Source organism: Takifugu flavidus, chromosome 5 (genome assembly GCF_003711565.1).
Source record: "Takifugu flavidus isolate HTHZ2018 chromosome 5, ASM371156v2, whole genome shotgun sequence".
Lineage (NCBI taxonomy): Eukaryota > Metazoa > Chordata > Actinopteri > Tetraodontiformes > Tetraodontidae > Takifugu > Takifugu flavidus.
The window spans coordinates 13586053-13829845 of NC_079524.1; the positions used below are offsets into that span (position 1 = coordinate 13586053).

General features: G+C 45.4%; 12 protein-coding genes, 7 long non-coding RNA genes and 1 pseudogene across 72 annotated transcripts in view; 9 read left to right on the forward strand and 11 right to left on the reverse strand.

The window, feature by feature from the left end:
• LOC130525890 (bromodomain-containing protein 3-like) overlaps positions 1–6954 on the forward strand; it is a 9316-nt gene extending 2362 nt beyond the window's left edge. For 4 of the 5 annotated variants that reach the window (XM_057033156.1, XM_057033158.1, XM_057033161.1 and 1 more), the window contains exons 5-12: positions 1924–2071; positions 2186–2355; positions 2455–2835; positions 3906–4034; positions 4106–4288; positions 4408–4628; positions 4703–5001; positions 5197–6954. In XM_057033156.1, the coding sequence (XP_056889136.1) occupies positions 1924–2071; positions 2186–2355; positions 2455–2835; positions 3906–4034; positions 4106–4288; positions 4408–4628; positions 4703–5001; positions 5197–5315 (1650 nt within the window). In that variant the 3' untranslated portion in view covers positions 5316–6954. The remainder of the gene's footprint in view (positions 1–1923; positions 2072–2185; positions 2356–2454; positions 2836–3905; positions 4035–4105; positions 4289–4407; positions 4629–4702; positions 5002–5196) is intronic. The other variant, XM_057033160.1, reaches the window with a different exon arrangement.
• On the reverse strand, positions 630–2015 carry LOC130525901 (uncharacterized). The gene is made up of 2 exons (XR_008950612.1): positions 1881–2015; positions 630–1659 (listed from the first exon to the last, which is right to left on the reverse strand). It is a non-coding gene; the product is annotated as an uncharacterized LOC130525901 (long non-coding RNA).
• LOC130525899 (uncharacterized) lies at positions 2864–7219 on the reverse strand. Its single transcript, XR_008950610.1, has 2 exons — positions 5472–7219; positions 2864–5327 (listed from the first exon to the last, which is right to left on the reverse strand). It is a non-coding gene; the product is annotated as an uncharacterized LOC130525899 (long non-coding RNA).
• Positions 7220–7307: 88 nt separating this feature from the next.
• Positions 7308–9092, forward strand: LOC130525898 (uncharacterized). Its single transcript, XR_008950609.1, has 2 exons — positions 7308–8728; positions 8805–9092. It is a non-coding gene; the product is annotated as an uncharacterized LOC130525898 (long non-coding RNA).
• Positions 9093–9264: 172 nt separating this feature from the next.
• gstt2 (glutathione S-transferase theta 2) lies at positions 9265–11060 on the forward strand. 2 transcript variants are annotated; one of them, XM_057033193.1, is made up of 5 exons: positions 9265–9499; positions 9922–10009; positions 10282–10432; positions 10512–10688; positions 10736–11060. In XM_057033193.1, the coding sequence occupies exons 1-5, from the start codon at positions 9376–9378 to the stop codon at positions 10907–10909; spliced, it is 714 nt and encodes a 237-aa protein (XP_056889173.1). In that variant the 5' UTR covers positions 9265–9375; the 3' UTR covers positions 10910–11060. The 2 variants fall into 2 exon arrangements, with proteins under 2 accessions (XP_056889173.1, XP_056889174.1); XM_057033194.1 differs by having other exon boundaries at positions 9267–9499; positions 10763–11060.
• A 129-nt stretch (positions 11061–11189) lies between these two features.
• chek2 (checkpoint kinase 2) lies at positions 11190–15025 on the reverse strand. Of its 9 annotated transcripts, none has more exons than XM_057033169.1 (16): positions 14888–15021; positions 14592–14627; positions 13996–14327; positions 13746–13870; positions 13534–13666; positions 13366–13456; positions 13143–13239; positions 13001–13054; positions 12734–12798; positions 12555–12654; positions 12398–12484; positions 12175–12338; positions 11747–11862; positions 11595–11680; positions 11448–11513; positions 11190–11371 (listed from the first exon to the last, which is right to left on the reverse strand). In XM_057033169.1, the coding sequence occupies exons 3-16, from the start codon at positions 14273–14275 to the stop codon at positions 11261–11263; spliced, it is 1575 nt and encodes a 524-aa protein (XP_056889149.1). In that variant the 5' UTR covers positions 14276–14327; positions 14592–14627; positions 14888–15021; the 3' UTR covers positions 11190–11260. The 9 variants fall into 9 exon arrangements, with proteins under 9 accessions (XP_056889149.1, XP_056889151.1, XP_056889147.1 ...); XM_057033171.1 differs by lacking the exon at positions 14888–15021 and adding an exon at positions 14738–14849; XM_057033167.1 differs by lacking the exon at positions 14888–15021 and adding an exon at positions 14715–14818.
• Positions 15012–17821, forward strand: entr1 (endosome associated trafficking regulator 1). Of its 9 annotated transcripts, none has more exons than XM_057033182.1 (10): positions 15012–15150; positions 15389–15477; positions 15541–15618; positions 15685–15779; positions 15988–16048; positions 16113–16186; positions 16266–16377; positions 16493–16555; positions 16655–16794; positions 17526–17821. In XM_057033182.1, exons 1-10 carry the CDS (start codon positions 15108–15110, stop codon positions 17614–17616), a joined length of 846 nt encoding a protein of 281 aa, XP_056889162.1. In that variant the 5' UTR covers positions 15012–15107; the 3' UTR covers positions 17617–17821. The 9 variants fall into 9 exon arrangements, with proteins under 9 accessions (XP_056889162.1, XP_056889165.1, XP_056889163.1 ...); XM_057033185.1 differs by having other exon boundaries at positions 16113–16165; XM_057033183.1 differs by having other exon boundaries at positions 15389–15465.
• A 4136-nt stretch (positions 17822–21957) lies between these two features.
• Positions 21958–23457, reverse strand: LOC130525918 (uncharacterized). The gene is made up of 2 exons (XR_008950618.1): positions 22642–23457; positions 21958–22567 (listed from the first exon to the last, which is right to left on the reverse strand). It is a non-coding gene; the product is annotated as an uncharacterized LOC130525918 (long non-coding RNA).
• An 18842-nt stretch (positions 23458–42299) lies between these two features.
• Positions 42300–64287, reverse strand: ccdc180 (coiled-coil domain containing 180). Of its 12 annotated transcripts, none has more exons than XM_057034069.1 (37): positions 63488–64287; positions 62810–62893; positions 61903–61970; positions 61763–61839; positions 61585–61694; positions 52955–53074; positions 52313–52423; positions 51983–52078; positions 51754–51917; positions 51553–51675; positions 51289–51368; positions 51111–51199; positions 49611–49730; positions 49345–49518; positions 49092–49207; positions 48867–48993; positions 48594–48648; positions 48413–48504; positions 48170–48339; positions 47862–48031; positions 47611–47791; positions 47398–47544; positions 47180–47324; positions 45848–45964; positions 45682–45759; positions 45288–45371; positions 44971–45101; positions 44840–44889; positions 44520–44604; positions 44335–44401; positions 44116–44257; positions 43884–44044; positions 43319–43441; positions 42960–43047; positions 42795–42882; positions 42609–42711; positions 42300–42502 (listed from the first exon to the last, which is right to left on the reverse strand). In XM_057034069.1, exons 2-37 carry the CDS (start codon positions 62891–62893, stop codon positions 42374–42376), a joined length of 4065 nt encoding a protein of 1354 aa, XP_056890049.1. In that variant the 5' UTR covers positions 63488–64287; the 3' UTR covers positions 42300–42373. The 12 variants fall into 12 exon arrangements, with proteins under 12 accessions (XP_056890049.1, XP_056890048.1, XP_056890052.1 ...); XM_057034068.1 differs by having other exon boundaries at positions 63449–64287; XM_057034072.1 differs by lacking the exon at positions 63488–64287 and having other exon boundaries at positions 51111–51196; positions 62842–63388.
• Positions 64288–81870: 17583 nt separating this feature from the next.
• On the reverse strand, positions 81871–97270 carry snapc4 (small nuclear RNA activating complex, polypeptide 4). 5 transcript variants are annotated; one of them, XR_008950735.1, is made up of 22 exons: positions 97111–97270; positions 96571–96684; positions 96452–96489; positions 96165–96371; positions 95959–96081; positions 95305–95445; positions 95151–95229; positions 94882–94963; positions 94693–94794; positions 94546–94618; positions 94270–94434; positions 94030–94180; positions 93592–93698; positions 91931–92025; positions 91669–91763; positions 91165–91271; positions 89308–91059; positions 88545–89226; positions 87997–88295; positions 82260–83423; positions 82085–82160; positions 81871–82011 (listed from the first exon to the last, which is right to left on the reverse strand). XR_008950735.1 is itself a non-coding variant. In XM_057034066.1 (21 exons), exons 1-21 carry the CDS (start codon positions 97160–97162, stop codon positions 83912–83914), a joined length of 4524 nt encoding a protein of 1507 aa, XP_056890046.1. In that variant the 5' UTR covers positions 97163–97270; the 3' UTR covers positions 83702–83911. The 5 variants fall into 5 exon arrangements, 3 of the variants coding, with proteins under 3 accessions (XP_056890046.1, XP_056890044.1, XP_056890043.1); XR_008950734.1 differs by lacking the exon at positions 81871–82011 and having other exon boundaries at positions 82028–82160; XM_057034066.1 differs by lacking the exons at positions 81871–82011; positions 82085–82160; positions 82260–83423 and adding an exon at positions 83702–84052 and having other exon boundaries at positions 96165–96193; positions 96275–96371.
• A 662-nt stretch (positions 97271–97932) lies between these two features.
• On the reverse strand, positions 97933–113942 carry pomt1 (protein-O-mannosyltransferase 1). 9 transcript variants are annotated; one of them, XR_008950737.1, is made up of 23 exons: positions 113809–113942; positions 111459–111532; positions 111145–111289; positions 110698–110822; positions 110451–110557; positions 110335–110385; positions 110110–110256; positions 109895–110003; positions 106146–106199; positions 105932–106025; positions 105596–105751; positions 105406–105536; positions 105228–105323; positions 105070–105162; positions 104897–104993; positions 104730–104822; positions 104504–104624; positions 104301–104398; positions 104099–104212; positions 103894–104020; positions 102341–102518; positions 101994–102069; positions 101735–101885 (listed from the first exon to the last, which is right to left on the reverse strand). XR_008950737.1 is itself a non-coding variant. In XM_057034083.1 (22 exons), the coding sequence occupies exons 4-22, from the start codon at positions 110811–110813 to the stop codon at positions 101714–101716; spliced, it is 2154 nt and encodes a 717-aa protein (XP_056890063.1). In that variant the 5' UTR covers positions 110814–110822; positions 111145–111289; positions 111459–111532; positions 113809–113942; the 3' UTR covers positions 101392–101713. The 9 variants fall into 9 exon arrangements, 7 of the variants coding, with proteins under 7 accessions (XP_056890066.1, XP_056890063.1, XP_056890065.1 ...); XM_057034083.1 differs by lacking the exon at positions 101994–102069 and having other exon boundaries at positions 101392–101885; XR_008950736.1 differs by having other exon boundaries at positions 101994–102518.
• Positions 113943–114054: 112 nt separating this feature from the next.
• On the forward strand, positions 114055–117076 carry LOC130526422 (uncharacterized). The gene is made up of 2 exons (XR_008950739.1): positions 114055–114171; positions 114516–117076. It is a non-coding gene; the product is annotated as an uncharacterized LOC130526422 (long non-coding RNA).
• Positions 117077–117704: 628 nt separating this feature from the next.
• Positions 117705–119912, forward strand: LOC130526421 (uncharacterized). The gene is made up of 2 exons (XM_057034088.1): positions 117705–118903; positions 119774–119912. Exon 1 carries the CDS (start codon positions 117725–117727, stop codon positions 118826–118828), a length of 1104 nt encoding a protein of 367 aa, XP_056890068.1. The 5' UTR covers positions 117705–117724; the 3' UTR covers positions 118829–118903; positions 119774–119912.
• Positions 119913–125559: 5647 nt separating this feature from the next.
• On the reverse strand, positions 125560–167997 carry LOC130525990 (dynamin-1-like; annotated as a pseudogene).
• Positions 131763–133808, forward strand: LOC130526045 (uncharacterized). 2 transcript variants are annotated; one of them, XM_057033396.1, is made up of 6 exons: positions 131763–132231; positions 132348–132386; positions 132471–132518; positions 132636–132887; positions 132977–133237; positions 133321–133808. In XM_057033396.1, the coding sequence occupies exons 1-6, from the start codon at positions 132210–132212 to the stop codon at positions 133596–133598; spliced, it is 900 nt and encodes a 299-aa protein (XP_056889376.1). In that variant the 5' UTR covers positions 131763–132209; the 3' UTR covers positions 133599–133808. The 2 variants fall into 2 exon arrangements, with proteins under 2 accessions (XP_056889376.1, XP_056889378.1); XM_057033398.1 differs by lacking the exons at positions 132348–132386; positions 132471–132518 and having other exon boundaries at positions 133321–133805.
• Positions 167998–168840: 843 nt separating the features above from the next.
• On the reverse strand, positions 168841–205946 carry LOC130526490 (disabled homolog 2-interacting protein-like). Of its 5 annotated transcripts, XM_057034205.1 has the most exons (19): positions 205703–205941; positions 205054–205198; positions 203925–204097; positions 203570–203841; positions 202485–202690; positions 201950–202094; positions 201656–201800; positions 201339–201575; positions 201054–201243; positions 185628–185851; positions 185444–185535; positions 184891–185358; positions 184533–184804; positions 182543–182656; positions 182106–182228; positions 181905–181984; positions 170966–171053; positions 170683–170894; positions 168841–170214 (listed from the first exon to the last, which is right to left on the reverse strand). In XM_057034205.1, exons 2-18 carry the CDS (start codon positions 205117–205119, stop codon positions 170724–170726), a joined length of 3066 nt encoding a protein of 1021 aa, XP_056890185.1. In that variant the 5' UTR covers positions 205120–205198; positions 205703–205941; the 3' UTR covers positions 168841–170214; positions 170683–170723. The 5 variants fall into 5 exon arrangements, 4 of the variants coding, with proteins under 4 accessions (XP_056890185.1, XP_056890186.1, XP_056890184.1 ...); XM_057034206.1 differs by having other exon boundaries at positions 168841–170894; positions 184891–185355; positions 205703–205942; XM_057034204.1 differs by having other exon boundaries at positions 168841–170894.
• A 1075-nt stretch (positions 205947–207021) lies between these two features.
• On the reverse strand, positions 207022–222892 carry phf19 (PHD finger protein 19). 5 transcript variants are annotated; one of them, XM_057034247.1, is made up of 15 exons: positions 222757–222884; positions 220735–220807; positions 219972–220149; positions 219799–219880; positions 219502–219615; positions 219008–219102; positions 218743–218891; positions 218360–218455; positions 218095–218284; positions 212490–212557; positions 212266–212412; positions 209824–209884; positions 209668–209756; positions 209513–209599; positions 207022–209365 (listed from the first exon to the last, which is right to left on the reverse strand). In XM_057034247.1, the coding sequence occupies exons 2-15, from the start codon at positions 220752–220754 to the stop codon at positions 209038–209040; spliced, it is 1704 nt and encodes a 567-aa protein (XP_056890227.1). In that variant the 5' UTR covers positions 220755–220807; positions 222757–222884; the 3' UTR covers positions 207022–209037. The 5 variants fall into 5 exon arrangements, with proteins under 5 accessions (XP_056890227.1, XP_056890225.1, XP_056890226.1 ...); XM_057034245.1 differs by having other exon boundaries at positions 209513–209602; XM_057034246.1 differs by having other exon boundaries at positions 209513–209602; positions 220735–220765; positions 222757–222841.
• A 58-nt stretch (positions 222893–222950) lies between these two features.
• LOC130526528 (uncharacterized) lies at positions 222951–224281 on the forward strand. Its single transcript, XR_008950769.1, has 3 exons — positions 222951–222966; positions 223685–223808; positions 223881–224281. It is a non-coding gene; the product is annotated as an uncharacterized LOC130526528 (long non-coding RNA).
• Positions 224282–224564: 283 nt separating this feature from the next.
• On the reverse strand, positions 224565–232808 carry fibcd1a (fibrinogen C domain containing 1a). Its single transcript, XM_057034261.1, has 9 exons — positions 232678–232808; positions 231822–231917; positions 229870–229985; positions 229419–229791; positions 226109–226241; positions 225802–225938; positions 225628–225724; positions 225278–225457; positions 224565–225200 (listed from the first exon to the last, which is right to left on the reverse strand). Exons 2-9 carry the CDS (start codon positions 231897–231899, stop codon positions 224938–224940), a joined length of 1377 nt encoding a protein of 458 aa, XP_056890241.1. The 5' UTR covers positions 231900–231917; positions 232678–232808; the 3' UTR covers positions 224565–224937.
• Positions 232809–233954: 1146 nt separating this feature from the next.
• Positions 233955–238958, forward strand: LOC130526540 (uncharacterized). The gene is made up of 2 exons (XR_008950783.1): positions 233955–238278; positions 238725–238958. It is a non-coding gene; the product is annotated as an uncharacterized LOC130526540 (long non-coding RNA).
• Positions 238959–243793: the final 4835 nt, after the last annotated feature.

A 243793-nucleotide genomic window follows, 5' to 3' on the forward strand; every position in this document is an offset into this window, starting at 1 on the left:
CACACAATGGTATAATCACACTTATACACAATGGTATAGGTGTAGATGACTGATTGCCCCCATCTGATCCTATCTTTGCCTGCCTGAGTCATTCCGTCTGCCCCAACCTCTCTACCCATAGGACCCACCTTGCTCCCTCCATCTCGTTTGGAGGACTCTTTCATGTTGGTCCTAGAATGTCCCATCTATGCTGGGTACATAGATGGGATACCAGTCGAGCCATCAGGGATGATGCTCCTGCATCTGATGGCCAGATGATCTGGGGTCATGTGTGGCAGCATGCTTGCTTATCTGTGATTGGTTGTACTTCCACTTCTCCTGTTGCTATTAAAGTTGGTGTCAGTGACATAAAGTTCTCCCACTTTAAGCAGTGCTACCAGAGAGTAGGTGAAATGTACCCTTACTGACCCCACATTGCTTTGCTCACCGGCCTCCCTGGGGAAGAGCTACTGTATGCTGAGGCTCTGAAGGCGGGCCGGGATTAAACCTGTGGAACAGAACCCTCACAGGGTTACTGTGGTCTATGTGTGCTAGTGTTGCAAGTTATAAAAAGTTCTACTGATAATTTTCTGCTTCTTTTGGCCAATAACAGGAAGTGATTAGTTCACGACAGTCCTCCGTAAACCAACACCTTTCAGATACACTTGTTTTATTCTGTGTTATTGTTGTAGCATTAGCAGCAATAGCTGCCACAACTTCATATTCATACAGTACGGTAATAAGCACGCTTCTGAGCTAGAAGAGCTTTTCTTGGCTCTAGAGAATTCACCTTGACTTCTGGCAGTTTTTAAAGTTGTTTCAGCTCACTTCTAAACTAACTGGTGGAATCCCAGACTTGGACCCAAACCAGTGTACTGGTTTACTGAAACTGTCGTTGGTGGTAATCGGCTTTATTAAAAGGTCATGGTCATGTGATGATGGGTGTCCACCATTGTCAGTCTTCCTGGGGAGGGATCGCAGTACAGCACTGGGAGCAGCAGCTGTTGTCTAAGCATCCTCTGTCCAGTGAAGGTTTCCCCAGTTTATCAAAGATGCTTCTGTTGCTCCTCTTTCAACCATCTTTCTTCTCTGACCAAAACATGAACCTTGCAGTCTTTAGAGGAGTGTCCCTTATCGTTTAGGAGTAGATGGAGACTGAATCCTGTCCTGGAGAGATATCTCTCTTGTGTTGGACCATTTTAAAGTGTGTTGTTGAAAGCTCAAGTCTTTTTCAAACCAAGGCGAGCCAAACCACGCCCCTGAGACAGGCGACCATGCTGGTGGATGTGGTAGCTGCTGTTAGCTGCTGATTAGCAGTCAGCCTTTGGAGGGGTTTGGGTGATCTGCAAACAATTTCCTCCTTTTCATTAATTTATCATATGTATTCATTGGTTTATTGGTTAAATGATTTACTCCCCCCCCAAATCACTTGATATTTTACTGCTCCAATCACTACTGGGCATCACTAACATGAACATGTTAGCTTCCAGCAGGGTTGCCTTTAAAATATTTGAATCTCCCATCCAGCTCTGCAGCCCCTCTCCAGTCCAGGTGTTTGATCCATAAGTCAGGAGATGGTGATGTCAGTTCAGGGCTGATGATGAACCAGAGCTGAAGGTGGCTGCAGCTCCTCCTGCTAGAATGTCGACCCTCTCTCCATGTTTCAACTGCTGCTGGCGTCTGCAATCAGACACAACAGCAACAAATGTTTCCTTAAACACTACAGTTGTCCTCACTGGGACATGTTTGGGTAGCAATGGGTGTTTTGTGTCTGCAGGTAGTAGCTGACTCCTCCATCAGATGGCTAAATCCATCTGTAGCAGTTAAAATACATTCACTCTGATATTCATGCTGAGCTGAAGTCACTTGATTATTTATGATGATGCTGAAATGCCACCCACCTTAATTTTGTCTGTTTGTGTTTGCGCGCACACACATGTGCAGCCCACAGATGACATCGTCCTCATGGCTCAGGCTCTGGAGAAAATCTTCCTGCAGAAAGTTGCTCAGATGCCTCAGGAAGAAGTTGCTTTGCTTCCACCAGCTCCTAAAGGCAAGAACAAGAGCAAACAGCCAGCAGCTGGGACTACAGGTGCTACACACACTCCACTGAACCACCACTGTCTGGTTCTGTCTGTTTCTTCTACGTACATGTGTAGAGTCAGCAGTAAAATTCAGCTCTAAAAGAATTCTGTCTATCCGTCAGTGAGTCAGCAGGCGGAGTCTTCGGCCTCGTCCCCACCCTCCTACCCATCTCCTTCTCCCTCCCATACGCCTGTCATCTCGACTACGCCAACACCTGTCCAGACCACCCCCCCCATATCAGCCCCACAACCTCCAGCAGCTATGATGCCGTCTGCTCAGCCTGTGGTGAAGGTGATGAAAGCTCGCTGTGACACGTCTATGTCTCTTAGCTTTATCTGTCCTGCTTTTTCTCACGCCTGTCTGTCCTCATGTCTGTCTGGCTGGAAACAGAAGAAAGGAGTGAAGAGGAAAGCGGACACCACCACTCCAACAACATCAGCCATCTCTGCTGGTCGAGCTGACTCTCCATCTGCTCAGGATGCCAAACCAGCCAAACTGGGCTCAACACGCCGTGAAGCCACTGCCCGACCTGCCAAAACACGACGGGAGGTGGGTGAGGAGGTGGCTGGAGGGGAGGTGGGTGCTGGTGGGAGGAAGACCAGTAAGCTGGGTGAGCAGATGAAACACTGTGACGCCATCCTCAAGGAGATGTTGTCAAAGAAGCACGCTGCCTACGCCTGGCCCTTCTACAAACCAGTGGATGCTGAGGCGCTGGAGCTCCATGATTATCATGACATCATCAAACATCCCATGGACCTCAGCACCATCCGGGTAATAAACATGACATCACACAAACAACTTTTTTTGGCAAGTGAGCCTTGTTTATTTTTAGGTGATCTATGAAAGATTGAAACAAGTTTTACGCTAAAGAAAAGCCATTAAAGACAAAATCGATCCATCATGTCTGAGGTATACATTTGTGTGGACTCGGAACAAGTTGGACTGCATTAAAGATTTCATATATGTACTTGAGCTGAGCTTTTAGATGCATTTTGGTAGATGGGGACCCTGTTACTATCCTTCTTATCTTTAAAAGCATCCCCACACCTGTCAGTCAAACACAAGAGTCTGACAGCTGTTCTTTACAATTACTGTAACCATCAGCCATACTGATGCTGTTGCCTTCTTCTGGCTACACTGGCAACAGCATGATTTGGGTTGCCTTTTGTCCTGCCAGAGGTGGTAAAACCTGCAGGAAAAGGTGTGTAACAGGTAAACAAGCTCCGGCTGTCAAGGTGGACGAGAACAAATGTATACATCGCTGTGAAGGTTCTCAATCATTCAGGTCATGGTAATTCTGGTAGTTGAATCTTAGCAACTGGATTGTTTGAGTTTAGAACTCCCAGTGAGTTAGAACTGATGAAACCTCTTTGGTGAGAGGTGAAACATCTTCAAGCAACTCAAACAGTCCAGTTGCTATGATTCAACAACCAGAACTGTATACATCATTTAAAATGTCATTGCTGTTATCAAGCTGCAGTGTGTTTTATTTTGAAAATTACAGGAAAGAGCTTTAGACTTCAGTCACGTAATTATGTATTTGTACCAGCAAAAAAACATCTGTGCTTGTGGATGTAGCTCCTGTGTCTTTGAATTTTAAAATGAAGTATAAAATGTTTACATTGGATTTAAGATCCAACCTGACATAAAAATGTGTTTCCTTGGGCGCATGGAGAACATCCAGGTGTGGCTGATCCCAGCACACAAGAGCGGTGTCTTGGTTGGTTGTGAGCAAAAAAAAAACTTTGATTGGGTTTTCTCTCCAGTGATCAGCCAGCAGGTTAGCTCAGTGGCCATTGAAAGGAGCATCACACTGACTCTGACTTCTGCTTCCCAAACAGAAAAAGATGGATAAAGGAGAATATAACGAGCCTCAGAGCTTTGCTACTGATGTCAGGTTAATGTTCTCCAACTGTTACAAGTATAACCCTCCAGACCATGAGGTGGTGGCCATGGCCCGCAAGCTGCAGGTACGTGCACTCCACAGAAGCTCTGGGCTCTTTCGAACATCTGCTCAGTGGCTGATGGTCTGTCTGCACAGGACGTGTTTGAGATGCGCTTTGCAAAGATCCCTGACGAGGGCCTGGAGGCGTCCATACCGTCCACGACACCGTTGGTCAGTAAAAGCACTGCCTCCTCCGACAGCAGCAACAACTCCTCCTCCGACGAGTCATCTGATTCAGAGGAGGAGCGTGCCACCCGGCTGGCAGAGCTGCAGGAACAGGTGGGTGCTGCTGACCAGTCAGGTCCAGAACACCCTCAGTTTTCTCTTTTAGTCTTCTGATCAGTTATTAAGTGAAATTATTGATTATAAATGACTCGGTGACGGGTTTATTCCACCAGTTGAAGGCGGTACATGAGCAGCTGGCTGTCCTGTCCCAGGCTCCAGTCAGTAAACCAAAGAAGAAGAAAGAGAAGAAAGACAAGGAAAAGAAGAAAGACAAGGGCAACAAGGCCAAGATGGAGGAGGAGAAGAAGCCCAAGACCACGGCCCAGCAGCCCAAACCAGCCAATCAGAAGAAACCACCGGCCAGGAAAGCCAACAGTACAGTGACTGCCACCAGGTAGGACTTCCTTTTCCTTTCACAATAAAACTAAATCCAGGCTTGTGGCAAGTCTGATCAATCAGTGTTTGTAGACAACCGAAGAAGAGCAGCAAGACATCTGTCAGTGGTTCGACAAATGGAGACGATGGCGAGGAGTCGGCCTTGCCCATGTCGTATGACGAGAAACGGCAGCTGAGTCTGGACATTAACCGGCTGCCGGGAGAAAAGCTGGGCCGGGTGGTCCACATTATCCAGACCAGAGAACCCTCGTTGAGGGACTCCAACCCTGACGAGATCGAGATCGACTTTGAAACCCTGAAACCCTCCACACTTCGAGAGCTGGAGCGTTACGTCAAGTCCTGCCTGCAGAAGAAACAGAGGAAGCTACTGCGTAAGTTCATTGTCAGAGCTGCTCCACGACAGATGATTCTTCAGGTTTGACTTCCTGATGATTGGTTCTGTTCTCCTAAAGATGCTTTCACATGTGGTTCCACCACAGGTTCTGTTTGGGCAGTAGTTGGTTCAGACTTGATTATTATTGTCGGGCCTAATGATGCGGATGTCAATCATCTCCTTCTCTCTCCAGAAAAGGCAGCTGGAGGTGGGGCAGCTGGAGGCGGGGCTAGTCGTTTGAGTGGCAGCTCCTCATCTTCCTCTGATGACAGCTCCTCAACAGGAACATCCTCTTCCTCCGACACAGACTGAACATACACACGACTGAGAAACAAATCCATGTTACTGAAAACACACACAGTAACACAGGACAGATATACACTCTGAACTTCTTAACACATTGAAAGTCTCACACACAGACACAGACACACACACACACACCCTGGAACTGTATGTAAATACGCTGACCTGTTTTTAGATCCTAGTGTCTTTTTTTCCCTGGCGGACCAGAAGGAGAGAAGAAATCTTTAAACCCCAGAAGAAGAGGGGAGGTGGCAGTCTGGTCTGTCTCTGTGCCACACCTTCCTGTCTTCTCTTCCTCCTCATTGGCCAGCTGGCTGTGACACCTGACCTCTTAAACATTCCAGATCCATCTGTATAGCATCTTGGGAGGAGGGAGAGGAGATCTTGGTGGAGTTTTCTGTGATGTCTGAAAGGAAAACTCGGTTCCAGAGACTGACCGTTGTGTGAGGAAGCCATCCAAAATCAGGTCATCAACCATCGATTGATTTTGTTCTGCAGTGATCCCTTTTGTGGAGCGGGAGTTCCCCTGTTGTCCTGGTGGTTGCGGTTTCACTGCCAATGCTTGGAGCGACAGTGAGCCGTGTCAAACGTCTGCACCAGCTCTTGTGCTGCAGAAAAACTGGGGTGCTGGAATCTTGTGACCTTTTCACCCCAAGCACTGTGTTGCTGCAGACGTTTGGTGGTTGTTGCTGGGTTGAACCCTCAGAAGAATCTTCTGCTGATCTGGAGCTCACCCAGCTTGCGAGGAACCATCAGCAGAGCTCATCCAACCTTTTTAACACTACATTTATTTTTTTCTTTCTTCAGGTCGTGTGCTGAACTTGTCTTTATAAGGTTCTCTATATAAAAATGTTTATTATCCCATCTAAGCTCAGATGCAACCAAACGGAGGAATATTTGCTGGAACAACATCCAAAGTTAAAAGAAAATCTTCCATACATCAGATCGTCATCGTGTTTTGTGATAATTCTGTTTTATAAACTTGTCTTTAACAGACATTAACTTTCATTTTAAAAACTGGCCAACAGAGAAGCTTCTTCCTGTTGGGACACCAGAGTTGGTTCCTCCAATGTTAGTTTGACCCAGGTCTTGCTAGTGCAGCCTCATTTTTAACAGCAGTCCAAACAAAGATGGCTGCCAGCCTACTTCCTGTCCCAAATATTTGGTTATGAATGTTTCCATGGGTGAGGCTTCTTATGCTGTTGCCATGGAGATGGTTTATTGGGTAGAATGTGTTTTAAAGTGCCACATTAAAAGCACATCTTTTATTTTGACAGATTTGGCCCAGTTATTTTAAAGAATCAATCCTGGTGTGACACTGTTGGATAGCTCGTTGCTATGGTAACTCCCTGTTTTTAGTTGGTCACTCTTTAATGCTAATAGTTAATTTTTGTATTTTAATAAGTAAAATGAAAAGTGATTTTATGTATTTGCATGCACTCCGGCCGTATGTTCTTTCTTCCTTATGTTTGAGCACTGTATGGTAGCTGTTATCGTAGCTGTCTGATGTTTAGATTGAACTCTGAGAGACCGAGAGAGGACGAACCAACGAGAAAACCAACAAGTGAATTATTTGATGTAATTACTGATATGGGATCCTTATTTTCTGAGCTCCTTTGTTTTCATAAATAAACATAAATTGAGCTAATGGCATTTTAGGAATCTTTTGTGTCTGCTCATCCCAAGGCGAGCAGAACCCCAGCACATGTTCTGTTTTAGTGTGACAACAGCAGCAGTTCAGTCATATTTCAAACTTTTCCCTTGCACGGTTCTGCTGTTGTTCTGCTGGAGGCTTGCAGTGTGTGACGTTCTCCGATCACACCCTAAATGTTGTTTTACATGTCAGTGAAACTGAATGGCTAGAAGATAAATGGGGGACATCATGGCCTCCCACAGTTCATAGATCCAAACTACATGATCCTGCAGATTCTGGACTGGCCATCCATGCCCCGAAGACACCTCTTGTCCTGGACCAGCACAGCCTGGTTTCCAAAGCTACTGTACCAGGCAGACTGGCTCCTGTTCAGATAGGTGGAGGGTGGTGACACCAGCATCAGCTGCTGTTGTTGCTGCCAGATCAGCAAGGACGTGTCACGGTACCGCAGCCGAGCAAAAGTCTCCGACAAGGCCTTCTCTGCCAGGCCTGGTCGGTTGAGAGAAGAAACCAATGGGCCCTCGGCAGCTAGAGCTTCTCTAGACATGTCGGAGGCGGTCCAGGAACTCAGCCCGGCCCAGTACGGACGATCTTGGATATAGGTCATTTTCCGTCATGGTTAACGACTCACGGAGCAGCTAATGGTCCATCACCGCAGAACCCGATTGAAGGGAACCATATGAGTTTGTTTTAACGTTGTCTGACTGGAATCGTTTTTAACTCCTCCAAATCGCATTTAAACACACCACACGTGGCACTACTCACGATTGGGCCCAGCCACGGACTTGTCGGCTTCCGTAGTCTGCTTTTTAATGTTGGGTCCAAACAAACGAAGCGAACTGCATTAAGCCGCTTGGCAGCTATTTGCTGACCAGCGCACTTTTTAATGATATAATCCCGCCGGCTCCGAGTCTCTGACGCCTAAATTCAACCGACAGAAATGTACAAATCTACAACGTAATAAGGATCCCACAAAACGGTACTATCACTCAGAAAATTATACTTACACTGATTTTAAAGCATAAACAGCATAGTTACGCCCAATAGCAACGGTGCGTCTGCGATCTAGTCCGTGGAGCAACACAAGCCGCAGAACAAAGGTTCCGTCGGGGATTGTTGCTGTGGACTGTGTGTATGGTCCACTTCATAGGTTCAATTAGTCCAGATGTGCTTGTTTTGGACTTTTACAAGAAATAAGCAACCTGGCGTTTGAGCACGCTTATCAGTTCATTTCTTCAGTTTGCTGCTGATATGTTTTTGTAATTATTTAATTCATCATAAAAATGTATGTATTCTATAAAGTCACATTTCCCAGTAATGTTTCTTAAAGTTATATTTATTATAATTATAATTTATTTTATACAGGGAGAATTCTGAACAATAAACAAGAATGTAAATCGGTTCAGCCATAGTGTCTAATTTTAAATTGTTTCGTTTCGAGACCCCCAGCCGCTCCCAAGCCGAGAGATGTACGTAATCCCTCCACCTAGTCCTGGGCCGGCCACGAGGCCTCCTCCTGGTGGGACATGTCCGGAACACCTCTAACGGGAGGCGTCCGGAAGGCATCCTGGCCAGATGCCCGAGCCACCCCAGTTGACTCCTCTCGATGTGGAGAAGCAGCGGTTCTACTCCCAGCTCCTCTCGGATGTCCGAGCTTCTCACCCTATCGCTAAGGTTGAGCCCGGCCACCCTGCGGAGGAGACTCATTTCGGCCGCTTGTATCCGAGATCTCGTTCTTTCGGTCACCGCCCAACGTTGATGGCCATAGGTGAGGATTGGAACGTAAATCGGCCGGTAAACCGAGAGCTTCGCCTTCCGACTCAGCTCCTTCTTCCCCATGACAGATCGGTTAAGCGCCCACATCACTGCTGACGCCGCTCCGAACCGCCTGTCGTTCTCCCGTTCAATCCTACCCTCACCCGTGAACAAGATCCCGAGATACTTGAACTCCTCCACCTGAGACAGGACCTCCTCCCCGACCCGGAGAAGGCAGTCTACCATTTTAAATTCTAGTTTGGGCAAATCAGCAACAGACAGCACAAAGTCCAATAAAACGACGTACAACAAAAAATATGTTCTAAAAGAGAAAAAACAGTTTCTGGTTTTTACGGGGAAAGTGTTCCACATGAAGCTTACATATGTTATATGTTGTCATGTTATCTTACAAAGAAACAAAACCGTGTTTGACATAAATTAATTTGAATAATCAGAAATCAAGTTTGTCAACGATTTAAAAAGTTAAAATTATATATAGATATATATCGACACTGACCAGCAGAAGGCAATGACGGTCCGGATGCCTCTATAAAGAAGAAGAAGAAGAAGCGGAAGCTGATCAGCAGGGGCGAACTGTCAGATCGTATCGCTGTCACCACAGCGCTGATTCTTTGCTGCTTGGTGACGGATCCGGTCTTCATGGCAACTGTACGATCGTTAGAGGTGTACTTGGATCTTCTGTCGCAGCCATGCCGAGCGGTCCACATTCTGCTCACCTGCAACAGAATCCCGCACAAAGTCCAAACTGTGGCTCTGAGGAAAGGTTAGCACCAGCGTCACTAACCGCGTTAGCGTAGACCTTGAACCTTTGTATTGGTTTCGTCCTGACTTTTGACCCTTCGCTGGGGTTGACAGCCTAAACAGTAACAGTTCACACATTCCCTACATTCATTTTTCTATTTAGCATAAATGAAAACACAAGAAGGGTCACAGTAATGTGACATAATGGAATTGTACTGATTAAAGGGGCAGAGTCATCTGGCTTCATAGCATTCATTATACTACCAATGTTAGTGGGTGCTGAAATGTGGATGTGCTTGTGTTTATAGGTCTTTGATTGAAAGCACGATCATCCAATGGTTACGGGCCCTGTGAGTTAGAGTCCTCTGATTGGCCGAGACTGTCGCGGTGACGTCTTTCTGTGGAAAGATCTCAGGTGTTCAGATCATTTTGGTTTGTGTGCAGGAGAAAACAGAACAGCAGAATTTACAAAACTGAACCCCATGAAGAAAGTTCCTGTGATGGTGGACAACAGTTTCACACTAACAGAAAGGTATGCACACACACTCCTGTTGGTGGGGCATCAAGTTACTGTTCAGAGAAGAATCGTCCTGGTCAATAGTCTATTCTCATTTTAGACATGTCCTGGAGTTCTCAGACTTATTTCAAGTCTTAACTCTTGCAGCTCTAAATTCAATTAAAATATATGTGACCTTGTTACTACTTTGGGTGTCTATCTGAATCATGAAGGACAGTCAGACCAGCTGGAAAATCAAGTCCTTAGAAATTAGAAATTTTCACACGTGTGACTTTTGTGTCCTGCAGTGACGCCATCTTGAAGTACCTGGCAAGCAAGTATGACATCCCAGAGCACTGGTATCCATGGCAACCAGAAAGACGAGCCAGAGTGGACGAATACACGGCGTGGCATCACACCAACACCCGCCCACACGCAGCTGAAGTCTTTATCCTTGAGGTACACACAACTTTTTTCATAGGTTAGACTGGTCTGGTAGCAGCGCTTAGCTGATACTTTGTGGCCCTGCCTGCCTCAGGTACTGGTCCCAATCCAGACCAGCTCGCAGGTGGACCAGGTGGTTCTGGATGGCGCTCTGGCTCAGCTGGACGACACTCTGGACAAACTGGAATCCATGTTTCTGCGCAGGCAGCCATTCCTGTGTGGTGATGACATCACTGTGGCGGACCTGCTGGCAGTCTGTGAGCTCATGCAGGTGAGAGGCTGTGTTTGGATAACATGAGGCTTCTGACTGCAGATCAGGGATCGGTTGTGTACACGTGTTCACAGCCAGCAGCCAGCGGCCGTGATGTCCTGCTGAAGCATCCGCAGCTGCAGCGCTGGAGGAGCAGAGTACAGGCAGCTGTCGGTGACTCCTTCCATCAGGCTCATGCCATCCTCTTCACCATCCGAGACCGTCACAGGGCCAAACTGTGATATCTTCAGTGTGCTTGGAGGACATCTGCAGCCTTTTTGGAGGAGCCAGCCAGTTCTCCATCCACTCCTTCAACTGAAGGAATGACACGACAGCCCATACGGTGACATTTGTTGATCTCTAATTGAATAAAATGGAAACTGTTGGACTTTTCTTCTAGCTCTGTTTCAGTGACTTAAAAATTTTTTTGTTCCTCAAAGAAAAAAGTCTAAATTGTTAGTGATGTAATTTCTGATGATTTCTTGGCCTAAAAAAACCAACCACATGGAGTAGAAAGACAACTTCATAACAAAATCTAAACTTTATTTACATTTTAGGTCAAGATGTGGATCCACATGTGATTTTGGGGTGTCTTAGAGCAGGATAGGGGTTGGGGCACAGCTACGTTTGGCAGGATGCTCGTCGTGTTCTTCATCATCTCTTCTTCGTTTCCCCCTGGAGATTCCTGACTCTGAGGCCACTTCCTATGAGGGGAGGAGCAGCATGAGTCTGTGCGATATAAGCATCCAGTTAAAATGAAAGTCTGTCACCTGAGGTTACCATGACAGCAGCAGTCGCAATTGGGGAGCACATGAGTCTGTGAGCTGTTGCCAACATGGGTTGTTCCTAAATGCGATGACATCACAGAAGTCATGGAAGTGCAGGTAGGTGTATTAAAATAAGACTGGTAGTTCTGGGGTTTACTACCTGTAACCAGGGGTGTTGTAGAGCCTCGTTGATACTCATCCTCTTACTGGGATCAACAACAAGCAGTTTCCTCACAACATCTTTTGCTTCAACAAAAAACATTGTGAGTACAACATCACTTCACCACTGCAGTACTGCCTCACCAGGACTACCTTGATCAGAGATGTGTTTCCACTTGGAAGGAACCATCGTAAATTCTCCCCGGATGATCTGCTCAGTGATTGACAGATTTCCAAAACCTTCATGGAACGGAGGGTAACCTCCAAGGCTGACAGTGAGATACAGAGACAGATAGATGAGACTAGCAGCCATTTAAGACAGTCAATAGGTACGTGTCTCCACTGCAGGAACCTCCCCCTAACGGCCCTTTACAGGAAATTTTACAGGGACTACCTAAGTCCCTGCTCCAGGGCTGGCTAAAGCTAGAGCAGGAAGTGACCCAGCAAAAGAGGAGCATTAGCCTAGAATTCTCCTCTAGCTCACAGCACTCATCGCCATGGAGACAACACACAAACCAGAAAGGCAGCAGCCGCCTGTCTGTGGAAATGCAACTAAACAGACGCACGTGAGCGCCACCTACCAGACAAATAGCAGGACTCCTAGGCTCCAGGCGTCCACCGCCAGGCTGTATCCTGTAGTCGAGGCCTGAGTGAAAACTTCAGGAGCCAAATAAGACGGAGTCCCACAAAGCGTCCTCATCAACATGGTCTCCTCCAGGATCCTGGACTGGTTAAAGTCTGTCACCTGACCGTCACACACACATTAGCACACAGGAACATGCTCCGACCATACTGATGCTGTACCTTGATGAGACAGATGTCCTCCTGGGAGGACAGCAGAATGTTCTCTGGTTTCAGGTCTCTGTGGATGATCCCATTACTGTGGAGATACTGCACATGCACACGTACTCACACACAGTTGAGGGTTGCTGTTACCATAGCAACAGAGCATCAGTCTCACCTGAACAGCTCTCAGCATTTGATAGAAGTAAAGTTTAGTGACAGACTCACACAGCTGCTGCCGAGACTTGACTCTGTGGAACAACTCTCCCCCCTCCATCCTACAGGCAGACAGGGGGCTGATCAGCAGGTCACATGACCTGACAGTACCACATATAGTTCTCCTCAGATACAACTTACAACTCCAGCACGATGTAATAGCTGTCATCTGTCTGATAAAAATCCAGGGTTTTTATGAGACAAGGCTGCAGGAGAGGAGACAAAGAGGCAAGTGAAAAAGGACACTTGGCCGAATCCATTTATACTGAGGTCAGACGACAAAGCTATTCTGTCTCCATAGGACTTGAAGCATCTTAAAACGTCAGAATCCTTCAATGAAATCATTCATGCCATTATTGGGTCTGATCAGATCATTTATTGATTAAACCCCCAACAACTCAGACTCACATGGTCGATTCTCTGCAGAATCTCAATCTCTGTTTGTGCATTTCGTGATGCTGTCTGTGATTGGACAAAATAAAGGGGTCATGTGACTACCAGCCTTGCCTGCCATTGGTCCAGGTCACTGATCAACTACACCCTGACTCACCCCTTCAGACTGGAAGTTCTTCTTCTTGATTATTTTCACAGCATATTTTCTGCAGGATGATCTTTCAAAAGCCAACTTTACTTCACCACAAACTCCTCTGAAACACACACACACATACTCACTGTTCTGACTGGATCAATCTCACTGTATGTTGAAATAAAAAGAACAGTCCAGGTGTTGTCTCAAAGGACGTGATGTCCCACGTCCCCAGTGTCAGACTCACGTGCCAATCTGCCGAGTCAGAATATATTTCTCCTGAAGCTCTTTTGGTAAACTGGACTGATCGTGCGATATCAAATCAATGAAGACAAAGACTGAAGACACAGACAGACAGAGTGAGGCCACGCCCAGCGGCAGCAGGTGACAGTGATGCGGCACCACTTCTCCTCACCTTTGTTCCGTCGTTCAGAGAGAGCGAGCACAGCGTTGTTGACCAGAGGGAGCTTCTTGTTCTTTCCGATGAGAATCCCATCAACGAAAGTGCCATTGTTACTGTAGTCCTCCACAAACACCTCGCAACCCTCCTGACACACACACACACACACACACACTATTTAGGCTGCTAAAGCTCATCAATAATTACTCAGAATGAAGATGACTCACCCTGTAGATCTTGAAGTGTTTCTTGCTGTAGATCTGGAACTTTCTGGACCCTTTGTTGTCTGGATCGTCCAGAACATAGTTACACTTGGAGTCCCGACCAAACAGGTACTGATCCTCAATACAGTCTGCACAAACAAAGCAAAGCCTATCAAAACATCTGAAGAGAAATGACATTTGGATTAGTACCAGGATCAACACTGGGACCAGAACTCTGGATTTAAGAACCCAGACTCTTGGAAAAGTCACCGACCGTGGCTCCTGAAGCCTCGTGCCATGGGCAACAGGCGCCCCCAGGGTTCTGCCTCTGGCTCCTCTGGGACAGATGGAAGGTTCACAGGAATGGTGTCCACACTGCTCAACGTCCCTGACCCACTTGAAGACTGGCTGCTTGAGGTTGGTCCACTTGAGGAACTGGAGCCAGATTGAGACTGGGGTTTTGACTGTGATTGGGAGGACATGTCCTGGGAGGGAGACTGGGTTGACTGGGTAGATGTCGATGCTCCCGTCTCATGTGGACTCTCTTCAGACATGTGTGGTCTTGTTAATGACACCAAGACCTTCAGCTTAGACTGGACTGGCAATCTATGAACAGATTTATCAGTCAACGACATCAATCGGGGGCTAGAACTTTACAGAACTGTTGCTGTTGTAACAGAGAACCCCAGTGATGTCAGACATAGTTTATCAGTTTGTCTATTCGACTCTTTCAGTATCTGATTTGTGGGTTTACACCCAACAAAGGTAGAATATGTTTCCAATAAATGCAGCATTTTAAAAGCGTTCAAAAAATGCATACTTATTTAACTTATTTGCCATATTTATTTAAGCAGATTTAATCAATTTTACCCATCAAGTGATTAATCCGAGGAAGCTCCAGGAAGTCTGGAAAGGTCAAAGGGAAGTTGAGATATATCAGACTTAATTTGGATTCCCCGTCTCCCATAAAGTTATTTTCAAGACTCAGCTTTCCATGAGAAAGAAGTCTGACGGACCCAGGGAACCTTCTCATCAACCATGCATGTTTGACTTTGGACTCTTCGTCATTCCTCGGTCCAGTTTGTCTTGGCACACAAATTCGGTGCAGACCAAACCGAAGATCTACGTTTTACGGAATTTAGGACACCCAAAGATCCAAAACTTACCGTCCAACTTGACCGACAACCGTCGCTGGACTCGGGCAAGGATGCAGGAAACGTGTTTCCGCTGACCGTTTCCCCCGTTTGTTCCTGATGCGTCACACGACATATCCAGCCAATAATCATTTACAATATCGTCACGTGAGACCGGAGCTGCGCATCGTGCTTCCGGGTCCGGGTTTGTGCTGTTTTTACCAATAATCGACCAAAGCGGAGGTTTGTGATCATGTCCAAAGAGCGGAGCAGTAAAAGCTTCACTATCAAGGACGGTGAGGGTCATTCCAGTTAGAATCACGTACGAGTCTGTTTTAATCCACCTTTGAAGACCCAGTTTGCGTACATTTTCTTTAGGTTTACGTACTTTCACAAATTATGATACAATTTTAAAGTTTTCTCCAGGCAGAGTCAAAGCCTGACACTGGAGCTCTCTTTGGCTCCTCTTCCTCAGCTCACCATGCACAGACCTCAGGGATCCAGTACCCCAGGAAAGTTTTTTTTCTTTTGCAGATGAGGGGCTGAACCCATTTTCCTTCAAAGAATTTCTACGATGGAAAACTCTCGACGACGGTCCGGAGCAGGACCAGGTACACAGCAAGGTACAGATGTAAAGCACAGGAGATGGCATCGTGAGCTTTCTTATTGTTTGTGTGTCTCAACAGGAGTTTGACGCTGGGGGCGTGGCCTGTGCCGCTGATGCTGGAAGTCACTTTTTGTCCGACCTATCTTTGGTACCACAGGTAGATGACATCATTATGGCATCATGGTGTTCTGCTCTACAGTCTGTAAACGCTCTCTGTGATCAGGAGGAAGAGGAGACAGACTCGGGGCGGAGCCACCAGGTAGGTGCGGATTGCACCTTCTCCATCTGCACAGAGGAGCGGGAGGAAGACGAGACCAGGTGAGTGGAGACTGTAATTAAAAAAGAGTCTAAAAATGTCAGCAACAGAAAGTTAGCACGCTAACTAGTCACACTGTTGCACCTCCTGTTTCAGAAAGTAAACAGTTATTGTCAGGTATATCCAGGTTCAGGTGGTGTAAGAGCTTCAACTGTAGTATTCAGCTGCTGTGGTTGGTGTGAGTGTCTTATCCATATTTCTGCTGCACAGGTTCACAGCAGCAGGAGGAGATGAGTTCAGGAGGAGTAGGGGGGGCAATGAGATAATCCAGGTATACCCCCCCCCCCCCCCCACACACACACACACACACACATACCTAAATATGTTGAATGCAGTTGCAGGAGGAGAACATGTTGTTGAGGACAACCATCAGGGAGCTGCAAAAGAGGTTAAAAGTTAATGAGCACAAGTCAGCAGCACCAAATAATGTGACAGCAGGAAGCTGTATTTGAAGTATTTACCCATCATGCTCCTGTGCTCACCAAAAGGGTGCTGCAACTTTCAGAGGAGCTTCTCCATAAGAGGCATCAAGAGGAAGAGGAGGCTCAACATCTGGAGAGCATGGTTCAGTCTGTGGAGCAGAACCTCCATCTGATGACGGTGTGTTTTTGGAACACAACAACAAACTAGCCTCAAAAAAACAAGCTGAAGCTTGTCTTCTGTTAGAACCATGTCTGCTGGCCTCAGCCTGTCTGTGTCTGTCTCTCTGTGATAGAAACGAGCAGTCAGAGCAGAGAGCAGCGTTTCCAGAATGAAGGCAGAGCTTCACCAGCTGCAGGTTATGTATTTTGTTGTAGTTGTGTATAGAATTGATTGAGTCAGCTCTTATAATATTTAAATGAATAATAAGCTGCATTAGCAACCGTGTTGGTTTTAGGTGGAGATAAACTGTCTGCGCTCAGAGAACAACACGCTAAAGGCAAAAGAATCAGAGGTCATCATGACAATGAGACACAATGCTAAGGTGGCTTCTCAGCATCTGAATAAGATGGCAGATCACGCCCGCTGCTCCCTTCGGTTAGCATCTGTCCATATGTTTGTAAAGTAACAGTAAGCTGTGAATGATGTGTCCTGCAGGTTATGACATCAATACGTGTCCATTAGGTACTATATGATGTCACAGCGCATCACTGCCACCTAGTGTGCACCTTTCTGTGCTCTGTGCCTCTCCTCTCCTCTCCTCTCCTCTCCTCTTCTCTCCTCTCCTCTCCTCTCCTCTCTCTCCTCTCCTCTCTCTCCTCTCCTCTCTCTCCTCTCCTCTCCTCTCCTCTCCCCCTCCTCCTTTTCCTCTCCCTCTCCTCTCCTTTCCTCTCCTCTTTCCCCTCCTCCTTCTCCTCTCCTCTACCCCTCTCCTCTCCTACCTATCCTATCCTCTACCTGTCCTCCCCCTTCTCTCTCTTTACCCAGCCGGCCATCAGCAGGAGGGTCCCCCTACATGAGCCTGGTCCTGCTCAAGGTTTCTTCCTGTTAAAGGGGAGTTTTTCCTTGCCACTGTTGCTTGTCTGGGGTCAGGCCCTGGGATTCTGGAAAGCGCCTTGAAACAATTTTGATTGTATAAGACGCTATATAAATAAAGATTGATTGATTAGTGGCTACTGACTGCGACAGACTCGTGACCTTACAGAGGGCTTGACACCAATAAAGTCATTTTTATGTTCATTACTACACTAAGAAATGTTTATTTAATGTGTAACCTGCTACCCTGTCTTTCTGTCTGCCTGGCTGTCTCTCTTTCTGCCTGTCTCTAGCCAACTGATGGGGGAAGCAGGGACTCTCCATCTTGTCTCTCAGCTTCTTCAATCCATTGACCGGATCTCACAACTCAAACCAGAATCCTGAACCACTCCAGACTAGAACATCTCTGAGCCTTCTGTGAAAACCTGTTTCTGTGGAAACCTGCGTAATCTTCTAAAACTGTACAAACAAGCCTTTAATGCCATCACAGTCCAGAGTGATCACTCAGCTGATGAGAGAGCTCGGTCATTGTCAGTCTGATTAAGTATATGTACATTTCATCTGTTTTATAATAAATACTCTAACCTCAGCTTGAGGAAATGTCAATTTCTTTAGCTGAAGGATTTAATATTCTCTGCAGCAGCAGTGGCATTGGTATTACATATATATCTCTATATAGATACATGTGTATACATGCATTATTATTAATGTATACACAAATATACATTAGTCATTATTATTAAAATTTGTTATATTAAGTTAGTTACTGATTGGTTGTACCATCTGACCAATGTCCTCCCAATGTCTTTCTTTAAAATTTATTTTAAAATGACATTGCGCTTCGATAAGATCAGCATTTATTAAAAAGTTGAGTGCCTAATGGTATTATTATAGTTGTTGTTGTTTTTCTGCCTTATTGTGCAGCTTCCTGGCTACTGTGGTGAATTTCTTCTGATGGTAGCCGAGAAGTGTTGATGAGGAAGGAATCTTTACAGACACCGACCTGGTATGAAGAGATGTTTATTAGAGAGAGAAGTCAGGCATCAATCGGACACTGCAGCTTGTCCGCGGGAGGTCTCGTGGTCCTGATGGTGAAGATCTCCTCCAGACTTATTCCAGTAGCGCTCTTTTATACCACCGAGTAAACACATTCTTCTCTGATGGCTTCATAACACAGTCTAACCGACCAAATGATATAGAGCCCAATTATTACTAAAAAGGAGGAATGAGAAGGAAGGAGGAAGGCACCCATCATGAGAAACGTGATGAAATGTAAAAGTCTCAGGAGACATGAAACACCTGTGAGATAGCGCCAGATTGTCTGGAAAACAAGTCAAGACCTTACAGATTTCTACAGCCTGCACAGAATGGATACATAGCTGAAAAACAAGTAGTACAGAGAATAGATACATATCTTCAGATACTACACTACCTCTCTCCATCCATCCATCCTCTACCGCTTATGCGGGGTCGGGTCGCGGGGGCAGCAGCTTAAGAAGAGAAGCCCGTTCCCAGACCAGTCGAGAGACGTAGTCTCTCCAACGTGTCCTGGGTCTTCCTGGGGGTCTCCTGGAGGGACATGCCCTGAACACCTCACCAGGGAGGCGTCCAGGGGGCATCCTAACTAGATGCCCAAGCCACCTCATCTGGCTCCTCTCAATGTGGAGGAGCAGCGGCTCTACTCCGAGCTCCTCCCGGATGGAAGAGCTTCTCACCCTATCTCTATGGGAGAGCCCAGCCACCCTACAGAGGAAGCTCATTTCGGCCGCTTGTACCCGTGATCTTGTTCTTTTGGTCATTACCCAAAGCTCATGACCATAGGTGAGGGTAGGAACGAAGATCGACCGGTAAATTGAGAGCTGAGCCGAAAGGCGAAGCTCTCTCTGCACCACAACGGACCGGTGCAGCGTCCGCATTACTGCGGATGCCGCACCAATGCGCCTGTCGATCTCCTGCTCCATTCTTCCCTCACTTGTGAACAAGACCCCGAGGTACTTGAACTCCTCCACTTGGGGCAGGATCTCCTCCTTGACCCGGAGAAGGCACTCCACCTTTTTCCGGTTGAGAATCAATCTCAAATCAAATCAATCTTTCAAATCAATCTTTATTTATATAGCGTCTTATACAATCAAAATTGTTTCAAGGCGCTTTCCAGAATCCCAGGGCCTGACCCCAGACAAGCAACAGTGGCAAGGAAAAACTCCCCTTTAACAGGAAGAAACCTTGAGCAGGACCAGGCTCATGTAGGGGGACCCTCCTGCTGATGGCCGGCTGGGTAAAGAGAGAGGAGAAGGGGGAGGACAGGTAGAGGATAGGATAGGTAGGAGAGGAGAGGAGAGGGGTAGAGGAGAGGAGAAGTAGAGTGAAGGGGAGGTAGAGGAGAGGAGAAGGAGGAGGAGGGGAAAGAGGAAAGGAGAGGAGAGGAGAGGAAAGGAGAAGGAGAAGGAGGGGGAGAGGAGAGGAGAGGAGAGGAGAGGAGAGGAGAGGAGAGGCACAGAGCACAGAAACACACACAAAAAATATGATATACAATCATATTCAGCGGGGCCCGGAGGTCATTATGCAGCTCCGAGGGCGGCGATACCTGTAAATAAATAGAGGGGGGGGGGGGGGAGCAGAAGAACTCCACAAAAATCAGCATAACTAGTCTGCTTGATGAGGAGAGGAAAGGAGAGCAAAGGAGAGGAAAGGAGAGGAGAGGAGAGGAAACCATGACCCAGTGGAGTGACAGAGGCCTGTCAGGTGATCATGTTTCTGGACCCCGGCAGCCTTGGCCTATAACAGCATAACTAAGATGTGACCTAACGATTAGACGACCCCCTAAGTATGATAATTTGTCTGTCTATGATAGTAACTGGAACTACTGAATTAGTAACAATAAGCTTTTTCAAAGAGGTAGGTTTTGAGTCTGATCTTAAAAGTAGCGATGGAGTCAGCCTCCCGTACCTGGACAGGGAGCTGGTTCCATAGCAGGGGGGCCTGGTAGCTAAATGCTCGGCCCCCCATTCTACTCCTAGAAACTCTGGGAACCACAAGTAGACCAGCATTCTGAGAGCGGAGCGGTCTATTGGGCTGATAAGGTATCACTAGCTCCTCCAGGTAGGATGGAGCTAGGCCTCTGAGGACCTTGTAGGTCAAAAGAAGGGTTTTAAAAATTATTCTAAATTTAACGGGCAGCCAATGAAGCGACGCCAGTACAGGAGTAATGTGATCTCTTTTGTCAATACCTGTCAGAACTCTGGCTGCAGCATTTTGGATCAACTGGAGGCTTCTTAAAGAGTTGTTTGGACACCCTGATAATAAAGAGTTACAGTAGTCCAGCCTGGAAGTAACAAATGCATGGACTAACTTTTCAGCATCATGCCGCGTCAGCAGTTTCCTGATCTTTGTGATGTTCCTCAAGTGAAAAAAGGCACTTCTAGAGATTAATTTCATGTGTGAGTTGAAGGAGAGATTTTGATCAAAAGTTACTCCTAGATTCCTCACAGAGAGACTAGGTGTTAATGAGATACCATCTAGAGTGATCATGTGATCTAATCTATCCCAGAGAGGTTCAGGACCAAACACCATGACCTCAGTTTTTCCTGGGTTAAGGAGGAGGAAATTTGAAGACATCCAGGACTTTATGTCTTTAAGACAGGTCTGGAGCTTCACTAACTTCTCTGTCTCCTCTGGTTTCATGGATAAATAGAGCTGAGTGTCATCAGCATAACAATGAAAATGTTACGCTCGAGAGGACTGGCGGTCAAGTGTGGCGGAACCCCAAAGAAGGCAGACAGACACGGGAATTAAAAGTAACTCAGCCGGTTTTAATGAAACAAAACAAAGACAGGAGGGAAGAAACTAAATGAGGAGAGAGGCCGAGACAAACTATAGGGGGCGTGATGCGGCAGACGAACCAAGTCCGAGATCCAGGGGCGAGAGTCCGTGGGGGAGTCCAAGTGTCCAGAGGCCAGGGGATATCCGTCCGAGGAAGGGGAAGAGGAAGAAGTCAGAGGAAGAGGGGCTAGGAAGGTTGCAGAGGAGCAGGGGGAGACGCTGGAGAAGGCTGGGAGTCGCAGGGAGTCGCTGGAAGACGCAGGGAGACACAGAGAGGCGCTGGGGTCGCTGGGAGCCGCTGGAAGACGCAGGGAGACACAGAGAGGCGCTGGGGGTTGCTGGGGAGCCTGGAGAGATGCTGGGTCGACGGGACGTGTTGCCAAAACATCAGTTAGATCAAGCGCTGGCCTGAGTGCAGAGGGGCCTTTTATGGGTGCAGAGTCGTTTGGGCGGATTGGGTGCAGCTGGAGGAGAGGGCCCAGGTGGTGGTGGTTGAGCTGATTGCACAGGAGGAGGTGGGGCCAGAGTAGGAGTCACAACAGAAGATTTATCCCATGCTGCCGAATAATGTTCCCTAAGGGAACCATGTACAATGTGAAGAGGATTGGTCCGAGTACAGAACCTTGAGAAACTCCATGGCTAGCCCTACTGTATGAGGAGGGAACACCATGGACATGGGCAAACTGGTATCTATCAGATAAGTATGATCTAAACCAGTCTAGTGCTATCCCTTTAATCCCAATCACATGTTCCAGTCTCTGTAACAGGATGCTGGTGTGGCGGGGCCCCGACGGGGCTCGGTATATCTCTTTTCCAAGTCGACAACGCCACCCCAGGAATTCCACCTGGAGAATTATCAAGGCCGCACAAGTGTTTCTAATGAGGATAAGAGACTGGCCCAATGTGCAAAATTAATACCTTTATTTCCGGATATCCGCTCACAACAATTGCTAAAATACTCTCACACACCCATTCACACACACTCAACGTGCAGATATTAAATTCATGTTCAAGATTTTACAATTATCTTTAAAACACCTGCACCCCACAGGGTAGGATCGGCACCACTTAGAAAATAACAGAAAACGTACACAATAATAGAACCCAAATAAACATACAAAAATAACCCACACAGCACACAAATAACACAATTAATCAAATCCAAATAACATGCAAAAATAATCCACACAAGCAAAAAGCACACTTAGTCAAACCCAAATAAACATGCAAAATAACCCACACAAACAAAAATCACAAATCAACCCCAAATAAACATGCAAAATAACCCCCGCAACAAAACATTAAACCCAAAATAAAGGCAATCCTAGTCCTCCTAGAGGCGCAGTTCACTCACACACTCGCACTTTAGATTGGACCCCACACGATGATACCTCGCAGAGGTAGACAGGAGTGACAGTCGGGAGCATACGCGATAAACGCGATGCGGAGGGCAAAACAGCAGCCGGCCAACGGCGATGGGAGGAAAGCGCACTAAAGCCGGCACCTGTAACAATTTCTGTTAAGAGAGAAAGCAATTTTAGGTTGCTGACAATTCCCCATATGGTGAGGCTAAAAGCAGCCGCTACGTACCGTCAGGTAAGGGAAAGAAATCTCTAAAATGGAGACGCACACCGAGCCACCACAGCGTTCCCCCTAGCAGGGCCAAACAGCCGACGAACCAAAGACACCCACGGCTCCCCAGCTCTGATGACAGCAGACCCAGGCGCGCATGGGATAGCACAGCAATCAAATGAGGAGGACCAAGTAAACTGTGGCGTGGCACCCAAAAGCTCGACAACAAGAGCAGCCAGTGCAGCACAGTCTCCTTTTAAGGGGAACGCCACAGCTGCAACTGCCCGAACAATTAAGGTGATCGGCAGCGCATGAACTCCATGCTGCCACACTGGGATCAACTGTATCAAAAGCAGCACTGAGGTCCAGCAGAACCAGCATTGAGACCAGTCCATGATCGGAAGCTATGAGAAGATCATGAGTGACTTTAAGAAGTGCTGTTTCTGTGCTGTGGTGAGCTCTAAAGCCTGACTGAAACATCTCAAACAGGTTGTTCCTCTGCAGGTGCTCCAGTAACTGAGTCACCACCACCTTCTCTAGAACTTTAGAGATAAAAGGAAGGTTTGATATTGGCCTATAATTTGCTAAGACATCAGGATCCAGTGATGGTTTTTTAAGCAACGGCTTAATCACTGCCACCTTGTAGGACTGGGGTACATAACCTGACACTAAAGAACCACTGATCTGGTCCAGGATAGAACTGCCTATCAATGGTAAAACATCCTTCAACGGGTGTGTTGGGATGGGATCTAAAAGACACGTGGTGGTCTTGGATTTCTGAATTAGCAATGACGCCTCAGAAAAATATATAGGGCTGAAGGAGCTTAAGGGCTCGTTGAAGACCCTGTATGTTCCCACAGTCGGCACATCTGGTGATGGTCCAGTTGTTGGGATGGCCTGGTTAGCGTTTTCTCTGATAGCTAGAACTTTATCAGTGAAGAAGCTCATGAAGTCTTCACCACTAAGGGAAGAAGGGATACGTGGATCTAAAACACTGTGACTCTTAGTTAATTTGGCCACAGTGCTGAAAAGAAACCTGGGGTTGCTCTTATTTTCCTCAATCAAAGAAGAAAAATAAGCTGTTCTAGCCTTGCGAAGGGCCTTTTTGTAAACTAATAGACAGTCTTTCCAGGCTACATGGTAGCTGTCTATTTTACAAGAATGCCACTTCCTTTCTAGTCTTCGCACTTCCTGCTTGAGGGTCCTGATATGTGAATTATACCAGGGGGCACACCTCCTCTTATTTACTATTTTCTTTTTCAGGGGGGCAACAGAATCAAGCGTGCTACAGCATTATCTGAAAGACATCTGCTATAGTAAGACTTTGTTCTGAGCATAGAAGAATCCTTAATCATAAATGTGAAAGTGATCAAAGAATGGTCTGACAGGAGTGGGTTCTGAGGGAACACTGACACATGTTCTACCTCAACACCATAAGTCAGAACTAGATCTAAGGTGTGGTTGAAGCTATGAGTTGGTTGGTTTATCTGCTGGAGGAAACCAACTGACTCCAGTAATGAAATGAAGCCATTTCTAAAGTTGTCATTTACAACGTCACAACATCGTTACAACATGGATATTAAAGTCTCCAATGATAATGACTTTGTCTGTTCTAAGGACTGTTGGATCGCGATACCTTTCAAGTTTAGCTGCCGATCCGCGTGTTCTTTGAATGAAGACTTCGAGAAGAAAAGTACCAATTTCAAAATCTATTTAACAATAGAACCAATTCGAGATACAAATATTACAGAGCTCCGGGCCAGTTCATAACCCTAGCAACAACAGAGTCAATTGCCAGGGCACGAAGTCTGACAACCTAACTATCCCTTGGCCCAGTCTTTTATAGAAACACACATGCAAATTCTCAATGTTCATGCAATCCAATCCAGTTCCTCTGCTGGGATGACCTCGTCCTCTTCCTCCAGTCCCATTTGGTGTTGATACAGTCCTTCTTCTCCATTATCTTCCCCGGTGGCCAGATCAAAGTTCCCATTCTTTATGCAAATAAGATCACCAACCCCACCATGATGTCCCATTTATGATGGGTGTTTGACACCCCCTGCCTGACTGGCTCCTGAGATAACAATAGAACAAACAACAATCCTGCAAATGGAATGTCTCTGTTCTTTATTACATTTACCAATGAGTCTACCTTGCCTAACTTCTAAGAGAAGACAGAAACATATGGTGAAACACATAACAAGATAAAGACAATTCTCAACAGGACCAAGTCAGATAAGAAATCAGAGAATTCAGACAGGAACTCTGAATGTGGCCCAGCAGGGGGCCGATATACAACTACAAACAAAAGTGGCTTTTCTATCTTCCAGTTCAGATGGGTGATGCCAAGAGTCAGGCTTTCAAATGAACTGGAGCCATATTTTGGTCTAGGATTAATTAATAACTTGGAGTGATAGATTGCTGCCACTCCCCCTCCTCGACCAGTAACACGTGGAATATGATAATTAAGATGGGTAGGAGGAGTAGATTCATTTAAGCTCACATACTCCTCCTCCTGAAGCCAGGTCTCAGTAAGACAAAATAAATCAATGTGATGATCCGCTATCAGGTCGTGCACTAACAGGCATTTACACAAAAGAGATCTAATATTTAACAGTCCACACTTAATTGTGATATTAGTTTCTCCAACTTGTGCTTTAGTATTAATTTTAATAAGATTATGGTGATTGATCGCTCCCCTGCTCTGTGCTTGGTGAACTTTTAACCATGGAACAGAGACTACCTCTATAGTGTTAAATATGTTATTGTTGGTGGATGAGGGTTCTATGGAAGCAGCAGAGAGGTGTGTAAGACTACAACTCTGCATCCTGTTCTGGACCCTGGATTGTCAGGTCACTTTGGGTCTAATAAAATTCGCCAGATTACTAGAAATGAGAGAGGCACCATTCCGTGTGGGATGGACACCGTCTCTCCTAATCAGACCAGGTTTTCCCCAAAAGGTGCTCCAATTGTCTATAAAAGCCACCTGGTTATCGGGGCACCACCGTGACAGCCAGCGACGAAGCGATGACATGTGGCTAAACATCTCATCGCTGGCCAGATTGGGGAGGGGACCAGAGAATGCTACGGAGTCCGACATCATCGAGAACCATGGCCTCGGATTTGGAGGTGCTGATTTTCATCCCAGCCGCTTCACATGTGGCGGCGAACCAATCCAGTGATAGTTGGAGGTCACGGGCTGATGACGCCAACAGGACCACATCATCTGCAAAAAGCAGAGACCCGATCCTGAGGTCACCAAACCTGAGGTCAAATCCTGAGGTCACCCTAACCCTAACCAAAACACAAACAAACATCCCAGCTCATTCTCCAAAAACACACCTCTTTCCCTATAGCACTACAGGCCAGCATCAATCAAAATTTAATAACATGCAGTCCCAACACCCGGCCTTTCAGAATCATGAAACCATCTCAGCCTGCAGGAAAAATAAGAGCCTTCACTCCAAACTCACTAGATCCAAATATTCAGATCACACTCAACCTAAACACAACCAGCACTATAAGAACAAGAAATTCATTCACAACTCACATACTGGCACAGCTTTCCCCACCCTGGTCTCTATTTCCATCCGCACCACCAATGTAATTTATATCATCACATGCACTCTCTGCCAGAAACACCAAATAGGTGAAACACAGAACTCTCTAAACACCCGCCTCACTCAACATCTCTTTAACATAGCAGGAGGTCAACTTGGCACACACTTGGTCAAACACTTCCAGTTACACCCGAACAGCCACCTCATTATCGCTGGCTTAGAAAAGAATGACCATTGGACATGTGGGCAGTAGAAGAGAGCTGAAAGACTGTGGATTAACAAATTGGGCAGTGATACCAAGAGGCCTAAATGAACACTCCCCGTCCCCCCGTTGTCCACCTCCCCTTTTGTTTTTGCCTCGGTTGCTCCTTTATATAAATCCCGCCTTCTGGGCTACCACCTTATCGTGGTGGAGGGGTTTGCGTGTCCCAATGATCCTAGGAGCTCCGTTGTCTGGGTCTTTATGCCCCTGGTAGGGCCACCCATGCTCAGTGCCTGTATATTGGAGTTTACCCTGGTTTACGCCTTCGGGTGGGGGGACGGATCCTGACTGTTGTTTGTGCCTATGGCCCAAACAGCAGTTCAGCGTATCCACCCTTTTTGGAATCCTTAGAGGGAGTGCTGGAGAGCGCTCCTGCTGGGGACTCCCTCGTCCTCCTGGGTGACTTCAAAGTTCACGTTGGCAGCGACAGTGTGACCTGGAGAGGTGTGATTGGGAAGAATGGCCCCCCTGATCTGAACCTGAATGGTGTTTTGTAATTGGACTTCTGTGCTCGTCTCAGATTGTCCATAAAAAACACCTTGTTCAGGCATAAAGGCATCCACACGTGCACTTGGCACCAGGACACCTTAGGCTGCAGATCGATGATCGACTTTGTGGTCACGTCATCGGATTTGCAGCCGCATGTTCTGGACACTCGGGTGAAGAGAGGGGCGGTCAACAGATCACCACCTGGTGGTGAGTTGGCTCCGATGGTGGGGAAGGATGCCGAAAGGGGGACCGGAGGGTGTGTTCCAACTATAGGGGGATCATACTCCTCAGCCTTCCTGGTAAGGTCTATTCAGGGGTACTGGAAAGGAGGGTCCGCCGGATAGTCGAACCTTGGATTCAGGAGGAGCAATGTGGTTTTCATCCTGGGTGTCGAACGGTGGACCAGCTCTACACCCTCAGCAGGGTCTTCAAGGGTGCATGGGAGTTTGCCCAACCATTCCACATGTGTTTTGTGGACTTGGAGAAGGCATTCGACTGTGTCCCTCGGGGGGTCCTGTGGGGGGTCCTCCGAGAGTACGAGGTGTCGGGCCCCTGATACGGGCTGCCCGCTCCCTGTACGATCGGTGTCAGAGTTTGGTCCGCATTGCTGGCAGTAAGTCAAACTCATTTCCATTGGGGGTTGGTCTCCACCAGGGCTGCCTTTGTCACCGATTCTGTTCATAACTTTTATGGACAGAATTTCTAGGTGCAGTCATGGTGTTGAGGCAGTTCGGTTTGTTGATGTAGTATCTGACCGGTTCTATGCAGGTTTTACGTCTGTAAGGCCTTAATGTGTTTAACTGCCAACCTAAGCACAATGTCAGGACATCCCCCACATGTGTGTCCGGTGTCTTCTTCCTTTGGGTAATAGGAGCTGCTAAAGGACAACACTGGAGCCTGGGGGCCCATGATACCCCTCACTAGGAGGATGTATAGCATGAAGCATCTTCAAGCATTACCTTTTTTGGTCATAACTGAACACCAGACCATTGGGTTGACCATACGGTATAGTGTGAGGTCATCAGAAAAGAATGTGTTTACTCGGCTCTATAAGAAGGGGGAATTGAGGTTGACTCCCCGGAGTTCTTCACCACCATCGGGACCTCGAGACCTCCCTCGGACAAACTGCAGTGTTCGATTGATGCCTGACTGTTCTCTCCAATAAACATCTTTGATAACCAAGTCGGTGTCTGCGAAGTTTCCTTCATCATCAACACATCTCGGCAACCACCAGGAGAAGATTCACAACAAAATTGGCGTCACGAACAGGATCGGTTGTGGCTGTCGTCTTCTCCATCTGCCTCCTCGGACCAACTTCCGCTCCAAGCTGGCAAGTAAAGTACACACTTTCCACACATTGGGGTGATAGTTGGTTCAATTAAGCTTTTGGGGAGTAATTTAGTCACACCGTAAAGATAATTAGTGTGGATGTACATTTTTGTGTTGATGTTGGGGAATACTTCTTCTTAAATTGTTCATTTGACCTTTTGTTTTGTGTTTTGTGAAAGATTGAAGTAGTGGCTCTGGAGGAGAGACAGGCCATGAGGTTTATTACACGGCTCACTTCAGCTAAAAAGGACAGCTGATTCTGAATTTATTTTATTCGGTCTGTACACTGTGTTATGTACAGGATTGGCGACAGAGCGCGTGGACACTAGGAATGTGTCAGGTTACGGCCAGGAAATGATGTTAAAGTGTTAAAAAGCCGCGGTTTAGGACAATTTGCCCTAAGTCCTGTGTTTCCTCCCGGAGCACACAGGCCGGTCTCTCTCTTCTGAGGGATTGGAAAACTGGGGTTATCTCCGGGTCGGGGGTGTCCTCTCTGACGTGGCTGACGAGTGCGTTTGAAGACACTCTTTTACGGTCAGGGGCCCAGTTTTCAGGGTGGTAAATTTAGTGCGGACAGTCGCGTGAAACTGTGGTTTACGGCAGCGGCGCCGGGACGTCTAAATAGGATAAATCTGCATGGACAGATTGTGTGTCTGTGGGGCCTGTGTGTGCGTGATTTGATTCTGTGTTCTGTTCGTCTCTCTCTCTCTTTCTCTCTCTCTCTTTGTTTAAAGTGACTTTTGGGGGATGTTACCCTAGTTGTTGTCAGAAATTGGGTAATTGATTGAAACTCTAAGTAACAAAGGAAAAATCTTTCTGTACCTCAGATAGATTGATTGAGATCTTATCTGAAGCTGGAGGAGGACCTAAGGGTGGTCCTGGTAGTGAAGAATATCATATATGTTTGTGCGGAGACAAGGAAACTGGCAGTGATCCAGCAGGACCGCAAGGTCCACGTACACCCACGTACACACACACACACACACACACACACACACTCACATATACATATATGCTGAAGGAGGGGTGAACAAAGAAAAGTTGAGAAACATAGGAGTTTGTTTTTGCGGATTTCTATGTTTATGTAATATCTTTGAAGAACTTTATTTATATTGATTTTGAAAATTATTCATATTCGTTGTTGGTTGATTTGGATCCTTGGGATCTCAGGGCGTGGCCCACAGTCTGCAGCTGTGTGTTGGGCCTGCAACCAGTGACTAGCTTGGAGCTGGCGAGAACGGATGTTCACTCTCCGACTATCGGAGGTGAACAGGAAGTGGTTCTCGACTTTAAGGGGTGGAGCTAGTTGGCTCCCTCTAGGGGTGGTGCGGAGAATCCCTCCCCACTCAACCCTCTCTCACTTTTTGAAGTGACAGCCCTCATCAGGAGAAGAAATGGTGCGCACATTTCTCTCTCCTTTACTGATCAGTGTTTGATTGTTTAATGTGTGTTGAAATTTAAGAAGAGATATGCTGGGGCATAAATGCAACAGGTTTATCTACTTGGCTCATTATGGTTTATGAATGATTGTTAAATGACTGTTTGCTGTTGATGATTGTTTATCATAACAATAACATTAAAATAACAATAATTGATAGAAACAATGATAATAACACATTAATTAGAAGTTTGTTGACAATTTATGATAATGTTCAAGAATTGTGCACTTTTATTTTGTTGAAGGAGTTTGACAGTTCATGAATTATTGAATTTTTTCTGTTTCCTTTTTACACTTTTGATGCACCTGAACTTGACTCCAGTAGGGACAGACGAGAGGAGGAATTGATCTGCTGGTGGCGACATAACGGTCTTGCACTAAGGCCAGTGAAATTTTATATATACACACACCATAATTGTTTGGACAAACATCTACAGCGATTGTTTTCCAGATCATTTGGACAGGTTTAGAGCCAGACCAGATTTGTTTGAAAGTTATAAGGAATTTATTAATTTCTTCAACCTTTTAATTTGATTTACATACTCTTCTTTATTAATCTTTACTATAATTCTATTTGGCTGTTTCCTTTCACGTTTTTATATTTCTAGATTCCTATATTAATTGAAGTTATTTTTTTTGTTTTAGTTAAACAATTAATAGTTTTGCATTTAAATTAAACATTAAAAGTGAAATAAACACAGCATTTACATATTAAGGTTTGAAATTGATATACCGTACTTTCCTAAGACAACTGCTACAGCAAAATGTCAAAAGCGGAGAGTAAAGCGGTTAAACGCATGACCCCAATTGAGGTGGTTCAGAAAAACAATCCCCTTATTAAAGGCCTACCAGAGGCCTCAAAGAAATGGAACAAGCGTTGGCCAGATATTGAACAACCTTGGCCGGTTGAAGGTACCCTCAACCCTGATGTGATTCAAACAATCTGTACACTTGTTACTGCCTATAAAGCTAATGAGAAAAAAGGAAAAAGGGGGAAGTCTCGTTTAGAAAAAAGACAGACTGAACTCGCAATGTTGCAACTTTTTGAACAGGAGGGACAAGTTGAGATTGGCTGCAAAAAAGAAACAAGAATAGCTAAAGAAATTATTGAAAGAACCGCAAAACAAACAGCGGCGCTTGTGGAAGAGATTAACACTCCTTTTTCTCATACGGCTCCTGTAACAACCCCTCCACCGTATGAGACAGAAACTGAATACAGTGACATCTATCCACAACTTCCTGTACTCAGCCAGAAAGGCAAGTACAATATTAAAGATGATCACAACCAAACTATTGAAAAGGGAAAGGCAAAAACAGTCATGCACATTTATCCGACAACTCCAAAATCTAAATCAAGAAAAACACGAGATGATGTTTACAAAACACTGCTTCTGGAAGATGATGATGAGAGTGGTACGGATGAAGCCATAGGTGGCTATGATCCCGCCATTAAGCGTATGTTGGCTAAAGCTGAAAAGAGGGGTAACAAATCTAAAAAGAAAGCTAAGTCTGGTCAAGATCTGACCGATGACAGCTCAGGGTCAGTCACTGATGAAGACTCAGACGGCAATTGTTCTTCCTCTGAGGAAAAACAACGGGCTTTGAGAAATCTTGAGAGGGGTATCGAACAGTGTCGTTTAGACATTAGCTTGACGGGAACTCCAGAAGCTCATAAGATGCTAGAAAGACAGTTGGAAGATATGGAAGAACGGCGTAAGTCGTTAAAGAAGGGGAGGCTTTCAAGGCTGATCACTTCTGACTACGCCTTGCGTTCAAAGAAAGACGGCTCTGCTAACAAAATGTTCCCTGTTGTTGTTCGTGGTCAAAGTCTTGAGTATAAACCTTGGCAGAACTCCGATATGTCAGATATATTAGAGAAGCTACCTATCCTTCAGGAAGGGGCACACCCCTGGATTTCAAAACTGGAGGAACTTTTGATTGGAACACAACCTGCTGTTGGAGACATTAAAAGGCTCCTAGCTAATCTCATTGGTGTGTCTGCCATGGAAGACCTTTTGCAGAAGGCTGGCATGCCTCGGTTCATGGCAACCGCAGTAAATGATGCTGAACTGTTTTCTGCTCACAGAGGTCAGTTTTGGGGGGCGCTGAAAGACGCGTTTCCAACTAACATACATCCTGATAATATCCTCATTGAACCATTGGGTGAACAAGAAAATCCGAGAGCCTACGTTTCAAGAGCTCTACAAACGTGGCGTAATGTCACAGGCAATGATCCCGATGCTAATCAAATGGAGCAGTCTATCATTCGAGCTAAAATTCAGAAGGGATTGCCATTGCCGGTGCGTAGTAAAATAGCAGAAGTGGTTGGTCTTGGGAACATGATTAAGAGTGTTTACATTGATCACATTGCTCACCAGGTTGAACTATACCGTAGAAAAGAGCAAGAGTTGAAAAACCAAGATCATGAAACTCTCAGAAAACTTACTCAACTGCAGCTGGTGGATAACAAACGCAAAGAGAAAAAGCAAGCAGTAGTGATGGAAAGCCAACCTGATCAGACATCACAAATGCAATCAAACCAGACATCATGCCAATCGTATCAATTTCCATCTGTGACACCTGTTCCGTCAGTGCCTCCGCCAGTTTTCAAGCAATATCAGTTCAGAGGTGGACAGGGCAGAGGTAACCTAGGGCGATTTCAAAGAGAAAGGTTCGGTCTTGACCCTATGAAAGACCAGGTGTATTGTTACCAGTGTGGGCGACCAGGACACATGGCTCGCGAATGTAGAGGATACAATAGAGGCGCTCCCCAGAGAGGAGTGCGAGGAAACTTCAGGGGACAGTCACGTCAGTCCCGCGGACCGGTGAACCCCAGCAGGGGTCCCGTGTCTGGGTTCTAGGGATGCCCAGAGAACCCGAGTGGGAGGTGTCAGCTGGTAGTGTCAGGGCCGGAACAAGATCCAACGATTATGGTGGAAGTAAATGGGCGATCACTTGAAGTGATGGCTGATTGCGGAGCTTCTTTCACCTGTATCCGGCCTGAAGATGCTATACATCTCCCCATGTCTGGTCAATTAGTTCGGACAATCGGGTTTGAGGGTATGAGACAGCTGATTCCTCTCACAAAACCAGTCGAGCTCCGTTACAAAAATCAAAAGATCGTAATTCCCATACTAGTGTCAGAATATACACCTATCGCACTTTTGGGAAGAGACGCATTGTGCAAATTGAATTGGACTATACGATGTACACCAGATGGTTGCCAAATTGACATGCCGAATGATGTTCGACAATTGTTTGCGACGATAGATGCTAATGTTCCAGTGGTGTTTGGGTTGGAAGCCTTAGCTCCAGCCTGTGGCAACCAATTGAAATGTGGAAAAATTTTATTGAGACAAACATGCCTGAGTCGAGACCTCCTGAGTGTCCTCTGCATTGTACACTGAAATATTTCAAAAATGCTACTCATATAGATCCTGAGAGATGGCAAGCTGCTCAACCAAAGCAGGTTTCGCTTAGTGCCTCCTGTATCATTTTGGGGCCACAGGGTGCCGCAATGAGAATTGACGAGAGTGAATATTTGGCCAGAGAATTTGAAGTTCCCAATAGCGTCCCACACATAACGTTGAGAGTGACGGACGGATACCATCCAAAAGACCTCGGACCAATGATGGTGGAGGCTGACAGAGCGGTCTTTTTTCCGTTAGAAGAACATCAAAACGTCTATAGGAGTAACGACCGACGGTTTCTCAAAATTATAGCTATAGCCCAAGGACAGGGACAGCCACAGACTGTACGAATGACTCATGAAACGATTTGCAGCGCTAAGGCTGACTCAGAGCATTTGAAAGAAAACATGCTGAACCAAGTTCCTGAATCTCTGTGGTCACAACACAGCACTGATATTGGACTGGTCAAATCAGCACAACCGGTGAAGGCTGACCTTCGCCCAGGGACCGTACCACCCTGGAAAAATCAGTACCCTCTGAAAGAGGAGGCGGTTCGGGGTATTGCACCCCAAATCGAGGGTCTGGTACGAGCAGGAGTGTTGAGAATTGTACAGAATCCACAGAGCAACACACCGTTGCTTCCAGTGAAGAAGCCTGATAACACATATCGTCTGGCGCATGATTTGAGAGCCGTGAACGAGATTGTTGTTGATTTTCCGGCAGAGGTGCCCGATCCACATACGTTGCTTGCTCAAATTCCACCAGAAGCGTCTTATTTTACAGTCATTGACTTGTGCGGAGCCTTTTTTAGTGTTCCGCTTAGCATTGAGAGCCAGGGATTGTTTGGTTTTACATACAATGGTCAATTTTATGAGTATTTGAGACTTCCACAAGGGTTCAAACACAGTCCTCACATTTTTAACAAAATACTGAAAGAGGATTTGGAAGGAATTAATCATCTATTAAGCAGCACTGTAATTCAGTATGTGGATGACATCATCATTTGTTCTCCGGACAGGGAGACATGTCACAAAGACTCAATCACATTCTTACGACTGCTGGCGGAAAAGGGACACAAAGCTTCTCAAAAGAAATTACAATACTGTCAGGAAAAAGTGGTCTATCTTGGCCAATTGATTGTAAAGGGACAGAGATGTATTTCTGACAATCACGTGGAGGCAATTCGCAAAGCTCCAAAACCCCGGACAGTTAGAGAGATGATGACATTTCTTGGTATTGCCGGCTACTCCTCAGCGTGGATAGAAGACTATGCCAGTCTTACAGGTCCGCTGAGAGCCATGATCAAAGATACTGGAAATGCTCAATTACACAGTAATCTTACTTGGACAACAGACGGTTTGTTGGCTTTTGAAACAACCAAACAGCGCCTTCAAGAGGCTCCAGCTCTGTCACTTCCTGACTATTCTAAAAATTTCTTGTTATATGTGTCGACCTCTACGGGAGGCAAATATGCGTGTGCGGTGCTTTGCCAGCCAACGGGAACAGGGACAAGCCCTCAGCCGATTGCATACTATTCAACCGCCTACTCAGATGTTGAGATGGGACTTCCACTGTGCTATCGGGCACTGGTGGGGACTTATCTGATGTATGAAAAGGCATCATCTGTCACGATGGGCTACCCTGTGACCATTCTTTGTCATCACAGCTTGCGCAACCTTCTGAATTATGGTAAATATACATTGACAATGCCCAGACTCAGAGACTATCATAGATTGTTGGAGCAGGAAGATGTCACCTTGATTAGGTGCGCAACAGCCAACCCTGCTGAAAACCTGCCAACCCCTGAGGATGGAGAACCACATGACTGTGTTTCAGAGGCAGAAAAATATTCAAAACTCAGATCTGACTTGCAGGCTTTGCCATTGCAAAACTCAGAGGTTGAATATTGGACAGATGGTTCTTGCTATCGACTTGGCGAAGATCTGAGTGCCGGTTATGCGATTGTGGAACCTCAAGGTCCTGATTTTGTTGTTGTGAAGGCTGAAACAATACCTCAACCAGCTTCTGCACAGCTTGCAGAACTTGTGGGCTTAACGGAGGCTTGTCTTTTAGCAGAAGGAAAGAAAGTGACAATCTACACTGATTCTGCGTATGCACACAATGTTTGTCATTTGTTTGGGGCAGTGTGGAAGAGTAGAGGTTTTAAAAAGACGGATGGTTCTCCCATTCAACACCATACTCAGATCATGAAGCTTTTACAAGCCATGATGAAACCAAGGGCAATAGCCATTGCCAAATGTGCGGCACACAAAACTGATCAATCCAGAATCACTCGAGGAAATAAAGCTGCCGATGATGCAGCAAAAGCAGTGACTGGAGCAAACAGGCTTGGCAAGGTTCTCTTGGTCACTCATGAAATAGATTTGGAGGACAACGTTACATTACAGGACGTTGTTGCCATGCAAAATGATGCTTCCCCCTTGGACAAACAACTTTGGCAAGATCGGGGTGCCATCCCGGACTCTTCTGGCCTCTGGAGAAATCATGAGGGCCTGATTGTGGCACCCCCAGATCTTTTGGGTCTGATGATCCAAGAGGCACATGGTTTGGCCCATGTTGCAAGGGGGGAGGTGAAAAGAAAGATCACCAAAGAATATGGTTTTTGGGCTCCTTATCTGCTGGAGCAAATTGATTATGTTATTGGCAGATGTGCTATCTGCCTGAAAAACAATGTTCGCCGTGGGGTGACAGTTCCCCCTGGCTATGTTCCAACACCTGCAGGTCCCATGCGTGAACTAGTCATTGATTATGTTGACATGATTAGACCAGTAGAAGGTAAAAGATACATGTTGGTGGTTGTGGACAGATTTTCTCGGTGGACTGAAGCATGTCCAACGAAGCGAAAAGACGCTCAATCGGTTGCAAAGTTCTTGTGTCGTGAAGTCATTAGTAGGTGGGGACTTCCAGATAGAATATCTTCAGATAATGGTAGAGAATTTGTGGACAAGACTGTAAAGCTGATCCTCCAAAAATTGGGGATTAAACAGCGACTTGGAGCTGTTTATCACCCCCAAAGCCAAGGCATTTGTGAAAAAATGAACGGCGTTCTGAAAAATCGCATTGCCAAAATCTGTCAACATACAGGCTTGAACTGGGTGGCAGCTCTCCCACTCGCCCTGATGGCCTGTCGTTCCAGTGAACTCCGTGATCTGCATTTGACACCACATGAACTAGTGACAGGCAGACGAATGCCAACTCCTTGTTGGCGCACCAGTGGCAAAGGTCCAAGTTTGGCACCTCTTGAGGATGGAATGCGTGCCTATGTTAAGCACTTGGCTATTCTTCATAAAAGAATATCCACATATGTTTCTGACAGGCAGCAGCGGGAAGAGACACAACAGAGGCTCGACGAGCAGAGGGGCACCACAGTGCAGCCTGGAGATAAGGTATTTGTTAAGGTGTTCCGGAGAAAGTGGTTTGACGAGCGTCGTCAAGGCCCGTACGAAGTTGTGCGTTGTTCCGGAACTGCGGTCCAGGTTAAAGGATCACCTACATGGTACCATTTGTCACATTGTGTCAAGGCTCAGAGTGAAGTGACACCACGTGCTCAGCCCCATCTTTTAGAGAATTCTGTAGAGCATGAAGCAGGGGGGCAAGAGAACCCTGAGGGTCTCCACCAAGTGGAAGATGTGGTGGCAGCTGTTGAGCCTCCTTCAGTTGGTGTTGGAAACGACACCCCAGAACCACAACAGGGACAGAATTTTAACGTCATTGATTTCCAACACCTCCCAGACGGGAAGTCATCAGAACTTCCTTCAAGGACTTCTCCGGAAGTCCCAGCGGGGCAAGACCAAGATAGAAATAGACCCACAACCAGAAGTGCAACCAGAATGGCGCAGGACAGGTCGGCAAGGACGTGCGATCAGCCGATACATTACAGAACACGAAGTAAGCGTGGTTTACGGGACTGCAGCTTTACTTCCGTGTGACTGTTCATATCGTGGACTGGCCCTCATGAGACCTTTATGATGTGGATTACGCCAGATAGGACAATGATAGAATTCGCTAACTATACTGAACATGCTAAATATGCGTGGGCTAACGATCACAGAGCAACAAAAAATGACGGGGACTGCAGTATGTTTATCCGTAGACCACAACCAGAAGATCAAGGTGTGTATAAGTGTATGCAGGTTGGACCTCGACAAGCGCCCAAGGTGCATGTGAACACAACACGCACTTTGGAACATAGGTCTACTAAGATAAATTTGGTATTACTTGACAACGTCACGGGCAAACAGATGCCTAGTCCATGGGATGAGCCCAAACCAGTTACTACTATTGTAACAACTCCATTGACTACCACCGCGACTGCGTTATCTCCTGTTAGCACGACTCTACATCCTACTCAATATGGACAGGTGACTTCTGTAGCTCCATCACCTTCCAAGGTAATGGTGGAGGAACCTTTCAGTGCTGGAAATGCAAGTGAAGTGAAGCAGATCGACTCCCCCAATACAACTCAACCCTATGAATCACATAATGCAAGCTCAGGATCACAAGCTGATTGCTTTGTTGGTCCAGTTCGCGTTAAGTTGAGACGGGATGCTAAATGGAGAGCGTTTGGATTTGATTCATCCGCTATGGATATTGCAGATCCGTGGGCAAGGAGAAACTTGTGGTTTCAACAACTGACTCATTCAGTTAGATCCATCAAGTCAGCGAAAGGTCCTTGTATTTTGAAAGTGCCTTCGCCGAGTACTTGGCCTTCCATCTTAGAAACTAGAGCGGAACCGCTACGATCAGCTTGTCAATTTGCCTTGTTGTCGTGGTTGTCTTACCACCAGAAGGCTTCAACCGATGCGATAATGGCTTTGTCTATTAATTTGTTTAAACCCAGTAGTTATTGTAGTCAGTATGGAGACTTGCCCTATATCAATTTGTTAGATCAACATGAAAATCCGATGAACGGCAATACCTGACCCTCTTGAGGTCAAAATAAAGCCGAAAACAATTACATGTTTTTGTGCAAATGACACCTACAAGGGAAACGGCGTGTTCCTTGGAGTGTCTAACTGCATGGAGTATCGTATGAAAGTATCCAATCCTGATCTTTCTAAACCTATCAAGTTGTATCCTGCTACTTTTCCTGGACCGAAAGGTGAAACTAGTAAGACGGTGTGGGCTATACACCATCTTTTCCCGCTGATGTGACTATTGGGACGTTCAGAGACATTTGGTGGGTCTGTGGCAACAAAGCTTATTTGTTTTTGCCTTATGCATGGACTGGATGCTGCTACATGGCAACACTGAAACTCCCGTACGAGGTTTTTACGCTCAGTACGACCCCGCCTTCAGATGACACTACATCTATCGGCAATCTTACGTCTGCTTCGAACGCCAGGAAGAGAAGAGAACTGGCACAATTCCATAACCTTGAATCTTATCATTGGAGAATTAGTTTAGGAGAAAAATGGGGTATCGGTTTGTTGCCTTGGTATGGCGTTGTATTTCTTGCGGATCATATTGATAATATTACGTATACTCTGCAGGGTTTTGCTAATGAAACCATAAAAGGCTTTGAACATCTTTCCAACACTCAGAGAAGTCACAGACTTACGCTGTTGAAACATGACATGGCGCTAGATTACATCTTGGCCAGAGAAGGAGGTTTGTGTGTGTCGTTGAACTTGACAGGAGATGCTTGCTATACTCTGATTCCAGACAATGGTGATAACATAACAAGTGTGATTGACGCTTTGAAGAAGATAAGAGATGCGTTTGGTCCTTCTGACAGCGCAGGAACATCAGCGACGGCTTGGCTTCAGGACAAATTTGGTCCAATGGGAGCTATGTTGGTACAGGTTCTCAGTGCCGTCGTAGTGTCACTAAGTGTGATGTTTTGTTTTTGTACCTTGTCATTAACTTGTGCCAAGGCGATGATATTGCGTTGGATTGGTGTAGTAATGCCTACCGACCAGGTCCAGATGCCACTCTTAAGTGCCAAAGCTTTGGCTGATTCAGATGAGGAGGACATTTCTGATGAGATGGTCGATAAATATCCAGTATAATCAATAATTAGTATCTAGTGTGACCTTCGAGTCATATCCTTATGTTATTTTGTATTTAATGGTGTTTATGTTTTCCTTTCCTCCGTTGTAGTTCCGGTGACAAAGGGGGGAAATGGTTACCTAATTTACTTAATCGTGATAATCATGTTTTGATATGTTTGTATTGTATTCTCTCTAATGAAACCGATGTTTTTTTTTGCAAAGATACTGGCACCTCTGTTTTCTGTTTCCAGGACAGTAGTTGGGGAGCTACGTTGGGGCGACAACTATGTTGGAATGGACTCAGAAATTCAAAATGAACTGTGAAAGATGCTGGAGGACCCTGAATGAAGATGGGGGACAACTGAAGATCCTTCATCAGGGGACTGTGAACTACAGATTTGAAAATTACTGTTGATGTGTCTAATGCATATATTTGAAGTTGGTGTTAATAAAGTTACTAGGGAAATTCATCAGTAGGCAGATGCTATGAGAACTCAGTTTTTTCCTTGTTTTGGTATAGGGAAAGGGGTCCTTAGGCAGGGAAAGGTCCAAGGTAAGGTCCGATGGGACGACCAGCCTGATCGTGGACATTTTTTGATTTTTTTCTGAGTATCTTGTATGTGTTTGCCAAACTCTTCCCTAATATAACTTTTTGCAAATTGGATTGGAGTACCATAGGTGGTCGCCGTCGACAGAGGGACCGTGAGAGAATTTTCCCGTCTAAAGTGTTTTGATGGTTGCAAACTGAAAGACGTCTGTCGGATGGGTTTTTCACTCTCGCACTCCACTAAATTTCACATATTGTTCCTGTCTAATTAATCAATCTTTCTCAAATTATACCATTTTATTAGACACCGTTACTTTTATTAAAACTTGGTTATTCTTTATTTTTCGAGACTATGTAGTCTCGAAGGGGGGAAATATGTAGTATCTGACCGGTTCTATGCAGGTTTTACGTCTGTAAGGCCTTAATGTGTTTAACTGCCAACCTAAGCACAATGTCAGGACATCCCCCACATGTGTGTCCGGTGTCTTCTTCCTTTGGGTAATAGGAGCTGCTAAAGGACAACACTGGAGCCTGGGGGCCCATGATACCCCTCACTAGGAGGATGTATAGCATGAAGCATCTTCAAGCATTACCTTTTTTGGTCATAACTGAACACCAGACCATTGGGTTGACCATACGGTATAGTGTGAGGTCATCAGAAAAGAATGTGTTTACTCGGCTCTATAAGAAGGGGAATTGAGGTTGACTCCCCGAGTTCTTCACCCTCGGACCTCGAGACCTCCCTCGGACAAACTGCAGTGTTCGATTGATGCCTGACTGTTCTCTCCAATAAACATCTTTGATAACCAAGTCGGTGTCTGCGAAGTTTCCTTCATCATCAACACATCTCGGCAACCACCAGGAGAAGATTCACAACATTGACCTCAGGATCGGGTCTCTGCTCTTTGCAGATGATGTGGTCCTGTTGGCCTCTTTGGCCTGTGACCTCCAATGATCACTCGATCAGTTCGCCGTCGCGTATGAAGCGGCTGGGATGAAAATCATCACCTCCAAATCCGAGGCCATGGTTCTCAACCGGAAAAAGGTGGGTGCCTTCTCCGGGTCAAGGAGGAGATCCTGCCCCAAGTGGAGGAGTTCAAATACCTTGGGGTCTTGTTCAAGAGTGAGGAAAGAATGGAGCAGGAGATCGACAGGCGGATCGGTGCAGCGTCCGCAGTAATGCGGACTCTGCACCAGTTGATCTTCATTCCTACCCTCACCTATGGTCATGAGCTTTGGGTAATGACCGAAGGAACAAGATCACGGGTACAAGCGGCCGAAATGAGCTTCCTCCGTAGGGTGACTGGGCTCTCCCTTAGAGATAGGGTGAAAAGCTCTGCCATCCGGGAGGAGCTCGGAGTAGAGCCACTGCTCCTCCGCGTTGAGAGGAGCCAGATGAGGTGGCTTGGGCATCTAGTTAGCATGCCCCCTGGATGCCTCCCTGGTGAGGTGTTCAGGGCATGTCCCTGGGAAGACCCAGGACACGTTGGAGAGACTATGTCTCTCAACTGGTCTGGGAATGCCTGGGGATCCCCCTGGATGAGCTGGAAGAAGTAGCTGGGGAGGGGGAAGTCTGGGCTTCTCTTCTTAGGCTGCTGCCCCCGCGACCCGACCCCGCATAAGCGGTAGAGGATGAATGGATGGATGTATTAAACCCTCTCTTTCTAACAAAAAAAATGTTTCTTGGGGGCAGCTTGCATTGTTTGATTTTATGGAGTGTTATTGGTGTGAGGATTTTATAGCACTCATTTTTAGCACTTTTTAATTCTGCGCCTCTACCTCACTATTCTTTTATTTTTTATGGCTTGATTAATTTTATTTATTTATTTACATACCTATTTTATTTATTGTATTATATTTATCAAATTATCTTTTATTTTTATATTTACTTTTCTAAAAAGATGAAAAGGGCGGCACAGTAGTGTGGTGGTTAGCACTGTGGCCTCACAGCAAGAAGGCCCTGGGTTCGATCCCTGGTTGGGATTAATTGGGGACTTTCTGTGTGGAGTTTGCATGTTCTCCCTGTGCCTGCGTGGGTTTTCTCCGGGTACTCAGGCTTCCTCCCACAGTCCAAAGACATGCATGATTGGGGATTAGGCTAATTGGAAACTCTAAAATTGCCCGTAGGTGTGAGTGTGAGAGAGAATGGTTGTTTGTCTATATGTGTTAGCCCTGCTATTGACTGGCGTCCAGTCCAGGCTGTACCCTGCCTCCGCCCATTGAGCTGGGATAGGCTCCAGTCCCCCCGCTACCCTCAGTGGAGGAACAAGCGGTAGAAAGTGAGTGAGTAAAAAGATAAAAAATTCTTTTACACAATTATTTCTTTTCATGTATGTCCAACGGGGGGCTCTCTTTCCTCTTCTGTCCAGGCCTAGTCTTGAAGCCAGATCCCCAGTGGGAGGACTTCAGCCTTCCCTCTCCTCCACTTGCACACACTCCTCAGATCAGTAGGCCAGTGCAATCAAGTTTTAACCCTAAACCCTGAACACTAACCCCAACCCCAACCCTAACCCTAACCTCAACTCTAAACCCCAATCCTAACCCTAAACCAAACCCAAACCCAACACTAATCGTGACCTTAATACAACAAATCACTAACACTTTAAGCCAAAAACAGCAGACAAACATGGCTGCTACAGCAGGTTTATTCACACAGGTGAAGTGGCCATCTGATCCAATCACAGTTGTGTGTGGGTGTCTGTCAGTCTGTGTGTATTATGGTGTTGATATGATGACTCCAGTCCATGTTCCACTTCTGCAGTTCACTCAGGTATTGTTGTTTGCTGTCATCTGACTTTGATAATTCTGATATAATCAATTGCTGAAACCTCTGAAAACACACACACACACACACACACACACACACACACAAAAATATGTGAGAGAGGCTGAGTTTGTGCTTTACAAATGCTCGCATTATTTGAGCCTGTGTGTACCTTTATAGCTGTGTCTCTCGGCTCCATCACAAGCAGGTGTGTTCCTAAATAACTGTTGGTTGCTGCAGTTGCTATGGTGACAATGGGTGCAGGGTCATCAGATCTGTTGTTGGGGGTCAAGAAGACACATAGATTAGTAAGAGGACCTGCTCAGCTGGCAGTATCGAATCATAGGTCTGTTTTGACCTGCTGACTGTACACGTTTGTGTTGTGTCTGAATCCATGGTAACAGTGCTGCCACCAGGAGAGCGATGCACTAGGATATCCTCCATTTCTATGGAAACAAACAGTTCAGTGGGTCAGTATTGTAAACACAGTGGCGCATCCAGGGGGAGGTAAATCAAAGATTACCGTCAGGTATGAACATCAACTCCAGCAGCTTCTCTGTCAGAGACTCCAATGAACTCACAAATGTCTCCTGTCTCACCTGGACACATTTCTGAAATCAGATAATAAATTGAAATGATTTCATTGGATATCAAACATATGTCGCGTCAGTCATCCTTCATATTTGTTTTTCTCCTCAAAAGTGATCCTGTTTTAGTTTCTGTGAGAAACATAGGTTCAACCACCTGTGCGGAAGCAAAGACCTAGGTATAAAACTTGGTTAAGGGGTAAAAAGTGTTCCTTTTGTTGTCAGATTGACTGAGCTTTTTCTTAAGAACAGACAACAGTCACATATTCTTTCTCTGGACACCTTTTGAACCTACCTGAATTTGCAGGTGTGTGTCACAAATGTTGCCTTGCATCTGCTGCTGTCTGAGCTCCTCTCTCTCATTCAACCTCCTCAGCTCCTCATTTGTCAATGGCCCCAACTGTTGGACAACCTGCTCCTGTAGGGCAGAGTAGGGTAGAGTAGGGGTGGGGAGGGGAGGGGAGAGGAGAGAGAGGAGAGGAGAGGAGAGGAGAGGAGAGGAGAGGAGAGGAGAGGAGAGGAGAGGAGAGGAGAGGAGGAGAGGAGAGGAGGAGAGAAGAGAAGAGATGATATTGTGGTGTTTTGGACCAAATATGACTGTTTCCTAAGGGAAGCAGGTACAAAGTGAACAGGACTGGTCCAAGTCCAGATCCTTGTCAACAGCAGAGAATACAGTCCATGGACTGTCTAATGCTGTTAGAAGATCATCAGGAACTTTAACAAGTGCTGAGCTGGAACATCTCAGACTGTTCCTATGTAGGAGGTTGAGTAACTGACACCAGCACCTTCTCAAGAACTTTAGAGATAACAGGAAAGTTGGATAAAGAGCTCTAGTTTGCCAATGTCAGACTCCTGCTCACCATTTCCTTCTGGCTCCAGATAAGGGTCTCCTCAAGTTTAAATCTGACTCTGTCCACATCTTCTTTAAGCTTCGTGCACTGTTGCTGCTCATGGATACTAATCATTACTGAGGGTAAAGATCTCAGCAACTCATCGAGGCTGCACACCAGGTGTTCGAGCTCTGATAGACAGAGAGGACATGAGGGTCAGAGGGCAGTGTTGGTCTTAACAAGTGTGCAGATAATAGGCTACCTTCTCTCCTCTTGCTTAGAAACATGTTGGCGTGTTCCTGGTATCCCAGCAGCCCCATCTGATGGCTTTCAGCCCACTTGTCTAAAGTATCTGGGAGCAGGAGGAAGTCGCCAAGAGCGGACCGCTCACTTCTATAGAAGTCCTGAAATCCCATTAAAGGAGTGAAGTGTGTCACAGTGTAACTGTAAGAATGATGCTGTCTGTGAACTTTTAAATCACCTGACCAACCAGCAGGATCTCATCGTTTGCTGTCGACAGCACAGAAGTCACTCTGGAAAAAAAGGAGCTGAAACACAAAGACTCAGGTAAAGAAGAACTGAGTACCCCTTAGCAGGGAGCGCCACTCCTCCTGTGTTGTGGGTATTATGATTTCAACAGATGTTGCATAAATAAAGTGTGTGTACCATAGTGTACTAAAAGACTCCACCTCTTTCCCTCCAGGTTGCTGGACTGGAGTCTTTCTGGGTTGATGGACTGGACTCTGCACTGCTGAGTCATAGAAGCACCATGTGAGGAATAAAGGCAGTAGTAAAATAATCTATTGGGAAGTGGCAGGTGTTTATGTCAGAGCTCAGATGTGAACATTTGCAGTGTTGGCGACTTTATCCTGTGCAGTCATTGTAGAAAGCAAACAGGAAATGGACTGTAGTTCATCACAGTACACTGGGCCCAGTGAAGCTCAGTTATTCTGGACAGATGTAAAGAATCAGATGTGAAGTTCTACCTGTAACTGATATTCCTCGTTCTGCTACAGCATCTTGGACTGAACACAATCTAAAATGACAGAAGAGCAGGATTACTTCTCTATGCTGTACTTGACAATACTCAATTTATTGTTAATGTGGTCTGTTATACCTGTTCAGTGACCTGATGACACCCACAACCGGGTCCTCCAGGAGGTCCGCAGCCCCCCTGATCGGTTGCAGTGCAGCAGGTGAAGACATGTTCCGCATCTGCTTCTTTTTAGGAGACCCTCTGATGCTTTTCTGTGCAGTGAACATAAAATACCCAAAACCTTGAAGGCAGACACATGATAGATAGGCAGGTGAGGATAAATATGGTAGACTCATGATAGACAGACAGGTGACAGCATAAAGGTAGACCCATGATAGACAGGTGAGGATTATGAAGGTAGACCCATGATAGACAGATGACGGCATGAAGGTAACTACCAGTGAAACGTCCATGTCCCGACAATACTTCCTCAAGTGGTTACTCACTGCTAACGCATGAGAAGACACCTGATGGGGGCACACCTGCAGAGAGCCAGACATCTGAGGTGAATAGTACAGTGGTTACATCCATGAGATGAGTGTGAACAGGTCAATGTACAGAGCTATAAGTCAGAGATGACTACAACTACATTTAGACAATACTACTACTACTACTACTGACCTATTATTATTATTGTTGTTGTTATTATTATAATTATTATTATTAGCAATGGCAACAATAATAATAACAGTAATAATAATAACAAAATAATATCAGCATTCTCAACATTATTATTAGTATTATAATTATTATAAGACAGTGAACAAACAATAGAATGAATGATGTTTGTACCTGTGAATCCGCCATCATCATCTTTAAACTGACCAGCCTTCTGCTGATTAGTGAATATTGCTGGTTACTGATGTCTACCTGTTTAATAGAGGCACAGTCCGTTGGTCAGTAGGTCGGTCAGTCGTAACCGACTGACTGACCGTCCGACCAACTGACTGACGGGCACCTCGGTCTTCAGAAGAAGTTGAGTTGTCCTCATCATTTTCTGGACCTTTTCCCTGAGTTTGACCTCAGGCTTGAGTAGATTGATCTTCTCCTGCAGCCGGTCGGCCACCTCCTTTACCTGGTGGAGAGTGTGGAGCAGGTTATTAGCAGCTAACTGGCAGCATGTCAAGAAGCGTTTCTTCTGTCTCGTTTGAAGGCTGGGTCAAAGGGGAGGGGAGGGGAGGGGAGAGGAGAGGCATAGAGCATAGAAATACATACAAAAATACTTTATATTGAATTGAATTGAATTGAATTGAATAAGCTGCCGGTTGAGTGGGTCAGCGGGGTCGGAGGTCAGTATGCAGTCTACTGGGCTGGTAAGGTGTCACTAGCTCCTCCAGGTAGGATGGAGCTAGGCCTCTGAGGACCTTGTAAATTATTCTAAATTTAACAGGCAGCCAATGAAGAGACGCCAATACAGGAGTTATGTGATCTCTTTTGTCAATACCTGTCAGAACTCTGGCTGCAGCATTTTGGATCACCTGGAGGCTTCTTAAAGAGTTGTTTGGACACCCTGATAATAAAGAATTACAAGTCCAGCCTGGAAGTAACAAATGCATGGACCAACTTTTCAGCATCTTGCCATGTCAGTAGTTTACTAATCCTTGTGATGTTCCTCAAATGAAAAAAGTCACTTCTAGAGACTAATTTAATGTGTGAGTTAAAGGACAGATTTTGGTCAAAAGTTACTCCAAGATTCCTCACAGAGTAGTCACTCTGTGAGGAATGTTAATGAGATACTATCTAGAGTGATCATGTGATCTAATCTATCCCTGAGAGGTTCAGGACCAAACACCATGACCTCAGTTTTTCCTGAGTTAAGGAGGAGGAAATTTGAAGACATCTAGGACTTTATGTCTTTAAGACAGGTCTGAAGCTTCACTAACTTCTCTGTCTCCTCTGGTTTCATGGATAAATAAAGCTGAGTGTCATCAGCATAACAATGAAAATTTATCCCATGCTGCCGAATAATGTTCCCTAAGGGAACCATGTACAAGGTGAAAAGGATTGGTCCAAGTACAGAACCTTGTGGAACTCCATGGCTAACCCTACTGTATGAAGAGGGAACACCATGGACATGAGCAAACTGGTATCTATCTGATAAATATGATCTAAACCAGTCTAGTGCTGCCCCTCTAATCCCAATCACATGTTCCAGTCTCTGTAACAGGATGCTGTGATCAACTGTGTCAAAAGCAGCACCGAGGTCCAGCAGAAACAGCATAGAAACCAGTCTATGAGCTGAAGCTATAAAAAGACAAAACATTTTTCAGCATGTCGGTCCTGTGGATACCTGCTGGAAACTTGTGAGCTGGAACTCCTCCTGCTCTCTGTAGATATTCTCTTCTGACACAGTCAGCATTTTAATCTCCTCTGTAAGTCTTCTCTGAAACACCTTTACCTCCTGAGGTGCAAAATTTCCTCCTTCACTAAAAAACCTGCAACCAAGCATTGTGTGATCAGGCATCCACCCCCAACTGACCTGGCTTAAAGATCCATTCCAGGTCTTACCTAAAGGAGCTGAGGTGTTGCGTAACGTTGGCTCCGATCTCCTCCAGTCTCAGCTGGACCATGTGGCAACAGCTGCTCTGGCAGTCCTGAGTATGTTTCATGTGTGTGTCCAGACGCTCCTGCAGGGTGGAGCTAAAACTGTCCAGCCTGCAGAGAGACAGAGTTAAACTGGTGTTTCAAACAGTCGCCACTGACTCAAGGATCAATACTTACAACTGGCTGCTGTTTTTTGTCATGAGAGCATGCTCCATATTTATTACCATGACAACAAAGTCATTGTTTCTTCTCCTGATGGAGGACTGCAGCTCCTGAAGCTCTGCCTGACATGAGGCCACCACAGCACGGAGCTCCTCACAGTGAAGGTCCACACAGTGTGTGTGATGCTGCAGCTCAGCTGATAAACAATGTCATAAGCAAGTGTGTGTGTGTGTTTGTGTGTGTGAGTCTGTGTGTGTGTGTAGTACCCAGTCGTGGTTGGTATATTCTGGTCTGGATGTGTTCTAGGTTCATCTGTTTCAACATTAGCTGCTGCTCCAAACATATCACTTCTTTATTTTCTGTCACCGTGGTGACAGCACAATTAATGACATCATGAAGGTGCTGTTCCAAATGCTCCAAGAACAGAATCCTCATCCTGGAAGACCCAGTTAAGGTGAGAAGGTGAGACCCAGGCATTTGTGTAGATGGTGAACGGCCTGTATTTATAAGTGTGTTTCTGCTTTAGGAAAGCTGCCTTATATGCTGGTCTGTTCTGGTGTACACTGGTGTGTACCTGCTGAGTTCTTCTTCAAGCAGCTCCATGGGAAAGAAGCTCAGGCGTGTTTTCTGGAGTGGGTCATGGGCAGGGCACCGGAAGGCAGGGCAGGTTTGAGTAACGCTCTCAGATAATAGGACTGGGACTTGACTGCTGGTGTCATAGAGCTCCAGTAGGGAAGACTCTGCCTGCAAACTCTCATACTAGTTTCTGTCTCCAGGAACCAGAGGCAGAAGTTTTGATCACGGGTCCAAATGTTACCTCAGACAGCCAATCCTCACGTGTCTTTAAAGCACAAGGCTCATTTTGATGGATCAACTCTTGTGGTTCCTCAATTTTTTCTGCATTTACCTCTGCAAAAGGAAAAAGAACCAGTTGGAGAACCAGTTGAATTTGAAGAAACCAGGTCAAACAAAGTCAAACTTGGATGGTCTGCACTAACCCTCTGTGGTTGCTCTGCTCCATGACGGGAGGAGTATGTTCAGCTGTTTCTGATTCTGAAGACCAATATTACAGTTACATTTATTTGTTAACGTATCAGTCAGATGATCCCAAATCTTGCACTGATGGTTCTGTTCAGTCAGCAACAGTTGATCAATCAGCTGATCAATCAGGTACACAAGCTGTTCAGGATCATCAAAATCACCAAGAGCTGAATCGAGTGTAGGCAGATGTGTGTGGATGTGTGTAAAAGAGCTAGGGATTCTATGGTTACCAGTATGATGGGAGGGTTGACTTGGAAGAAAGTTCTGAGATTGTTGCTGTAGGAGAGGAACTCTTCCACATGGAGAGATGGTAGGAGATCCAACAGCTGATACTGTTCAGAGATACATTTTCTGTAGCTGTAACACACACGCACGCACGCACATACACACACACACACACACACACACCCTGATGATATATAAGTCCAGGGATATATTCTGGGCTGTGTGGGCACCTGTGGGTGAAGGTCTGCAGGCAGGAGCAAGTTTGGTCCATAGTGGTCTTCAGAGAATCTTCACTGCTCTCTTGACGGAGTGCAGTCAGTAGGTCACTGAGACACACCTTGTTCACCTGACATCACAACAGCAAAGCTCACACCTGCACACAGGCAGCTCAGCACCGGTGGTGCAGGTGAGGTTCCTGCTGATCACCTCTAAGGTAATGCTGTATGTTGTGATGGTGATGATTTCACCTGTGCAGCTTCACACCTGAATGCGGCGCTGCTGTTGCTCTCTGAGTTGCTCCAGTTGTTGCTGCAAGTCCTGTCGTGTGCTGTGTAACCTATAGTTATGCATCTCCCAGAGCAATGCTGCTCCTCTGATTACAGCAAAGGCAGACCTGCTCAGAGTGACGGTGTGTCGGGCAGTGTAATCACACTGCAGCTGCAGACACACGTGGACACACACAGACAGACAAACAGAAAGTGTGTCTCACCCTGAAGACTCCACATGTCTGTCAAGCCAGCGTGACTCACCTCAACAGCAGCCAGGTGCTTCTCATCCTGACTCTTCTTCTGTCCAATCAGAGAAAGAAGATGATCGGAGACAACAGCATTTACCTGCTCTGCTGACAGTTGCAGCGATGAGAGCGCCTCCTGCAGGAGCACACAGGAACAAATCAGTCAATCACCAGCACTGATTAGGACACACTCATCTGACAGCTGTTCAATCGATCAATCTTTATTTATATAGCATCTGTTATAATCAGAATTGTTTCAAGACGCTTTCCAGAATCCCAGGGCCTAACCCCAGACAAGCAACAGTGGCAAGGAAAAACTCCCCTTTAACAGGAAGAAACCTTGAGCAGGACCAGGCTCATATAGGGGGACCCTCCTGCTGATGGCCGGCTGGATAGAGAGCGAGAAGAAGGGGGAGCACAGGCAGAGGAGAGAATAGGTAGAACATAGAAATATATTATATTAATTAAAATAAGCTGCCGGTAGAGTCGAGTTGGGTGGGACAGCAGGTTCGGAGGTCAGTAGGTCAGTATACAGCTTATGAAGGTGGCAATACCTGTAGATGAATACAGAAGGGGGGGGGGGGGGGGCAGAAAAACTACACAAGAAATAACATCACTAGTCTACTTGGTGAGGAGAGGAGAGGAGAGAGAGGAGAGGAGAGGAGAGGAGAGGAGAGGAGAGGAGAGGAGAGGAGAGGAGAGGAGAGGAGAGGAAAGGAGAGACCATAACCCAGTGGGGTGACAGAGGCCTGTCAGGTGATCATGTTTCTGGACCCCGGCAGCCTTGGCCTATAGCAGCATAACTAGGATGATAACCTAATAATTAGACGACCCCCTAAGTATGATCATTTGTCTGTCTAGGATAGTAACTGGAACTACAGAATTAGTGATAATAAGCTTTTTCAAAGAGGTAGGTTTTAAGTCTAATTTTAAAAGTAGAGATGGAGTCAGCTTCCCGTACCTGGTTCCACAAAAGGGGGGCCTGGTAGCTAAATGCTCGGCCCCCCATTCTACCCCTAGAGACTCTGGGGACCACAAGTAGACCAGCATTCTGAGAGCGGAGTGGTCTATTTGGATGATAAGGTGTCACTAGCTCCTCCAGGTAGGATGGAGCTAGGCCTCTGAGGACCTTGTAGGTCAGAAGAAGAATTTTAAAAACTATTCTAAATTTAATGGGCAGCCAATGATGAGACGCCAGTACAGGAGTTATGTGATCTCTTTTGTCAATACCTGTCAGAACTCTAGCTGCGGCATTTTGGATCACCTGTAGGCTTCTTAAAGAGTTGTTTGGACACCCTGATAATAAAGAATTACAATAGTCCAGCCTGGAAGTAACAAATGCATGGACTAACTTTTCAGCATCATGCCACATCAGTAGTTTCCTGATCTTTGCAATGTTTCTCAGGTCAAAAAAGGCACTTCTAGAGACTATTTTAATGTGTTCAGTACACATCTGCATGTATGGTAGAGTTCTGCATATGGAGAGTGTCCTGATACAGGAAGACTGTATTTGTACCTTACACTGCTGTAGGTCAGCTAATCGATTGTCCCACTGACGTTTGTAAGATGATCGTAGCTGATGGAGGAAGTCTTTATAAAGGTCTGCTGTGAGTATAAAGTGTTTGGTTAAAACTATTTTATATGCTGCTCCAGCACATAAGAACAGATACATTGACAAGAGCCAAGACTTTTACCCATTTGCAGATTAACTGCTGTCAGCTGGTTGAACCAATCACAGACGGAGCTGGTGGAGCAGGTGGGCGGGGCCAGAGAGCTGTGAGACAGATGCTGGCGTGAGTTCAAATAAAAACACTAATCCAAAAAAGGCTGTGTAAGCTGAAAGTGTTATCAACATGGCCTGATTTTTTCCTGCATCAGCAGTGAACTGGTAGTACTGGTTAGTGTTCCATGTGACCAGTCTGAGCACAAGATGAGTGATAATGGCAGCTAAGTATCACCTGATGGAGGCGATGATGTCATGGCGGTGTTGTATCAGCATTCTATCAGTCTCTCTCAAGTGCTGATCTGAGACCAGCTGATCATGGTCTTCACTGTTGCAGACACTCCTGATGAGACAAAGGCTATAGATCCTGGGATGGTTTTTAACACCGAAGCTGATATCTACAACAGGACCTGTGTATATCCCATCCATCTCCTACCTGAAGCTCTGTATAATCTGCTGGACCCTGGTGCCCCTCCAGTGGCTCACACACTCCTCCCAGTTCAGACGGAGGAGAGACTCCAGGTGCAAGGTGTCCTCCTGGAGGAGGAGCATCAGATGAGCCACACTGCGCCGGTTTCCCAGAATGAACCCATTCATCATCTGTGAGAGAGAGGGAGTGTGAGGACACGTGTGTGTGTGTGTGTGTGTGTGTGTTTGTGTGTTACCGTGGCCTGACTGTGGATCAGTCTGAGGACACTAGAAGAAGGCAGAAAGTTGATTTTATCCAGCAGGTGGCAGCAGTTTGACAGAGCCAGGCAGCTCTAAAGTAAAAACACGTGGATTTTTTTTTTTTAGGGAAAATTAAAGATTCTTTGAACCCTAATTAGAATCAGCCCGTAGTGTCATGACTGTCAGGGAGGAAGTCATGATGGTAACAATATACTGTACTCTAAAATAATATACGAATATAATATATGAATATCTCCAGAAGGCAATCAAAGTCACCAGGGTCCCCAGAGCAATGGAAGTGTACAACATTCCAGACGTCACCTGACCTGTTCAGTTGTTTCTGTTTCACATTGGCTCAGTTTGACGTTCAGCTCCTTCATCCGCATCTTCCTCTGGTTCAACTGCTCCTGCACCTCCTCCCATATAGTGTGAACCTTCTGAACACACATAAACATGTGGGTTATATTTCTGAGGATGCTCTTTAATGTGATGTTTACCTAGCAACTAACTGTGACCGATCGACCGATCCACCCAAGAGGGGCCACCCTGGACAAGAGGGGCCAAACTGGACAAGAGGGCCACCCTGGAGTAGAGGGGCCACCCTGGACAGTCCCCTGCTCATTGTTGTGAACACACAGACAAGCAGTCACACTCACTTTCAGAATGAAGGTCAAGTTAAAGTCCTGTTACCCATGTGTGGACTGTGGGAGGAAGCTTTAGAACCCAAAGAGAACCTAGATGGACACGGGGCCTGACTCCAACATCACAGCACATGCTAACCTTAACCTTTAACCTTGAATGATGAGTACCAGCCAAAATGTCTTGATGATCTAGTCCTTAGTATTTATGACGTACTAGGTAAACAGAGACACACACAGACACACAGACACACAGACACACACACACACACACACAAACCTTACTGCAGGTGTTTGTGTGCCCCTGTTGAACGTGGCAATCAAAGGTACCTGCAGGCTGACATCGTCCATCATCTCCATTCTGTTCCTCCAAATGTTTAATTTAAGGTCCACTTGCTTCAGTGAGGAGATCACCTCCATGCTAATGCTTCTCACCCGGTCTTCATACACCTGAAAACACAGTTGATGCAGCTGAATTTATTATTCTTACTAGCACGTGTGCCCATGTGCATTGGTGTGTATACTGTTATCACACAAGCTCTCATCTCGCTTCCCCCAGCTGAGGTGGCAGTTACTCTAATGAGGGCCATGTGATGGAACCCAAGAGCAGCACTTCCAGCTGTGCAGCTGTCAGAGACAAGGACTCCATGCCTACTGAGCAACATGGCAGAGGGGGCTTTGGTCCATTAATGACCACCTTCTGAGAGGGAAACCTAAATTCAGCATGTCGGTAATATTAGCTGAACTGAGCTGGGAGTTCTTATATATATATAAAACATTATTTATCTGTTGCACTTTGTGTCGTGTGTGTACTTGAGTTGCATGTGTACACAAGAAGGGTTAATTCTGATCAAAAACAAGTTAATTGAGGAATACCTGGAATGCTGAGTAATAAAATTAATGAATTGCAAAGATAAAGCAAATAAAAACTCAGTCGGGTCACTTTAGACCCATGTTGTGCATTAAAGGGTTAAGAATCTCTTTCCTCCACATGTGAGTGGTGGTGATCTACTTCTCTATCCTGGACCCCCCACCTCCCGTGTCAGTGCTCCAGCATCAGAATCTGCTTCAATCAATCTTTATTTATATAGTGTCTGTTACAATCAAAATTGTTTCTAGGCGCTTTACAGAATCCCAGGGCCTGACCCCCAACAAGCAACAGTGGCAAGGAAAAACTCCCCTTCAACAGGAAGAAACCTTGAGCAGGACCAGGCTCATGTAAGGGGACCCTCCTGCTGATGGCCAGCTGGATAGAGAGAGAGGAGAAGGGGGAGGACAGGCAGAGGAGAGAATAGGTAGAACATAGAAATACATTATATTAATTAAAATAGGCTGCTGGTAGAGTCCAGTTGAGTGGGTCAGCGGGGTCGGAGAGCAATAGGTCAGCATATAGCTATGAAGGCGGCAATACCTGTAGATGAATACAGAAGGGTGGGGAGCAGAAAAACGACACAAGAAATAACATCGCTGGTCTACTTGGTGGGGAGGAGAGGAGAGGAGAGGAGAGGAGAGGAGAGGAGAGGAGAGGAGAGGAGAGGAGAGGAGAGGAGAGGAGAGGAGAGGAGAGGAGACCATGACCCAGTGGGGTGACAGAGGCCTGTCAGGTGATCATGTTTCTGGACCCCGGCAGCCTTGGCCTATAGCAGCATAACTAAGATGTTAACCTAATAATTAGACGACCCCCAAAAGTATGATAATTTGTCTGTCTATGATAATAACTACAACTACAGAATTAGTGATAATAAGCTTTTTTAAGTCTAATCTTAAACTTTTTTACCTTAGGGAACATTATTCAGCAGCATGGGATAAATTTTCATTGTTATGCTGATGACACTCAGCTTTATTTATCCATGAAACCAGAGGAGACAGAGCAGTTAGTGAAGCTTCAGACCTGTCTTAAAGACATAAAGTCCTGGATGTCTTCAAATTTCTTCCTCCTTAACTCAGGAAAAACTGAGGTCATGGTGTTTGGTCCTGAACCTCTCAGGGATAGATTAGACGGGCATTTGTTACTTCCAGGCTGGACTATTGTAATTCTTTATTATCAGAGTGTCCAATCAACTCTTTAAGAAGCCTCCAGCTGATCCAAAATGCTGCAGCCAGAGTTCTGACAGATATTGAAAAAAGAGATCACATTACTCCTGTACTGGCGTCTCTTCATTGGCTGCCCGTTAAATTTAGAATAATTTTTAAAACCCTTCTTTTGACCTACAAGGTCCTCAGAGGCCTAGCTCCTTCCTACTGGAGGAGCTAGTGACACCTTACCAGCCCAATAGACCGCTCCACTCTCAGAATGCTGGTCTACTTGTGGATCCCAGAGTCTCTAGGAGTAGAATGGGGGGCCGAGCATTTAGCTACCAGCCCCCCTGCTATGGAACCAGTTCCCTGTCCAGGTACCGGAGGCTGACTCCATTTCTACTTTTAAGATCAGACTTAAAACCTACCTCTTTGAAAAAGCTTGTTGTTACTAATTCTGTAGTTCCAGTTACTATCATAGACAGACAAATTATCATACTTAGGGGGTCGTCTAATCATTAGGTTAACATCTTAGCTATGCTGTTATAGGCCAAGGCTGCCGGGGTCCAGAAACATGATCACCTGACAGGCCTCTGTCACCCCACTGGGTCATGGTTTCCTCTCTCCTCTCTTCTCCTCCTCATCAAACAGACTAGTTATGCTGATTCTTGTGTAGTTTTTCTGCCCCCACCTCCTTCTGTATTCATTTACAGGTATCGCCACCTTCAGAGCTGCATGATGGCCTCTGACCCCGCTGACCCACTCAACCAGCAGCTTATTCAATTCAATTAAATTAAATTCAAGTATTTTTGTATGTATTTCTATGCTCTATGCTCTATGCCTCTCCTCTCCTCTCCTCTCCTCTCCTCTCCTCTCTCTCCTCTCCTCTCCTCTCCTCTCTATTCTATCCTCTACCTGTCCCCCCCTTTTTCCTCTCTTTCTACCCAGCTGGCCATCAGGAGGAGGGCCCCCTACATGAGCCTGGTCCTGCTCAAGGTTTCTTCCTGTTAAAGGGGAGTTTTTCCTTGCCACTGTTGCTTGTCTGGGGTAGGCCCTGGGATTCTGGAAAGTGCCTTGAAACAATTTTGATTGTAAAAGACGCTATATAAAAACAGATTGATTTGAAAAGTAGAGATGGAGTCAGCCTCCCGTGCCAGGACAGGGAGCTGGTTTCACAGCAGGGGTGCCCGGTCGCTAAAGGCTCGGCCCCCCATTCTACCTTTCAAGACTCTGGGGCCCACAAGTAAACCAGCATTCTGATAACGGAGCAGCCTATTGGGATGATAAGGTGTCACTAGCTCCTCCAGGTAGGATGGAGCTAGGCCTCTGAGGACCTTGTAGGTCAAAAGAAGGCTTTTAAAAATTATTCTAAATTTAACGGGCAGCCAATGAAGAGACACCAGTACAGGAGTAATGTGATCTCTTTTGTCAATACCTGTCAGAACTCTGGCTGCAGCATTTTGGATCAGCTGGAGAGGCTTCTTAAAGAGGAGTTTGGACACCCTGATAATAAAGAATTACAATAGTCCAGCCTGGAAGTAACAAATGCATTGACTAACCTTTCAGCATCATCTGATAATAAAGAATTACAATAGTCCAGCCTGGAAGTAACAAATGCATGGACTAACCTTTCAGCATCATGTTAGGTCAGTAGTTTTCTAATCCTTGTGACATTCCTCAGGTGAAAAAAGGCACTTTTAGAGACTGTTTTAATGTGTGAGTTGAAGGAGAGATTTTGGTCAAAAGTTACTCCAAGATTCCTCACAGAGAGACTAGATGCTAAGAAGATGCCATCTAGAGTGATCATGAGATCTAATATATCCCTGAGAGATTCAGGACCAAACACCATGACCTCAGTTTTTCCTGAGTTAAGGAGAAGGAAATTTGAAGACATCCAAGACTTTATGTCTTTAAGACAGGTCTGGAGCTTCACTAACTGCTCTGTCTCCTCTGGTTTCATGGATAAATACAGCTGAGTGTCATCAGCATAACAATGAAAACTTATTCTATGCTGCTGAATAATCTTTCCTAAGGGAAGCATGTATGTGAAAAGGATTGGTCAAAGTACAAAACCTTGTGGAACTCCATGGCTAACCGTACTGTATGAAGAGGGAACGCCGTGGAAGTGAGCAAACTGGTACCTATCTGATAAATATGATCCTAACCAGTCAAGTGCTGTCCCTCTAATCCCAATCACATGTTCCAGTCTCTGTAACAGGATGCTGTGATCAACTGTATCAAAAGCAGCACTGAGGTCCAGCAGAACCAGCATAGAAACCAGTCCATGAGCTGAAGCTATATGAAGATCATTAGTAACTTTAATAAGTGCTGTTCCTGTCCTGTGGTGAGCTCTAAAGCCTGACTGAAACACCTCAAACAGGCTGTTTCTCTGCAGGTGCTCCAGTAACTGAGTCACCACCACCTTCTCTAGAATTAGAGATAAAAGGAAGGTTGGATATCGGCCTATAATTTGCTAGTACGTCCGGATCCAGTGATGGTTTTCTAAGCAACGGCTTAATCACTGCCACCTTGTAGGACCGGGGTACATAACCTGTCACTAAAGAACAATTGATCTGGTCCAGGATAGAACTGCCTATCAGTGGTAAAACATCCTTCAACAGGTGTGTCTAAAAGACACATGGTGGACTTGGATTTCTGAATTAGCGAAGACGCCTCAGAAAAATATATAGGGCTAAAGGAGTTTAAGGGCTCGTTGGAGAACCTGTATGTTCCCACAGTCAGCACATGGTGATGGTGCAGTTGTTGGGATGGCCTGGTTAGCTTTTTCTCTGATAGCTAGAACTTTATCAGTGAAGAAGCTCATGAAGTCTTCACCACTAAGGGAAGAAGGGATACATGGATCTAAAACACTGTGACTCTTGGTTAATTTGGCCACAGTGCTGAAAAGAAACCTGGGGTTGTTCTTATCCTCAATTAAAGAAGAAAAATAAGCTGTTCTAGCCTTACAGAGGGCCTTTTTGTAAACTACCAGACAGTCTTTCCAGGCTACATGATAGCTATCTATTTTACAAGAATACCACTTCCTTTCTCAATCAATCAATCAATCAATCAATCAATCTTTATTTATATAGCGTCTTATACAATCAAAATTGTTTCAAGGCGCTTTCTGGAATCCCAGGGCCTGACCCCAGACAAGCAACAGTGGCAAGGAAAAACTCCCCTTTAACAGGAAGAAACCTTGAGCAGGACCAGGCTCATGTAGGGGGACCCTCCTGCTGATGGCCGGCTGGGTAAAGAGAGAGGAGAAGGGGGAGGACAGGTAGAGGATAGGATAGGTAGGAGAGGAGAGGAGAGGGGTAGAGGAGAGGAGAAGTAGAGTGAAGGGGAGGTAGAGGAGAGGAGAAGGAGGAGGAGGGGAAAGAGGAGAGGAAAGAAGAGGAGAGGAGAGGAAAGGAGAAGGAGAAGGAGGGGGAGAGGAGAGGAGAGAGGAGAGGAGAGGAGAGGAGAGGAGAGGCACAGAGCACAGAAACACACACAAAAAATATGATGCACAATCACTTCAGCGGGGCCGGAGGTCATTATGCAGCTCCGAGGGCGGCAATACCTGTAAATAAATAGAGGGGGGGGGGGAAGCAGAAAAAACTACACAAGAATCAGCATAACTAGTCTGCTTGATGAGGAGAGGAAAGGAGAGGAAAGCAGAGGAGAGGAGAGGAAACCATGACCCAGTGGAGTGACAGAGGCCTGTCAGGTGATCATGTTTCCGGACCCCGGCAGCCTTGGCCTATAACAGCATAACTAAGATGTGACCTAACGATTAGACGACCCCCTAAGTATGATAATTTGTCTGTCTATGATAGTAACTGGAACTACTGAATTAGTAACAATAAGCTTTTTCAAAGAGGTAGGTTTTGAGTCTGATCTTAAAAGTAGCGATGGAGTCAGCCTCCCGTACCTGGACAGGGAGCTGGTTCCATAGCAGGGGGGCCTGGTAGCTAAATGCTCGGCCCCCCATTCTACTCCTAGAAACTCTGGGAACCACAAGTAGACCAGCATTCTGAGAGCGGAGCGGTCTATTGGGCTGATAAGGTATCACTAGCTCCTCCAGGTAGGATGGAGCTAGGCCTCTGAGGACCTTGTAGGTCAAAAGAAGGGTTTTAAAAATTATTCTAAATTTAACGGGCAGCCAATGAAGCGACGCCAGTACAGGAGTAATGTGATCTCTTTTGTCAATACCTGTCAGAACTCTGGCTGCAGCATTTTGGATCAACTGGAGGCTTCTTAAAGACTTGTTTGGACACCCTGATAATAAAGAGTTACAGTAGTCCAGCCTGGAAGTAACAAATGCATGGACTAACTTTTCAGCATCATGCCGCGTCAGCAGTTTCCTGATCTTTGTGATGTTCCTCAAGTGAAAAAAGGCACTTCTAGAGACTAATTTAATATGTGAGTTGAAGGAGAGATTTTGATCAAAAGTTACTCCTAGATTCCTCACAGAGAGACTAGATGTTAATGAGATACCATCTAGAGTGATCATGTGATCTAATCTATCCCTGAGAGGTTCAGGACCAAACACCATGACCTCAGTTTTTCCTGGGTTAAGGAGGAGGAAATTTGAAGACATCCAGGACTTTATGTCTTTAAGACAGGTCTGGAGCTTCACTAACTTCTCTGTCTCCTTGGGTTTCATGGATAAATAGAGCTGAGTGTCATCAGCATAACAATGAAAATTTATCCCATGCTGCCGAATAACGTTCCCTAATGGAAGCATGTACAATGTGAAGAGGATTGGTCCGAGTACAGAACCTTGAGGAACTCCATGGCTAACCCTACTGTATGAGGAGGGAACACCATGGACATGGGCAAACTGGTATCTATCAGATAAGTATTTCTAGTCTTCACACTTTCTGCTTGAGGGTCCTAATATGTGAATTATACCAGGGGGCACACCTTCTCTGATTTACTCTTTTCTTTTTCAGGGGGGCAACAGAATCAAGCGTGATTCTCAGTGAGGCTGCTGCACTTTCAGCAATAGAGTCAACCTCTGCAGAGAAGCACTTGGTGGTCCTGGGATTAGCACAGGGATCACTTCTAACAGCATTATCTGAAAGACATTTGCTATAGTAAGACTGTGCTCTGAGCATAGAAGAATCCTTAATCATAAATGTAAAAGTGATCAAAGAATGATCTGACAGGAGTGGGTTCTGAGGGAACACTGACACATGTTCTACCTCAACACCATAAGTCAGAATTAGATCGAGGGTGTGGTTGAAGCTATGAGTTGGTTGGTTTATCTGTTAAAGGAAATCAACTTACTCAAGTAATGAAATGAAGCCATTTCTAAAGCTGTCATTTATAACATCTACATGGATATTAAAGTCTCCAATAATAATGACTATATCTGTTCTGAGGACCAAAGTCAGATAAGAAGTCAGAGAACTCAGATAGGAACTCTGAATGTGGCCGAGCAGGGGGCCGATATACAACTACAAACAAAAGTGGCTTTTCTGCCTTCTGGTTCAGATGGGTGATGCCAAGAATCAGGCTTTCAAATGAACTAGAGTCATGTTTGGGTCTAGGATTAATTAGTAACTTGGAGTGATGGATTGCTGCCACTCCCCCTCCTCGACCAGTAACACGAGGAATATGATAGCTGGGTATGGGTAGGAGGAGTAGATTCATTTAAGATAACATACTCCTCCTCCTGAAGCCAGGTCTCAGTAAGACAGAATAAATCAATGTGGTGATCCGCTATCAGGTCATGCACTAACAGGGATTTACACAAAAGAGATCTAATATTTAATAGTCCACATTTAATTGTGCTGTTAGTTTCTTCTATTTATGCTTTGGTATTCATTTTAATGAGATGATGGTGATTGATCGCTCCATTGCTCTGTGCTTGGTGAACAATGGAACAGAGACTACCTCTATAGTGTTAAATATGTTATTGTTGATGGATGAGGGTTCTATGGAAGTAACAGAGAGGTGAACCCTGGTTTGCCAGGGTTGATTTACCACTGGACCCTGGTTTGCCAGGTCACTTTGGGTCTAATAAATTTGGCCAAGTTACCAGAAATGAGAGGGGAACCATCCCAGGTGGGATGGACAGGTCTCTCCTAATCAGACCAGGCTTTCCACAAAAACTGTTCCAATTGTCTACAATGGACACCTGGTTTTTCGGGGCACCACCGTGACAGCCAGCTCCGAAGCGATGACATGCGATAAAGTGCAGAGAAAAGTCAGCAGGTGAGGCAGGCAGTACTCTTCCTCAACTCAAGGGGGCGTATGCAAGCTGGCAGGTGCTTTCTCGCTGGTGCTTTAAAATTTATTGAAGCACCAGAATGAGTGTGTTTGAAAAATAACAGAAATTTTTACTGTTGGTCAAAATTAAATTTGTGCTGCACACATCTCTGCACTTTAATTTGTTTACAGTACGGTATATATGAATTTCTCAAAACACAAGATGGGTGCTCTATCCATAGCTATTTAATAAAGTTCTTTATAGAACAAATATGTTCCTGTGTATATGTTTGTGTTGGTTTGTGAGTGCAACTGAAAGAGGAATGCAGATGGGATATGAAGCATTATCAGTAGTTGTATGCTATTGGAAAAATGGTGAAATAAGATGCTTTTTTCAGTTCTTACAATCGTAAATCTGACTCTTGAGGAGTCAGTGCCTCACCAGCCATGAACCTCACCACGCGTCACTGGTCTGGAGTCTGCTGCCAACTGAAATAAACTATTTATACCATCAGGATTTCTATCTTTGTACAGACCAACATTAATCAGAGGCATTGTGGTGGGACATTAACGACAGCAGAATTACAGACTGCCATGCTATGAAGACCCTAACCCACGTCAAGGTGGTACTCAACAGGACCAGAAAACCATGGAAGCTGTGGAGAAACTGTGTGACGTGTACATGTGTGGACCTGTAGCTATCAGGATGTGTGTGTATCTTTGTATAGTGGTGTATGTAATACCTGTCTGAGCTCACAAAGTTGTGTCTCAAATTGTTTCAGAGCTTCTTGATGTCTGTTGCTGTTTTGCTCGGTCAGGCGATCAGTGGTGTCAGAACTGAGATGATCAGCTGCTGAGGGAGAGTGAGGATGAGGAGATGTGATCCGTCAGGATCAGCTGTGATCATCTGAAGATACCAACCTGGTGCAACGGGAAGCCTACTGACGTCTTCAACATCCTCAGACTGATGCAGCCTGCTGGATTGGAGACACAAGCGCCTTGACAGGCAGAGGGCACGTGAGTAAAGTGTGTGTTCAGGCTCAACGGTGGTGACTGTCTACCTGCTGGCTGTGTTGTCTTCTGCTGTGGGGTGTTGTCGTGCAGCCAGCAGAGGCCTGGACAGCTGCACCTGAACAACAAAAGACCACAGAAGAAGAACCATGTCAGTGTCAGACCCTCATAGCCACGCCCACATCAGCCATGCTGTTCTCTGTCTTGTCATTCAGGATTGATCTGAGTCTCCACGTTTAATGTCAAGATAACTTCTGACATGAGAAAAGGAACTGAGAAGTGAGACTGAATGATCAATTAAATAATGGAGTGTTGTTTTCTTTATCTTTCAGACACTCAGAGTTTATGCTATGTCTCTGGGAGACAGGAAGATGGTTTGTTGGAGTCCAGGCCTCCAGCTTCACCCTCACCTACGTCACAGACATCACAGACAGGCTGAACATCTGCATGTATTGCAGCTGCAGGATGAGCTGGAGGTAGCAGAACCTTTAAGGAAACATTGGCACTGAGGCCAAATTCATGCTGAGCTTCTAAAAAGCTAATTTTTGACTGCAACAGGAACTTTAAAGCTATGCATCAACATTCTAATATGTTTGATTTTCAGCTTAGTAAATCACTTGTTTCAGAAGCTCTGACAATGTTTACAAGAGCTGATTATTAGTATTACTAATAATGAATTGAATGTATAAATAATACAAACAACAATGGTAATAACAATATTAAAGTTATTATTACGGTAATTATATACACTTTATTTAAGGGCATGTTTAAAAGGATGTTGTACAGCGCATGTTGTATGCAGTTAAAAGTGTTAGTAAAATACACAGAAATTAGAGATAAAAGACAAATGAAAAAACCTTAAAAAACACATTTGTCTAAAGGAAATAGTGGAAGGTGCCACAGCCCTCCACCAGCCCCCCACAATGCACCTCTCCTCCTCCCCTTTCGTGTACTTACAGCAACATCCTGTGTGAGAGAACAATTCAAACCTTGTGGAGCTTCGCTGCACTTTTCTTTATCTGCACCAGATATTTGTGGCATCTGAAAGAGCCAAAGCAGCAGTTAATTATGTACATTACGTCCTGACTCAGGTCCCTCTCCCTGTATTACTGCTGAGGGGAAAACTCTGGTTTAGATGTTACATTCACAGCCCTACATCCTCCTGCACACACCGCTGCTGCAACGGCAGAATCCAGGCTGTCTGTATCTCACCTTGTGTCTTGCTTCCATGGTTGTTGATTTTGGTTAATCGATTCAGTGATGTAGAGGGCTGTTTTATCACAATGTAACATTGTTGTAATTGTTGTTTGAATCAAAGTCTCTTTGATCTTCAGACTTTTTATTTATTTATCTCGTTTTGTATTCCTGACATCTGAAGCAACAAAGTTCATCATCGTTGCCTTTGAAACAAAACTAATTTAAAGATATGATGGAATTATCATTAATGAATGCGCTTAATGTCGAACCTGCTCGAACCTAAGTTAGGGGAGGGGATCTGTGCAGACCCCTGCCTCGGAACCATCAGCTGCTTATATTTAAATAAACAAACAAACAAAACTCTGTCACTTATTTTCGTACCTTCCGCGAACCACGTACCTTCGTTCCTACCGACTTACTCGGCTGGTTTTCACCCACCTCACCGTCCAACAGTTGGTACAACTTCAGAAACGCTGCCGGCACACACGTTTATTAGCCCGTTGTTCGTATTCGTCTCAGCGTCTTTTATTACCATGGCGACAACGCCAAACTTCGTGACGTTCACGGTCCGCAAAAAATATAAGTAAAAACCTAGTAACCCTAAAGAGTTTAAAGGTTACCCTCAAGGTTAACCATCAAGCTAGGACAAAATACACGAATATATATGTGTCTACAATATTGTTTATTTAACTCGACACACACACACACACACACACACACACACACACACACACACACACACACACACACACACACACACACAGCAGAGAAATAGACAGCCAGGCAAAACTTTTCAAGATACGTTTTAAAAGAATCCAGCTCCCTTGAATGACAGGACATTGCAAGAATGTTGCAATGAGGGTAACGTATTGCGTCACTTCCTGTCTTCTCAATGTTCGTTGGTTGTACTGTGCACGGTGTGTTGTATTCACTTTACTTAAAATTTGAACACTTGGGACATTCTAGTCACCTGATAACAACAGTGTGAAACAACCCATATTAAACAAATACAGGGCTCCGCCAACTATTAGCATTAGCATGGCCTCACCGTCTGTTTCACCCGGTGTCTTTGTCTGTTCAGTGTGTGAAATGTTTAGTTACTCCTCTGCCTCCTTTAGTGAAGGGAATAGGTGCAGAAAGTGTAGTTTATTTACGGCTAGGGAAGCGAGACTTGGCGAGACGCGGTTCCGCAACTTGGAGTTAGCTGGAGTTGGGTCAGGTAGTGAAGAGAATTATTTTATCTTCTTAGCATCGTTTATCTTATTAGCATGTGCTATACTATATGTTTTGTTTTATGTTACAGTTAGTTTAGAAGTTAGGAATACTATATACTCTTTAGTAGGAATACACATAAGCAAGTCAGTTGACCCTTCCTTGACCTGAAGACTGGTCAGACAGTTGGAGCCAGCCACACAGGAAATGGTAGATCCCCATCGTAAAACATGACAACGTAGTTTACTGGTGTTGATAAGTTCCTTGGCAGGAATATGACTTCGGACCTGGCCATCTGGAGAAGATAATGGACAAGAAGGACCACACCAACACCAAAGGAGGCTGGAAGAAGAAGATGGGGTCATCCAAGAAGAAGGACTGGATTGGACTGAATTAGCATCAATAATTTACATATATCTTTCTATATAAGACTGGGTCAAGGGATAGTTAGGTCGTCAGACTTCATGCCCTGACAATTGACTTTGTTGTTGCTAGGGTTATGAACTGGCCCGGAGCTCTGTAATATTTGTATCTTGAATTGATTCTGTTTGCTAAATACATCTGTTTGCTAAATACATCTGTTTGCTAAATACATTTTGAAATTGACATTTGTTTACTTGAAGTCTTCATTTAAAGAACACGCGGATTGGCAGTGACACACGAGAAGTACTGCGATCCAACAGTAGCCAGGGGAAGCTAGCTGTAGCAAAGCTGCCTAGCGTAGCTACAGCTAGCAGTCCCCCGACAGCAGCCGGCTAGCCAGGGCGGCTGGGTGACGGTTCGCAGGAAGCGTAGCCCAAACCAAAGGCCCACGGTGCACCACCAACCGCTTCCCGTGGCTAACCGCTTTTCCCCACTCTGCGACACACCCGCTGAGAAACCAACCCTGGTAATTTTGCGCTACGTGAAGCCGACTCCAGCGACCATAGTCAAGTGCATTCCGGGGGCCAGAGCGGGTGATATAGAAGCAAATTTACGGCTGCTGGCGAGACGTAAACGTAAATTTGGTTAAGTTATTATTCACGTCGGAGCAAACGACACCCGGCTTAGTCAGTCGGAGGTCACCAAAATTAACATAGAGTCGATGTGCAGCTACGCAAAAACAATGTTGGACTCTGTAGCATTCTCTTGTCCCCTCCCCAATCTGGCCAGCGCTTAAATGTTTAGCCGCATGTCATCGCTTCGTCGCTGGTTGTCACGGTGGTGCCCCGAAAACCAGGTGGCCTTTATAGACAATTGGAGCACTTTTTGGGGAAAACCTGGTCTGATTAGGAGAGACGGTGTCCATCGCACACGGCATGGTGTCTCTCTCATTTCTATTAATTTGGCGAATTTTATTAGACCCAAAGTGACCTGACAATCCAGGGTCCAGACCAGGATGCAGAGTTGTAGTCTTACACACCTCTCTGCTGCTTCCATAGAACCCTCATCTGCCAACAATAACATATTTAACACTATAGAGGTAGTCTCTGTTCCACGGTTAAAAGTTCACCAAGCACAGAGCAGGGGAACGGTCAATCACCGTAATCTTATTCAAATTAATACCAAAGCACAACTTGGAGAAACTAACATCACAATTAAATGTGGACTATTAAATATTAGATCTCTTTTGTGTAAATCCCTGTTGGTGCACGACTTGATAGCGGATCACCACATTGATTTATTTTGTCTAACTGAGACCTGGCTTCAGGAGGAGTATGTTAGCTTAAATGAATCTACTCCTCCTATCCATCTTAATTATCGTATTCCTCGTGTTACTGGTCGAGGAGGGGGAGTGACAGCAATCTATCACTCCAAGTTATTAATTAATCCTAGACCAAAATATGGTTCCAGTTCATTTGAAAGCCTGACTCTTGGCATCACCCATCTGAACTGGAAGGCAGAAAAGCTACTTTTGTTTGTAGTTTTATATCGGCCCCCTGCTGGACCACATTCAGAGTTCCTATCTGAGTTCTCTGATTTCTTATCTGACTTGGTCCTTAGAACGGAGAAAGTCATTATCATTGGAGACTTTAATATCCATGTTGACGTTGTAAATGACAGCTTTAGAAATGGCTTCATTTCATTACTTGAGTCAGTTGGTTTCCTCCAGCAGATAAACCAACCAACTCATTCAACGCTTCAACCATACCCTAGATCTAGTTCTGACTTATGGTGTTGAGGTAGAACATGTGTCAGTGTTCCCTCAGAACCCACTCCTGTCAGATCATTCTTTGATCACTTTTACATTTATGATTAAGGATTCTTCTATGCTCAGAGCACAGTCTTACTATAGCAAATGTCTTTCAGATAATGCTGTTGCTAAGTTTAAGGAAGTGATCACTGTGCTAATCCCAGGACCACCAAGTGCTTCTCTGCAGAGGTTGACTCTATTGCTGAAAGTGCAGCAGCCTCACTGAGAATCACGATTGATTCTGTTGCCCCCCCTGAAAAAGAAAATAGTAAATCAGAGTTGGTGTGCCCCCTGGTATAATTCACATATCAGGACCCTCAAACAGAAAGCGCGCAGACTAGAAAGGAAGTGGCATTCTTGTAAAATAGATAGCTATCATGCAGCCTGGAAAGACAGTCTGTTAGTTTACAAAAAGGCCCTCCGTAACGCTAAAAGCTTATTTTTCTTCTTTAATTGAGGAAAATAAGAACAACCCCAGGTTTCTTTTCAGCGCTGTGGCCAAATGAACCAAGAGTCACAGTGTTTTAGATCCACGTATCCCTTCTTCCCTTAGTGGTGAAGACTTCATGAGCTTCTTCGCTGATAAAGTTCTAGCTATCAGAGAAAAAGCTAACCAGGCCATCCCAACAACTGGACCATCACCAGATGTGCTGACTGTGGGAACATACAGGTTCTCCAACGAGCCCTTAAACTCCTTCAGCCCTATATATTTTTCTGAGGCGTCTTCGCTAATTCAGAAATCCAAGTCCACCATGTGTCTTTTAGATCCCATCCCAACACACCTGTTGAAGGATGTTTTACCATTGATAGGCAGTTCTATCTTCTGGACCAGATCAATGGTTCTTTAGTGACAGGTTATGTACCCCGGTCCTACAAGGTGGCAGTGATTAAGCCATTGCATAAAAAAACCATCACTGGATCCTGATGTCTTAGCAAACTATAGGCCGATATCCAACCTTCCTTTTATCTCTAAAATTCTAGAGAAGATTGTGGTGACTCAGTTACTGGAGCACCTGCAGAGAAACAGCCTGTTTGAGATGTTTCAGTCAGGCTTTGGAGCTCATCACAGCACAGAAACAGCACTTCTTAAAGTTACTAAAGATCTTCGTATAGCTTCAGATCATGGACTGGTCTCTAGGCTGGTTCAGTGCTGCTTTTGATACAGTTGACCACAGCATCCTGTTGCAGAGACTGGAACATGTGAGATTAAAGGGACTGTAGAGGCAGAAGTACAGTTTATGGTTATGCAGTTCATATTATTAAAATGTGTTAAGAAAATGCATAATTCAATAATATAAGCACAGAGAGATTTAATAGTTAATCATTTCATTTATAACTTTATAATGGTTAAAAGGGTTAAAATGTCTAATTTAATTCATGTTGTTTTGTGATTTCGTATCTGTTGATAAAATTAGCGCTTTGTAGCGGTCACTTGTATCTCGTGGTTCTCTACAGCTGTTCATGTACTCAAATATCATAATTCACCATAACTGTTCATATCTGTTCCATTGCCATAGTCCTATTGAGCATTTTGCCATGTATGAGTTCCTCACTCGCTCGCACTATTTTGCCGACAACTAAGTCGGGTAATTGGCACGGTCCCTTTAACGGACAGTGGGAGTTTAATGGCAGAGGGGTGTGGTTTTTCCGCTCTTACTTGTTTCTTTTTCTACCTGTTGTCGTTTTAATAAAATGCACACACGATTGTGTGTCAACAGTAATTTAAGTTGTATTGCCTTTACTTTGCAAACGCAACACTGGTGACCCCGACTCTCGCTGGACATATCATTCAGTTACTTTTATTTTCGACTATGGCGACGAATGCAGTTTCATTGAAGCTGCCGGAGTTTTGGGAGACTTCGGCGACTGCCTGGTTTGCTCAAGTGGAGGCGCAGTTCGCGCTGCGAGAAATCACCGCAGATGAGACGAAATATTATTATATATTATATTACATTTCCAACGCAGAGAGGGCTAGCCGCCTTTTCTCTTTGCAGGGGCTGGGCGATTCCAAGCCTTCCGAACTAATGGACAAAATGTTAGATCTTTTGGGCGAACACAAGCCCGATTTTCTCTTCATCCAGCTTTTCCTGCGACTGTTGCCTCCCCAAGTGCAGGCTGCTTTGGCTAACACAACAATCTCGGACTGCCGTGCGCTTGCTGCTGAGGTGGATAAATTCTTCCTCGCCTCCCAACCGACCTATGTGGCTACGTTCCTCCTGGCTGGCGCAGACGGTCCTGTGGTTGACGCTCCCGCTTTCACAGCTGCCGCAGCGGCTCCTAGGCATCAACAGGTTTCTGGGCTGTGCTTTTTCCATGCACGGTTTGGAGTCAAGGCCAGGCGGTGCCGCCCTCCATGCAGTTTCACACCGGCCCACCTCCGCAGGGAAACGCCAGGGCCGGCGCTCAGCAGTAGCCATGAGCGTCGACCAAACTGGCAGGCTGCTGTTCATCCAGGACTCTCTCTCCGGACGACGTTTCCTCTGTGACACAGGTGCTCAGAGGAGTGTCCTGCCAGTGTTGAGGTTGGACATGCTGTCTGAGTCCCATGGGCCCCCTATGGAAGCAGCGAACGGCAGCCCCATCCGCACGTATGGGGTGAGGTATGTGGAGTTGTGTTTTGGTAGACAGCGTTTTGGATGGAACTTTGTGACTGCCAAGGTGACTGTGCCACTGATTGGTGCAGACTTCCTCTGTGCTTTTGGACTTCTGGTTGATGTCAAAAATAGGCACCTTGTGGATGCAGTCACTTTCTGTTCATATGAATGCACTCTTGGTGTTACAGACTCAGTCAGGCTTTCCAGCATGCTCCCCACTGCAGACATTTTCCTTCGCCTCCTCACCGAATTTCCTGCTCTGACTCAGCCCACGTTTTCATCTGCCACGGCCAAGCATGGTGTGGAACACCACATCGCCACCACGGGCGCCCCTGTGCACGCTCGGGCCAGGCGTCTGGACCCGGCCAAGCTCTCCATTTCTTGAGCGGAGTTCGAGACAATGGAACGCCTGGGCATCATTTGCCGCTCCAAGAGCCCTTGGGCGTCACCTCTGCACATGGTGGAGAATCCGGGTGGGGGTTGGCGGCCATGTGGCGATTACCGCAGGCTCAACGATGCCACCACCACCCCGACCGTTACCCTGTCCCCCACATACAAGATTTTTCTGCGCATCTGGCTGGGAAAACGGTCTTTTCAAAGGTAGACCTTGTCCACGGCTATCACCAGGTACCAGTCCACCCTGCCAATGTCCCCAAGACAGCAGTAATCACCCCGTTCGGCCTGTTTGAGTTTTTACGGATGCCTTTTGGTCTTAAAAGTGCAGCACAGACTTTTCAGCGCCTGATGGACTCCGTCCTACGCGACCTGCCATTCCTATTTGTGTACTTGGATGACATCCTCGTGGCAAGCACGTGTCAGGCTGAGCACGTGGCACACCTCAGGGCTCTTTTCCAGCGCCTCAGCCAGCATGGGCTCATCATAAACCCAGCGAAGTGCCAGTTTGGACTGTCTACCATCGACTTCCTGGGCCATCACGTGACACGGTACGGAGCAGTTCCCCTGCCGGAAAAGGTGGAGGCCATCGCGAGCTTTCCCCACCCAGTCACGGTCAAGGCGCTCCAAGAGTTCCTGGGTATGGTGAATTTTTACCACCGTTTCCTACCCCGGGCAGCGGACCTCATGCGGCCACTGTATGACTGTTTGAAAGGGGCAGTTCCCAAGCACATGGTTGACTGGTCCGACGTGCAACAGCGCGCATTCGAGAATGTTAAGGCTGCTCTGGCCAATGCTACACTGTTGGCGCACCCATTGCCTGACGCGCCAATCTCAATCACCACGGATGCCTCGGATTACGCAGTGGGTGCGGTGCATGAACAATGGGTAGAAGGTGCTTGGCAACCCCTGGCCTTTTTTAGTAGGCAGCTACGACCCAATGAGCAGAAGTACAGCACGTTTGACCGTGAGCTCCTTGGCCTCTACCTGGCCATTCGCCATTTCCGTCCTCTGCTTGAGGGCAGGTCTTTCACTGCCTTTGTGGATCACAAGCCCCTCACCTTCGCGATGGCAAAGACGGCGGAACCATGGTCAGCTCGGCAGCAGAGGCACCTTTCCTACATCTCTGAGTTCACCACGGACATTAAACACCTGGCTGGTAAGACCAATGTCGTTGCGGACTGCCTCTCCCGGGCCGTCACGGGCGCCGTCCACATGGGACTTGACTATGGACAGATGGCAGTGGACCAAACCACAGACAGTGATGTCCAGGCTCTAAAGTCTGCAGCCACAGGGCTGCAGCTGCGCGAGGTTCCTTTTGGGAGCACTGGTGTCACGCTTCTCTGTGATGTCAGCAACGGTCAGCTACGCCCTGTTGTGCCCGCGGTTTGGAGGCGGCGCGTGTTTGATTCAGTCCACAACCTCTCCCATCCGGGGAGGAAGGCTTCTCAACGTCTTGTAGCTGCTAAATTTGTTTGGCACGGGCTCAGAAAGGACGTCAGGGATTGGGCTGCCATGTGCGTCGCATGCCAGGGCCCCGCTGGCCCCATTTCCGGTGCCAGACGCTTCGACCATGTCCATGTGGACCTGGTTGGGCCCTTTCCCCCTTCACGCGGCTGCACTTACCTCCTCACAATGGTGGACAGGACCACCCGCTGGCCGGAGGCGGTGCCCCTGCAGTCTGCCACCTCGGCCGAGGTGGCACGTGCGTTTATTGGGACTTGGGTTGCCCGCTTCAGTCCCCCTGCTGACATCTCATCTGACCGTTGCTCGCAATTTACCTCTGAGCTCTGGACTTCTGTAGGGGAGAGCTTAGGGGTGAAACTGCATCACACAACGGCATACCACCCACAGGCCAACGGCATGTGTGAGCGGTTTCACCGCTCCATGAAGGCTGCTCTTCGGGTGTCTCTGAAGGACAGTAGCTGGGTGGACAGACTTCCTTGGGTCTTGTTGGGGCTGCGCACCGCCCCCAAAGATGACCTGCAGTGTTCCTCGGCGGAGATGGTGTATGGAGAGCCACTGCGGGTGCCAGGTGAGTTTGTCCCCAACACTACAGCGCCTTAGTCTGCGAGCGCACACCGAGCAACACTCCTCGATGCTGCCAAGGTTTTTGCACCCATCCCTATTTCCCAGCATGGTTTGCCACCATCCCATGTCCCACCATCCTTGGAGAGGGCAGACTATGTTTTTATCCGCCATGGTGCTCATCGAGACCCGCTGCAGCCACCTTATGATGGGCCTTTTCGTGTTTTGGAGAGCGGGGACAATTTTTTTTCTGCTAGACGTGGGAGGCCGACCTGAACGCGTTACGATAGACCGCCTCAAGGCAGCTCACTTGGACCTTGGTCAGCCAGTTGCCATGGCCGTGCCCCCGCGGCGAGGACGCCCCCCCGCTCGGCCCAGTCCTCTGAGAGGAACACAGATCCCTGAAGACTCTGTCAGTGCCACTGACCGCCCTGCGCGTCCTGTTTCCCCTGCTCCTCTGGCACCACCAATACCGCTTCGACGCACACGATCTGGCCGACCTGTTTGAGCCCCGAAGCGTTTTTTTTTTTTGTGATGGGGAATTCTGGGGGGGCATGTGTAGCGGTCACTTGTATCTCGTGGTTCTCTACAGCTGTTCATGTACTCAAATATCATAATTCACCATAATTGTTCATATCTGTTCCATTGCCATAGTCCTATTGAGCATTTTGCCATGTATGAGTTCCTCACTCGCTCGCACTATTTTGCCGACAACTAAGTCGGGTAATTGGCACGGTCCCTTTAACGGACCGTGGGAGTTTAATGGCAGAGGGGTGTGGTTTTCCCGCTCTTACTTGTTTCTTTTTCTACCTGTTGTCGTTTTAATAAAATGCACACACGATTGTGTGTCAACAGTAATTTAAGTTGTATTGCCTTTACTTTGCAAACAACAGCTTCTCCTTTAAGACCGCATAGAGCCAGGTGTGCCTGTTTACTGTGAGCGGGCAATCAGTGCTGGGGAGCTGGAGAAGCAAACGGTTTTCTTACTTCTATCTCTCTTTCTCTTCTATAAGTAATTAGTTGCAACAAGTGTGTTAGCCAGACCTAAACATTTTGTAATTTTGTGGAAATAAACCTGGAGATTTTTTATATTTTTTCTTCACTACAAACGTTTCCTGAGTGGATTTGTGGAACTGCACAGCTGAGCTACAGACACCGCCGGTGGAATGCAACTTCTTGCTAGCGTTAGATGGATGAGTAAGCCACTGCTAGATCTCAAGCTAATCAAACCTCTACATTAGTAAGAAAACCTGCTTGACGTTGGACAAGGAACCTGTGGAGAGGTTTGTGGATTGATGTTTGCAAGATTCAACGAGGGAACGTGGCTACGAGTGACTTGTGAGTAAGAGCTAATGTGCTAGCTAGCAACAGGCTCGTCTTTACTGCCTAGTGACTGTTGGTTAGCAAAGGGACCTGTGTAATAACTGGAAGTACCGTCTGCAAAGCAGTCATGGCGGGAAAAGGAACAGAGGAGACATTAGGACTAGCTGAGGAAAAAGAAAAGAGAGTTGTTAAACCAACTCTTGGAACATAATTTGCAAATGAGAATAGCCACAAGAAGAGTTATACTGGGCCAACTTACAAAGAAAAGGAACGAACTGTATGCTTTAATGGATGATGATGTGAATGCAGAAAACATTGAAAAGGAACTGTTGACCAAATACGAAGAACTGCTAAAGGATTTCAGTGAAATAAATGAGCAGGTTAAAGACCAATTTTGCCAGGCTGGATGTGAAGGGGAGGACAGGCGGAAAGAAAAACATCACAACACTGGCCATCGAGGTAAAACCACAGAAAACTGAGAAAAGTGTTGTGGATGGAAACAATAAAGCTCAAGAGAAAGGAACACACGTGGATAAAGCCTTTAATAAACCTTGTATCTCCCCAGATTGGGGCCGGTGGCGCTGATAGCATCCTCGCTATCGTTCCTGTGAGAGTAAAGGCAAGGAAGGGAAACAAAGTGCTGACTTGTTATGCATTCCTGGACCCAGGAAGTAATGCTTCCTTCTGCACTAACAAGCTGGCAAATGACCTTCACCTGCAAGGAAAAAATGTGAACATCCTACTCACCACCATGGGAGAACAAAAGACAGTCTTCTGCAAGGCTGTACCAGACCTTGAACTGAGCAGCCTGGAAGGCAATGACTTTATCGAGCTCACAGAAGTTTTTGCACAAAAGGTTATCCCTGTGAGTAAAGAGAACATTCTGACTCAAGAAGAGGTGGATAAGTGGCCACATCTGCTAGGTGTACGAATCCCTTCAATCGAAGCAGATGTCGGTCTTCTGATTGGGACTGATGTGGCGAAAGCCCTGGAACCAGAGGAAGTAATCCGCAGCGTCAAAGATGGACCGTACGCAGTACGTACAGCACTAGGATGGACTGTAAACGGACCGCTGCGAGAGAACATCAGAAGTCGGACAAAACATGGATGCCCACAGATCAAGACAAATCGCATTTCAGTGGCTCGACTGGATGAATTATGGGCTCAGCAATTCAAGTGTGATTTTCCTGAGAACGCTCAGTCAGAACATTTGGAAATGTCCAAGGAAGATCAGCTGTTCGTGGATCGAGTCTCTGAGTCAACCAAGCTGGTCAATGGTCACTACTCAATCAGGTTGCCGTTGAAAAACAAAGATGTGAAAATGCCCAATAATAGAGCTGTGGCAGAGCAACGAGCGCTCAACATGAAGAAGAAGCTTCAGAGGAACCAGACGTTCAAAGACGACTACGTCAGCTTCATGAACGACATGATCAACAAAGGCTATGCTGTAAAACTACCAAATGAAGACCTAAAACGGAGTGATGGAAAGGTGTGGTTTATTCCACATCACGCTGTTTACCACCCTAAGAAGCAGAAAATACGAGTGTTATTCGACTGTGGCGCTTCTTACCAAGGAACCACTCTCAATGAACAACTACTTCAAGGGCCTGACATGACAAGCAGTCTCATCGGCGTCTTAACAAGGTTCCGTCAAGACCAAGTCGCAATAATGGCGGACGTAGAATCAATGTTCCATCAAGTTAAAGTACCACCAGAAGATGGTGACCTTCTCAGGTTCCTGTGGTGGCCGGACAGCGACGTCTCACAAGAGCTGCAAGAATACAGGATGGAGGTCCACTTGTTTGGCGCCACCTCCTCACCAAGCTGCGCGTGTTATGCTTTGAGAAAATGTGCTGAAGATAACAAGAGCAGTTTTGATGCAGCTGTAGTGGAAACGGTTTTGTGTAACTTCTATGTTGACGACTGTTTGAGATCAGTTGCATCCGAACAAGAAGCAGTCAAGTTATATCCTAGACCTGAAGGCCGTCTGTCAAACAGGAGGATTCAGACTAACAAAATGGATGACCAACAACCAGACTGTGTTGTCAAGCTTTCTACAAGAGGACCGGGCAACGGAAGTCAAAACCCTCGACTTCGACCAGGAATCACTTGCCATGGAGAGAGCCTCAGGCATACTGTGGTGTATCTGGTCAGATCAGTTTAAGTTCCACGTCAACATCCAGCAGAGGCCTCTCACCCGAAGGGGAATCTTGGCAATGATGAGTTCAGTCTACGACCCACTGGGGATGTTCTCTCCAGTCGTAGTGCCTGCCAAAAACATTCTCCAGGAATTGTGCAGACTGAGAACAGGATGGGACGATGCTGTGCCAGACCATTGTGAGAAGAATTATTGTTGTTATTACTATTATCGTTTCAATGCTATAGTAAGTATAGTAAGTAGATTTAGAATGTTTAATCAAAAAGAATGTATGAGTGTTTGACTCAAGTATTGTAGCTGTTATGTACCCAGCACTGGGAGGTATCATGTTCAAGGACACGAGGAAGTCGTAGAGATAGGAGGAGAAGGAATCATGAAGTTGTTTTGATACAAATCTTGTGTGAACCAAATAAAAGAGGAGAGCGAGCAGCAGACTGACGGAGTTGAGAGAGGAAGCTTGAACTGCTCGTCAGCTCTCCCTTGCAAGGCCTCCTGTTGTTTGTGTGGTTGATCTGAGTCTAGTAAACGAACAGCGCGGGTGACCAAACATCACCCTCACAAAAATTGGTCCTTCGAGCCGGATTCCAAGACCTGGAGAGGAGCGCCGTGGGACGACCGAACGCCGAAGTCTGCGCGCAGCCGGAGTCAAAAGGACGTCCGAAGTGAAAGACCTTTCATCACGAGTTGACGGAAGGCCGGTCTTCGTCCCTCCCAGGGCGACCATCTCCAGTGACGGGAAGAAGGCACTAAAACAACTCAGAGAGAAATCATCGAGACAACGGAGTGAGTATAAGACACAAAAAGCGCTACACGGAATATACCGCGGTATTACCTGCCTGGTCATCAGGAGAGAAGCAGAGGCAAGATACACCCGCCTCCTCGGAGGTAGAAGCTTGGTGTATACTCTCCTGATTAAAAAAGAGGGGTTATAAGGCCACGGCGGAGGGACTGAACTAGATATCCTGTATGGATTGAGGGTTGTTCAGTCGGGAGATCAGGCGTCTCCACTCAAGTACGTAAAAACTGATAAATAAAGTGCAAACATGGGCAACCAACATTCCACAAAAGGTGCTGAATTCGAAATCCCAGCATCATGTAAACACATGGAAGACAAATATCCAGGTTCATGCTCATATGTTCAGCTGTGGATGACTAAGTTCGATTGGGATGGTAACTTAGACAGGCCAGGCAATATTACAAAATTAAAAGAAGTTACCATACTAATGGTACTGAAACCCAGCAAGTCCTCATGTGCGTTAATGGCAAGAAATGGGGCACTGTTAGAGGAGATTGGGTCCCAGTGGATCCAGCCACTCAACAACCATGGCAGCCTGGCAGCCAAGAACTAAATGACAGACTTGACAGACTGTACGAGCGCATGCGAACTACTTTTACTAGACGAGCTGACTACAGCGCCATTACGGCCACAAGACAAAAGACTGACGAAAGTTTTGAAGACTATAGTATGAGAATGAAAGATGTGTTCCGAAAAAATAGTGGAATTCCGTATGCGGAAGAACCAGAAGGTCCCTACCAACAGCAGTTAAAGCAAGCTATACATGGGGGATCAAAATCAGAGATAAAAACCTGGGTAGAGAGACAATTAGTTGATTTCGGAACTAGTAACCTAAACCGCTATGAACAACATGCTATGCATGCTGAAAGACAATGCCAAAAAAGTAAGAATCAATCAACAGGCATGTTTTTCAATGCCAACCCTCTCCCAAGCCGAGGCCGAGGGCGTGGGCGAGGCCGAGGCGGAAGGGGAGGAGGAGGCAATTTCAGTGAAAAAGATCAGTGTCATTATTGTAAAAATTATGGACACTGGGAACGTGATTGCAGAAAGAAACAACGTGACCAGAGATATAATAGAGGACAGCAGCAAGGTTCTAATCCACCTCAGCTATGACTAGAACCGGAAAAAGATGTCACAAAAATTAAAACAAATCAGGGCACAAAATTTGACCAATTTGAAAAAGATGACTTAGAAGATGTTTTAGACTTAGAAACCATCTTCCTGTTTGCTGAAGGCAAACCAGAAATACAACTGACCGTGTTAGGCAATTCTTTAACATTCTTAGTAGACACGGGTGCAGGTAAATCAGTAATTAGAGATCCAATAGCCCTGACACCAACTTCTACACAGATTTTTGTGAGATCAGCAAATGGTCTCGTAACTAAAGAAAGAATGTCAGTTCCTGTAGATGTTTGTGACCCTGTAAGTGGAATCACACTTAAAGCCCCTTTCGTGATCTCCACCACATGTCCCGTAAATCTGTTAGGAAGAGATCTTATCTCTCAGCTTCAGTTGATGATTCGTACCACAGCCGAAGGAATGTGGTCTGTAGATAGAATGGTTAATCTGTGGGTAAGAGAAGCAGATGATGTCATTCTTAGGACTTGTGAATTTTTGCAGATCATGGATCTTAGATTATGCGAAAATAACTGCCCCTTTACAAGCATTGATGTATGATAATCCCTTAGCAATGACTGATGTGTTAACTTGGACCCCTGAAGCTGAAGAAGCATTTACACACACAAAGCAGGCCCTTGTAGGTGCTGGAGTGTTAAAGCTGCCAGACTATCAGAAGCCTTTTGAGCAGGTCGTAGATTGCAAAGGTAATTTTATGACTTCAGTTTTGTTGCAAAAACACGGAGATAAGAGGCAGCCAGTGGCCTACTACTCCCACAAGCTAGATCCCGTAGCTTGTGCACTCCCACCATGCGTTAAAGCAGTGGTGGCAGCGTCTGAGGCAGTAAAAGCCTCCGCAGGAGTGGTGCTATATCATGAGCTAACTTTGCTAGTTCCACATGCAGTATCAATACTGCTGCTACAAAGTAAGATAGCATTCCTGTCGCCCGCACGTCATCTTTCCTGCATGGCAGTGTTGCTGTCTCAGCCGAATCTGACGATTCGACGCTGTACGACCTTAAACCCAGCAACGCTGCTACCCACCGCAGAAGAGGGACACCAGCACAACTGCTTGGATGAGGTCTCCACCAAGGTCCTGCCGCGACCAGATCTCAGTGATGTCGCGTTGACTACAGGACAGACACTATTTGTGGATGGATCATCGAGAAAGGATGACTGTGGACGCACTAGAACTGCCTATGCAGTCGTCACAGCAACTGAGGTGGTGGAGGCGAAATCACTTCCCTCCTCCTATTCTGCTCAAGCTGCAGAACTCGTCGCACTCACACGTGCCTGTGAACTAAGCGAAGGACAAGATGTTACCATTTATACAGATAGTCAATATGCTTTTTCCACGCTGTTTGTGTTTGCTCAACAATGGAATTTAAGAGGGATGAAAACGTCGACCGGCAAACCGGTCATGCATGCAGAACTGTTAAAAAAGTTATTAGCTGCAGTACAGCAGCCACGCAAAATAGCTGTATGTAAATGCACTGCACATACTAACAACACAGACGCAGTCTCACAAGGCAATGCCTTTGCTGACAGAGCCGCAAAGGCTGCAGCAAATAACAACACACTTCTTGATAATGAAGAATCATTTACCTTAGAACCTGCAGATAATGATATTCTAAAAGAAATGCAACAAAGTGCTCCAGAAAAAGAAAAGGCCACGTGGAAGAAGCGAGGAGCCAAACTGGATGACAAAGGACTGTTAACCATAGGAAACAAACCAATCCTTCCCCGGAATATGCATAAATGGGCAGCATTAGTGAGCCATGGGCCATGCCATGTCTCAACAGGAGGGATGGTACAGATGGTTAATGAACATTATTACACTATAGGATTTCATACCTACTCAAAAAAATTTTGTTCACAATGTGCTATTTGTGTAAAACACAGCCCACAGGGAGCCCTTAAGGCCCCTGCAGGCACTACACCATTACCAAATCATCCATTTCACACAGTTTTTCTAGATTTTATTCAGCTAACACCATGTGAAGGTAAACAATATTGTCTAGTAGTGTTAGATGGATTTACTAGGTGGGTAGAAATTTTCCCCACAGCAAAAGCAGATGCACTGACAGTAGCAAAAGTTTTATGTAGAGAGATCATTCCCAGGTTTGGCATCCCGAAGGTCATCTGGAGCGACAATGGAAGCCATTTTGTAAATGAGATAGTGAAAACTGTCGGAGTAACCTTGGACATTGATTTGAAGAATCACTGCGCATACCACCCTCAGAGTGCAGGATTGGTTGAAAGAGTCAACGGTACTATTAAGAACAGACTGAAGAAATGTATGGACGAGACAGGAAAGAACTGGATGTTTTGTCTCGACCTGGTGAAATTATGGATGCACATAACACCACACAAGAAAACAGGCATCACACCTTTTGAAGCATTATATGGGCGGCCTTATTGCCTACCATACTTTGCAACAACAAATGAGCTAAAACATGTTGAGGAAACAATAGCAGATTATCTGAAAAAAGTGTTACTTAACCGATGTGTGAATACAGTAAATGTTCTGCCTAGTCCTGTGTCTTCCACAGATTCCACCCCCCAGGAACCCATTCAACCGGGCGACTACGTGTGGGTGAAGAAGTTTGTGCGGAAGAGGTGGAACACGCCTAGATGGGAAGGTCCTTATCAAGTACAGCTGACCACAAAGACTGCAGTTCGAGTGGACGGGAAACTGTCGTGGATACACCTTTCCCATTGTAAAAAACAGAAAATTCTTCCAGGTGAAGGCGAGGGAGCAGTGGCGGACTCTCCGTAAACGGCTGACGGCCTGTATAGGTCCAGCAACGGCTGAACCCCGTCGGAACCTGTGAAGAGGATCTAAAAGGAAATGAAGTTGTTCTTCCTAATTGTGGTGAGTGCTGTGACGGCGGGACTCGTGAGTTTTGGTCTTTGGAACTTCCGACAGGAGGGAGGTAATCAGGGACAGAAAGATGCTCTGAGACAGGATGAGAGCTACGCGCGCGCTAAACGCACCGTAGTTAGCCATTTAGAACATTCATGGTTAGAACAAAATCCAGAGTCCTCACACACTTACAGTTTGAATACATGGTGGCGCTATGCTAATTTCACAGCTCGGACACAGAATCATTCTCGTTGTTACGTTTGTTCTATGCTACCAGTTTCTGTGCATACACCGCGAGTAACTGCTGAACCGATGACAGGGAGTGTAGGACAGTGCTTTGTCCACATAGGGCTAAGCCGTGACACGAACTTCACACTCAAGTTGTTGGACGGAACGTGGTTCACTCGCAGCAACTGCACCCAAGAGCCACTACGGACAATGGCAGGGAAAGCCAATAGATTCAGATTCCCTGTGCTAGGTGCAATGAATCACACATACTGTTATGCAAACCACACGACTCAGTGTGGGGCATAGATGTACCACAAGAGTTTAAGCATTGGTCAACCGGAAATAAAGTGACCATGACACTCTTTCCGTGGCTAGGAATAGGAAAGAACATATTGAGATTGGAAACAGTTGATTATAGGTTGAAAGTATTTACTAATTTGACAAAAGTTGCTCTCACAGGAGTCAAGGAAGAAATGACAGCGCTAAGACTGATGACCATGCAGAATAGGATGGCCTTAGATCTCATAACGGCCCCCCAGGGAGAGTGTGTGCAATGGTAGGAGATTACTGTTGTACGTTCATCCCAGAGAATGATGCGGACGGTCACCTGATAGATAGCGCATTGAAAAATTTAACTAAACTACAGAGAGCTATGATTGACGATGGTAGTCCCCCACCAGATTGGCTGGAGGGAACTGTTGTTCAAGATAGGAATGATGATAGGGATAGTGCTGCTAGTATTAGCCATACTAGCTTGCTGTGTAGTACCTCTTGTTCGGGGTTGCATTGGCCGGCTCGTGGGATCAGCTGTTACTAGTACTTTGCTGCAGGTGGAAGAACGATCTCTACTGGACAACGATGACGAGGAATCAGAAGAAGAATGGACAAATGTGATGCAAGATGTAAATGAAATGTTTAAGATGTCTTAAGCTGTACCCATGTTGAACTCTGAGTGTAAGAAATGTGTTTCTAGGAAAATGACGTAATGCATTTAAATTTCATGAAATGAAATGATGTAATACTGACAATGAGAATCTAGACGCATTTAACGATAAACAGGAGGGAAATGTGAGAAGAATTATTGTTGTTATTACTATTATCGTTTCAATGCTATAGTAAGTATAGTAAGTAGATTTAGAATGTTTAATCAAAAAGAATGTATGAGTGTTTGACTCAAGTATTGTAGCTGTTATGTACCCAGCACTGGGAGGTATCATGTTCAAGGACACGAGGAAGTCGTAGAGATAGGAGGAGAAGGAATCATGAAGTTGTTTTGATACAAATCTTGTGTGAACCAAATAAAAGAGGAGAGCGAGCAGCAGACTGACGGAGTTGAGAGAGGAAGCTTGAACTGCTCGTCAGCTCTCCCTTGCAAGGCCTCCTGTTGTTTGTGTGGTTGATCTGAGTCTAGTAAACGAACAGCGCGGGTGACCAAACATCACCCTCACACCATCTCGCACAACACTGGTCAAGGTGGATGGAAGAGCTTCAGCAGCTCACCAATTTTGGAGTGGACCGGTGCTTCAAACCACCAGAGTTTGGAGAAACAGTGGAGGCTCAACTACATCACTTCAGTGACGCAAGTGAAACAGGCTACGGTGTTGTCACTTACCTGGTCCAGAAGAACAGCAGCAACCAAATACACTGCTCATTCATCATGGGGAAGGCAAGGGTTGCCCCTCTTAAACCCATAACTATCCCGCGGCTGGAGCTGACAGCGGCTACCTTAGCTGTTAAGGTGGACACCATAATAAAGAAAGAACTGCAGATTCCACTGTCAGATTCCAAGTTCTGGACAGACAGCACCGCTGTACTCAAGTACATAGCAAATGAGAAGAACAGATTCAAGACATTTGTGGTGAATCGGATCGCTATGATCTTACAAGCATCAAGAGTGGGGCAATGGAGCTACATCAACTCAAGGTTGAATCCAGCTGACTACGCTTCCAGGGGTCAAAGGGTGAGTGTGTTCACACAGAACAAAGTATGGATCTCAGGGCCTGCTTTCCTCAGCAAGCCAGAATCAGAATGGCCAGACCAGTGTGTTCACTTGGAGGAGCTTACAGTGGTAGATCCTGAGGCCAAGAAAGGCATACTCGTTAACGCTACTACAGTAGAAGAAAACACTGATGTAATGCAACAACTAACAGAACACTTCTCTTCCTGGATACGGCTAAAAAAGGCGGTGGCATGGCTCGCTCGAGTCAAAGGGACGCTGGTGAACCTGTCAAAGAAGAGAAAGGAAATGAATGAATCATACAAGGACCAAGAACAAGTGAACAAAGAAATGACAAGCTATAAGAGGAGTCTCAAACAGACTTACCTGACTCTGGACGATCTGCGACAAGCTGACCTGGATATCATCCGTCATTGTCAGCAAAGGAAGAGGAAATGTCTTCTCTTCAGAGAAAAGGAATGCAACTTCTTGCTAGCGTTAGACTGATGAGTAAGCCACTGCTAGACCTCAAGCTAATCAAACCTCTACAGGGACAGCACTAGACTGGTTTAGATTATATTTATCTGATAGATACCAGTTTGCTCATGTCCATGGTGTTCCCTCTTCATACAGTAGGGTTAGCCATGGAGTTCCTCAAGGTTCTGTACTTGGACCAATCCTTTTCATCTTGTACATGCTTCCCTTAGGGAACATTATTCAGCAGCATGGGATAAATTTTCATTGTTATGCTGATGACACTCAGCTTTATCTATCAATGAAACCAGAGGAGACAGAGAAGTTAGTGAAGCTTCAGACCTGTCTTAAAGACAAAGTCCTGGATGTCTTCAAATTTCCTCCTCCTTAACTCAGGAAAAACTGAGGTCATGGTGTTTGGTCCTGAACCTCTCAGGGATAAATTAGTTCACATGATCACTCTAGATGGTATCTCATTAACATCTAGTCTCTCTGTGAGGAATCTTCTACCCCTCTCTTCTTCTCTCCTACCTATTCTATCCTCTACCTGTCCTCCACCTTCTCTCTCTACCCAGCAGGCCATCAGCAGGAGGGTCCCCCTACATGAGCCTGGTCCTGCTCAAGGTTTCTTCCTGTTAAAGAGGAGTTTTTCCTTGCCACTGTTGCTTGTCTGGGGTTAGGCCCAGGGATTCTGGAAAGCGCCTTGAAACAATTCTGATTGTAAAAGATGCTATACAAATGAAGATTGATTGATTGATTGCCAGACACATAGACAGACAGATACCAGCAGGGTGACATTTGCTTGCTGCTTCAGGGCTATGGTGGTTCTGATTTCAGCCATTTCTCCCGAAGATTATCCACATTTCCTCAAATCACAGACATGAACTGAGGTGAACCTTCAACTCTGATTACCTTCTGCTGTCAGGCATCAGTCCTGCTCCCTGAGCATGGAACCTGATCACATATCCCGATCCACTGATCCTGCTCTCAGTTCAGAATCAGTTCTCAGTTCCCAGGATCAGTGCTCGGGATCAATGATCAGTGGTTGGGATCTGGATCAGGATGGTACTACTGCATCTACAGCAGTAAAGGAGACAAAAATCTGTCTGACTCAGTTTGTATTTTATGTACTAAGGTAGAAAAACCTGAAGTAAAGGTCAACAAATGGCAACACTCAAGCACTAAAGGAACTTTGGTTTTGACTTTTTTTTGCATCTTAGATTTAAAATACGGTACTTCTCTTTCCTGGTCAGAACACAAAAAGCTGCAGAAAGTTTAGTCATGTGACTCAAAGATTAAATGTGTCCGCAGGTCTTTAGAGACAGGATGGTCCGCTTTAACAGAAAATTCACAACTCATTTGTGAAGATTTTATTGACAAAAATAAACTATTGGGTAAAACTGAATACAAAACTCAGATTTGAAAAACTCTTTGAATGAGTTATTATTTGGAAGAGTTTTGGCTCAAACAGGATGTAGCAAGTAAATAAACAATGGAAGAGTCACTATATGTTAAAATCCAGAATATCAAAACACGTTTGAAGAGGAAAAACATGGACATTATCTTTAGCCTGGACACTGGAGGTCAGAGTTCTCAGCCAGCCTGGGCAGGTTCAGTTCTGTTTCACTCTGGATTGAGAGGGTGCTAGTAATTCCTGAAAAATGATTGGCTGGAGCTCCTGACCCTTGCAACTGCAGTGATGATCTCTGGAGATAAAAAGAAAGGACATTCTGATCCATCTTCTGATTATTGGTGCTGTAGTTTTATGAGAGAAGAGCAGCTGGACCTGGGTCATTGCTGGATTAACCCACTTTATCTATATGGCGCTTTTAATTCAATCATTGCATCGAGGCTGGTGTCTAATCTGACAGATGTTGGCCTCTGCAACACAATCTGCAAAAACACTGCATAAATAACCTCTATTGATCCTGTAGGAAATTCAGCACCATAGTTACAGCCTGTATATATATTTATCTTGGTTGCAATGACTTTTATATACTCTTTACATATCTGTGAACTCTGTAAATACAAACATATAGATTGATATCCATCCATCCATCCATCCTCTACCGCTTATCCGGGGTCAGGTCGCGGGGGCAGCAGCCTAAGGAGAGAAGCCCAGACTTCCCTCTCCCCAGCTACCTCCTCCAGCTCATCCGGAGGGATCCCCAGGCGTTCCCAGGCCAGTCGAGAGACATAGTCTCTCCAACGTGTCCTGGGTCTCCCCGGGGGTCTCCTACCGGAGGGACATGCCCTGAACACCTCACCAGGGAGGCGTCCAGGGGGCATCCTGACTAGATGCCCAAGCCACCCCATCTGGCTCCTCTCAATGCGGAGGAGCAGCGACTCTACTCCGAGCTCCTCCCGGATGGCAGAGCTTCTCACCCTATCTCTAAGGGAGAGCCCAGCCACCCTACGGAGGAAGCTCATTTCAGCCGCTTGTACCCGTGATCTTGTTCTTTCGGTCATTACCCAAAGCTCATGACCATAGGTGAGGGTAGGAACGAAGATCGACCGGTAAATCGAGTCGAGACCGGTAAACTCTCTTCACCACAACGGACCGGTGCAGAGTCCGCATTACTGCGGATGCCGCACCGATCCGCCTGTCGATCTCCCGCTCCATTCTTCCCTCACTCGTGAACAAGACCCCGAGGTACTTAAACTCCTCCACTTGGGGCAGGATCTCCTCCTTTACCCAGAGAAAGCACTCCACCTTTTTCCGGTCGAGAACCATGGCCTCGGATTTGGAGGTGCTGATTCTCATCCCAGCCGCTTCACATGCGGCGGCGAACCGATCCAGTGATAGTTGGAGGTCACGGGCCGATGACGCCAACAGGACCACATCATCCGCAAAAAGCAGAGACCCGATCCTGAGGTCACCAAACCGGATCCCCTCAACACCATGACTGCACCTAGAAATTCTGTCCATAAAAATTATGAACAGAATCGGTGACAAAGGGCAGCCCTGGCGGAGGCCAACCCTCACCGTAAACGAGTTCGACTTACTGCCAGCAATTCGGACCAAACTCTGGCACCGATCGTACAGGGAGCGGACAGCCCGTATCAGCGGGCCCGACACCCCATACTCTCGGAGGACCCCCCACAGGACCCCCCGAGGGACACGGTCGAATGCCTTCTCCAAGTCCACAAAACACATGTGGACTGGTTGGGCAAACTCCCATGCACCCTCGAAAACCCTGCTGAGGGTGTAGAGCTGGTCCACTGTTCCACGCCCAGGACAAAAACCACATTGCTCCTCCTGAATCCGAGGTTCGACTATCCGGCGGACCCTCCTCGCTAGTACCCCTGAATAGACCTTACCAGGGAGGCTGAGGAGTGTGATCCCCCTACAGTTGGAACACACCCTCCGGTCCCCCTTCTTAAAAAGAGGGACTACCACCCCGGTCTGCCAATCCAGCGGCACTGCCCCCGATGTCCACGCGATGTTGCAGAGTCGAGTCAACCACGACAGCCCTACAACATCCAGAGCCTTAAGGAACTCTGGGCGGATCTCATCCACCCCCGGGGCCTTGCCACCGAGGAGTTTTTTGACTACCTCGGCAACTTCAGCCCCGGAGATACGAGAGCCCATCTCCAGGTCCCCAGGCCCTACTTCCTCACTGGAAGGCGTGTTGGTGGGATTGAGGAGGTCCTCGAAGTATTCCTTCCACCGATCCACAACATCCCGAGTTGAGGTCAGCAGCACACCATCACCACTATACACAGTGTTGACAGTGCACTGCTTCCCCCTCCTCAGACGCCGGATGGTGGTCCAGAACCTTTTCGAGGCCGTCCGAAAGTCGTTCTCCATGGCCTCACCGAACTCTTCCCATGCCCGAGTCTTTGCCTCGGCAACCGCCGTAGCTGCACTCCGCTTGGCACGCCGGTACCCATCTGCTGCCTCAGGAGTCCCACAGGCCAGTAAGGCCCGATACGACTCCTTCTTCAGCTTGACGGCATCCCTCACCGCTGGTGTCCACCAGCGGGTTCGGGCATTGCCGCCACGACAGGCACCAACCACCTTGTGGCCACAGCACCGGTCAGCTGCCTCAACAATGGAGGCACGGAACACGGTCCACTCGGACTCAATGTCCCCCGCCTCCCCCGGGACATGGTCAAAGCTCTCCCGGAGGCATGAGTTGAAGCTCCTTCTGACAGGGGACTCTGCCAGGCGTTCCCAGCAGACCCTCACAACACGTTTGGGCCTGCCAGGTCTGTCCGGCATCCTTCCCCACCATCGGAGCCAACTCACCACCAGGTGGTGATCAGTTGACAGCTCCGCCCCTCTCTTCACCCGAGTGTCCAGAACATGCGGCCGCAAATCCGATGACACAACCACAAAGTCGATCATCGATCTGCGGCCTAAGGCGTCCTGGTGCCAAGTGCACATGTGGATGCCTTTATGTCTGAACAAGGTGTTCGTTATGGACAATCTGAGACGAGCACAGAAGTCCAATAACAAAACACCACTCGGGTTCAGATCAGGGGGGCCGTTCTTCCCAATCACACCTCTCCAGGTCACACTGTCATTGCCAACGTGAGCATTGAAGTCACCCAGGAGGACGAGGGAGCCCCCAGAAGGGGCACTCTCCAGCACTCCCTCTAAGGACTCCAAAAAGGGTGGATACGCTGAACTGCTGTTTGGACCATAGGCACAAACAACAGTCAGGATCCGTCCCCCCACCCGAAGGTGAAGGGAGGCTACCCTCTCATCCACTGGGGTAAACTCCAATACACAGGCACTGAGCTGGGGAGCAACCAGAATTGCCACCCCTGGTCGTCGCCTCTCACCATCGGCAACTCCAGAGTGGTAGAGAGTCCAACCCCTCTCAAGAAGACTGGTTCCAGAGCCCTTGCCGTGCGTCGAGGTGAGGCCAACTATATCTAGTCGGAACTTCTCAACCTCGCGCACCAACTCAGGCTCAGACTTTAAACCTACCTATTTGAAAAAGCTTGTCACTAATTCTGTAGTTGCAGTTATTATCCTAGACAGACAAATTATCATACCTAGGGGGTTGTCTAATTATTAGGGTTAACATCTAAGTTATGCTGCTATAGGCCGAGGCTGCCGGGGTCCAAAAACATGATTCCTGACAGGTCACCCCACTGGGTCCTGTCCTGTCCTGTCCTCCTCACCAAGTAGACCAGTGATGTTATTCCTTGTGGAGTTTTTCTGCTTCCTCTGTATTCCTCTGTATTCATCTACAGGTATCATGGCCTTCATAGCTGTATGCTGACCTACTGACCTCCGACCCCACTGACCCACTCAACTTGACTCTACTGGCAGCTTATTTTAATTAATATAATGTATTTCTATGTTCTACCTATTCTCTCCTCTACCTGTCCTCCCCCTTCTCCTCTCTCTCTACCCAGCCAGCCATCAGCAGGAGGGTCCCCCTATACGAGCCTGGTCCTGCTCAAGGTTTCTTCCTGTTAAAGGGGAGTTTTTCCTTGCCACTGCTGCTTGTTGGGGGTCAGGCCCTGGGGTTCTGTAAAGCGCCTAGAAACAATTCTGATTATAACAGACACTATATAAATAAAGATTGATTGATTGATAGTGAAGCAAATGAGTTACCATCAAGTAATGATGGGGCACATCCTGAACTAGGGGAAAGATGAAAAGACCTTTTCTAATAATGGCAGATCTCACCTCAGCTCTCTCTCTTTTTCCTGTTTCATAAATTTTTTTCAGCTGCTGCTGCTGCTCCTCCTCTTCTTCTTCTTCTTCTTCCTCTTCCTCCTGGCTGGTATGTTGGAGCACAGTCGTCTCCGTGACCGGTTGTATAGAAGCCAGGAGGGCGGGGACAGTGAAGCAGGACAGGAAGCGGGCCTTCAGTAAATGGTAGGCAGGGTTACTTGAAAACCGCTCGGCCACCAGCTGACGTACTGCTGCCACAAGCCCCGCCTCCTCCAGCGCTCCCCTCTGAAGCGTTGGGCTCATGGAGGGAGCTGCCAAGAGACAAAACAGGCACCTTAAGAAGGTGGTATCATGCTGATTCCATACGTTAATGTGTAATGACACCCTCTGGTGGCTGGCTGCAGCAGTGAGCCTGATCTTTAAAGTAAACATTTGAAATGCACAATATATATGATTAATTTAAGAAAGATGATGCAATAAAATGGTAGAGCCACTATTCTTTTAAGAGGTTATTTGACTTGTGTTTTTTTAAGAGGGCTTCAGAACCTCCTTTGTGTTACCTGATGTAGGTTCGGCGGCAGAGGCTGGCAGGTCTGGGGGCTGTGTGGTTACGGTGGTGGTGCTGCATGGTTTAGGCTTGGTTTGGGGGTGTCTGGTTTCTAATACCTGACTCAGTAGCCGCAAGGAAGATTTGGTCAAAGAGTTCTTGGCATGGAGCAGCACACTGAGGGTGGTCAGATTGCTGACAAAGGGGGGTAGATAAGGAAGAGCCACATCTACTCCGGGGACCACCACCCCTCTCCGATCACTCAGCCAATCACCAACTGCACCATGTGAGTGTGAAAAGATCAGGGATGGATCAAAGTTGAGCTTAAAAGGAAGGGGCATTTTTTTGTGGTGGGAGGGAGTCGTGAAAACCAGTGGAGGTGAAGCTGGAATTTGGACAGGATACAGTATGGATCGTGAAGGAAGGGGAGTGGGATTTAGGGGGGAGGACAGTTTTAGGTAGGGTGGCTGTGGGCCAGCTGTAGCTGGGTGTATGACTGAAGGCAGGTCTGAATCTTTCTGTACCAGTGTAAATGGGAGGCCAAGGAGTGGAGACATTTCCATCAAAGCAGTGCCCATGACCGACACAGTTTGATCAGCCCTTCCTCCCAACCGCGGTAGTAGAAACCTATCTGGGCTACAAAAATGGTGGTGATTCTTACAAGAAGGGGAAGATCTCTTTTTCTTTCTTTCAGCCTGGAAAGACAAACAAAGAGTATGAGGTGTCATATCAGATCAAATAAAATGAGACAGTCTAACCTCCTCAACAAGTCTCACCTTTGCCTTAGATGCTTCTTGAAAAGCTCTTGCTCTCTGACTCAGCTTCCGAAGCCTCTTCCCTACCACAACTGAAGCTGGTTTACAGTCAGCTTCAAGAAACCTTCCAACTGATTGACCTGTCTCAACTCCATGCTGGCCATCAGAGCTGCTTGTTCTGTTCGACTCCTTCCCTCTCTGTTTCCTCATTCTTGAGTCAAAGTTACCGGTAGGAGATGCATTGAGATCAGCGGTATAGTTGTGATCATGAAAAGGTGAGGTTAAAGAGGAGGCAGCTGTGGGTAAAATGGGCTGAGGTGGGGCTAAATGTTCTTGGGCTCGTGACAGAGTGGTGTCAGAGCAGGCAGGTTTGTGGTCAGGAACAACATTCTGCCTGACGGGAGCAGCTGAGGGGGGTAGCATACACAAAGAGACAACTTTGTGTGTGTCTGGGCCAGTGTCAATAAGAGGAGAGGAAACCCGGAGGTCTGGAGAAGCACTAGCACTGGCTGATGTCTTCCCAGACACTAAGAGGGCAGATACAGGAGGACCAATCGGTCCGGGAGAAAGAGGGAATGGGAAGGCCATGATCACACTAGGAGATGAAGTGGGAGGGGTGATGAAAGTAGGAGTTAGGAGTTGAAGGGAGGGAACAGAAGATGGAGGAATGAAGACAGCTCTAGGCAACACAGGATTCATCTGGGGAGGTAACTGACGAACAGTTCCGGAGTGATTCTGATGGGTTGCAGCGAGGCCCTGAAGAGAAGAGGCTTGTGGTGGGACAGCTGTAGTTGGTTGGTGACATGGAGATGGATGAAGCAATTGCTTCTGCTGCTGCTGCTGGACCTGCTCTAGGTGTAGACTTGGCTGTATCTGAAAGTCTTGCAGCCTCTGCTTCTGCCTCCTCCTTTGCAGCATCCCTGCCAGAGTTTTTGGATCCTTTAGCTGGGAGGATAAAACTGGAGATGGTGGAAATATCATTTCACTTTTTCTCTTCTTGATAATTTCCTTGCAGCCCACAGAGTCCACATTCATGGTTTGGAGGAAAAGCAGGAAGATGGCAGTGGAGGAGAGCACTTTCTTCTGTCCTTGCTCCCTGAGCTTGGCAGCAGTGGTCACCGTGGATCGAGAGGGGATCATCAGGTTTCCAATCCAGGGTGTTACTGATGCCTTCAGCTCATAGTCCATCCTCCTGTGTGTGGACCGTGGCATGGTGTTGGGTGGAACTTTAACTGCTGGCCGGAATTTGTCTGCCTGGTGGGAAAGGTGAGCTTGCAGTTGGTCAGATGTTACCATCAGAGTAGAGGTGTTGAAGAATTTCTCCAGACGCTGTTCCACAGGGGGAGGTCCTATGATGACAGAACGTCCATATTGTCCCAGAATGGTGGAACGGATGTTTTTTGTATCCTGGGCCTGGTAAGGGGATGGAAACTCTGCTGGCCGAAATTGGAGGACTGTGAAGGCTGGAGGATTTTCTGCTGGAGTCCACTCTGGCATTGGGGGGAAGGAGTACATCACCTCCTTCTTCTCCTCCTTGACCTCCTTCTCCACTTCCACACTGCTTGATTGGTCCATCACCGCCTTTAGTTTCTTTCTCTTCTTCTTCCCCTCTTCATCACTGTCCATGTACTCTACAATCATCTCCTCCTCCTCCTCCCTGATCTCCTTTTCCATATCCTTGTCCAGTTTTGTCTGCCTTTTGCTTATTTTCTGAGCTGGGGCATTGCTCCTGTACCTCTTTATTTTTGCAGGTTTACTAACTTTTTTCTTTTTCTGTTGGTAGAACAAAGATGGACAGTTGTTGGTATATTAGGTGATATTTAATCAAAATTAAAGGGTTTAAACTGAGCATGTAATACGTGGAGTCAGGACATCTACCTTTACCTTAGTGGGACACGGAGGTATTCTGTTCAGCTTCCTCCACTCTCGAAGACACTGAGCATCGGTACGGTGAGGAATCTCTGCTGCTATCTTTGCCCAGCGGCCTGGTGGGGGGAAAGAAGGGAGAGAGAGAGAGAGAGAGAGAGAGAGAGAGAGAGGAGAGAGAGAGAGAGCGAGAGAGAGAGAGAGAGATGAGAGAGAGAGAGAGAGCAGAGAGAGAGAGAGAGAGAGGAGAGAGAGAGAGAGAGAGAGAGAGAGAAGAGAGAGAGAGGAGAGAGAGAGAGAGAGAGAGCGAGAGAGAGAGAGAGAGAGAGAGAGGAGAGAGAGAGAGAGAGAGAGAGAGAGAGAGAGGAGAGCCAGGGAAAGATAAACAGGAAAAGAGGGAGAGAGAGGGACAGAGGGGTGGGGGAGGGAGAGAGAATTAGAGAGAGAGAGAGACAGGGAGAGAAATAAATCAATCAATATTTAAATATTGTGTGAGAGTGTGAGAGAGACTCGCACCAACTCCATGTTTCTCCACTAGTTTCCGCAGTGACTCGGTCTCCTGTTTGTCAAAAGCTCCTTTCCTTGTTTCTGCCTTGAGACTCTCAAAATACCTGCACCCCCAACACAACACAGTAAGTCATTTCTGAACAGACAAGAACCATTCAAAAGTTTTCTAAATATTACTATCATACTGACATATTTTAACATTAATATTTTACTACACTTGAATTCAACACATGAAATGTGTCATTAATAAACAGTCACTAAGATATTTTACCTGTCTCTACAGGCACCGTCATGACGACCGGGAACCTCCATTCTGATTTTCCACCAGTCCTTTTCTCCATACCGAGATACTGCCCGCAATAACAACTGGCACAAGGAGACAGGCAGTCAGACAGACAATAGTACTGACCACCGTACTGACAACAAAGCCAAAGAGTTTATTATCAGTGTCATTTTACATACAGGGCATGGAGGAGACTTGGGAGGTGGGGGGGGACTCAACACCCACTCTTCTGAGTGCTCTACAGATTAGACAGTTACAATGGAGGTTTAAAGGGGAAGTAAGCAACCAGCAGCTTTTACTAGTGTTGCTGTAGGCAGCACCTTTTCTGAACTACCCAGTTGACTGTAGGTGAGGAAATCCAGCAGGCCATCGCAGAGGGACTGGTTGGTGCCCAGATTAACCAGTTCATGAAGTAGGTGTTGTAGGCTGATGATGTTTACATAAAGGTATCAATTTGGTGGTTAAGAGCTGGGTAGTGAATCCAGGCAATGGCATTGTCTGAGGGATGTGTGAGCTGTGAATATGAGCTCAGTCCATCATCCACAACCATCAATGCTATCAAGTGTTGCTTTTCAGGGGTGTCATCATGCAGCCGCCTTGTATGGTCACAGGGTTTTATACCCTGTCACAGGCTCTTCCTGTTCCTGAAGGTGTACTGGTCTTCCTGACACACCTAGACAGAATGGCTCTGGCTGCTTTCAGACCAGAAGGCAATGTTGTAGACTCTCTGAAGCTGGTGCTGATGGGCCCGGCGTGGGTTGCATTCTCTACACATGTATTGATTTAATGTGACACTTTTAACAGGAAAGTGAGGTGGTCAGAGAAGCTGATGGTAGGGAGGGGTGTTTCCTTGCATGCTTCCTTGATGGCTGCGTAAACCAAATTCAGAGTGTTTCTTTCTTTGACCTGAAAGCCCATAATCACATACTGGTGTACTTTGGGCCACACAGACTTGAGGTTGTGATGTTCAAGTCCCTGTAAAGGATGAGAACTATTCTGGGTGTGATCTCTGCCTCTCTAGCTCTGACAGAGGATGAAGCGCCTGCACTTAACATCCATAAACTTTGCCAGCTGTGACTGTTGTCTGCAGACCACCAGTGTGTCACCAAGCATCAACAGGTGTGTTTCTGCTGCAGGATGTTTGGGGAAATTTTTACGAGGCCGTTGGTGCATGTCTCCACTGCAGGAACCTGCCCCAAACGACCCTTTATAGGAACTTTTACAACCTGAGTCCCTGCTCCAGGGCTGATTGGCTAAACCTAGAGCAGGAAGTGACCCAGCAGAAGAGGAGTATGAGCCAAGCGCTTCAGCAGCCATTGCCATGGAGACAACAAACAAACCAGAAAGGCAGCAGCCACCTGTCTGGTTTAGTATTTTATTAGTATAACAACACAACAGTGCTGTTTACTATTCATGAACACACATTCAAGTCCGACCCCACAGTGCACACATAACCACTGAGAGGGCCAAGTGAGAGGAATGGCTCCTGGAACATTCCTGTCCACAGTATTTACCAGGATTGCCTGCAGTGGAAACATGCCAACTGATGTAAATGATGACTCCACCTCCAGTCCTCTCAGTTGTAGCTGAATTTTAGCAGTACAATACTCATGTAGTACTGTGTTTTAAATTGGGTTTGGGCCTCCTACCTGGTCCTCTTCAGGAGTCCATGGACCTTTTCTCAACCTTGGATCCAACACATTGTTCCACCTATAGATCAGTTGAGCTGGATCACGACCCTCCATGAAATAGCTCACTAAGAGCAAGACAGAAAGAGAACTTGTATAATTGGTGTTGAAACTGCTTTCACAATTTCAGTATTTGAATTACCAATTTAGCATACATGTGATGTCATTGCTATGTTGTATTCATGTATTCTGCATGTCATTGCTGTGTGTGACCAGAGATGCGTCCTGACTCTGCCTGTGATTTTGACTCTGCCTGTGGCATCGTGACTCAGTGATTCATGGCTGTCTGTGATGTCATGACTGCAGAATGACATGCCTCTGCCTGTGATGTTGTGACTCTGATATCATGACTGTGATGTGGTGACTCTGCCTGTGATGTCATGACTGTGTTGCCTTTACTCTGTGTGTATGGGATGAAGTTCCCAATCCTCATTTTTTCCACAAGTTCTTTCAACAGAGTATCTTCAGCCGTTGTCCAGCTGCAGCGTTTAAGTGAGTCAGAGGCGAAACGCTGATAGGTCTGTAGACACATGAAGCCTGTCCTACCCGTCTGCAAGAGGGAAGGTAGTAAAACAAACACAACAAGATAGAGAAAGATGGACGTTGACCGACAGATGGGTGTCCCTCCTCCCATCTTACCCCCAGCTCTGCAGCAATAGTCTCCCAGTGCCTTTCTTCATACTTCCTGCTGAGCTGTTTCAGTGTGTCAACCTCTTCCTGACTCCACCCACTTTTATTGATAGACGGGTGGAGGAAGTTTTGCCAGAAGCAGCGAAGGTCCTCTGCATCCCTTGTTCCTTCAAACTAAGAGTGAGCAAGGAGAGGAGAAAAAAGGGGAGGGAAAGAAACAAGCTCATGACTAAAAGTAAGACATTTGCTTTGCATCACAAGTGTAATTGGTGAACTTTAACCCACATCAATATTTGAAATTTTCTGCCAATCAAGGTCTTCGTATCGATCCCCAATTAGCTCTCCCTCCTTCTTCTCTCTGTGTAGTGACAGACAAACTTTATCTTCCTTATCATAACATACGTGATGTAGACAACAGAAACTGACAGTCACCTGAGCAATTCAATCTCTCTCTCCAGGCCATCTATCTGCTCTCTTAACTGCTGCTTTTCACTTCCACAAGCTGACAGCAGCTTCTGACTCAGGTAGTCTACCCTGGACAGACAGGGAGTCACTGCTGGGTATACTAGCATAACTGCATATTAGTCAAGTAACAATACTGAAAAAATGGTTGAAGGGTACTTGGAGAGTTTGGGCTGGATTTGTCTCCTGAGACCGTCCCTGGATACTGAGTGAATCAGTAAAGTCTTCTGCCAGCTCTCCCCTGGACACACACCCACACAGAAAAACACACACACACATACACACACTGTCAGGCCACCATCAGCCTGACCAGCTGAATCTTGACACAGTTTAGATTTATCAAATCTGAGGGTTCATAATCATAACAACAAGCATCAGATTTTCTTGTGAACATGTGGAGCTCTAAAAGTCACCAGAATATGTCTTACATCTCTTCACTTTCTTATTGTCAAGACAACCAGTCATTCTGCTGCTCTTCTCCTTTGACTCCTGATTGGCTGGTGGCCCCTAAAAAGCCAAAGAACCATCTGAGTGTTTTCAGCAGTCCAATCACAAATGTCTCTCTTTATCTGTCCATCTCACCAGTCCTGTCAGTTTGTCCTTGAAATAGGGTTTAAGGAAGCGACCCAGAAACATATTGATTGGAATCTGGTATGAGGAGGTTGGACACGGTTCTCTGTGAGGTTCTTTAATTGGTCCAGACAGCTGAGACACCACCTCCTTCTACAGAGACAATTAAAGGTGGTTCTATGACAATACAAAACTTTATAGTCATCACATTTATATACATACAGGAGTCCCAAAGGTTTTAGAGGATTTTATACTGTCATTTTGTTATAATAAAATGGAAAAGATGTAATATTCTTCCATCAATCCACAGCATATGAGCTTTGACAAAGCAAACATGGATATTTTAGTAACATTACTAAAGAAAAGAAGGGGTGGTTTCAGTGAAGAAGCTCATGAAGTCAATCAGTTCTATTGTTCTCTCAGAGAATAACAGGCTGTTCCAGCCTAACAGAGTCTATTTAGAAACAAGACTGTCCTTCCAGGATAGAGGGTAGCCTTCTACCGGTAATTTCCTTTCTTATCTTCACACTTTCTTCTTGAGGGTCCTATCCTGTGAATATGAAAAATCAATCCTACTCTAGTTCACAATCTCATTTGTCAGTAGGGCAACAGTAACGGAGTGTCACAATCACCTTCAGTCAGTCACATCACAATTACAGTTCTGACCTGCTGCTTCTCATTCTGTCTCAGGAGTGTCTCCAACTTCTCCAGAGCCTCCTGAACCACCTGCTGGTAGACGAGGTTCACTTGGAGACAAGATTCCACTGTCAAGGCAAGACCAAGCTCACTCTGGTCAGACAGAAAGGCAGACAGTAAGACAATGTTCTGGCTGTTGGAGACAATTACAGCAGTGTTTAAAGGTTGTCACTGACCTCATCGCTGCTGCTGCTTCTGTCAGCATCTGAGCACACAACATACAAAAAGACAGGTAGCGACATCTGTTGGTCACATTTCCATGGAGACAGATTGTTAAGACTATTACCTGACACACAGACAGGACTATGTGGTCCCAAGACATCCTCAAGGTTTTGGATCTCCTTCTGAATCTTGTCTCTCTCGGCTAGAAGAACTGCTACAGACTGTCACAGATACACACATGACTCTCTGGACCAGATCAACATTAACTCTCTGCTGATAAATGACAGGATGAGCTTTTTACCTGTGTACCCCCATCCGACTCATCATCAGTACCTTCATCTGTTCAAAGAAACAAAGGGTCAACTGTTAGACAGTCAGTCATTCAGTCAGCCAGAAAGTAAGACACTCACAGAGACACACCTGTCTCACTGCTCAGAAGCTCCAGGTCAGTGTGTGTTACAGACAGACTCTGCTCCAACTCCTGCACCTGCTGTTGAATCAGGTCTCTCCGGGCCGACACAGAGAGAGACATGTCTACACACACACACACACACACACACACACACACACACACACACACACACACACACACACACATTTATAGCCACAAACTAATTAATTGAGTAATCTGTACGGATGTATCTTTTTTAGGATATATTATAGGAACATTATTTATATGTAAAGCTGTCTAACTTTGGATGAAATGATTTGGCTTAACACTCAGAAAGAACATAGGAGTAATGTAGGCGACAAGGTCGAAAAATATATCGTAGGGAGGAGGAATAAGAAATTTTGATCAGATCAGGTTTTAAAATGACCAAATTCGTCACGTGTTACAACTTAATTACATTACTTTTACAAAATGACTTTGCTCGTAGTAGCGGGACATTTGCTACCTGTGCTGGTAGCTCGGTTCTACATCAGAAATGTTAGCATTAGCAGTAACAGCTTCTCTCTCACCTTCGGCAGATCTAATCTCCTCTCGTCTTTCTTTAAAAACTATTTCCTTCATTTATTTTGCCTCATCATTGTTGTCTTGACCGTGACTCCACGCGCCGCAAAGATCCAATCGACGTTAGTCTGTCGTTAACATATTTCCCAGCAGGCAATGCGGCCGACCAAATCCGCCTTCACTTGGACATATTACGTCATAGCGTCGCATAATTAATACGAACCCGGTCCCAGGCGAAAGCGGCCAAGTCCATTTAATTATTTTAACCCATAAAAAAAACACATTCCTCTGTCGTTTGTTTGTTAACGTATTATTTCCCCCGAAAAATTATTATATATAAATAAGTAAAAAATATTTTTTTTTAAAGTCCACTGACATTTTCCCACCTTGACGTAATGGTATATTCTCAAGTCCTTCCAACATTTAATCGAAAAATGGCTCTTAATCTGTTCCTTATCTTTTTAAAAGAATATTTTAAGATCCTATCTGCTGGTGCGGAATAAACATTTCCTTAGGACTATTTTGGCTTTATGATCAAGATGTCATCAAATTGTAAGTGAACGGAAAAACAACAATGATGGTTGATTATGGCTTTTATTTCCATCTTTATGTTGAAATATTTTAAGATGACCATATTGCACACCTTCTGAAAATAATTGTAAATTTTACATTGATTTCATTTTTGGGATATGGAGGTGGAGGTTTTAATCATCTTTAGGCTGGCAGGTGCAACCTCCTATTGTGTGGTGTCAAGAGCCCTCTCAATTCCACGCTCCACAGCCAGTGACATTCATTGGATCTCAGATAAAGTACTTGCCCTGAAAAAAATGTTCAGATTCAGGTCCTTTATTTGTCCCACACGGGGAAATTTAAAGCGCAACAACAGCAAGAGCACGCAGAGAAAAATAAAATAAAATTGGGATAGAATAGAGACTACAAAGAGGATGTTGTTCAACATGGATGACAGCTTAGCCATCATCCTCCCGTTTCCCACCACCTCCACCGAGGCCAGGGGACATCCCAGGACAGAGCTGGCCCTCCTTACCAGTCTGTCCATTCTCTTCCTGTCCCTGTCCGTGATGCTACTGGACCAGCAGACTATCCCATAAAAGATGGCTGATCCCACCACAGAGTCATAGAAAGTCCTCAGGAGTGGTCCCTGCACTCCAAAAGACCTCAGCCTCCTGAGCAGGAACAGTCTGCTATTGCCCTTCTTGACAAGGGCGTCTGTGTTGTGTGTCCAGTCCACGTTATTGTTTAGGTGAACACCCAGGTACTTATAGGACTTCACAGCGTCGATGTCCATTCTCAGGATGTTCACCGGTGCAGGGGGGGGGTTGTTACGCCTGCGGAGATCCACCACCAGCTCCTTGGTTTTGCTAGCGTTGATCTGGAGGTTGTTCCGCAGGCTCCAGTCCACAAAGTCCTGAATAAGTCCTCTGTACTCCATATCGTCCCCATCAGTGATGAGGCTGACAGCAGCAGAGTCATCAGAAAACTTCTGGAGGTGGCATGATGACGTACTGTATGAAAAGTCCGCGGTGTAGAAGGTGAACAGGAAAGGAGCCAGAACTGTTCCCTGCGGGACACCAGTGCTGCAGAGAAGCCGATCTGACTCGGAGCCCTTCACTCTCACAAACTGTGGTCTTTGTGTGAGGTAGTCCAGAATCCATGTTGTGAGGTGATGGTCCACCACAGCTACCTGCAGCTTATCCTCCAGCAGCCTGGGCTGGATGGTGTTGAATCAAAAAATCAAAAAACATGATCCTCACAGTGCTTCCAGCCTTCTCCAGGTGAGTGAGGGAGGTGTGAAGGAGGTAGATGACGGCATTGTCCACCCCGATGCTCGGCTGGTAGGCGAACTGCAGCGGGTCCATGAAGGAGCTCACCAGTGGGCGCAGGTGAGCGAGGATGAGTCCCTCCAGCGTCTTCATCAGATGAGACGTCAAAGCTACTGGCCTGTAGCTGTTGAGCTCCTTGGGGTGCGGTGTCTTCGGCCCTGGGACAATGCAGGACGTCTTCCACAGCTGTGGCACTCTCCCCAGCTCCAGGTTCAGGTTGAACTTGTGACTGAAAATCTCACACAGCTGGTCTGTGTAGGACTTCAGGAGCCTGGAGCTGATGCCATCCTGACCTGCAGCTTTCCTGGCCCTGTTCTTCTTCAGGGCCTTCCTCACCTTGTGTGTTGTGAGGAACAGGCTGGAGCAGGGAGGTATTGGCAGGGGGGATGGGGATGGGCATAGGCCAGAATGTGAAGTGTCAGGTATGTGTGAGCCAGAGTGTGAAGAGTCAGGTATGTGTGAGCTGAAGGTCATGAGAGAGGGGGAGGGGGGACAAGAGGAACAGTCGATTGGGGGCACAGACAGTGGCGGGTGTAGCAGCAGAGGAGACTGGGCTTGGGGAGGGGTGGGTGCCTGATCAAATCTGTTGAAGAACAAGTTCAAGTCATTTGCCCACTCCCGGTCACCCACAGGTTGGGACTTCTGCTCCGTGAAGATGGTCTTCAGTCCCTTCCATACCCCACAGGTGTTGTTCTGCTGCAACTGATTTTCCATCTTCCTCCTATAGTTGTCCTTCTCCTGCCTGATCTTCCTCCTTGGTTCCCTCTGCACAGACTTCAGCTCTTCCTAGTCTCCAGACACAAAAGCCCTCTTCTTCTCCTTCAGGAGGGCCTTTATGTCTGGGTGATCCAGAGCTTGCTGTTGGAGAAACTCCATACAGTCCTGGTGGGTACGGTGCTCTTTACACAAAAATTAATATAGTCCGTGATGCAGTGGGTGAGATTGTCAATGTCCTCCCCATGGGCGTCGCTGAATACATCCCACAGGGTTGTGTTGAAAGGGCCTCCTCGGCTTCTTCAGACCATTTCTTCACTGTGCGGATGACAGCAGGCTGCCTCTGCACAAGAGGTTTGTACACAGGCTGGCGGTGTACAAGGTTGTGGTTGGCACGACCCAGGGAAGGGAGTGGGAGAGAGTGGTATGCCTCCTTGGTGTTGGCATAGAACAGGTCCAGTGTTTTATTGTCCCTGGTGTGGCAAGTGACGTACTGGGTGAATTTGGGCAGAGAAGATGATGGAGAGGCATGGTTGAAGTCTCCAGAGATGAGGAGGAGGGCGTCAGGGTGTTGTGTCAATTCTATTTTCTAAGCTAAACAAACTGACGACAATTGCTGCAGGCTTTCAGCAACTGGCTGGATCACCAGCTTCTGCCAAAGTGGTCGGCAGTATAGATGAATGCCACCTTAGGATCAAACCCCCTGGAGCAGCTGCTCAGTGGTACTTTAACAGAAAACTGAGGGTTATTGCATCCTAGGGGATGGGGGGTATCCCTGTATGTCCAAGCCTGTAGCATTGATAACACCATCTAGAGAGCACCTGAGACATATGAGAGTAGTCAGGTTCAACAGACATCATACAAAAGCTTGATGTATCATCAAAAGGACATTGGGGATTATGAAGACCAGATGGTGGGCAATATTTTACAAAACCTAGGAGATGAAGCCTGCCTTTGCTACAAAGGTTATTGCATGTTGCACCATTTTGCACAATGTCTGTCTGAGGAACAGTGAATGCATGGAACCCTCAGAAACCAGCTTGTCCTTCACCCAGCTGCAGATTAAACTTTGAACATCACCATCACTCCTTAAAGAAATCAGTTCATTCGATGAGTCGGCAGTATGTTTATATCATTCCAACAATATCTTAATTCTCAAGTGGAAGTGTGAAAACTCTACAACAGTATTAAAATGGTATGAAAGAGCGACGAGCCAACAATTCTTATAATCGCATTAATTTTAATGTCTTTAAGGCAAAAACATATTACACAGGAAGCACCAATATGTCACTAAAATTAAAAAACACTACGCATCTAGAAAGTAACATATTATACACAAAGCAGACAATACTTACATTTGTATGACATCTCTCCGTGCCCCAGTTCACCAGCCATTAACAAGTGGTCACGTGACAACGCAAAGGCTGATCGGATATATTACTGACTTACTTAGGGTGCATCGGTTGTATACTACTTCTCGCAATGCATTGTGGGATACATTGAGTGCACTACCTAGGGTACACCGTGCTCACTAAGCATTCGGACACTATTTCAAAATGGCCTACAATTGAGTACACTATTGAGTGCACTATTAGGGCATGGGGGTGGTTTCGGACACAGCAATTGAGATTTATGTATGCCTGTTTGTGTATATATCCATTATACATATACACACACAGACACAGGAAGACATCCTTTTAACAGTTGGAACGTACATAACAGTACTTCAGTCCATTGAAGATCAAATGGTTTATTCCACCTTTTTAAAACAAAACCCAAACATTTCTGTATCATTTGTCAACTGCTGCACCTTTAATAAAAATATGGAGCAAAAGACAACATTTTATATCCCATTTCAGACAATTCAAGTATCAAAATAAAAGTAGAGGGTTTGTTCAACTCGCTTTCACGGTGTTCTATGGCAGGTAGTGGTGCGTGACACAACAGAAAATGATGGATGATAGCTGGTGTAGCATCACATATTCAGCGTTTAGAGCCCCTACTGCAAAGTCACATCATCAATGACTGCATAACAGCGGTAGTCTTTTCTCTTAGTCTAGTGGCGGCGTAACAAGATGTCCCAGGATTCTTTCCACTTTAATCGTTGGAGCTGATTGGCTGACAGCTCAGGAATGCCATAGGTCAGAGGGCAGAAGGTTCTATATGACAGGAAGACCAAGAGCAGCGCTGACCAAACACACACACACGAGACCCGTCGCAGGGATGCACTGTTACAAAGAAACATTGGTGTTACTTTTATTTTGATAAAAACCTGTGTTGCATGGTAGTTCAAATTGAAGACCGGTTTAAGGTTGTATAAATGAAAGGACAGCCACCTCTAACATAATCGGGTGGTTTTCATGGTGTTGCAGGACAAGGAGATGAAGCCATGACCGCAGTTAGCATCAGCTGCTGTGGAAGCTAGTTCAGTCAGTCAAACACAATGAAGTGCAGACACTTTCAATGCTAAGTCACTGCAACAGCAGGATGACATCATCCTCTCACTAAAGTAGATAGTAAACAACTGTTTTTATGGTTTATATAGTCACATCTCCTTTGATCTGAATTGCTATCCGGCATCCCACTGTGGGCGGAGTTTAAATGAGAGGAAGCTTCATTAGTGAAGGGGAACAGTCTCACTGTGTGTAGGAGGCTAAGGTAAAAGCTGTGTGTGTATGCATACCTGAGCAGGTGTGTGTGCATGTGCTCCACGAGTGCTGGGCCCAACACATGCAGACAGCAGAGGGCAGGTAAGTAGTGATACAGGAAGACGGTCTTCTCCATCAGGAAGAATGGCACAAAGTTGACAAACCAACCGCCAACACACACACAGCCCAGACACACAAACCGATCCCACACATCTTCACACGCACAGGTACACCATTGTTATTACCATGATAAATTAATGCATGATAAATTAGACCAGAGGTTAGCAACACGCTGCAGAATCTTGACATAAAGCAGCATTTATGGTCAGTGGTTACAGTAACTAACATATTCACCGTGACCACCATACCCAGTGGCTGTAACTGGACTTGTCTACAACTATGCCCAAATATTTAGGTCAAAAGTCATGCAAACAGCATTTAATTGATTGTCCATCTTCCACCATCGAAGGCACCAAGACCGATGATGTAATTTTATTTTCAGACCTTGTATCTGCATCACAAAAGGCTAAATCAATAGTTTATAAAGTTTATGCTGTAAAGGAAACTGACGATACTTTATTTACTACCTGTAGTAGCTGATGAATTGGCTGCACTGGGGTTGTCGCCAACCAGTCAGACAACGTTCAGTCATTTTACGGCTGTATAAGCACCACAAACTTCCAGCGATTAGGCAAAATGTGTGCTTCGCAAGCTGGCTGAAAATGTGTGGGGACTTATTTCAAACCCCATGTACAACCTCAAACTTTCACCATGGCAATGCTGGAGAGAGTCATTGAAGATGTTTGTTCTCTCTTCCAAGAAGCTTCTTCAGCCATGACTGATTGGTGGAATTCTGTGCTGGTTTAATTAATCCTCTTGTTAGTGGTCATTGATGGTCATTAGCATTACTGAAGGGGTGTGGACCCTCCTGCTCATCAGGTGCTGTTGGGTGCTCATGACTGTGAACGTTTTGGAGAGGGAACCCAGGAGAGCTTGGAAATGTTGTGATTGTTGTTCTAATGTACCTGTATGGAATGACAATGCTGTTGCATTTGTGGACATCTGTGGATTTACTAGATTTAACTTGTGGATTTAATCACAGTTCACAGGAGATCCAAATCCTCAGGTGTTGAAGGTTCCAGAGTTCTTTGACTTGGATGACTGATAACATTCGTTGACACCCTTGATTCAATTTCATAACTACAATCTTTCACAATGTGTTCTCATCTTCTTAACTGATTTATCCCTTTCGGGGTCAGGGGGACGGTACACAATGGGTAAAAGCAGGTCCACCCCTGGACGAGTTGCCAGCTAATCGCAGGGCCCTATATGAGCATTTGTGGGTTTGGTACCTTGCACAAGCGTACCTTGGCAGTGCTCTGAAGCTGTTCCAGCACCTACTTCCCCCTACTACCAAAACACCTTCCATGTTTTGTCTGCACTGGGGCTCGAAGTGAGAACCTTCCACTTCTCAGCCCAATTAGCACCGGCCACCATCTTTCACATTAATTAACATTTATAACTGTCAAACAGGTTAACCACCTCTGGTCTAGAAGGTTCAGTGATGTGTGGTGTGTTGTCTGTATACCATCAGGTAAGTCTTTGAAGCCCCGCCTCCTCCTCACCAGATACACAACTGCTAAGAGCTGATAGGCCAGCAAGCCCAGGTTGGCCAGGCACCAGGACACTGGGTTACCAATCAGGTGTATCTGAGCCTGAGACACAAAACCAAACTTAATGTACATTCTGTTTGTGTGCCAGTGTGTGTGTGTGTGTGATTGTGTGAGTGTTACATTGCTGGAAGTGTGCAGCCAGTATGCAATGTTGGTATCCATAGTGATCCACTCCAGGGGGGTGGAGCTGTATTTGTGCTCGGAGTATTCCTGTTTCACTGTCAACATCTTCCACTGAAGTAACAACCAAACATGAAAACAACCTGGGGTCACAGCAGCAGATGGGATGCTGTTTCTGCAGATCACATGACTGACATAATACCTGAAGTTCTACAAATTTGATCCAGAAAGAAATGTTTCTGTCCACAGGTATGTCAGTGGGAGAATGAAGCTCAGCCTCCCGGTCCTTCTGCTCCTGACCTACACACAGAGAAACATCAATGACAGACATAGAAGCTTGCTCTCCCTCTCTCACAGACAAACACTGTCACACACACAGTCTTTGTTAAGGGTCACATGACGCACTGATTCCATATCGGTGTTCCTCCACCGTCCATTTCAGACTGTCTCCAGAAGCTTTAAAATGTTTCTCTGCAACAACCTCAAGCTGCCGGAACCCCCAGTCTGGAAGAGACATGCCACTGAGCTGTGCAGACACACAGACATACGTAGACACACGCACACACAGACATCTTAATTTTTAGATATTCGTGCAGGTAAGGAAGGTCTAGTGCTCACTTCCTGTCATTACCTGAAGAATAGCTGACGTGTTCACATGGACCAATCGGATTTGTGACAGTATTGTCTTCCAAGAATCTGACTCTGCCCTTCTGTTAGAGATGTCCTAAACATATGCATGATCACATGACTTTAGTGATAACATTACTCACATAAAATAAGGACTCAGCAGTTCCTCACCACTTGCCACAGGTTCTGTGGAGCCATAGAAATGTTGAAGTCAATGTAGCCCGACACCTCTTGAGCATGAGGACTCATGGGTGCTGCAACATCGTGACTATAACAAGCACAGTTACATTTTTCACTTAGGAGTAATATAGATAATAATATATAGATAGTAATATATCTTTTACCTGTTCAGGAAGCGTGAGGTCATTCCATGGACCAGCTGGATGACATCACCGTGACGCACAGGCTGAGGAGGACCACTGACCACCAGCTCCTGTCTAGCAAAGACACATTAGACCAGGACTACCCTTCCCATCAGACCCCCTACAGACAAGTAACCCACCTGCCAGGGTCTTTAACAATCCACCAATTGTTGATGTCTTTAAAAGGGTAACATGTGACCTGCTGCTGGTGAGAACTTCCTCGCCCATTTTCATATCTGATGACAACAAACAGAAAGTGGTGTCTATGAAACATGAAGACAGTTCATTGATTAGCCCTCGTGTGCATGAACCCAGTACCTGACTGGATAGTTGGCTTTGTGTGAGTGGAGCCAACAGGGGATTGGCTGAGAAGCTGAGCTCCTTAAAGTCACCTGACTGCCATACGCAACTTCCAGAGGCTGACCTTGAGTGATTCTGGAGAGGCCACCCTGCACAAAATCAGTCAGTCACTCAATGTTTGTGCACAACTGCTGCATGTGACTGTTACCTGAAGGCCAGCCTGGAAGGCGGGGCTCATCAGTTGGTCATGTGGTCCACTACGGTTCAAGAGACTCAGGTGAACGTAGAACCAGAACACATATAACAGAACAGGAAGTACCAACAAACACACCACTCGACACACACACTGAACACAGACACTGAACTACACACACACACACACACACACACACACACACACACACACACACACACACAAATTAAAGCGATCAATGTCAGCAGCTATCAATAAAATGTTTGAGTTGGGAGTCTGGACAGTTAGAAACTCAACATTCCTGTTGAACTGCAGGTTTGGTGGTAAATGTAGCAACAAACAAAGACTCACGTGACTGACTTTGCGGTCTCCAATCACATTCCAAGTGTGCACAGAGGCTATGGTCAGCAGCAACAGGTAGGAGAAAACACCCGTGTACTTCACTCTGACATCACACACACACACACACACACACACACACACACACACCACACACACACACACACACATTAGAAACTGTACGTGTAGATATGGCGAACCATGGTTGCTGAGAACAGTTTCTTACCCTACAGCAGCAGAACAGGATGCTCCAGATAGGAGAAGCCAGCAGATCCTGGTGCTGCTCAGTAGGACAAAACACACGTTATGTTCTGGTCAGCACAAACTTAGAAACATTATTAATTCTGAAAGAAATTCAAGCTGCAGCAGCATACATCTTCTAAAATAAAATAAAAGTGCAAAAATGGGAAAAAGAGAGGGGAAAAAATGACACAAATAAGAAAATAAACATCATGTTGTGTCTGTTCTTTAGCCTTTTCAGGGTCACAGGGAGGGTACACAATGGGCGAAGGCAGGTCCACCCCCAGATGAGTGGCCAGTTCATCGCAGGGCCCATGTGAGCATTTGTGGGTTCAGTTCCTTGCTCAAGGGTACCTCGGCAGTGTTCTGGGACCTACTACCCTCCATGTTCTGTCTGCACTGGGGCTGGAACCACAAAACCTCCACTTCTCAGCCCAGTTTTCAACAGACTGAGCTGCCACCACCCGAAAAACATATACATTAAAATATACATTATTTACATGATTATAAACTTATTTACATATATGCTGTGATAAAACCAAGAAAAAGAAAGAAAATACTACTATATAAATATGATGTATAATAACACATTTATTAATGTACAGATATCTATAATATCATGTACAAATATATGAAAAATGCTACAATGAGAGAAAAACTGTGTAAAGATCAGTTTGATGTTATTTCCGTCATTGCTGCAATGCAGTCTTCTGGCCAGGGATGCCTGTCCTGCTGACAGGAACGGACGTGTGTCCAGGAGCCTCACATACAAACACTTATAGACTTCATATTGAAACCTGGCCTACACCTGAATCCAAGCACATTTGCATTATAAATCCCAACCAAGATGGAATTGACCACAACAATTAGAGTACCAGGCCCCTCCCGCACCAAGTAATACATATGCAAATATATATAAAAAGGGGTCCCAACAAACCATCAGATCAACCAGCCATGAGTCCCAAAGAAAAGAATTTTACTGATTGATGGAGATACTCCTCAAAGAAGTGGAGGCACAATAAATATTGTTTGGCACAGCGATAACAGAAGAGGAATTCTAGCCTGTACTAAATGAAATCAGTTTCCATTTGAGTTTCATGCCCCACCAACATGGTTTGAGTCCTTTAAACACAGAAGGCTTGTTGTGTATGGACACAGGTAGGACCTGGCTCCTGGCCATGTCACATTCCAAATGTGGCCCCCAGCTCCACAGTTCCATGAGGATGGCCCTTGGGGCCCTAAAGCAACTAATGAACCAGTCCTTTCTCTGCTCACTGCTCCATTTGCAACATCTCCTGATAGCACTTAAAAGGTTAAAAAATTCAGTGCTGAAGTTAAAACTCTGAGATTGCCAACAGGCAATGTGTGTGTGCGTGTTAACAATGTTTTAGCTATGAATCCTCATATTAAAATAATCAATGTTAATCATCACAGCTATGATCATGTAAGCATGAACCGGTGTGTTTTTGCTTAGTTTAGACCAGGGGTGCTTACACTTTTTCAGCATGCGAGCTACTTATGAAATGATCAAGTCAAAATGATCAACCCATTACAGTGGGACCTCTACTTACAAAATTAATTGGTTCCGGAAGTTGTTTCGTAACCTGAAAATTACGTAAGTAGAGATGTGTTTTCCATGTAAATGCCATAATCCATTCCAAGCCCCCAAAAATTCGGACATAATTTTTTTTATAAATCATAAAAATGCATCAAAACATGTAACAAATACATGTTACAATTAGATTACCGCACAATAAATGTAGGAATTCAGTGCAAGGCTTCTCCAGGAACAAAATGAACTTTATTTCAGGCTAATCTTACATTACTAGCAACGAACATTAACACTTGGTGCAACACCGCCATCTAATGGGCAAACATACGAACACCCACAATAAATAAAAGTTAAACGAAGGCGACGCTGGGATACACACAAACCTGTACATATTGACATCCCTCCTAGCCAATGGGATGACAGGAAGATGCTAGGCGATAGCCAATGGCAGAGCAGCTACAAGCATGTTTACGTTCGCTATACTCCGCGAGCTGCGAGTAGCAGCGGTAGCGTATTTTTGCCTTTCGTATCCTAAAATTTCTTTCGTAACAAGAGGAAATATTTTCCCGTTGAGACGTTTCGTAACCTGAAAATTCCGCATGTAGAGACGTTCGTAAGTAGAGGTCCCACTGTATATTTATTTAGAAAACTATTGAGGATTCTTACAATTTATGTTGATGTACGTTGCATAACCACATGTCGCACAACAAAACATAATTAACGATGTACATTTTTTGCCATTGTCAAAAACAACTGGGACTTTAGTTCCTTCCCCTTTCTCAGCTCGCTTGAGCAGTCCGAAAATGCTGCTCCACATTTCCCTTCTTTGGTATTGCGATGGTAGACTGGCAGAGGCAAACGCACTTTGAAAATGTCATTGTGAAAAATCCTCCTCCCATTCCGTATGAAAGCGATAAGTTTTATTCTTCTTACTTGGTCCCCCACTCATTTAAAACCCTTTCTTATGTTTAAGAGAAAAAAATGAAAGCAAAACATTAGCAGTAACAAACTGACAAGCTTGTTAGCTTTGCTGCACTTAGAGCTGTTGTTTGTGCATGCACAGTGACTTAAGTGTCAAAAAAATTCAGATGTTATCCGACTGGGTGCCCTTTATATTAATCAAGTCACGAGATGGATGATAGGCCGATGTCTATATATTTTTTTTATTGTCATCCAATCTACTGATAGTACCTTGGCGATCGACATATTGAGCACCCCTGATTTAGACGTTGAATGCTCTTATTTAGTCATCATCTAAGCGCTGACAGTCCATGCTGAGCTGCTAGGCCTACGGTACCTCATGTCCCTGGAAGATGTTGGAACAGACAGAGTTTGTTCCAAAAACAAAAGCTATGTAACGTGGACCTGGTTGTAAATTGGCTTAGTGAATATAAAAACTAGCTGTTAGCATTCAGGAGCAGCACAAGGCGTCATCCCAAGTCTGGAGAGGTCCAGTTGGCCTGGTGAGCGTTCAGGTACCTCGGAGACCAGAGGCAGTGCGGTGGTGACTTGTGTTCCAGTTGACTGATTATTTGGGTTTTATTTGTCTTCGTTTATTTTTTGACTCACTGGCTGTTGTAATCCTGACTCCTTTTTGATCTTCAATAAATGCTGGGGGACGTTTTGAAAAGAACAGCCTTCTGGTACTCTGTACCACATTTTTTGGACATGAACATGCAGACAGGTGCCTTATGAGTGGAAAGGCATTTCCACCTTTTCTTCCTCCTCCCCAAAATCGAGGCACTGAAGAGGAGGCTGAAAAAATCCTTTCAACAACACCAGCTCTGCCAAAGTTGTTAACGGGTTTTCTGCACCATTTCACAGTTTTATATCCACTAATGTAATCACAAAGACCTGGGTGTGTTCATTACTGTTAATTGCTAATGCGCACTTCACTCTCAGGAATGCCCTTTTAGACATTCTAGTAGGATCTCTGTGTCAACTGGTCTTGTCAGGGTTTTTCTTGAATGTGTTTCACAGGTGTCACCAGTTGACTTCTTCAGTTCTGAACTGGAGAGACCTGGATGATTGAGATTCTACACAGATACCTTGTAGACATTATTAACAGTCTCCCTGCATCACCTCGGAGGGGCGCCATCGGCTCAAAAGCACTAGAAATGTGCGTACACGATGTTTTTGTGCATCCCTTCAGGGTCCTCCTCTCTGCCACTGGTGAGACTCACCTGTTGGGCCTGTTGTGGAACCGCAGGTAAGAGAAGAATGCCAAAAGCACGAAGAAGATGAGCACAGACTCCAGCAACATGAAACGTGACTGAACAATCAGGGAGTTCTCTGGAAACACAAAACGTGCCAGGTGTCAGTGTGCATATGTTATTTTAAACTTTGGGATGTGAGGCAGCAGACCTGATGGTGAAGGTGGTTTCTGAGGAGGACTCACCCAGCAGAACCAGCAGTGCAGTCCCCAAAGCTGACAGATGGCAAAACCTGAGCTCCAGAGTGAGCAGGTAAACCAAAGGAACACAGAGAGCTCCACATACAGCAGGCAGACACCGCAGACTCCACACACTTACATTGTTGGGATACTCTGTGCAACAAAACAAACCCACCCACACCAGAGATAAACTTCTTCAGTCAAGCTCAGGTTGGTTCATATGATGCTTACCTGCTCCAATTTGGTTCCAGGCGTAGTTCCCATTGAATCCTCCAAGATAAGCTGGAATAAACACAATAGTAACCCCCAACTATTCTCATGTTGACTGTGGGATCTTCTTAACTAACCTCCAAGAGAGAGGATCATGTGACCCAGAGGTGGTCCACTGTCATCGATGAAGAAAACTTGCTTCATGTAGAGAGACACAAACTGGCCATAATACACCTCATCAAATCTGCACCACCCCAACACACACAGAAAACAGCATCATTAAAAAATAAATAAGACTTTCTAACAAACTTGTGTGTGTGTGTGTGTGTGTGTGTGTGTGTGTGTGTGTGTGTGTGTGTGTACAGCTCAGGCATGGACACTCACACCACAGCATTAGGGTAGCTGAGCTGACTCAGTCTGGTCCACAGAGCTACTATTGTCACCAACACCAAGACCACGTCCACCTGAAGAGTTGCCACCAATGGAAGCTGCAGATGCATGATGGATACCTGCCAAGAGGTGAGACGTGTAATGGATGGATATATGGATATATATATATATATATAAACTCTAAATATGTTTCATTTAAATTATCTAAGCTATCATAGCATTACATTCGATGTGATTACTCAACACATCGGGTTACCTTTATCTGCTGTAGCTAAAGCTAACTGCTAGTATTTATTGTTGCAAGCCACCCTTCATCCATACACTCATTCTTTCCATCATCATCATTGCGCAGAAATGCAGCAGCTGGTATTAAGACCTAACAATGACAGATTTAATCTTCAAAATAAGCACAAACATGGCTTCATGGTGTAGGTAAAGTACCGGCTCCACGTCCGCTGTTCTCCGGAGAACTTTGTATCTGTGGCTAAAAGCTGCCGTTCGATGCCTGTTGTATTTAATTGTGGAGCTTCTTCAACTTGTATAAGCTTTCATCGCACACTCGTACTGCGGTACGTGCTGCCACCTCCTGTACGGAGTTATATTACATCGGTCAGGATCAGTCATTAGTGCAAAGAAATGATCACAACATAAATCCAACGCCCCCCTCACAAAAAAACCCCCCACCCCAAACACAACTCCATCTTCAAACTTCTATCTTTAAGATAACAATAGAGGACTCTTCAGCATTCCCTTACCTCCCATCCAAAGAATCACTCCAAATTCCACAGATGTTAGATCTCCAAATCATATTTCTGATTACATATTCCACCTAAATAAACATTGAAGAAACTTTAGATTAAAGACAACACAGCTGTGAACTTGACCTTTACATAAAGATTTAAGTGTGTGAAACAGTCAGGAATTCTCTCTCAACAGTCAACAGGTCAGTAAAGGTGTTTAAGTCATGTGTTATCTCATCATCAGATCTGTCTGTACAGATTCAATCCACTTTATTTTTTTAGAACACAATTTTAAATAAACATAAAAGGTTCCAGAATGCTGTACAGTAAAATATACACAATAAAAAACATAAAAAATAAAGAAAACAATTGGTCCCCTCTGAGCTTCAGCTTAGTGTCAGGAGTAGCTGATGTGAGATCAGCTGAGTGTGTAAAGCTGCAGGAGCTCAGCGAGGTACGATGGGGGCAAGACCAGTTACAGTTTAAAAACAAATAAACAAATTTTAAAATGGATTGTAAAGCGAAGGGGTAGCGAGTGCAGTGAAGCTAAAATCAGTGAAATATGCTGTGTTGGATCGCAATACCTCTCGTGTGTCACTGCCGATCGCAAATTCAGTGGTTCCCAAACTTTTTTTCTCAAGCCCCCCTTTGATGATATAAGAACATTGTAAGCCCCCCCCACCCCTCCCTGCACCCGATCCCACCCACCCCAAATCAATCACACCTCCTTTGTTTTGAATAAATTAAATAATACATAAAGATGTTTTCTTTCTAAAAGTGGACTGTAGTCTCTTTCTTGAGTCAGATGTCATGTCAATGTACTGTTCTTACTCTGTGGCACTGAGGTCTGCAGGTGCAGTTGCTTGAAAGGGGTCTCGTATCCAGTCATATTTTGCAGAATCCTCAGGGAAATACCTCCCAAAGTGCTTTTGCAGGGCTGAGATATGAGCCTTCATACATCGAAGAATTGTATTTTCCAGCTCATTTTTTTCAAGGTATGCTTTCAGGTTTTCAAAGGAGTCCACATTTCCTTCTGCAAGCCTTCTCTCCCACATCTTCATTTTTTTGTGAAAGAAGCTATTTTGTCTGTGAATTGTGGAAGATGAGTGTTGGTACCTTGCAACTGTAAATTCAGTCCATTTCGCTTCTGAAATACTGTATGTCACTGAGATAGGCAAGCTTTTTAAGAATTTTTCATCATGAAACTTGCGGGCAAGACCATGCCCTTCTTCAGTCAAGAAAACTCCAACCTCATCCTTCAGTTCAAAAACCCTGGACAGGACCTTTCCTCGTGAAAGCCATCTACACTCACTGTGCCACAAAAGAGCTGTGTGCTGAGATCCCATTTCTTCACATATTGAAGATAAGATTCTGGATTTCCGGGGTCTGGATTTTATGTAGTTGACTGTTGTGATGACATCTGTCAACACTGAGTTCAGTTCAGGACTTAGCTCTTTGGAGGCAAGTGCCGCTCTGTGAAGCAGGCAGTGTGTCTATTGTGCTTTGGGGGAGACGCGTCTGATGAGAGCTTGCAGTCCACTGTGTTTACCAGGCATCGCCTGAGCCCCGTCTCTACAGACTCACACAGTCCTCCCACTTCAGGTCTGCCTCTTGCAAATAGGTGTCAATAATTAGGAAAAGCTCCTCTGCAGTGGCTCTGTTAGGGATATATTTGCAGAAAACAAATCCTCTTTTATACCTTCCACATCAATATACCTGACGTATGTTATTAACAGACTGTCTTTATTACTGTCTGTTGCCTCATCCATTTGCAGAGCAAAACGACCATCTTTTATCTTTTCAATAAGCTGCTCTTCCATATCTGCAGACGATGAAGAAGAGGAATTCGGGATGTTGGACACTGAAATAGCGCAGCTGTTTAATTCAGATACAGAAGATGAAAACTTTGATGGTTTTGTGGCGGAAGAATGAATATTTTGTTCAATAAATGTGTCGAAACTCACTGTTTTACTTCCATTGTCATTTTTTACTGTATGTTTTAGCATGCCCCTAATAATACGGTGAGCCTTATGTATATTTTAAATACAGATATAGCACCCATAACTGAGACTGCGCCTTTAATTACAGTGTGCCTTATGGTCGTGAAAATACGGTATGTTTACATAATAAAAACTGCAGTTGAATGATTATGGTGTTACACTTTTAAAATCTCCATAAAGCAACATTTAATTATGAAAGAAAAAAGAAGTGAATGACAGATGAGCTAACTAGATAACTAGCTAGCTGTCAAGATCAGATAGACATATTCACAGGTAACTTTGGAGACGTTTGGCTGAGAAGTCTTAATGTGCATATTGTCACTTTATAAATACTAGTTCACAATAACACACGCCACAGCACTCACCACAACCAGGAAGAACAACTTCATTTCTTTTTCTCCTCTTCTCAGGTTCTGACGGGGTTCAGCCGTTGCTGGACCTATACAGGCCATCTGTCACAGCCCCATTCCCCTAGGTCCTTCCTGTCCCTCTGCCCCAGTAATTTTCCACTCTCCCTGCCTCTGCTCCACTCTACCTGCCAGCCACTCCCACCCCGTCAGCTCAACTCCACTAACCTGCAAGCACAGGTTGGCTTATAATCCTCCCCTGCACTCTCAGTCTTTGCCAGATTGTTCTTCAGCGCTTCCATGCATGACTCTTCAGCACTTATCTGCCTTCGCTGCTGCTCATCCCCAGTCGGCTCTGCTACTTCATCGGCCTCATCGCCTGTAAGCCCCTCTCTGTCACTCCTGCCCACTGTAAACGGAACTGTACGGGTTCACGTCCACCCCCTCGGCTCCACATTCCGGCTCTGCTCAAACCCAATCCCCGAGCCCGACACCCATAGACTCTGCGTGGGCCCTGAGCCTGAAGAACGGACTGTTTCCTGTGTTTCCTTGTCTGCCAGAGTTCCTGTTTGCCTGTGTACTAATAAAGGGTCACTACCAACGGTTCCAGCTTTCCAGAGTGCTGCTTTTGGGTCCAAATTGCTCCTGTCACACCATCAGCCGTTTACGGACAAACCGTCACTGCTCCCTCGTTTTCACCTGGAAGTGTCTGTTGTTTCTTACAGTGGGAAAGATGTACCCACGAGGGTTGTTCCGCTATCCGCACCGCTGTAGGTGTCTTCAGCAGGATCTGGAACGGACCTTCCCAGTGTGGGTCACTCCACTTGGCTCTTCGAATGCGCTTCACCCACACATAATCTCCCACATCAACGCTGTTATCTTCTTTCTGGGGAGGCAAAGGCATATCTGGCAGATTATTCATTCTTTGAACATCTTTTGCTTGCAGCATTTTTCTCATGTAATCTGCAACTGTCATTTCTACTTCATCATCTCCTGTCTTTTGTTGGAATGGAGGTAAGACGTAAGGTCTTCCATACATCATTTCAAATGGTGACAATCCTGTGGTTGCATGTGGTGTAATATACATCCACAATTTTACTAAATCTAGACAATAAATCCATGATTTTTCTGTTTCATCCATGCATCTTCTTAACCTTGACTTGATTGTGCCATTTGCTCTCTCTACGAGGCCTGCACTCTGTGGATGATTCTTTAAACTAATGTTAAATATTTGTCCTACCCTGTCAATTATTTCATTCACAAAATGTGATCCATTGTCACTCCAAATGACTTTTGGAACCCCAAATCTAGGTATAATTTCTCTACATAGTGCTTTTGCTACCGTTACTGCATCTGCTTTTGCTGTAGGATAAACTTAAATCCATCTAGTAAAAGGATCAATTAACACTAAGCAATATTTCTTTCCTTCACAGGGACCAAGTTCAATGTAATCCATATAAATTGTGTGAAAAGGATAGGATGGTATAGGTGTTTTACCTTTCTGTGGCTTAATACCTCCCTGAGGATTATGCTTCAAACAAATCTGACATGCTAAACAAAAATTTTTTAGAGTAAGGTTGAAATCCTATTGCATAGAACTGTGATTGCACTACCTTCACCATCCCTCCTGTTGAGACATGGTAAGGCTCATGGCTCACAATAGCCGCCCATCTATACATATTTCTTGGCAATACAGGTTTTCCATCAGGCATTGTGTAAATTCCATTCACTATCTTAGCACTGTTTTTTCCATTGCTTTTCTGTCTTGCTGCTGTGTGTTTGCATGTCCCTCAGAAATTGTCATGATTCAGTTTGGAATTCAATCAATCTCAATCAATCTTTATTTATATAGCGTCTTATACAATCAAAATTGTTTCAAGGCGCTTTCCAGAAACCCACTTCGCTCTGGGCCTTGACACAATGTGACAGATACCACCATGTTGGCAATCCTTTGACCTGGACCGCCGTTCCGGAACAACGTACAACTTCAAGCGGACCCCGACGACGCTTGTCAAACCATTTTCTCCGAAACACCTTTACAAACACCTTATCTCCATTGCATTGTGGTGCTCCTCTGCTCGTCGAGCCTCTGTTGTGCCTCTTCCCGCTGCTGCCTGTCAGAAACATATGTGGATATTCTTTTATGAAGAATAGCCAAATAGTTAACATAGGCACGCATTTCATCTTCAAGAGGTGCCAGACTTGGGTCTTTGCCACTTGTGCGCCAACATGGAGTTGGCATTCGTCTGCCTGTCGCTAGTTCATGCGGTGTCAAATGCAAATCGCGAAGTTCACTCAAGCGGCAAGCCATCAGGGCGAGTGGGAGAGCTGTCACCCAGTTCAAGCCTGTATGTTGACAGATTTTAGCAATGCGATTTTTCAGAATGCCATTCATTTTCTCACAAATGCCTTGACTTTGTGGATGATAAACAGCTCCGAGTCGCTGTTTAATCCCCAATTTTTGGAGGATCAGCTTTACAGTCTTGTCCACAAATTCTCTACCATTGTCTGAAGATATTCGATCTGGAAGCCCCCACCTGCTGATGACTTCGCGACACAAAAACTTTGCGACCGATTGGGCGTCTTTTCGTTTCGTTGGACATGCTTCGACCCACTGGGAGAACCTGTCCACAACAGCCAACATGTATCTTTTACCTTCCACTGGTCTAATCATGACAACAAAGTCAATGACTAGTTCACGCATGGGACCTGTGGGCGTTGGAACATAGCCCAGAGGAACTGTCACCCTACGGCGAACATTGGGCCAGATTCACCAATATGTTCTTAAGAATCTTCTTAGATTCTTTCTTAAGTTGTTATTAAGAAGTTTTTTAAGAAAACCCTACGTCGGATTCATCAACGCGTTCGTAAGCCCCAGAATTGTTCGCAGCTGTGTTCTTAGATTGATGAATGCCATCTGTTCGTAAATTGAAAGCGCGTGCCAGGTGAGTCTAATTAACATACGATTAGCATAAGTCACCGCCCACTAATGCCCATAAAAGGAACTGCAGCAGGACCCTGTAGACAGAGCAAAAAGCAGCCAAATGCCCAAAGCGAAATGCCCAAAGCTTGCCTCTCCGCGCCTGATTTCTGACGCTGTGGTAAACCTGTTTATTGATGTTAAATGCCTTCCAGGCCACTAGGTGGGACAACGTGTTGTTTACTGTTCGGGAAATTTCTTGTGTAGAAGAAACCAGAGCGGAAGTTAGTTATACCTGTGTGCTGACCGAAATTAATGCTACCTGTTCGAGTTCCTGAAATAAAATAAATTCTTCAGTAAGAAGAAGCCTCCTGCAAGTTACTACATAAATGGCGACGAGGATAAAGTCACCACAGATGCCTCGGATGGATACAGAGGAATGAAAGCGGCTGCTGAGTGGCTAAGTCAGGGGTCGGCAACCCGCGGCTCTGGGGCCGCATGCGGCTCTTTGGCGCCGCCCTAGTGGCTCCCTGGAGCTTTTTCAAAAATATGAAAATGGAAATTGTTTTAATATAATTTCTGTAGGAGGAAAAACTTGACAAACATTCTTAAAGTTTTCCAATGCTGTATAAATGTATATAATAAATATTTAATTTCAACTTCTCATTAAAATGGAAGTTAAACTTAAAGCGTCATCGTACAGCAGAGTGGCCACATGGTGCGTCATTCTCTCCAGGATGCTGCAGGAATAATAAACATTTCATCATGAATGCTCGTTATGTATTTGTAGCCTACTTATCATTTGGAAAGTAGGCTAATACATCTAATATAGACACTTACAGCATGTGTTGCCTTTATTATAAGCCCTATATAAGGCTGTTAATTTTTTGCGGCTCCAGACAGATTTGTTTCTTGTTTTTTCGGTCCAGTATGGCTCTTCCAACATTTTGGGTTGCCGACCCCTGGGCTAAGTAAACCTTGCAGACCGGACTCTGTGGCTGTTGGATAAAGAACATGGCGGCTATGATTGGAAGCACCGCTCCTTTTGATGGTCAATCCCAGAAGTGGGAAGAATATTGTGAAGTACTCCACCATTTTTTCAGGGCTAATGGGATCGACGATGCAGGTAGACGTAAAGATATTTTGCTGAGTGCAGTGGGCAGTCAGACTTACAGTCTCATGAGGAACTTAGTCAGCCCCGCCAAACCGGGTGACAAGACTTTTGATGAACTGGTGAAGTTGTTGAAGGATCATTTCAACCCAAAACCGAGCGAGATTGTGCAACGTTGTAAGTTTAACTCCAGATACAGGAAGCAGGGGGAGACAGTTATGGAGTTTGTTGCTGTGCTGAGGAAACTGGCTCAAGACTGCAACTACGGGGACGAGCTGTCGGAAATGATCCGGGATAGGCTGGTTTGTGGCATCGTGGATGATCGCATACAGCGCAGACTGCTTTCGGAGCCGGATTTGACCTTCGACAAGGCGCTGAAGTTGGCGCAGGCCATTGAGACGGCGTGCAAAGATGTGAAGGACTTGCAGTCTCCGGAGTTCGTGCCCCAGTACATGAGGGCACCCCAGGCGGTGCATAAGGTGTATTCAAAGCAGACCCCATATACCCAGCAGAACCAGCGTAAAGTTTGCTACAGGTGTGGTAGTGACCAGCACATGGCTGGGGACTGTAGATTTATTAAGGAAACCTGTCACAAGTGTGGGGAAGTTGGCCACATTCAAAAAGTGTGTAGGTTTAAGGGCTCAGCAAAGAACTTGAGGGCCAAAGGAGGTGGAGTGCAGACAGGCAAACAGGGGAGAGCTCAGGGAGCAAATTATGTCAGCCAGGGGGAAGGAGAAAAAGATAACATAGACTCAGAGGAAGTCATGTACACATTGTACAAATTGGACGAACTTGACATACCAGCAGAAGCTCCATTTATAGAGACTTTGACAGTAAATGGGACAGACACACAGTTTGAAATGGATTCAGGTTGTGGTGTTACAGTAGTTAACTACTCAGTTTTCAAAACTCTCAGGGGAAAAGGAACACCAAAGTTATGCCCATGTCGAGTCAGGCTCAAAACATACAGGGCACAAGGTAAAAGTCTTAGGAGCCGCTGTAGTTAAGGTGCAGAACCAAGGGCGAGCCCTAGACTTACCTGTGGTTGTGGTAGGAGGTGCAGGCCCCAGTTTGGTAGGCAGGTACTGGATTAGGAGGCTAGGTTTACAGTGGAGAGAAACACCCCAGGTCCATCACGTCCGGGTAGAGACTGCAGAGGAAGTCCAGATGAGACCCGAAACCCAAATCCACAATGTGGCAGAAGAGACGTTGGATGAGGTACTGGGGGAGTATGGAGAAGTGTTTAAAGATGAACTTGGAAGATTTAAAGGCCCCCCAGCGAAAATATATGTAGACAAGGAAGCAGCCCCCAGGTTTTTTAAAGCCCGACCTGTACCATATGCCATGAGAGGAAGAGTAGAGGCGGAGCTTGACAGACTCCTTGCACAGAAAATCATAGAACCTGTGAAACATTCAGAGTGGGCTACTCCAGTGGTTCCCGTGTTGAAACCTGATGATACAGTAAGGCTATGTGGAGATTATAAACTGACGGTAAACCAGATCTCAAAGTTGGAGCAGTACCCAATTCCCAAAATTGAGGATCTGTTTGCCACACTGTCAGGTGGAAAGAAATTCTCAAAATTGGATCTCAGTCATGCATACCACCAGATTTCCTTGGACGAAGAAGCAAAGAAGTATGTGACCATAAATACTCACAAGGGTTATTCACCTACAGGGTGCTACCTTTTGGGGTTTCATCAAGCCCAGCAATATTTCAACGGACAATGGAGGGACTGTTACAGGGCATCCCTCATGTGACCATTTTTTTGGATGACATCCTCCTCACAGGGAAAGACGACCGGGAGCACCTGCAGACACTGGCTAGGGTGTTGAAACGGCTACAAGAAGCAGGTCTCAGACTCAAAAGAAGCAAGTGCCTGTTCATGAATGAGGAAGTGATGTTCCTAGGTCATAAGGTGGACGCGACAGGACTGCACCCAGTACATGAGAAGGTACAAGCAATCAAAGAGGCACCCACACCTTCAAATGTAACAGAGTTGAAGGCGTACCTGGGACTGTTAAACTATTATAACAAGTTTCTGCCCAATATCTCAACTGTACTTGCACCAGTACACAAACTGTTACAAAAGGAGACAAGGTGGCATTGGGGTGATGCTCAACAAGCTGCTTTTGACAAGTCAAAGGAATTGATGCAGTCTGCCGAGGTTCTTGTGCACTATGACCCAGAAAAGGACCTTGTATTGTCATGTGACGCATCACCTTATGGAGTAGGTGCTGTGTTGTCGCATTTTATGCCGGACGGAACCGAGAGACCCATTGGATTCACCTCAAGAACACTTAACCCAGCAGAAAAAAATATTCCCAGCTGGACAAGGAAGGACTAGCTGTGATGTTTGGAATAAAGAGATTCCACAAGTACATTTATGGAAGGAAATTCACTATTGTGACAGATCACAAGCCTTTGTTGGGACTCTTCAGTGAGATGCGAGCTGTGCCACAAATGGCTTCACCCAGAATACAGAGGTGGGCGGTAACCTTGAGAGCCTACGAATACACAATAGTGTATAAAGAAGGAAGGTATCACTGTAATGCAGATGCCTTAAGTCGCCTTCCTTTACCAGAGGTAACAGAGGAGGAGCTGGAAGAGAGGGTTCTCATGTTGGAGAGCTCTGACATCACACTGGTGACAGCTGACCAAGTGAAAGCATGGACAGACGCAGATCCAGTACTTTCAAGAGTGCGGGAGATGGTACAAAACGGCTGGTCATCGAAAGAAAAAAGGGAGGAGTTTGGCCCCTATGAGGTGAGAAAATATGAACTCAGCATCAAAGATGGATGTGTGCTATGGGGTTCAAGGGTGGTTGTGCCAAAAGCAGGACAGGAAAATGTCATGAGACAGCTTCATCAGTGCCACCCAGGAGTGTCCCGAATGAAAGCATTGGCGAGGAGTTATGTGTGGTGGCCAAAGCTGGACAAAGAGGTGGAGGATACTGTTAAGAGCTGCATGACCTGTCTAGAATACCGCAACGTCCCTGCACCTGCCCCATTACACCCGTGGGACTGGCCAGACAAACCCTGGAGCCGCATTCATGTGGATTATGCTGGACCGTTTATGGAGAAGATGTTTTTTGTGCTCATTGATGCACATTCCAAATGGATGGATGTGTATCCCGTGAATTCTGCAACATCAACCACCACAATTGAGTGCCTGCGTACCAGCTTTAGTAACCATGGACTGCCGGAATTGATAGTGTCTGATAATGGCACTTGTTTCACCAGTATAGAATTCAAAGAATTTTTGAAAAAAAATGGTATTCGTCATGTGACCTCGGCACCCTATCATGCTGCCAGTAATGGGTTAGCAGAGAGGGCTGTACAAACTTTCAAGAGAATGATGACAAAATGCCCCGAGGGAACACTGACAGCTAAAGTAGCCAGAGTATTATTTAGCTACAGAGTGACTCCTCACACCACTACTGGGTTATCACCTGCAGAGCTACTTCTTGGGAGGAAGCTTCGTTGCACCCTGGACTCGATTCACCCAAATCTAAGCAGAAAAGTGATGAAAAAACAAGAACAACAGACAAAAGATCACAACAAAAAGGCGAAGGAACGCTGGTTCAAAACAGGGGACTCAGTGCTGATCCAGAACTTCAGTTTCGGACCAAAGTGGATCCCAGGACTGATTGAGTCAGTGACAGGACCAGTGTCATACAAAGTGATGCTAGGTGATGGGAGAGTGGTGAGGAGACATGTGGATCAGATTCACACACACCACCGGAGACCAGAAGAACGCAACAACCTTCCACAGACGGCCTCTATGACACTCAGTCAGACGGATCAAGGAAGTGAAGCCTGGCTGGAAGCTGAGGAGGTGGTACTCAGTGAGGAGAAGTTGGAGGAGCCTGCAACTACTGAAGCTGTAGGAAGTTCTGAGACAGAACAAAGAACTGTCACAACCCCAACTCCACTGAGGCGACATTCAAGAAGGGAAATCAAGTTGCCCAGTTACTTGAAGGACTTTAAATTGGATTAAGAAAAAAAAAGTTCATAATGTTCTATTGAAGGGTGTAGAAAACACTTAAGGGGGGAAGGGTGTGGTAAACCTGTTTATTGATGTTAAATGCCTTCCAGGCCACCAGGTGGGACAACGTGTTGTTTACTGTTCGGGAAATTTCTTGTGTAGAAGAAACCAGAGCGGAAGTTAGTTATACCTGTGTGCTGACCGAAATTAATGCTACCTGTTCGAGTTCCTGAAATAAAATAAATTCTTCAGTAAGAAGAAGCCTCCTGCAAGTTACTACAGACGCCGTGTTGAACAATCAAGAAAGGATGGCTAACACGCTTGATAAAATTGCCTCAACCCTGATGACTATAGCCAACACGCTTAAAGAAATCAACGAGAATGTAAAAAAAAGAAGAATGTAAAAAAAATAAACGTGTAAAAGCTGTGCTCGGATTGTGACAATAATGCATTTTATTCACAAACGGGCAATTAATCGCGCTCGAACGTGAACCGCGTGCCTGCAGTCTGGCCCCATCATTGCGTCAGGACGCACATCCTCACGGGGTTGTGGCTCTGTGTCTAAACACATCCAGCGCCCCTTTAACATGCCGATGGTGCGTTCAATGGTGGAGCGACTGCGCGCATGCATCTGATTGAATAAAACTCCTGTGGAGTCTGAGGGTTGGTCAGTGGTATCAACAACCAGGGAGCCAGGGCATATCCTCGATCCCCTAATAAAATAAATCAAGATAAAATCAAATAAAAAGACAGTTTTGGCATGGTTTCCAATTTGGTTGATTAATGTTAAGTCATTGGCACATTTACGTAATTTTAAAATTCTCCGTAAATCACCAAAAATAGGAAATAAACAAATAAATATGACAGAATTATCATTGTAATATTGAATTTTATTGAACTGCACAAGAGAAGAAAACACAACCATGCCAACATGTCGGCACTGAAATGTGCGCAAGAGTACTCCTGAGTGTTCGTAGGATTTGTTCTTACCTACGCATAAATCCAGGATAAGAAGAAATTGGTGAATGCCACAATCTTCGTAAACTGTTCGTAAATGGGACTTAAGAACAAATTTGTTCGTAAGAACTCTTCGTGAATCTGGCCCATTGTTTCTCAGGCAGATAGCACATCGGCCAATGACATAATCAATTTGCTCAAGCAGATAAGGAGCCCAAAAACCATATTCTTTGGTGATTTTTCTTTTCACCTCCCCCCTTGCAACATGGGCCAACCCATGTGCCTCCAGGATCATCAGACCCAAAAGATCTGGGGGTGCCATGATCAGGCCCTCAGGATTTCTCCAGAGGCCAGAAGAATCTTGGATGGCCCCCCGATCCTACCAAACTTGTTTATCCAAGGGAGAAGCATCATTTTGCATGACAACGTCCTGTACTGTGACCTTTTCCTCTAAAACTATTTCATGAGTGAACAAAAAAACCTTGCTAGGCTTGTTTGCTCCCATAACTGCTTTTTCTGCATCATCGGCAGCTTTATTTCCTCGTGTAATCCTAGACTGGTCGGTTTTGTGTGCTGCACATTTAGCAATAGCTATTTCTTTTGGTTTCATCATAGCTTGTAGAAGTTTCATGATCTGAGCATCATGCTGAATGGGAGAACCATCTGTCTTCTTGAAACCTCTACTCTTCCACACTGCCCCTAAAGGAATCAAGTTCAGATGCGGCAGAAGTGTAAAGAGGAAAAAGAAAAATTCAATAATTCATAAACTACTGAGCTCCTTCAAGAAAAATACAAAGTGTATAATTCTTATACATTATCATTAGTTATCAATAGAATATTAATTAGAGTGTTCTTATCATTGTTTTATTAAACTGTAGCTCCACCTCTAGCTCCATCTCTTAAAGTCGAGAACCACTTCCTGTTCACTTCTGCTAGTCAGAAAGTGAACATCCTTTCTCCCTAGCCCGAGCTGGCCTCTGATTGCAGGCCCCACACACAGCTGCACAGTGTGAGCCACACCCTAAGATCCAAAAGGTCCAAATCAACCAACAACGGATAGAACCAATTTTTCAAAATACATTTAAATAAGGTTCTCTAAAGATATCACATAAACATGTAAACCTGCAAGAAGAAACTTGAATATTTCTTGGTCTTTCTTTGTTCACCACTGCTCCAGCATCATACATCTATATGTGTGTTTGTGTGTCTGTGTATTTGTGTGTGTTTCAGAACTGTGTGGTCCTGCTGGATCACACCTCATTTTCTTTGTCTCAGCACAGACTTATATGTTTCTTCACTACCAGGGCCACCCTTAGGTCCTCTTTAGCTTCAGATAAACTCTCAAACGTTCTGAGGTACAAAAATGATTTTCCTCTTTTTCTTTTTAGAATTCCAATTAATCACACAAGTCTTTCTGCCTCCCCCTTTTTCTTTTTAACAACACACTATAACAAAGTCCCCCATAAGATAAATCTCACAAGGACAGGGGAGAGAGAGAGAGATGGGAGAAAAAGAGAGAGAGGAACAGGAGGGGGTTAAACAAAACACATTAACAGAGTTCCGATCCAATCACGCACACACACCATCTGCTTGTGCAGATTTAGCCGATTTAAGACATGTCCGGCGCCGCTGCCATAAACCACAGTTTTTTGCGACTGCTCGCACTAAATTTACATCCCTGAAAAGTGGGCACCTGACCGTAAAAGAGTGTCTTCAAACGCACTCGTCAGCCATGTCAGAGAGGATACCCCCGACCAGGTGTTAACCCCAGTTTTCCGGACACTCGAAGGAGAGAGACCGGCCCGTTTGCTCCCAAAGGATGCACGGGACTTTGGGACAATTGTCCTGAACCTGCGGCTATTTCCTGGCCATAACACGACACATCCAGTGCCCGCATGCTCAGTTGCCAATCCTGTACATAACACAGTGTACAGACCGAAATAAGATAAATTCAGAATCAGCTGTCCTTTTTAGCTGAAATGAGCAGTGCAGTAAATCTCATGGCCTGTCTCTCCTCCAGAGCCACTACTTCAGTCTTTCATAAAACGCAAAACAGGTCAAACAGGTCAAACAAAAAAGGTCAAATTGAAAAATTTAGGAGTATTCCTCAACATCAACACAAAAATGTACACCCACACTAATTATCTTTATGGTGTGTCTAAATTACTCCCCAAAAGCTTAATTGAACTAACCAGCACCCCAATATGTGAAAAAATGTTCACTTTACTTGCCGGCTTGGAGCAGGAGTTGGTCTGAGGAAGCAGATGGAGAAGAAGACAGCCACAACGGATCGTGCCCATGATGCCAATTTTGTGGTAAATTTCTTCTGGTGATAGTTGAGATGTGCTGATGAAAAAGGAATCTTCGTAGACACTGACTTGGTTATGAGAGATTTTTATTGGAGAGAACAGGCATCAATTGAACACTGCAGATTGTCCAAGGGAGGTTTCGTGGTCCCGATGGTGAAGATCTCCCAAGTGCTTTGTTCGGTAGACCCTTATATATGGTCAAGTAAACACATTCCTTTCTAGTGACCCCAGCACTCCTTCACAGCACCAAATCACGAGCACAGGACAGGACACAGATGGGACATGTTGATATGGTGCCAGGATGGCTGAAGAAGATAAGATCTCTAAAGCTAAGATCCTCAGAGGTCAAAAGTCAGGATTTGCTAGTGTGGCGGGGTGGAGAGAGGTGGAACGGTGGATGACAACGCCACCTGGGGAATTTCACCCCAGGAATTAACCGGAAACAGGCACGCGCAGATACGGTTCGGTTCCAGAGGCAGAGACAGGATTGAGGGTCAGGCAGTACAATTTTATTAAATCCAACTCAACACCGAAATAACTCGGCTGTACAAAAATCAAACAAAAGGGGGTGGACAGGGCTGGGGCCCCACCGGCAGGTAAAACTCAATTTGGGGAGATAAACAAATTAAAAACACCCGTGCTACTACAAACAAAACTACACGCGAGAGGTGTGATAAAAACGCCCTCCACCAGGGGTTGGGTCCCCGCCGTGGCCCGCAGCACCTGTCCACAAAGAAAAGAGGACAATTAAATTTACAATGATAAACAATCAGACGCGACGAGCGCACACGCACACACACACCTCACACAGACAAGCGAATAAATGGCGACCAGGTCGTCCAAAAGAAAACAACGTCAACCAAGACACAAAAAGCAACAAAACCAACAAAAGTAAATAAATTGATACAATTTACATACTGTTAAGAGTCTAAAATTGAAAGCAATAGCTCCGTGGTCGCCTCGGCAGCACCACTACGTCTCAGCGCCGTCCCCCGAGCGAAGGGGGGGGGGGGGGGGGGCGAGAGAGAGAGAGCGCGAGAGCGAACAGGAGAGAGTCCCGAAAGCGGGACTGAGCCAAAGCAGCAGTGGGTCCAGTACGCGAGGTAGTCCGTGCCGACTGTTTGGTGGCGCCACCACTCCGTGAAGGGTTCCCGCTGGGGCAACGCGACCCACCGACGCCAGCCGGCAGTCAACTGCAACAAGGACAGCCCCATTAACCTTTATCGACTGAGTGGAGGAAGTCAGTGACGCGCATTGCTGCGCCTTACCTGCCCAGGGTAAACTAGCGCGCGTGCCCTCACGGCAAAGCGTTCTAGGTGGAAGGATGGCGGGAGGAAGCACCAACCTTCTTGGCGCTGCCAAACAGCATGCTCGCGCTGTGAAACAGTTTGTTGGTCGAACCGCCCAGATAAGCCGCAACCCCGCCGTACCGTCAAAGGGGGAAAACAACTAAAGTCAGCTGGAGGCAGTGCCTTATATAAACCTTTTCTCCCCACCCACCAATTAAGGCACTACCTCCATATGGCACCTGTTCGGAGGGCAGGCCACGCCCTGCCACACTAGGGATCAATACACAATCTTCGGACACTACAAGATTGCCATTCTTGCCTCTCATTTCCTCGGCCTTCGAACTCCTGGATGGGGCCACAATATTCACAAAACTGGACGTGCGCAATGCCTACCACCTGGTCCGTATTCACAAGGGAGATGAGTGGAAGACGGTGTTCAACACTCCCACACAACATTACAAGTACCTGGTCATGCCCTTTGGCTTTACCAACGCCCCATCAGTTTTCCAGGCATTGGTCAATGATGTACTCCGGGACATGTTGAACCAGTTCGTGTTCATTTACCTAGCTGACATCCTAATCTTCTCAAAGAATAAGGATGAGCATGTCCACCATGTTTAGACCGTCCTTCGATGCCTCTTGGAGAACTTGCCCTTTGTCAATTCCGAGAAGTACAAGTTCCACACTCCTTCTGTCTATTTCCTGGGATTCATCGTGGGACCAGGGAGCTTGCAGATAGACCCTGCAAAAGTTTCTGCCCTTACTTCCTGGCCCACGCCCAGCTCCCACAAACAACTGCAGCGATCCCTGGGATTCGTTAACTTTTACAGGAGGTTCATCAGTGGCTACAGCACAGTGGCGGCCCGCCTCACTGCATTGACCTTCCCCAAGGTAACCTTCAGGTGGTCAACTGCGGCCAATGAGGCCTTCCCAGCCCTCAAGGCAAGATTCACTTACCCTATCCTGACTATGCCGAACCGGGAGAGACAGTTGGTTGTGAAAGTACATGCCTCCGACGTGGGAGTGGGGGCTGTGCTCGCTCAGTGATCGACAGAGGGCCAGAAGCTACATCCCTGCACATTCTTCTCTCGGAGACTCTGGCCTGCAGAACTATAACATTGGCAACCGCGAGCTTCTGGCCGTCAAGTTGGCATTGGAGGAGTGGCATCAATGGTTGGAGTGGACCAAGCAGCTGTTCCTGGTGTAGACAGATCACAGAACCTGGAATATATGCGTACAGCCAAGAGCCTTAACCCTTGACAGGCCTGGTGAGCCCTTTTCCTCACCAGGTTCATTTCACCCTTGCCTACTGGCCAGGATACCGTAATATGAAGCCCGACGCATTGTCTCGTCAGTTCCTGAGGGACTAGGATATGGTCTCCCGTCCGGACACCATCCTCTCCACATCGCATCTCGTCGCTTCTCTCACGTAGGAGATAGAGGAGAGAATCAAGGCCACACAGGAGGGTTAGCCAGGGCCCAGCGCATGTCCAGAGAAGTGGCTCTTCGTTCCTCCTTCACTGCGGTCGGACGTTCTCCAGTGGGCCCACAATTCTCACCTCACCTGCCATCCTGGCGTACAGAGGACCATCAACGTGTTACGGCAGAGATTCTGGTGGGGTTCCTTGAACGAAGACACCCGGGGCTTCGTCAAGGCTTGCGCCATCTGAAACCGCCACGAGGCCTCCCACCAAGCTTCTTCAGGCCTCCTGCATCCCTACCGGTCTCTGGTCCCACATCTCACTGGACTTTGTCACTGGTCTGTTCATCCAGGGCCACACCGTCACCTTGACAGTGGTGGACAAGTTCAGCAAGATGGCCCACTTCGTGCCTCTGTCCAAGCTTCCCTCTGCCAAGGAAACCGTGGAATTAATGCGACACATATTTTCTGCCTGCATGGGCTTCCGGTGGATCTGATGTCAGACCGAGGTCCCCAGTTCACGTCATTCTTCTGGAAGGAGTTCTGTACCCTGGTGGGAGCCTTTGTCATCCGGGTTTCATCCCCAGTCCAATGGTCAAACACAGAGGATGAACCAGGAGTTGGAAACAGCTCTTCGCTGCATGGCTTCACAACACCTGTCATCCTGGTCTCAACAGCTCTTGTGGGTAGAATACGCCCACAATACGTTGACCCAGTATGTCTGGGATCTGCCTCCTTTATCGACCATCCTTGGTTGTCATGTGTGTCTCTGCCTTGTGGGGTTCAATTCGTGACTGCTGCTCCTAACACTTTATTTAATAAGCTTAGGAAATGTAATAACAGGTCCCGACCTGTTTATTAAAGGACAGGTCAGGTTTAGAAATGGCCCATTGGTAGCTTAATGCTGTGTGTACTTACCTTGGGACTCCTGGTGGTGGTGCTCTGTTGGGTCGAGAAGGAACTGATGGAGGAGGTCCTGGTTCAGGTGAGACAGCAGGACGAGAAGGAAGACCAGGGGCTGCACGACAACTGGGACGAGGAGGTCCAGTATATGCTCGACGCTGGGGGGTTGGGCTGGACAAAGGAGACTTAAAAGGAACTTTACCTCCATCCTGAAGGCATCGTGGATGTACTGATGTCACCAATTATATTTAGACTTTCACGAAGAGTATAGTACATCCTCAACATTTCATCTCGGTGCTGAGCCTGTAAGGTGAGAACATATTTGAATTGAATCTGAAGAAATCGGTCTCTTTGCTCTGTCTCTGCTCTCAGACCTGGGTGTGGACCTCCTCACCTGCTCCTGGGATTCTTCCATCAGGCTGTTCTGGTCTCCGCATGAGTACTGGTGAGCCAACAGGTCAGAGTGGATGAAGTTTTTTGCCTGAAGACAACAAAGGAGGGCAGGGGACTGCTGACCTCATTTCCTGTTTGTGTTTGTATGTGGGTCTACGTATGCGGGGCCCTAATTTCATTCTCAAAATTAAGGTTTAAGTTCCAATTATTAGGAATTAAACAGGTGAAGTTATGGACTTTACATCATATTTTGCTGAACCAATTCTAGGTCGAGAGGATATTAACTTCATTTCAGGATCACATTGGTGTTTCAGATCTAGATGGGAGACATTACCTTTCCAGTATGTCTGGGATCTGCCTCCTGACTGGCTGGATGACCTCAGCACGGAATAGCTGGGCTCAGCTCTGCAGGAAGCTCATTTCTGGTTATTATACCTTGGTCTCATCTCTCAGCAGTAATGCAATTAAGTGTTGCTGAGCTTCCCACTGATGGCTCTACATTCAGTCTATAGCTATACGCTGATGGCTCCTCATTCAGCTGTAATTGACCAGACAAAGGCTGATATTACCCATCCTGGCCAGGGTGCAGAGTGTCTGTAGCCACTTGCCTCAAAATTATCTGGTCCTACTTTCCTTTTGCTCTTCACTCAAGATCAAAGGTAGGTTTTAACAAATAGAAACGGATCTCACAAATATAGCTACACAAGAGTGTGTATTTGTGTCTTACATTATTGACCATCAAGTGCATGATGGTCTTGGGGATCAGGTCTCTGACAGTGCGGTAAATGATGGACAGGTATGAATCCACCAGGTTCCTAACAATCTCCAGCTGAGGGTCCAGACTGTGGATGTGACCATCTCCACTGGCCTCCTCAACCACCTCCTACACACCGGTTCACTTTAATCAGAATACACATACACACTCTTACCTTCTCTTTGTCCTGCAAGAGAAAACAAACACAACAAATCAGAGGAACACAGGATAGCAGTAAAAACTCTGTATAGTATTATATACCACGGTGCGTTCAGTGTACACTCCAGCCCATAAAAGGAAGCTTTCCAGCTGTCCACCTCCTCCTGGGACTCACTGGCCAGCTCCAGCTGACGGTAATCTTTGTACACGTTCCGGAAAAGTTTATATCAGGTTAAGTTCTCGCCTAAAACTATAGATGTTATTTCAACAGAGGCCTCTAATCCAGAGAAAAGGCTCTGGTAAAAATCCCATGTGACCTCCCAATGGCAGCAATATCTGGACTTTGTCACCCTCCTTCACTGTCCTTTGCTTGACCCCCTGACCCTGACCTAGACTTAGAAACTTGCTTCCTGGTTCCACTCATACCCACAGCTCATCCTGATTGCCATGGCAATTGAGGCCAGATGACATGACAGAATAAAAAAATAACATCACCATCATCATTGTCACCATCATCAATATTACCATCATCGTCACTACCATCTTCATCATCACCGTCACTATCATACTCAACACCATAACATCACCACCACCACAATCATCATCACTATCATCATCACTACCACCATCATCACCACCATCGTCACACTTGCCTGGTTTCCTGTTGTCGTCTTCTTGTTTATCTGACTGCTTTTCTGCTGAGCACTGACAGACACAGACATGTTTTTTCTGTAAATCTCTTTGTTGTTGATATTGAGCTCAGCAGTGCTGCTGTCGAGCTGTTAAAAATACTGGGCCAGATTCACGAAGCGTTCTTACGAACAAATTTGTTCTTAAGTCCCACTTACGAACAGTTGACGAAGATTGTGGCATTCACCAATTTCTTCTTATCCTGGATTTATTGTAGGTAAGAACAAATCCTACGAACACTCAGGAGTACTCTTGCGCACATTTCAGTGCCGACATGTTGGCATGGTTGTGTTTTCTTCTCTTGTGCAGTTCAATAAAATTCAATATTACAATGATAATTCTGTCATATTTATTTATTTATTTGTTTATTTCCTATTTTGGTGAGAGAGAGAAGAAATGGGGTACTCTTGTCAAAGTGACAGGTGACCTTTCCCTGAACCCGCCCACATCTGTCCCCCCCCCCCCCCCCCCACCTCCCTTTCCCGCCTTTCCCGCCTTTCTCCCTTTCCCGCCTTTTTTAAAAGGGAACAGTTAAAAAGGGAGGAGGGTGGATCCCCCCCCCCCCCCATTCCGTACCTTGCCCGCCTTTTTTTAAATAAGGGCAACAGTTACAAAACAGTTACAAAACAGTTTTGCCATAGTCCTGGCATAGCCATCTGTGGACAACATGAGTAGTTCTACATCCGTGATTGGTGAGACGGCTGTGACCGTTATAAGAGAATTGTGTGGAAAAGTAGTTGAAAAATCCACGGTGTTTGTACAGCGTTCTCAGGCGTCACCTTCTGAGCCTTTGCAGCAAGAATGGTCTTTGGAGCCTTATAGTCAAACAGGGAGTTTTGGGTATGTGTTCCGTTACAAGACGGGGGAGCTGATTCTCTATCAGCGGGAAGAATCTTCCAGTGAGGGCCCTATGTTGTCGGCTACGATGTCTTCAATGACTGGGGTGTGTTGAAACTGATCAAACCGAGAATGGTGTGTGTGACTGAAGAAGGCTGTGAAGAAAAAGAAACACACACAGAACAGAAACCTTCCACAGAACAAACATTTTGTGAAACATTTGTGAAACTAGAGAGAAGAGAAAACTATTGGAGAAAGTTAGACTGTTAGAACCCTAACACTGTGGTTCAGAAGAAAAGAGAAAAGAGTTGGTGGCCTCAAGTAAGAAATTTAGGGGCCTACGTTGTCTTCCGGTGTCCGAGGTGTGTAACTGAAGAAGCTTAAATCCCGTGGAGACCTGGAGGCCCTCCTGGAGAAAAACATTCTTAACATGAGTTATATCGCCTGAACCTGTTGTTTGGTAGAGTTCCCGTGTAGGGAGGTATCCCCATGGGAGTTACATCACCACCAGTTGGTCCACCGGGGCAATCGTCAATATCAGACTTTTCGGCGCCAATCAACTTTTTTTTTTTTTTCCTTCTCGCCAAGCATTGTAAAGCGAATATATACATGATCATCTCACAGTCATTAGCTCAGTCCTCCAGAACTTCATCGGAAGCTTCACCGTCTGCGAGCGCGTGTAACAAACAAAGATGGCTGCAAAGATGACTACCGGTAAGCCTCAAATTCTTCCCAAACTTTTTCTCTGTAGTTTTCTAAATAGTTTTAGAAAACTATTAATGAATGAACTATTAATGATTAACTACTATTTACGAATAACTGTGTTTTAGAAGTTACAGTAGAGGTTCACCATATGCCAATTTATCCTGGTAAGCAATCCGTGATCTTTTTAACCTGAAAGTTGTTCTATTTTTATTCTAGATTTTTAAGTGTAATTTTCTGTATCTTTAAAGTCAGCGCCGATGAGTTTGAAGGAATAACCCTCACGCAAACAGACGTTGGTATAGTTTCTTTTAAATGATTAACTCAGTTTTTTTTTTTTGTTTTGTTTGTTTTTTATGAACAGCTCAGTTGTTCATAGATTGCTGAAATATAACTTTTTATGATACATTTTTCAGATCTGTTAGCCAGGGCTGAAAGATTGGTATCCGAAGACAACCAAGAAACTGAAAAAGCAGTAAAAGCATTGCTGTGTTCTGAAACCCCACTCCCCGTGCAGGGGACAAATTGCTGTGTAACTGAAATTGGTGAAATTGAGATTGAGAGGGAAACCTCGGCACTTCAACATGGGACTGACTCAAGTAAGCAGACGAACAAACTCTCCAGAAGACGTGTGAGACAGCCAGGAGGACCGAAGTCGACTGTACAAGGTAATATTTATCTGTGATTAGAAGTATATACAAAATATGTGCCGTTTTGATGATTTGTATTTTAACGATTTTCCCCTCTGTCTAAACAGAACCATCAAAACAGAACCTTCAAACGTGCGCCTCTCTGAGCACTGTGACTCCCACGGCCTTTCCACCCTCCCGTGAACCTTCTGCCCCTGCGAGGAGACGTAGAATACGGCAAGCGTGTACCACTCTGACCCCTGTACTTACAGCGGCACCCACGGCAGCTCCACTCTCCCTTTCACCAGATCCTTTCGAACCTGCGAGGCCGATAAGGAGACGTAGGAACCAGAGACACAAGTCTAACATTGTCAGGAGATTGTTTGATGGTATATTTTATACTATATTCTTGACTAATATAATAATAATAATATATAAAAAAAATAATAACTCATCTCTCATCTAATTACAGATTCAGGGTTGAGATTAAACGAGAGCGTTCCTGAACCGTCCTTCGACAGGGTGGAGGGGGATACGGGGGGCAACGATCATCCCCAACAACAGCACGAGCACCACGAGAGCGTTCCTGAACCGCTCTTTGACAGGGTGGAGGGGGATACAGGCTGCTACATTCATTCCCAACACCCCCAAGACATGGTAGTGCTGGAGATTTTCAATAATGTCATACGGTATATTGTTTCCTCCAATTGTAACCAAAGGTGTACTAAAACAGTGTTGAAAAAGCTGTAATTTTTTTTTCCTTTTTCTGTCTTTTGTTTAAGATATGGATGAGGATTTCAATGTTGAATATTTTAATCAAGTACCGAATGCTTTACAAATAGCTGTTGATCAATTAAGTGAAATTCCAATCTCCATTCCAATAAATTTACAATTTACAGAAGCGATAATTGATGCTCCCGAAAGCCCTAACGCAGCAGAGCAAAATGAAAACGTCCTAGAACTTGACACTTACAACTCATAAATGATGCCCTCGAAAACCTTAATGCAGTTAATGCAGTAGAGTTTGAAAATCATTCTCCTTCATCAGCTCCCACACGCAAAGTGATCATGTCTTACACGCGGTAACAATCAGATCAGAGACGGATTCAGCAGAGACACAATCGGCTCTTCCTAACCCCCCTCCTGAACAGGATGAGAGGCCAGGAGAAGGGGGGTCAGAGAGCAGCCCCTCACCCCTTACACACATGGCCCCCCTAAACTTTCTCCTCAGCAAGGGGGAGGAGGGCTAGGAGAAAATCCATCCGATCTCTCTCCTGAGCGGGGGTGAGAGGTTTTTTAATGATTTTAACACATGGAGAACAAGACGCTCCTTTAACATTCCCACTCGGGGAAATGTGCCTGACATTGCAACATTCTATCGAGATGTAACAGGGGTTATCAGCGAATTGGTGGATGTTGCCAGACGACATAGTAGTCGCAATGATTTAATACAGTTGGAGGTGGTGGGTGTGAAAACGTACACAATCATGTTACAGTTGCTGTGGATGAACAAGGTGAAAATATTCTACCGGCTTTTAATGGAATGCTAGATCGGATTGTGCAGTCAAACGGTATCATTTCATCGGATGAGAATATAGAATTCATCCTTCACGTGGTGCAGAACCCAGGAGGAGGTGCCAAACGTAAGATGGAGAAAACTCTAGACTGTGAAATCATTGACAAAAAAAGACGTCACTTATTTATCGTAGACAACAGAGACAACCAGCTTTGCTTCGCCATCAGTCTAGCTCACGTTATCTACCCGAAACTTACTGAAAGAGAATGCCTTGATATTGCGAGGAAGTTGCAGCATCAGGCTGGTTTAAATGATGAGACCCCCGTCACTTTCAGTGACATTGGTAAATTTGAAAATATTCTGGGGCGTAAAATTGTTGTGTTTTACAGAACATGCCACAGTAAACCCTCTCACATTATGAGACAAAATTCTCTGATCGTTCCAATCAGTGTTTCTCTTTTTACTACAAAATCACTATTATGGGATAAAAAATCTCAAAGCCTTCCTGGGGTCGTCAGTCTGTAATTATTGTTACAAGACTTTTAAGCACCCCTATACCCACTTTTGTAAAGGTTACTGCGCAGTGTGCAACGATCCTGCCTGCCCCACAGAAGGGTTCAACACAGTGGTTTGCTCTGACTGTAACAGAACGTGTCGCTCACCCTCTTGTTTCACCAGACACAAATTGGTCGGTTCAAGCAGAAAGTCCAGCCTCTGCGACCGAATCAAAAAATGCGCACGATGCGAACTATACTACAGTGTCAATTTGTCGTTAGACGATGCAAAGCATCGCTGTGCGGTTGAAAAAATGTAAAATCTGTGGTGAAAAACTGCAGAGCGACTCTAAAGTCGATCATAGTTGTTACATTCCTACCCTCCAACCAGACATCTCACATCCTGATTTGGTTTTTTTTATGATTTTGAAACATTTGTGGGTCAAAATGGAGAGCATGTTCCTTTTTTAGTGCATACAAAAACATCCAAAGGTGAAGAGAAGGCGTTTTATGGTCTTGACTGTGCTAAAAGTTTATTTTGCATTTCAGGAAGCCACTATACAAACAGAACATCTTTATAGCCCATAATGCCAAGGGGTTTGACAGTTATCTGGTGTTAAAAGGTATGTTGGAACTGGATGTGACGCCACAACAGATTCTGATGAACGGGAGTAAAATCCTCAGTTTTGAGGAATCCCATTATGGTCTCAAATTCATAGATTCCTGTCATTTCTCCCCATGCGTCTCAGCGCTATGCCCAAAGCCTTAGGATTCACTGACAAGACCAAGGGGTATTTCCCACACAAATTTAGCTCAGAAATTCACCTCAATTACGTGGGGCCCTATCCCGTTCCGTCCGACTACGGCGTAGATCACATGACGGTGCGCGAACGGGAAGAATTTGACCCGTGGTACAACGAGGTCAGCCGAGGTACCTTTGACTTCAAAAAGGAGGCCTCGCTGTACTGCAAAAATGATGTTGACATTCTCACCCAGGGCAGTCTTAAATTTAGAGATCAGTTCCTAGGTGAGACGGGGGTAGACCCTTTTGGTTCTATCACCATAGCCGGAGCCTGTATGAAGGTGTTTCGCACCATTATCTGACTCCTAACACTCTGGCTATCCCCTGCCCTCACAACTATTTGAATCAGAGCAAAAGATTCTCTAGCGCATCGGTTCAATGGTTAGAATGGTTGATGCACAAAGAAAAATCTTTATACAGCATGCTCTAAACATGGGTGAAAAACAGATTGGTGCATTTTTCGTAGACGGATATGCTGAGATTGACGGTGTAAAACATGTCTGGGAATTTCATGGATGTTTTTACCACGGCTGTCCCAGTTGCTTTGATCCCACAGTACAGTGCGATATGAGAGGCGTCACCTTTGGTGAACTGCACTACAAAAGTGAGAAGAGGGTGAGTGAGCTACAGACCACACATGGGGTTCGTGTTGTAGTCATGAGAGAACACACGTGGAACCAGATGAAAACAACATGCACGGAGGTAAAGAATTTCTCCGTTGCTTAACGCTCCTGAGCCTCTCAACCCCGAAAAGCACTTTTCGGAGGTAGAACGAGCGCTTTTTAAAACTGCGACACACGGCAGCGCCCGATGAAACCATCCACTATGTTGATGTCACCTCACTGTACCCGTTTGTCAACAGTACTTGCTCTTACCCCTTAGGTCACCCCGTGATCATCTACAAAGATTTCGAGGACCCACGCAGCTACTACGGCTTCATCAGAGCCACTGTGTATCCTCCTCGAGGTCTTTTTTCCCCGTGTTACCGCACAAAAGTGAGGGAGGTAAATTACTCTTTACACTGTGTCGCACCTGTGCCGAAACTAACAATGAGGGTGGCCCCTGCGAACACGACGATGAGGGCAGAGCTCTGACGGGGGTCTGGGTCACCGTTGAATTCATCAAAGCTCTGGAGGTGGGGTACAGGGTGGGTAAAATTACAGAAGTCTGGCACTTTGACAAGAGCAGCGACACTGTGTTTACCGACTACATACACACCTTTTTGAAAGGAAAGCAGGAAGCCTCGGGACCCCGCTGAGGCGACGGACCGAGAGAGCAGGGAAAAAATACATCAGGGACTATCAGGAGCATCAGGGCATTCTTTAGATGCTGGCAAAATCGAGACCAATCCTGTGAAAAGACAGGTTGCTAAATTGTGTCTCAACAGTTTGTGGGGAAAGTTTGCACAGAGAGATAATTTGTTTAAAACCACCATTGTCTCAGATCCTAAAGAATTCTTTAGTTACATGTTTTCAGGTAAATACAAAGTCGAATACTTTTCCGTTCTCCACAGCAACAGAGCTCTCATCAGGTGGAAATACACCGAGGTACGTTCAACCCCCAGGTAAACAGAGTAATGTTTTATTGCAGCATTCACCACAGCACACGCACGACTGAAGCTGTACAGTTATCTGGAAAAACTACAAGACAGAGTGTTTTACATCGACACAGATAGTTTAATCTATCTGGTCAAAGAGGGTGAGAAACCTCTAGAGCTGGGTAACTATTTAGGTGACCTGACGGATGAACTGGATGGTGACAGCATTCAAGAGTTTGCAGCGGCGGGTCCCAAGAGTTACGCGTACCAAACACGAATAAAAAAGAAAGTCGTCATGCGTGTGAAAGGTATCACTCAGACCCGGGAATGTTGTGAGCGTGTGAGCTTTGACAGTGTCAGAGAGCTGGTGGAGGGTTACCTGAGTAATAAACAAGAGGGAAACACGATCGAGATCCGTCAACACAGCATCAGACGTGATAAAAAGGGTTTTGCATGAGAGAAATGTGTCATTTGATAAAAAATTTAGGGTGGTGTATGACAAAAGACGACTCTTTGCTGACGGAACAACTCTGCCTTTCGGGTATTAGAAATGCAGGAAATTGAATTTGATCCTAGGTTTATCTTTCCTTTTTCTTGTTTAATCGTGGGTCCGAGCGGGTGTGGAAAGACCTATTTTGTAAAAAATGTATTGGAAAACTGTGACCGTGTAATAAATGTTGTACCTGACAATATCGTGTGGATTTATACCTCTTTTAACCTATGTACACTGAACTGCAAAAGATGATTAAAAACATTAAATTTGTCAAAGGTCTGCCTGATTCTTTTGAAGATGAAACACTGTTTCCTCCTGATCAAAAGCATTTGATTATTTTGGACGATGTTATTTTTCAAGCCTCTGACCATCCTGAAGTGGTAAAGATTTTTACACAGTATCGCCACCACAGAAACATGAGTGTTATGATGTTGACTCAAAACGTGTTTCACCAGGGTAAACACAGTCGCACCATCAGTTTGAACAGCAATTATTTGGTCATGTTTAAAAACCCACGGAATAAACTACAAATGAATATATTGGCTCATCAGATTTTTCCATCAAAAAGACATTTTTCTTGGAGAGTTTGAAGACGCCACAAAAGACCCTCACGGGTATTTAATAGTGGATCTCACCCCCGTCTGCCCAGATCCGTACAGACTGAGGACGGGTGTACTTCCTCACCAGCAAGCGGCCGTTTACATCCCCAGAGCGTCGACGTAGATCATCATGTCAGCGCGTATAAAAAGAAACGCACCCTGCTGAAGGCCCTGTACCGTGCCACACCCAAGAACGTAGAGACATTCATCACAGCTCCCCGGATTTTATCCAGACACTGTGTGAGATTTCTTTAAATCTTCTAAAAGGAAACGTCCCCCTGACCTCAATTTAAAAAACTGAAGAGACAGAAAAAAAATTATCAAACTGTTGGCTGATAAAAGAACCAGTTTAAAGAGGAAGCAACAGGTTAAAGAAGCAGACGGGCGGATTTCTTTTACCTCTCCTCTCAGCGGTGGTACCTTTGATCGGGAACCTCGTCGGAGGATTGATACGAAAATGACTTTGAAAAAGGCCCAAAAAATGTTTCTCGTCACCCCTCATCAACTCAACCGCCTGACGCGACCCTCCCAGTCCATCAGAGATGTCGCGGAGGACGATTTGGATGCTAGGATGAGAGCCATCTTAAACGAGCAGGGGCTGAGCTCTCATGAAAAAAAATTAAAAAAATAACGCGTTACTGCAAAGATATCTGACCTTTGTGAAGCAGGATCAGACAGAGAATCTGACAGAGAATCTGACAAAGACGGAGGCAGAGGCAGATTCTGGGACGGACGTACGGACGTCCGATAGCATCATCGACGACGTGTTGCAGAGCCTCCCACCGCGAGATCGCAAGAACGCCGAATACGTCTTAAAGAAATTATCCGACCGTCACGATGTTTGGAATACAAAAGGGGAATTTGTGTACCGGGGCAAACGTTGTAAAAGGGTCTCACATGATCGATCTATTCAAACGACTCTTGTTTCCTTTTAAAAAGAAAAAATCAGAGGGTTCTGAACCTCCCGGATGGACACATTTTTTAAATACTCTCTCAGAATTAAACATCCCTTTGTCTTCTATAAGTAACCCACAAGCGCGTAATCAATACCGACTCCTCAAGATGGATGCGATCGGATCTCAAGACTCTGAAACACCTGCGGATCTACCGTCAAAAACTAGAAGACGAACAAATGACCCCCGCGTTTGGATTAACATTTCATCGTGAATAAATGTAATACACAAAGTTTTGTCTTTTACCAATAAAGCGTTTATTAACATTTTTTCGAGCGTACAGTCATTCATTCAAAAACTTTAAAAATCTTTAAAACATTGCAAAAAACAACACCCTGCTTGGAGGGACCATTGATTTTATTTCTAATACAGCGCTGATATTTCCTCACATAGTCGTACACCATGAAGTCATTCTTTATTACATCATCATTGTACAAAGACAGTACTTGATCAAAAGATAGCCCGCGCGCGGTGACAGAGGTAATAGATGCAATGTTGTCCGCAGACCGTCGACATGTGGTGCTGCAACTGAACGTCGTGGTACTCAATGTTTTAGAACGTTTTTCCAGAAACTGTAAGATGCTCGGAGGGTAGTGATCAAAGTCCGGCGGAAATCCATAAGAATCAAAAAAGGTGGCTATGCCACCATTTTCCAGCGTCAAAGCTAACCAGTGCTCCCCCGGCATGTGAGCCGGATGTGTGTTGACGATAAAGTAGGCCGGGGTTCTAAAAGAGGGATTCAGCATGGGCAGTTGATCGGACGCCCACACCCCGCAAAACACATCTCCCAGCAGGCAGAAGGTTCTCTAGTTGAACGTTGTCCATCTTTTAATAATAGTCCACCAGCACCTGCCTTGGCGTTGATCTCCAGAATAGAATCGTAACAGGCGTAGACGATAAGGGTCGCGGTGTGCGGCAGGGGTGTTCTAAATCTCAACTCCAGCCTGAGGTTTCCGTTTGAGACGGTAGACAGTGCGTCGTGTCATCGCTCGGATTGAGATTAAACACAAAACAGAGAGTAGCCGTCATTAAAGTCATCACGGCTGATACTCAGGGGTAAATCTTTGAGATGTCTCGGTAGCCAGGAACATGTTGTAGAATTCTCTGACGGACACCCCGTTGTTAAAATCGGGTTGGAAAGCTTTAGCCGGAACTTGCCGGCCGTCCTGACAGAGAGCCAGGTATTCGATGTCATAGTGTCTGAAATAATAAGGTGAAAGTCTCGTATCCAAGGACGAGCCATCGTGTGTACCATACCCAGAACACGTACTTGTACAGGAAGCAGACTCCTAGCAACAGACCTAGATTCTCGGAATGAGCAAACCTAGAGTTGAACCGGAATAGAGTAGAGTTTTCACATTAACGCGTGAAAGGGGAGAGAGCGGGTTGCCCTTCATTAAGGCGGCGGGCGTGACCTAACTGACGGACCACTTTTTTAACAAAAAGGGAAGCCCCAGTACTCAAAAAGCAGAAGCAGAGCGACGCAAGAAACGTAAGCATGCAGATGGCATCGCATAGTTGGCTCGCGTCAGTTTAATTCTCAAATCGACAGAGTTGAGCAATAGTCTCTCGCAGAAAAAGATGTCCCCGTGGAGAGGACGAGCAGGTGTACTTCTCTGGAACGGGCTGTGGACGCGGCTTCCTCGTTAACCCTTTATTTGGACCGTTCACGAGCACGATAGAGTCCACTGACCCGGCGGTATCTTTGTTAAAAAAGACCCCGGTAAACTGACTGGAGAGCGTGTCCGGTGTGAAAAGTTGAGCAGGGTCTCAATCATGCAGCGATAGGGGTGGGTAGCGCTCGACTGAGAGATGAGTCGATCCCCAGGGTCACGTCGCATTGACTGAAAATTGTATTTAGAGGATAATTGATAAGACCCACCGCTGCGTCATTAGCTAGGTTCGATCCGTTAGGCGTTGGTGATTTTTACACGGAGATGCAACAGAGTGTCGTTCAGATCCAGATACCGGTCCCCCCCGTCTCGGGGATGAAAAACTCAATGGGTCCCCCGTCGGTGATGGCTGACAGGGGGGAAATTTCCGTGTAGGTTTTTTCATCGATAGACAGCTGCGTCATAGGTGCTGAAAATAAATCCAATTCGGCCAGAGTACACTCTGGAGATTTCTGATGTACTAGAGCCATTTTCTTTTTCTCAAAGAAAAGATATTCTTAAAAAATATCAGAGCTCCGGACGGACTTCTTCTTCACACGACGGCCTTTTGCAACTGTTCTTCCTTTTACCGAACGGCTGTTTATTAAAGCTCGAGGGGGAGCGGGGGATGCGTTCTCGGGGGGTCGTCTTCTCTTCCTACGCGACAACACCATAATGCCCCCGGATCCTTTTGCTTATCTCTTGATCATCTTCTTGATCACCGGCGAACCGTTCCATCACGTGTTTGACGGCGTTGGAGGCGATGTTACTCGCAGCGGCTTTAAGATGAGGTTTAGCTATTCGAAACCTTTCTTGGCCAAAGGGCTGACGAAACGAAATAATTTAGAAAACAAAGATCCTATCCCCCGACCGTACATGACCGGTGCACCGTAAAACCCCGGCAAATTCCCCCCTACTTGACTCTCATAATATTGTACAAATCGGTGAGGATCTTCTCTCAAACCTACCCGAGCCATTTTCTTTTCTCTATATTTTTCTCTTAGCCTTGAACACTTTGTGTGTGGATATGATCAGCCTCCTGAAAATGAATGATGAGGACGCGGGCGATTGGAATATATATAACCCTGGGGTTCAAGTTCTAGGTCTAAAGTGGAGAGTCGCGATAGTCTTGCCGTATGAAAATTTTACCGGTTTGTTTTGATCCGTTTTTATCTCCACCTGAATGTTTTCAATGTGGTTTTTGGACACCGGTAAATAGTAAGCAGGATTGAAATACTGTGTGACGATTTCACCGAACGTTCCTTTTACATCAATCGTTCTCAAAAGTGGCGCATAAAACGTCGCCGACCATCTGCGGTGCAACTACGTCGCTGTAACAATACATGTGATAAAACCCAGCTCGTAAATCGCAGGGATAGTACGCATACCTTTGGTCAAACGTAAACCATTCCCCTGATTCATACCCATCAAATATGCCAGGGGTCCTTCGAAGAGTACGTGGGTTTTACCTCCCGATTGGAAATCAAATCTTTTCAGAAGACTGTCATAGACGAGGTAAATATCAGACTTTATCTTCTAAATTGTCCGTCCATCTCGAATCTAAAGGCTGAGATGGCGTTGAAATATGATTCTCTCATCTCTTGACGATGCACCTCGCTCTCCGTGGCCGGTTCTTGAGGTTTTTCCCTCCAGTAAAAGTAGGCATCCTCCTGATAAAGGTGATAAAAGGTGTGCGGGTATGAAATCTGCGTTAAAGCTACTTCCCAGCTTCCCTCTAAATCGATATGTTGAGGCAAATCCACGCGGTAACTGGAACTCGTGTTTTCTTAAAAACATCGACGCTGGCGTTGGAGGGGTAGGGTAATAAAAAAACCCTCGTCCTTCGGACCGTACATGATGAAATGATATCCGTTGCGATCGCGAGTTGATTTTTATACGTTCTTTAAATCTGCGGCTTTGATCCAGCTGTTGAATTTCTCCGGCCAGTTTTTCCAACTTACAAAGACTTGCTTTTCACCCCTGACGACGCGATGCTTCAGAATCTTTCTACGTGGAAAAGTCTGTCTTCCCCCATCGTTACCTTTTGTAGCTCTGGCTCATAAAATGACCCTTGGATGGGTTCTCCATCGTAATCTTTTAACTTGTACACTGGAGGGTCGCGAGGGATGCGTTCAGATACCGTAAACACCTCGTTCGTAAAACTCTGTTCATATTTTTTATCAAACACCTCTCAGTTTTGAAATTCTAACTAGGTCCCCCTTCTTGAAATTCATCTTGGTTTCAACCTTCCGTCGGTTTTCAGATTTACCGTACAAGTTTTGAAACACTTTAAAAGTGTTCTCCGAGGTTACCTCAGCGGGTTTCATCTTGATACTGCTGTGATAACTGTGATTATAGCTTTCACCAAGTCTTGTAAGACGTCGGTGTATCGCAGAGTTGTTTTGCTGTAAAATATCTCCACATTCTACCTTTTAATGTACGATTAAATCTTTCAATCACAGAGGCCTTAAGGTGGCTGGCGGTGGAAAAATGAACGATATTGTGTTTCTTCATCAAAGCTTCAAAACTCTTGTTAAAAAATTCTTTCCCCGCATCAGTTTGTATTTTTTCAGGCGTCTGACTTGACTCAAAAATGGATTCAAACGCCTTTACCACCTCAGCCGCTGATTTTCTCTTCAGACCCTGACGTAAGCTTTTTTGGAAAATATGTCTATGACCGTTAATAAATAATTATATCGTCATTATGCTCCGACAGGGCTTGCATATCGCACAGGTCCGCTTGAAATTGGTTTAAAGGGGGGGGGCGAAAACCCTGTTTCTTGGAAAAATGTATCTGGCCGGTTTGTGTAGAGTGTAAGCGTCCTGTCCCTGTAGAAATGTTTTAACATTTTCTCGAGGAACGTCTTTCCCATTTCTTCTTGCACCCCCTTATGGAGCCGCTCTACACCAACGAGGCTACCGGGATGCGCGGGATCATAGTACACTTTTTCCATGAAGCGTGTCTCAGACATGTTGAAAACAGAATGAGAAGGGATGCTCGTTTGAGAGGTATTTATTTTTTTATTAGCTGTTAAGAAATCTTTAGCATACACATTTTGTGAGTAACATGAGTAAATACATTTTGTGAGTAACATGAGCAAATACATTTGTAACATTTGTAATGTGAAAGTACAGATAGTCAAAAACTAGTCCAAGACCAATGCGTTATCATCAATAGAGTTTGAGTTAAGACTTTATGATCTAGACTGAGGCAGATATCATCGTGTAATTTTCCAAGTTCTTCCAAGATGCTTACAGAATGGTTGTTTTGCACAAGTCTGCTGGTCACATCAATGAGCAAAGCATAAAAGGCTATCATATGACATGGTTTTACAACATCGTTGGACAGTTCTTTAAAAATTACTTTCAAACAATCCGACAATCCAGATTTGCTCATAAGCATCGTGTCATTTACCATCTCTTCCCAAAGTGCGGGTCCTGCACACGTTCTGGTTTTTTCCAGCAAGATGTTTTTGTTTGAAGCCGTTTTGTTCTCAATAGCCTGGTACAAGATGTTTATTATCTGACCCTTGATCAATTGGATCTTGACACCTTCTACATCGTTTACAACTTTTCCCCAGAAGCTCCCCATTTTATATCTGAAAATGGTGTTTTCAGATATAAGTGTTTTCAGTCCAGTACTGAGTCACCGTGTCCAGATGTTCCTGTTTAATCTCGCTGTCGTTGTCGGCGATACTCTCGTACATTTGTTGGATGGGAGTGTAGATTAATTCGCTGGATTTCAGCTCGAACAAAAGGGTCTCTGCGGCGATCTTGACTTTCACGTAGTCAGCGTTGACACCGCACGCTTTCAGGAAATTTTGAATAGCAGGAATGAACTTGGGTGTGTAGAGTCTTTTCATCAACATGTAAAAGTTGTTGCGGTAGAAACCCGGTTCGATCACATCCAAACACTGGTGTTGGCGCTGGCTGGGGTGGTCGATCCGACATCCGTTGCAAACCTCACCCTTGTACAGGTCCAGGACGACGCTAAGTAGATGAAGAACGCCTTTTTTTACCAGACCAAAGAATTCAGATGCCCAGCCGTCAAGCTGGTCAGCACCGTTACATACACCCCCGGGGAGATCCGATGCGTCGTCGGGCAAAGGCAGATCAGGGGTTGTTGAGCGTGAAAGACTCTCCACACCGCTCACAGAGATTGGAGAACCTGGACATGAAGAAGCCGGAGACGGCGCAGGATCTCTGCCTTGGAGAAGAGACTCGGACAGCTCTGGAAGTGATGCTGAGTCTCTGACGGGTGGTGTCAGTGAGGGTGAGTGAGGACTGGACACCCCAGGATCCGATGCCGAGCGTCCGAGGGGTGGGGTTGGTGGAGGGCTTAGCCAAGGAGTGAGAGACTCCTTAGAATCCGTGGGATCCAAGCGTTGGATGAGTGAGTCAAAGTCCAGCCTGCGAGGCCGAAGCCGACGTTGAGGGCGTTCCGCTTGTGTCTCATCCTCATCCCACAGATAGGAATTGCTCGGATTGTCAGATCCGCTCTTGACGCTTCTGTTGGTAGACATGCTCTCCTTAGTGTTTCACTCCGGTAGTGGGTAACGTATGGTTCAGACGAACGTCTTTTATACATTTGAGATATGGGTGTGGGCTTACACGAGGGAGGACTCTTTTTTTCGTCACCACAGTGTTGTTCCAAAGACGACAATGGTGAAAAAATTTTGTGATTTTATCATCCATTTCATGCATCTTTTCGATCCATGCTGCAAGAGGTAGAGTCAACACGTTGCTGAAAACCCCACAGTCTGAGCTAAAAAGATCCAAGACAAAATACTGTCTCGGTTTCCCTGACATCTCTTCCATCTGCATCTTGTAGCTAGCACGATAGAACCATCTTCCCGTACCCGAGGTTTTCGTCAACCAAATGCTCACAAATGTTTGTTCTGTGGAAGGTTTCTGTTCTGTGTTGTTTCTTTCTTCACAGCCTTCTTCAGTCACACACACCATTCTCGGTTTGATCAGTTTCAACACACCCCAGTCATTGGAAGACATCGTAGCCGACAACATAGGGCCCTCACTGGAAGATTCTTCCCGCTGATAGAGAATCAGCTCCCCCGTCTTGTAACGGAACACATACCCAAAACTCCCTGTTTGACTATAAGGCTCCAAAGACCATTCTTGCTGCAAAGGCTCAGAAGGTGACGCCTGAGAACGCTGTACAAACACCGTGGATTTTTCAACTACTTTTCCACACAATTCTCTTATAACGGTCACAGCCGTCTCACCAATCACGGATGTAGAACTACTCATGTTGTCCACAGATGGCTATGCCAGGACTATGGCAAAACTGTTTTGTAACTGTTTTGTAACTGTTGCCCTTATTTAAAAAAGGCGGGCAAGGTACGGAATGGGGGGGGGGGGGGGGATCCACCCTCCTCCCTTTTTAACTGTTTCCCTTTTTAAAAAAAGGCGGGAAAGGGAGAAAGGCGGGAAAGGCGGGAAAGGGAGGTGGGGTGGGGGGGGAACAGATGTGGGCGGGTTCAGGGAAAGGTCAACCTGTCACTTTGACAAGAAGTACCCCATTTCTTCTCTTTGGTGATTTACGGAGAATTTTAAAATTACGTAAATGTGCCAATGACTTAACATTAATCAACCAAATTGGAAACCATGCCAAAACTGTCTTTTTATTTGATTTTATCTTGATTTATTTTATTAGGGGATCGAGGATATGCCCGGGTTGTTGACACCACTGACCAACCCTCAGACTCCACAGGAGTTTTATTCAATCAGATGCATGCGCGCAGTCGCTCCACCATTGAACGCACCATCGGCATGTTAAAGGGGCGCTGGATGTGTTTGGACACAGAGCCACAACCCCGTGAGGATGTGCGTCCTGACGCAATGATGGGGCCAGACTGCAGGCACGCGGTTCACGTTCGAGCGCGATTAATTGCCCGTTTGTGAATAAAATGCATTATTGTCACAATCCGAGCACAGCTTTTACACGTTTATTTTTTTTACATTCTTCTTTTTTTACATTCTCGTTGATTTCTTTAAGCGTGTTGGCTATAGTCATCAGGGTTGAGGCAATTTTATCAAGCGTGTTAGCCATCCTTTCTTGATTGTTCAACACGGCGTCAGAAATCAGGCGTGGAGAGGCAAGCTTTGGGCATTTCGCTTTGGGCATTTTGCTGCTTTTTGCTCTGTCTACAGGGTCCTGCTGCAGTTCCTTTTATGGGCATTAGTGGGCGGTGACTTATGCTAATCGTATGTTAATTAGACTCACCTGGCACGCGCTTTCAACTTACGAACAGATGGCATTCATCAATCTAAGAACACAGCTGCGAACAATTCTGGGGCTTACGAACGCGTTGATGAATCCGACGTAGGGTTTTCTTAAAAAACTTCTTAAGGACAACTTAAGAAAGAATCTAAGAAGATTCGTAAGAACATATTGGTGAATCGGGCCCACTGTATTCAGGTGTTGGAGATGTTCACAAAATGCTTCGCTCATGTCTGCAGAACCAGAACAGTGAAAGTAAAACCAGAATATTCTGGCAATTTTGTATGGAGGGAAAAGTGATGATGCCAACTTTGTTTAAATCAAAACATCACTTACTTTGCAAAGCCAATGAAGTCATCATGGTTTGTAATGATGTAAGACAGCTCAATATCAATTACCAACATTACCTAAACAGAGAGACAGGCATTAGCATTTGCATTGCTAACAAACTAACTGCAGAAGTTAGGTGGACACGTGATCTTTTGTGCAACTCTCTCGGTCTCTGATGTGCTGAGTAACAATTCGCTTCATTTCCTCTCTGAGCATTGGATACTGAGCTAGCTACAGATTAAATAAAATATGTGAACGTGATGCAGTTACACATAGAAACACAGACATAGAAGCCAATCTGAAGTTGCTGGTGAAAAGTACAGTTCATGCAGTAGGGTTAGCCATGGAGTTTCACAAGGTTCTGTACTTGGACCAATCCTTTTAAACTTGGACATGCCTCCCTTACAAACATTGGGCCGCATTCACCAATATGTTCTTAAGAATCTTCTTAGATTCTTTCTTAAGTTGTTCTTAAGAAGTTTCTTAAGAAAACCCTACGTCGGATTCATCAACGCGTTCGTAAGCCCCAGAATTGTTCGCAGCTGTGTTCTTAGATTGATGAATGCCATCTGTTCGTAAGTTGAGAGTGCATGCCAGGTGAGTCTAATTAACATACGATTAGCATAAGCCACCGCCCACTAATGCTCATAAAAGGAACTGCAGCAGGACCCTGTAGACAGAGCAAAAAGCAGCACAATGCCCAAAGCTTGCCTCTCCACGCCTGATTTCTGACGCCGTGTTGAACAATCAAGAAAGGATGGCTAACATGCTTGATAAAATTGCCTCAACCCTGATGACTATAGCCAACACGCTTAAAGAAATCAACGAGAATGTAAAAAAAATAAACGTGTAAAAGCTCTGAAACCGGTCTCTTATTTTTTCTTTTTGAAGTGAATCAAGACTGTTAGACTGAAATTGTGACAATAATGCATTTATTCACAAACGGGCAATTAATCGCGCTCGAACGTGAACCGCGTGCCTGCAGTCTGGCCCCATCATTGCGTCAGGACGCACATCCTCATGGGGTTGTGGCTCTGTGTCCAAGCACATCCAGCGCCCCTTTAAAATGCCGATGGTGCGTTCAATGGTGGAGCGACTGCGCGCATGCATCTGATTGAATAACATTTCCTGTGGAGTCTAAGGGTTGGTCAGTGGTGTCAACAACCAGGGAGCCAGGGCATATCCTCTATCCCCTAATAAAATAAATCAAGATAAAATCAAATAAAAAGAATGAGGCCCATTATTTGGAAGAATGGAATACATTTTCATTGCTTTGCTGATGACACTCAGCTATATTTATCCATGAAACCAAAGCAGACAGAGCTTCAGACCTGTCTTAAAGACATAAAGTCCTGGATGTCTTCAAATTTCCTCCTCCTTAACTCAGAAAAAACTGAGGTCATGGTGTTTGGTCCTGAACCTCTCAGGGATAGATTAGATCACATGATCACTGTAGCTGGTATCTAGTTTAGCATTTAGTATCTGTGTGAGGAATCTTTGAGTAACTTTTGACCAAAATCTGTCCTTTAACTTAATGATCCCCGACCTTTTTATCACCGGGGACCAGTCAACGTTTGACAATTTTACTGTGGCCCGGGAGGGTTGAACTGTCAGATAAGTGTGGTTGCGAAGACTCACAAGTGCTACTCTCTTCTACTCTCTAAACATCCTTTCTAAATAAGATACAGATATGCCACAAAAACAAATATAAAGAACATTTTATTTTCATGAACATTTTAATTCACAATAACGACAAATCAATGTGCTTGTTTCTCTGCAACGAGACGGTCTCAACCTGGCAGTGATGGGAGACAATGACACTCAAAGTGTGTTGCTTATGCCCAGTCTACTCCGTTGTTTTGTTTTGGTTGCTATCACTGCAGAAAATTCAGCTTCACACAGATAGGATGTCAGAAATGACAACAGGGTTTTCAGTGCTGTGGTGGTGATTTCAGGGTATTCTGCCATTATTTGCTTGCTTGTGGGTTCAATTTTGGCGTGTAAGACATAACCGAGAGAATCCGGTCATTCCTCAAACGGTTTTTCAAAATAAAAGATCGTTCAGACTCAGCTAATACATAAAATGGAAATATTTAATTATTTCTTGTGTGGCCCGGTACCAATCGATCCACGGACCGGTATTGGTCTGCGGCCCGGTGGTTGGTCCCTTTTTTCACCTGAGAAACATTACAAAGATCAGGAAATTATTGACAGAATGATGCTGAAAAGTTAGTCCATGCATTTGTTACTTCCAGGCTGGACTATTGTAATTCTTTATTATCAGGAGGTCTAAATAATTCTTTGAGAAGCCTCCAGCTGATCCAAAATGTTGCAGCCAGAGTTCTAACAGGTATTGACAAAAGAGATCACATAACTCCTGTACTGGCATCTTTTCACTGGCTGCCCATTAAATCTAGAACAATTTTTACAATTCTTCTTCTGACTTACAAGGTCCTCAGAGGACTAGCTCCATCTTACATGGAGGACCTAGTGACACTTTATAACCACAATAGACTGCTCCTTTCACAAAATTCTGGTTTACTTGTGGTCCCCAGAGTCTCTGGTAGAATGGGGTGCCGAGCATTTAGCTACCAGGCCCCTGTGGAACCAGCTCCCTGTCCAGGTACGGGAGGCTGACTCTATCTCAACTTTTTAGATTAATCTTAAAACCTTCCTCTTTGAAAAAGTGTATTGTCAGTAATTCTGTGGTTCCAGTTATTATTCTAGTCAGAAGAATTTAGAGGGTCTAATTATAAGGTTAACATCTTAGTTATGCTGCTATTGGCTGTGGCTGCCAGGGGCCACAAACGTGATCACCTGACAGGCCTCTGTCAACCTTTCACTGCTTCCTATCCTCTATTCTCCTGCTGACCCACTCATTTCTTATACCAGCAGTTTGTTATAATTAATGTACTTGCATGATCTCTGCCTATTGTCTCTTCTACCTGTCCTCCCCCCTCTCCTCCCTCTCTACCCAGCCCCCATCAGCAGGAGGGTCCCCATATATGAGATTGGTCCTGCTCAAGGTTTCTTCCTGTTAAAGGGGAGTTTTTCCTTCCTGCCACTGTTGCTTGTTGGGGTCAGGTCCTAGGATTCTGTAAAGCACCTAGAAACAATTTTGATTGTAACAGATGCTATATAAAGATTGATTAATTGAAAGAAAGAAAGAAAGTAAGAAAGAGACATATCTAAAGTATGAGAGAACTTCCACATACACAGTGGCAGAATTTTACAGGGCGGTTCCTGCTTTTCAGAAGTGTTAACCAGCTCTAAACTTTCATGCATCAAAGCACCTGTACTGTGTGACTGACCCTCCTACCAGAGTCGTGATCCACAGATCAGCACCTTCTGAGTACACTGCCTTACAGTGTTGACCAGCTCGACAATCACCATGTCCACACATTTCTGACATGGTTCTTTGGTCTGAGCAATCAGACGTTTCACGATAGTCTCAAAGGCCATATTTGGTGTGAAAAGACCAGTCCTGCAAAGATGACAACACATGAAGTTACAATTTGGTACACACATTCTATCACATGTTCAGCCTGACTTCAACTTGCCTTATTCTGTAGATGTTCTTAATGACGTAACTGATCTCTTTGCGTAGAGTTTTCTCATCACTCTCCAAATGAAATCACACACACACGCACCAGTTTCAATCCAACAGGCTGCTGTCTGACAGAGTGTGTCTGACAGTGTACATGGATGTGCATGTGTTACCTTGACCAGCTCAAAGGGAAAGCGTTCATGGAAGATTTGATTCATCTTGGCTCCTCCTGACAGCTCGTACGTGTCCACCTGATCTCCAGATCCTTCAATACACTTCTAAAAAGTCCACTGCAAACTGCTGTACCATCCTGTTACAGAAACACTTATAATAACACACACTAATATAATAGTTTTCTCTTCTTTAGTTGCCATAGTTTTCGTTCTGGTATGTATTCATGTGATATGGAGTACCTCAAAATATATAGTAACATACATGGTTTATTGTGTGTTTAGTAATCACTGGATTGTACCGTATTTTCACGACTATAAGGCGCACCTAAAACACAGATTTTCTCAAAAATCGACAGTGCGCATTATAATATGGAGTGCCTTGTGTGTGGACTGAGTTCCAAAATCTGCTGTGCGTCTTTGGTGGGTGCACTACGGTAAACGCTCCGCCAATCGATTAGCGGCACACATCCGCGTAAGGATCCCCTAAAATGGCGCCGGTCAAGCGAGATGAATGAATGAGGCTTACTTTAAACTGCAGGTCATCAAATATGCGGTTGAAAAATGGCAGTCGAGCAATCTTAGTGTTTTCGCTTTATGAGGAGGCGGCATCTCTCCTTACGTGCGAGGACAACTGTTGCGCAACGGCTGCCCGCGGATTACCAGGAGAGGGCAACCATCTTCCTCACCTACTGCCGCGACAAGATAACCGCGCCCAGCCACATCACCAACATGGATGAGATCCCTCTGACTTTTAACATGCCTTTGACCCACAAAGTGGAGAAAAGGGGACCAGCGATACGCACAACGGGGCACGAGAAGTCGTCGTTCACCGTGGTTCTCTGCTGTCACGGAAACGGACAGAGCGAACACTCTTTCACAAAGACTATGAGGCAGCGGCGGGCAAGTTATGCCACCATATGCGGGTGGATTGTAGACGCATGGGCTATGATACCGTCTTCATGTATTGGAAGAGCTTTCACAAAATCAACGCTGAACCGGAACCGGTCGGTGAGTCCGATTCAGATGATTAAGAAGAGGAATTCGGGATGTTGGACATTGAAATAGTGCAGCTGTTTAATTCAGATACAAAAGATGAAAACTTTGATGGTTTTGTGGTGGAAGAATGAATATTTTGTTCAATCAATGTGTCGAAACTCACTGTTTTACTTCCATTGTCATTTTTTACTGTATGTTTCAGCATGCGCCTAATAATACGGTGCGCCTTGTGTATATTTTAAATACAGAAATAGCACACATAACTGAGACTGCGCCTTTTGATACAGTGCGCCTTATGGTCGTGGAAATACGGTACTGACTGAAGCAGAGCTTTCGTCTTCCGTCCTGGATCATCGGGTCTGAAGTTCTTATATTCTGCCACCTCCTTCTCAATGGACAGGAGCTGACTCTGAAGTTTGCTGCGTAACCCTGGCAGTGTGTCTCTGATGTGATTGGTCAGTTGCTTGGAGTAACAGACAGTGAGAGTCAGGTTATAGCCAGGAGGCTGCTTTGGTTTTTATCTATGTGCTCATCTATGGTGTAGTTTATGCATGTATGTGAGTCTTTCTACCTGACTGAGGACTTTCTGTAGGTGGGCAGTGCCCATGCGATCAGCCAGGTATCTGTATGAGGGGTGCGACAGGAACTTCCTCTCAGCCTGAAGTGCTGCTGTGATGTCTTTCTTCCCATCTATGTCTTTCTGCTGTGGTTGACCACGCCGATGTATCCTGACAAAGTTGAACTGTGTGAGGCGTCTGTGCGACATGATGATGTTCTAAACGTGTGACTACCAAGTCTGTTTCTGGACCCATATCATCTGATTACCTTATCAGACTGAATGGTTGGATTATTAAGTCTAAAATCATTCAGTACATCTCCAGAAGGTCCACTGTTCTGACTTCTGAGAACCACTGATCAGAAATGTCTCTTGCCAATAAGTTTCAACAAATTTCTCATCTCATCTTCTTAATCACTTTATCCCTTTCAGGATCACGGAAATCCGTAGAGCGGCTCACCCCTGGATGAGTTGCCAGTTCATCTATGACTCAGGCATGTCAAACTCAGTCCTCGAGGGCCACGATCCTGGCGGGTTTTCGAACCCACTGAACGCATTTTCAGCCTGGTAGGACAGAAAACCCGGAAGGATCGTGGCCCTCGAGGACTGACATGTGATCTATGTCATCTAATATGAGCATTTGTGGGTTTGGTACCTTGCTCAAGGGTACCTTGGCAGTGCTCTGAAGGTGTTCCGGCACCTTCCCCTACTACTGGAACACCTTCCATGTTTTGTCTCCTCTGGAGCGCGAACCAAGAACCCTCCACTTCTCAGCCTAGTTCCCTACAGACTGGGCTATCAACGCCCCGCTCTAACAAATTTCTGTCAACACCATTTCGCAGATTTGATCAGTTTGTGTTTCATATCAATGTATAATTTACTGAACACACCATCACATCAATATAGTATGTCCAAATGTCCTCAAGCCACTTAGAGAGCAAGGTGTGCCACGTACTTGCATACCTCTGAGTAATGGCAGCAGTTTGTTCTCCAGAATGTCTCTAGCATCAGTTCCTTCATCCATCAGGTCCAGTTTAGTGATGACTCCGATGCTCCTCAGACCTGAGCAGAGAAACACAAACAGCTAATTTCCTGTCTCTGCAGGAGGTTCAAGTCCCTACAACACCATACTGAGTCTTTGTAGTACTACTATGACCCTGTGGTGGCGCTAAATCTTTGGGGACTCTAACCTGATGGATGCACCCTTATCATCGTGTTCTTGTGTGTTACAAAATTAGCATTCGTGGCCACTTTTCACTCCAAACATGCCTACAGTCACACAGACTCTCCTGAACTGTTCATGGAGTTCTGATAACAGGTTTTAGATATGGGTGAGTTGTACTGGACCCACAACCTCGCTGCAGGACATAGTGGCAATAAAACCAGTCTCTCCCTCAAATACCATATGTGTTCTTTGTATGTTTGTGCACTCATGTGTGTCAACTAACAGTGTAAAAAAAGTCATCTCCCCTCCTCTGTGGACTAACAAAGGATTCTTCTTCTTCTCCCGGTGAGAGGTGTAAGTGGAAGACAGGGAGTGAGCTTCTGTAAAAGCGTTTGTTTCTGTAGTTTTGGTGCAGTTTGTTTTTGTATTAGTTTCGAGTGTGTGAGTGTGTGGGTATGTGTGGTGGCCAGGTGTGTGGCAGTCATGGCAGCCAAAGGCGGCTTGGTCAGGCTGAGCAGGAAACATGGAGTATAATTGGGCTTGGGCTCTCTGCTCAGCGTGGCAGCGGCTCTGGCTGTGGGGCAAATAATCGGACACAGCTCCGTAAAGTCCTGCGCGATGGTGCTGTTTTTAGCGATAGTGGAGCAGGTGAACATGTTGGTGGAGGTGGGGATCTCTATGAATGGGCTGTTTGTTCAGGTGGCTCCACTGATGCAGTGAGGATCACCTTCTCTAATGTGGCTCCCTTCATTAGTGATGAGTTTCTAGAGAACTGTGGTGTCACCCATTAGGAAGAGCCTATTCTGTCCAATCACACGTTAAAACAGTCTCTAGAAGGGCCTTTTTCCCACTTATATTATATATTCGGAAATTATTGATGCATCATGATGCTCAAAAGTTAGTCCAGCATTTGTTCCTTTCAGGCTGGACTATTGTAATTCATTATTGTCAAGAAGTCCAAACAAGAATTTTAAAAATTATTCTAGATTCAGTGGGCAGCCAATGAAGAGACACCAGTACAGGAGTTATATGATCTCTTTTTTCAATACCTGTCAAAACTCTACCTGTAGCATTTTAGATCAGCTGGAGGCTTCTCAAAGAATTATTTGTTCCTCCTGATAATACAATTATAATAGTTATACCTTTAGCAGTAAATAAGCTCATGAAGTCTCCACCACTAAGAGAAGAAGGGATACGTGAATCTAAAACACTGACTGTGGTTAATTTGGCCACAGTGCTGAAAATAAATCTGGGGTTATTCTGGTTTTCTTCAATTAAAGAAGAAAAATAACCTATTCTAGCCTTACAGGGGGCCTTTATATAAACTACCAGGCAGTCTTTCCAGGCTAAATGGTAGGTATCGATTTTACAAGAATAACACCTCCTTTCTAGTTTTTGTGCTTTCTGCTCGAGGGTCCTAATGTGTGAATTATACCAGGGGGCACACCTCATCTGATTTACTATTTTATTTTTCAGGGGGACAACAGAATCAAGCGTGATTCTCAGTGAGGCTGCTGCACCTTCAGCAATAGAGTTAACCTCTGCAGGGCTAAGATTATCATGATTGATTCCCGGAGAAGCACTTGGTGGTCCTGGGATTAGCACAGGGATCAATTCCTTAAACTTAGCAACAGCATTATCTGAAAGACATCTGCTATAGTAAGACTTTGTTCTTAGTATAGAAGAATCCTTAATCATAAATGTAAAAGTTATCAATGAATGATCTGACAGAAGTGGGTTCTGAGGGAGCACATGTTCTGACACATGTTCTACCTAAACACCATAAGTCAGGACTAGATCTAGGGTATGGTTGAAGCTATGAGTTGGTTGGTTTATCTGCTGGAGGAAACCAACTGACTCAAGTAATGAAATGAAGCCATTTCTAAAGTTGTCATTTACAACGTCTACATGGATGTTAAAGTCTCCAATGATAATGACTTTATCTGTTCTGAGGACCAAGTCAGATAAGAAGTCAGAGAACTCAGACAGGAACTCTGAATGTGGCCCAGCAGGGGGCTGATATAGAACTACAAACAAAAGTGTTTTTTCTGTCCTCCAGTTCAGATGGGTGATGCCTAGTGTCAGGCTTTCAAATAAACTGGAGCTGTGTTTGGGTCAGAATCAGAATCAGATTTATTGCCATTGTTCATGTAATACACAGTATTACACAAGCTAGGAATTTGTCTTGGTGTGACGCTGCGACATTCAACATACAGAAGACAACACTAGAATAAGATAAATAAAATAAGACATATATACAGTATATATATAAATAGTAAGAAATAGTGCAGGTCAATGCAGGAGTAATGTATTGTTCGTGAGTCCGACTGGCTGCTGTACATGGTGCTTAAGTGATAAGTCACTTGGTGTTCAGCAGCCTGATGGCAGAGGGGAAGAAGCTGTTCATGTAGCGAGAGGTTTTGGTCTGAATGGACCGTAGTCTCCTGCCTGAGGGGAGGGGGGAAAACAGTCCGTGACCAGGGTGGGAAGGGTCGGCCGTGATCCAACCTGCACACCTCTGGGTCCTGGAGATATACAGGTCCTGGATGGATGGAAGCCTGCAGCCGATCACTTTCTCGGCAGCCTCAGTCTGTCCCTGACGGTGGCGCCAGCATACCACACGGTGATGGAGGAGGTGAGGATGGACTCGATGATGGCCGTATAAAACTGCGCCAACATCCTGGGAGGCAGTTTGAGCTTCCTCAGCTGCCGTAGGAAGAACATCCTTTGCTGGGCCTTCTTGATGAGGGAGCTGATGGTTGGCTCCCACTTAAGGTCCCGGGTGACGGTGGTGCCCAGGAAGCGGAAGGAGTCCACGATGGTGAAGGGGGAGTCCATGAGGGCAAGGGGGGGCAAAGGGGCTGTGACTTTCCTGAAGTCCACAATCATCTCCACTATTTTCTGAGCGTTCAGCTGCAGGTTGTTGTGTCCGCACCAGGACACCAGTCGAGCCACCTCCCTCCTGTAGGCAGTCTCGTCGCCATTGGAGATGAGCCCAATGAGGGTGGTGTCATCCGCAAACTTGATCAGCTTGACAGACTGGTGGCTTGAGGTGCAGCAGTTTGTGTACAGGGAGAAGAGCAGGGGGGAAAGTACACAGCCCTGGGGTGATCCAGTGCTGATGGTGACAGAGTCCGAGACAGTCTTCCCCAGCCACACATACTGCCTCCGATCCGTCAGGAAGTGAGTGATCCACCTGCAGAGGGAGTCAGGCACACTAAGCTGGGACAGCTTGTCCTGTAGCAGAGCGGGGCGAATGGTGTTAAACGCAGAGCTGAAGTCCACGAACAGGATCCTTGCGTAGGTTCCCGGGGAGTCCAGATGCTGCAAGATGGAGTGAAGGGCCAGTTTGACCGCGTCGTCCACAGATCTGTTAGCTCTGTAGGCGAACTGCAGTGGATCCAGGAGGGGGGTGGTGATGGACTTGAGGTGTGGCAGGATCAGGCGCTCTAAGGACTTCATGACTACAGAGGTGAGTGCCACAGGTCTGTAGTCATTAAGCCCAGTGATCCGTGGCTTCTTGGGGACAGGGACGATGGTTGAAGTTTTGAGGCAGGCTGGCACCTGGCACGACTCCGGGGAGGAGTTGAAGATGTCTGTAAAGACAGGAGTCAGCTCCTCTGCGCAGTGCCTCAGGGTGGAAGGAGACACGCAGTCCGGGCCAGGGGCCTTGCGCGGGTTCAACCTGGCGAACTGCCTGCGCACATCCTGTTCACTGATGGTGAATGGAGGGGGGGGAGGAGGGGGGAACTGGTGGTAAGTGATGGGGGGGGGGGACTGATGGTGAGTGATGGTGAGTGGAGGGGGGGAGGAGGAGGGGACTGCCTATGATGGAGTGAGGTCCATGGGGGCAGTGACACTGGGGGGAGGGGAGGTGTTGGGCATGGCTGACGAGGTGTCAAAGCAGGCATAGTGGAGGGACAGACTCCTACAAAGGGCATTGTTGTCCTGACCCTTTGAAGCCTGAGGCCTGTAGTCGGTAATCTGCCTCAGGCCTCTCCACACAGAAGCAGAGTCGTTAGCAGTAAACTGCTGCTGAAGTTTCTCCGAATACACAGATTTAGCTCTCCTAGACCCAGCAGGGGGCTGATATACAACTACAAACAAAAGTGGCTTTTCTATCTTCCAGTTCAGATGGGTGATGCCAAGAGTCAGGCTTTCAAATGAACTGGAGCCATATTTTGGTCTAGGATTAATTAATAACTTGGAGTGATAGATTGCTGCCATTCCCCCTCCTCGACCAGTACCCCGAGGAATATGATCATTAAGATAGGTAGGAGGAGTAGATTCATTTCACCTTACATACTCCTCTTCTTGAAGCCTGGTCTTAGTAAGAAAAAAATAAATGAATGTGATGATCAGTTATCAGGTCATGCACTAACAGTGATTTACAGAGGTTTTAACAGGTCTGGCAGATCTAATGTGGAGAGATGTGGCCAATTGTGTCTTCAGACGAGTGTGTAACTCGGAGTTGGATGATGTTCTGTTTCTAACTGACCATAAATTTCTAAATATAAAATGAACTTATCAAAGTGTTTTTAAAGCATGGGCCCTTTTTAAATGTAATCCAATGAAAAGCTCTGACTCTCCATTCTGGTTCCTAAAAGAGTGTTGTGGTTCGGTTTTGAACGTGACTCGTTTCTCTCCTCCTCCCTTCATCTGCAGGAGCGACAGCCAGGGGCGGGCCGATCCCTGGGGAGCGCTGAGCCGCTGACGCACCTGCAGCTCGTTGCCTTGATTCGGCGGCTACTTAAACTCCCCTCTCTTTGCCTCCGGGGCCGGATTGTTCTGTTATGACAAGTCAAGGAGGCCTGGACCCAGATGCAGAGTATTAGATATGGCTCTTTATTGATAACAAAAAGGTGCAAGATAAAGGAATCAATCAAAGTAGCAATGGAAACAATTCTAGCAAGTAACAACAGAAAACCTACGAACTAAAAATCACCATAAAGGGAAAAAGAGTCTAGAAAAAGTACAAACGAAAACGCAGTGACGAGGCACTGGAACAAACTCACACGCTGGAAGTAACCACAGAAAACAGGAGGCGAAAAACTGGTAGTGATGGGCAAATGATATCGAGGCTTCGGAGCTTGTGTCACTCTTCCTGAAGCGGAGTGATTCGAAACACCAGTGTCACGTGACCGTCATCGCTGTTTCGCTTCGCGCTTCATTGCTTCAAAATGTTTCAAAGCCTTTCATTGGCTCATGTCGTTTCAATGCATTCTGAGACAGATTTGAGTGGTTTGATGGCATATCAGCTATATAAGATGCATTAATATGCTCCAAAATTGTTGGGTTGTGAGGAGATAGAGATTTGGAGAGTGAGAGTTAGAGTATTTTGGCAAGTTTCAGGGCGAGTACCACCAATAATCGACGTTCTAGAGGACAAATAACTTTTCTGCTTCTGTGAAAAATCATTCCAAATCAAACATAGGACAAATGGCAAACCATTATCTTTAAAGGTTTTCTTTAAAAACACTTCACACACACAAAAATAATGTTTCTGAATTCAAACGCCATGATCATTTGCAAAGTAGGAAGGATCTCTAATCCTGTTAGGGACTTTTAGTAGTTTTTAAATAAATCTCAAAGTGTTCAATGAACCCTTAATATAATTTGCATTTATTCTTTGGGTTAATCTTGAATGTGTTTTAGAGTAAGGGGGAGAGCATCTGCATGTTTTATTGTAAAGACGATATAATCATTATTTGGTATGAATGAACAAAACCCCTGGATGAGCACACAATTATTAGTGTCATGGGATTGAAACGGTGCCAGTGCTTCAGTCATGCTCTTTGGAGATTGCTATGGCTTCAGCTGTCCACCAGATGTCACCGTCACTGAAGTCTCGAAGCTTTGAATCTTTTTCGACACAATTGTTAGGAAAGCCTCAGTGCTTCATGAGGCTTCACTTGCCCACCCCTAAAAACTGTCGCTACTGCAGATGAAGGGAGGAGGAGAGAAACGAGTCACGTTCAAAACCGAACCACAACGAAGAGCCCTTAGTTCACAGAGCCAGGCTGGACATTTCCAACGCAGCTACGCCTGGACTGATGGCAGCACATTGCAAAGTACAGACCCTGGTTCACAGGCACATAGTGAACTCTGCCGGGCCAGAACTAATGGACGCCCAGACCGTGGGATCTCTATTGGGCTTCATCAGGATAGCCAAAAAAGTGCTACAACTATGGAGGAATAGGCTCAGCAGGAGCAAGATGAGCCTTCTTATGGACTACAGGCAAGGGACCCAACCAGATCGCAGCAATCCATTCCCTGAGGTCAACTTGAGTGTCCATTACAGAGATCTGGACAGTCCTCTCCTCAAGGTACCAAATACATTTAACCTGCACACAATGGTCAGGAAAACACTATACAAGAATTGAATGAAGGTGCTGAACAAGAGGGGACTGTGTGAAAGAACAACCAGCATGTGGACTGACAGGCTTACTGGAGGTTACTGCATAAGCCACCCCTAAATACTGGACTGCCGACCACCAGTGGAGACCCCTTCATGGAGTTGTTGCCTCAAATGCTTTTATCTTTGTGATGAATCCTGCTGTGTCAAGCCAGAGGCCATTCTCTTGCCTCTGTGAGAGTTTTCCATGCGTGCAGTGAGTGTGAGAGACTCATTGTTTTTTTTTTTAATGTTTCTAATCATTTTGATTAAACGTTTTCTATTAAAAAGTTTATTTATGGAGCAGGGTACAACAGAAATCACCAAAATAAGATGGTGATTTATATGTGGAGGAAACACAAAATAATTGCCAAAGCTGTTCAAGAAGCTGCCTCATTGTGGCGCTGCAATGTCCGGTGCAGGCTCAGAATGGGATTCAGCTTTCACAAAATGATGGACGACTTTCTCTTCGAACCACTTCTGTGACACCTGGTGTTACATAAACATTGTCTGCACTGTCATAGTCTGCGCTGTCAATGTGCATTTTGCACATTTTCTCCAAGAGTGAATGAACTGCAGACAGACAGACAGACAGACAGACAGACTTCAGGTATTTTAAAATGTGGTTTGTGATGCTGTGAAATTGTAAAGAAAGTATGTTTGTAAAAATCAAATCAAAATCTTCAATGGTGAAAACAATACTCAGCCAAAGGAAGGGTTAGCAAAGACATACTTCTTGTCTGAAATATTTTCCTTTACAAATGTAAATAAAATTGGCATTGTTGAATTCATAGTAAATATTATTTTCCTAAAATAAAACTTCAAAGTTGCCTCCGTAGTTTTTACTTTGTTGAAGTTATTTGCTATTTTTTGCTGATGGTAATGTTCTCTGCCCTAAAAGGGCTTTAGGATTTGAGGGTCTCAGCTGTGAGGCTTATAAAAGGACTTATTGAGACATCACAAATTTGCACAATAATGTTAAAACAATGTCAAATGCCTCAAGTACTTTGAAAAGAATAATACTAAGTGCACTTTTGAAGACATACATTTTCTATCTAAGCCTGGACCCCCAACACAAATTTGAAAACAATCAAGCTTCATAATAACTCGGTACGCAGTGCACTGACCTTGAGGATCAACCTCCTTGGCAATCTTCAGAGCATCAGAGTTGGCGAGGTCAGAGTTTGCAAGGGAAACAGCCAATAGGAGGCAGTTGTCTTTGGTGACAAACTGCATGATTATTTCTCTGATCTGGTGCTCAATGTCGGGGGGCTGATCCCCCACTGGGACCTCCGTCATTCCAGGGAGATCCACCAGAGTCAAGTTCAACACTGTCAAGACAAAAAGTCTGTTTTAAAAAGGCCCACCTTCACTTCAATTCAACTTTATTTACTTAGGATCTGTTAAAGATTCTGGGAAGTAAAGCAGCTCTGAGAACACAGCATGGCCTACTTCATTGATGCACACATGTGTGTATGTGTGTATCTTTTACCATTAGGGGAGTAGACTCTCAGGTTTATTGGGACCGGGCTGATTCCTTTATTCTGTCCAGTTACTCGTTCTGTTTCAGCTTCGATCTCCTGACGAACCTTATCAAAGTCTGTGAACTTCCTCCCTTTACAGTGCAAGAACTCTGCATACTCTGCTGAGAGGATAATGAATCAGTTACAGGGTCCAGAATGTGACATCATAGCACATGCACTCCTGATAGCTGACACTCACCTGTTGGACAGTTGATGAGCTGCAGCACTAGGGGTCGTCGAGTGATGATGCCTGAACCACGGGGCAGGAAGTCCCTAAAAGCCATTGAGGACAGAGGAAGTTATGTAAAAATCTTGTGGTCCTGGAGGTCTCAATGTTTTTAGCTTCTCATATTTGTGGTGTCATTTTTGTCAGCTGATCATTGAAGAACAGAAGCTGAGAAACTCTCAAAACCACTGAAGAAGAACGATCTGTGGTGATGTCATCAGTTACAATTGTACACAGTAACAATTGTCATGACAACATGTTGAGGTGAAGTGCATGTGTGGAGGATGAAGATGGGACTTTTGGAGGAGAGAAAAGGAAGGATGAGCTGCTACATAGATTCCAGCTTCGTGTTATTTTCCAATGTTGTCTATTCCTGTTGAACACGGCGACATCTGCATTGTTACTGGTAAGGTGAGATGTGATTTCCTCTTCTCACCACTTCTTTCACTGTGCTGGTGACGGTCCACTTCTTAATCAATTATACTTCCTAAAGCTAAGTAAATGTATGTTCCATTAATTTGTGCACCAGTTGAATCATTCCACTTCAGTTAGCATCAGTTAGGTGTTGTGAGGGTTCAGACGGAGCAGCTTCGGAACACAACTGGAAAAGAATCAGCAGGCAAATGAAAATGAGATGCAGATGTTAAAATGAGATGCAGATGCTGCTCCTTCTCCTGCCATGACCTTCAGCTCCTCTTCTCCTCCACCACTCTTTACGAAGCGGTTCTACAAAATTCTAACGCACACATCCGATGCGGCTTTTCACAATAAAGCTCCAGTCTGACGGCCCGATTAACTCTTGTTCTCAGCTGTTAGACCTTCTATAGACAGAATTCTATCCAGAATCAGAATTCAGCACTATTATCTCAGTTTTTCCCCAAAAACTGGACCAACTGGGGCTGAAAGACTCACTGTGCAATTGGCTGTTGAAATTCCTGACCAGCAGACCATAGGTAGAACTTCAGAACAATGCGCATTAAGCTATCAAAACTAGACAAATACATCCAGCATCATCACACTGACCATGTGTGTCCCGAGGATGTGTTCAAAGCCCTGCTGACCCATGACTGTACTCAATCATACTCATTCTCAAGTCAGATGACAACTCTGGTGGGTATCATCAACGGGGATGAGTGACAATACAGGAGCGAGGCGAGCCACCTGGCCTTGTAGCGCAGACAACAATGTCTCTCTGAACATTGAGAATATGACCCCAGCATGCTCCTCTAACTATCAATTGTTCATCAGTGGAGAGGGTGGGCACCAGGTTCCTGGGTGTGGACGTCACAGAGGACCTCTCCTGGCCTGCCAACAACATATCACTATGCTAGGAAGACTCAGCAGCGCCTCTACAACCTCCAAAAACTGGGGAGAACTTGCCCAACTCACTGCTACCACAACCTGCCATGGAGGAGACTGTGTCCAGGACAGCAGGCTCAGTCAGACTCAACCAATAAAAAGGAATTTTTAGCATTTTTTTCCGGGATCATGAAACTTCTGACAGATGCAACAGAGAACCTTTTTTTGATGAAAAAATTGCTTTATTAAATGTTTTCACTACAGCGGAATGACTTGAGAATGTGCCATCACGTCTTGGCTTGAAAATGTCAAGGGACACTAATTATTTTAGGTAATAAGTAATTATTATTGTATTATTGACATTAATATTTCATTTTATTATATAAAGTTAATTATCGGGTAAAAATTGCATTTTCATAAAATGACCGCTGAATGTATTTCTGATGGGTTAAAATAATTAAATGGACCTGGCCACTTTGCCCGGCGACCGGTTCGTAATTATTATGCGACACCATGACGTCACTTTACGTGCGCCGTAAATGACGCCGTTGTCCGAATACTAACTTTAAATTGAGTGCACTACGTAGTTCACTCAATCCATGTCCCCCATGTAGTGAGTAGTGAATAGGGAATGAGTGTGTGGTTTCGGAAACAGCCACTGTGTCCGAAACTCGGCACCCTAACTCGGTTTGATATAGGACATTTTTGGGAAATAAGAAATCAATGTGTAGTTTACAATTGTTTTCAGTAGGGGTCCAATATGATCATCTTTACATATTACAACATAAATGTGTTTTTGGATCGCAATACTCTCACATGTGTCACTGACGATCCGCGTGTTCTCTGAATGAAGACTTTAAGAAGAAAAATGCCAATTTCAAAATGTATTGAGCAAATAGAACCAATTCAAGATAAAAATATTACAGAGCTCTGGGCCAATTCAAAACCCTACAATAACAAAGTCAATTGTCAGGGCATGAAGTCTGACAACCTAACTATCCCTTGACCCATTCTTTTATAGAAACACATAGGCAAATTATTGATGCTAATCCAGTCCGATGTTGTCTTCTGATTGGATGAGCTCGTCTTCTTGTTCCAGTTCCAATGGATGCTGGCACAGTTCTTGTTCTCCGTTGTTTCCCAGATAGCCAGGTCAAAGTTCACATTCTTCTTGCAGAGGAACTTAACACCACTAAACTATGCTGTCCACTTTTACGATGGATGTTTAACACTTCCAATCTGACTGTCTCTCCTGATTACAATTATCTAAATAGCCATGTCAAGGGAGGGTCAACTGACTACCGTATTTTCACGACTATAAGGCGCACCTAAAACACTGAGATTTTCTCAAAAATCGACAGTGCGCCTTATAATATGGTATGCCTTGTGTGTGGACTGAGTTCCAAAATCTGCTGTGTGCCTTTGGTGGGTGCACTACGGTAAACGCTCCGCCCATCAATTAGTGGCACACCTATGCGTAAGGACCCCCTAAAATGGCACCGGTCAAGCGACATGCGTATGAGGCTCACTTTAAACTGCTGAAAATGGCAATCGAGCAGCTGCAAGACATTTTAATGTAAATGAGTCCATGGTCAGAAAGTGGAGAAAACAAGAAAGTGAACTGAGCCAAGTGAGGAAGATGAAGCTGAGTTTCCACGGGAACAAAGCAAGGTGGCCCGAGCTGGAAGACCGAGTGGAACAGTTGGTTGTGGAACAGCGAACAACTGGAAGGGGTGTCTCTACTGTCACCATTCGACAAAAGGCCAAAGCGATTGCTGAAGAAATGGACATTGAGCATTTCCAAGGAGGTCCGTCTTGGTGTTTTTGCTTTATGAGGAGGCGGCATCTCTCTATATGCACAAGGGCAACTGTTGCGTAGCGGCTGCCCGCAGATTACCAGGGGAGGGTGGCCATTTTCCGCACCTACTGCCGCGAAGATAACCGCGCCCAGCCACATCTATGAGGCAGCAGCGGGCAAGTTATGCTACCATATGCGGGTGGATTGTAGACGCATGGGCTATGATACCATCTTCATGTATTGTAAGAGCTTTCACAAAAGCCGGCATCAACGCTGAAGCAGAACTGGTCAGTGAGTCTGATTCAGATGATGAAGAGCAATTTGGGATGTTGGACACTGAAATAGCGTAGCTGTTTAATTTAGATACAGAAGATGAAAACTTTGGTTTTGTGGTGGAACAATAAATATTTTGTTCAATAAATGTGTCGAAACTCACCGTTTTACTTCGTCATTTTTTACTGTATGTTTTAGCATGCGCTTAAAAATACGATGCGCCTTATTTATGTGTTAAATACAGATATAGCATCCGTAACTGAGACTGTGCCTTTTATTACAGTGCGCCTTATGGTAGTGAAAATATTGTTGTGGTTCTTGAACGCAACTCATTTCTTCCCTCCTCCCTTCACCTGCAGGAGCGACTGCCAGGGGCGGGCCGATCCCCGGAGCGCTGAGCCGCTGACGCACCTGCAGCTCGTTGCGTTAATTCGGCAGCTACTTAAACTCCCCTCGTTGCCTCCTGGGCCGGATTGTTGTTTCGCCACTGCATCTAGCTCCCATCCGTTGTGATTTCTAGTTTTTTTTTTTTTTTTTTATTTAAAAAAAAAAAAAAAAATTTCTTCTAGTTTTATTTAATTTTACTATTTAAAGTTAATTCTAGCGTATGTGGCGGGGCCCAGAATATCTCTTTTCTAAGTCGACAACGCCACCCCAGGAATTCCACCTGGAGAATTATCAAGGCCGCACAAGTGTTTTCTAATGAGGATGAGAGACTGGTCCAATGTGCAAAATTAATACCTTTATTTCCGGATATCCGCTAACAACAATTGCTAAAATACTCACACACCCATTCACACACACTCAATGTGCAGATATTAAATTCATATTCAAGGTTTTACAATTATCTTTAAAACACCTGCACCCCACAGGGTAGGATCGGCACCACTTAGAAAATAACAAAACGTACACAATAACAGAACCCAAATAAACATACAAAAATAACCCACACAGCACACAAATAACACTTAATCAAATCCAAATAACATGCAAAAATAACCCACACGAGCAAAAAGCACACTTAGTCAACCCCAAATAAACATGCAAAATAACCCCCGCAACAAAACATTAAACCCAAAATAAAGGCAATCCTAGTCCTCCTAGAGGCGCAGTTCACTCACACACTCGCACTTTAGATTGGACCCCACACGATGATACCTCGCAGAGGTAGATAGGAGTGACAGTCGGGAGCATACGCGATAAACGCGATGCGGAGGGCAAAACAGCAGCCGGCCAACGGCAACGGGAGGAAAGCGCACTAGAGCCGGCACCTGTAACAATTTCTGTTAAGAGAGAAAGCAATTTTAGGTTGCTGACAATTCCCCATATGGTGAGGCTAAAAGCAGCCGCTACGTACCGTCAGGTAAGGGAAAGAAATCTCTAAAATGGGGACGCACACCAAGCCACCACAGCGTTCCTGCTAGCAGGGCCAAACAGCCGACGAACCAAAGACACCCACGGCTCCCCAGCTCTGATGACAGCAGACTCAGGTGCGCATGGAATAGCACAGCCCGACCGCACAGCAATCAAATGAGGAGGACCAAGTAAACTGTGGCGTGGCACCCAAAAGCTCGACAACAAGAGCAGCCAGTGCAGCACAGTCTCCTTTTAAGGGGAACGCCACAGCTGCAACTGCCCGAACAATTAAGGTGATCGGCAGCGCATGAACTCCATGCTGCCACACTTAAAATATTGCATTTCCAAAAAACGACCACTGAATGTATTGGGGTGTGTTTCAGATGGGTTAAAAATAATTAAATGGATCTGGCCACTTTTACTGGCGACCGGTTCGTAATTATTATGCGGCACCAATTATTAGGCTCACGTCATTTTACGTGCGCCGTATTGTCCGAACGATCATTTTAAATTCAGTGCACTACATAGTTCACTCAATCCATGTCCCCCATGTAGTGAGTAGTAAGGATGGGCAGATCGATCCCGTGGTATCGATATATCGATACTCACAAGCTACTCATTTGGTATCGATGTTCTTTTATAAATATCGATACTAACTAAAAAAAAAATAATTGGGGTGTATGCATCACTTTCCGCCGTTTTAGATTAGTTACTTAAATTAATATGTGCCAAGACACCCCTATACCTGGCGGCGTACTGAGCTGGCCCATGTCACGTGACAGGAGATAGGGAATGAGCATCAACCTGCAACATAGCCTGCGCCAAGCCGACACAGTCAGCAAAAGGCAGAGCCGGAGGAAATAATCAGCCAGAGACGCAATCGTGTTAAAGCAGAAAATGTGAATATGATACGATTTCTGAAAAGCAATCTGAGACTTCAGTAAAGTGTGATAACATACCTCAAGTGCACTAAAGGTGTGATGGTGTCAGACATTGTTCTAATTATGTTTTTATGGAACAACTGTCTTATGCAGGTTTAAAGGATAAGGAAATCCTAGTAATCAATTGACCATAATAAATTGTATATAAGTGGTCTGTATTTGTCTTAAATGTAATAATATTTTGACTGACAAAAATTGCCAGTAAGAAATGAACGGTATCGATATCGATGAAAATACAAGAAAAAGTATCGGTATCGTATCGAATCCCAAAAGTGTGGTATTGCCCATCCTTAGTGAGTAGTGAATAGGGAACGAGTGTGTGGTTTCGGACACAGCGACAGACAAGAAACAGAAGGGGAGGGGAAGAAGGAAACACTCGGGAACTCCTAACTCATTATTCTTTACTTTGAGTTTATTGTAGCCTTTTTGGTGTCTCCTGTCATGTCCTGGTGGATTCTACTATCAAAGTGAAGACATTTGGCCTTGTCCTCACACCTTCACGATCAGACTTGGTTTTATGGGTTGGGGTTAGAGAATGTTTTAAATCTATGAAAATCCACGCAAAGATGTATGTACAGGGATGTGTGTTTGAAAAATCCAAACCACCGGGGGGCGACACAACTGAAGGGTGACGTGATGAACTAGGAGGATGTGCTGATTGTCTCCCATTTCAAGTTTGTGGGATGGTTTGTGTGGTTGTTTGCTGGGGTTCTCTGCAAAGCAAATTTCCCCTTTTTTGTTTTTTCCTAACCCTCAGTGATAGCACAATTATGTTATCATATGTCATCACATGTTATGTTAATGACATATTTCTAAATCTGGCAGGAGGTCTAAAGTTCAACCTGACCAAGTCTTACTTAAGGGGCAGGAGAGTTCAAAATCACAGAAAGAGATTTCCACTCCAAATTTTACTAAAGTTAATTGTTTATTTTGAGCTTTTGGAAATTTTAGTTCATTTTGGAACTGGCATTTTCTGAGTCCACAGTTCCCAGGATGCATTAAAAGATAAAGGTTTTCCAAGTTTAGACCATCACAAACCAATTCAACCAGTCTGTCACTGGTCTGAGGAAAGCGCCAGAGAGATGAATTAGAAACCTAAAATAGAAAGAAAAAAAACTTGAAAAGACCTAATATGCTACAGAACAGAAGTTTATTAAATTATTTATGGGTGAAACTGGAATTTCACAGAGAGATTAAAAACAAGAGAAACAGAGTCCAGAGGGAACAAGCAGCAATGATTAAACAGCATTTACAAGGGGAAATGATCAAAATAAAAACAATTAATATCATTTGTACTGCAGAGGTGAAAGTTGTTGACCTGGGTGTCAGATTAGACATAATATATGTAAAATAGGCTCAGAGGTGGGTGAGAACACAGCATAGGAACTCTTGGGAGAACCTGACTCAGAGAGCTTGTCTACCTCTATTGATATCTTGCCAAGTGACTATTGAAACAGTAATGTTTATTGACAGTTTATGTAAACAAAATTTGATCAGCCACCTTCAAAATTGAGTCATTTTAGGGTGATGAAGATAAATGTTTACCTAGTATCCACACGGACCTCTCAGCAAGGGGAACCAATAGGACTGCTGCCTCCCACAACAGCTTTTTTGATGCCCCTGCTTATTATAAGATCACACCAAGTTATTTTTTTGTGTTTGACAGTGTAGCTTTATAGATTTTATAGAGTTTGAGACACGTTGGCAAACCAGCTGATGGGAACACCAAGTAGATACAGCCTGGACACGTGATCAGGAACGAACCCAAGATCATCCGATGCTCTGGGTCTCAGATCATCACACATCCTCACTTGGGTGACCCAGCCAGGGTAGAACACTTCCTTTTACCATTAGAAATATTTGGATCAACGTGACTAACAAAGTCGACCTGAAGTGTTGACTAAAGTGTTGATCACTTTACAAAGAATTACACTTTGAAAACTTCAGAAGTTTGAGGCATCAAATGAAGACTGACTTTAAATATGTTGTGGATTTTGTCCAGCACTTATCACAACAGGCAGCTAACTGGGTCTAAAAAGAACTGTTTCCAAAAGCTTTAAATTCTTTCATATTTGCACCATACAAAATGTTGGGCAAGCCAATAAAATAGTTGCTGTCATGGTAACAGCGCTGATGCCTTAGTCCACACAGCTTCACCGACACTTCAGGATGGTTCGTTCCTGCTGTGGATTCTGAGCTCAAGGTCACCACTGTACGAAAACCAAACATTTTCAGCACACGTGATAGAAAAAACTGCTTTCTTGTATTTTTAATCATAAATTTGATACAGTTCAACATAAAGTCAGACACAGTAGCATCAGCCACAGTCCTAATATTAGCTCTATCATACATGAACATCTGTTATTCATCGTCTCAACTAGAAAGTTTACTTCAGTCTTTGTTAGCAGTTAGCATTTAGCAGTAAATCCAGCAGCTTTGGGCTGTCACGTGTAGATGTGGAGGGGAAACCATCTTCGAGCTCTCCCACGGATCAGAAACTCTGTGCTTCAATCAAAAAGCACAACTTTAGAAACCAGTGCCAATACAGCAAGAATCAGAATGAAGTGCATTTCAGGAACCAATGGGTGATGTCAGGTCTAACATTATAGAGACAGAGCAGAACCTGGAGCCACAGACAGGCCAACAGTCCAGAACCATATTAGCTGAGTGAGGATTAGAACCCAAATGAAAATGACTCTTGGACAGGTAAAGTCAATGTATAGAAGAGCCGTTCAGGTGAAGTTCTTCCTGGCAGGTTATTATGATGATGAACACATGACCAGTCAATGGGAAGCATCAAGGAGAAACAGGATATGATATCAGGAGTTCAAAGAGGAAACATGCAACTAAAAAGTGGCATGAAGGTCAACAGGTGGTTTCACATCCATCATGGAGGAGGCAGATGTTGACCACAGCTCTGGGGAGGCTACAACAGTTTTAATGGTTAAACCATGTTGGATACTTATTGATTACCATAATTCACACTTCTTCATCCTTTCGCGGAAAGTTGGAGCTCAGCTGTTGTCGGTGTTACGGAACTCTCCGTTTTCAGTGATCTGCAGGGAAGAGGTGTTGCTAGGAGACAAGCCGTTTCGCTGCGACGTGACTGTGTAACGCTCCTTCAGCTGAGTCAGTGCTGCCATCAGACGACTGTTTGCTGCATCAAGACTTGTGATCCTCTTCTCCTGAAAGACAGAAGATAAGTGGTTCTAGGGGACCTTTCTCAATAAAACCCTACATTTTACAGTGAAAGTACCTGAGCCTCTATGATCTTCTGTTTGGAGTCCACCACGGCCTGCATGTCAGAATGGTCCTTCTTTAGCTCTTCTTCTACTGCCATTAACCTGCATGACAGGTCACATGGTCAGAGACTAGCGACTGAGGAAACCAGGGGGAGAGGAGAGAGATAGAGAGAGAGGTTTTTTTGGATTTTTCAAAAACTCAATTTAATTTGTCATTACAAAAAACAAAAACATTATCCAAACAAGAAGAAAACAGAAAACACACATTCAGTTGAGGAGGCCTCCAAAGACCAGCTCCTCCTCCTCCACCAGACATAGTTCATCATTCAGGCACCATGTGCTCTTTAACTCTTCAATACTGTTCGTTGCTCGGTAAAAATTAAACTCCGTTTTTATCCGAGCTTTGACCATCCTAGCGAAGATGGTCTGATCTGGTCTGGTCTGGTCTGAAGATCACAGTCCAGAGACCCGCCTATCTTGTTCCTCCTGCTCACGTAGATGGCTGGTTTCGCCTGACATATAAAGAAGTTCAGCAGCTGGCATTTAGCTTTCCCTCTCCTGTGGTATCTGAAACCCAGATATATAAAGATAGTTTGTGAAAAAGCTTCACCAAGCAGGGAGAACATCTGATTCAGCAGCAGGAACAGCACAGAGAGGCGGTTTTTACTCGGAGAAACAGTGGCACACCGTCTCTCTATGGTCACAGAACACTCGGCACCGATGTTTGGGTTGATATGCGATAAGAACCCATTGACTGCGATGGCCCCATGAAGGATTCTCCATTGTAGATCCCCACCCCTCCCGGTTAGAGGTAACTTGTACAGGGACCTCCACTCTGGCCTCTGGGTCTCTGTGAGGGCCAGTTGCGTCCTCCATTTGGTGTTGATACGGCCTGCCAAGCTGCGTTGGTTTAGAACCTTGACCAGTGTGTTGTACATAAGCTTCCCCAACGAGGAACTTAAATCGACAGGCTGCACCTTTCTCAAGAGCGGTTGCGAGCCAGGAACATTCTCCAACACTGGCGTTAACCTCACTTCTGGAAAGGGGTCATCATGATTGGCTGGTTTCCATCCTTTACAGAACTCGCTCACCAGCTCCAGCTCACTGGCCGCCAGTTGGTGTCTCCATCCACCCAGCATCTGGTTCAGGACCCTCACTGACCTGCACCTGTGTGCCGAGCCAGCGCTACTGCATTGTCCAACCGGGGGCCACACACGTTGACCAACTGCCTCAGTGTGAATACACCTGCCTTTTGCATTTTCTGGGCCAGTTGTGGTCCTGCCTCATACCTGAAACGGGCCCCATAGACCATCGGCTCCTCCAGAAGCCAGAAAATGGAGTTGCAAGTGGTCCGTCTCCCCTGTGTAAACAACTTCCATACCTGAAAAAGTCTGTTGTAATACCCTGGGAGTTCATCCAATCTGACCCCTGTTAGGTCCATTTAAATTAGGGTTGCTGCCAACCTCATTCCACCACATCGCCTCAGCACAGCTTGAGCCACAGGTCTCCAGACCAGATCCAATGGACCACACAGCAGCCTTTGGACAAACTAGAGCCTGAAAGTCGCTCCTCTGCTCTCCAGGTGGACCAAGCCAAGTCCTCCTTCCTCCCTCTGCAGAAAAAGGACACTCTGTGGTATCCAGTGCAGACGATCCCAGAAGAAATCCACCATAACCGCCTGTATCCTGGACAGGAGGAATTCTTGGTCATAAAGGCTTCATCACCAAGGTGGATGCCCAAGTACCTCAACCCCCTCTGCCCTCCAGGAGAGCCCCCCCGGTAATGTTAGCTGCTTACACCATTCTCCCAATGCCAAGGCTTCAATTTTGGCCCAATTAACCTTTGCCGATGACAGTTTGTTAAACCTAGTAACAGTTTCAGAGAGGTTAGTGATGTCGTTCTGACTACTGATGAAAACAATGTCATTGGCGTAGGCAGACGCAACATAACGCCTCAGACAACCTGGAATGATGAAACCCGATAGCTCTGCTCTCAGTCTCTGGAGGAGGGGCTCAATAAACAGAGTGCAGAGCATCCCTGACATTGAGCAGCCCTGCCTGATTCCCCTCCGGACAATGAAGGGAGCACTTAGGCCACCGTTGATCTTCAGCACACTCTCAATGCCACAGTACAAGGCCTGGATCCTGGCTATGAAACCTGGGCTGAATCCGAAGGCCTGCAGCGTCCGCCACAGGTACTGGTGTTCCACCCTGTGAAAAGCCTTTTCTTGGTCCAGAGAAATCAGACCAAGCCCACGACCCAATGAACCAGAGAGGTCCAAAATGTCTCAAATTAAAGCTATGTTGTCAGAGATTAACCTGCTGGGCACACAATACGTCTGGTCCACATGGATCACCCTCTCCATCACCTTTCTCAGCTGAGTTGCCAACACCTTGGACAGCAGCTTGTAGTCGGTGCATAGTAAGGACACCAGGTGCCAGTTCTTTACGTCCTGTAGGTCCCTTTTCTTTGGGAGGAGGGTAAGGACGGCTCTCCTGCAGCTCAGTGGCAGCCGACCATGGCTCAGACTGTCCCTGAGGACGCACAGCAGGTCCTCGCCGAGAACAGGCCAGAAAAACAGGCCCTGTAAAACTCCGCTGGAAGCCTATCAATGCCTGAGGCTTTCCCACCAGCCAGGCCATGCAACGCTCTTGTCAGTTCCTCAGCGGACAGAGGAGCATCAAGCTCTCCGTTGTTGTCTTCACCCACCTGGGGTAGACTGCTCAGGAAGGACTGCTCCACCTTAGGCTCTTCCCGGCATTCCTCCCTGTACAGATCCCTGTAGTATATGACCGCCCGCTGGCGAATCTCAATAGGCGAATCTTAACCTCAAGCACGTGTCCATTGTTGGCAAGCGAGGCAGAGAGCGTTACCAGCTGAGAACCTGGCCGTGGCTATTTCACACACATTCTCTCGCCGCTGCCTCGCACTTCCTTCAGGCGATGACCTTTGCAGCAATATTTCCGCAGACGTGCTGTTAATAGACAGACCTTGACTTCCTGCTGGTAACGTATTGCGTCACTTCCTGTCTTCTCAATCGTTCGTTGGTTGCATTGTGCACGGGGTGTTGTATTCACTTAATATTGAACACTTTGAACACTTTGTGTGTTGTATTCACTTTAATTAAAATTTGAACACTTGGGACATTCTAGTCGCCTGATAACAACAGTGAGAAATAACCCATATTAAACAAATACAGGGCTTCGCCGATTATTAGCGCTAGCATGGCCTCACCGTCTGTTTCACCCGGTGTCTTTGTCTGTTCAGTGTGTGAAATGTTTAGTTACTCCTCTGCCTCCCTTAGTGAAGGGAATAGGTGCAGAAAGTGTAGTTTATTTATGGCTATGGAGGTGAGACTTAGCGAGCTTGAGACGCGGTTCCGCAGCTTGGAGTTAGCTGGAGTTGCGTCAGGTAGCCAGGATAAGCTAGCTGCTGCGGAGCCGCCTAGCATAGCTACGGCTAGCGGTCCCCCGGCAGCAGCCGAGTAGCCGGCTAGCCAGGTCGGCTGGGTGACGGTTCGTAGGAAGCGTAGCCCAAAACAAAGGCCCACGGTGCACCACCACCCGCTTCCCGTGGCTAACCGCTTTTCCCCACTCTGCGACACACCCGCTGAGAAACCGACCCTGGTAATTGGCAACTCTGTTTTGCGCTACATGAAGCCGACTCCAGCGACCATAGTCAAGTGCATTCCGGGGGCCAGAGCGGCGACATAGAAGCAAATGTATGGCTGCTGGTGAGACGTAAACGTAAATTTGGTTAAGTTATTATTCACGTCGGAGCCAACGACACCCGTCTTCGTCAGTCGGAGGTCACTAAAATTAACTTGGAGTCGGTGTGTAACTACGCAAAAACGATGTTGGACTCCATAGCATTCTCTGGTCCCCTCCCCAATCTGGTCAGCGATGAGATGTTTAGCCGCATGTCGTCGCTTCGTCGCTGGCTGTCACGGTGGTGCCCCGAAAACCAGGTGGCCTTTATAGACAATTGGAGCACTTTTGGGGGGAAATCTGGTCTGATTAGGAGAGACGGTGTCCATCCCACACGGCATGGTGCCTCTCTCATTTCTAGTAATCTGGCTAATTTTATTAGACCCAAAGTGACCTGACAATCCAGGGTCCAGACCAGGATGCAGAGTTGTAGTCTTACACACCTCTCTGCTGCTTCCTTAGAACCCTCATCTGCCAACAATAACATATTTAACACTATAGAGGTAGTCTCTGTTCCACGGTTAAAAGTTTACCAAGCACAGAGCAGGGGAGCGGTCAATCACCATAATCTTATTAAAATTAATACTAAAGCACAAGTTGGAGAAACTAATATCACAATTAAGTGTGGACTGTTAAATATTAGATCTCTTTTGTGTAAATCCCTGTTAGTGCACGACCTGATATCGGATCATCACATTGATTTATTTTGTCTTACTGAGACCTGGCTTCAGGAGGAGGAGTATGTTCGCTTAAATGAATCTACTCCTCCTACCCATCTTAATTATCATATTCCACGTGTTACTGGTCGAAGAGGGGGAGTGGCAGCAATCTATCACTCCAAGTTATTAATTAATCCTAGACCAAAATATGGCTCCAGTTCATTTGAAAGCCTGACTCTTGGCATCACCCATCTGAACTGGAAGATAGAAAAGCCACTTTTGTTTGTAGTTGTATATCGGCCCCCTGCTGGGCCACATTCAGAGTTCCTGTCTGAATTATCTGATTTCTTATCTGACTTGGTCCTTAGAACAGACAAAGTCATTATCATTGGAGACTTTAATATCCATGTTGTAACGATGTTGTGACGTTGTAAATGACAACTTTAGAAATAGCTTCATTTCATTACTGGAGTCAGTTGGTTTCCTCCAGCAGATAAACCAACCAACTCATAGCTTCAACCACACCTTAGATCTAGTTCTGACTTATGGTGTTGAGGTAGAACATGTGTCAGTGTTCCCTCAGAACCCACTCCTGTCAGACCATTCTTTGATCACTTTCACATTTATGATTAAGGATTCTTCTATCCTCAGAACAAAGTCTTACTATAGCACATGTCTTTTAGATAATGCTATAGCTAAGTTTAAGGAAGTGATCCCTGTACTAATCCCAGGACCACCGTGTGTTTCCCCAGGGGTAAATCATTATAAACTTAGCCCTGCTGAGGTTGACTCTATTGCAGAAGGTGCAGCAACCTCACTGAGAATCACGCTTGATTCTGTTGCCCCCCTGAAAAAGAAAATAGTAAATCCGAGGATGTGTGCCCCCTGGTATAATTCACATATCAGGACCCTCAAGCAGAAAGTGCGAAGACTGGAAAGGAAGTGGCATTCTTGTAAAATTGACAGCTATCATGTAGCCTGGAAAGACTGTCTATTAGTTTATAAAAAGGCCCTCCGTAAGGCTAGAACAGCTTATTTTTCTTCCTTAATTGAGGAAAATAAGAGCAACCCCAGGTTTCTTTTCAGCACTGTGGCCAAATTAACCAAGAGTCACAGTGTTTTAGATCCACGTATCCCTTCTTCCCCTTAAGGGAGCCCTTAAGCTCCTTCAGCCCTATATATTTTTCTGAGGCGTCATCGCTAATTCAGAAATCCAAGACCACCACGTGTCTTTTAGATCCCATCCCAACACACCTGTTGAAGGATGTTTCACCATTGATAGGCAGTTCTATCCTGGACCAGATCAATGGTTCTTTAGTGACAGGTTATGTACCCCGGTCCTACAAGGTGGCAGTGATTAAGCCGTTGCTTAAAAAACCATCACTGGATCCTGACGTATTAGCAAATTATAAGCCGATATCCAACCTTCCTTTTATCTCTAAAGTTCTAGAGAAGGTGGTGGTGACTGGAGCACCTGCAGAGGAACAGCCTGTTTGAGATGTTTCAGTCAGGCTTTAGAGCTCATCACAGCACAGAAACAGCACTTCTTAAAGTTACTAATGATCTTCTCATAGCTTCAGATCATGGACTGGTCTCTATGCTGGTTCTGCTGGACCTCAGTCCTGCTTTTGATACAGTTGATCACAGCATCCTGTTACATAGACTGGAACATGTGATTGGGATTAAAGGGACAGCACTAGACTGGTTTAGATCATACTTATCTGATAGATACCAGTTTGCTCATGTCCATGGTACTCCCTCTTCATACAGTAGGGTTAGCCGTGGGGTTCCTGAAGGTTCTGTACTTGGACCAATCCTCTTCACCTTGTACATGCTTCCCTTAGGGAACATTATTCGGCAGCATGGGATAAATTTTCATTGTTATGCTGATGACACTCAGCTTTATTTATCCATGAAACCAGAGGAGACAGAGCAATTAGTGAAGCTTCAGGCCTGTCTTTAAGACATATAGTCTTGGATGTCTTCAAATTTCCTCCTCCTTAACTGAGGTCATGGTGTTTGGTCCTGAACCTCTCAGGGATAGATTAGATCACATGATCACTCTAGATGGTATCTCATTAACATCTAGTCTCTCTGTGAGGAATCTAGGAGTAACTTTTGATCAAAATCTCTCCTTCAACTCACACATTAAATTAGTTTCTAGAAGTGCCTTTTTTCACCTGAGGAACATCACAAAGATCAGGAAGCTACTGACGCAGCCTGATGCTGAAAAGTTAATTTATGCTTTTGTTACTTCCAGGCTGGACTATTGTAATTCTTTATTATCAGAGTGTCCAAACAACTCTTTAAGAGGCCTCCAGTTGATCCAAAATGCTGCAGCCAGAGTTCTGACAGGTATTGACAAAAGAGATCACATAACTCCTGTAATGGCATCTCTTCATTGGCTGCCCATTAAATTTAGAATAATTTTTAAAACCCTTCCTCAGAGGCCTAGCTGCATCCTACTTGGAGGATACCTTACCAGCCCAATAGACCGCTCCGCTCTCAGAATGCTGGTCTACTTGTGGTTCCCAGAGTTTCTAGGAGTAGAATGGGGGGCCGAGCATTTAGCTACCAGGCCCCCCTGCTATGGAACCAGCTCCCTGTCCAGGTACGGGAGGCTGACTCCATTGCTAGTTTTAAGATCAGACTTAAAACCTACCTCTTTGAAAAAGCTTATTGTTGGTAATTTTGTAGTTCCATTTACTATCATAGATAGAAAAATTATCATACTTAGGGGGTCGTCTAATCATTAGGTCACATTCTAGCTGTGCTGTTATAGGCCAGGGCTGCCGGGGTCCGGAAACACGATCACCTGACAGGCCTCTGTCACCCCACTGGGTCATGGTTTCCTCTCCTCTCCTTTCCTCTCCTTTCCTCCTCCTCATCAAGCAGACTAGTTATGATGATTCCTGTATAGTTTTTCTGCTCCCCCCCCCCTCCCCTCTCTGTTTATTTACAGGTATCGCCGCCTTTCGGAGCTGCATGATGACCTCCGGCCCCGCTGACCCGTTGTATAGTGTATTTTTTTGTGTGTTTCTGTGCTCTGTGCCTCTCCTCTCCTCTCCTCTCCTCCTCTCCTCTCCTCTCCTCTCTCTCCTCTCCTCTCCTCTCCTCTCCTCTCCTTCTTCTTCTCCCCTCCTCTCCCTCTCCTCTCCTCTTCCCCCTCCTTCTCCTTCTCCTCTCCTCTCCTCTCCTCTCTCTCCTCTCCTCTCCTCCTCTCCTCTCCTCCTCTCCTCTCCTTTCCTCTCCTCTCCTCTCCTCCTCTCCTCTCCTCTCCTCTCCTCTCCTTTCCTCTCCTCTCCTCTCCTCTCCTCTCCTCTCCTCTTCCCCCTCCGTCAGCAGGAGGGTCCCCCTACATGAGCCTTGTCCTGCTCCAGGTTTCTTCCTGTTAAAGGGGAGTTTTTCCTTGCCACTGTTGCTTGTCTGGGGTTAGGCCCTGGGATTCTGGAAAGCACCTTGAAACAATTTTGATTGTATAAGACGCTATATAAATAAAGATTGATTTGATGATGCACCGATTTGATTTGATTTGATTTGATTCAGGGAGTGTATCATCCTCCTCTGGCCATTCTTCCGTTCCAGACCAAAGAAAAAGTGAGAGGGGGCATCCATCTGGGCGATGTGTTGGAACCTTGAGCGGACCAGAGCGCCCTGAGCAGCCACACCCAGCAGGTCACCTAAAGCAGATGATTTAGTCTTGAGAGACTGAATATGCTCTCTTTTTCCTGCCAAAAGTTGGAGCTCCACCACTTCTCTCTCCAGGTCTCTCATGGACCTGGCCATGTCCCTGCTGGCATTGAGGGTGCACTGTAGACAAAACTGTTTGATGTGGAGCTGTAACTGTGTTTTGTCATTTGAAAATTGCTCCACAGGGTTTTGAAGGCTTCATTAAAAACATTATCATGCAACAGTTGGGTGTTAAAGTGCCAATATGCACTTGCACATTTTGCATTCCTTATATAAGCAACACAACTTACGAGAGAGTGATCAGAGAGACCAACCGGGCTGATAGACACCCTCTTAACTATATTTATATGGTGCCTAAAGAAATAGAAACGATCCAACCTGGCCAGAGAGAGCTGGTTCCCCCTGGAGTGGGTCCAGGTGAATTTTCTCTGACCCGGATGGAAATACCGCCACACGTCACACAACTCACGAGCCTGCACCAGCTTTCTGAGGGTACTTTTTGATGGCAGATGAGGTTCCGGGTGGTTCCTGTCCAGCAGGGGGTTCTCTGTGCAATTAAAATCTCCGCCCAGGAACAGAAACTCATTGTTGTTACAACTGGCGACAACCTTCTCTACCTCGTTTAGCAAAAGCAGCCTGTCCAACCCAGCAGTGGGAGCATACACATTCACAAAAACAAGCTTAACATTTTCAAAGACAGCATTTTTTTTAACAATCTACCTGATACAGGTTCCTCTACAGAGGAGGAGAGAGGTACAAAATCTCTGGAGAAGAGGACCCCCACCTGTCCACTGTTGCTCCTCCTATGGCTAAGAAACAGCTGCCCCGCCCACTCCCTTCTCCAGTCAGGCTCATTGTCCGGAGTGCTGTGGGTCTCCTGAAGAAAGGCTACGCTCAGTTTTTTGCTGGTGATGAGGACGAAAACTGAGGCCCTTTTCGTGTCCTCCCGAGCAACATTAATGTTCAGAGTTCCTAACCTGATATCTGCCATGATGAGGCTGCATGTCAACCCCGTGAACATGGACAGAGGGAACATGTGTAACCTAGTCGGCGCTCTCATGACGAGACCGAACCTTCAGCAGCAGTTTTTTGAGGCGGTATAGTTCCTGGTCAGTAAACGAGGGCTCGCCGAAGCTCCCAGCCCTCACAAGGTGCTTGGCGGACTCATGAAATAGCTGGAGGTCCGGGAAGTAGTCCTCTACCTGTAAAGACCTCATCCCCTTTGTGGTCCTGAGGAAAAACCTAATCTTTGAGAGAGAATAACCATGATGTGTCTCCACCTGAATGTTATCATTATCATTAAAAGTCTCCTGCATGTCTCGTGAACTGTTGCTTTCCTGTGTGTCTAACAAAGCGTTTTGTGCACTCTCTGTGTCCATTGGGGTGCTGTGTGTGTCCTGTGATTTGTGTGTGTGAGGTGAGTTGTTTATGTGTGCACCGTGGTGGGGAGGTTGTGTGTTTCGACCTTACCATGACCTGCCCGTCCTGCAGGCCAGGTGTGTCCACCGCCGGCTCAAGAGCAGGAGACACCTGTTCTTCGGTGGACAGTTTCTTTATCTTATCATTTTTTACCTTTGTATCTGTATTCTTTCTTTTGGTTGATATATTGAGGCTGTTCTCCACGACAACATCCTCCATCTCTAGTACAGTCTCAGCCACTCTTGTGGCCGTCTGCTTCATCAGCTCCCTGGTGAGAAACTCACTCCCTAGGTCCAGGTCCAGCCCTGCTGGCTCCTCCACCTCCATGGTCGTGACTACCATTGTGCCCTGTGTGTGTCCCAGTGACTCTGTGTTTGTGTTGTGCGTAAGTGTAACATTACCTGTGTCACCCTGTCACTGCCCCCGTCGTGCATGCGTGGCGCTGCGCTGATGAGCGGGTCGGCTGGCCAACGAGGGAAGGAGAGGGTTTTACCTGCTTATAATGCTGTTCATTTGCAGATCTTTGTCATCCTGCCGTCTGTCCCGAGAGCCTAGCTCTTAAGTTGATTAGGAGAGGCTCAATGGCCAAGGTATATAACTGTCCAGAAATAGGACATCCCTGTCTTATTTCCCATTGAACGCTCATTGGACAGCTCAGCCCACCACCAACCATCGCTAAACAACAAGCACCTCATGCTTCCAGAACTAGCATACACCATGTAGTGTCCCTCTCCATGTCTCACCCTGAAGGACACGTCTATTGTCTGTGTTGGACACTTGAGGAACATGAAGCACTGCCTCCTGAGCAAGAGCACGTGCCTTAGTTTATCGCTCCTACAGTCCAGACCCACAGTCCTCAGACCACTCGCCATCTTCCTGAAGCCCTGCAGCTCCTGCTCCAGAACCTCATTAGGGATAAACGGGGGAACACTTGAGACAGTGACCCGAGTAAAGGGCACAGCGAGCAGGAAAACCTGCAGGTACGCGCCATTCAGAGTCACCCCCCTTGCCACCAACTCAGCCACCAGTCGCTCCTCTTTCACGAACACCACCACTCCTCTATTCATCCTGGAGGCGTGGGACAGGTTAGAATGTCCCACACGGTCTCCTACGGTCAGGAGAACCTCCTCCACCGGCACCGACGGGTCAGGCTGAACCCGCACCCCGTGTCGGACTGAAAGAGGCGGCGTCACCGATGACACCATCCCCACCATAAAACAGGATGAACCCTTCGCCAAACTGCACCAAACCACTCGACTACAACCACCCCGATGATAGTGGCAGACACACCGCCAAGAAGGGGAAGACTCACAAACTTACAGAAAACTCAGCACGCTCTCCAGCAAACTCCCAGCACGCGGTCAGCGAGAGAGGGCGAGAGAGAGAGAGAGAGAGAGAGAACATAGGACAGGAGCAGAAAAGGAGAGAAAAATGAGGAGATTGACAGAAATAGAAGTAGACGGGGCAGAGAGTTTTACCTGCTGATAATGCTGTTCATCTGCAGATCTTTGTCATCCTGCAGTCTCCTCAGTCGACTCTCTGTGTCCTCGAGTCGAGCCTGGCACACACACGCGCGCGCGCGCACACACACACATTTTTGCTGATTTCTAGGGTCTGTATACAGGGCTCTCTTTTATGAACCAGCATCAGTCAGCTGACCTTGGGTGTTGCCTCCTCACCTGGTATTCCAGCAGCATTCTCTGGTTCTGCTGATCCTGGATCAAAAGTCGGGCTTCACACTCATCCTGACGCAACGCTGCAACTCGTAACTTTTCCTGTAGCAACGCAATCTCCTGCTGATACTGTACAAACCAAATGAAGTATAAAAGGTTATTTATGCCAAATCCTGTCAAATATAAAATAAACATGTAAAAAAATTAATTAAAAAGAATCTCCAACTACACATAATGGTGGAAAATTTGTGCCGAATGTGCAAAATATTCTGTTGTAGTTTGGCCTCCATAACAGGTGGTGGCGCTTGTAAGAAGAGGGTCAATTTAAGGAGACATGACAAGAATCAGATAAAAACCAGAAGAAAAAGTCTAACCCTCCAAAACATCTTTTCATCCCGTGAACCCCAACATACAGCCAGAATCAGTAAAGAAGCAAAATGTACCTTATCTATGAGGGAGTCGTCATTTCGATCTTCATCTGCATCACCATAGGAGGATGCAGAGTTCATGTTGAGCAGCCAGGCAGCAGTTCGGTCCAGAGCACAAGGAGATGGAGCCTGAAAACAAACAAGCTTTAAAGTCTGTTCGGCCCTGTTCTGTTCTATTCTTTACTATCCTCTTCTAGAATATCTCTTTAGCAGGGGGAAAATTGGCCTTTTCAGATTCCCCATAATTCCTAAGGGCAGGGTTGTGGCTAATTGGTGAACGCTGCAGGCTTTATGTCAGTACTATAAGCTTCACCTTGTTTGTATATTGTTTTAATAGACATACTAGCATTACAAATGAGGAAAGTTGAACATTTAGTCAACATTTGGACTTAAACTGAACCAGTCTATGAAAGAGTAGCCAATCAGCTGGTGATACCAAATGTATGGCACTCACCCAAATACATCAATGGCAAGAAGGCAAAGGACAGTTGCAGTGGGTCAAACCCCGTACCACACCCCATATGCCATCAGCCTAATTTGAATTATTTTCTAGAAGTATGAGATGTGGTGTGTTATAACGGTGTGTTATATCCAGCTAGTGGGAAATGGAGGAAAGGAGAGGAAGTGGGGAGGTGTACAGTGCGCATTTATGTTTCACTCTTATGATACAGTATAACAAAATTCAAAGATTTAAAGATCAATCTACATTCAAAAGCAGGCAGACCACACAGTGGAATATTTTAAATAGAAACCTGAATTTCTTTTCAAAGACTTCATTAATGCCTGCAAATACATCAGCATTCCTGTTGAAACAACAAAACCCCACTAAACCTTAAATATCTCAACTAAAAACAGACTCTTAGGAAAGACAGACTTCTTTAGGCTAAAGGACTGGGAAATAAAGTAACATACAGAGGTCTAGCAGAGCATCAACTGGATTGTTGACAAACTGGAGGACATTTCTCCTCATTCCAGAGGCTTCTTCAGTCATTAACAGCTTTGTCCTGACTTAAGTTGAGACTTTTTGTTCCCACTTGACGCAAGAGCTGTGCTTCAACATATTCAGAGCACTGCCGAGGTGCCCTTGAGCAAGGTACTATTCCTGTTACATTCAGAGTGCCTTTCGAGGACAGCTTCCTCAATGATTATATCTCCATTCTTTGTATGTTTATGTATATGCTAATAATGTGTAAAAATTGTGATTTTCCCCTCTGGAGGTTGGTAAAGTCTGCTTCCAGTGTGCCACTCTAACCTCTATCTCAATGTCACTAAAACAAAAGTATAAATATTTGCCCACCCTCACCTCAGATCTCATAAACAAATCAACAGTAGATGGCCAGCCAGGCATGGGTGTTTCAGATTGCATGTTTTTCATTCTGTTCAGTGGTGGCAATGGATGGGTGCTGTGGCAATAGTAAATGAAAGTAAAACCTGTGTGAAAAATGTTTGGTTAAAACAAAAGCTAAAATATTGCACTGATGCAAGCATCCAGACCCTTTTAGGATGATTTGAAATTTAGCTATCTTTTATTTCGATGTTTTAATTTAGGATGTTGACATGAGATGTTCCTGCACCTTGATTGTAGATTCAGTTGACTGGACATGATGTATATATATAGAAGATTACAGTTAAAACCAAAAAGGTCAGATCAACTGCCTCCAAAACTCAGAGACTGCATTTTATTGAAGCACAGATTAAGGGAAGAAACTCCTGCTTAAGAAGGATTCAGAAGGGCAACCATCACTGCAGTTCTCCACCAATGACAATCCAAGGTTTATGAGTGATCACACAAATGTCAGAAACTGATGTAAAGGTTGTAATCAAGAATGACTTGTTCTGATCTGGTCTGATGTTCACCTGCCTGACACTGACAGGGACCATACAATCAGCATAGTGGGGGAAGGGTTAGGTTAAGGGGTCAGATGCAGCAATGAACCAAGCAAGTGCTGAGGAAACCCTAACCCAGCATTACCAGTTACAAAAACCTGCAACCCTACAGCCATACCTTGGTAGCAGGTCTTTTCTCTGGACTGTCCCCTTTTGATGAGGATGACATCTGTCTGAGTCGTGATTGGCTACTGTTCGGCCAGTCTGGACTGGACGATATCATGCTGCCTGAAGCAGGGCGGGGAGGGTAGGCTGAACTTCCACCCCCACTGGTAATGTTTGGAGGTGTCCGACCTCGAGGGGGTCCTGCTGGGGTAGAGCAGGGGAGCGGAGGCTGATCGATGCGTCTCTGAGGACATGAGACGTTTTGACGCAGGGGGATGGTGCTTCCTGTGAAGTGGGACAACATCAATGGTATTACCAGGTCAGTAGATCATAGAGTTTGATTGAGGGTGTAGTTGTCATGCATGCCGTACCTGGTGTCTCTGACAGAGACAGTGCACGTCTTGAGTATTCCTCCCCGCTGCTGCTGCTCGATAAGGCTGACATTCTCTCACCCCTCTCGGGTCCTCCCAGCCCCACTGACATCTGTGTAAGGAATGCTGGTTTGGTTGCTGTGGTGTTCCTGTCTTCAGCATTGCCCTGTGAACCCACAGAGCCATCTGAAGGTGGGGCTTCAGTCTGTTGCCGTGGGGATGTAGTAGTCATGTGATAAACAGGGTTCTGGAAGGACAAGGGAAGGAGCCCTGTCCTACGCTGCCATTGGATGTTGTCAATAACATCGCCTGAGGAGGATTCCTGCAGGTCAAGCAGGGACAGACTGCGATTTTCATTGGTCAGTTCTGCCCCTTCTTTTCGTCCCTCATTGGTCAGTTCAAAGGCCACCTCATTTTCGTTGGGCTCAGAGTAGGATGAACTAGGAGCTGGAGAGTCCTGAGGGCCTGCTTGAAATTACATTGCAGCAGAGGAGAAAGAGAAAGGTCAAAGTGAGGTCAAACATCAGAGATTGAATTAAAGTCAGAGTTCCACCTGATGTTGGCTGCAAACTGGAGCCTTTTGTGACAAAAAATAGGTCTTTGTTCTCTGGAGTTGGCGATGGAAGTCTGGTGAAATCCACCACCCTGCACACAAAGCAATAAGACTGGTAATTGTGTCTGAGTCAGTAAGCACCATTTATGTGCTAACTTATGTTCTGTGTTAATAGAATACTAACCCTCCATCACTGTCACCCTGTAGGCCAACGGAGGGATTACAAGTTGTCAGAGGTGGAGAAAGGGGTGGGGACGGACGAGGTGGGGATCTACTCTGCCCCACATGATGGGACAGGGGAGAGGAAACTGACATACCCCCTTGATTAACCACACCCCCTGGATTAGCAAGAGCTGCTGACATCTCTCGGAGGATCCGAGGGAGTGGAACTAGCTTCACTAAGCAGACCTGTGGTGGAGAGTGGGACAGGTGAGACAGAGACAGAGTGAGACTTTTAACACCACTTTTAGTTACTGTGAGAATAAGTATTCTATTGTTATCATTTAAATGCATTTGTATGTTTAGCACCTAAGTAGCTGAAGAAGAAACAGAGTATTTTTCACCTATCTTGATTTAGTACAGTTGTCCAGAGCACCAGATTTACTGTGAGATTATCTAAAACCTTAAAAGCATCTTGGGAGGAGGTGAAATTCCACAAATATAACGAGATAATGAGCTGATGTGAATAAAGGAAGGAGGTTTGCAGAGGAGCAGCAGAATGACGTAGGGTGTTCCAGAGTGAGCTGCTGCTCGTTCTCCCTTGCAAGGTGTTGGATCGCAATACCTCTCGTGTGTCACTGCTAATCCATGTGTTCTTTGAATGAAGACTTCAAGAACAAAAATGCCAATTTCAAAATGTATTTAGTAATAGAACCAATTCAAGATACAAATATTACAGCGCTCCGGGCCAGTTCATAACCCTAGAATAACTGAGTCCATTGCCAGGGCATGAAGTCTGACAACCTAACTATCCCTTGGCCCAGTCTTTTATAGAAACACAGATGCAAATTATCAATGCTCATACAGTCCAATCTAATCCTTCTTCTTGGATGACCTCGTCCTCTTCTTCCATTCCCATTTGATGTTGTTGCAGTCGTTGTTCTCCGTTGTCTTCCCAGATGGCCAGATCAAATTCACATTCTTCATTCAAATAAGCTTATCAACACCACAATGCTTTCCCGTTTTACAATAGGTGTTTAACACCTCCAGCCAGACTTCCTCCTGAGATCTAAACAACAATCCTGTCAAAGGAATGTCTCTGATCTTTAATACACTTGCTAATGATTCTACCATGCCTAACTTCTAAAGTACTTTTAAGAGAAGACAGGAACATATAGTAGAACACATGATAACAAGATAAACACAACTCTTCAATTGCCACCTGTGTCTGTGTCTTTCGTCACGCAGGGTTTTGCTGTGTTGCTCTGTTTCAACTCTAACATAAGTTGGTCCTTCGAGCTGTATACCGACATCTGTGAGGGAATCTCGTCAGCGGGATGCTGACCACCGAAGACTGTGCACAGCCAGAACCCATCAATGGGGGTTCTGTATCAAAGACCTCGGTCGTGAATTTGACGCGAGGTCAGTTGGGCGGCCTCTTGAGATGAGAAGTCCTCCAGTGACGGACTCCGAACTACATTCTGGTGAACAAACGACACAGACGGGTAAGTAGCATTCCCGCAATTGACTGAGGTTCATTTGGGGAACCAAGACCCATCGGTGGTCTCGACAAAATTGTCGTGGGGATCCTATACTATCCTCCTGAGTTGGAAGCAGAGGCAAGACTTGTCTGCCTCATTGAGGTAGAAGCCTGACAAGTACCAACGAAGGATTTTAAAGGAAGTATAGAAGTCTGAGATTATATGTCCTGTAGAGACTCATATAACTCAAACTGGGACAAGGATAGGCAAAAGACCAGTTCGAAATCCCTCCATGTTGTAGATACATGGGGTCAACAAATTTTGTCAAAATATGGCATGATAAATTTGGATTTGATGGACAATTGGATAAACCAGAGAAATTAAGGGCCTTGATGAAAGAAATAAAAGAAAAGACAGAATCTGTCCAGGCGTCCAGGACCCCCAATAGGCTTTGGTGATTCATTCATCACAGTAGCAGAAGCAAAACCTGGCGTCGAAGATGTTTTTCCAATGATAGAAGTCGCCAAACCAAACAGTGGTGTAGGACTTCAACCCCACACAATGCTGGTCTACAGGACCTGGACACCAGAGGATTATGAAAAAGCTTGTGCTGAAATTCCTAAGCCCGACACAGACATCGAAGCTTGTATAGAGGGAATAAATGAGTTAATTAGAAGTTACTATACAAATGGGGCAGAAACACAAGTCCTGATGACTGTCTTAGGCCCTAAATGGTCAACAGTCAGAGGAAATTGGACTCCCATAGAGCAGGCAACAGGACGGCCCTGGGCCCATGACACAAATGATCTCAGAACTCAAATTGATGGTATATTTGGGAGAATGAGAGGCAAATTCACACACTGTGCTGATTATAGTGCCATAAGAAGGTGCAAGCAGAGAGAAAATGAATCATATGAAGAATATTCTCATAGAATGAGAGATGTGTTTCGTCAGATAAGTGGTATTCCGATAATGACAATGGGCCATATCAACAGCAATTAAAAATAGCACTCCATAATGGTACACATGCAGAAATAAAAGACTTCGTAGAGAAGCACATGAGAGCATTCCCTACAGCATCTGTAAATGAATATGAAAACCATGCCATGCACGCAGAAAGGCATATGAATAAGAAAAAGGGAAAGAAAAGTAGTGAAATATTCCTAGAAGATTAAGTCAAAGCATGTTATTAAGAACAAAGAGGAAGAGGTCACGGCAGAGGAGAGATAATAGTTGTCATTATTGTTGCAAGCCAGGTCACTGGGCAAGAGATTGCAGGAAAAGGAAGGCGGATGAGGAAAGACAGAAGAGAGAATAAGGGGGAGGATAAGTCTCATCCATGGGACACATGACTAGATGTAGAGGAGGTAGAAGTGAATCTTGAGGAGATTTTTAGTGTAAATATTAAAAGACCTTAAATTCAGTTGGAAGTTGAAGGGAGTTTTGTTATGGTTTCTTGTGGATACTGGGGCAGGAAAGACAGTTGTAAAAGATGCTGTTCCACACATTAGGAAATCAACAAACACAATGAGACTGAGATCAGCAAATGGAGTTGTAAATAAAGCAAGACTGTCAGAAGATGTAAATGTTATAGACCCGGTGTCAGGATTACGAGCTAAGACTCAAGTGATTCTGTCACCACAATGTCCAGTCAATCTATTAGGATGTGACTTAATCTCTCAGTTGAGGATTGCACTGTTACCAAGGAAGAAAGGACAAATTAAAATCCAGCACATGACTACAGAAGTAAATGTGTTGGAAGGCCTGGATGAGCTAGTACCCTATTGGACATTAGATGTCGTAGAAAATGCTGGTCCAGCAAATTTCGTTAGATTTGTAAAAGATAAAATATGTGAGCTTGTGTTAGACACAGCTGAATGGGACAATCCACATACACTGCATGTAACCATGCATTATGGTGGACTGCCAGATCCAAAGTATGACAAGAAGTTTGCTCAGCTACCAAAGACAGTTACGGGCGTGGCACAAGATGTCTATGTTCATGAAGAAACTGCAGTGATAATGGTAAACTGCCTGCCATCAACGGCAATAGCTTTATATCACGTTCCAGGCTCAGTCACACACATATCAGTAGCTAAGCCAAAGGATGGTATGTGGAAGCAATTAGGATGTCAAGCAAGAATGTGGTCGGCCTTGATTGATTGATTGATTGATTGATTGATTGATTGATTGATTGATTGATTGATTGATTGATTGATTGGAAACAGGCGGGTCCAGATAGATTGTACAACAGCAGATACAGAGTGTGGAAGGTCACGCTGAACCAAAGAGTGGCTTTCACTCCCTCGCAACATCTCAGTGTTGAGCATGAACAGACATGAGGTTTGTTTATGTTAAAAGAGAAAGAGAAGCTAAGTTCACTCTCTCCTAAATTGTGGTCATAAGCACCTGCAGATGTAGGATTGATTAAAGGAGCAGAACCAGTTAAAATCAGACCAAAGAATGATTATAGGCCTCATCAGAGACAATATTCCCTTAAACCTGATGCACAGGAGGGGATAAAACTGGTCTTACAGTCACTACTGAATCTAAAAGACATCTCTGAGTGCAACCATCTCCATTTCTTTAATTTTTCCTCAACCTTCTCAACAACATTCTCCCAATTCTTTCCGACCATGCACTAATTTCCCAGATACACTCCAAGATATCTCAGGCCATCCCTCCTCCAGGTCAGACCTCGAGGGAGAACGGGGAGGCCCTGACGCCACTCGCTGACACCCAGGGCTTCGCTCTCCCCCCAGTTCACCCTCGCAGACGACACATCACAGAACTTATTAGTAATGTTTAAAACTGTGTTAATATCTTGGTCTTTAATAAAAACAACCACATCATCCGCAGGCCTTGAACACACAAGCAAAGCTTATGGAGGAGGGGTTCCAGGGAGAGCGCATAGAGCATCCCAGACAGAGCACAGCCCTGTCGGACACCTCTACAAACTCTAAAACAGGGGTGTCCAAACTACGGCCCGCGAGCCAACTGTGGTCCTCGGTCCATTCTTAATTGGTCCGCAAGACATTTTATGAATAGAATATGGCCCGCACTTCAACTTTTGCTTGAGTGTATTTTATGTCTTAGTTTTAACACCAGGGGAGCTACTGTTGGCATCAAGGCAGTTGCTCCACCAAAAAGGACTGCTTTTGTGCACCCCTTTCTTATATGTGTGTTAAGAAAATTGCAGAGTACACACCGATGTGTACAGCGCACACACTGCACATGCAAAAGCAGCTCATCTCATCTGATGCAGATTTGCTCCTTGATCATTTGTCCAGATTTTTGGCATGAGTGGTGTCAGATCAGCTTGATGGCCCAATTTATATACCCAGTCCAGCTGATACTCACCAGAATCATTTACTAAATTTATATGCACGTCCAGTTCAGTCTGTTAATGTTGATAACCGTTTCAAGTAAACGTTATTAGGTGTGCTCCTAAGCCTAATAACTTAAATAACAAGCTTGAAATTTACCAGTTCCATTTTCCCCTTTATTGTTTTTTCTCTGCACTGTAAATCTTCTAAGAAGAAATCTTCGGCTGCTGTTCTAGGAATGAGCTACCAAAGCTTTTTCTGAATAATTCAATAAAGATCCATTTATGGAAAGCTGTGATGAAGGCAGTTTTGTCATTAATTATATTCAACAATATAACATATTTGACCACTTTTAATTGATTTTTCTAACTTTAATACACTAAAGTTAAGGCTATATACCTAATTTCTAGTAAGTGACCCAGCCCCTCCTATATGTTTATGTATGTGGCCCTCGGTGAAAAAAGTTTGGACACCCCTGCTCTAAAAGGAGTGCACAAGCTGCCATTGACCTTCAGCACATTCTCAATGCTACTGTACAGCAGCTGGATCTTCGCTATCAGACCAGCGCTGAACCCAAACCTCTCAATAGTTCTCTAGAGGAAGCTGTGTTCAACATGGTCAAAAGCCTTTTCTTGGTCTAAGGAAAGTAGACAACACTCAACCCTGATGAACTGGAGATCTCCAAAACATCCCTAATGAGTAAGACATTGTCTACCATGGACCTGCCAGGTACACAGTACATCTGGTCCGGATGGATGACCTGCTCCATGGCCTCCCTTAGCCAGATGGCCAACGCCTTGGAGAGAATCTTGTAGTCTGTGCAGAGAAGGGACACAGGGTGCAAGTTTTTTTTATGTCCTGCAGGTTTCCTTTCTTCGGCAGGAGAGTGATGACAGCCCTCCTGCAGGACAGAGGCAAGGAACCGGTGGTGAGACTCTCGTTGAAGTCCTCCAGAACGTCTTGAGCGAGAATGTCTAAGAAGGCCTTGCAAAACTCCACAGAGAGTCCGTCGATGCCCGGGGCCTTTCGGCCCTGCATTGTCTGTAGGGCCGTGTGCAGCTCCTGTGCTGTCAACGGGCGCTCCATCCAGCAGTTGGTCTCCTTGGAGACCCTGGGCAGTCCTTGACTAAAGACACTAAAACCACTCAAACAATCCTCACTGTCTTTAAAATCAGTCTTGTATAATGACGTGTAAAACTCCACCGCTCTCCTCCTGATCTGCCCCAGGTCATTCAGCTCCTGCCCCGTGTCCAACAGCAAGGAGTGGATGAGCTTCCTCTGCCCAGACTTACTCTCAAGGCCAAAGAAGAAACTGGAGGGTGCATCCATCTCCAAGGTGTCCTGGATTTTGGACCGGACCAGGGCGCCCTGTGCTCTGGCACCCAGCAGGTTGGCTAAAGCCTCTCTTTTTTGTCTTGAGGATTTCAACAGATCCTCCATTTCCTGTGGACTCATTCAAACATTCGAGCTCCACTATCTCAGTCTCCAGATCCCTGATAGATCCGGTGACGTGATGAGTAACATTGAGCGTGTGCTGCTGACACAACATTCTTATCTGTATCTTTCCGTGGTCCCACCATTGTTTTAGGCAGCTAAACTCGCCCTTTCTCTGCCTAAACCCAGCCCAAAAGTAACTAAAACTCACACCGGAGGCTAAAACTGAACTAAAATGCCAGTAGGCGCTTCTTGGTAAAATGTTGTTAATGAAAACAGCACATAAAACTAAAGCATGATCAGTAAAACCCACTGGCATGATACTACATGATTTAAACACATTAAAATTGTGTTTAAAACAGTAAAAGTGATCTAAACAAGCTAAAGACACCATATCCTCTCTACCATGTATACTGTCTGCAGCCTGTGTGAGTCCTTCTCCACACCAGACCATGGGAGTAGACCAGCTGCCTCAGGACCTGCTGCAAGGATGGATGCGGCTCTGCGTGGTTCCGATCTAAAACCTCATCTTCAGTACAGTTAAAATCACCACCTAAGAGGAAATAATCAATAGAACCACACCCCTGGAGTTTGTTGGCGAATGTCTCTAAAAAAGAGCGTCCTCTCTGCACCACTGTTGGGAGCATACACATTAATAAAAGCAGCTCTGAACTGGTCAAACTGGGCCGTGATTAAAAGACACCTTCCTTGAACAACATGATCAACAGTAAAAGATGTTGGGCTTAAACTCTTAGAGAAGAGGATCCCCACCCCAGCACTGAAGTCTGTGCCGTGGCTTAAAAACACCCTCCCCTCCCATCTACTGCACCAATCAGCCTCATTAAAAACATCACTGAGTTTCTTGCAGAAACATGACACTAATCTTCTTTAAAATCATTCTTTCAAACACTAAAACTCATTTTTTCTCCAGTCTACCTCCATGTATGTTTAAACTCCCAATCTTAAAACTACTCATTAAAAGTGGAAGATAAAATAAAACAGAGAGTAATAAAACAGTGATTTGGCTGTGTGTGGACACATTTTAATCAAATGTCCTGCTTCACCACAACCAAAACACTTCATGTGCGCTGATGAGGCGAACAGAACATAATCAAAGTCGTACACCTGAACTTTAAAAAACACATTTAAATCCTCATCGCCGTTATTAAGGATCATATAAACCTGCCGGCGATGAGACACTACGTGTTTTAGTAGTGGAGATTTACATCCAGACGTGACTTTTCTCATAGGAGAAACAATCTTGCCATGTCTGGACAACTCCCAACACAGAAACTCATCCGTAATGAACGGGGGCACGATGGACAGGGTAACTTTGGTGGCCGGCTGACCCGGAGGCAGCGCCGCCTCGAACTGAAATGGAATTTGATTGTGAAATGTAAATTGAGTGCAAAAGGAGGAAATTGAAATGGAATTTGATTGTGAAATGTAAATTGAGTGCAAAAGGAGGAAATTGAGATGGAATTTTATTGTGAAATGTAAATTGAGTGCAAAAGGAAGGGTTGAAATGGAAATTTAGGAGAGCAGATGAAGTCCGTTTGCCACCTCATGCATTTGCAAGAAACAAAGGTTCAAAGGAGACCAGTGTCAAATGACTGAGGGGGGGAACATTCTCAGTCATTCAACTTCTTGCACCACCTAGAACACATGCTGTGAAGGCACCAAACACCTGCGGTGCATGCAGCGCGCACCTACTGTGTTGACGTCCTGTGCTCTGTGCATGCAGCACACACATGCTGTGAAGACGTCCTGTGTCCGCGCCTCAGAGGCGGGCCTTCGGCTATATAAGATCAGAACTGTGAACACTTAATAGAGATCTCTCCGCATGCTTCCATGCATGTATCCTGACCAACTGACTGGAATAAACCATCTCCTACACAGTAACTTAGATTAATTGTTTACTTCTCAAAACGGCTAAAAATTCCATGACAAACTTGGTGTCAGAAGTGGGATCCTGGGTACATCCGTCGGGACCCGACCGAGGGGCTGGCCACCTGAATCCACGAAAGGCGATTCATCCTCAAACCCCGCAATCGTAAGGAGGAGGAGGACCCAGTCGGTCCCGATCGACGGTCACGGGATTCCTCAAATTCCACGGCTGAATTTAAATTGGTAAGATGTATTTATCCTAATATTTGGAATGAATTACTGCGTAGGATAGACGCTAACCTTACTCTGCTAAATGGCGAGTGCCGCTAAACAGCTTAAATAAATACGGAAATCCTGTGAGATCATTGAGGCAAGACCAGGTATCAAAGTGAAAATCCTGTGAGCAAGAAAAGAGGCAAGGCCAGGTATCAAAGTATAAATCCTGTGAGATCATTGAGGCAAGACCAGGTAATAAAGTGTAAATCCTGTGAGCAAGAAAAGAGGCAAGACCAGGTATCAAAGTGTAAATCCTGTGAGCAAGAAAAGAGGCAAGACCACGTATCACAACGTAAATCCTCCTCCCCATCCTGGAGGAGGGCAACCCTCATGATTGCGTGGCGGAACTCTTGGTGTCTTGTTCCCCACGTCCTGACCTCATGGATTGTTCTCTTTGTCGATGGGTCAGCACCCCGGGATCTGGACACAGGCCGGTGCAAAGCCGGTTACGCAGTCTGTGACTCCTGCGACACTGTTGAATCTGCATCATTACCATCCAACTACTCAGCTCAAGCCGCTGAATTGGTGGCCCTTACCAGAGCTTGCCACCTCGCAGCCAACCAGTCGGTTACCATCTACACCAATTCTATGTACGCCTGTGACGTAGTTCATGACTTTGGAGCATTGTGGAAACACAGGGGTTTCCTCAAGTCTGACGGTGCTCCTATCTTGAATCATCGGCTAGTGGTGGCTCTTTTGGACGCTGTCCTTCTCCCCTCACAGATCGCAATCTGTAAATGCACCGCTCACACTACTCTCTCTGACCCTGCTTCTGCAGAAATCTCACTAAATCTCTTTCAGAAATCCGGGCACGTGTGAAAGCAGCACTGCCGTCTCCAGTGGACCAACAGCTCCATCCGTTACATCCAGAGGACTACGTGGTGATCAAGGACTTCCGGAGGACCAGGTGGAACCAGAAAAGGTGGCAAGGTCCATTCCAAGTCCTGCTGGTGACTCAAACCGTGGTGAAAGTAACTGAGAGAGCAACGTGGATCCACGCGTTCCACTGCAAGAAGGTGCCAGAACCGAAGGAGCCGGTCAGTAGGGAGTGAAACTAGCGTCCCTGCTGCTCCAAGTGGCGTGCCAAGCCACCAACGAAAGAACAAGATGAGCCTCCAAGGAAAGCCTTTGCATCCCAGGCGATGGACCGACCTGATCCTGAGGAAATTCCTGTGTGTCCTGGGTGTGATATCAATCGCAGCAGTACTACTCATCTTCTCCCTAGCACCACACAAGAAACCGGACTTTACAATTCATCTGAATGTGAACTGGAAGAGGGTTATAAAGATGGACTAAGTTGCTGATGTATTTCAAGTTTACTGCCAAAATCAGGTTGATCCAAGTAGGATCAAAAGGGGGGAGTTGAAATGGAATTTTATTGTGAAATGTAAATTGAGTGCAAAAGGAAGGGTTGAAATGGAAATTTAGGAGAGCAGATGAAGTCTGTTTGCCACCTTATGCATTTGCAAGAAACAAAGGCTCAAAGGAGACCAGCGTCAGCCGGCCGGAACACATGCTGTGAAGGTACCAAACACCTGCGGTGCATGCAGAGCGCACCTACTGTGTTGACGTCCTGTGCCCTGTGCATGCAGCACACACATGCTGTGAAGACGTCCTGTGTCCGTGCCTCAGAGGCGGGCCTTCGGCTATATAAGATCAGAACTGTGAACACTTATTAGAGATTTCTCCGCATGCTTCCGTGTGTGTATCCTGACCGACTGTCTGGAATAAAACCATCTCCTACGCAGTAACTTAGATTAATTGTTTACTTCTCAAAACGGCTAAAAATTCCGCGACAGAACCTTCCACCGACACTGATACCAGCATCCACCAGCCGGTTCACCTGCTCCACCTTCTCCACAAAAAAAGACTATGGCCCCGTTCATCCAGGCAGCCGACTTCATGGACCCATGTCCGATCACCTCCCCCACAGCCAGGGCCACCTCCTCCACGGTGTACAGAGACCTGGCCCCCACCTTAACGCCATGTCTCCGCGTTAACCGGGAGATATCCCCACTACCACCACCAACCACCACGGCATCAGACACCAACCAGCCAGACGAACGCTGGCTGGTTACACTCCAAAACACCGAAAAACTAAACTAATAAACACAAGACACCACCAACACCTAAATAAACTATACCGACAAAAACCTAACAAGAAAACAGCTTAAACAGCTTGAAAAGGTTGAAAAATTCTCAAATCTCAGCTCACACCATGCTCCTCACAGAGACAGAGAGAGAGAGATTTGATTTTTCAAAACTCAATTTATTTTGACATTACAAAAACCAGGAACATGATTCTTATAACAAGAAAAGCAAAAACAAATAGTCAGTTGAGGAGGCCTCCAAAGACCATATCCTCCTCCTCCACCAGCCATAGTCCATCATTTAAGCACCGTGTGCTCAGGAACTCTTCAATATTGTTCAGTGTTTAGCAAGACTTAATCAGAGAGATAGAGGGAACATGTGTGGCCTAGTCTGTAGAAGTCCACAGCGTACCTCCTCATCACACTCTGGTCAGCTATTTGGGAGCTCTTAGCATGTTTTAGCCTTTTTTCTTCTTTTCTGTCCCAGCATCTTTCTCGTTGCTGTCATGTATTTCTTTAGCCGGTACCGTTTCCTTTTGTCGAGGAGGTCGACTCCCACAGCCCTCTGTAACGTCAGCGCACTCTTCAAAAACTTTTCTGGGTCTGGGAAAAAATCAGCCACCTTCACAGACTGGCCGAAGGTTTCATCCAGGAAGGTGGTGATGTCCTCCAGGGTATACAGGTCCCCAGTAAGGGACTGGGAGTCCGCTACAGACCCACAGTCGGAGTCAGAGTCAGACTCCATCACCTCCTCCCCTCCCTCATCAACAACTAGCATCTCTACTGGCTGATCAGGGAGCTGCACACCAGCAGCCTGACCTTGGTCACCACTAACCACTGAAGGGAATTGTCTTTATCTTGTTACTATGTGTTCTATCATATGTTCCTGTCTTCTCTTAGAAGTACTTTAGAAGTTAGGTATGGTAGAATCTTTAGCAAGTGTAATAAAGATCAGAGACATTACTTTGACAGGATTGTTGTTTAGACAGTTGTAATCTCAGGAGACAATCAGGCTGGAGGTGTTAAACATACGTCGTAAAAAGGGACAGCATTGTGGTGATGATAAGTTGATTTGCATGAAGAATGTGAACTTTGATCTGGCCATCTGGGAAGACAATGGAGAAGAAGGACTGTACCAACATCAAATCAACATCGTCCACACAAGGGCAAGTTTGCAGTTGGCAGGGTAAGAAAAATTATAGATTTTACTGACATGATGTGACATGACAGAGTCAATGGGTTCCGATACCTCTTGGTGTCAGTGGATGCATACACTGGCTGGCCAGAGGCGGTTCCCGTAGAAGTAGAAGATGCAAAAAGTGTTATTAAATTTTTGATTAATTCGACACATGGTTTCCCCAAACAAATTAGGTCTGATAATGGAACTCATTTTAAAAATAAAGATTTACAGGAAGTAGAAAAGGCTTTAGGCCTTAGACATGCATTTGGCATCCACAATCACAAGGGAAGGTAGAAAGAATGAATCAAGCTCTGTTAGCTCCCGAACAGGATTCACCCCCTTTGAGATCGAGCGGGGTGTTCCCTTTCTGGGACCAGGAGCAAAAAATCCATAGGCCAGCCCAGCACTTTTATGAAATCTTATTTTGTTCAACTAAAAATGACTCTCTCAGTTTTCTCCCAACAGGCAACCTCTGTAACCACAGTCAGTGAGGATCCAGGAATTCCACACACAGCTGAGTGGGTCCTTATGAGAGTCATCAAGCAAAGTGGTCAGAGCACAGGTGGACTGGTCCCTTTGAAGTTGCATAGCGAACATCACATGTTAACCCTAACATACTAACACCCTAACACCTTAACCCTAACTCTGGTATCACTGGAATCAATGTACCCCAGCAGGTAATTCACAGAATGTGTTTCTGACCAGGTGAGGGGAGAACTGAGGAAGCTCCGGCCCCAAAAAGCAGCTGGACCGGATAGAGTCTGCCCCCGGCTCCTCAAGACCTGCGCTGCTGAACTCGGGGAGCCGCTACAACGGGTCTTCAACCTCAGCCTGGAGCTGGGGAAAGTGCCCACCTTATGGAAGACGTCCTGCATAATTCCAGTCCCCAAGAAGAACAGACCGAGTGAGCTGAACGACTTCCGGCCGGTGGCACTCACCTCACATCTGATGAAGACTCTTCCTCAACCTCCTCAGGCCCCAGGTGCAGCACGCTGAGGACTCCTCACAGTTCGCCTACCGGGACAAGGTCGGTGTAGAGGACGCCATCATCTACCTGCTGCACCGAGTCCACTCGCATCTGGACAAGGGGAGTGGCACAGCGAGAATCCTCTTTTTGGATTTCTCGAGTGCCTTCAACACGATCCAGCCCCTTGTCCTACAGGACAAGCTTCTACAGATGCGAGTGGACCCCTGCCTGGTTGCTTGGATCTCCAGCTACCTCACCGACAGGCCGCAGTTCGTCAGGATGAAGGACATCACGTCTGACACTGTGGTCAGCAGCATCAGTGCTCCACAGGGGACTATGCTGTCCCCCATCCTCTTCACTCTGTACACCTCGGACTTCTGTTACAACTCTGAAATGTGTCACATTCAGAAGTTTGCTGATGACACAGCCATTGTTGGATGTATCAGAGACGACGAAGAGGAGGAGTACCGGTGCCTGGTGAGGGACTTTGTTGCCTGGTGCCACAACAATGGCCTGCAGCTCAACACCTCCAAAACTAAAGAACTGGTCATTGACTTCAGGAGGGACCGACCGAGACCTAGACCAGTTCAGATAGGAACGGAGGAGGTGGAGGGCGTGCAGACCTACAAATATCTTGGGCTGTGGCTGGACAATAGGCTGGACCGGACAAGCAACACGAGGCAGCTGTACAAGAAGACCCAGAGCAGGATGTACTTCCTGAGGAGACTCAGATCCTTCAACATCTGCAGGAAACTCCTCTGGATGTTCTACCAGTCTGTGGTCGCCAGCATCCTGTCCTACGCTGTGGTGTGCTGGGGGGGGAGTGTGACAAAAGCACACCTCTCCAGGCTGGAGAAGCTGATCAGGCGGGCCAGCTTGGTGGTTGGGATGAAACTGAAACCTCTGGTGACAGTGGCAGAGAGGAGAACTATTGACAAGCTGCGGAGCATCATGGACAATGTCCGCCACCCTCTGCACACTGTCATCCACAGCCAGAGAAGCCTGATCAGCCAGAGGCTGCGCCTCCCCAAGTACAGGACAAACAGACTGGGGAACTCATTCATCCCCCGAGCCATCAGACTGTTCAACTCCTCACTGGGGGGGAGGAGGGCCAACAGAAGGACTGGAACAACACTGCAATAACATAATACTGGGACATCCATTCATTCAGTTCATTCATTCATTCAGTTCATTTATTTACATTTCTATCGTTTTAGATTTTATATTTATATTCTATTTTTAATTTATTCTATTTTATTTTTTATTTTATTCTATTTTTATTTTTATTATTTTTAATATTTTTTAAACAGTGCTGTACGTTTCTTTGGGGAGATGCTAATTTCCCTAATGGACACCCCCTAAAGGGATCAATAAAGTACTCTGATTCTGATTCTGATTCTGATTCTATAAAAGACTGGGCCAAGGGATAGTTAGGTTGTCAGACTTCATGCCCTGGCAATGGACTCTGTTATTGTAGGGTTATGAACTGGCCCGGAGCTCTGTAATATTTGTATCTTGAATTGGTTCTGTTGCTAAATACATTTTGAAATTGGCATTTTTCTTCTTGAAGTCTTCATTCAAAGAACACGCGGATTAGCAGCTACACACGAGAGGTATTGCGATTCAACACCCCCTCAGCTCCTGGCTGCTCCACCTCCTCTGCTGCTCCTGCCTGCTCCTCGTCCTCCTCTGCTCCTGTCTGTACATTCATTCCCATCTGCACCTCCTCTACTGCTCCTGTCTGAACCTCCTCTACTGCTCCTGCCTGCACATTCACTCCCAAATGAACCTCCTCTACTGCTCCCGTCACAACACTCATCCCTGTCTGCACCTCCTCTGCTGCTCCCTCTCTTCCTACCCTAACTGCAGCTACACATTCACCTGCTCCTCCTTGCTCCTCTACCTGTCCACTAGGGCCTCCTCCTGCATCGGCCGCCACCGCTGCCACCTCGTCACCACCGCCGGGGCGACGTGGCTCGACATGACGCCGGTGCGAGCACCCTCATTAGCGGGTTTGTGACACGCTTGTGTCCCACATCCCCGCACTCAAAGCACCTCATGCTCCCAGAGCTAGCATAAACCATGTAGTGTCCGTCTCCGTGTTTCATCCTGAAGGACACGTCTAGTGTCTGTGACGGACAGGTGAGGAACATGAAGTACTGCCTCCTGAGCGAGAGCACGTGCTTCAGCTTATCGCTCCTGCAGCCCAGACCCACGGTCCTCAGACCACTCACAACTTTTTACTGGGGACTGTTTACCCTCATGCCCTCTGGGAGGCGCTACAGGAGCCTCCGGACAAAAACCACCAGGTTCAGAAACACCTGCAGGTACTCTCCATTCACCGTCACCCCCCTCCCCACCAACTCAGCCACCAGTCGCTCCTCTTTACCAAACACCACCACTCCTCTGTTCATCCTGGAGGCGTAGGACAGGTTAGCGTGTTCTACCTGGTCTCCTACGGCCAGGAGAACCTCCTCCACCGATACGGACAGGTCGGGTTGGACTCGCACCCTGTGTCGGATTGAAAGAGACGGCGTCCCCCGAGGATGCCATCCCCGCCGTAATACACGACGAAAACTCACCAAACTGCACCAAACCACCCGACAACAACCACCCCGATGATAGTGTAGATACACCGCCAAGAAGGGGGAGTTAGTCAGGGAAAAACACTCACAAAACTCGCAGCAAGCTCCCAGCACGTGGTCAGAGAGAGAGAGAGAGAGAAGAGAGAGAGAGATCTTTTTTGCTGAGTCATCAGTTCTGTTGGATTTACTACTGGCTGCAAATATGCAAAACTTTATTTTTGTTACCTGATCGAGGTCAGTCAGCAGGGTGTGCAGACTGGACAACTCTCGTCCCAGGTCAATGTATCCATCAAAACCGGCAGTATGGCTCAGACCGTCTGTGTTTGAGATTTCCTGCAGAAACCGCTGCATGCTGCTCCACTGACACTCAACAAAGTCATTCATGAAGAGCATGTACTCCTCTATTGTGCCAAACCTGCAGCGCACAGGTGACAGGAAAGAATCGTCAGGTGTGTCTTCACTACCTCAATACTAACAGAAAGCAGCAAAACTAAACAGGTCCAAGCCTACTTGCTGAAGTTGGCGAGCGTCTGAATCACTTTAGCGATGAGTGTTAAAGTTCTTGCTGAGCGTTCATCTGGATATTCCTGCATTAGGTCAAAGAGTGATGGCGACATCACTGCTGGACACAGAAAGCGCAGGAACAACGAGGCACTGATGAGACGCTCACTGATGTCTGGTCGCCTTCGGTTACTGCACTCCTGTCGCCATGACGCAAACACCTCCTTCAGCTCACGAGGGAAGACCCTATGAAGGAAACATTTAGTGATGTGGGGAACCTTCACACAAAAACTGTGTGGTCTGGGTAGTGCAGAGAGCAGGCATACTTGTAGGAGTCCAGGATCTTGCAGAAGGCCAATTCACAGCACATCCTCAGGTTTGCTTGATGTTCTGAGAGGTCAGAGGTCGCACAGCGAGACGGATCCACCTCGCAATTCTCATCAGACTCATACAAAGCTTTAATAAACTCACCTGAAACACATATTGCACAATTCTTCTGGTCAGGGGTGTGTTGGTGTTAGTGTTAGTGTTAGTGTTAGTGTGTGTGTGTGTGTGTGTGTGTGTGTGTGTGTGTGTGTGTGTGTGTGTGTGCGTGTGTGAGTGTGTGTGTGTGTGTGTACCAAGGGCATCCTGCAGGTACTTCTGGCCAATTAACTTAAGATATTCCTCAATACTCTTTGTCGCCAGTGTGTTCTCTCTGAAAATCAGCTGCTCATTGTCACGGCAACGGTCCACCTCTGACATCATTAGGTCTGTGAGGAAGTCCTGTGAAGATACAGAGGCGGTTGGCCACCTTCCACCAAGGGTGTTTTATCATAGAAAAACTAAAAAACTAGAAAAAAGCCCTGAGAGAGCTCAGACCTCCAGACCAAACAATTTAGCTCCCCACATATTACCCGTTTTACAGCAGATCACAGGTCAGAGTCCCTCCAAAATCCAGAAGATCACCAACATTTAATCGGCTCTTCTTTGGCATATTGTCAAAATTTCCTGACCATTTAATTAAGTCTATCAATAAATTTTTTTGAGTTATTTGGCTCAAAAACAGAAAGACAGACTCAGACAGAGAAAGGCCGGCTGTCACATGACCTCCTGATGGAGGCGATGACAGGTAATGGCGTTGTGATCATAAACAGCTTTAGTGGGAGGGGTCACCTTGGCCTTGCCAGTGCTGTGCAGAATGTGCACGAGTGCTGCAGCGAGCTCCTCTTTGGCTCTGAGGCTGATGGACACCTCCAGTGTGTTGCAAAGGAGCAGATAGTTGGAGCTGATGTACTCTGCAAACTCTTTGTATTGCTCCATTGGAAGTATTACGATACTTTGATATCGCGCTTTGATCCGCAGCATCGGCACAGATTTCCCTGAAAATCACAACGTTCACAACTGAGTCCACACCTCTGAAAACAACTATAACAAAAAAGAACAGGGAGTTTATTATTTCCCCATAATTGGAGAAGATTAAAGCCTCAAAATCTTCAACAAAATGGGTCCATTCTGACCTATTTACAGCCATTTTTTAGTTTGTGACTTAAAAAGTAAGTTTTCTTTGTCAAATGGACTATTTTTCTTCTCTTGAAGAAATTTCGCCTTCTATCCAAAAAGAAAAACAGTCCAGTTGACACAGAAAACTTACCTTGCACAACTAGGACCTGGATGATTGAGAATCTACACAGACTTATTCATTGTCGTTTAATCAAAGAAGTTTGAAAAACTCTGATAAGATGTGTCTTTTGGTTCCCAGTTTCTCTATCTTCATGAGGTAAATAATCATAACATTTTCAGAGAATATGGAGTCCATAAAGATCAGCAGGAAGTAGCTTTCTGAACAGACACTGCTGACATCTTCAGACTGATGTCAGCTGTCCAAATACTTTTGATATCCATAGAATGTAGAAACTCTGAAGTCTAAACTTTTTACTTTGTTAAAAAGATTTAAGATGCTGTAGGTTTACTCTTCTGAGGAAGCTACCATGATGCATGATATGTCTTTCTATTTCAAAAGAAATGAAGACCTTTTTTGTAGACCTGATCTACATGGCCAATTTAATTCAATGATCTTTAATTCAATCCAAAGGAATCTTATTAGCATTGCATCTGTTAGAATGGTCACCTCTAGCACACAAGCCCTGAGACCCCCAAGCAAAGCAGAAGAACCATGTTGTGAACTTGTTTTATCAACTAAACTTTGTCTTGAAGAATCTTTATTGCCAGAAAATACAAACCCAGGAAGTGGGACATACCTCTGCTGGTGCTGGGTGTGCTCACTGTGTACCATTTCTCCACCAGTTGTCTGCCATTCACCGTGGCAACAGGGATGTTGACCAACCCAATGTAACTGCTCTTGTCCTTTTTCCTCTTCCTGTCGGTATCTTTGTACAGGTGCAGAGTGACGGCATTGATGGATGGCAGACTGCTAAAGTCAAAACGTTCACCCCAAAACACATTGTCGGCCTTCATCTTGCATGATGTGCGAGCGTACAAACTGTCATCCAGACACAGCTCGCAAAAGTACCTGCAGTACAAATACAATAGATCCAACTTGAAACCCTACCCTGATCCCTTCAGTCAAAATGCTCAAAAGTATCAAAAATGTACCTCTTCTTGGCAGGCAGTTCCTTGGCCTCAATCACCCAAACGATGAGAATGTTCTCCACTCTCCAACTGTTGTCTTTGTTAGGATGAACCGCTCTTCTTAGGTTTTCCATCCATTTATCACGTTCTGCTGCCGAGCGACAGGAGAAACACTTGGTTCCTGTTGAGGTTGTAACCTAATGGAATGAAAACAGACCTTGTCACAAACCAATCTATCTAATTTAATTGTTGGTGTAGTTCTGTCCTGATTCTGTCTTTGATCATTATAGAAAACATTAACAAATTGTTTATTTAACTATTATTAAGATACTATTTTAGTACAGCAGCTCAGTGGGAATAAAACATTATCTAAATGTATCAGAATACAAATGCAGACAAAAAAACAACACCAGATATGGGCAGATAATGAGGGGAAGGTCAGGCTGAACACTTGTGTTGTTCAAGGAAATTTGAAGGAGGGTTAATGTTTCAGATCTCTGGGGGAATAAAGGGAGATGGGAGTCCCATGGTGGACAAACAGGCAGGAGGAGCAGAGAGGAGGAAGATATTGAGGGTGTGGAGGTGTGTGTGAGCTAAATTCTGGTGGGATCTGAAGGTGACGAGCATTGTTTTAAAGACTGGAGAGCAGAAGCCAGCGAGGCTGTTTGAGAACAGGGCTGATGTGCTAAGAGGAGGCAGATCTGGAGGTTATGAGGAGTTGAGTCCATTTGGTTTAAACCGTGAAGAAGACCGTTACAGAGATGCAGCTTGAATGGGAAAATTATGTTGACTGGTATGGTGCTGAGTGATGGACCAAGAAGGTTGATACTGTGGACATGGAAGAATGAGGTCCAGGAAATGTTGTTGATGTAAGTAGTGAAGAAGACGCTACTGTCGAGCACCACGCCCAGACCCTTAACAAGAAAGGAGGGCTAGATACTGGAACCATTGACATATATTGGGAAGTTAGCAACTGGAGCGTGTTGATTTGGTGCCAATCAGAAGGAGTTCTAATTTTATTTTCTCTCAATTTAAAACAACTGTGGAAAACCAAATCTAACATCATCGAGGCAGTCAAGAAGAGAAGAGGGAAGAAGTGTGGCAGATGGTTTAGAACAGGGGTAGAGCTGAGTGTAATCAGAGAGAGAGTTACCTCAAAGCAGTAGTCCTGTCCCAGCAGGGAGGAGTGAACTGGTTTGATGATGACTGACTGATCCATCTTCCGTTCCAGTAATGACACACTGCCAGTGTTTAGCAAAGACTCCTGGTTAGCACAGTGTCGCTGCTGGATCACACACCTGGAAGATAGTGATGATGTAATCAGGTATAGAGGTAAAGGTCAGAGTGAGTGCAGGTCCAGCTGGGCAGCTGTATATCTCTTGATGCTAATATAATAACCAGTGTGACAGATAACTGTTGTGACAGTATGTTGGATATTGGTGTAATGATAAAGAGGACATAATTTTAACATTGGTAGCATGAGAAAGATGTGGCTCGCGCACACCCATAGCATGAGTGGGATGACTGTCTTCTTTGGTTCCGTCAACGATACCATAACATGATGCTACAAAGATGATGCTGATTCTGATCATTCTCCTGTAGCCTCATCCTCTGTAGCTAACACTATGCTAACTGCATGCAGACGATGTACAATGCATGGATTCATGCTCTCTCTCTCTCTCTCTCTCTCTCTCTCACACACACACACACACACACACACACAGAGCAGCAGCACAGGTCTTATTGAGAAGATAAGGACTATCGAACCACTAGAAGGTGAATAAATACATGCAGATACTAACCGAGCATCCTGAACAAATGTGGAGGAGGAAGAGGAGCGGCAGCAGCAGAATGATGAGAAGGGATTATGTATCCATATTTTGCTTCAGCAGGAAGACTGGAAGGAGAACAGAAAATCTGCTGCTTCTGATGCTGCTTGAAGACCAATCAGCTGTCTGTCTGTTTAATGCTTTACTCTCTGAACAGCTAAGTGACTCATCCTCCCTCTGAAAATAAGCCCCTCCCCTACAGCCAGGCTGCCCTACTTCCCCTCCTTACCCCCACCTGCCTTCTCTTCCCCCTCATCCCACTTCCTTCTACCCTGCAAATCAGCATCCTCATGTCTCCTTGTATGTATCAGTGTCTATTCACACACCCACCCCATATGTATTTGTGTATAACTGTACATACATATGAAGACACATATGTGTATACATAAACATATACATGTATGTAGATACATAAACGTGAATAGTTGTGGTTTCCAGTGAGGTCACTTCCTGTTCAAACGTCTTACAAAGCCTTGTGAGGTATTTCTATCCTTGAAGTACACCATTTCACCTGTAGGTGGAGATCTTTAGCTGTACAGTAGCACTGTTACCATGGAAACTAGGTTGTTCTACCAGAGAGGCAAGAGCAAGTGTTTGCTTGCACCATTATACTTGTCTCGATGGGTGTGTCCATAGTGGATATGTCTGTAGACCATATGAAAGACACCATGAGTAGTCTGTCATGGTTAACAGGGGTTGCCATGGTTACTTGGGATTATAATGCTTTCACAGTGACCATTCATTCATCCATCCATGTTCTGTTTTCTTCACCACCGGCTGCTACCTTTGATCCACCCTAGACAAGTCTCCATCTTATCGCAGGGCTGTCAGAGACAAATGACCCCTCACACTCACCAGTGGTCAATTTGAGTCACCTGTTCACACCAAACTTTTGTGTTTGGCCTGTGGAGGGATGCCAGAATACCAGGACGGACGTGACACATTCCAGAGAGGCCCTGCTATCCGAGGACAGAACTACACTGCTTAGCAGTCCTGGGTGACTAAAACTATTTAGCATTGTACTGAATAGTGTTGAAAATCGTCAAGTCAGATCTGAAGATATATATCGCAAATTGTATGTATGTATATATATATATATACACGTTATATATATATATATATATATATATATATATATATATATATATATATATATATATATATATACACAATCTCCAAAATGTCCCCACAATAAAGGTGTCCATTATAGATCATGACTGTTACATGTAAAAAAAAAACCAAAAAGCAGCCAAACAGTTAAACATACAGACCAGACCAAAAAACAACTTCCATTGGTTTGTTTAACACTTTAATGTAGTCAACAAGATATCAGCTGCTTGGTCAAAGGTCATAATTGTTCATTTCAGGTCATGGTGGTAATTCATTTGTCAGTTATTAATAACATCACATGACCAAAACTATTGTCACAGTGCAATGAGGACAGCATTCTTAATATGGCGGTTATTTAAAGTAACAGTTTATCGTCTTAGAGACGTTTAACTCGATTAGCTTTTTGAATATAAAAACAAAGGGCTCTGTAGCTTCAAGCTAACAAAACAAAAAAGGATCTAAATGCTTTTATTGCATAGATAACTGGAAATAGAATATGAAGTTGAACACAAACACAGCAGTAAGGTGAAGATCCCTACTACTCTTCCTGACACTGAAGTAAACTTTGGCTACATTTGCACGACAATGTGGTCACCAGAACCGTAAACATTTTTCTTTGAAGTTTCAAAAGTGCTCTATCTTAACACAGAGGCTTTGTGAAAACAAGGAAAAGGCTGTCGTGAGCATGCCAGGCCAGTGGTTGGTGATGTTTGACAGATCGTTAGCGATAGATGTTGGACGAGGAGGTGTGGCTCACAGTCTCTGTTCTAATTCATCCCAAAGGTCTTTCATTGGGTAGATATCAGGACTCTATGCAGGGACATTAAGTTCTTTTCCACCAATTTCCATCATCCAGGTCTCTACGGACCTTGCTTTTTGCACTGGTGCAGTTATATTGGAACTGGAAGGGACCACCAAACGTTTGCCACAAAGCTGAAAGCATGAGATGATCCAAATGGCCTCGGCATGCCGCAGCATTAAGAGTTTCCTCACTGAATCTAAGGGGCTGAGCCCAACTCCTGACCCTCCCCCACACTATAACTTCCCGGCCAAAGACTGTTACACTTGGCACAATGTTCAAGAAACGAATACTATTCTCCCCAGTCATTGTGATTGTTCATGCCAGAGGACACGCGCATGATTTAAACCACCGCAGTTGACGCTATGTAATGTAAGGTTTCCATGCAGCCATGGAAACCATGAAGCTCTATATGCGCTACTCTTGAGCTAATGCAAAAGTTTGGAGGTTTGTAGCTGTTGACTCAGCAGAACATTGGCGATCCCTGTGCACTGACCCTGCTCAGTGATTACACAGTGTTGTCCTTCCAAGTCACTTCCATTTTGTTAAACCACCACTAGCATTTGTCCTGCCAGCAGTGAAAGTGAGCCAAAACAAATGAATTTGTGGTTTAAGTGCCCCAGGTTGTCCACACTTAACACCTGAACTATATGTTTGTGTAATTGTGCATGCTACTTATTACGGGTCGGAATACACATTTTATTTGCAAAGTGAGGATGTTTTGCCTGGTGATCAAAACGTGGTTTTAAGGTTCAGGTTCGGTGCAGTTTAGTTGTGATGGTTAGTGGGTAGGAGCCAGGGAATAGATCATGTCAATGATAGTCCTTCCACTAATGGAAGTACAAGAGTGTGTGTCTTGTCATCTTTGGCTCTTCACTAAAAGCTTAAGCTTCAATAAATTTCCCCAAAAGAGTTGAGTTTTAGCTCAAGGTTCAGTTTTAGCTCCAGGTTAATTCATTTAACTTCTTGCATTCCAAATCCAAGAAGATCTTCATTTTCTTCAAGACAAGATCAACCCTCTTCTGTTACCTGTACTACGATAAAGTGCATGCGTTTTCACCTCGGTTGTTGTTTTCTGTCACTGATGGGTTATTACATAGGAAACTGTTCAACATTCTCAACTCAGATCATTAGTTGCTGGACATCTCCACTGGCATGACCAGTGATCATAGCCAGTCTTGCAGAGAAAAAGCCACTTTTCTTGGTCTGGTCACCAATGTTTTTGACATTTCAATACTGTAATAAGTTTGAGAACGCACAAACAATTTGAACTGTTACCAAGTGAAATCTGTATTCAGTAGTGACTTCTCTGAACCAATTAAACTGAAGGTTCACTGTCATGGTACAGAAATGAGATTAAAGACAGCTGTCACCTATAAACCAGCTATGTGTTAATGTGCTAATAAGGTGTTGCCCCCTCCCACTCCAACAAGTACTGGACTGTCCCCTGAGGAGTGATCCTGCGAGCCAACACCTGGTACCTCTCCCCATTGGTCAGCCTACCTGCAATACCAAAATAAGATGAAATGGATGAGTGGAGGTGGGATGAGTCAGAGGGAATCTCAGAAGGGTCAGAAAGGAAATGGGAGGAATTGGACACATGGGTGTGGATCATAGAATCTTGGTCATCAAGCAAAACAGAAGACTCCTCTGTCATCTCTCTGTGACTGGCCCACTGGCAATGAGTGTTACTAGGCAACTTCCTCTTCCTGCTTCCCACCCTTCTCCTAGACAGAGAAAAAGAATCAACATGAAACATAGCTGGAAAAAAGTTAATCTTCGGCTCCAAGCAAGAGTGTTCCTTGTTTAACTTCTTTCCTAAGACAACATCAAGATGAATGTCTCTCCTTCAGTTAATACACATGCAGAATCACCCGAAATGGTAGGAGGTGCTGGTTGTAGCAGATCCTGAAGTGGAAACATCAGTGGAGTCTTGATCAATACTGACAGCTCGACTGGAACTACTGTGAAAGAAACTTACTTAGTACCATGAGAGACTGCGATCATAGGTAAAATGGTCTCACACTACCTCTTGAGGCTCTGCAACTCATCCAGAGTGAAGTCAAAGATGTTTGCCATGTGATGGTTAGAAGCCCAACTTCTACAAGATATTCCATTCTACAAAGACAGAGACAATGTTGAACAAAAGAAGACTGGACATGCAAAGAAAATAGAAAAGTCTTACATTTGGAATGGCATCTTCTAGAAGCCACTTGGCCTTCCTCTTCTTTCGCTCAGCTGAAGAGCTAGAGCGAGAGAGAGATTTGTTTTTTTTCCTTTGAAAAACTCATTTTAATTTAGGCCATTTTTAGAAGAACAAACTATGATCCAGGCAAAAAGAAAAACATTCAGTTGAGCATACACGTTCACAAAAACAAGCTTAACATTTTCAAATACAGTGCTTATTTTGAACAATCGGCCTGCAACAGGAGGTACAAAGTCTCTAGAGAAGAAAACACCCCCCTCACCCCACTGTTGCTGCTCCTATGGCTAAGGAATAGCTGCCCTGCCCACTCCCTTCTCCAGTCAGGCTCATCCAGAGTGCTGTGGGTCTTCTGAAGAAATGTTACACTCGTTTTGTTTGCTGTTGATGAAGGTGAAAACTGAGGCCCTTTTTGTGTCCTCCCGAGCACCGTTAATGTTGTCCAACCTGATCCCATGTCCCATGATGAGGCTTCATGTCAACACCAGAAAACATGCACAGAGGCAACATATGTGGCCTAGTCAGTGCTGTCAAGACAAGACCTCATGCCCCTGTGTTACCTTTGGCAGCAGTTTTTTGAGGCGGTCGGTCAGTCTGGAGGAAAGACCCAATTCTTGAGAAATATTCTTGAGGATAGCCACTGCGCCTGTGAGATATGTGTGTGAGGTGAGCTGTGTATGTCCTCTGTGCATCGTGGTAGGCTGGTTGTATGTCTTGATCTGAGCTTATCCTGTTTGTCCTGCAGGCTACATGCGTTCACCGCCAGTTCAAAGGCAGGACACTTTTACTCTTCTGTGGACAGTTTCTTTATCTTGTCACATGTTGCCTTGGTGTCTGTACTCTTCCTTTTGATCAACAAATTGAGGGTGTCATCCACTAAGCTCTCCTCCATGTCTAGGATGGCCTCTTGTGGTCATCTGCTCCAACAACTCTCTGGTGAGACGCTGACCCCTGCAGGATCCTTCACCTCCACGGTTGTGATTGCCAGTTTGCTCTGTGTGTGTCTCTGTGTTTGTATTGCGAGTGTGCTTGTGTGTGATACTACCTGTGTCACTCTGTGCGCCTTGCGCAGACTCGCTACACTGATGGGCGAATCGGCTGGCCGACAATCCCCACGCTATTTGGCCACGACTGGATCACATGACCCTTCTCCCCACAACCAAAACACTTCAGAGAATTGGTGGTGACATGAACGGTTTAATCAAACTCATCCACTCTGAAGCGACGAGCCAGATTGAGCTCTTCCTTGTTATTGCTGAGAATCAGCAGCAATAAATCGTTCTTGAGGGAAGAGAGTGACGTTCGCAACCACCACCTTCTTAACCGGGTCAGCCAGAGGAAACACCGGCATCAGTGCACCGTTGATGACCACACCAGCCTGCACCAACTTATTAGCCTTATCGGTGCTGTCCACAGACTTCATGCTTCTGTGACCCACAATCGTCTCCACAGCCAGGCCGCACTCCTCCACAGATGCACCAACCGGTGGGGAGAGTTTGACGCCGTGTCTGCGGGTTTCTCCAACCTGGAGACTCCCGGCGGCGCCACCGCCATGATGGGCAGGGTGGCCGTGACTTCCAAACAATTCCAAAACCCAGCGAACAAAAGACAAACAATTACCGTATTTTCGCAACCATAAGGTGCACTTAAAAGTCTTACATTTTCTTTAAAATGGACGGGATACCGTATAATGTGGTGCACATTATGTGTGCACCGAGTTCCAAAATGTGTAATTCCAAAATGTGCTTTTCGGCTTTCACAATAGCCATTTCGGATTCATTTTGTTCATTTCGGATACAGAAGATGATGTACGTGAGTACATTAACTAAATACACGCTAGCGTGCATGTTTTCAGCCAGCATATAGTATGTTTTACCATGCCCGTGCCCTATAATCCGGTGCGCCTTATGTATGTGTTAAATACAGAAATAGCACCCGTAACTGATACGGTGCCTTTTAATACGGTGTGCCTTATGGTCGCGAAAATACGGTACAGAAAAGTGCTCCCCCATATGACTAAACACCACCCAGGGTGATAATAAAGGTTAGAAATTAGAAAAGGTTTAGATAAAAAACACTCCTAACAATCACTCACTCCCGCAGCCTGACACACTCACCACGCTGACAGAGAGAGACAGTAATGGTGACTGAATTCTCAGCTTGATCAGCTTAAACAGGTACCATGGACATTCTGTTCTGTTGCATAACTACAGGTGTTAAAAGGAAGCACATATTGAAAGACAGCTACTGGATGTTTGCAAAAAGAAACTCAATTTGATCTGAGTGGTCAGATCTGTATCGTAGCATCTGTAATCAATTATTTAATTTTTTTATCTGAAAAATAAAGAGACCTTCACTTAAACCAGAGGGCCTCAGGGTTAATGTGTGACCTCTATCCTCAATCTATCAAGGTGTGACACTAACCTGGCCCGGACGCCAAACTTCTTACAGCCTCGCCCACCATCACTTTGAATCCGCTCAGGAAACAACTTGGAGGAGGGATTGGGGGGGACTCTTGTCCTCAAGCGAAAGATGCATTTCCTTTTTTTGATCTCTTTCCCGCAAAGAAACCTTAAACACACATCAAAGACTTATCTGACGCACATTTCTGCAGTGTGTGCATGTATGTCTGTGCATGCGTTTCTTACTTGCTTTTATATTTATTCAGAGCGTCCAGTAAGTGCTTCCCCCGATCTGCTGCAGGAGTGTTAGACAGCTGCAAACACAGACAAATGTTGTTTAGGTTCATCACAATTAACATAACACAACTAACCATAACCCGATTAAATATTGAACTATGGAACAGGTGTCAGTCAAGACAGACAGGCCGCTATCAAATGTTTAATGATGCTCCTGAAACGGCAGATTCTGTGAGTGCTTCAAGAAAGGTGCGTTCACTCACCATCACACATGGTTTTAACAGCAATACATGTGAAGACACCATGAAGGCAGCATCATAGTCCCAATTCTCAGGAGCACCACAGGCATCCACACTGTACAATACTACTCTATATTTGTTGCATTATTTGCTCTTCAGTTGCTGTGACGTGATTGTGATGTATTAAATCTGTGTAACATAAAAGCAGTCAGAACTGAAGAAGCCTCTTGGATACGACGTGTAATAAAATAAAGGAAAAATAGCGGAAGTCCAATTGAATTTTCCTAAGTCAAAAACTCTTTTAGCTGAATGACTGAGAACATTCACTGACATAAAAGCAGTTTGTTTTCGTAAAAATGGTGATAGGCTGAGACAGTCTGAATCCGATCCAGTCAGGCTAATGATTTCCATAAAGTTTTAATGAAAATGGATATAAAGCCAAATGTGAAAAAATAAAAAAAATAAAAAATACTGTATTTTCCAGACTATAAGTCGCACTTTTTTTTCATAGTTTGTCAGGGGGTGTGACTTGAACGCCGGAGCGACTTATATGTAAATAAATACATTACAAAATTTCACATGTTCGTTTTCACACTGATAACCACAAGAGGGCGCTCTAGGCGCATGTACCTGAGGAATGAGTTCCTTTAGCGACACAGAAGAAGCGGTGCTTCGAAACTAGACTTGAAACTTCCTCGGATGTTCTTTATGCTATAGTTATCTGAATAACTGTTAACATGTTACGTTAACAAAGCAGACACGTACTCAGTTCGTTGTGGGTCATGTAGCTGAATTTGTTACGTTAGCATACTGTAACACTATTGCTAATCCATTATTATTTTAAATTGTCTTTCAAGATGAAATGTATGTTCTTGGTCTCGGATTTTATCAAATAAATTTTCCCCCAAAATGCGACTTATAGTCCAGTGCGACTTATATATGTATTTTTCTTTATTATGCATTTTTTGACTAGTGCGACTTAAACTCCGGAGCGACATATACAGTGATCCCTCGCTATATTGCGTTTCATCTTTCACGGCTTCGCTGCTTCACGGATTTTTTTTTGCAAGTCGTTCATTGCAGTTCTCAAATATAATCGAAGGTGGCATATCCGTTTATAAAAATCTTCTTGCTCAGAAAAAGAAAGAGCGCCAACAACTACCCATAACAATGTTCTTCTCTCGGAGAAAGACTCCTGCACCTTCAGTAGAAACAGACGCTACAGCGGAGCGGAGTCAGGACGAAGAGGCACAGCTGGGACTGTGAAATACGCGAGTGACAATGTTTCCAACCTTGTATTACTATATTAAAATTATTGTTTTAAACAAATTTTGGGCTTTAAAACAGGTTTTGATTTTTTGGTTTCATTCTATAGTTCAGTATTGCATTGTAAAATAATAAAAAAAATAAAGCTGACTACTTCACGGATTTCACTTTTCGCGTGTTATTTTTGGAACGCAACTCCCGCGATAAACGAGGGATCACTGTATACCGTATTTTCTAGACTATAAAAAAAAAAAAATCTCTTCCATGCTCTCTTGAGCGGTGCCTCCTTCCTTCCTTCAGACTCAGGTCCTCTACCAGAGGCCTGGGAGTCTGAGGGTTCTGCACAGGATCTTAGCTGTTCCTAGGACTGCGCTCTTCTGGACAGAGATCTCTGATGTGGTTCCTGGTATCTGTTGGACCCATCTACTCAGTTTGGCTGTTACTGCCCCTAGTGTCCCAATCACTACTGGGACCACTATTGCCTTCATGCCCCATATTCTCTCCATCTCCTCCTTCAGCCCTTGGTACTTCTTCAGCTTCTCATGTTCTTTCTTCCTGATGTTGCTATCACTTGGGATTGCTACATCTATCACCACCAATGTCTTCCGGTGTTTATCCACCACCACTATGTCAGGCTGGTTGGCCACCACCATCTTGTCAGTCTGGATCAAATCAAATCAATCTTTATTTATATAGCGTCTTTTACAATCAAAATTGTTTCAAGGTGCTTTCCAGAATCCCAGGGCCTAAGCCCAGACAAGCAACAGCGGCAAGGAAAAACTACCCTTTAACAGGAAGAAATCTTGAGCAGGACCAGGCTCATGTAGGGGCACAGAGCACAGAAACACATACAAAAATACACTGTTTATGCAAGCCGCCGGCCAAGTGGGTCAGCAGGGCCGGAGGTCATCATGCAGCTCCGAAGGCGGCGATACCTGTAAATGAATACAGGGGGGGGGAGCAGAAAAACTACACAAGAATCAGCATAACTAGTCTACTTGATGAGGAGGAGGGAAGGGGAGGAGAGGAGAGGAGGAGAGAAAACCATGACCCAGTGGGGTGACAGAGGCCTGTCAGGTGATCATGTTTCCGGACCCCAGCAGCCTTGGCCTATAACAGCATAGCTAAGATGTTAACCTAATGATTAGACGACCCCTTAAGTATGATAATTTGTCTATGATAGTAACTGGAACTACAGAATTAGTAACAATAAGCTTTTTCAAAGAGGTAGGTTTTAAGCCTAATCTTAAAAGTGGCGATGGAGTCAGCCTCCCGTACCTGGACAGGGAGCTGGTTCCATAGCAGGGGGGCCTGGTAGCTAAATGCTCGGTTCCCCATTCTACTCCTAGAAACTCTATGAACCACAAGTAGACCAGCATTCTGAGAGCGGAGCGGTCTATTGGGCTGATAAGGTATCACTAGCTCCTCCAGGTAGGATGGAGCTAGGCCTCTGAGGACCTTGTAGGTCAAAAGAAGGGTTTTAAAAATTATTCTAAATTTAACAGGCAGCCAATGAAGAGGAGTTATGTGATCTCTTTTGTCAATACCTTTCAGAACTCTGGCTGCAGCATTTTGGATAAGCTGGAGGCTTCTTAAAGAGTTGTTTGGACACCCTGACAATAAAGAATTACAATAGTCCAGCCTGGAAGTAACAAATAGATGGACTAACTTTTCAGCATCATGCCACGTCAGCAGTTTCCTGATCTTTGTGATGTTCCTCAAGTGGAAAAAAGGCACTTCGAGAGACTGTTTTAATGTGTGAGTTGAAGGAGAGATTTTGGTCAAAAGTTACTCCTAGATTCCTCACAGAGACTAGATGTTAATGAGATACCATCTAGAGTGATCATGTGATCTAACCTATCCCTGAGAGGTTCAGGACCAAACACCATGACCTATGTTTTTCCTGAGTTAAGGAGACATCCAGGACTTTATGTCTATAAGACAGGTCTGAAGCTTCACTAACTTCTCTGTCTCATGGATAAATAAAGCTGAATGTCGTCAGCATAACAATGAAAATGTATCCCATGCTGCCGAATAAAGTTCCCTAAGAGAAGCATGCACAAGATGACGAGGATTGGCCCAAGTACAGAACCGTGAGGAACTCCATGGCTAACCCTACTGTATGAGGAGGGAACACCATGGACATGAGCAAACTGGCATCTATCAGATAGATACGATCTAAACCAGTCTCGTGCTGTCCCTTTAATCCCAATCACATGTTTCAGTCTCTGTAAGAGGATGCTGTGATCAACTGTGTCAAAAGCAGCACTGAGGTCCAGCAGAACCAGCATAGAGACCAGTCCATGATCTGAAGCTATAAGAAGATCATTAGTAACTTTAAGAAGTGCTGTGATGCGCCTGACTGAAATATCTCAAACAGGCCATTTCTCTGCAGGTGCTCCAGTAACTAAGTCACCACCACCTTCTCAAGAATTTTAGAGATAAAAGGAAGGTTGGATATCGACCTATAATTTGCTAAGACATCAGGATCCAGTGATGGTTTTTTAAGCAACAGCTTAATCACTGCCACCTTGTAGGACCTGGGTACATAACCTGTCACTAAAGAACAATTGATCTGGTCCAGGATAGAGCTGCCTATCAATGGTAAAACATCCTTCAACAGGTGTGTTGGGATGGGATCTAAAAGACATGTGGTGGACTTGGATTTCTGAATTAGCGATGACACCTCAGAAAGATATATAGGGCTGAAGGAGCTTAAGGTCTCGTTGGAGAACCTGTACAGTATGTTCCCACAGTCAGCACATCTGGTGATGGTCCAGTTGTTCAGATGGCCTGGTTAGCTTTTTCTCTGATAGCTAGAACTTTATCAGTGAATAAGCTCATGAAGTCTTCACCACTAAGGGAAGAAGGGATACGTGGAAACCAACTGACTCAAGTAATGAAATGAAGCCATTTTTAAAGCTGTCATTTACAACATCTACATGGATATTAAAGTCTCCAATGATGAGGAACTCTGAATGTGGCCCAGCAGGGGGCCGATATAGAACTACAAACAAAAGTGGCTTTTCTGTCTTCCAGTTCAGATGGGTGATGGCAAGAGTCAGGCTTTCAAATGAACTGGAGCCATGTTTTGGTCTAGGATTAATTAATAACTTGGAGTGATAGATTGCTGCCACTCCCCCTCCTCGACCAGTAACACAAGGAATGTGATAGTTAACATGGGTAGGAGTAGATTCGTTTAAGCTAACAAACTCCTCCTCCTGAAGCCAGGTCTCAGTAAGACAAAATAAAATCAATGTGATGATCCGCTATCAGGTCGTGCACCAACAGGGATTTACACAAAATAGATCTAATATTTAACAGTCCACACTTAATTGTGATATTAGTTTCCCCAACTTGTACTTTGGTATTAATTTTAATAAGATTATGGTGATTGACCGCTCCCCTGCTCTGTGCTTGGTGAACCTTTAACCGTGGAACAGAGACTACCTCTATAGTGTTAAATATGTTATTGCTGGTGGATGAGGGTTCTATGGAAGCAGCAGAGAGGTGTGTAAGACTACAACTCTGCATCCTGGTCTGGACCCTGGATAGTCAGGTCACCTTGGGTCTCATAAAATTAGCCAAGTTACTAGAAATGAGAGAAGCACCGTCTCTCCTAATCAGACCAGGTTTTCCCCAAAAAGTGCTCCAATTGTTTACAAAGGCCACCTGGTTTTCGGGGCACTACCATGACAACCAGCAATGAAGCGACGACATGCGACAATATATACTCTGATTAAAAAGTGTTCCTCTAATTTTTTGAGCAGTATATATATTTGATTGTTCTTTAAAGTTTTAGTGGTACTGTGCAGTCTGGCTGATGTAGAAATTACAAATTCTCCAGTTAGGAAACAGTGTATGCACTTATTTTAAATGCCACCAGTTCTTCATCCTTTCCTTTATGTCACGGTCACAGAGCAGTGAGGGCAGATCCTTTGTTTCTGCATGTTTAAGTTTCTTGCTTACGTTAAAATGATGTCAATCGGAATTAAAAGTTTATTAATTCAGCTGGTATCTTTAAAAATGACTGAACTGATACCTCAAATGAAGCCAATGTCAAAGTCAGAAAATATTTCTTTTTAAGGGTCCATTATATCCAGACTCACCTTGCCAAGCTGTAACTGGTCCCAGTTTTCAGAGACAAAGTCCAGAATCTCATCCAACTCAAAGTATTTCTTTTTGCTGCTCACTGAAAGGTTGTAGAGTACCAGGTGAACGAGGTCCACCCACCTAAGAGACAGGCGTCGAATGTACTCAGATCCTTTATTGCACACTGCGCACAGGAACAGGTAGAACCTGAAAGTAAAACATTAAAATGACCAGTGAACATAAAAACACAAGAAGAAAGAAGCAGTAGTGGAGGAGGCTCACCTGTCTCCAAACATCATGGAGCACTGCAGACACTGTGTGCACGCCTCATGGAACCACTGCTGACACCGAAAACACTGCAGCATCTTCAGATACCACCTACACACACACACACACACACACACACACACACACACACACCACACACACACACACACACACACACACACCACAACACACACACACACACACACACACACACACCACACACACACACACACACACACACACACACAACACACACACACACACACACACACACCACACACACACACCACACACACACACACCACACACACACACACACACACACACACACACACACACACACACTCACTAAGCCTGTAGTCTGACAGAAAATGTGCAGCTCTGTTAATTGAACTCACTCTCCTGGGCCTCCACAGTAACAGTAACACTGCTGCTGATTGGTTCGGTGCTGCGAATCCCAGTCCAGACTCTCCACCTTGTAAGGTAACACTTGTTTCATAGCCCATAAAGTTTTGGAGAGTGGACCTTTCTTCAGAGCTCCACCTTTCTGTGTGAAGACAATTGCAATGACACTGTGACGTATCCATGTGCTCAGTCAGTTACCTGTCTTTAACAGTTGGCATGGGACCAAGAGGGAGCCTGAAATAAAGTGAATGTGTGTACCCTGACAGCCAGAGCAAAGACACAGCGTCTACAGAACCAAGGGCTGGTGACGATACTGCCCTCTACTGGAGGCACATGACAATGCTGGTGGAAGCCTGAGAAAATAGAACGATGGGCAGAGATACAGATTATTATTTTTACCATTGGTTACAATAATGAGAAACTCAAACAGAAGAGATGTTGCATGTTGTGCATCCATGTTTGACATCTACAGAGGTTTGACATAACCCCACACCTTTTAAATGAGCACTCGGCTAAAATATCAAAACTGAGGTCTACAAAAATGCAATAAAACAAAGCAGCACAGAAAGAGCCACAGCACAGCTCTGAGGACATTTAACACTACACATAGAGCCAATATTTTTATTATTCACAAAAGAACAAAAAAAATGTGACCAGAATTAATAAAAACAGCTAAATCCACATTTGACAACTTTGAAAAGTTCAGTCAGATACATGGAGGGGACAGGGCCTATCACACCAGGCTTACTCACCAATGCCACACTTCCCACAGATCAGGATCTGGTTGCTTTGGTTTGTCTGGTTGTCACCATCTATATCACCCTCTTTACAAACTGAGCAGCGAGGCTCCTCCCCAGGTACTCCAGCTGCAGTCATTGGATAAAAACTGTTACAAACAGACATATAATATGGCCACACCATGACAGTGAAATCCTGCCAGTCTCCCTCCCTCCATGATTTCTGTATTGCAGTCAGTGTAATGGGGTTTCTACATATTAATAATTAATACAGTAAGACTTAATGCCCGTCCACCCCTGTGTCCATCTTACCATGTTGGATGTCCTTCCAAAGGACCCAGAATTTGGAGTTGTCCTCAAATGTAACAAAGCAGCTCTGTCTAGGGGGGCTGACCTGCCACCAAGAAATCACAAAACAGAGTTAGAGGTGATCAGAACTGACTGACCGACATGCATGTCTGTCTGTCTGTGTATGTATGTGTTACCCTATGGATCTTGCCCAGGTAGTAAAGTCCATCTGACCAGTGGCAAAGAACAAACTGGCCAACAGTCAGATTTGATGCCATCTCTTCTTCCAGACCACGTCCTTCTCCATATGTTCCACCTCTTGGTGACACGTGAGGCTTCAGATCAGAAAAGGGTCCAGTCAGGTTCTCCAACATCCTGGAGATAGTTTTCTGCCATTACTTGTCCAGTCTGGTGTGTAAACTCAATCCAGTTTAGGATTGCATTTGACATTTTCCACCAGCATCTTGCTGCAGTTTGGTTTCAATTTAATCTTCTGCAATTTCATCATTATGCAAAAGTAATCACCACGGAGATAAGAACTATAACTGAAAGCTGTGGAAAAAATTGTGTGACTGGTTCAAAAAATCAGAAAGAAAATGAGCAGCAGCCTTTACCTTACACACATTCCCATCATTGGTTATATTTGATAAGGTACCTTTGCTTTATCACCTTATTAAATTTTTAAATTAGAGCATTAAAACTTTATAATTTGGATAAAGTTAAGAGGCTATTTAAAGTAACAACAACTGAATACAAAGTTGCACTTTATGGAGGTCTAGAAGATGTAGATGACTGAACAGGCGTATGATTTTATTTTAGTCTGGTGATGTAAAAGGACGACAGTCTTTTTCCGTGTTAGATTAGATTTTATTATTTTAGCATTCTCTCTTCAGTGGTTTGGTTACATTCACTTATGCTGCGCAAATCATTTGCATGTAAATTGTATGAAATCTTACAGACCTGTGTAATGTGTACATCATTTCTGCATCAGCTGGTACAGGAACATACGAGGATGGACAAAATTGTTGGTATCCTTTGGTTAATGAAAGAAAAACTCACAATGGTCACAGAAATAACTTGAATCTAATAAAAGTAATAATGTAAAAATCTATGGAATTTAACCAGTGAAAGTCAGAAAGTGCTTTTTAACCATGCTTCAAAATAATTATTTTTAAAAATGCTTAACTATTCTAACATAACTATTTAAAAATTAAACTTATGAAATAGGCCTGGACCAAAATGATGGCACCCCTAGAATGTGACCAAAGGGACATGTTAATCCAAGGTGTGTCCACTAATTAGCATCACAGGAGTCTACAATCTTGTCAGTAGGCCTTTACATAGGCCTACAGGTATGGACCAGAGGAAGCAAAGGAAAGAGTTGTCTCAGGAGATTAGTAAGGAAATTATAGACAATCATATTAAAAGGTAAAGACCCATCTCCAAGATGCTTGATGTTCCTGTGACTAAGGTTGCACATATTTACATAACAGAAATTTAAGATCCATAGGAGTGTAGCCAGTCTCCCTGGATGTGGGCACAGGAGGAAAATTGATGACAAATCAAAGAGACTGATAATACGAATGGTAACAAAGGAGCCCAGAAAAAAAAAAAACTTCTAAAGAGATTAAAGATGAACTACCAGGTAAAAGAACATCAGTGTCAGATTGCATCGCCTGTCATTTGAGTCAAAGTGGACTTAATAGGAGACTACCAAGGAGGACACCATTGTTGAAAATAAGTCATAAAAAAGCCAGACTGGAATTTTCCTAATTACATGTTGACAAGCCACAAAGCTTCTGGGAGAATGTCCGATGAACAGATGAGACAAAAATACAACTTCTTGCCAAGGCACATCAGCTCTATGTTAACAGATGGAAAAATTAAGCATATCAAGAACACACTTTCCTACTGTGAAACATGGAGGAGGCTCTGTTATGTTCTGCTTTGCTGCATCTGACACAAGGTGTCTTGAATCTGTGCAGGGTACAGTGAAATCAAGACTATATAGGGATTCTAGAGAGAAATGCATTGGCCAGTGTCAGAAAACTGTCTCAGTCACAGGTCATGGGTCTTGGAGCAGGACAATGACCCAAAACACACAACTAAAAACACCCAAGAATAGCTGAGAAACATCGGACTACTCTAAAGTGGCTTATGAGCCCTGACCTAAATCTGATTGAGGTCTTTAGAATGAGCTGGAAAAGGCACCCTTCAAACCTGAGACAACTGGAGCAGTGCATTTAGCCAAAAATACTTGCTAAGGTGCAGAAATCTCATTGCCAGTTACAGGCATCGTTTGATTGCAATGATTGCCTTGAAAGGATGTGCAACAAAATATTAAGGGCACCATCATTCTTGCCCAAGTCTGTTTCATGATTTATTTATTTTTTTTAAATATTCTATCAAAGCATGGTTGAACATCAATGTCTGACTTTAATTGGTTAAATTCCATGGAATTTTATTTGCTTTTAACAGATTCATGTTATTCCTGTGTCCACTGAATTTTCCTTTCATTAGATAAAAGGTACCAACAATTTTGTCCACGTGTGTATATGCATTTATTTTAAATGTCACCAGTTCTTTCTCCTTTTCTTTGTCACTAGTACAGAGCAGCGAGGCCAAATCCTATATGCTTCTGCATGATAAAGCTTCTCTGGTTTATGTTAAGACCATGTGATTCACAACACTCAAAGTTTACCATTTTGCTCTCAGAAAACGGACCCCTCTGATAATCCCACTTGTGAGCAGACAGACCCACAGGGATTCACATATCGGAGCATGCGCCATTGTCTTTGGTCATATTAAGTTAATTTACGACGGTTCCAAGTTACGTTCTCGCCATACAAACGGCGAAAGGCCTCCATAAAGACCGTAGGACCTCCACAGTTCCCGGACAGAACCATAGCGACAGGCATATCTGACAGGTGTTACTAGACTATGTTCCGGTTGTAACTACTGACATTAACACAGCAGTCCTACCTGGTCTGATCCCGTCCTCGGCTAGCAGAACGCCACACACGTCTGTCTTTTGTCCGTCGTGTCAGTTCCCTATGTGTTCGTCTCCGACTCGTAGCGCCAATCTTCAAATTACACTAGTCGCCATTTTTAAACTTTTCCCGCGAATGAAAGGAGGAAGTTCCTTTACGTCATTAGGAAAGAACCGGAAAGGATTCTAAACTTTTGAAATATGTAAGCTACCCCCACATAATGACATACGAATATTCTGTGTGTACCCTTGGTACAATGATAAAAATGTTCTTTTCAAATATTTTAAATTCAATATAAAACCATTTTAAAAAATTAATTAAAAACAGCTGTTCGAAAATATTTTAACTGTTTTGACACAAGGGAAATCAAAAATTCATCTTCCCTGTTGACTGACAAAACACCTCGCTGTGGACCTACAGTGTCCTCAACAGGTCAGAGGACTGTCAAAGACTCTTCCATGGGGAGACATAGTGACCTCAGGAAGAGAGGAAAAGAAACAGAAGTTAGTCTTAGTCAATAGCACAGTCTTGCAAATGCTTGAGTTTCCACTGGCAAAGACAAAATGATCTTATGACGCTGTCAGCTGCTCAAAAGGGCTACCAATCGTCCTGATCAGCTGCAGTTGTGGTGCTTGACATCCTGAACAGAAAGAACTGGAGGCCTGTGGCGTTGCTCTGTTCCAACTATAAGCTTTTTTTGAAAGTGCTCACCAATGAGCTATGCATTGATGCTACATAAATAGTTAAGATTAATGGTGTCAGTTGACTTGAGATAAGTAGCTGATTCTGAACAACCCGTTCTTTGAGGTGAATGTGCTGTAATGCATTTGTAATCAGCGATATATCTACAAAAATCCAGCTGCTTTGGCATGATCCTGTTTTTGCTGTGTCAAGTTGTTGTTGCTCTGTGTTTCCCCTAGGGGTGGTGGTTGACCTGTTTCTTGGCTCGTTCTGGCTGCTTTCAGACCTCTGGTTAATCAGTGTAATTGGGGGCCCCTTGAAGCAGCCAACACCTGCTGATCAGCAATCATTTTCAACATAGTGGTAACTTCAGCATTAATTGACTTGTACACTTGTACCTTCATGTGACTAACTTCTGTTTTCTCTCCTTCCGAGGTCTCTACATCTCCCTTCACCGAAGAGCACTGATCCTTCATTTGAATTAGGCACGATTTGCCACTGGACATTTGTGCTGCAGCTGCAGTGGGGCCATTCATCCCAGCTTACATGCCAATGAGGCTGCACTTTGTTTCCCTTTGTTTCCTCCAGCAGCAGTTCTGGTCGTTCTCTATGTCCGAAGAAACAAAATCCTTCATTGCTGCTTGCCTCATGTGTGCCCGAGGGAAGTCATCCACCAGACTGTCCGCCGGCCTCCTCAATTCTCTTCCCATTCCATGACGCCCCTGGATAAACCATGGATTTTGTCCCTCCATCCACCAGGCATACCACCTTTCCATTGTTGACTGTTTCTCAATATCTGTCCACCACATAGTTGTAAATAAATATTTTCACCATGAGATCACAACTCCTGTCTGCATTCTCAGGTCCCATTTTAGTCAATTGTAACATGCTTTTAATCTAGGTTCTATTGAACAGTACATTTTCGCTACAAGTTGCAGAAGTAACCAGTATGTGTTGCACTAGATGTACAAATTGATGACTGGACTGGGAAGATTCAGCCCTCTTTTTGTTTCTATTTTATTATTTGTATTCACATTTGTCACATCGAGGTGTAGTGTTCAAAAATGTTCTATCATACTGAGCTTTAGTACCGGTTAAATAGAAAGAACTGACAATGACTTTCGATATGAGAAAATCTCTTAAGAGTTCTACATACTCATCTGTAACATTGTGTCAGGACATAAAATTAAACATCAAACAGTGACAGATTACATTCATTACACAGTTTGACCCTTTCAGAAGGAAAGCTTCTAGAATGCACCCTGCCCTGAGTTAACCCTGATATTCCAAATTCTGTGTCAGAAAAAAATCTTATTTCCAAGATTTAAAAAAATGTCAAAATCAAAGCAGACAAGCATGACATGTAAAACACAAATTTTCTTTTAGAATAAATAATTCATAAATAATTGTTGGAAACACTTCAGTAAGATAGGTTTGCATAGTCAGGGTCTGGACAAGTGTAAAGGTCAAAGGTCAGGTTGCAGGTACAAACTCAGGAGACTGGTTTAAGATGAGGTCGTATCTTCATCTCTGTGAACCTGAGTGAGTACTGCCAGCCTGTCCAACTGGACCACTCAACACCATCGGCATAGGAGGCATGGCCTCCACTCAAGTACTGCCCATTGAGGTTTGATGTGTGGCAGTTACGATACCACCATGCCCCCTGATAATATGATGCACAGTTGTTCTCTGATTGATCCTGGTCTCTGTCTTTTGTTGTGAACCTCATTCCAGAGTGCTTCAGTAGGGAGTCACCTAAAAAACAAGCAAACATCACATTGAACGGTGCAGTGCTAATATCTGCAGTGATGAAGCAGTACATGTACTTGTACCTGCTGTCCCAGAGTAGCCTTCTACATTTAGTGGGTATCCGTCCTCTTCGGGGTTCACCGAGTCTCGACCAACAGAAAACTCGGAGTAGTGAGCAAAGGCTGTAGCATTATCGAAATCTGCCATGTCAATACGTAACTCATATCCACCAGATCTGGTGAGAAAGTATATCCTCTGGAGACCTGACACGGGGAGACAGACCGGCAGCGAGACATTTATATTTAAATGTGTAATATTCATCATTCCATCCTCATTAAGAACCATTAGTAGGGTCACTGTGTGTGTTTGTGTGTGTGCGTGCATGCGTGCGCGTGCGTGCGTGCGTGTGAGAGAGAGAGGTAGAGAGAGAGACCTAGCCAGTGCTCTCCCGTAGTTTTCCCAAATCCTTCTTTGTATGCTTCCCAGCCTCGAAAAAAGCCAACAGACCCATCTTCCCTCCTCTGGATAACCTGCAGATGCATTAAGATTCCATGATTACCAAGGTTAGCAAAGCACAGACTTCAGCGAAGAGACTGAGTGCACATACGGTCCAGCCTCCTCCATCTGTTGTCATGTCACAGTAAACCATGAAACCATCAGGGTCGTGAGTTGGAAACACAGAATAAACTCCATTTTGATTATTACCATCGTCTTGGACATCACTGCAGTCTCGTGGTCTGACAGCTGAAGACAGTCAGAAAATTAGGCATTTACAACAGTAGACACCCTAAACTTGTATCAGCTGTTGAAAATGTATTAGAGTGGATCATGTGGCGCAGTATTGAGGATTACTGTAGTGTAGCAGTTATCCCTATCCTATCCCTAACTCTAAGACAGTGCTGACAGTACAGTACCTCTGTGTTTGCTGTTGCCCAGCAGCTCGATGTTGACTTTATTTAGGTTCTCTGTCTCCCTCTTTAGGCTGAGTAGAGAATCAGAGAACCCTGCTGCCAGCTTCAGCACACCCGAGTGACTCTCAGACAACATCTGCACGTCAGAGACACCAATGGGCACATGTTACTTTATTCATCATATTTCATTCCCATGTAAAAATGACAAGTGCAGTGGGAACCCTAACAAAAACTGGGACTATTGGAAACAAATATGAATATTTTAACAGTATCAGAGCCTGTCCATTCTACATATGCACGTATTGTCAGAACAATAAAGTGTAACCTGAAAGAACAACTACAGGTTGCCAGTGTGTCATTGGACAGCAGGCCATAGATTACAGCTGGGGGGCACCTTCGGGGCCTTTGACACATTCAGAGAAGGCCTAAAAATTCTGGGCCAAGTTTTTTTTTTTTTCATAAATTTCTATCTCATTTAATTTAAAAGATACCTTTTGTCTCTTCATTGGCTGCCCGTTAAATTTAGAATAATTTTTAAAACCCTTCTTTTGACCTACAAGGCTCCATCCTACCTGGAGGAGCTAGTGATACCTTACCAGCCCAATAGACTGCTCCGCTCTCAGAATGCTGGTCTACCGGTATTTGTGGTTCCCAGAGTTTCTAGGAGTAGAATGGGGGGCCGAGCATTTAGCTACCAGGCCCCCCTGCTATGGAACCAGCTCCCTGTCCAGGTACGGGAGGCTGACTCCATCGCTACTTTTAAGATTAGGCTTAAAACCTACCTCTTTGAAAAAGCTTATTGTTACTAATTCTGTAGTTCCAGTTACTATTATAGACAGACAAGTTATCATACTTAGGGGGTTGTCTAATCATTAGGTTAACATCTTAGCTATGCTGCTATAGGCCAAGGCTGCCGGGGTCCGGAAACATGATCACCTGACAGGCCTCTGTATCACCGCTTTTGGAACTGCATGATGACCTCCGGCCCCGCTGTATTAATAGTGTGTTTTTATTTCTTCTCTCTCTCTCTCTCTCTCTCTCTCTCTGAGCGTGAGGGTGGTGAGCGCGTCGGCTCCGGGAGTGAGAGACAGGTTTCAGCGTTTTTTCCAAGCTTTTGATATATTTGAATCTTTATTTTCACACTGGGTGTTGTTTAATCACTTTGGGGAGCACTGTGTTGATCTTTCGACCGTCTATTCACTGCTTTGGGTGGAATTGTTTGGTGGCCACGGTCGCCGCGCCAATCATGGCAGCGGTGCCGGGAGCCTCCGAGCTGGAGAAACTTACCCGCGGGCACGGCGTTAAACTCTCCCCACCGGACGGTGTGTCCGTGGAGGAGTGCGCGCTGGCTGTGGGGGACATCGTGGGACACGGAAGCGTTAAGTCGGCATCTCGGATGAATAAAATGGTGGTGGTGTTTGTGGGTAACACTGATAAGGCTGATCAGCTGGTGGCAGCTGGGGTGGCCATTAAGGGTGAACATACACCGGTGTTTCCTCTATCAAACCCGGCTAAAAAGGTGATGGTGTCCAACGTCCCTCCGTTCTTTAAGAACGATATGTTGTTGAGGGAGCTCAGTAGACACGGGCGCATTGTGTCCCCGATGAGGCTAATTCCTCTCGGGACCAAATCCCCGCTGCTGAGCCATGTGGTGTCATTTCGACGGCAGGTGTCGATGATCCTGAATAATAATGAGGAAGAGCTCAAACTGGCCCTTCGTTTCAGGGTGGATGATTTTGATTATACAGTGTTTGTCACCACCGACTCCCAAAAATGTTTTGGTTGTGGGGAGGAGGGCCATCTGGTCCGGTCGTGCCCGAATGGCGTGGAGACCCGCCGACCAGCCGACCCGCCCGTCAGCGCAGCGGCGCGCGCGCACGACGAGGACAGAGAGGCCGCACAAACCACGCGGGGCGACACGGGCCCAACCGCGGAGGTGGAGGAGCCAGCAGGTCCGCAGGGGGACCACCCGGGGGACCACCGGGACCTGCAGAACAAACGTCCCGCCGGAGAGATGGTGGAGCGGACAGGTCCAAGAACGGCTGAGACCGTCCAGGACATGGAGGGTGTCGGAGTGGAGGAGAGCAGCCTCAGTGTGCCCACGAAGAGGGCACACTGAGGACACAAACGTCAATATCGACAAAGTTAAGAAACTGTCCACAACAGAACCTCACACACACAGCTCACCGCACGCACGTATCCCACAGGACACACGCACTTCACAGGACACACATAGATCACAAGACACACACAGCTCACAGGACACACGCACCTCACGGAATGTACATAGATCACAGGACACGCACAGCGTAGACGATACACACAGCCTACAAGACACACACAGCCCACAGGACACACACAGCTCACAGACAGCCTACAAGACACACACAGTCCACAGGACACACACAGCCAACAGGACACACACAGCCCACAGGACACACACAGATTACAGGACATGCACGGCTCCCCAATGGACACGCAAAGCACACAAAGCTCTTTGGTGGGCACACACATACGGGAGGCTTCGGCTCATATTGACGATGTAAAGGTGGAGGTACGGCCTGGTTACCACTTGGACAAGATCAAGTGGTTCCTCAGGGTCACGAAGGGGCAGAGGTCTGTGCAAGTGGAGGACCACTTTCCAGACCTCCAGCTCTTCCACGATCATGTCAGGATGTACATGAAGATGGAGAGATACGGCGCGCCTGCTTTCAACGACCGGGAGACGTATCGCCTAAAGAAAATACTGGTCAAGATTCGGTCCCAGTTCGAGAGCTCTGACTAGGACACGCATGTTCCTTTTGTCTCTCAGATTTAATTTTGTGTTGGACAATATTTGAAAGATTACCCAGGCTAAATGTTACTATCAAGTAGTTTAGTAACTTCCTAAATAAAGCTACTGGTATGAGTCAGTTATTGCTTTCGTGTAGGCCTTAAAATCCACAAATAAAATATTTGCCAGGTGTTTGCCCTTCACCTGTCCGTTTTGGTGTTTTGATCATTCACAGATAAACAGACATTAAGTCTATCTAGACTTGGGTGAAGGAACTCAGATGTCATGTTATCTGTGACCTCCCATATCAGTGCAAATAAAAATATTTATCTTAATGCTGACCATAACAATAGATTTCTTTATATGCTCTAATAATAAAAATAATAATAATAATAATACACATACTCTGTAAATTTGTCAGTAACTATGAGATTAAATATGAGACCAAAACAATAATCTCTCAAAGGTTAAAATATTAAGATTGAAATGTTAAAATCATTTTATGAACCTACCAAATCAAAAGTTAAGTTCTGGCCTCACCTGGATAATTCGGTTCTGCTCGCTCCAGAGTCCATCCAGTCTTTGTTCAAGAACACCTTGCCCTCTCTTCAAGGATTCACTTTCCACCCTGAGGTTGTGGGTGTGGCCCAATATAATTTTTAGTTCTTCTGATAGTTTGTGGACTATTCCAGTCTCTTGCCAGTCACCTGTACTGTGACCAGATAGCACTTGTAGCAGGGAGCTCTGCAGTGCCTCCCAGCGTACAAACTGTTCATTGTAGTCTGGACAGTTTGGGTCCAGAAATATGCTGATTGGTTCTCCATCTGTGATGCAAGACACTGTCACCAGGGCTCCAGATTCTCTGGGATTGGTTGTGATTACAGGCGAGAATGATGAAACCCCCTCTCCATTTCTATGACAACATTAATGCAAACATGATAATAGAGGTATAATAGCAAACAGGTCAGACAACAAGTCAGACTGAATTTACCTGTAGACAAAGGGCAGAGGGTACTGGTTCAGGTACAGGATGGCAGCTGTTGTTATGATGATGGCAACTATGATGACCAATGTAACAATGGACCATAACAGGAGACTGCAACATTTCTGAATGCACACACACACACACACACACACACACACACACACACAACACACACACACACACACACACACACTGTTTTCACCATACCTGTTCCCAAAACACTCTATCATTGGTCGTGCTTTATGTCAAATCTGTAAAACTGCATCCAAAACATAACAGAAAAAAATTTCCATCCTTTCTGTGGGCCAGCATGTGTGTTTGTAATGGGGGGTTACTGGGAATCAGCAGTGTGAACCATGTGTCTCTGTAGTATTTAGGCTGTAACGCACTCTTATCCTAGCAAAGTCGACAGCTGCTTCAGATTAGAGAAACCTTGAGCTGACAGTTTAACTCCAGATTAACACAATTCAGATCACTGTGATCATCAGTGTCTCCCTGCCTTGTTTTTTACACTTGATATGTCATTGTTAATTTTATATAGATTTATGTTTGGATCATTTTGGGAAGGTAGTGATACAGGGAAATGCTAATGTAGTAAATCAGGGTAGGGTAGTGATAAACAAGTGGTAAGCTAGGGGTAAAGTAATGTAGGACAGTGATAAGACAACTGTGGGTCAGTGGTTAAAAAAAACATTAAGGCAGTGGTAAAACAGTGGTAATGGAATTGTGAAATGGTTGTGGTGGATTCCACTTGCCACTAAGCGCATCAAGCAATGCAGAAGACCCCACCCACCCACTCCCAGCAGGGATTGGTTACACTTCTGTACACTGAAAACTTTTAAATTGTGAAATGCAGGACTTCCACACTTAAGAACTCTTTCCTTCTCTCTGCCCTCAGACTTCTGAATAGCTGATGGGACTCTATCGCCATGACTATCTACTGCAACAACACTGACTCTTTCCCCAATTGTAGGATTATCCTCTGCACCTTTTCATGAAGAGGTGCACAGACAACAATCCTACAATCCCAGAAAAATTGCCTTTTCTTAACATGAATTTTGGCATATAATTCTTTAAATATAGTGCTCCTTTTCAGCTCGGAAAAAATACATCATTCTGTAGGATCGGGCCTCTACTATCTACAACTGTTGTAGAACTTTACATTAATCAGATTTCTCCAAAATGAGCTGCTGGGCCCACAAGTCCATTGTTTTCAACCATTAACTCGATTTTTCTTTTTCTCTACTAATTTATTCCTTTAAGGGTCATGGGGAGAGTGCTGGAACCTATCCCATCTACATATGGGTGAAGGTAGGGTACACCACTGAGTAAGTCACCAGGTCTTGTAAGCCTTTAGGGTTTGGTCAAAGGTCTCTTTTCAGTGCTCTGAGGATGTCCCTGCCCTGCCCCCTGCTACCAGCACACCTGTCAAGTTTTGTCTCCCCTGGGACTCTAACCAAGAGCCCTCTGCTTCTCAGCTCATTCCCCTACAGACTGAGGTACCACTCTCCTGTCCCATTAACTCCCATACCACATCCAAATTTAGTACCATATTGCAGAAGCTTTGGGTCGGTCATTTGGTCTGCCATCTATCTATCTATCTGTCTGTCTGTCTGTCTGTCTGTCTGTCTGTCTGTCTGTCTGTCTGTCTGTCTGTCTGTCTGACCGTCCGTCTGACCGTCCGTCTAGCTATCCAATAATGTAAATATTGCAGTTATCCCTTACATTTGCTGGTGTGTAAATAAAAATGGTGGTAAAGGTTGTTGAGTACTGTGACCCTGAATAGAACTTAGATACACCTGAGTTGGATTTGTGAGATAACGGTGGAACAATGGGAAAAGGATGAAAAGCAGTTGTTAAACAATGGTAAAACAGTGTAAGTAAATGTTAATAAAGTGATCAGGCAGGAGTATTTTTTGTGGTGTTAGCCAACATGCTAATGCTACCATGGCACATACCTTGCGTTTGTTTGGTCTTTTGCCATCCAACTCTGAACTGCTGTTGTTCATGATGGTCCATCTGTCATTCAGCATCATTTCTGAATTGCCTGGTGACTGATGGGGTCATAACCACCACTGAGATCATTCACAAATACCTTTGAAATTACTTTCACCTTTGAACTTTGATTGAATATAACTCATAGAACATGTAGAGCTCTTCATAGACAACACAAATATCTTGTTGAACTGAAAACCTCATGAACATTAGTCATTGTCAAGGAGGACCTTATTCACTTTCACACACAAACCTTAACATCAATTCCTGCCTGCAGATCTAATTCTTTTTAAAATTCTTCAGAAAATGTTTTGGAAGATGAATATAAAACAATAAAAGCTGTTCTTAAGATAACAAATAAAGAACATTGTCTTCATTTGTTAACCATAACCAGCACAAGTAAACACCCTTAAACTGACCTCACAGACATGCAGCCTGGTTGATTTTATAAAGGTGAAGAATGTGTCAAAGAACCAGAGAAACGTCTGGAGTGGATTAAAGCTGATCAGCTGGGTGAAGGTTCTCAGTCTGGCTTTGTCAGATTCACTTTGGAGAGACTTATCACACTGTTGTCATGGACAACATAGAATAGCTAATCAAAGAGCAGATTTACCCAATGTAGCCATGTATACAGTGACCCATTAGCACTGCTATCTGTTTGAGAAATGTTTAATGTGCAACACAGACCAACAGACAATAAAGATAACTGCAATTCAACTCTGAACTACAAGAAATACTAAAATGTGATCAACGTTAGAATTTTACCACACTAGAAATGCACGGAACAGTAATTAGAAACAAAATGTAGTAAAAAGTTACCTTAAAGTTAAAGTCTGACTCCAGACGACCACAGCAAAACTCTTTAGCTCTGTTTTCCTGCTGAAAGGAATGTGCTCACATCCATATGGAAATGGATTAAAAGAGAGAGAGAGAGAGAGGGACTGAATGAGGGAAGGAGGAGGTAAAGACGGGTGGAGGAAAGAGAGAGACCTAGAGATGGAGGAAGGAGAGAGAAGGAGGGAGAGGTGAGGGAGGGGAGCAAGAGAAGGAGCAAGGGAGGGAGGAGAGAAAGAGAGCTAAGGGGAGAGAGGGAAAGAAATGTTTAAGTAGCAACAACCTATCAACATAAACTCACCACATTTCTGCTCAAATTTCAGATTCTTTCATTGTGCAGTTATTTTTAGTATTTAACATTTAGTTTTATTCATTAATGAAGTAACAGTTTGAGTTTTCTGTTACATGTTCTCAGCTGGTTACCAGAGAAACCAACTGATCCTGACTTTATCCCTTTCACAGGAAATGAGGAAGTCATGCTGAAACTAAGTGCTGCAACAAGGAAGTTGGACAAAGTCTTCGTCGTATGAGCTTTATCAGGTGATGTATTTATTCCTACTGATGTGAAAAAACTGACAGATTCTTCTTTCCAGCCTATTAGTTTGACACTCAAGTATAAATTCCTGTGAACCTTTGTGAGACGAAACCCAGAGTTGAATAATGCTCAAGCTTTTATTTTGGCAAGGTTTATAGGAAATATAATTGCTATAAGTTATGATTTTACATTGTGAAGACTGGCTGCAAGTTTGAATTTTTTCTTCTTTTGGGTGAAAACTAAAGACTGAAAGTTAGATAAGTGTGACAGCAGCAAATGGTGAGTCTAAAGTCTGAATTAATTATTGGCTGATTACTTCCATTATGATTTGTTTCATATACTTTGGAGGCCAAAAATAAATTAGTAATGTTACTACTATGACTATTACCACCACCACTTCTACTACTAATAACAATAATAATAATGATAGAAATAACATTTTTTTCCCCCAACACTTCTAACACTTTTATTTTTACTCACTGCACATTTTGAGAGAAAGTTATAACATCAATTCAATAAAATAAACAATGAAGCAATAAAAAAAGAAAAGTGAGAAGAGTTTTGAAAGGATTCAGGTCTATCTTGAAGAGAATTGTCTTTATCTTGTTACTATGTGTTCTACCATATGTTCCTGTCTTCTCTTAGAAGTACTTTAGAAGTTAGGTATGGTAGAATCTTTAGCAAGTGTAATAAAGATCAGAGACATTCCTTTGACAGGATTGTTGTTTAGATCTCAGGAGCCAATCAGGCTGGAGGTGTTAAACACCCATCGTAAAACGGGACAGCATTGTGGTGGTGATAAGCGTATTTGCATGAAGAATGTGAACTTTGATCTGGCCATCTGGGAAGACAATGGAGAAGAAGGACTGTACCAATATCAAATGGGACTGAAGGAAGAGGACGAGGTCATCCAAGGGGAAGGACTGGATTGGACTGTATGAGCATCTGTGTTTCTATAAAAGACTGGGCCAAGGGATAGTTAGGTTGTCAGACTTCATGCCCTTGCAATGGACTCTGTTGTTGTAGGGTTATGAACTGGCCTGGGGCTCTGTAATATTTGTATCTTGAATTGGTTCTATTGCTAAATACATTTTGAAATTGGCATTTTTCTTCTTGAAGTCTTCATTTAAAGAACACGCGGATTAGCAGTGACACACGAGAGGTATTGCGATCCAACAATCTTTAGGTCTGAGCACATCTGGATTTTTATGTTCTGAAGATTATTAAGGAGTCCTGAAGGCTGTTCACAACTTGATGACCCATCTAAAGTATCATGATGGGCCCCTAACTATTGACTCGGAAATGAGGGGGATGGCTATACAATTCTATACCAATTTATTCAGCACTCAAGACTATGACTGTGAAAGTGTGAACAATATTCTGGAAAGCCTGCTGGAGCTGACAGAGGCACAGTAGGCCTCTTTGAAGGCTACTGTTTCCTTTGAGGAGATGTCTGCTGCTGTTCAACAATGTTTCAACAACTCCAGTGTGGCTGCACACCTAGTGTTGATGGTCTTCCTGTGGAATTCTACCAAAGGTTTTGGACTGTGATTGGGAAAGACTTATTTGCTGTTTGCAAGGAATGCCTGGACTTCGGGATGTTGCCAGTGAGCTGCACAAGAGCCGCTCTCTCTGTTAACAAAGAAGGGGGATCTGGGACTGCTGAAGAACTGGATCCCCTCATTTCTTTGTACTGACTATAAAATACTCGCCAAAATACTTTCAAACAGACTCAAGGGTGACATGGAGGAGATTATTCATAAATATCAAACATATTGTCTTCCAGATGGTACAGTTATGGATAATTTATTTTTGATTCGTTTTTTGATTACTCTGTCAAAATTTGGATCTAGGACTACTGTCCATTGATCAAGAAAAAGCTTTTGACAGAATAGATGATTATTTGTTTAACACATTTCAAACATTTGGGTTTGGTGAGAAGTTTTTTTTTCATGGATTAAGTGTTTATGCAAATGCTACTCTTGTTGAAAGTTGGAAGAGGACCGAGCAGACCAATCCCCGTGCAGAGGAGAATTAGGCAGGGCTGTCTATTATCTGGCATGCTGTATGCTCTTGCCCTTGAGCCACTTCTCAATCAGCTGAGAAGGAATCTCACTGGTTTCTCCTTTAGCCAGAATGCACAAGAGAAGGTTACTTTGTCTGCCTATGCTGATGATGTTACTGTATTGGTTATAAGACCAAGTTAGAAGCACATTAAGTCAGCCCTCAAAACCTGCGACTACCCTGGCCGTTCCTTCATCAAATCTTCTAGAAAACCCAGAGGAGACAGAGTAGAATACGCCAAAATACGGATCAACATTGTAATGCCATATGTTGCAGGGCTTTCTCAGAAAATAGAATTTGAAAATCATCCCCAGGAGGAGAAGAGGCCATTCACACGAATCTCATTGTGCCAGGGGAAATTTCAACGACCCACATAATGAGGGGTGGAGCAACCAACAGCCAGGTAACTGATGCTCCAAATGTGTTAATGACTCTTGAAGAGTATAAATACCTGGAACTCCCCAAAAGTCAGTTACAACTGATGAGAGGTGAAATTTCTTCATGGAACTCAAACAGTCCAGTTGCTATGATTCAACTCGAACCTGCTGAGACTGAGAACCTTCACAGACATTAGTGAAGGAGGTGCAGGAGGTGGCTGGAAGCCTCCTCTCTTTTCAAACTCCAAGAGTCCCACATTTTCATGAGGTTCCTGAGAAAGCCTTATATGTACTCAGCGTGAAGGTGTTTAATAATTTATCATTAGTTGGTGTACAGGAGTCATGGTGGTTGAGTGAGCTTTCATCAGCCTCCCCTTCCTGGGCAGCTGGAGGTCTATGTATAATCCCCTCATAAAGAAATGCATGGGGCTGTGGCCCCCGTGTTTGTGACATTGCTGCGTTTGTTACTTGGATATGGGTGGACGTTAGATCACACTTCCTATATTTTTGGTTCTAAATACAGGGCAAAACAGGAGAGGAAAATAGGCCAATATAATTTCCTTTTATGTCAGGCCAAAATGAGTATATGGCTGACACAGGAATAATATGAGAGTGGACTACACAGAAAACGATGGATAATGTGGATCAATTTGTTGTTATATGGGGGGGTGGGAGATGTATTTTGCACAATAAGCCCTAACTCAGTTTGTTCAAAGGCCTGTGCCTCTCTTTCTCTCCATCTCCTCTCCTCTCCTCTCCTTCCCTGTTGCCATACCTCCCCTCCTATTTCACCTCAGTCGTGTGTATGTAACATCACGAGATGTATTTGCGCGTAGGTGGTGATGACCTGTGAGCTTGACTGCAGCATCTTGATGAAATCAAAGACTTTCCTGAACAACAAGAACCCAGAATATAATTGCAAATATACACTAACATTCACACTCATGCACTCAATTAAACACAATCAATCTCACACACTATAAAACACACTCAAACAATCACAAAAACAGTTGATCACACAAACCCATGCACAAACAAACACACACACACACACAGTAATATATTTCTGTTGTATCTTCTAATTAAAATATTAGATTATATAGTATCTATTGTGCAGTCTTTTTTAAACACAAACTTACTGTGTTTGTTTCAGGTGTGTGAACAACGAGCTTTTGCTGCACAGGTTGCTGTTCTTCATTAACAGTAGGTCAATTTTTACAGACTTTCTCCTTGTGGCACTTTAGTCGATTTAACAGTCGGTCACTGATTCAGTCAGTCAGTAAGTCAGTTAGTCAACAAGTCAGTCAATTAGTCATTCAATCAGTCGCAATCAGTCAGTCAGACATTTAATAAGTCTGTCAATCAGTCAGTCAGGCAATCATTCAGTCAGTCAAGCCATCAGTCACTCAGTCATCCAGTCAGTCAGTTTGGTCATGGAGATTTCATAGACAGAGGCCAGGGAAGCAATCCAAATGGCAGACACCACATTTTCAACTTCCTGGGGTGCAAGGCCTTGTCTATACTGGCAAGATCTTGTTTATATCGGCAAGGGCTTGTCAACAAAATCAAGTCTATAATGGCAATACCTTGACAATACTGAAAATGCCTTGTCCATACTGGCAAGGCCTTGACTACAAGATTTTGTCTATACTGGCAAAGATGTCATGGCCTGTGTGTTGGTGCCTTGGTGTTTGTGTTTTGTTTTCCTGGTTATCTCATTAGGGGGCGTTTTGGACCCACCTTTCGCTGGTGACGTCACTCCTGCAACTGGTTACCAATCAACACTCTTCAAAAGCCACTGCCTCCTGGTCACCAGCACTTTGTGGTAAATGTGGGTCAAGTAACTTTCCCCATTTGTCCCACATCTCTTTCTAGCTCACCCCATGCCCCTCATTTGGAGGAACGATCTGCGTTCCACGTACCTTTTCACCGCGTGGTGCAGCTGCCTGAGTTAATTAAAATTGTTAACACCATCAGCTCTGTCTGCTTTCGGGTCCTGCCTGAATCGCACTCTAACAAAAGCACTGTCTACAAGACCTTGCCAATAGTAGCAAGGACTTGTCTATATAGTCAGGGCTTTGTCTACAAGACCTTTTCTATACTGGATAAACCTTAACAAAACTGGTAAAAATTTGTTCATACTGGCAAGGCCTTGTCTACAAGACCTTGTCTATACTCAGTTGTTATCTATTTATGGCAGCATTGTGTAGTTGTAGTTTTGGTCTGTTGATATACAGCTGAAATAATTACATCTTAAAAAGTGTTTATCTAGTGTTGGATCACAATACCTCTCGTGTGTCACTGCCAATCCGTGTTTTCTTTGAATGAAGACTTCAAGAAGAAAAATGTCAATTTCAAAATGTATTTAGCAAATAGAACCAATTCAAGATACAGATGTGGCAGGGCGTGGCCTGCCCTCCGAACAGGTGTCCTATGGAGGTAGTGCCTTAATTGGTGGGTGGGGAGAAAAGGTTTATATAAGGCACTGCCTCCAGCTGATCTTAGTTGTTTTTCCCGCTTCGACGGTACGGCGGGGTTGCGGCTTATCTGGGCGGTTCGACCAATAAACTGTTTCACAGCGCGAGCATGCTGTTTGGCAGCGCCAAGAAGGTTGGTGCTTCCTCCCGCCATCCTTCCACCTAGAGCGTTTTGCCGTGAGGGCACGCGCGCTAGTTTACCCTGGGCAGGTAAGGCGCAGCAATGCGCGTCACTGACTTCCCCGCACTCGTCGATAAAGGTTAATGGCGCTGTCCTTGTTGCAGTTGACTGCCGGCTGGTGTCGGTGGGTCGCGTTGCCCCAGCGGGAACCCTTCACGGAGTGGTGGCGCCACCAAACAGTCGGCACGGACTACCTCGCGTACTGGACCCACTGCTGCTTTGGCTCCGTCCCGTTTTCGGGACTCTCTCCTGTCTCGCGCTCTCTCTCTCTCTCGCCCCCCTTCGCTCGAGGGACGGCGCTGAGACGTAGCGGTGCCGCCGAGGCGACCACGGAGCTATTGCTCTCAATTTTTAGACTCTTAACAGTGTTTTAATTGTTCTCTTTTCTTTGTGGACAGGTGCTGCGGGCCACGGCGGGGACCCAACCCCTGGTGGAGGGCGTTTTCCTCACCCCTCGTGTGTAGTTTTGGTTGCAGTAGCACGGGTGTTTTTAGTTTGGTTATCTCCCCTAATTGAGTTTCACCTGCCGGTGGGGCCCCAGCCCTGTCCACCCCCTTTTGTTTGATTTTTGTACAGCCGAGCTATTTCGGTGTTGAGTTGTATTTAATAAAATTGTACTGCCTAACCCTCAATCCTGTCTCTGCCTCTGGAACCGAACCGTATCTGCGCGTGCCTGTTTCCGGTTAATTCCTGGGGTGAAATTCCCCAGGTGGCATTGTCATCCACCGTTCCTCCTCTCTCCACCCCGCCACATTTTGGCGTTGTCGGCAGGATTCCACATTTAAAGGAGGCAGAGACTATTTTTTTTTGGGTTATTGGTGTTTATTTGAATCTGATAATTTTCCTTTTGTTTGTATTTCCTTTGTTTTTTTCCTTATTCGATTTAAGGTTTGGGCAGTTGTAGAGCCAAAGCAGCAGTGATCAGCCCAGCGGTCTCATCTCCTATTGTCTGGTGCAATTCCCTCTTCCAGGCAACATGGAACTGTGCGGCAAGGTGATACCGTGTTGTGGTATCCTCGTGGTGAAAGACCCGCCTGGGGCTTCTTCGTCCCCCGGGATCCTTGGGATGAATGTAATCCGCAGATGCTACCAAGAGCTTTTTGGGGTGTTCGGTTCATCCCTCTTCGAGTCGCCTTTTGTGTCAGGCGCACCGGGTCCGGTTGTGGCCGCCCTTCAGAAGTGCCACCAGACGGCAGTACAGCCAAACCCTCAGGGTGACGTTAGGGTCCGTGGAGGGCAAGTAGTTCGGATACCTGGTGGGGTGATGAAGCTGGTCGCTGCCACCTGTTCTGAACAGTTTTCGGGTCAGAGCGTTTTGTTTGAGCCCCCCCAGTCAGATTTGCCAGCTGGGCTGTTGGCTTCACCATGCCTGCTAAGGGTTGTCCGTGGCACTGTGTGGGTACCAGTTGTCAACGTTGGAGAAGCAGGGGTTCTCCTTTACCCCCGGGTCAGACTTGGTGTTGTGAATGCCGCTCAAGTTGTCAGTTTGCCTGCAGGGATAACTGAGGTGGGGTTGACCACAGCCACATTGGCCTCCCAGTCCGCCGTCCCATCCGTACTTGATAGGATAGGGTCATGGGACCTTTCAGCCTTAACGGAGCTGGAACAAGCCGGTGTTCGGTCTTTGCTGGACCAGTACAGCTCAGTGTTCGCAGCCAATGATGGTGACTTGGGGTGTACAAACTTAATTTCACACGAGATACCCCTGCTTGATGATGTCCCTGTACGGCAACGGTATCGTCGCATTCCCCCTTCAGAGTATGAGGCAGTGAAGATGCACATTAACCAGCTTCTGGAGTCACCAGATCATCTGTGAGAGCTCCAGTCCCTATGCCTCACCTATCGTGTTGGTGAGGAAAAAGGATGGTGGCTTGAGGCTCTGTGTGGATTATCGGCTCCTGAACAGTAAGACCAGAAAGGATGCCTTTCCACTGCCTCGTATCGAGGAGAGCCTGGACGCTTTATCGGGGGCCCGCTGGTTTTCCACTCTTGACCTTGCCAGTGGGTATAACCAAGTGCCTGTGGCTGAGCAGGACCGTCCCAAGACCGCTTTTTGCACCCCCTTTGGTCTTTTCGAATTCAATCGGATGCCTTTTGGCCTTTGCAATGCGCCAAGCACTTTCCAGCGGCTGATGCAACGCATGTTTGGCGATCAGCAAGGTCAGTCCCTCCTGCTTTATCTTGATGACATAATCATCTTTTCATCTTCCATCGAGCAACACCTACAGCGGCTGGAAATGGTGCTCGGGCGACTACAGGGGCAGGGCCTTAAGGTCAAAGCGGAGAAATGTGCAATTTTCCAGGAGCAGGTGTCATACTTGGGACACATCATCTCCAGCCAGGGTGTCTCCGACCAATCCCAAGAAAATAGAGGCTGTGGCTGGCTGGCAGCGTCCTCGTCACATCAGTGAGTTGCGGTCCTTTTTAAGGTTCGCCAGTTATTACAGGCGGTTTGTCGATGGCTTCGCCAAGATGGCTAAACCCTTGCACCAGTTGGTAGCTGACCTGGCTGGCACCAAAACAAAGCGGGGATCTGGCCGGGCACTGGGCTCCGCATGGACGCCCGAGTGTGAGGAGAGCTTCAATGCTCTAAAGTCAAGGTTGGTTTCCACCCCAGTATTGGCTTACGCGGACTTCTCACGTCCTTTCATCCTTGAAACTGACGCTAGTCATAGTGGGCTTGGTGCAGTGCTCTCCCAGGAGACAGATGGTTGCGTGAGGCCGGTGGCTTATGCGAGTAGGGGGCTCCGGCCCACTGAGCGCAACATGTCCAACTATAGCTCTATGAAGCTAGAATTTCTTGCGCTCAAGTGGGCCGTGACGGAGAAATTTAGAGAATATCTGTTGGGGCATAAGTGCATTGTGTACACAGATAATAACCCCTTGAGCCACCTTCAGTCGGCTAAGCTGGGGGCGGCCGAGCATAGGTGGGCTGCTGAGCTTGCCGCTTTTGATCTGGAGATCAAGTACCGGTCTGGGCGAAACAACCGAAATGCGGACGCACTGTCGAGACAGTACGCACCAACGCCGGATTGTGCCATTCCATCTTTGCCTGGCACCTCTGTCCCGTGTAGCCTTCAGCCGAACATCCAGCCTGGTCCTATGGTTGGTGCCTTGCAGTCCTTGATTTCTATCCTTCCATCTCACTCTCCAGCTGATCTTCACTTGATGCAGGAAGAGGACCCTGTATTAAAGGAGGTGTTGGTGTTCTGGCGACGTGGGTCTCTCCCTACCTCTGCTGAGAGGAGGCAGCTCTCTCAGCCGCAATTGTGCTGTTGCGCCAGTGGGACCGCCTGGTCGAAAAGAATGGGGTGCTTTTCCGGCGGGTGTTCCGCTCTGACGGTGGGGAAGAACAACTCCAACTTGTTTTGCCCACGGTGCTCAAGGGGGACACCCTGCATCAGCTCCACCAGGAGCATGGGCATCAAGGCACAGAAAGGACCACTGAGCTGGTGCGGCAACGCTGCTACTGGCCGGGAATGTCATCCGACATCAAGAAGTGGGTGCAGCGGTGTGAACGCTGTCAAGTTGCGAAAGACTCGGGGCAGGTTCATCGGAGTTACATGGGCCACCTTCTCGCATCCCGGCCAAACGAGATTTTGGCAGTGGATTTTACTTTGCTTGAACCTTCTCGTAATGGCTTTGAGAACGTCTTAGTCATGACTGATGTGTTCAGTAAATTTACAGTGGCTGTTCCCACCCGGGACCAGCGAGCGGTGACAGTAGCCCAGGTTCTGGTCACAGAATGGTTCTACAAGTATGGGGTTCCAAGTCGCCTACACTCAGACCAGGGCAGAAGCTTCGAGAGTGGTTTGATTTCCCAACTTTGTGCTTTGTATGGGGTTGCCAAGTCCCGCACCACCCCCTATCATCCGGCCGGAAATGGGCAGTGTGAGAGGTTCAACAGGACACTTCACAACCTCCTGCAAACATTGCCAATTTCCTGAAAGCGGGACTGGGTTTCTTGTCTTCCGCAATTGCTCTTTGGTTACAACACTACACCTCATCAGAGCACGGGTGAGTCACCGTTTTATTTGATGTTTGGGCAGGAGCCCCTTCTTCCCATTGACTTTCTCCTGGGTCGTGTGCCAGACCCGATTCCTGGTGAGGTGCAGGACTGGGTGGTAGAACACCGAGCCAGGCTTCGTGTGGCATTCGAGGGTGCTCGTGAGAAACTAGAGATGGCAGCGAGTAAGCGCAAGGAGAGACACGATCTGTTCGTCCGAGACGCACCTCTGCCAGTGGGACAGTTGGTGTACCTGAGGGACCATGGTGTTAGAGGCCGCCATAAGATCCAAGACCTCCGGAGCTCTGTTGTCCACCAGGTTGTGCGGGCCCCTATTGGCGACGGTGTGGTCTATACTGTGGTGCCCGTGGGTGACCTGGGTGGAACTCGGAATGTCCATAGAGACATGCTAAAGGTGGTCGTTCAGCCCGAAGTTGTGGCCCTCTCCTCACCAGCTTCTCCATCTTTGTCCCCACGGGTGGCCTCTGTGGACGACTCTTCCAACAGCGACCTCTGGCTTCTGGTTTCCGAGACCCCGGTGCCATCCATTGCCGTGCCGCCACCATTTGGGACCCCTCAGGCGCCCTCTGCCCCGGCTGCAACAGCACCCCAGGGTGCGTGCAGTCTGACTGCACCCGTAAGTAGCAGCGACCCATCACCAACAGTGCCCCCAGCCGACCAGCCTTGCAGTAGTCAACAGTCCCTGCGTCGGACTGCTCGTTCAACAGCTGGCAGTCACTCAAACAGGCATCACCTTCCACGGTCAGTCAATTCGCAGGAGGAAGTTTCTAATCGGCCGCTAGACTCTGCATCCAATTCCCTAATGGCAGTGTTTAGACCTTGGTGCTAACTTGGCCCTGTCTCTCGTCGGGTCGACGATCCAAAAGGTAGGGGTGGATGTGGCAGGGCGTGGCCTGCCCTCCGAACAGGTGTCCTATGGAGGTAGTGCCTTAATTGGTGGGTGGGGAGAAAAGGTTTATATAAGGCACTGCCTCCAGCTGATCTTAGTTGTTTTTCCCGCTTCAATGGTACGGCGGGGTTGCGGCTTATCTGGGCGGTTCGACCAATAAACTGTTTCACAGCGCGAGCATGCTGTTTGGCAGCGCCAAGAAGGTTGGTGCTTCCTCCCGCCATCCTTCCACCTAGAGCGTTTTGCCGTGAGGGCACGCGCGCTAGTTTACCCTGGGCAGGTAAGGCGCAGCAATGCGCGTCACTGACTTCCCCGCACTCGTCGATAAAGGTTAATGGCGCTGTCCTTGTTGCAGTTGACTGCCGGCTGGCGTCGGTGGGTCGCGTTGCCCCAGCGGGAACCCTTCACGGATGTGGCGCCACCAAACAGTCGGCACGGACTACCTCGCGTACTGGACCCACTGCTGCTTTGGCTCCGTCCCGTTTTCGGGACTCTCTCCTGTTCGCTCTCGCGCTCTCTCTCTCTCTCGCCCCCCTTCGCTCGAGGGACGG

What these genes read in the sequence shown, in the direction of transcription:
- gstt2 (XM_057033193.1), top strand. Translation starts at nt 9,376, where the DNA reads ATGGCAACTGTACGATCGTTAGAGGTGTACTTGGATCTTCTGTCGCAG. An exon ending in AACTGTGGCTCTGAGGAAAG is followed by an intron (nt 9,500 to 9,921) that starts GTTAGCACCAGC and finishes GTTTGTGTGCAG; the next exon opens with GAGAAAACAGAACAGCAGAA. An exon ending in CTGAAGTCTTTATCCTTGAG is followed by an intron (nt 10,433 to 10,511) that starts GTACACACAACT and finishes TGCCTGCCTCAG; the next exon opens with GTACTGGTCCCAATCCAGAC.
- chek2 (XM_057033166.1), bottom strand. Translation starts at nt 14,275, where the DNA reads ATGTCTGAAGAGAGTCCACATGAGACGGGAGCATCGACATCTACCCAG. An exon ending in CTCTGAACGACGGAACAAAG is followed by an intron (nt 13,457 to 13,533) that starts GTGAGGAGAAGT and finishes CTGTGTCTTCAG; the next exon opens with TCTTTGTCTTCATTGATTTG. An exon ending in AAATGCTGAGAGCTGTTCAG is followed by an intron (nt 12,485 to 12,554) that starts GTGAGACTGATG and finishes GTGCATGTGCAG; the next exon opens with TATCTCCACAGTAATGGGAT.
- entr1 (XM_057033182.1), top strand. Translation starts at nt 15,108, where the DNA reads ATGTCCAAAGAGCGGAGCAGTAAAAGCTTCACTATCAAGGACG. An exon ending in AAGCTTCACTATCAAGGACG is followed by an intron (nt 15,151 to 15,388) that starts GTGAGGGTCATT and finishes TTTCTTTTGCAG; the next exon opens with ATGAGGGGCTGAACCCATTT. An exon ending in TTAAAAGTTAATGAGCACAA is followed by an intron (nt 16,187 to 16,265) that starts GTCAGCAGCACC and finishes GCTCACCAAAAG; the next exon opens with GGTGCTGCAACTTTCAGAGG.
- ccdc180 (XM_057034067.1), bottom strand. Translation starts at nt 62,928, where the DNA reads ATGTACATAATTAACTGCTGCTTTGGCTCTTTCAGATGCCACAAATAT. An exon ending in AGCAGTTAATCTGCAAATGG is followed by an intron (nt 51,200 to 51,288) that starts GTAAAAGTCTTG and finishes TTATACTCACAG; the next exon opens with CAGACCTTTATAAAGACTTC. An exon ending in CAACACCTCAGCTCCTTTAG is followed by an intron (nt 47,325 to 47,397) that starts GTAAGACCTGGA and finishes GCTTGGTTGCAG; the next exon opens with GTTTTTTAGTGAAGGAGGAA.
- snapc4 (XM_057034063.1), bottom strand. Translation starts at nt 97,162, where the DNA reads ATGAAGGAAATAGTTTTTAAAGAAAGACGAGAGGAGATTAGATCTGCC. An exon ending in GACAGAATGAGAAGCAGCAG is followed by an intron (nt 95,446 to 95,958) that starts GTCAGAACTGTA and finishes TTGTCTCTGTAG; the next exon opens with AAGGAGGTGGTGTCTCAGCT. An exon ending in AGAGAGATTGAATTGCTCAG is followed by an intron (nt 94,619 to 94,692) that starts GTGACTGTCAGT and finishes GTCACTACACAG; the next exon opens with AGAGAAGAAGGAGGGAGAGC.
- pomt1 (XM_057034080.1), bottom strand. Translation starts at nt 110,813, where the DNA reads ATGCATCTGCAGCTTCCATTGGTGGCAACTCTTCAGGTGGACGTGGTC. An exon ending in AAAGCCAACTATCCAGTCAG is followed by an intron (nt 105,324 to 105,405) that starts GTACTGGGTTCA and finishes TGTTGTCATCAG; the next exon opens with ATATGAAAATGGGCGAGGAA. An exon ending in ACACGTCAGCTATTCTTCAG is followed by an intron (nt 104,625 to 104,729) that starts GTAATGACAGGA and finishes GTGTCTGCACAG; the next exon opens with CTCAGTGGCATGTCTCTTCC.
- LOC130526421 (XM_057034088.1), top strand. Translation starts at nt 117,725, where the DNA reads ATGGCGGCTATGATTGGAAGCACCGCTCCTTTTGATGGTCAATCCCAG.
- LOC130526045 (XM_057033396.1), top strand. Translation starts at nt 132,210, where the DNA reads ATGGCTGCAAAGATGACTACCG. An exon ending in CCATATGCCAATTTATCCTG is followed by an intron (nt 132,387 to 132,470) that starts GTAAGCAATCCG and finishes GTATCTTTAAAG; the next exon opens with TCAGCGCCGATGAGTTTGAA. An exon ending in ACCGAAGTCGACTGTACAAG is followed by an intron (nt 132,888 to 132,976) that starts GTAATATTTATC and finishes CTGTCTAAACAG; the next exon opens with AACCATCAAAACAGAACCTT.
- LOC130526490 (XM_057034205.1), bottom strand. Translation starts at nt 205,119, where the DNA reads ATGGATCAGTCAGTCATCATCAAACCAGTTCACTCCTCCCTGCTGGGA. An exon ending in GACAGGACTACTGCTTTGAG is followed by an intron (nt 204,098 to 205,053) that starts GTAACTCTCTCT and finishes TCATTCCATTAG; the next exon opens with GTTACAACCTCAACAGGAAC. An exon ending in ACAGCACTGGCAAGGCCAAG is followed by an intron (nt 202,095 to 202,484) that starts GTGACCCCTCCC and finishes GTATCTTCACAG; the next exon opens with GACTTCCTCACAGACCTAAT.
- phf19 (XM_057034245.1), bottom strand. Translation starts at nt 220,754, where the DNA reads ATGATGTACACATTACACAG. An exon ending in TCTTTGCTCTGGCTGTCAGG is followed by an intron (nt 218,892 to 219,007) that starts GTACACACATTC and finishes GTCTTCACACAG; the next exon opens with AAAGGTGGAGCTCTGAAGAA. An exon ending in AAGTTTGGCGTCCGGGCCAG is followed by an intron (nt 209,885 to 212,265) that starts GTTAGTGTCACA and finishes CTCTCGCTCTAG; the next exon opens with CTCTTCAGCTGAGCGAAAGA.
- fibcd1a (XM_057034261.1), bottom strand. Translation starts at nt 231,899, where the DNA reads ATGATGCTGAATGACAGATGGACCATCATGAACAACAGCAGTTCAGAG. An exon ending in AAAGACCAAACAAACGCAAG is followed by an intron (nt 229,986 to 231,821) that starts GTATGTGCCATG and finishes GTGTGCATTCAG; the next exon opens with AAATGTTGCAGTCTCCTGTT. An exon ending in CAGATGGAGGAGGCTGGACC is followed by an intron (nt 225,725 to 225,801) that starts GTATGTGCACTC and finishes ATGCATCTGCAG; the next exon opens with GTTATCCAGAGGAGGGAAGA.